The sequence below is a fragment of the Schistocerca serialis genome, chromosome 1 (genome assembly GCF_023864345.2).
Source record: "Schistocerca serialis cubense isolate TAMUIC-IGC-003099 chromosome 1, iqSchSeri2.2, whole genome shotgun sequence".
In the NCBI taxonomy this organism is placed as follows: Eukaryota; Metazoa; Arthropoda; class Insecta; order Orthoptera; family Acrididae; genus Schistocerca; species Schistocerca serialis.
Window position 1 is genome coordinate 372078885 of NC_064638.1, and position 251227 is coordinate 372330111.

The window sequence follows — 251227 nt, forward strand, 5'->3', positions numbered from 1 at the left end:
TCACTAAATGTACAAATCATGCAGTTTTTACATCAATTTGTCTAGTCAAGATAACTTCAAAAGTAATGCAATGTGAGGAACAATGAAAGTAACCTACATTAACATTTTGTATAAATATACCACCTGATTGAACAAGCCAATATTTTTCCTCATTTTTATCTAGTTTTTCCATTTGAGAACTACTGCCCTTATGTTTTACAAAAATAACACTTAATAATGAAAGGAAGCCCAAGAAAGTGGAGTGTGGGCCTCGCGATGAGGACAGCACTGTGGCATGGTGTTTTTCAGTTATTTTTGTAGTACATTCCACCTGAATTAATTCTAAAATGCCCCATTCTCCTTCCAAGACACATGCTTCCCTTGAATGGGTGTATCTATGAAAAATCCAGTGCAGCACCAGCATGAAATGGAGTGAACTTCAAAAGTACATTATGAACCCAAGCTTTGACAGCATTCTTGTATTTCCAATTTTCTCTTATCTCTGTACACTTTCTAATAAAGAACAGTTACTTCCTAAAAATGTTTCTGAACAAAAGAAATGATACAATAATGCAATGAATCACAATAAAATCATGCAATGGATCATACCAAATATTTTATAATGAAAGGATATTTTTTCTTCAGAAACAGTTTTATTTTGAATAAAGCAGAAGCTACAATATAATAAATATAACTTTTTGCCTATCTTTAAAGACTGATAAAATATTTATAAAGAAAGTTTAAAAGCTTAAATATTTACATAATAAATAAGGTACCACTATTATATTTTTTTCAGTATTAACGTACTGATGTTCCCATAAGGAGAATAATTGCAATCATAATTTACTTTAGTGCCTTCTGAATAATATCACAGAAATATATGCATCATTACATTCACACACACAAATATTTTATACGTAATCAGCTTGTTACATTATCAAAAATACTGTTCACAGAAAAAAATATTTTTTCAAGGCTTTTCCGCAAATATTAGCATGATAGTTTTGAAGCAGTTCGACCATGTCAACTTTCACACTTCATGTGGTCCAGCAGAACCATCACTTCCTGACAGGCAGCATAACCATGCTGCCCGATGTGAATGTTACTCAGCTTGCTGGGTTCGAGTTAATCTCTTAGCTCCACGATTTGGTGGGCCCTTTGGTTTTGCAAATTTTGGCTGGTGAAGATTTGTTTTTGGATGAATCGCATCATACAACGCAGCTTCTGTGAGCTCATCCCCACCATCTATTTCCATCTGAAATTGAAATTTCAACATGTATTTCCAGAACACTTTCCTTAACAGTTATGCTTCTGGTCACGTACAATACTTGGAGGAGGTCCCCCCCCCCCCCCCCCACACACACACACACAAGTGACTGAGGCCACATTTCTATTCCCTGGTGCAATAAAACCATCAGCTCCAAAAAAATTATAACTAGGGACATAAAATTTTGAGTGAACAATAACGTGAAATTAGAGTGTTAATGGAATGCTGATAATGAAAAATTGGCAGGTTTATGGCACACTGATAATACAAAATTTGTAGATTTTATGAAATAATGCAAAATTAAACATTTTCCCTGTACTGTGATATAGTATCATAAATCTGAGGACAGCAGTTCACTAATACTGATAAATGATAGATATTTAATGTTGAAACTGGTTGTTGACTTTTAATGCCAAGGACACTCGTTCAGCTGTCATCACAAACATCATTCACAAAACAGTAAAAATATTGCATTAATATAAAAAAAAAAAAACATTCTCAGTGTTCTACAGGACATTATTAGTTGTTCCTATGATGTGCTGAGGTACAAGCAAACAGAGAAGGCGCTATGTTGATTTATGTGTTTGCAGAGAGAAAGTGCTGCATCTGGTAGCTTTTGTATTTACATTTGTGTAATATGAAAGCAAAAAGTTTAATTAATTATTAATAATATAATGTAAATGGATAGATAAAAGAATCTACTCACCAAGCGGTGGCAGGGGAACATGCACACAAAAGGATTTAACGTTTACAAGCTATCGGAACCAATGGTTCCTCCTTTGGCAGAATAGTTGAAGGGGAGGAAGAGGGGTGAAGGAAAAGTACTGGAGATGTTTAGGGAAAGGGGTACAGTTCAGGAAAGTCACCCAGAACCCTGGGTCAGGGGAGACTTACTGGACGGGAAGAGAAGGAATGTATGTTCCTTTTGCCATAAACTAACTGAATGTGGTGTGTAATACAAATAAATACAATGTAGTTGATATGTTGAAAATGAAAATATATCTAACTTTGAAAAGCAAAAATACAGTGCTTGCAAAATAACCTGTCAAAAAGAACACCAAAATTTGTGAAAAATAACATCAAAGTTGGTAAAAAAATATAGGAATTTTCAATAAAACATGATTTTTCTCTGTCTCTCATTATACAGAATCTAACTTACAATATTATTAATTCAGCATTCAGAATTCTGTAAAGAGCGTTACATTATTCTGTGTATATTATTCTCGTGCGCACATTTATGGAGATCAGTAATTCCTCGGCTAATCAATTGCTGAAACATGGAGGAATGAATAAATGACTAAATAAAGCACTCATGAACTCAAGGATTGGTTTGGTTGGTTTTACATCACAATACTTTATTACCAGGCCCAGTTCTATGGGACAAGATATTCCCTTGTTCCCTGATCCACCAGACTAGTTACTGGCATTATACAACACAGTTTATGGTACAATCCTATTCACAGTAAACCATGGCATTTTTCATGGTCTCAGAGATAAAATGGTGAAGTGATAGAAACAAGCCAAAGATTAATTTAGGATTGAACCAAAGTATAATCATTTGGCTAATGGAATATAAATTTTGCAACGTGACTGCTAAAACTTGACAGACCAATGATATGTCACATGTGCACACTAGCAAATTTACACACACACACACACACACACACACACACACACACACACACACACACACACGCACGCACGCACGCACAAAAATGCCACAACTAGGCCAGATACGTCCATTCCTTGGTTTTCCTCTAACAGATTCTGTGGCTCTGATATACTGAACACAAGATTTTGTACTAGTGTTTCTACAGCGTACACCATGCTTACTTGAGCTTGTTTGATATTGAAACACAACTCGTAAAACCTTTATAGCTTCTCCAGCATTAGGAGGCAAAATGTTAGGTATGCCTTAGTTAACTGCTTATGCCACACAACAAAACCACCAAGAACATAAATACTCGCCCTGAAGGCCTTCACTGTATGATCTTTCTGAAATGATCAGCAACTTTTTCCTGGATAGTGTATTTGAGGAAATAGTAATTAATACTTCTGTACTTCCATCATCTCCATTTCAACAGGTCTTCTGATCTTTTTCTTTTAAATGTTTGGAAGTGGATTTGAAAGACTGAAGGAGAAGCACTACTTTACTTTCACACTCTTGTGCCAAAGACCAAATTATTTTCAGTTATGTAGTTCGAATATTTTGCATACAGATGCCTCTTTCTCAAGAGAGAATCAAACTTTTTCCTGTATCATGGGAGTTTCTCAATGATTCAATTGATTGTGAGCATGTAATAAGTTCACAGAACATGGGCACAGCAGCTGCAATCCACAAAGTCATTTCTTTTCTACAACTACTGAAAGATATTTATCTAATTGTTTACGGCTCAAAGCAGGAATTGTTCTAATCACACTGGGCTCAAACCAAATACCAGCTTCTGTCAACAAAAGTTCATGAAGATCGAAGGAATATTTTGCGTATTACTGACACAGTGTTCATTTCAGATAGGTCTGATTGCTGCACTGAAGTTTTGAAATCCTTGGACTCTGCAGTTGTAGGAATGGAACTGACAGCACATTGCACTGCGATTCTCAGAGAAATGTCTTCAAATCAGACAGTAAAAAAATACAAAAAAAATCATTTGTTGGGAAACTTTATGACTCATTTATAATTCTTGCAATTAAAATTTTCAAGTTTGTCTTTCTGTTCTAAATGAATTTACTGATATGCAGAGTGATGGAAATTGCAACGTTTGTGACATCTGCAGTCTCCAACTACCTAATAAACTGACTTTAATGGATAAATATCAGAAAATATTTTGGAGAGCTCTCAATTAGGATATGCAGTTCAACTGGAAACATGCAGCAAAAATGACCAAACAAAAATTGTGCAAGAAAAGTTTCTCAAAATAGTTCTTGAGTGATGTTTTCTCCCCTGTCTGATGAAATTATTGGCATGAAATACAACAAAAAAATCTATGAGTCAGATTTTCCAAGTAGACCAATAGAGAATATTGTGACTGTGTATTGCTAACCAGACAACTAACTAGTGGAAAATCAAAAGTACTTTGTTTGAAGTTTTATCAACAGTTCTAAAAGTTGTTTACCACCCTTGGAGAGCTCATAGTTACAGTTCTGTCATAATTCCAGGACAGCATGAAACAATATAAAGTATATAACAATTCTTCATGGCAACACACTTCAAGCTGCATAGGTGGGGGACAAGGGGACACAGCCCAACTAATTCAGTGCTAATGAACAAAACACGTTTAAATGGCTATCTCAAGCAAATCGAGAAAGAGAGTGACTAAAAAGATGTTACTTTTGACACAATACAATGTTCTGGTTTATAAGCACCAAAGAAAACCTCTGAATATTATAATAAAATCTGAAGAAGTCTTCAACATAGACCTCTCTGCACAAAGACACCTGACAAGCAGAATAAACAGTGTAGCAGCCGATCTTAACATTAAATAACTACTTTTCGAAACAGCACTGCACACTGAGGTGGCCAATATTTTTGTAAAAGCCATTCAAAAAGAATGAACAAGTATTACTCCAGAAGAAAGATGCTCACATTGCCAAAAGCATATCCAGAGTGTAAAACAAGGCATTGCCTTTTCGTTTTGTGCCAAAAATTAAAAAAAGTCTTTTAAGTTTAGTAGCTTTTGCCAATGACATCGTGATCTTATGCAACTTCATAGAAAACACTAGGATCCAATTCAACCTGTTAAAGGAAACTTCAAAACACAGTGCAGTTTGGCCAAATTGCCTAAACACAGTTAAGGGATTTTTATTTACAAAACAAATAGTTTAGGGATTCTGTGAAAAGTTTTTATTTCAAAGGTACCAGGCATATCTTTCAAACACTATCCCAGCACCAGTTCCACAGTGCCTACAAACCACAGAGCTACCATCACGCCAAATTTTGCTTGATGGTTAATGAAGTAGACAACATGATTCAGCACCTCCCTTCTGATGTTTACCAATCCTACTCCATATCCTGTGCAACACACTGTCTTATGGATGTTGTTTTTGTGGTCATCATTCTGAAGACTGCTTTGATGTCCTCCTCTATGCTAGTCTACTCTGTGCAAGCCTCTTTATCTCTGCAACCTACATACATTTTAACTGGCTAAATGTATTCAAGCCTTGGTCTACCTCTATAATTTTTACTTCCACACACTTCCTTTCTTTACCACTTTGACAATTCCTTGATGCCTCAGGATGTGTCTTATCAACCGATCCCTCCTTTTCGTCAAGTTGTGCAATTTTTTTCTATTTCAATTCTGTACTTCTTGACCAGCTATTTGATCTACCCATCTAATCCTCAGCATTCTTCTGTTTCACTGCTATTCAAAAGCTTCTATTCTCATTTTGTCTTAACTGTTTTTTGTTCACTCTTCCATTTCCCTACAAGATTACACTCTAGACAAATACCTCCAGAAAAAGACTTCCTAGCATCTAAATTTACATATTTTGATAAATTTCTCTTCTTCAGAAATATTTTTCTTGCTATTGCCAGTCTGCATTTTTCATCCTTTCCACTTCGGCCATTGTTATTTTGTTGTCTTAATAGCAAAACTCACCTACTTCTTTTAGTGTCTCATTTCTCCATCTATTTATATCAACACCACCAGATGTAATTAGACTAGATTCAATTTCCCCTGATTTACTTTTGATGGTGTTCACCTTATAACACTGTCCATTCTGACAACTGATCTGTAACTGCTGCCCGCTTTCTCCAGAAGTTGTAGATAACCTTTCGTGCTCTGTGTATTATTTCTGCTGACTTCAGAATTTCAGAATTTATTCCAGGTAACATTGTCAAAACTTTATCTAAACTTACAAGTGTTGTAAAACCTAGGTTTACCATTCTTCAGACAATCTTAAAAGCCGCAGTACTGCCTTGCACATTCCCACATTTCTCCCGAATCCAGACAGATCTTCCCCAGGTCAGCTCCTGTCAGTTTTTCCATTCTTTCATAAATAGTTCTAGTGAATGTTACGAAACCACGATTTACCAAACTGATGGTTTAATAATAACTGTATGTCAGCACCTGCCTTCTTTAGAATCAAAATTACTACACTGTTCTTCAAGTCTGAGAGTATTTAATCTGTTCTGAATTCCCTTGCATGTCCACCTAGGTTAATCTCCTTGGTGGGAAGATTGGAAAACAGTCCTCTCAGTCTCATGATGCCAACTAAGAAGCTAATTGAATGAGAAGTTAATGGCTCCTAATTTTGGGAAGCTGACAATATCCATGAGAGCTGTGTGCTGACCACATGCTTCTCCACAGCCCATGAAAGTTATGCCAATAGCAGAGGATTACATGGCAGACAGCCAGGACTGAATGGTACATCAGGGTCAGAGTGTGGAGCTCATCATAAATCTTGTATATTAGGTAAAATAGTTTTGTCAGGTCTGGCTCTCTGAAGGATTTCAATAACTCACAAGAATGTCATCAACTCCAAGGGCCTTATTTTGACTTAGTTCTTTCATTGATCTGTCAAATTCTCACCATGCTATCTTTTAAGAAAACAGAAGTAATGGAGAACATGAAAGTTACCCCAGCAGAACTCCCAAGGTCGGTGATTGTAATGAAGGGGATGCCTAAATATATGGGCTATCTCCTCATATGATTTCTCAACAACCAGCTTAAGAGACTTACCCTTCATGAAAAGGAAAAACATCACAGCTGACAAAATGTCCCAGTCCTTAAGCTCATATCAACTATGCTACTGTATGAAGTCCAGAGAGTTAGATATGCGGTATCCTTATTTCCTAATGTATGTATTGAGAATACTCTACAGGTATGGCATAGTGATTTGTCAGTTGGATTGGGATGTTGAGCTCAGCAGCGCACTTGGTGCTATTTGAGTGGAGTCAGCTGTGTGCTTGAAGAGTATGCTATGCATAGGCACCGGGTTTCACCCTCTTCTTTCACTTCATCCATAAAAACACAAACCCAACATTATACACTGTACAAGCACTCATCACAGTCCATCTACACGACACAGGTACACATCTGACACTTCAAAACAGGTCGCAGCAAGGCAATGGAAAACCATCTCAACAAGAACCTTGCCCACAGAGATGCAGGATTCCTGCATCTACACCGTACACTCATTCACTGTATATGTGACTACATTATGATTATATACATCTTGGCAGTGACGGTGCTTTTGTATGAACTTGCTGGTAAATTCTTTCAGAATGTTAGAAGCTCTGAAATGTGTCAGTATTTCATATTTAGATGTTCTGTCAAATCCTCCTGTTGTCTTCTATGGGCAAGATTGGCTAGCATGCATTCAATCTTTTCCACACAACACTCTTTCAGTATCCATACAATTGTGTTGCCTTTATCTGTCTTTCAGTATTATTATTGTTCTCTGATGTTGCAAAGCTGCACATTATTTTCTTGAGAGATGATGTTTATCACCAGTCATGGTGTCTATCAATACAACATCTCCAGTCTGATCTCCTTAGCCTCTCTACAATCCACTCCTGAAGTGCCCCATTCCACCGAACTGATGAGTCCATGGATGGGTGCACGCAGCCATCGACACTGGAACGCAGTTGAGATCATTGCAGTGTAGTTCCTTAGCAGTCCAGGAGCAACTGCTCCAGCCTCCTGGTATTAGTGCACCTGGTGACAATAATTCCGTCTATATTTCAAATAAATGATATGAATATAATAGAGGGAAACATTCCACATGGGAAAAATATATCTAAAAACAAAGATGATGTGACTTACCAAATGAAAGTGCTGGCAGGTCGATAGACACACAAACAAACAAACACAAACATATACACAAAATTCAAGCTTTCGCAACAAACGGTTGCTTCATCAGGAAAGAGGGAAGGAGAGGGAAAGACGAAAGGATGTGGGTTTTAAGGGAGAGGGTAAGGAGTCATTCCAATCCCGGGAGCGGAAAGACTTACCTTAGGGGGAAAAAAGGACAGATATACACTTGCACACTGGAGGTAGGTGTGTGTGTGTGTGTGTGTGTGTGTGTGTGTGTGTGTGTGTGTGTGTGTGTGTGTGTGCGCGCGAGTGTATATCCGTCCTTTTTTCCCCCTAAGGTAAGTCTTTCCGCTCCCGGGATTGGAATGACTCCTTACCCTCTCCCTTAAAACCCACATCCTTTCGTCTTTCCCTCTCCTTCCCTCTTTCCTGATGAAGCAACCGTTTGTTGCGAAAGCTTGAATTTTGTGTGTATGTTTGTGTTTGTTTGTGTGTCTATCGACCTGCCAGCACTTTCGTTTGGTAAGTCACATCATCTTTGTTTTTAGATATATATTTCAAATAATGTGTACATCTGCTATGACCAAATGGCCAGTCACCGAATAACTTCTTGTTCATTATACAAACTGGAAAAACTGAAGAATCACTGTTGAAATGTCCAAGTCTTTCATAATTTCTTGTGACTTTCAGAATCCTCCAATATTCCCTAGAATTTTCACAGCAAAGTCGAATACTCTGCAAATTTTGGAATTTTCAGAAAATTTGCCACCCCAGGTAGTGCAAATAATTTAATAAGAAAGAAGTATCTGACCATCAATGGTTATTGAATATACCAAGCTTCATTAGGAAATATAGTATCGGGGAACGATATCAGTACTCACAGGAAAGTTTAACTGATGTCTGAAATTGGATCTCACCTATAAGCAACTGCACATAAACCAAGGGACATAAAAATGTACGTGCACACCAAATTTTAACAGTGAAAAACACTGTTGGCTGAATCTACAGCCATGGACAACTATCTCATGAAGCGAGAAATCACTTTCCCTGTTGTGGCATTTTGACAAATGTGCATAATTTCGGCAAACTGTAGTGCATCGTACTTATGAAGAAGTGTGGAAGACCTGGGCTTGATTTTCTTGATTTGTCTTCACCAGCTGCTGAAGCATTTCAGGCAATTTGGTGCATTTGTACTACAATAACAATCTGGAAAGGGTCTTTTCTTTCCTTATATGATAGTACCTCCCCACGAGTTAATTAATAGCCAAAATTCAGTCATTTCATGAATCTGAAATAAATCAAATCAAATTACCAGTTCAGAGACCACATTTCAGACTGTAGTGGTTAATAAAAAAGAAAAAGAGAAGAAAAGAAAAGGTTGAAAATGTGGGAAGAAATGGTGAATAAAAAGGGGTTTTAAAATCGTTAATGACTGTGAAAAAGGGAAAGAATGAAATGCAAATCGGACTTCGTATTACAGAAAAGCTATCGGACTTTGTGATTCGGAAAAGCTATTGTTGGGGTGGTCCTTGTGGCGTTTCTGAGCAAAAGTCAAACCAATTTCCACTACAAAATTATTTGAAAGAGAACAGAGAATAACAAAATGTGATTAACAGGGGATAATGGCGTAGATAAGAGTTCATTCATTACCAAGTTAATATGTCTTCTCTCATGCAACGTTCAGGTCTTGTTCTCCAACAATCTCCTGCTTCATTTCTGCATGAAAAAGTTGTAGCTGCTCCAAAATCTTGCAGTAAATTTCATCGTCCAGGAATTACTAACGTCTACGAGTCAAAACCATCTTGATATTGAATGCAATGTATTTTACGGCTGCTTCCATCCTCCAAATTTCATACAAGCTTCCACAATACAATATGTCTGCACATCAATAAGTTTTTACGTCTTAATCAGACCAAGACTAACGAATAAGTTTTTACGTCTGAATCATACCAAGACTAGCGAATAAGTGAAGTTAAGCTTCCGCTCTCATGAGACAACAGCGGGTAGAAAACAAAAAGAATTTCCATTTTTGTACCTTCATTTTATTATAAATATTTTCTCTGCTGTCGAGCACTCATACAGCTCCGATGGTATAATTTATATCTGAGGGAACGAGTGTAGCACGGCGAAATTCAAAGTCCCGCTACTAGACTAACTGAGCATCTCTACAATGAAGTGTGGTGTCAGATGATGGGCTGATAAGGCAGAATTGATCAAGTTATTTAGGCTCTTGCACATTGGTTTTATGTAAACCAATAAACTACAAAGAAATCTTTGATAGCCATTCCATTAAATGCAGCAACATACATCAATACACTAATGAAGAATAAGATACTAATTTTCCTGCAGTGTACACTGCTGGCTATTAAAACTGCAACACCAGAAAGGATAAATAACAGAATTTTATTTATTGTGTGTATATAAATGGTTTAAAAAATACATTATTGAATTTGTAGATGATTTGGGGCATACAGGGTGCAAATTCAGTAACACAACTGCCACCTCCTGCAGCAACTGTGCATCAAATTGAACCAAGCTCTGATGACACATATGGGTACATCATTCCATTTTAACTATAGGCCAGCGTTCATCTACTGTGGCAGCTGATGAGTGGTGATGTGCCAGTCTCTCAGCAAAACATGAGCAGATGTTTTCAATGAATGAGGCACTTTAAGGTCATGTTAGCCAAGGTAGCTGTTAAATGCCCTCTGTATTAATGTAGGTCACAACAAAATGGGACACTGTGTAGTCTTATATTGTCTTGTTGAAAGATAACACCAAGGAAGGCTCAAAGATAGGCACAGCCACCAGCATATGTCATACCCACTGTCCAAATTATTGGTTATGAGAACCAAAAATTATCATGTTGCATACCCAAAGACATCCCATATTATGATGCTAGGTGTTGGGCCCCATACGACAATGACAAATGCAATCTAGCATTGTTAGTTCTTGGAGCATGCACAAACAGATACATTTATCAGCCAGGCCACCTACCTGTTATTAATATAAAGCTGCCCAGGTGATAGCAGTGTCATCTGGCAAGGAATAGCTGCTAGCCAGACACACAGATGGCGCATGTAGTATCAGTGAGCATGCGGCCCATGTGTAAATGAGAAAGGCGCATGTTTTATCTGAGATTGACTGAACGCAGATTGTGATGGCCTGAAGGCTCGGCATGAGCATTTTGGAAACTGTACAACTTGTCACGTGTTCAAGGACTGCTGTCGTGAGTGCCTTCAACACATGGCGAAACCAAGATGAAACCATGTCCAGAGTTTATAGTGTTGGGCTGCCACCCATCATTACAGATGTTGGACATCATAGGCTGGGCAGACTTTGTAAACCAGAACAGGCAATGAACTGTAACGGAACTGACATCAGGCATTAATGCTAGGCGAAGTACAAATGTGTCTGAACACACAGTGCACTGAACACACCTAGTGATGGTCCTCCACTGCCAATGACCCATGCATGTGCCAATGTTAACACCACGACATTAGCAACTATGACTGAAATGGGCACGTGACCATCAGCATCGGATGTTGGCGCACTGGCAGAGTGTTGCACGATCTGATGAATCCTGATACTTTCTTCATCATGCCGATGGGAGGGTGCGAGCCTGTCATCTTATGGGGAAACAGCTCCTTGACATCTTACTGCAGATGGAGACATGCTGGTGGCAGCTCCATTACGCACTGGGGAATATTCACGTGGCCATCCATGGGTTCAGTGGAGCTTGTGCAAGGCACCATAAAGGCCAAGCAGTATTGTACATGGTTCCACACCACATACTCACTTAAATAATGACCATGTTTCCCAATGACAGTGTCGTTTTCCAGCACGATAATGTGTCATGTCACAAGGCCCGGAGCGTAATGGATTGGTTCAAAGAAGATCCAATTGATGTGCTGGCCCCCCAACTTGCCAGATCTGAACCTGATCGAACACATCCGGCATTTGACTGAACATGGCACCAAAACTCCTAGACCTCTTCCCGCAATTTAGATCACTTGTGTGTGCAGATGTGATGCCAACGCCCTCCACCAACCTACCAAGGCCTCACTGGTTCCATGCCATAACATGTCACTATTGTTATCCGTGCCAAAGGCAGTCATTCCGGCTATTAGGTAGGTGATCACAATGTAGTGGCTGATCAGTGCACTTTCATAAAGATGCTGTACACAGTATTGGGTTTGTCTTAAGACATTGTTCATTGCTGTATCCTGTGTTGTCATTAGTGTGAAACTGCTGACATGCCTCGTTCTGCTGCCATGTCAAGCGAAGCCACAAATGGTTGCCATGGTGACAGTCTACAGGACTCAAGACTTCATCACAATGCCTGTGTGGGTGATTGTCTCACTGCAAACTGAGCAAACAATATGTCTGTTCTCTCGGGTGCTAGTAATGTGGGGCCTTAAAGATCCTGCAATATGCTGTGTATATGGCCCTCCTGAAACCAATGATTCCATATGCACATGAGCCTGACCAACGCAAGCACTCTCACATTAACAAATTGCAGTCCCGATAGTCCACAATCCTGCTGTATCTAATACCAACATATACTGATAGACATTTATCCTCCTTACACACATGATGATCTCTCAAAAGTCTCGACATTAAAATGTAGTTTCTGAATGAGAAACATCCTGCATAATCATTCTTTATAGAGAGTGCCCCAGTATTCAGGGATATGACAGGGCAATCAGTCAAAGCAGAGCTAGAGGGCATGTGTTTTATGATAGCGAAGATGAACAAGGGCTCATAGCTCTTAAAGGCATGCATTTTGGAGCCCACATGTTCTAGAGAACTTTTTCTTGTTTTGGTTCATACCACCACCTCTTAAAATATGGAAAGCAAAGAGCTTGTAGTCGAAGAGACTTGTTTCACAGTACTGAAGAAGTAGTGCTCATAGCTCTGCAATCTCAAATCCAGGAGAGATTGCAAATCAAAATTAACATTTCACACTGTGATAAAATGTGAATGCACTTATTAGACTGAAACGGAGGGTAAATTACCTTTCCTTGACGTCTTGGTCAAGAGAAGGGCTGACGGCACCCTAGGTCATGGGGTGTATCGGAAGGCTACGCACACTGATCTGTATTTGCATGCAGACAGCTGCCACCACCCTTCACAGAGGAATGGGGTACTTAAAACTCTAGTACATAGGGCGCGCACTATCTCTGACGCAGAGAGTCTACCCCAGGAATTGGAACATCTGAGAACTGTATTTCGAAAAAATGGGTACTCAGAGTGGCAGATTCAACGTGCTCTCCGCCCAACCACTGCAGCACAACCTGTTGAGATGGATGAAGTCACGAGGGAGGAGGTAGGCACTGCATTTATTCCATACACAGGCGCACTCTCGGGAAAAATCGCCCGCATTCTGAAGAAACACCGGGTCGGAACTGTGTTTTGTCCTCCAAATAAAACTCGTGCACTGGTGGGGAGCGCCAAAGATGACCTCGGTTTGAGGAAGGCCGGCGTGTACCAGATTCCGTGTCAATGTGGCAAGTCGTATATTGGTCAGACGATGCGTACCGTCGAGGATCGATGCCGTGAACACCAGAGGCACACTCGACTGATGTACCCGAGCAAGTCGGCGGTCGCTGAACATTGTTTGTCGGAAAATCACGCCATGGAGTATGACCGCACGAGGATTCTGGTACAGACGTCGAGATACTGGGACAGCGTTGTTAGAGAGGCCATCGAAATTCGCACCAATGACGACCTCATAAACCGTGACTGTGGCTATAATCTTAGCAAGGCTTGGGAACCAGCGATCGGGTTAATCAAGAGTAAATCGAGCAGACGTATAATTGTGACGACCACGGCGGACAGAGCCATCACACCGACGTCATCTCAGACACCGTCGCAATCTGTTCCACCGCGCGACCGTGGCGCTGGGCGCGGACGGCGGAGGGAGCGCGCCGCGGGCGGAGGGTATTTAAATCGGCCGCCGCCGCGACCGAACCCAGTTCCCTCTGAGCAGCCATAGCGTACGGATCTCCGTGCCGGCACGTTCACAGGAGCTCAGTCCGTCAGTTCACCTGATGATGGCGACATGTTTGATCGCCGAAATATTGTGCCCGTTGGACACTATAGACCGGCAGCATACCCGTGGATATTTTGATCACTTATTAGATATTACAAGTGGTAACCCTCCATCTCTCTCTTTCTCAATTATGCATATTCAACAAATGTCATACGAGCAAAGTGAGTTTGCAAGAGAACAGTACACACATTCTTTACTAAAAGTGGCCACATTGCCTCCATGACACTTTAAAAAAAGTGGTCAGTAACTCTAGAATGATATGCTCGGGCATAACTTCCTAAGATTTTTGAAAGAATCTAGAAGAACCAGCCATAAATGAGCTTGTGCTAGACTTGGTTCCACCAAAAGGCATCTCTTCCCAAGATTAGGTGTCTAATCTCTTCTCAAAAACGAAAAAAAGAATGTTAAGGAAACATTAATTCAGGTTGAATAACAATCTGAAAGAAAACTGACTGCATTCTTTTAAAACCAACCACCCAGGCAATCATCTCATGTGTGTTATGGAAACCATAGAAACAGAAAGGATGGATTGCAAAATGGGATTTGAAAACCATTCCTTACTGACCATCTAGAGCCTTTAAGCACTATGCTTAAGCATCTAGTACAAAACAGAAATAGAGCATTCTCTGTCATCATAGACTCTCAACAATCTCATCAAGGAGGCATCATGCAACCACTACTACATAGTTTTAGAGGTCACATTGGTCCACAAAACTTGAAAGGGGATACTTTGAAAATACATCAAAGCAACCTCCAAGAAAACTTTCAGATGACCCCCCATGGGTAATGATAAAGGGCATATCTCATTCCTACAAGGTCTGTTTAAAAAATTCTGGAACTTTGTCCACAAAATTTTTCTACACTTACCTTTTACTTATTATGCTTGGTCTCCTTCAAAATACTCTCCTTCACAATTGATACACTGCTCCCAATGGCGTTTCCACTTTTGGAAGTAGCCTTGGTAGCCTATTGCTGGATCACACAAAGCCCAGTCTGCGAATTTTCTTTTATCTCACCTATTGTTGCAAATCTTTGCCCTTTCAATGAGATTTTCAACTTCAGAAATATAAAAAGCCTACAGAGACCAGATCTGGAGAGTATGAAGGATGAGGCAGCACAGTAATTTCGTTTTTTTGTGCAATAGTCATGCACTGGATGAATATGCGGGTGCATTATCGTGATGCAAGCGCCATGAATTGTCTTGGCACATTTCAGGCTGTTTCCTTCTCACATTTTCTCGCAGGCATCTTAACACGTCCCAATAGTACCACTGATTCACAGTTTGTCCCTCTAGCATGAATCTACAATGAACTAATTCTTCAAAGTCAGCAAAAACTATTCTTCAAAGTCAGCAAAAACTATCAGCATGGTTTTGACTTTTGACCTGACCTGATGAGGTCTTTTTGGTCTTGGAGAACATTTTCTGACGATTGTGAAGTTTGAATCTTGGCCTCAACATCATATCCATAGACCCACATTTCATCACCAGTTATGATTCTCTTAAGGAACATGTCATTCTCATTTGCACAATCCAAAAGCTATTCACAGATTGCGAGTCGAATGATTTTCTGGTCTTGACCATTGAGCTGTGGGACAAACCTGGCGGCAACACAATGCATTCCAAGATTCTGTGTCAGGATTTAATGACATGATCCATAGATGTCGAAGGGCATCCTGAATGAGGGTCATCTGTAACTTCTGTCCAGCAATTTTTAAATCATGTGAACCATCCATAACACCGAGTACGACTTAAGGACTTATCACTGTAGGCTTCCTGCATTGTTTTGTGTGTCTCTGTAAAGGATTTCTTGAGTTTCATGCAAACTTTTATGCAGACGGTTGCTCCTCTAACTACTCATCGCTCCTCTAACTCTGCCATCTTGAAATTCGCAAACTGTGTGACACAACATTCTACTCAATACAGCACTGAACAATAACTAACAGACAAACAACAATGAAACTACTGACAGTTACACATTAAATACAGGCGTGTGCAGGGATACCAACCCCATTTCGCACCAACACACCATTGGCAAGAAATTATGAATGTTCTGGAATTTCTTGAACAGACCTCGTACTATAAAAACTCTTGATGACCTGGTTCTTATTGCTGTCTTGCTATTAAATGAGAACATATCATAGGCATAAACACGTTAGCATATGATCTCGCACACCAGATCATGAATTTCAGCAATTCCTCATGTACTTCTGTAACTGCCAACAAATTCTGAAAACAAGTTTCTTTCAGACATAAACACGTGACAATGTTGAACATGTTGGGTGCGTTAGGAATGGAAATGAAGTGATGTTGCTAATACGTGCTGGAATTTTCAAGATCAATAAGACTTTTCATACTACTAGAACATTCATTATTCTTATATGAGAAGAAATAGTAGTCTTGGTAAGCTGAATATCTACAATTGTAGTGTAAGCATAAACATCCTCACCTTTTTTGTTACTGAGAGACCAATTTCTGTCTCAATCGTTTCCAGGAGAGGACCTTTGCAGCTTGAATACAACATTCTCTCCTTTATTGAACACGAGTACCCTGGCATTGAATATATGAACACTGTAACACACAAAAATTTTAATTTCAGAAATAAGAATTTAATACATTCTAAAACCACATTCTTAAATTTATGTAAAGCGCACAAGAATTACAAATAAACAGGGAAACACTTTGCTTTTTGGTAACAATAGCAAATTTGTAATAGTTTTAAGTTTATACATACATGCATATATACATAGATGTATCACACTGAATACCTTATAAAATAAAACGTAACACCCCCACTCATATCAAGAAATGCTCGAATGTAGACAAAAGGCGCAGCTATGACAAAGGCATTTTAACAATACACAAACTTTTACTCCCTAATGGCAATTCAACAAAAGAAAAATATACTACTAGAACATTCATTATTCTTATATGAGAAGAAATAGTAGTCTTGGTAAGCTGAATTCCTACAATTAATGAACGGTCACAATGCCCATATAGTACTAGGGACAGAAAGTTGGCTGAAACCAGACGTAAACAGTAATGAAATCCTAAACTCAGATTGGAATGTATGCCACAGAGACAGGCTGGACAGTGAAGGGGGAGGGGTGTTTATAGCGATAAGAAGTGCAATAGTATCGAAGGAAATTGACAGAGATCCGAAATGTGAAATAATTTGGGTGAAGGTCACGGTTAAAGCAGACTCAGACATGGTAATTGGATGTCTCTATAGGCCCCCTGGCTCAGCAGCTGTTGTGGCTGAGCACCTGAAGGATAATTTGGAAAATATTTCGAGTAGATTTCCCCACCAGGTTATAGTTCTGGGTGGACACTTTAATTTGCCGGATATAGACTGGGAGACTCAAACGTTCATAACGGGTGGTAGGGACAAAGAATCCAGTGAAATTTTTTTAAGTGCTTTATCTGAAAACTACCTTGAGCAGTTAAACAGAGAACCGACTCGTGGCGATAACATATTAGACCTTCTGGTGACAAACAGACCCGAACTATTTGAAACAGTTAACGCAGAACAGGGAACCGGCAATCATATCGCGGTTATTGCATCGATCATTTCAGCCGTAAATAGAAATATTAAAAAAGGTAGGAAGATTTTTCTGTTTAGTAAAAGTGACAAAAAGCACATTACAGAGTACCTGATGGCTCAACACAAAAGTTTTGTCTCAAGTACAGATAGTGTTGAGGATCAGTGGACAAAGTTCAAAACCACCGTACAATATGTATTAGATGAGTATGTGCCAAGCAAGATCGCAAGAGATGGAAAAGAGCCACCATGGTACAACAACCGAGTTAGAAAACTGCTGCGGAAGCAAAGGGAACTTCACAGCAAACATAAACATAGCCAAAGCCTTGCAGACAAACAAAAATTACGCGAAGCAAAATGTAATGAGAGGAGGGCCATGCGAGAGGCGTTCAATGAATTCGAAAGTTCTATGTACTGACTTGGCAGTTCTATGTACTGACTTAGCAGAAAATCCTAAGAAATTTTGGTCTTATGTCAAAGTGGTAGGTGGATCAAAACAAAATGTCCAGACACTCTGTGACCAAAATGGTACTGAAACAGAGGATGACAGACTAAAGGCCGAAATACTAAATGTCTTTTTCCAAAGCTGTTTCACAGAGGAAGACTGCACTGTAGTTCCTTCTCTAGATTGTCGCACAGATGACAAAATGGTAGATATCGAAATAGACGACAGAGGGATAGAGAAACAATTAAAATTGCTCAAAAGAGGAAAGGCCGCTGGACCTGATGGGATACCAGTTCGATTTTACGCAGAGTACGAGAAGGAACTTGCCCCCCCCCCCCCCCCTTCTTGCCGCGGTGACCATAGGTCTCTAGAAGAGCGTAGCGTTCCAAAGGATTGGAAAAGGGCACAGGTCATCCCCGTTTTCAAGAAGGGATGTCGAACAGATGTGCGGAACTATAGACCTATATCTCTAACGTTGATCAGTTGTAGAATTTTGGAACACGTATTATGTTAGAGTATAATGACTTTTCTGGAGACTAGAAATCTACTCTGTAGGAATCAGCATGGGTTTCAAAAAAGACGGTCATGTGAAACCCAGCTCGCACTATTCATCCACGGGACTCAGAGGGCCATAGACACGGGTTCACAGGTAGATGCCGTGTTTCTTGACTTCCGCAAGGCGTTCGATACAGTTCTCCACAGTCGTTTAATGAACAAAGTAAGAGCTTATGGACTATCAGACCAATTGTGTGATTGGATTCAAGAGTTCCTAGATAACAGAATGCAGCATGTCATTCTCAATGGAGAGAAGTCTTCCGAAGTAAGAGTGATTTCAGGTGTGCCGCAGGGGAGTGTCGTAGGACCGTTGCTATTCACAATATACATAAATGACCTTGTGGAAGACATCGGAAGTTCACTGAGGTTTTTTGCGGATGATGCTGTGGTATATCGAGAGGTTGTAACAATGGAAAATTGTACTGAAATGCAGGAGGATCTGCAGAGAATTGATGCATGGTGCAGGGAATGGCAATTGAATCTCAATGTAGACAAGTGTAATGTGCTGCGAATACATAGAAAGATAGATCCCTTATCATTTAGCTACAAAATAGCAGGTCAGTAACTGGAAGCAGTTAATTCCATAAATTATCTGGGAGTACGCATTATGAGTGATTTAAAATGGAATGATCATATAAAGTTGATCGTTGGTAAAGCAGATGCCAGACTGAGATTCATTAGAAGAATCCTAAGGAAATGCAATCCGAAAACAAAGGAAGTAGGTTACAGTACACTTGTTTGCCCGCTGCTTGAATAAATGCTCACCGGCGTGGGATCCGTACCAGATAGGGTTGATAGAAGAGATAGAGAAGATCCAACGGAGAGCAGCGCGCTTTGTTACAGGATCATTTAGTAATCGCGAAAGCGTTATGGAGATGATAGATAAACTCCAGTGGAAGACTCTGCATTAGAGACGCTCAGTAGCTCGGTACGGGCTTTTGTTGAAGTTTCAAGAACATACCTTCACCGAGGAGTCAAGCAGGATATTGCTCCCTCCTACGTATATCTCGCGAAGAGACCATGAGGATAAAATCAGACAGATTAGAGCCCATACAGAAGCATACCAACAATCCTTCTTTCCACGAACAATACGATACTGGAATTGAAGGGAGAACCGATAGAGGTACTCAAGGTACCCTCCCCGCCACACACCGTCAGGTGGCTTGCGGAGTACGGATGTAGATGTAGATGTAGAAAACATTCCCTCTTCCTCTCAGTTTGCATGCCTTCGTCATCCAATCCCCCCTCTCGCCTTTCCACAAACACACATACAGAGTGGTTCAAAAGCGATACAAAAGTTGACAACTGTAAGTAAAATGTTAACATTTCTACAGCAAGGAATTCCCTGGAATTTTGTAGTAAAATCTTGTAGCTGGTTGTAAACATGGAGATGCTACAATCTAACAACATAGCAAGCAGATTTTATATTACAAAATAAATAAATCGGTAGCACAAATGTAGAAATTTCAGAAAAATTTAAGTAGGATCAAAACATTCTCATAAACTAAAATTTATGGGTTACCATAAAATGTCAACAAAACATGCAATACATGACATAAAATAACCACAGATAGATATTTGTAACTAATAAGATGCTCTGTGGTGAAAGATGATGTTTCTGGAAATAAAATGTGAAATCAATTTGCCAGAAATATAAATCACATTTTCCATTGTACAAGTGATGATACAAACAACTGTTTGATTATTAATACGCCAACTGAGGACCAAACAGATCGAAAATAAGTGGTAGTCAGCAAGCAAACAAACAAACTGCAACTCATTATGTTGCCCTATAAAGAGGTACTTGCTTACAGTGATTAATCGACAAAGAGAATCATAGACCTGGCTGCAGTGAGAACTTGACCGTATGACTAGGTACAGCGAAGTTCCAATTCCACATTGCAGGCATTGTTTTCTCACACAGTAAACACACAATGATTGCAGAAAATATTGCTGCAGGCAGGCATGATGTGTTGCTGTTAATAGCATTAATTTTATTGATGCTGTGGAGGAGAATGGTGTGATAGTGTCAACAGAGAAGTCAATGGATTGTGGTGCAAGTGGTACACAAGCAAAAAGTAAGTGGTCACATTTTTACTTGCAATGGAGTGTGCACAGATGTGATTTCTTGCCAGATTAAAACAGTGTGCTGTTTATTCTCCTGGAATAAGTTTTGAAAGTTAAGTATGTCGATGATGTGCACATTATAGATAGAGGGATATGGTGCCAACCAAAGTGGGAGTCTGGTATCTGCTCCAAGCTAGAAGCAGCACAATGCACAAAACTGATATGGATGACAGGCAACAATTTCTGCATCACTATGAACAGTACAAGGAAATACTAACTTTCTGAATCTTTTCAGCTTTTTGCGCACAGATACGGACTTTAATGGAAGGAAAGAAATTCTGAAAGAGACTGTTCTATCACTGGGATTCAGATTTAAAAGGTGAAAAAATAAACAAGAGGGCACATCTGAAAAGATGGAATATACTACATTTTTACAAAAAAATGAAGCACCAGAATTAAGGCAGCCATTGGTTTAATTAGATGAAATATGAATTCATACACATCACACTGTCAATAAACACAGGAACAGTGACAAAATCAGAATGAGTACTGCCAAAAAAAGCAGCACCACCCGAAGCATCCTTGTCATGCATGAAGACAGTGATACGAGTTATGTTTCATCTTCACTTCTCCTACATGACTAAAACAGTAAAACTTTAGAAAAGCATAGAGATAAGAACAGAACGAATTTTAAAAACCTAGACAATGAAAGTTGAAATTTTAAAATTAACTATATATAGCCAAACAATGGAAAATCCAGGATGGAACGTAACAATATTATGAAAAGGAAAGTTGCCACTCGCTGTATAACAGAGCCGCTGAGTCGCAGATAGGCACAACAAAAAGACTGTTCCAAATAATGCTTTTGGCTGTAAGGCCTTCATCAAAAATAATGACACGCACACGCGTGCGCACGCAAACACAACTCATACACGATTCCAGTCTAAGGCAACAGTTGTGACTACAATTGCTTTAGACTGCAGTCATGCGTGTGTGCATTGTGTTTGCGTGAGTGAGTGAGAGTGTGTGTGTGTGTGTGTGTGTGTGTGTGTGTGTGTGTGTGTGTGTGTATTTTTGACAAAGCAAGCCAAAAGCTTTATTTGGAACAGTCGTTTTGTTGTGCCTATTGCAGCTCAGCATCTCTGCTATATGGTGAGTCACAATTTTCCTTTTCATGATATTGTTATGAGAGTGCCAACCTTCTCTTGTTTATTCCAAAGACAAATTTTCCAAGAAAATGTTTCTCGTCCTACTGTCATCATATCATCTAGACCAGAGTCCTATAGAACTAGTGTGAAACCTAACAAAGATCCTTAATCGTAATATGTCAAATAATGCATCCTACAGGCTTGGGGAGGGGGTAGTGGTGGTGGTGTGATATATGCTTTTTCTGCTAACAAGTATACCTCATTTGCCATCCAGCCTGGTTCAAGCCCTTTGACGTGATGCCACTCTGACAACTTGTGTGCCAATTTGGCTGCTTTTATATTCAAGAAGTTTCTCATTAGGCGTCACAAAGGTAAGTGGACCTCCTTTCAGAATTTTCCACCACAAAAAATCTGATGTGCACAACAGGGAATCAAACCCAGCGAGCTGGTGGCACCAGAAAAAATGCTAATCAATATGAGAGTGGCCTGTTTTTTAGCTGTGACATTGGAAGACTATAGAAAATAACATGTCATTTCAAAAAAGTTCATGATGATGATTGGAGAAAACAATATTTGACAGACGAGGAAACTGAAAATATAATAAAATCAGTCTGCTTGGATATGAACAAAGAGTTAGATTATCATCCATAACAGAAACAGCAGATGATGGACTGGCATAGCTTCAAAACAAGATAGCAACACCACTAGGGTAGTGGTGTTATGAATGCTGCCAACAGAGGTGAGATGTACTATATGTTACATTTCTATTCATGTTATAAATGGGCATTTCATTCAGTGACACTTAGAAATGTAGCTTGTGAGAGCATTCCACCTGTAAGAATACTGGAGTGCCTGCTATTAACTAACTCCCCTCCCTGTTTCTCAGGCATAAACACACCGATGTTGCCATCCTGGCCTGGTCTTTGGTTTCCTATGGCAGGTACTAATTTTATTAACTGTCCCTTTAATCAGTGTCTGCAAAATTTTCGTTTTCTAAGATACTGGAATGGTTGCTTATTTAATCTGTTGTATCTCCCACTCGTGAAATAAATTTTCATAAGTTATGGTTTTTACTTCTTGGTTGAGAAGTCAGTTTTTCCCCTACCTTTGTGTCTATTTTTGCTCTGTATCTTATGAGTCTAGAGTCACTTGTAATTCAAAAGCAGTTTGGGATAGACAATCCTAGGTAAATTTCTCAATGCTGTAGTTTGATAAAATAAGCACAAATTTAATTTTTAAATCCATTCAGACCTTGCAAAGTCCATTTATTACTTTCCCTTTGTTGCAGAATGTTTTAAGAACAACATGATGTCTTTCTTGGCATTTTCTACTAATGTATGACTTCAGTCATACCCAATCATCATGGCCAATGCCATACCAGTCATCATGCCCAATGTTTTCCCACCAAAGAATCATTCTTTAGAGCTTGTCCTGCTTTTGTATTAAGCTCTGTTTTATCCTCTTGCTGTGAAAGCTCCCACCATTTATCAGTGTTTGAAATTCTTCATAGGTGCAATCACCCCCTAATCAGAATATGAACGTGGTGGTGCACAGACGTGAATGATTTACATGAAATTTAAAAAAATCCAGAGTGAATGAAAGTATTAAAACTATTACTATACTCTGATAAAAATTACTCGTTAGTTGATACTTCGTACACTGAAGCTACTTTTCTCCAATCACAGCACTCAACATCACGCCTGAACGGTTTTCTGTTCCAAACTGCCACAGCAAATGGTCCACTCACTTCCAATTCCTTGTCTGGTTTGTTTTCTTGATTTGTTTCAATCCTGAATTCTGGGTCTGGCCCAATTATTTCATATTTCATCAAAATGATAACTGCACCACAAACAACACACAATCACAATGATGGTACTGAAATATGTTTCATACACGTCACTATGCAAACACTGCTGGATTCTTTCACCCAAAATGTGATTCAGCATCATATATTCAATCATCATCATCACAGATATCAGGCTCCAGCAGATAAGCTTCAAATGGCACTGCATGAGGCTGAACATTTTGAAGGCACCAAATCATAGTTGCATCTAGTTCTGCACAGGAACAAATACAGTGCTGTAAATACAAGTGGTTGTATGGTCTGGTGGTAAAGTTTCGATCCTGATGTACAGAATGTGATGGGTTTGAGTCTTGATATGGGATAAGAGGTTTTGTATTCTTAAATCTTTAGCAAAATGACTGATTATTGTTTTTATTCAATTAATCAGTTGAAATGTAACTTTTTTAAATTTTAATCCTTTGCCATATATTTTTTTATCATTGTATTGACTTTATGTGTGCTGATTTTTTTCTTTCTATCATTCTCTTTTTTGGTTGAAACCAAGCTGTGTCACCTATCACATGTCACCAAAGTGCCAATCAGGACTGCTCATTGGTTGGCAATGTGTCAGCTTGTGTAGCCAGCATGAGGATAGGTTTAGGTAAACAATGAAAGTGAGAGATTACAGTTCACTTTCAGAGATGAAACTGAATTTTTTCTGTCTTTAGTTTGCTCATAGAGGTCAGCTTTAATCACCATGATCAATGCAAGTGTGATTAATAGCTGGTTAAGTTAGGACATTAGTGTAAATTCAGGGCTACAAAAAGTGTTGTCTGCCATAGTTCAGTCATTGGTCACTTAAAATCACCTGTGGATAGAGAAACTTGCATTTCCATCATACCTGACGGCAGCAGTTTATAACATTGCTCTAAGTTCCCTCTTGTAAAGTGACCTGCCACATTTGCATGTTGCCTTTAAACAAGTGGAAGCCAATGTCGCTATTCTGTACTGGTAAGTTATAGACATCAATGAACAGGCAATTGTCACCTTACTGCGGTTTGATACGCACAGAATCACAGCATGTAAGACATAAATGTTATTCTCACCTATGGTTTCCATGTAATCACCTTCATGAGTGTGCTTGAAATTATATAAGTGATAGCGGGCACTATCAGTAGGAACTTTCTGGCTTAATTTAGCTACAGGAACGTTTCCAGCACTGGCAAGATGTATCTTTTCTTCATCGAGATCTGCAAAAGTACACAAGAAAATCATACAATATTCAAGAATTTCCAATGCGAAGCATATTGATACTCCTAAACTATGACTATATAGTTTATGACAACATTATGTGAAACTTTATAAAAAATAAAAGGAAACAACTGAAATCAGGAAAGAGAGATCTTTATCTACCACACTGGTTAACCAAAATCGCCTTACAAAGCAAAACAAAGTTTTAGGATGGTTCCACCACCACCACCACCACTTACAGTAATAGTAGTCAGCAGTAACAGTCGTAACTTTTGTTTTTGCACCATGACAAGCATACTATTTCTATTCAGCCCGGTTTACACCAGGGCAAATGAGTATCAGCAAATAAGAATTCTCTCTAGCAAGGTGGCAGGCAAATCAAGCAGAGAGCATTTGGGAACTTCCAACATGCAGGAATAGCTTGGGTCAGTAACTTTTGAAGTCACTAGAATCAAAAACCAGTCCAAGTTGCAAATTTTTACTTTTTATTCATTTGATAAATAGTTTTGGGTTGAGACCCATTTTCAAATCATCATAACATAGTCATAAATGGCATTTCTGAAGATTCAAAAATGTGCTCTGAACATTTACAGTGTGTATAGATAGCAGTGATTTGAAAATGGGTCTTGGACCAAAACTATTTATCAAGTGAATAAAAAGTAAAAATCTGCAACTTGGACTGGTTTTTCGTTCTACTGAAAGAACATTTGGTCATGTCAGGTTCATTTTCACTGGTTTCCACCTCTGCCCGTGGCCGTAGGTGTTTCAATATATCATCAAGGGAACTATCTGTCCCCTGCATTTCGGTACTAACAGTGCACAGAGCAGCAGTTGGCTGTTTTGTATGCAAACTCATTTTGTTGCTGACTTGAGTTGTGTGTGCAGTGGATGGATCAAAAGATAATGCTGTTCATAGAAGAATGGAAGTATATGTGTCTATGGGACCCAAGAGATCCACAGCACAAAATGCTGCACAAAATGAAATATAACTGGTAGGAAATAGCTGAAGCACTCAAAGGTTCAACTGGGAATGTGAGAGAGAGACAATAAAATCATTCAATACTTCCAGAGGTGGAAATGAGTGCATAAGAACTATAAATTTCCTTAAAAGTAAACAAATACAAAGATGAAGCTATTGCGCAACCTGAAATTAAAATGTACAAAAGACCTAGTCATGCTTGCTGCTTAGGTTTATGTTAAGCACAAACACACTGTTCATGTATCACTATTATTTTAGACGTTTCTAACGGAATAACTGAGTAAATAAAATCCCTTTCCTACAACAAAGCTACCTCTGCTCTAACAAATTATATAGCACTTATTATCAAGTGACCTGTTACAGGTTTATGTACATAGCACACTTCATTAATCATATTTTGACATAGTCTTTCTTTTATGCACTTCAATCAAACCCTTGAAGTACTTTGCATGTGTCACTCAGAAATCAGGATCTATCTGAGATATAGCAGTTATTGAAATGCGAAAAAATTACAATGTCTCCAGTAGTTAATAACCAGAATGTAAGTGCTAACTTTCCTCAGGTTAAGCTCCCTGTCAGCAATCAGTGTTCTGCTTTAAACCCCCTCCCCAATTGAAATTGCAAGGATTCCAAATAATGTTCGTTCACTGTCATTTACTGATCAGAGCCCTGATAAGACAGTACATTTCTTTCTCTGCTAAAATACATTAACAAGGAAGACCGTGCCTTCCCTCCCAATAAGTTAAAATAATATAGTTACAAAATTCCTGATTTTCATAAAACAGTTAATGATATCTTTTATGTCAGACAAATTACTCTCTATCTTATTAGCGCCAAGTTTTTCATTAATCACTGTACTACTCTTGAATGGGAAGGGAAGTGGCCAAACAATTTAAAAAAGAACACAAATTTATACTTCATTTAATATGTTAAATCAATAACATCAAATATGGATGATTAAAATAAGGACATAACTTACTCTACCTACATCTAAGGGCAACATATTTTCAGAAAAATACCTATCCTTAACTGTACATAGTTGTATGTGTCATCAAGCATTCCACAAATGGCTTGGCGAGCTTCTTTTGTGATAGGAAAGGCGACTCCTGACAAAGTCTGGTGTCTGGCATCAACACTAACACCAACTTCAGTGCGTTTGAGTTCTGCTAATTCTTCTTCGGCTGTTGTCAAAGGCGCTGGTTCCTTTGCAGCTTGTTTATGACGCATAAAGCCATTTAATGTAATGTCTTCCTGAAAATCAGAAAAAGGAATAATGAAAGTAAATTTACATATACTGAATATTTACTTTAAATTAATTGAAGCACAAAATTAACAACAGAGGAACTTCTTCCCAACAGCAGCTGAGATGCATGTAAATATACAGGATGAACATTAATAAAACTGACAAAATGCATGGAAGGATTCCTGATTGGAAACGGAGGAATTTTCAGTCAGGCATCCTTCCCTGCCATTTGTCAGTCTTATTAACATTCACACTGTATTTCAACAAAAATGTGCTACAGACCCTTTGTTTAGCAATGTGAAACAAATGAGGGAATAGTTGTAGGCAATGGGATTGTTTACTGGTTCGATAGAATTCATTCCCTGCACAGTTCCATTTTGTACAATCATTTTCTCAATTTTGGTCAACAGTTAATGTCTAGCTCTCAACGCCTTTGTGTAGATTTATTTATGTTTTTTAACAGCACCAATGACAAGCTAGTCACACTCTGTGACTGGTTTCAAGTTTCCATTGCAGATCTTAAAATAATAGAAAAATATCATCTACATCTAACTGAACTATAACTGTCAAATGAACAAGCAAACAACAACCACAAATTAATCATACCAAAAGCCCAGTACTAACAACTTCATGATACTGAAGCCATGCACTGTCATCCTAAAATGACTTGTCACATGTGCACTTATTTATTGGGTTGGTGCACAAGTTTGTAATGTTTTTCCACAAGTTTAATAAACAGAACAGGTATCCATCACAGATTTTAGCCATCATCAATAACATATTCTCCTTCACTATTTAAAACAGTCTGCCAATCCTGGGATAACTTTTTGATTCCGTGGCAGTAGAAATCGCACGATTTTGAGGTGAACAACTCACCGAGCGATGTTTGGAATGCATTTTCGTCCTGAAAGGAAGTTCCTTGAATGTTGTTGGGCAGGGAGTGGAAAAGGTAAAAATCTGAGGACACAATATCAGGTGAATAAGGTTGATGTGGAATGACTTCCCAACACAACTTTGGAATCAAATGGGGGAGAAAGTGTTGAGGTTGTGAAGAAATGAGGATAGGATGTCTTGAAGAGATCATCAATGAACCTGAATCAGACTAGGGATTTGACATTTTGGGATGTTATGGAGGTCTCCTGTAGATAGCCCATGAACAGGATGGCATAGGAGGATACCACGTGGATGCTCATACTGTCCCATGGAACTGTTTATATACCTTCCCTTCAAAGGAGAAGTAGTTTTGAGCAAGGTTAAAGTTAATAAGCAGTGTGTATACGCGGACAATAAAAAAAGGTTCCCAGATTTCCCAGTTAAATATACACTTTTCCAAAGTATTGTGAGTCGGGGTTTTGTGACACTAGATACTGAGCATCAATGATAGAAGGGAGCGAAGATAATTATTTTATCAGGGATGGCATGATGGAAAACAACACTTATTGGACGGTAGAATGGTGGAAAGGGTTCACTATCAATCATTTATTGACACATAGGACCCTTTAAACAGAGTAATATACTGTGTTTTAATTTGCTCAATTCCTTGTAACAGCAGTGCAGCACAGTGTCGTAGCGTGCAGATTCCAGTGACTGCTGAAGCAGCAAAGGCTCACGTTGCAGCAGAGGGCCAGGTGGCATATTCTTCCATTCAGTACTATACCTGTGACCCACTGTAGTGGCAGCATGGTCTTCTCCTTGTGAATTTGCTCGTTGCGTTATTAACAAGCTGCTACAGTGTGGTGTTGAGTGCTCCGTCTCTGAATTGAACCAGCAACCCTCAGGTTCGACGTCTTCTGGTGAAGTTAATCAACCCCTAGGTTCACACAGATGACCCAATTGGTGAGGTCGTACTCCCTTCATCCTCACCAGCCATCTGGGTAAGTAACACACAAACTTCTTTCTGATAACACCTGGGATGTCATCTTCTGCACTGACCAATTGGCACGGTAGAGACATCATCTTCTGTCGAGCAGCATAGCAGCCAAATTGTTTCAGTGAAGTATGACGTCCACTGTCTGTCTGTCCAGGTGACGTTTCTTCATTTCTTCTTTCTTCCCTCAAAGGGTCCCCTCATGCCCATTTGTTGGAGGTAATGTCGCAATGTTTCCAGGGTGGTGACTGACTCTTCAGTCTTCAACCTACGCTTCTCACATTGGACAGAATCATGACCAATGCTGACACACGTGCTGGCTTTTCTTCTCTTACCTCTATACTGGAGTGGTCGGGCATTGCCCTGTCATCGTCCTCTGCATCGCCAGATACGTCACGCACATGAGTTCAGTATGATGACAGTTCCTGAAGCACTGACCAATGATATGCGAACTGCGCTGGTCATTACTCTCCTTGGAAACACTGCCCATCTGCTCAGTCGTTGATCTGTCGAAGTGCTGAATGCTGCTGCGCAAACTCCGCTGGTCATTGGCCTCCTTGTTCGACTGCTGCCACTTCCAAATATTGTGGCTTAATTTGTCAAAGTCTAGAATGTTTACTTAACATATGTCTTAGCGTATTTTTCTGCCAGATCTCTTCTTTGAATAACCATAAATAACACAATTATTATACACCCTACACAGGTGAACATACACTTTTTCTATGTTAAGGGACATATACTCTCTCTTGTCAATCCTTTGAATGTTTAAGGTTTTATACACTGGTTCAAAACTTCCCGGCACTTCAGAACCCCTGATACATCTAGATATGACGGACAGGTGGCATATATGTAAGGATCCTGTCTGATCACCTACTTCCATTCATGTCCATTGTGCGTTCCAACGGACTTGGCCAGTTCCAGCTGGCCACCAAACTCCCCAGACATGAACATTATTGACCATATCTGGAATCCTTGCAATGTGCTGTTCAGAAGAGATCTCCACCCCCTCATACTCTTACAAATTTATGGACAACCCTATATGATTCATGGTGTCAATTCCCTCCAGCACTACTTCAGAGATTAGTTGAGTCCATGCCATGTCGTGTTGTGGAATTTTGCATGCTCGCGGTGGCCCTACATGATATTAGCCAGGTGTACCAGTTTCTTTGCTCTTCAGTGTAATTCATCTTGCGTAACAGGAAATTTACTTTAAATGTAACACTTTTCAAACCACCACTCACAGTATTTTCCTGAAACTCGTTAGAAATAGCTTTGTCTAAGCAGCCGCTAGAGAGTATCAGAAAACAGGTGTTACTGCGCATGCGCAGCTACAGTGGTGCAGAAATCCCGCACGTTCATACACATATAGCATTAAGAGGCCTTACATTACATCATAAAAGAAACAGGACATCAGAGCATACTCCAAGAGCATTGGAATTTTGTAAACGATACTAAAATGTATAATTCTGCATAAACTGCACATTCGTATATCCAGACAGATTCACAGTGATGTATGCCTCAACCTGATATTAAGCTTTCCAGTGTGGTTAACGGGATGCAAATTTTCTTGGTGTGCCAATACTGTATTATCTCATGTTTGGTTCTTTATTATGACACAATGGCATACGCGCCAGAAGATGAAAACATGCACTTGAAATTCAGCAAAAGGTTGAAAGTAGCCAAAAGTGTGATGTGAAACACTTCTTTTCAAATTAATTAACTGCCTCTGTGGAAAAGATTAATAAATTCCAATTTTCTTAAGCAAATCAACAAAAATAACTTCATTGTTTTGCAAGGCGATTAATGCTTGACTGCCGAAAACATGGAAATATGATAAAGGCAGAAAACGGAAACCAATAACATACTTTAGCCTTTCATAACTATGTGAATGTATTTTAATTCACTTCATAGCTCCCAGCCACTGAAATTAGTTCTGTTTTCATTTGACTTGAGAGCTGTAAATGAAGAATAAACAGCAAATCCACTAAATGTAAACACAGGTAATGTGGAAAATACCCTCCTCACTCCAACTCAGATTGCTCTGTAGATTCACGAATCACGCAGCTTTGGCATGCCAAATTTTTTTTTTTTTGAGGTAACCAGAAGCAGAAGATGGTACTGCTCATACATGACTCAATTGTGCATGCGCATGAACCCACTGGCAACCACTCAAATGAACTAATGCAAACAGTTGTAACTTCATGCTCATCAAAAGCATTACGTTGTTCTGAAGTATTGCATAGTCTTCGTCCTAAAGCCTTTGATACATTTTGCTGTTGGCAGATGCTTGTGTGTGTGCACTGTGGTGGTGTTGTAAATGGTGCACTTCCTTTGAAACTTAAGTTTTATTTTGTTTTCTTTTCTCTCGTTTACATTTTATTGCTGCAGTATTATTGTGCAGTAATGGGATACGGTAAAATTCTTCGTTATTGTATCTGTTGTTACCAGTCAAAATTACAAACATTTAAACTGAGAAGTAAAACAATGATACATTCTCACAATCCTCGAAAATTTCCCAGTTTTTCACCATTTTTGCCTAGATGAAAAAATTCACAGGTTTTTCTCGGATTTCTCAGGGTGTATGCGCCCTGGATAAGGTATAAGAAGAATGAGGTAGTGGGTCTGGGGTCAGAAGGATGTTGGGAAAGGTAGTGCTCAATAGTTGTAAGACCATGGGCATGACGGATGTTGCAGTATAGGAAAGTGGAGTCAACAGTGACAACAGGGATCCAGGAGGTAAAGGGGTGGCGATGGTGGGGTGTCGGTGAAGGAAAGGGTTGGTCATTGATGTAAGAGGCCAGATTATGGGCAATTGGTTGGAGGTGTTGGTCAATGAAGGGAAAATTCTTCCAGTGGGGGCACAATAATCAACAACAACAGAGCATCCAAAATTGTTGGGTTTGTGGATTTTGGGCAGCATACAGAAGGTGTGTGAGTGGGGTGTTATAGGGGTGAGAAGGGAAATGGATTCAGGGGAGAGGCTCTCGGAAGGGTCTAAGGATTTAAGCAGGGTTAGGGGTTATGTTGGACTTCTGGGATGAGATCACACTGGTTGAGTTTATAGGTGGAGGAGTCAGGTAATTGGCAGAAGCCTTCCACCAGGTAGGCACCACGATTCATTACAACAGTGGTGGAACCTTTGTTGGCAGGTAGGATGATTAGGTCAGGACTTGTTTTGAGGTTGTGTAAAACTGTGCGTTCTTCAGATAAAATGTTGGTGTTCTAAGGAAGGCACCCCCCCCCCCCCCCCCCCCCAGCCACCAAACATTCATTGTGGCTGTTTCTTCTCTCCGCCACCTGTACTCTGCTATCCCTCAGCCTTCTTCATTGCCCCATCCAGATTACTGCTTCTGTTCTACTTGACAGCTGCATTCCAGTCCAAGCTGCCGGAGGTGGGAGTTGTGTTTGTGAGATGCGCTTGCTTGTGTGAATGAATGTGTGTGTATGTTTTTTTTCCTTTTTCTGAAGAAAGCTTTGGCCAAAAGCTAATGCGTAGGTGTCTTTTTGTTGCGTCTGACTACAACTCAACATGTCATCTTTACACTGCGTACCAGTCTATCTTTTCCTTATACTGTTGACATTCCAACTGGAGTTTGCATTGTCTAACTGTTTGTTTAATATTTTGATAATTATAACTTCGGGACCATCTAATCGCAACAGAATAAAACACATTTTTTGTTTCATACGTACTTCGCCTTTACTGTTTGCAAGACCTTCAATGGCCTGGAAGATGTAGATATTTTTGTTCATATTATTTAGTTTACATTTAGGTTGTTGTATACAGAGTTTATAAATAGTCTATCACTTTTTGCTTTTCTATGATGATGTAGTAATTTAAAGCTCTACTAACAGATTTCATGGATGCTGATATATATCTAAAAACAAAGATGATGTGACTTACCAAATGAAAGTGCTGGCAGGTCGACAGACACACAAACAAACACAAACATACACACAAAATTCAAGCTTTCGCAACAAACTGTTGCCTCATCAGGAAAGAGGGAAGGAGAGGGAAAGACGAAAGGATGTGGGTTTTAAGGGAGAGGGTAAGGAGTCATTCCAATCCCGGGAGCGGAAAGACTTACCTTAGGGGGAAAAAAGGACGGGTATACACTCGCACACACATTTAAAGACAAAGAGTTTGGGCAGAGATGTCAGTCGAGGCAGAAGTGCAGAGGCAAAGATGTTGTTGAATGACAGGTGAGGTATGAGTGGCGGCAACTTGAAATTAGCGGAAATTGAGGCCTGGTGGATAACGGGAAGAGAGGATATATTGAAGAGCAAGTTCCCATCTCCGGAGTTCGGATAGGTTGGTGTTAGTGGGAAGTGTCCAAATAACCCGGACGGTGTAACACTGTGCCAAGATGTGCTGGCCGTGCACCAAGGCATGTTTCGCCACAGGGTGATCCTCATTACCAACAAACACTGTCTGCCTGTGTCCATTCATGCGAATGGACAGTTTGTTGCTGGTCATTCCCACATAGAATGTGTCACAGTGTAGGCAGGTCAGTTGGTAGATCACGTGGGTGCTTTCACACGTGGCTCTGCCTTTGATTGTGTACACCTTCCGGGTTACAGGACTGGAGTAGGTGGTGGTGGGAGGGTGCATGGGACAGGTTTTACACCGGGGGCGGCTACAAGGGTAGGTGCCAGAGGGTAGGGAAGGTGGTTTGGGGATTTCATAGGGATGAACTAAGAGGTTACGAAGGTTAGGTGGACGGCAGAAAGACACTCTTGGTGGAGTGGGGAGGATTTCATGAAGGATGGATCTCATTTCTGGGCAGGATTTGAGGAAGTCGTATCCCTGCTGGAGAGCCACATTCAGAATCTGATCCAGTCCCGGAAAGTATCCTGTCACAAGTGGGGCACTTTTGTGGTTCTTTCGTGAGAGGTTCTGGGTTTGAGAGGATGAGGAAGTGGCTCTGGTAATTTGCTTCTGTACCAGGTCGGGAGGGTAGTTGCGGGATGCGAAAGCTGTTGTCAGGTTGTTGGTGTAATGCTTCAGGGATTCCGGACTGGAGCAGATTCGTTTGCCACGAAGACCTAGGCTGTAGGGAAGGGACCGTTTGATGTGGAATGGGTGGCAGCTGTCGTAATGGAGGTACTGCTGCTTGTTGGTGGGTTTGATGTGGACGGACGTGTGAAGCTGGCCATTGGACAGGTGGAGGTCAACATCAAGGAAAGTGGCATGGGATTTGGAGTAGGACCAGGTGAATCTGATGGAACCGAAGGAGTTGAGGTTGGAGAGGAAAATCTGGAGTTGTTCTTCACTGTGAGTCCAGATCATGTAGATGTCATCAATAAATCTGTACCAAACTTTGGGTTGGCAGGCTTGGGTAACCAAGAAGGCATTCTCTAAGCGACCCATGAATAGGTTGGCGTACGAGGGGGCGATCCTGGTACCCATGGCTGTTCCCTTTAATTCTTGGTATGTCTGGCCTTCAAAAGTGAAGAAGTTGTGGGTCAGGATGAAGCTGGCTAAGGTAATGAGGAAAGAGGTTTTAGGTAGGGTGGCAGGTGATCGGCGTGAAAGGAAGTGCTCCATCGCAGTGAGGCCCTGGACGTGCGGGATATTTGTGTATAAGGAAGTGGCATCAATGGTTACAAGGATGGTTTCTGGGGGTAACGGATTGGGTAAGGATTCCAGGCGTTCGAGAAAGTGGTTGGTGTCTTTGACGAAGGATGGGAGACTGCACGTAATGGGTTGAAGGTGTTGATCTACGTAGGCAGAGATACGTTCTGTGGGGGCTTGGTAACCAGCTACAATGGGGCGGCCAGGATGATTGGGTTTGTGAATTTTAGGTAGAAGGTAGGGGTGCGGGGTGTCGGTGGGGTCAGGAGGTTGATGGAGTCAGGTGAAAGGTTTTGTAGGGGACCTAAGGTTCTGAGGATTCCTTGAAGCTCCGCCTGGATATCAGGAATGGGATTACCTTGGCAAACTTTGTATGTGGTGTTGTCTGAAAGCTGACGCAGTCCCTCAGCCACATACTCCCGACGATCAAGTACCACGGTCGTGGAACCCTTGTCCACTGGAAGAATGATGATGGACCGGTCAGCCTTCAGATCACGGATAGCCTGGGCTTCAGCAGTGGTGATGTTGGGAGTAGGATTAAGGTTTTTTAAGAAGGATTGAGAGGCAAGGCTGGAAGTCAGAAATTCCTGGAAGGTTTGGAGAGGGTGATTTTGAGGAAGAGGAGGTGGGTCCCGCTGTGACGGAGGATGGAACTGTTCCAGGCAGGGTTCAATTTGGATAGTGTCTTGGGGAGTTGGATCGTTAGGGGTAGGATTAGGACCATTTTTCTTCATGGCAAAGTGATACTTCCAGCAGAGAGTACGGGTGTAGGACAGTAAATCTTTGACGAGGGCTGTTTGGTTGAATCTGGGAGTGGGGCTGAAGGTGAGGCCTTTGGATAGGACAGAGGTTTCGAATTGGGAGAGAGGTTTGGAGGAAAGGTTAACTACTGAATTAGGGTGTTGTGGTGCCAGATTGTGTTGCTTGGAATTTTGAGGTTTTGGAGGGAGTGGAGCTGGAAGTGGGAGACTGAGTAGGTGGGAGAGACTGGGTTTGTGTGCAATGAGAGATGGTTGAGGTTTGCTGGAAAGGTTGTGAAGCGTGAGTGAGTTGCCTTTCCGGAGGTGGGAAACCAGGAGATTGGATAGTTTTTTGAGGTGAAGGGTGGCATGCTGCTCTAATTTGCGGTTGGCCTGTAGGAGGATGCTCTGAATAGCCGGTGTGGATGTGGGAGAGAACCTTCCACAAAAGAACCACAAAAGTGCCCCACTTGTGACAGGATACTTTCCGGGACTGGATCAGATTCTGAATGTGGCTCTCCAGCAGGGATACGACTTCCTCAAATCCTGCCAGAAATGAGATCCATCCTTCATGAAATCCTCCCCACTCCACCAAGAGTGTCTTTCCGCCGTCCACCTAACCTTCGTAACCTCTTAGTTCATCCCTATGAAATCCCCAAACCACCTTCCCTACCCTCTGGCACCTACCCTTGTAGCCGCCCCCGGTGTAAAACCTGTCCCATGCACCCTCCCACCACCACCTACTCCAGTCCTGTAACCCGGAAAGTGTACACAATCAAAGGCAGAGCCACATGTGAAAGCACCCACGTGATCTACCAACTGACCTGCCTACACTGTGACGCATTCTATGTGGGAATGACCAGCAACAAACTGTCCATTCGCATGAATGGACACAGGCAGACAGTGTTTGTTGGTAATGAGGATCACCCTGTGGCTAAACATGCCTTGGTGCACGGCCAGCACATCTTGGCACAGTGTTACACCGTCCGGGTTATCTGGACACTTCCCACTAACACCAACCTATCCGAACTCCGGAGATGGGAACTTGCTCTTCAATATATCCTCTCTTCCCGTTATCCACCAGGCCTCAATTTCCGCTAATTTCAAGTTGCCGCCACTCATACCTCACCTGTCATTCAACAACATCTTTGCCTCTGCACTTCTGCCTCGACTGACATCTCTGCCCACACTCTTTGTCTTTAAATATGTCTGCTTGTGTCTGTATACGTGTGGATGGATATGTGTGTGTGTGCGCGAGTGTATACCCGTCCTTTTTTCCCCCTAAGCTAAGTCTTTCCGCTCCCGGGATTGGAATGACTCCTTACCCTCTCCCTTAAAACCCACATCCTTTCGTCTTTCCCTCTCCTTCCCTCTTTCCTGATGAGGCAACAGTTTGTTGCGAAAGCTTGAATTTTGTGTGTATGTTTGTGTTTGTTTGTGTGTCTGTCGACCTGCCAGCACTTTCATTTGGTAAGTCACATCATCTTTGTTTTTTTATATATATATATATATATATATATATGTGTGTGTGTGTGTGTGTGTGTGTGTGTGTGTGTGTGTGTGTGTGTGTGTGTGTGTACTGGTATTTACATGAATCCATATTAAAGCAAAAAATAAAGGAAACACATATAATCACCGATACCACAGAAACACATTCAATATGTAGAACAAACATTCAACAAATTGGCAACATCATTCAGAACATAATACCAAAATGCTGTTCAGTCCCTACTGGTGGGAAATTTAAACTTCAAATGGCCGTAAGCAGACAAAGAACAGGTATAAAAAAGACAGCAAATATAGATCAGCATCCATGAAATCTGTAGGTAGACCTTTTCAATGGTACAAAAGCAAAAGGTGCCAAAACTGTTTATAACCTCTATATATGATGTCCTAAATGTAAACTAAATAGTATAATCAAAACATGTATATTACAGGTCACTGAAGGTGCCTTACAAACAATAAAGGTGCAAGAGATATAGCACAATAATCATGTTTTATTCCGTTGTGATTAGATGGCCCGAAAGTAATAATTATCAACATACCATAACATTACACATAAGTGAGGGCAACAGAACTACAAAAGTTGAAAATAACTTGTTGGGTTTGCCTTCCTCATGGCTTTAATTGACTCCACTGTAAACTTTGAAAAATCCAAATGCATAAAAAATGCTGAAAGTCTAATAAAGATTCTGATTCTGAAATCTCCCTTGATTGTAAACAGATCAAGGCTGCCATAATAGGAATGTTAACAACTGTACTTCAGAGCTATATGCCTTTAACTGTTTACTTTCACATGTTACATTCTATTTGACTTGTGTGGCTTCTTAGTCTCATTAAGTGGATACATTCATGTTAGCCCTCTTTCACGTGCTATAATTTCCGCCATATGGCTACTGTTAACTTTTCACACATTCTGAATATGTACTGGATCCAGTAGCTAGATATTGGCTTGTCCAATTTCATTACTGTACAAACATTTTAACATAAATGAAAGTGTGCCAAATTTGTTTCCATAGTTAGGTTTTCTTTTCTTTTTTTTTTTTTTTTTTAAATAAATTCATTACCTTTCCTATAGCTTCTCATCATAGCTATGCAGGCTTCCACAGTTAGTATTTACAGCCTCCGTGATTTTTGGTTTTAGGCATTCAACCACAATTCAAGGCATATTTCTATGTGTAATATTTTGTCTAGTAATGTGTAACACACATTGCTGTGACTCTGCGATATAGGCAGTGATCTGAGGACATCCAAACTGCCTGTTGGATGGAGCCATATAAAAAGTTTGACTTGCTGAGCTTTCTTAAGTTTGAAACTAACATAGTTTCTGATGATGTCTCCAGCATTAAGAGACGAACACATTAAGCACAGAAACAAAAAAACATCTAGGAGACTGTAGCTTCTATTTTTAATTTTTGCAAACATTTCTATTTCGGTTGCAAAAGAAGTATTGACTCAGTAAATGTAATTCTTGTTCTTTGCATGTTTGACAATGATGATGATCATTTTGTTTGTGGGGCGCTCAACTGTGTGGTTATCAGCACCTGTACAAACTTCCCATCTTTACACACTCCAGTCTTGCCACTTTCACAAATGATGAGGGCAACAAAAACACTCAGTCCCTGGGTGCAGAAAATTCCCATCCCGGCTGGGAATCATGCTGGGGACCCCTTGATCCAGAGACAGCAAAGCTAACCACTTGCCCAGAGGTTGAAAGTACCACTACAGTTGTAAGTTTCTTTTATTTAACACACAACCGGTTTCAGGCTCTTATACGCCCATCTTCAGGTGTCATACTGAAAATAGCAAGAGGCGGGAGAAGTTTTACATGCAGCTATACACACAAAAAACAAAACAATCCATAAAAAATTTAAAAAGCTACGGGTCAGGCTAGGTGCTGTGAAACCTAGTTCAGTGCCAAAGTGACACCAGACAGTACTACTGACAACTGCCTGGCTAAATAAATACGCAAAGAATACCAGGACGCTGTGACTCTGAGCGCCGTGGTGGACATGAAGCAGGAAGCAAACTGGTAAACCAGAGTGGCAAAAGAACTGCTACCTGTTTATGGGTGGAAGGACGTGGGGCCACTAACCCGACCATTCACGATTTGAATTAGTGATTTACATTTAAAATGAAGAATAAAAAAATAAACATTACATAAAAAGTTAACATGAAAAACGTTAAAAGTGCATTATACATGGTAAAGGAACATGTTGAACACTGGCAGTACAGAACTGTAGTAAAACTGAGTGGAAGCAGTGGCATAAAATTTATGTATAAACCGTAAAACACATATGTTTCTTAAGTTCCTTCTTACTTTCTGCAACGAACTTAGCTGTGGGGTTAAATGAGTATGTTTTGAAAATAGGGCTGGAGGGGAAGTCACCTTATTTCTTTAAATAACTTTAATACCGATGAATCCGAGAATGCCCACTTTCACGGGTGTCTAGCAAGTCTCGACATCGTAAGCATGTGTATGAATATCCCCATTAAAGAGGTGATTCCTATTACTGAATTCAACTTGACACTACTAGATTCACAAAAAATGAATGAATTCCTTCATTTGCTCAGAATTTTTCTGGAGCCTTCAAAGACATTACATATGGACAAACTGATGTGTTCGCCATGGGATCCCCCATAGCCAGTATAAGAGCTAATATTTACATCAATTACATTTAACATCAGTTTTTTTTCAACCCACCCACAACACCTTTAAAGAGTAGTATGTTACAAAAGATATGTCACTGACATCATACTTTTGTATAACGGGACTGACGCCCAGCTGCAACTCTTTCATCATGACTTTAACAAAATGCACCCAAAGATTCAGTGTGTAAAGAATACCACTCTGCACTCTGGCCTTTACACTCCCATTTTTTGATTTGGAAATTTCGTTACAGGACAGTAAAGATCACTTTAACATATTTAGGAAACCAACTATGACTAGTTCTATTATTCATTGCTCGTCAGTTCATCCGAAGTGGTAAACAAAAGCAGCTCTTCATGTTATGTTTTACTGTGCGACTAGAGCCCCTCTCCCAAAACAAAACTATCAGTGTGAGTTGGATACCATTAAATTCACAGCACATTCTAATGGCTACCAGCCAAATGTTGTCGATGTTCTTCATCAGCAAATGCAGTCAATAGTAGTTTCCAATGATTTGTAGGGGATTACCCTGTCATCTACTATTAATGGTAACTCTACAAAAAAATTTTTTTGTAGGATCCATATGTAGGTGTTATATCTGACAGGATTTGCAAAAGGTTTAGAAAAGAGGGGTTCACACCCACCTTTTACACCGTGCATGAAGTCGAGCACCTATTGAAGCACCACAAAACCAGAAAAGACAATCGCTATGCACAATCGGGCATCTGTTGCATCCAGTGTAGTGAGTGTCCTTCATCATACATAGGCCAAACTGGCCGCTCCTTTAACATACGGTTCAGAGAGCATCAGGATCTTAGCAACTCCTAATCCGCTGAAGGATCATAACAATTCAATTTCCAATATAAACACAAATTGCCGCATTCTACATATCCAACATAAGGGCCTGGTTTTAAACACTTTAGAAGAAATAGAAATCATCCGCAGCATTTGCCGTGATCCGTCTGGCAGTTTGAAGGAGCAAACTGCACTTAAGTACACAGTTCTGCTGAAAAACTTTTCTTTTTTGAATCAGCATCGAGCCTCATTTCCTTCACTCTCTGGTTTCCGATTATTGTACGCTATACATGTATTTTTTTACTGGGCCAATGTTTTCCGCCATTATTTTTGTGGGTCTGTTTCCTATAGTGAGATCTTCAAGCTCCACTCAGTTCATCTTAGATAGCTTTAAAATTGTCCTCTTTTAATAGAAGTTTGCATGTTTTCTATTTTGTCCTATGACTGTGGCGCACTATTGTGCTGCATCACTATTTGTGTCCTCACTAGTTTAAAATTTACATCTTTCATGATGTAAAATGCGTCTCAGGTCTTATCTCATGTAACCATTGATTAGTTGTTGACTTTTAGTCAGCAGGTTTTAAACTGACCCCACTTTTAATGTGTCCTTTTAGTGCTATTGCTGCTAGCTGTTAATTGGCACAATAGTTTGACAGTGTGAACTATTAAGGTTTCACTACTTTCCCCTTTGGTTGGTAGAGAGATGCTTGTAAACAGGAGTGGCACAAGTACGTTCTTTTAACTGATGACCTGTGGCGTGTTGTTCGACGTCGCCACATATATATCCCCACTAAATTAAAAACTTGCATGCCACTCGTGTAAAGGGAAAAGCATCACTGCGTTTTACGATTTGTACATAAATTTTATGCTGCAGCTTCCACTCAGTTTTACTACAGTTCTGTACTGCCCTGTACAACATGTTCCTTTACCACACACAATGCACTTTTAACAGTTTTCATGTTAACTTTTTATGTAATGTTTCTTTTTCTTATTCTTCATTTTAAATGTAAATCATTAATTCAAATTGTGAACAGCTGGGCTAGTGGCCCCGCGTTGTTCTGTCCGTCAACAGATGGCAGTACTTTTGCCTCTCTGGTTATCAGTTTGCTTCCTCCTACGCGTCCGCTACTCCATGCTCTGTGCTCATTGGTAGCACACTATGTCTTGTATAAGTCCACCATGGCGCTCGGGGTCACAGCAGCAAGTGTAAGTGTCCTGGTATTCTTTGCATATTTCTTTACCCAGGCAATCGTCAGTAGTACTGTGTTGTGTCACTTTGGCATTGACTTAGGTTTCGCAGCACCTATCCCGACCGGCAGTTTTCTAATGTTTTTAAACTTTTGTTTTTTATTTGTATAGCTGCCAGTACAACTTATCTCTCATCTCTTGCTATTTTCAGGACGACACCTGAAGATGGGCATATAAGAGCCCAATACCTGTTGCGGATGTTCTTCCAACAGGATTGTTAGCTGTACGCGGACAAGTAAAAAAAATTCCTGGATTTTTCCCGGATTTCCCTGTTACAAATACACTTCCTCCCGGGTGAAAACAAAATTTTTCTGTTTCAAGTGACAGTATACTTTTCCTCAGACCTGTAAAACTTTTTAATCCTTTGACTGGTTATGTTATGGTTTTATACACTGACATAGAATTTCACAGCACTTTAGAAAAACCTCGGAGAAAAAAAACACGTTTTGGAAAGATGTCTGATGTGCAGCAGTATGTACACTGCATATTTTTGTATTACGAAAGTACAAATTCTAGTCCCAACAAACACCGCATCTTACTTTCCGAAGCATTGAAATTGAGACTGCAGTGCACTTTTGTACGTCAGTCATAGTTCATGTCATGTGATCTCGCCAGCCAATGACAGCGGTTATTCAGTGCATAGGACACGTGATGTAGTCAGCCAATAGATACATCACTGTTAAGTAGCACGAACACACGAATAGGAAAAGTTAATGGTTTAAATTAAATACATAGTGTTGCTACAAGAAAAGAAAAGCTTTCACATATAGTATTGATCTATAAGATTAATAAGCTGCAAGAGAAGCTAAGCTTTCACATATAGTGTTGATTCTTTTTGCGTGCATTACGCTTTAAGATACGTCACACAAATAAGCCAGTAAAACTTTTAACAATGACATAAATGTCTGATCTTCTGGGCTCAAATTTCTTCTAAATGGTCGTCCTCAAAGAGTTGATTTTTAAACAGGAGTCAAACGCTCTGGGTTTAAGAGACTTCTTGTACATTCACGCACATAGTTCATCTTGCATAAAAGGAAATTTACTTTGAAAGTAACACTTTTCAAACAACCATTTGCAATTTTCTCCCGCAACTTGTTAGAAGTAGGTTCGTTTCAGCAGTTGGCAGAGATCACCACATAACAGGCATCACCATGCTTGCACAGCTACGATGACGCAGGAAGCCCGTATGTTCGTACGTGTAAAACATTAAAAGATCATACATTATGTCATAAAAGAAACAAGACATTAGAGGATACTCAAAGAGCATCAGAATACTAAAATTCATAATTCAGCTTAAAGTACACATTCATATCTCCAGATCCAGATGAAAATTTTCTTGGAGTACCAGTACTGTATTATCTCACGTTTGGTTCTTTCTTCTGGCATAATCCCATATGTTCTAGAAGATGTAAAAGTGCACTTGAAATGCAGCGGACAGTTGAAACTAGCCAATAGTGTGGAATTATACTCTTCATTTTAAATAAATTGAGAGCCTCAGTGGAAATGACTAATGGAAGGCAAATCTCTTTAGCAAAGCGACAAAAATAACTTCATTGTTCTGCAAAGCGATTAATGCTCGACTGTCAGAAAGGAGGAAATAAAATGAAACCTGTAACTAATAGCACATTTTAGCCTTCCATAATTATGTGAATGTATTTTAATTCACTTGATAGCTCCCGGCCACAGAAATCCGTTTTGTTTTCATTTGATGTGAGAGCAATAAACGAAGAGGAAACAGCAAAATCACTAAACGTAAATGGGGGTCACATGGAGACTACCCACCTCTCCACTACAACTCAGACTTCCCTGTGCTCAGCCCTGGATCTACACTATTTCATAACTGGGGCAATAATAGATAGTGGCGACCCCGCCCTCGAGTGTTTGAGGAAGGATGCCAAAAATTTTAAAAAAATCGACTTTTCAAAAATCATTTTTTAGTCCACATCTTTCTGAAGAGTATGATACATAAAACATAAGTGATCGAGGAAATGTAAGACATGTTATTTGGTCTTAAGTGTGCCAAAGTGCAGTGCCATGCCTCTTCACACAGCGTTCTTCAATCGCCATCACTATATTTCGCTCCGTGGAATTCAAACATGTTATATTTTGTAATTGATGCCATCAAACTATGACAGTGGAAATTAAAATGTCCTGTAGTGCCTCTCCTGCTCCCAGTCGGCTGGTCTGACGTCCTGCCCTCCCCCCCCCCCCCCTCTCCTTTTTTTTTAAAAGAGAAAGACAAAATGCAATTAATACTGGATGGGATTATTTGTAATCGGGAGAACAACAGCTCTTCAGAAAATTTGCACTTTTTATTGCCTATTAGCCAATAACTTTCAGTTTGTACGACATAAAATTAAATACAGGATACATAAAACCAGAAAAGATAAGAGACAAGCAATACAGTACACATTTCTTCAATCCTGAAGTCCTAGCATTATTTTCTCTCTAATCTTGCAACAGCTTTAGATGGCATGCTTTCCTTTCTGGGAGAGAATCTATTACCTCACCAAAGTTCATCAAACGTTTAGCTGCACGAAAAAACGAAATGTCACTGAACTGGCCTTACTAGTGTAGCAGTCTGGCCAAAACTTTTCTGTCAAAATTTCATCTTCGAGGATACACCGAGAAGATAATATGTAATATTTCTTACGTCTTATTCCTGTTACTCATTTATTTCCACTCTGGATCTAAGGATTTAGCTAGTAATTGTAACAACGCTGTGATCATTCGCAAACCCAGTCAACCATACAAACAGCGACTGGCATTCACCCGTTCGACTTATTCCACACAGCTTGTATAACCCCATCCCCTTCTGTCTGCAGGAAAGTTTATTTCTAAATGCGACAGGGATTCCCCTAGCAGAGACATCACACACACTATTCAAAAATCAACTTATGATTCATTCAGAAATCAACTTAGAATGTTTTAAAAATGTTCAAAAACCAACAGGGATGCGTTTCAAAATCATATGAATAATTGGTAGACCAATGTGCACTGGGTGCTAGGCGCTTTGTGAAACAAGGTTTTACAGCTAGCTGCCACACTCCTGTAGCCATATGTGGCAGAAGGCACTAGTCTACAAGACTCAACTGCGCATGCGCATAAGCTCGCAACTGCTCAAATGAATCTAATGTAAACAGTCGTGATGTCATGCTCATCAGAGGCAATTTGTTGTTATGAAGCATTCCATAGTCTTTCTAAAGCATTTGACACTTGCTGTTGGCTGACACTTGTATGACCACTGTTTTGTTGTTGTATATGGCGCATTTCCTTTGCAACTTAAGTTTTGTTTTTTTTTTTTTATTTTATTTTTTCTTTCATTCATGTTTTATTGCTGCTGTATTATTCTGTAGTAGCGAGATACAATAATATCCTTTGTTAGAGTATTGGTTCTTACCAGTCAAAGTTACAAAAATTTAACTGAAAACTACAACAATAAAAATTTTTCGGAATTCTAAAAAATTCCTGGGTTTTCTCGTTTTTCTCCCAAATGAAAAAATTCCCGGGGTATTTCCGGATTTCCCGGTTGTCCCGGATCGTATACACCCTGTAACTACTAGACCATGAGCTGCAGATTTTTTGCATGTAACAGGATAACAGCTTTGTAGAAATACTTTACCACATCATTATAAATAATGACCATTGTGAAATCTCACCAATAATCAAGTACAGACACTTAGCAAAATTTCCTTGTTGAGGTGCGATTGCATGTTACTTACTTTTCACTATGTTTCAGACTGTACATTTCGATGTATGAAATGTAGTCGAAGGTTCAAATAAGGGTTTTAGTCTTTGAAAGACACTGATTTCTCTCCTGTTTATTATTAACTGGATGTGAGGTAAAAGTCTGAGTACTGCATTCTGTTCATATTGGTGGTGGACACCATCAGCTGCAGAACAACTGTTGGCTTTCGCTATCCACAGCCATTTCATTGTTGTCATAGTTGTATCTGGGCTTCCAGTGAACAAGCAACTAATCGCTTTGTGCATTTTTATTGGCAACATTGACAACAATAGTGCCATTGAATGCCTTGGTTTCATCCTATTAATGAAATAATATAATTGTTCAATGCTTTTCAGCTCCTGTTTGAAGAACTAAGGAACAACAAAGACAATTTTTTAAAAAAATAATATGCATGTCTATCACAAGTTTTTATGAGCAACATTGTCATTTGAAGAAACATCTACAAAATCTTTGATTAAATGCAGTACATACCACAGTTCATTAAAAAGGAAGAATTATTGCTTTCACAAGATATATACCGAACCTGCATGTAGGAAAAAGCTTTATGTACTACACAAACTAATGCATAGACTAAGTTAATGAACATGTAACTGCCTTTTTATCCCAATTCCAGGGCCTAAAATTATTCATTAAGAGCTGTACACATTTCTCTCCAGGAAATTGTAGCCACCGTGTGATCTTTGTATATGGCTGTAGGCTTATCCGACAGCACAGGCCTTCCCTTAATGCTCCTGTGTTGATATCAACATTTAATTTCCCAGAAAAGTACCATTCACACATTAAAGAATGCAAGTAGTAGTGCAGCTTGTTGCTCAACAACTGCTCACTATATCCAGCTTTCACCACATCGTTTGAAGACCGTTGCTGCCTCACAAAGGCCTCCAACACAACAGGAAGACAGCAGTTTTGCTGTACGATGGCTGGGCTCTTGCAATGGAGAAGCATGGTTACAGGTAGTTGTCAGACATGCATTTGCTGTGGTCTGTCAAGACATTCATTTGCTGTGTTCTGTCCACTTGGCACAGTGTGTGAAAACCCACATTTAATGTTGCGGATTATCAAAACCCCAGTGTTAGGAAGGTATGTCTTTTGTTTAGTTTTAAAGTCGAGTGATAAGTTAAGAAGCAAAATTACATGACTTACCAAAGTTGTACCATGAAGTTCTTCTTTTATCTGTCCACTACCGAATTCTTGTTTAAGTGTGGCTTTTGTTGATGCATAAAGCATCTTCTGGCGGATAGGAGAGTTGTCTGGTGACCAGCTAATAAGTAACCATTCATAGCCAGATGTATTTTTTGAGTCCAACCTATAAATAGAAAGTTTGTAACATAAACCACTCCACTCCTCTTAACATTTCTATTAAACGTTAACCTATTCCAAAAATTCTGCAGTGAAGTTCAGGAACACAAATAAACCCCTAAGCCACCAAGGCTTATAAAACATCATACACAACTACATTAATCACTGTAACAGATTTCAAACCAGACATACAACCTCTGACAATATCTTCATTAGTACTTACAGTACTTCCACTGCAAGTAGGTTCAACATGTATTTTCATTGTCATAAACCTAATATAACAATATGAGTCAGTCTTGTCTAATAAAGACTTGCTGTGCATGATATTCAAATTAATTGCAGATGTACAGTTTAGTCTTTCTGACTACATTCAGAATTCAATGTTGAAATCTTACATCTTCTCATCATGGGACAAAAATTTGCACCAATCATTTCTGAAGCAATTTTTTTTTGTTGTTATTTTCGTTTTCATGTTGAGAGATGATGATGATGATGATGACGATGATGATGATCATACATTCACACTGCTCTTGGATGTTTTCTAGTGTAATTTGCCCACAGAGCATTTCGTCCTCACCTTGGTCTTTTTTTACCTTATCCAGCAAAAATTGCCTTTGCATGTCTACCACCCATTTACCTGGCTACTTGTCCTGTCCACATATTTCATTTTCATTACATTGTAATTATATTCTTCACTCCAGTCTGTTCCTTCATTCACTTGTTTGTCCCCCCCCCCCCTTCTCACTCTCAACCTGCACCTCTCCGTTGTTGATGAGTTAACACCTAAGTTAGGGTCTCCTGAGTAGCAGAGAATGGTGTGAAATCCGCAAGTAATGTAAAATACCATTTTGTCTGTAGATCTCAGAACAATTCTTTTGCATGTTTCCACTCATCAAAATGTCGAGCCACTGATTACAGATATTTTTTCTGTCAAGAGTTATAAAGTGACAAAAATCACAAAATCTAATATATTATTTTAGATTTCAATATTATGTTGCGTGTGTATTACATCACTTGAGAGAGCGAAGGCAATGGCAGAGGCATCTGGCAAGAACAACAGGAACACGGACCACGGATGCTGTTGGATGTCACTGTGAAGGAGGTCCTTATTGTTACAACTTTTGCAAAGAATAAAAGCGCTGCTACTGTGTTCATTTAAGTGCCTGCGTGAGATTGTTCATGGGAATTAATCCTGAGACAGTACATCTAGCACAGTGTTGTTTTGTATTCTGGAGTTTTATGTTAAAACACAGTTAAGTACACGAAGGATGCGTGCTTCGAATTCCGGACGTTGACATGGATGTCTAATTTGTTAAACATTTTGCAAAGTAATAATGGGAAAGTTGAATACTTTTATAGGTGTGAGAGTGGTGGAGCTGTATATGATTTGCTCCAGTTTACGATTGATTGGTTGATCCATTCATTCATTCATTCATTCACTGAGCGGGGTTTTGAGAAAGGGTCCACTAAAATGGGATCAGAGGAGTGAAACTATAAAACCAGGAAATTAAAACACACACAGTAGAAGGCATAAAAGGTAGACCAAATATAAAAACTGGAAAAACAGAGGGATAAAAGAGCAGTCTTTGCACGAGGGAGTGATCATGGTCACGGGCCCCAGACAGAGAAAACATGAAGAGAGGCCGCAACCACAACCATCCTGCCCCTGTTCCAGGAGTAGAGCAAAATTTTGTATCTGAAAATAAACACCACTTTCATGGAGGAAACCATCTGCAAATTGTCTGATAATATTAAAGGTAAGAGATCTGGAAGACTATACAAACACATAGTAAGATGAGCCAAAAGTGGACATTCCATCAATATATGGGATACCATCAGTCTGTCTCCACAACCACACTATTGCAGTGGATAGTTAGCAGAAGAAAACAATGGGTGAGCATGGCATAACAAATGTGTAGATCGCATAAGACAGCGGGCTCCTTCCGAGAGGAGCAGAAGGAAGAGCACCAAACCGCATTAGCCGCCTTGATTGTACGGTGTTTATTATTGAGAGCAGTAGCACACCAGATGTCATTTAAGTTTTAGGCAAAAAGAGATTTGACATACATTTGCATAGCTGCAGCTGCAATCATGAAAGGGAGTGGGGATCAGTATCTGCTTCTTTAGCCAAGTTCTAGTTTACGTTTTATTCCTTCAGAGTAGGAAGTGTAGGTTGGAGATGGCTAAAGAATTATAGGGCTTGATTTTTACTGACTCGGCACCAAGCCAACAAGTGCAATAATTTTGAAGAATAAAATAAACAGTTATATACCACCAATACATCTATTTACCTTTAATAATAGAACTCAGCATCGATGAGACTTCTAATGATTTTGGTTCGTACGAAAATGCATTCTACTTGCGTATTTCATAAAAGAAGTAATAACACACCCAAATGATTTATGTTAGTGGTATTTAATGATTATGATTAAACAACTGTATGTTTAATAATGGTGAAATTTAAGACCCTTAGGAAACTTCCATTTTAACCAGCTCCATTTATACTGAGTGTCCTGGAAGTATCAGATCTCACTTTTTAAAAATACAGGGTGGTTATAATTAAACTTCCCCCCTTGAACCATGCACCTCACCGTCAGTGGGGTGGCTTGCGTTTCTCAGCAGTTCAGATAGCCATACTGTAGGTGCAACCACAATAGAGGGGTACCTGTTGGGAGGCCACGCATACATGGGTCCTGAAGAGGATCAACAGCCTTTTCAGTAGTTGCAGGGGTAGCAGTCTGGATGATTTACTGATCTAGCTTCGCAACATTAACCAAAACTGCCTTGCTGCACTGTTAATGCAAACGACTGACGGCAAAAGGAAACTACAGTCATCCCGATGGCATGTAGCTCTATTGTATGATTAGGGCATCATCTTGGGTAAAATATTCCAGAGGTAAAATAGTCCACCCATTCGAATCTTTGGGTAGGGACTATCTGTTAAGGATATAGTCATGAGGAGAAACAAAACTTGTGTTCGGCAGGTCAGAGTGGAATGTTAGATCCTTTAATTGGGAAGGTAGATTAGAAAATTTAAAAAGGGAAATGGAAAGATATAGTGAGATTTCTACGTCTATACTCTGCAAACTACCTTGAGGTGAATGGCACAGGGTATGTCCCATAGAACCAGTTATTAGGGTTTCTTCCTGTTTGATTCATGTATGGACTGTGGGAAGAATGAGTCTGAATACCTTTGTGCATGCAGTAATTATTCTAATCTTGCCCTTATGATTCCTATGTGATACCAGGATTGCCACAAGTTTTCCCAAGTGAAATTACCTGATATTTCCCCAATTTCCAGACAAGTTTTAGGATTTCTTCCTGACAAATTTTGAGATCTCAAGGGTAAGTTAAAACATAAGTTAAAACAAAAGAGACTTCTGTATTTCTAAATGTGTGAGAAAAAATCTTAAGTATTAACATAAACATCTTTTGTAATGAACTGTTTTTAGATGGAGAAAGCAAGCCAAACGGCATATATGTTTTATTAAGACCACTGATATTTGATTTAAATAAAGCATAACACATTTGATGACAAAAATACACATTTTGTTGGAATCGCAACACTGCTTTCAGAAATAACCTCAGAAAAAAGTAGGCCTCTTGAGAGAAATGTATAAGGTGGGGAAGAGTTGTGTAAACCAACACTATAGGTGACTGCCAATAAAATAATGGTTCTACTATGTTTGTTATTGTCAGTTATTGTCCACAGTGTTATATCTATTATTCTACAGGTATTGCATGATTTTTCTTTCAAGAAATACGTTACTACATACTGTACAAACTGCCAGAGACTGCCACAATTATTTTCTTCTTATTATTGTCCATACCTTCTAATATATAAACTACTTTTGAAGTGCTAAAACGTACTAGAATAAATAAAATGTCTGTAAAATGTTGCACTGTACAATGTACTTGTGGTGAGCCAGTCACGATTCCTGAAATCCATCGCCCATGGCCTCTAGCCTGCCAAGGAGCACCACAATGCTGGGTCCGTGGATAAACCATGAAAATCCTCCACATTACGCCACACACAGACAGACCCAGCCTGCAGGCAGATCAGTGAGATTAGATCCGACAGGCAGGACCTGCACATTAGGTGGAACCTACGGGCTTCAAATCAGCAAGCCCGATCCGTTAAAGAGATACCCACAGAAATGGCCTGTGGTTTCGTGTGAACAGCTATTCACGTGTCACAGACACCATATTGATGAAACGAGCCCACACTGATCGCCCATGCAACAGATACCTTTGACAAATACTCTGTGAACCAATACCAATGAGGTTACATAGCAACTCACCATAAAGATGATCGCTGAGCCACAGACAGGCACATAGAAAACACAATCACACTCTCAAGACTAAAGTTTTGGCCATAGCCTTTGGCAGAAAATGAGAGTGCACACACAATCACTCAGTCACAACTCACGCACAGATGAGCATTGTCTTCGTCCGCTGCATCAACAAGCTCTGAGAATCAGATCCAAACAAACCACTCCTCAGCCCCCTCCATCTGCCTCTCATTGGCAGCTGCTAAGCTAGCAACAAGTAGTGGTGGCAGCACTGACTGCAAGCTGAGAGGAAGGTTGAGAAGGGGAGATGCAGTAAGAATAAGAGTAGGGAAGCGGCACACATACTCAGCTGTGCCCAACCAGTGACGAAGCATGACATCTCATTAAACAAACAATTTCATGCTACTGAGACAAAAAAAAAGAGATTTTTCCAGTGTTTTTTCCCTAAATTTCCCTGTTACATTTGAAATTCCCTGATTTCTAGAATTTGTGGCAACCCTGGATACGTAGGGGGTTGTAGCATATCCCCTAAAGCAATCATTTAAAACCGCTTCTTGAAACTTTGTTAATAGACTTTCTTGGGATAGTTTATGTCTGTCTTCAAGTCTGCCAGTTCAGTTTCTTAAATATTTCTATGACACTCTTCCATGGATTAAACAAACCTGTGACCATTCGTCCTGCCCTTCTATGTATATGGACAATATCCTCTATTAGTCAAATCTGGTACGGGTCCCACACATTTGAGCAATATTCTAGAACCAATGGCACAAGCGATTTGTAAGCAATCTTTTTCCCAGTATTCTAGCAATAAACCTGCTTTACCAATAACTTAACCTATGTGATCATTCCACTTCATTTCATATCCCTACACAGTGTTACACCCAGGTATTGGAGTTGAGCGATTCCAACAGTGACTCACTATTATTATAGTTACAGAATACTACTTGTTTTGTTTTGTGAAGTGCAAAAGTTTACACTTCTGGAAATTTATAGCAAGTTGCCAACTATGCGCCATGTTGAAATATTATCAAGATCTGACTGAATATTTACGCAGCTTCTTTCAGATAGTACTTCATCACAGACAACTGCATCATCTATTAAAAGCCTGATTTTACTATTAATATTCACTGCAAGGTCGTTTATACAATATGAACAGCAAGGGTCCCAACACACTTCCCTTGGGGCACACCTAAAGTTATCTCTACATCTGATGATGACTTTCCATCCAAAACAACATGCTGTGTCCTCCCAACCAAAAAGTCTTCAATCCAGTCACAAATTTCACTTGATACCCTATACAATCATATTTATGACACTAAGTGTAGGTGCGGTACTGAGTCACTTGCTTTTCAGAACTCAAGAAACACTACATCTAACTGGTTGTCTTGATCCTAAGCTTTCAGTATGTCATGTAGGAAAAGAGCGAGCTGGATTTCACATGATTGATGTTTCCGAAATCCATGCTCGCCTTAGCTGAGGTGATCATTCTGTTCAAGATACCTCACTATGTTTGCCCTCAGAACATGTTCTAAGATTCTACAACAAATCAATGTCAAGGATATTGGATGGTAGTTTTGTGGATCCCTTCTACTACCATTCTTGAAGAGGGAGTGACTTGTGCTTTTCTCCAAGAACTGGGCACTGTTTTTTGTTCAAGGGATCTACAATAGATTATAGTTAGACAAGGGGCTAACTCAGCCAAAATTCAGTATAGAATCTGACAGGTATTCCATTGGGGCTTGGAGCTTTGTTCGATTTTAACAATTTTTCTGTTGTTTCTAAACACCACTGCCACTAATACTATTTTCTTCATCTTTCCAGTGGTACAAGGATTAAATTGGTGCAGTTCTCCTGGGCTTTCCTTTGTAAAGGAACGTTTCAGTTTTTGCTTTGCTATCATCAGTTTCAGTTCCGGTCTCATTCACTAGGGACTGCACACTAACTTTGATGTCACTAACAGCTTTTATACACAACCAGAATGTCTTTGGAGTTTGTGAAATGACATTTGACAATAGTCTGCTATGGTAGTCGCTGAGGGCATCATAGACTGCGCTCTTCACAGCCAAATCCATTTCATTCAGCATCTCTCTATCTATAGCCCCACACTTTGTTTTACAGTAATCTCTGTTTATTTACAGTGACTGTATACCAAGGAGGTTCCTTGCCACTATGAACTGTTTTACTATGTAAATATATATCCAGTGTGTGGTCTACTACTCTTTTAAGCCTGGGCCAGAGTTCCTCTACTACTCCTGACCCATGCTGAAAGTTTCAAGTTCCCCACCGAAATATAACACTACTGATTTTTTTAAATCTAGTTTACTGGACGTGTATATCTTTCTGCTTGTTTTAGTTGTCCTTTGTATTTTGGTAATCACTGTTGCCACGATCGCATCATGATCACTGATAGAAGTTTCGATGTGGATAACCTCATAGACATCAGGTCTATTTGTTGCCATTAGATCCAATATTATTTCCATCATAAGTGGAGTTACAAATTATTTGTTCTAGTTAGTTTTCAGAGAACGCATTTATCACGCCCACCACTAACAAAATTGTAATATTCTCAATTAACTGTTGGATAATTAAAGTCTCCATTGATGATAAGAGTATGATTGGGGAACTTACGTGTAAGTGAACTGAGGTTTACTCTAAAGTTTTTGGTTACATCAGGAAATGAGTCTGGTGAGCAATAGAAGGCTCCAATCATCATTTTATGCTCAGCCCCTGATACTGAGTGATGCCTAAACAGTCTCACATGCAGCTTCAATCTATATCTCAGTGGATTTGAGTTTCTTGACTACTGCAACAAATACACCACATCCACATCCTATTTGCCTATCCTTTTGATATACCCTTAAATTTTCCTCAAAAATCTCACTTCTGTCAATTTCAGGTTTCAACCAGCTTTCTGTACCTAGTATTAGTGGGCTTCACTGGTATCATGAGTGCTTCAAATTCTGGCACATTGTAGCGAATGTTTCGGCAATTTATAATTAAGATTTTAAAACTCTCGCCTGTGGGAGGCATTTCTTTCGATCTTACGCTGATGCTTTTGGATTTACTACAGCTACTGTTATCTTGATTGAATGGGGAGCTGCCTAATCTAAAAAACCTTGTGAGCAACCTACACACCTTCAGCTACCTGAGTAGCAGCCTCTTATGTGTAGTGCACACCTGACCTATTTAGGGGGACCCTACAGCTCTCAACCCTATGATGCAGGTCTGGAAGAGACAGCCTATGTCACAGAAACTTCGAAGTATCTGGTTCGGTCCTTGAGACAATGCTCCAAATCTGTTAGCTTCATTGGCACTCCATGCACAAGACTGGTCTTCTGCACCTTCTCTGCCAGATGCTGGAATATCCAAGAATGACCTTGGAGCCTGGATGATGAGCACCATTTGTTCCAACATGTGCCACAATTTGCTGTTGGTTGCACCCTGTTCCCAATGGCTGCCAGAACAGCCTCTTCAACATGTCGAATGAGGCCCCCAGACACACACACACACACACACACACACACACACACACACACACAGAGAGAGAGAGAGAGAGAGAGAGAGAGAGAGAGAGAGTGTCCTTTCCTGTCCCTTACGGACATTTCCCTAAGGGATACCATCATTTGCCGTATGTTTGAACTGCCAATGATTAATAGACCCCTACCCTTTTGTGTTTGTCTCTTCCTGACACAGCAGGTCTCCCCGAAACTGGTGAAGTAAGTCCCACTGGCTGCTTCAGTTACAGTGAAGGACGGCATCTCAAACTTGTAGGTTAAGGGGATCGGTACGCTACCCTGAGTCCTCCCTGGTCCCCATCCACCATGTACAGGACACCTATGTCGACCATTGACATGCCACTCGCAGTCAAGTGGACAGCTAATGACAGATTGTGTACTTTCTGCAGAGGATAGTATAGGAGAGGATAGTACTCGAGGTACCTCTGATAGAATTATCACAGGTACACGACTCTTGGAAGCTCTTCCAACACCCCTATTCACAGAATTCAGGGCAATTTACAGCTGCTTATGACAGTCAACCAACTCATTCCATGTTTGAGAACAGCATTCATAGTGGGGCTGCATTTTGACTTTAAATTAAACCTGCCAATTATCTTTTAATCTGTTGAGATAGAAAGCTGCTGATTCGCTATAAGAATTGAATTGGATATAAAAAACAAGATTTTTAATAAGGCAACACACAAACCTGTGTTAAAAATTACTAGTTTTCTAAAACGTTTTGATGTTCATTGTAGTTGTTAGCAAACTCGAAAACAGAGTCAATTTACGATAAATGCAAATAATATCTAGGGCTACTCCCCTTTAAGGATAAACTAGATACAACAACAGGTTAGCTACAAATTCTCGTACAGTAAATAAATCACAAATGCTGATTTGTTACAAATTGCTCATACATTATGTAAAGGTCAATGGAGGCTTCCAAAAATTCTCAAAAATTTATGTTCATTTGCTTCGATATACAATGACATTCAGGGGTGACATATACTTTGGCTTAACTGTGAACCACAAATGCTGATTTGCTATGAATTAAATTACATATCCAAAACACAAGAACCACTAACTTATGAAAATATAATTTTGTAAGCATTCGAAAATTCTGAAACTAATCTATTTCTCATGTATTTGTACAACAAAATTAGAGAAAGATTGTTTTAAATGAGGATAGGCCTACTGTCCTCAAAAAATTTAAAAGAGCACAATTTAGTTTAAGCTTACAATTGACGATAACAGTGCTAGTTTATCACGGCACTCGCGAATGTTCGGAATATCACAATACAAAAGAGTACAGATACAATCAAAGAAAGATTACACAGAAGAAGCGACACGAACAATAAAATATGTGAATCCAGAACTTTAAACCGTCAAACTGTCTTGTACATGCAGTCTCACACAAGGGAAAATTCCCTATATATAAAAACAAAGATGATGTGACTTACCAAATGAAAGTGCTGGCAGGTCGACAGACACACAAACATACACACAAAATTCAAGCTTTCGCAACAAACTGTTGCCTCATCAGGAAAGAGGGAAGGAGAGGGAAAGACGAAAGGATGTGGCTTTTAAGGGAGAGGGTAAGGAGTCATTCCAATCCCGGGAGCGGAAAGACTTACCTTAGGGGGAAAAAAGGACGGGTATACACTCGCACACACACACACATATCCATCCACACATATACAGACACAAGCAGACATATTTGTCACTTAGCTGATTCCGTGCACACTTCTACAATGGTGTGCCAAAGAAGAACACTGCACTGGAGCACTGGAGTGTTAGTTTATCTCTATCAAAACTGCTAAAATGTGTAGCACCAACAAACCATGTCTTCTACCTTTAGCAGCTAACAACACGATGTGAACAGATACAGAGGGAATTAGTGAATTTCGGTGACAGGAGGCACAGGACTTCTGGTCAGGTATATACAGGGATAGAAATACAAAAATCAAATAGAGGTAATAAAGGAGTACGTTTAATAATGAAGGAGAAAATAGGAATGTGAGCAAGCTACTACAAACAGCACAGCGAACACATATTTGTAGCCAAGACAGGCACAAAGCCAACACCTACCAACTACCGCAACCTCATATGCCAACTAGCTCTGCAGATAATGAGATTGAAGAATGATGGGATAAAAGAAATTATTCAGATAGTTAAGGGAGATGAAAATTTAATTGTGACTGAGGAATGGAATACGATAGAAGGAAAGTAGGGAAACGAAGAGAAGGAGAAATGGTAGATGAATATGAACTGGGCAAAAGGAATGAAAGAGGAAGCCACCTGATAGAAATCTGCACACAGAATTATTAAATCAGCGCTAACACTTGGCTTAAGAAGCATAAAAGAAGGTTGCATACATGAAAAAGACCTGGAGACATCAGAAGATATCAGATTGATTATTTAATGTTAAGACAGAGATTTTGAAGCTAGATTTCTAATTGCACCATATTTCCAGGGGCCAATATGGACCCTGACCACAATTTATTGGTTATGAATGGTAGATTGAAACTGAAGAAACTGCAAAAAGGTAGAAAATTAAGCAGATGAGATCTGGAAAAGTTGAAAAGAACCAAAGGTTCTTGGGAGTTTCAAAGGAGGCTCTAGGCAACCACTGACAATAACAGGGGAAAGGAAGACAGTGGAAGATGAATGGATAGCCTTTAGAGATGAAACAGTGAAGGCAACAGAGGATCAAACAGGTAAAAAGACAAGGCCTAACAGAGATAATCATACAATACAGGAGATACTGAATTTGACTGATGAAAGGAGAAAATATAAAAATGCAGCAAAGAAAGCAGACGAAATGGAATGCAAATGTCTAAAAAGTGAGATTTATAGGAAGTGCAAAATGGCTAAACAGGAGTGGCTAGACGGCAAATTTAAGGATTTAGAAGCGTATTTCACTAGGGGATGGATAGATGCTGCCTACAGGAAAATGAAAGAAGCTTTAGGAGAAAAGAAAAGCAGCTTTAAGAATATCAAGAGCCCAGATAGAAAACCGGTCCTTAGCAAAGAAGGGAAAGCCAAAAGTTGGAAGTAGTATATAGAGGGTCTACACAAGGGACATGAAGATGCAGATGAAGATGAGATGGGAGATATGTTACTTTAAGAAGAATTTTACAGAGCACTGAAAGACGCAATTCAAAACAAAGCCCCGGGAGTAGACAACATTCCGTCAGAGCTACCGACAGCTTTGGGAAAGCCAGCAACAACAAAACTCTTCCGTCTGGTGTGCAAGATGTATGAGACAGGCAAAATACCCTCAGACTTCAAGAAGAATATGATAATTCCAGTTCCAAAGAAAGCAGTTGCTGACAGCTGTGAAAATTATCAAACTATCAGTTAACTTGTTCACAGTTGCAGGATACTTACCTGAATTCTTTACAGAAGAACAGAAAAAGATTAGTTTGGGGTTCAGAAAAACAGGAGCATGCCAGGCAATACTGACCGTATGACTTATTTTAGAAGATAAGTATAGGAAAGGCAAACCTACATTTACAGCATTTGTAGACTTGGAGAGAGCTTTTGACAATGTTGACTGGAATACTCTCTTTGAAATTCTGAAGGTAGCAGGAGTAAAATACATGGAACAAAAGGCTATTTACAACTTACACAGCCATCAGACAGCAGTCATATGAGTTGAAGGGCATGAAAGGGAAGATGTGCTTGAGAAGGGAGTGAAACAGGGTTGTAGGGTTGTAGCCTATCCCCAATGATATTCGATCTGTACATTGAGTAAGCACCTAAAGGAAACTAAAGAAAAAATTGGAACAGAAATTAAAGTCCAGGAAGAAAAAATAAAAACTTTTAGGTTTGCCGATGACATTGTAATTCTGTCAGATACAGCAAAGGGCTTGGCAGAAATGAAATGGACAGTGTCTTGAATGGACCATATAAGACAAACATCAACCAAAGCAATACAGGAGTAATGGAGTGTAGTAAAATTAAATCAGGAGTTTGTACGGAAATTGGATTAGGTAATGAGATACTTTAAGTAGTAGATGAATTTTGCTAATTGGGCAGCAAAATAACTAATGATGGCCAAAGTAGAGAGGATATAAAATGTAGACTGGCAATTGCAGGTAAAGCTTTCCTGAAGCAGATGAATTTGTTAACATCAAATATAGACTTAAGTGTTAGGAATTCTTTTCTTGTGGAGTACTTGCCCAGACTGCAGACATGTATTGAGCTGAAACATGGACGATAAATAGTTAAGACAAGAAGAGAATAGAAGCTTTTGAATTGTGGTGCTATAGCAGAATGCTGGAGATTAGATGGGTGTATCACGTAATAACTGAAGAGGTACTGAACAGAATTGGGGAGAAAAGAAATTTGTGGCACACTGCAACTAAAAGAAGGAATCGGTTGACAGGATGCACTCTGAGATATTAAGAGATTGATTGTTTGAGGAGGGTTAAGGGACTAAACGGCAAGGTCTTCAGACCCGTGATTCCAATGTTACTTGTGGAAGAGAGAGGGCCCACTTAAGTCAGAGGAGTCAAACTATAAAACAAGGAAGTTAAAAAACACACAGTATAAGGCATAAAAGGTTAGACCAAATCTAAAAACTGAAAAAACAGAGGTATAAAAGAGTGGTGTTTGCATGGGGGGTCGATCATGGGTACCAGACCGAGAAAACATGAAGAGAGGCCCCAACCACAATCACCCTGCCCCTGCTCCAGAAGTAAAGCAAAACCTTATACCTGAAAATAAAAACTTTCAAGGAGGAAACTGAGGACCAGTTCAACCATCCGTGAATCATCTGCTAATATTAAAGATAACTTGGAAGAATACACAAATAAATAGTACAAAGGGCCAAAAGAAGAGGACCTTCCACCAACATATGGGATACTGCCAGTCTGGTTCCACAACCACATTGTAGGTGTGGCTCGCTAGGCAAGGGAAAACAATGGGTGAGCCTAGCATGAGCATTGCGTTGACGGCATGACAGTGGAGTGGAAGGAAGACTGCCAAACCACAGTAGTCTCCTTGATTGTGCAAGAGTTTATTACTGAGGGCAGTAGTGCACCAAATGTCATTCCACTTTTGCGCAAAAAAAGATGTGACGTACATCGGCATAGCTGCAGCTGGAATCATGAAAGGAAACAGGGAGTAAGTATCTGCTTCCCTAGATAAACTGTCTGCCAGTTCATTCCCTGAGATACCCATATGACTTGGGACCCAGAGAAAGACAACTGGGCAGGTGGCATGGCCAAGGGCAGAGAGGTGGTCATGTATAGCAGAGACCAAAGGGTGGTAAAAGTAGCATTGGTGAATAGCCTGCAGGCTGCTCATTCAGTCAGTACATATGAAACACTGTGGAGGGAGGCCTGAGTAACAAAATGGAGGGCCTGTTAATGGCTAGCAGCTCTCCTGTGAACACACTAAATGATCCCGGCAATAAATGGTGTTCTAAGCCAGTAGGAGATGTCAAAGCATATCCTAACTTATCCATTGTCTTAGAACCATCAGTGCAGAAGATGGTAGCACCCTAGAACTCTGCAAGGACTGAACATACAAGACACCAGAAGACCATAGGGGTCACAGAGACCTTAGGACCCTGGAACAGATCAGTCCTAATCCGTAGTATAGGCACCATCAATGAGAGGGGGGAGGAAATACACGGGGCACATTCCAGGGAGTGGGGATGGAGATCCCAACAGAGGGAAGTAAGACGCATTCCAAGCGGCAACCCCCCTGTGGGCTGTCAGGAGAGAGACATCCCCGTTTGCACAGAGGGCAGGGTACATGGGATGGTCAGGGAACTGGCGAATGGCAATTGCATAAGAAACCAGGAGTTGGCTCTGGTGCATCTGTAGAGGGTGAATCCTTGCTTCTGCAAGGAGACTTGACGGCATTAGTGTGAAAGGCACCAACAGCCAGATGCACCCCACAATGGTGAACAGGGTCCCGTGTTTTCAGAGTGGAAGGAGCCACTGACCATAAATCTTACCACCATAACATAGTCTGGACAAGATCAAAGCACAGTAAAGATGGAGAAGAGTAGCACAGTTTGTACCCCATGATGTATGGGCCAGGACGTGGAGAGCATTAAGCTTCCGCAGGCACGTAGTCTTCAGGTGGCGAATATGGGGCACCTATGTCAGCATTTTATCAAAAATAAGGTCCAAGAAGACATGAAGGGGTCATCAATTTAGAATTGAAGGGAAACAGGGGGGTAAAAATTGTAAATGGAGACCAAGAGATGAATACAGTAAGCAGATTCAGAAGGCTGTAGGTTGCCATAGTTATTCAGAGATGATGAAGCTTGCAGCTGTATCAAGTCAGTCTTCAGACTGAAGACCATAACAACAACAACAGCAGCAGCAGCAGCAGCAGCAGCAGCTGCAACAACAACAACAACAACAACAACAATAATAATTAAACTTCCGCTACTTGATAGGGGCCCCTTGAAAAAATGAGTGATTAAAGGACAATGAAACTTTGTGGAAAAATTTGTAAAGACATGGGGAAGAGAAATAATAAATTAGGTTATTTTGGTGGCCACATAGTTTGGAACAATTGGATAATGATTCAGTTTTCTCCAGATTTATTACTGAGTAACCTCACAAGCAATGTGAGGTGGTGTTCCTTCATGCATCAAAACAATTGAGTCCAAAATACCCCTCTCCCATGGAACAGGTATCACATGTTGGCAAAACAGATCACAGTAATGTATGCCATTCATATGGCACGGGCTTTGTCCTTGGTCTTGGGAACAGATTTCCTCCTGCTTCGCCATACCAGTACCTGTGCCTAAATGCATGTCATGACACTAACACTACTAACAATGCAAAACCTGCGGCACACTATCTGAAAAGTGGGGTACCCATATGGTAAATAGTTTTCTGACTACAACGGGCTCAAGTCAAAAAGTATCTGATGCTATCCTGAAGTAGTCTAAGCAAAGCTGTAGCACTGGTCCATATGTTTTTTTAGCATATAACATTTAACACATTCTGAGGTGATGTCTTGTTTCTCATAGGATGTCGGTACACATTTTGATGAAACTTGTTCTAAGCTTTTGACTCAATGATACCTGCCAAACTGATATTTCATTCTCACTGTTCCATTCAATAAATTGTTCATGACCTGAAAATGGTACACTGTGCCAAATTCACTTCTTAAAACAATCTGTTCCTTTGCCAGATTGAAATGCCATGTGTTTTCTATGCAGTTGCTGATAATTTTAATGACTATGTAGTGGTTCTTGATTATTTGGAGCAAAATGTAAAATTTTATACATTCAACTGTTGTTTACCATATCTAAAACTAGAATATAAACACACCAGACAAATAATCAATACCGATTACATTTATTGTGAGTGACTGTCACAAAATACAATAAAATTCAAATTTACTGATTATCAACAGTTTTAGATTCAGAAAAAATACACTGTTTCAATTCACTAGTTACCTAAATACTTTTAAGTATGCAACAAAAATGTCCACAGGCAAAGAGAAACAGAATATTTTGTTAAAATAAGGAGATTCTCTTAGCTTCCATTAATTGTTTATCTTTCTATGTTTTCTAAGCTAGAATTACTAGCCTTACAACACAATCCACAGATCTGGATTTGCATTAATTAGAGGTCTGTACCTCAGTTAGAAAATACGGGACCCTTATAGGATCACACTGTTGTCTACCTGCCAGCCTGTGAAGACACTTTTTTCTCAGGAATGGAAATAGGTATCAAGTTGAGATTTATGTCAGTTACTAAGGTCTAAAGTCCCTTGCCTGTGGGGAAAAAAAATTTAAGCTTCTGAGCCAAAGTAATCAAAAGATTTATGTCACATATTTAAACTCTTGTGAACTCACTCATCAAAACCTATAGGGTACTTTCTGTTCACTTAGAACAAGGAATTTTACAAGAAGCAAAGATTCATAGTACAGGGGAAAAGAGCTGGAAATTGTTAATTTGTACTTGTATCGCATAAAAAAAATATTTTTTTGCCATCTGTTGTCCATCTGTCAGTCTGTCCATCTGTTAATACCCCCTTTTCTCAGGAATGGGTAGACTCAAAGTTGCAATTTATGTCACACACTAAGGTTTACAGCCCCTTGGAAGTGTAAAAAATTTGAGCTTCTAAGTCGATGCAACCAAAATATGCAGCCAGATATGTCAAATATTTTGATACTCACTAGCTCCCACATCAAAGTCTACAGATGAACTACATATATACATGCCAGACCTGGTGGCCTAGTGAAAAAAACGTGTGCCTGGTAACTGAGGTCTTGGGATCAAATCTGGGTCAGACCACAGATTTTTTCACCCTTCATTTTAACCGAACCTTCACCTCTCAATGCTGTGAGGAGTTGCCATAAACAACACTTCATTTTAAGTCCACATTAAACAGTAGGCTCCCTTTCCTCTACCAGATAACTGCAGTAGGTTAGGGATACACAAGTCACCAAACTGGCATTCAAAATATAAGACTCTCACAATGTCACTGAGCCATACAATATTATTATCACCGCCACCACCACCACCACCACCATCTATAGAAATAATTAAGTTTGTACAGAACACTCTGAGTGAGAGTCACACTTGCACTTGTCTGGATTTTAACACAATCCACAATATAAATACAAGATTGGCAAATATTTTAAATCTGCAGCCGGCCACTTGCACGTTGTTTCCTTTCAATAATGACGATTTTGCACTGTGAAACAACTTGGAATGTGCTCTGTATCACTGCATTGCCCAGCATAAAATTCTCCTCCAACATGCCCATAGTTCTGGCATTATCCTAAACGTTATAGGTGGGTTGTTAAAGAAGTTTTTATTCAAACTTATGAATAATTTTACGTACTTGGCCCAGGGGATGAAAGACTGCTGCACTCACTGAGACGAGGACAGACACCTGTTGGGATGTTTGGAAGACATTCTGAACCAGACAGGAGTTTGGATAATTCCTCTGCTAATAGCCTTAAGGGACTCCCACAAAGCCTGGGCATAGTATGGAATTTCGAAAAGTTTTCACTGAATGAAGTATCTAGTGGATTTCTTGTGCAGTTCCAACAACAAGGGGACCCAGAAGTTAATGATTACATAAAAGAGATGGAGGTGGAAGAAACTGACCTGCCAATGTTTATTAAAGTAAAAATAGACAATACTCTTTCCAGAATTTTTGATTCTGGAGCAAATTTCTTTGAACTGTTGCACTGCGTAGTTTCCTTTGTTACGAAGTTGCAAAGAGTCAGTAGGAGGAACACTTTATTTGCCAGTAATGGTGCAATTACAGTGTACATTACAGACGCATATATCACAGTACAGACATGCTTTTGTGAAATCTTGCTGTTATGTAAGCAGCAGTGGATTGTTAGATTTGGTGACATCCAATCTAATCCCCCGGTGATCCCATTAGATGATTTAAATATGAAATGAATATTTATTGAAGATCAAAGAGTGCAGAATAAATAAAGAAAGCATAGATTCAATATGCAAAAATGAGTAAATTGTATCCATATGCATACTCCTAAGAAGAAATTGTGTTATTTAAATTTTTCATTGAATGTGCATTGGTCTCTACCTGAGCAAATTAATAATATCATATACATGTTTTTGGTAGCCTACATGCTCATGCCGGACTGGTGCTTGATGACCAATATTCACTAATGTTTATAGTACTGGTTTTTTTTTTTTTTTGGTCACACTGACATGCTCATTAGTAGTTTATGTTACAAATGACAGGGCACACTTTTAAAGAGTATAGTCTTGTCCCCCTCTCCTCATCTTTTTTGTACGGATATGATCACTTTTTGCATCGGGAAAAAACACATATCTATGGACTATACATGTGATTTAGTATGTTTTTACGTGTCCCTTGAAGCGTAACACATTATTTTAGGGATAATGATGGGTTACACTCTCAATCCATCTAAACAATGAAAGACGAGAGGACATTTAATGAATACTTTTGTTAGTAGTTAAGTTTCAGACAGCATTTCTTGGAGAAATGGTTTATTATTACATGTAGGTAAGGCAAGGTGTACGGTTGCAGCGTATCTGCAAGACTGAACAACAGGTTTAGTGGGTTCGCCTGTTTTCAGCCACTTGTTCTTCGACTTTGTGGTTTGGAAGTGTGTTGAAACCATGTAAGAACAGTCCTCATAATAATAATAATAATAATAATAATAGTGATTTTGTAGAAGAAAAACAAAAAAGGTTTTAAAACTTGTCATTCAGTCTTATGTTCTCATTCAGTTTGCTTCTCAAAGTGTAATCTCATTGCGCACAGTATTTGTGTCCAAATAATTCTGATACGATTGTAATATACAGGGTAATTACAAATGATTGAAGCGATTTCACAGCTCTACAATAACTTAATTATTTGAGATATTTTCACAATGCTTTGCACACACATACAAAAACTCAAAAAGTTTTTTTAGGCATTCACAAATGTTCGATATGTGCCCCTTTAGTAATTCGGCAGACATCAAGCCAATAATCAAGTTCCTCCCACACTCGGCGCAGCATGTCCCCATGAATGAGTTCGAAACCATCATTGATGCGAGCTCGCAGTTCTGGCACGTTTCATGGTAGAGGAGGTTTAAACACTGAATCTTTCACATAACCCCACAGAAAGAAATCGCATGGGGTTAAGTCGGGAGAGCGTGGAGGCCATGACACGAATTGCTGATCATGATCTCCACCACGACCGGCCCATCGGTTTTCCAATCTCCTGTTTAAGAAATGTGGAACATCTTTATGGAAGTGCGGTGGAGCACCATCCTGTTGAAAGATGAAGTCAGTGCTGTCGGTCTCCAGTTGTGGCACGAGCCAATTTTCCAGCATGTCCAGATACACGCGTTCAACCGTTTCTTCGCTCACTGCAGGCCGACCCGTTGATTTCCGCTTACAGAGGCATCCAGAAGCTTTAAACTGCGCATACAATCGCCGAATCGAGTTAGCAGTTGGTGGATCTTTGTTGAACTTCGTCCTGAAATGTCATTGCACTGTTACGACTGACTGATGTGAGTGCATTTCAAGCACGACAAACGCTTTCTCGGCTCCTGTCGCCATTTTGTCTCACTGCGCTCTCGAGCCCTCTGGCGGCAGAAACCTGAAGTGCGGCTTCAGCCGAACAAAACTTAATGAGTTTTTCTACGTATCTGTAGTGTGTCGTGACCGTACGTCAATGAATGGAGCTACAGTGAATTTATGAAATCACTTCAATCATTCGTAATAGCCCTGTACAATCTGAGGACAACTAACTCTATGCATGAAGGAGCTTAAATAGACTGATGTTGAAAGAAGAAATAGTGTTGGTCAATACATAAAACTTAGAAGTACTCCAGCTTTCTTTCAGCCTGTAGCACTGAAAACAGCTGTAAAGGAGTAGTAGTCTGCTAGCAAGAAAAGGAGCACAGTTATCAGGATTTTACTGGCTGGCCCAGTTACTAGTAAATTTTATGAAATAGGCTATCACAGAGATCACATTACATAAAGAGATGGTATAAACTCAAATTTAATAAAGTACACTCCATTTTGGCTCAGTTCTGCAACAGGACAGAGAAAAACTCAAACTCTCCATCTAGGCATCGTCTGTAGCAACATTACTAAATAAAATTTTCTCTGTTTTCAAAGCCATCCCAATTGAGTTGTAATTCCCAAGCTTTCAACAGTTATTATAGTCACCATATACAGGAGTTCAAACTGACTGACTCCAGCAAATTGTAAGGTAACCTTTAAAGCACAAAGCACTCTAGTCCACCTCACCAGAGACTGACCAAATATGTACACTTGCAAAGATTCAGTCCTCCAAGGAGCCATGTGATATTGTACAAATAAGGAACCGCCACCACCTCTGAGACAGCCATTTCTCTAACTACTGAGCATCATTCTTTTCTTTTTGCTTGGTGTCCAAAGCCTGCTCCTATGTCCTAACATGTGCACTCTGAACTCTATGGAAACAACTGTGCTGTAATGTAATTTTAGTTCTCCTTTATAATTAAATTTCAACATGTCAAGATTCAATTACAGCACGCTAATTTGAGCAGAGATCAGAGATATACACTTTGTACCAGCTCCCCAAGCTCTTTGATTTTACAAGGCTCTTTGGTAGGTTGAATCTGCCATGGGCAATTTAACACACCTTTCTGCACCTGTATAAAATGACTCATCTTTGGAAGATTCCGGGCTTTGTTGCTTCATGCATAGAAGGGCACTTTGCCATTGCCAGCAGCAGTTTTTGATATTTGAATCATTAGTGCTAGAAAGTTTAAAGGATGCTACAAAAATAGTTGTTTTGTTTATTATTGAGGCCCGTAATTCTTGTAAATTGTTGAAATTTCAAATTATTCTTTTCTTATAGGGATTCACGCTATACGTTTATACACTGATGAGCCAAAAGATTGACCATCTGCTTAATAGCTTGCTGGTCCATCTTTGAAATGCAATACAGCACCAATTTTGTGTACCATAAATTCTACAATTTGTTGGTAGATTTGTTGGAGGTGTTTAGCATCAGATGTTTATACACCACTCACATAATTTCCATAAACAATGGGCTGCTGATTTGTGTACGTGATGATAGCACTGTTAGTGACTCACAAGGGTTCCACTGAATTCACATCATGCAGATTTGGTGGCCAAGACATCAACTTGATTTCACTGTCATCCTCTTCATCAAACAACTGTAGCATGATTCTGCTTTCGAGACATGAACAAGCATGATGGTATGCACGTGGCCTGCGGCTGATATGATGACTTGGATTACTACCATAGGGGCCATGCAAGCACAGGAGAATGTCTTCCTTAGCATAGTACTGCACCACCAGCCTACGCCTGCAGCGCAGTACATGTTGGGAGCCGCCTTTCGCCCCGATGATGGCTTTTGTGAAGACAACCACTGACCTGGTGTGGCAAGTACCACGATTCGTTCAAAGAGCCAATATGTTTTCAATGATTCACAGTCGAATCCCTGTGGTCCCATGGCAACTGCAGTTATAATTGTCAATGTTACTGGGTCAATACGGGAACATGTATGGAGTCATTTACTGTGGAATTCTATGTTCAGCAATGTACCATGAACAATGTGCTCCAGAACACTTGTGCACGCCCCAGCTTTGTGGTCTTTCAGCTGAGATGCCACAGATCACCATCTATACTTTACAGAGCAGAAAAGCCCCTGAACCCCACACTCTGTCTAACCACTTAGTGGCTAGTGGTAGTTTCACTGTTTTTCTACCACTTTCTGTAGATGCTCATGACAGTAGCACATGAACATTCAACTAGCTTCATTGCTTTTGAGATACTCATTCAAAGGCTCTACATAATAATAATCAGCCATTTGTAAAAGTCATTTATCTCAATGGATTTCCCTATTTACAGCCCATATCTTCACTAGGGTAAACCTCCACCCATCTGCTCCGCTTACGTACTTTCCTTACTGTGTCACATGACTGCAATGTCACCAGGTGGCATCCAACATCACATGAGCAATGGTTATAATGTTTTGGCATTCAGTGTGCATTATCTTTATTTTATTAATAATCACTTAAAATTTACAGCAATAATACTTCACAATCTAATGAAGCTGCATTATTTTGCTACTTGTTCTCCTTTACTACGCTACTTGTTTTCCTTTACTACTGAGGACTTTTTCTGAGTGCCATAATTTCTTTTTCATTTACAAACGTATGCAATGTGTCAATTTTGACCACATGTGAGACATGTGAATACTCCACGTTAATACCAACCAGCTACCCTTTGATGTTGTGTCATTAATTGTTTAAGCTACTGATTTTAGTTTTCTTTTCAGTACGTGTTCAATATGTCATTAAAAAGAGGGGACAGTGTTGTGTTTATCTTCCAAGCCAACAGGTATCGATGGCTGAAGAAGGCAGGCACTTTCTGGGATTTTTGGAAGATGTCCGTAACAGCAGAGAATTTAGGATATTCCCTTTACTGACATCCTCACAATGATTTTCCTACATCCAAACACTGTGAAACATTCGGCAAAACTACATTTCTGCTATGTTGCTGCTGGGTAATGTCAACTGTATCACAGATGTATGAATTTCTGGGTTGGACTAACTGAGTGCGAGTTTTTTGCCAACAAAGGTGGAAACGCAATGTAGTAATGATCTCACGTGCATAGACAGCAGTACAGACATGCTTTTACTAAATCACACCATTAACAAGAGGAGTATATTGTTACACCCACTCCATTAAGATAATAGAAATGAGAGCATTAAGTGTGAGGAAATATGACATAATCACCATTTAACATACTTATTATTAAAAAACAAGCAATGTTATGCATGAGTACATTAACATCCACTTACAAGTAAATGCAAGGTTCAGAGAGATGATCAGACTGCACTTACAACAAGCACCGAGGACAAACCAGGGACAGGTTGAACCATGATATATGTGTTTGTAACTTTCTTTTTCATTATTGTTATTCTTCAAGCTACTGTAGAATAGTGAATGATTATGAACAGCTTAACAGCATAAATGATCATCTTGGTTACCACAATTTTAAGCTGTGATAGGGAGACTAACATAATGCTACCTTTCTATATCTAACAAAGTACAAAATACGGCCCTGTCCTCACCTGTATAATATGTATGATGGCTGCTCATCTTCGACAAGAGGAAGAATACAGTTGTCAAAATCTTCTTGCCATGTTCCAACTGCCTCTTTAAATTTTGCCAAAGAGAGTTGCTCTGAAACATACAAATGTATATCACCAGAATCGAATTTACATGTGAAGACAAATCGGTTCTTGCCTCTTCCTGCTGAAGATTTTCTAGTATATAGGCACACTATATGTTTCCAATGACCTTACACTAAATAGTAAACTCTATAGAAAATGCATAGAGAATTGGGAGACGCATAGAAAGGAGTGACAATACAGACAACATACAAAGATTAAAATACATCTACAGGCAAAGTGCTAAAACATGAAATGGAAGAGGAATTTATTTAAGCATCATGCAGTACAATTTACAAATAGTGTCAAAATCATTTTATGCTTGTCGAAGTATTGCACTGACATTTATTCCTTGAGTATCTAGTGTCATTTTGTTAATATTAAGCCCAATCTAGCAATCTGTGTGCCTAAAGTAGCAACAGAACTGTGTCATGTCAAGTTTTTAATTTAAATACTTGCAGCTATTTGAGTACTCGTGACAAAATAAAATTGCAGCACTGGGTATTTCTTATTACTATCATTATCATTTCTACATCTACATATCACCGTGAGGTGCACGGCAAAGGTATCTAAGAAGTTCTGAAGTGCTACCTCCGTTACTGATAAAAGAAATATTTTCAAGATTGTAAATTCTATTTTTCTGCATATTTTGACAATTAGATTAGTTCACAAAAACATGTGCAGCAGAATATTAACATATACAGCATTGGACACCCAGAAATACAGCTCCTAGTCTCAAGTTTTCTTCATAGATTTAGGGAAGGGGAGGAGATGCAACCAATATGGTAATATTACATCTGTTCCTGAAACTGCAGGTGGAGCGCACACAAAATAACTCTGCCCCCGTGGAGGAGTGGCCAACAGTAATGGTGGGGGTTACTATGTGAGGGGCCACCACATGGTAGGGGAGGTGTGTTTCAGCAGTTTAAGTCTATCCAGAAGCAGAACAACTACGCTGCAGCTAGTGTGCCTGCAATCAACTGTATTAACACATTATGCCAATACGACCAATAATTTGACAAGCCAGTAGTCCCAACTAGAATCATGAATAAGGAAATAGGCACATGAATATGTGAGATGGCATACTATGTTGTTAACATAGTGATACTACAAAGTAACCCCTCTCTGTGGGGCAGTTACACACAAATTCCCTGATAATTCATGATATTCCCAGTTCATGGTCACTTTGCTCTGCCTAGTCCACCAGCTGAAATGCAATCTCGCCAATGTGTCCACTCATCTCATGTCACTGTGTCTAGACAGCACAATGTAGCGTAATTCTCTGATACTTTATGAAATTCACTGATAATTCACGTCATTACCAGTATGTGGTCATATTGCTCTACCTAGTCCACCTGCCAAAATGCAATCCCATCAATGTTTATGCCCCCCCCCACTGTGTCCAGACAGCACAGTGTAGGGGTTTGTGTGTGTTTGACACTCTACCTCAACAATGAATTTATTCCAAACAGTGCTATCTTTTACTCCTAAATTAGTTACTAAATCATTACAAGATGAATGTTGCCAAAAACTATAAACTGCAAAAAAGTCCTCACTCTACTTGCCAGCCAAGCCTTGAGCGCACAGAACCTGTTGAAGAATTTTAGAACATGTTTTTTGCTCGAGTATCATGTCGTTTTTGGAAACCCAGAATCTACTATGTAGGAATCAACATGGATTCCGGAAACAGCGATCGTGTGAGACCCAACTCGCTTTATTTGTCCATGAGACCCAGAAAATATTAGATACAGGCTCCCAGGTAGATGCTATTTTTCTTGACTTCCGGAAGGCGTTCTATACAGTTCCGCACTGTCGCCTGATAAACAAAGTAAGAGCCTACGGAATATCAGACCAGCTGTGTGGCTGGATTGAAGAGTTTTTAGCAAACAGAACACAGCATGTTGTGATCAATGGAGAGACGTCTACAGACGTTAAAGTAACCTCTGGCGTGCCACAGGGGAGTGTTATGGGACCATTGCTTTTCACAATATATATAAATGACCTAGTAGATAGTGTCGGAAGTTCCATGCGACTTTTCGCGGATGATGCTGTAGTATACAGAGAAGTTGCAGCATTAGAAAATTGTAGCGAAATGCAGGAAGATCTGCAGCGGATAGGCACTTGGTGCAGGGAGTGGCAACTGACCCTTAACATAGACAAATGTAATGTATTGCGAATACATAGAAAGAAGGATCCTTTATTGTATGATTATATGATAGCGGAACAAACACTGGTAGCAGTTACTTCTGTAAAATATCTGGGAGTATGCGTGCGGAACGATTTGAAGTGGAATGATCATATAAAATTAATTGTTGGTAAGGCGGGTGCCAGGTTGAGATTCATTGGGAGATTCATTGGGAGAGTCCTTAGAAAATGTAGTCCATCAACAAAGGAGGTGGCTTACAAAACACTCGTTCGACCTATACTTGAGTGTTGCTCATCAGTGTGGGATCCGTACCAGATCGGTTTGACGGAGGAGATAGAGAAGATCCAAAGAAGAGCGGCGCGTTTCGTCACAGGGTTATTTGGTAACCGTGATAACGTTACGGAGATGTTTAATAAACTCAAGTGGCAGACTCTGCAAGAGGGGCGCTCTGCATCGCGGTGTAGCTTGCTCGCCAGGTTTCGAGAGGGTGCGTTTCTGGATGAGGTATCGAATATACTGCTTCCCCCTACTTATACCTCCCGAGGAGATCACGAATGTAAAATTAGAGAGATTAGAGCGCGCACGGAGGCTTTCAGACAGTCGTTCTTCCCGCGAACCATACGCGACTGGAACAGGAAAGGGAGGTAATGACAGTGGCACGTAAAGTGCCCTCCGCCACACACCGTTGGGTGGCTTGCAGAGTATAAATGTAGATGTAGATGAACCTTAAGCTGCCAAGTCATCGTCTTTTAATCTATTGTTGAAAATTTATACACAAACAGAAGAAAGTAAAATATCAAGTCAGCAAAATGTAGCTGGCTGGTCCCCTACACAATAGACAGAGGAACCAGCCCCACAAGGAAACACTAAGATCTCCTACACAACAATTAGTTTGAAAGTCAAATTCAGCAAAGACCTTATCTGGAACTGGATTATTTTATCAAAACGGGGTCAGATCAGTTCTTAAAACAATGGCTATCCATGTAACACATTCAGCAGTTATAATCATGTATATGAAAGACAATATGGCACAAACACTATACTCTGGGCTAGCTCCCGGGTCTCACTAAAGAGGGGATTACACTATGTGATCAAAAGTATCCTGACATCCCCAAAAACATACTTTTTTATATTAGGTGCATTGTGCTGCCAGGTACTCCACATCAGCAACCTCAGTAGTCAAATGTGAAGGGACACGTACCACACAAAAGCGTACAGGTTGACCTTGTCTGTTGACTGACAGAGACGGCCGACAGTTGAAGAGGGTAGTAATGTGTAATAGACAGACATCTACCCAGACTGTCACACAAGAATTCCAAACTGCATCAGGATCCACTGCAAGTACTATGACAGTTAGGTGGGAGGTGAAAAAACTTGGATTTCATGGTCAAGCAGCACACATCACACTGGTAAATGCCAAACAACACCTCGCTTGGTGTAAAGAGTGTAAACATTGGATGATTGAACAGTGGAAAAACGTTGTGTGGAGTGACGAATTATAGTACACAATGTGGCGATCCAATGGCAAGGTGTGGATATGGCAAATGACCGGTGATTGTCAACTGCTAGCGTGTGTAGTGCTAACAGAAATTCAGAGGCGGTGGTGTTATGGTGTGGTCGTGTTTTTCAAGGAGGGGGCTTGCACCTCTTGTTGTTTTGCATGGCACTATCAAAGCACAGGCCTAGAGTGATGTTTTAAGCATCTTCTTGGTTCCCACTGTTGAAGAGCAAATTGGGGATGGCGACTGCATCTTTCAACATGATCTAGCACCTGTTCATAACGCACAGCCTGTGGCGGAGTGATTACACTACAGTAACATCCCTGTAATGGACTGGCCTGGACAAAGTCCTGACCCGAATACTACAGAACACCTTTGGGATGTTTTACAACGCCGACTTCATGCCAGGCCTCACCAAACAACATCGGTACCTCTCCTCAGTGCAGAACTCTGTGAAGAATGGGCTGCAATTCCCCAAAAAACCTTCCAGCACCTGATTTGAATGTATGCCTGTGAGAGTGGAAGCTGTCATCAAAGCTAAGGGTGGGCCAACACCATACTGAATTCCAGCATTACCAATGGAGGGCACCACGAACTTTAAGTCTTTTCAGCCAGGTGTCTGTATACTTTTGATCACACAGTGTACACGTTTTACAACACTATCCAAACCCAATGCATGTCAAACGCATGCCCTGGTGGCTGTACCAAGCCGTGTCTAGGAAGCTGGTTTTACTGGTAGTCATCATCACAGATCATCCCCCATATCTCCCAATCCTCCTCCCCCTCTCCAACACAATGCCACTCCACCATCTTGACAAATGATCCTGTGATTCAACAACAACATGACGGCGCATAGATGGAGAGTACATTGGGCCACTAAGTCCTCAACTACATTATCCTTAGCCTTGTTTGCCCTAAATTCACATGTGCCACAGTACCCAACACAATCATTCCTGTCTTGGAAAGCAAGTGTTGTCTTTGAGAGTCTGCAATTTCTTGACTTGTCTGTTGCGTAGATTGAATGGCAGTTATTTATTTCACTCAAGGATTCTCTCACAATGATATAGGAATTTGTCATGGTTATAGAATAAAAATCAATTACTAAAAATATAGATACACACACAATACTTAATTTTGCTTTGTAAGGAGAGGACAGCTGGCCGACCAAGGCCTCGATGAAGCTGAAGATTCTCGTGACTCAAACATATCTCACTTACCAGCTGTAGTGTCCTCAGAATCGCACATAATTACACATCATAATGACATGCTAAGTGAATTTTAATGACAGAGAATAACCAAAGAAGTTCCCCTAGACCATCTACAAAGCTGTCGAACTCAAACTGTGGCCCCTAGTTCCCAAGAAAATTGATGGTGAAGTTTTGTGCATATCTCTCACACCGTAACTTTATTCATGCTTTGACTAAACCAGCCAAGGTTCACTACTATCATGCTGGCACTATAGGCTGAAATTTTAGCCATCTACTTTTTTTTCATATTACTATTCATCATTTAGATTATGTCACGCAAAATTATTCAAAAATGGTCACTTTGGCGTAATAATGTCGCTAATAAATCAATCATTGCAGAATTATTTCTTCAGATACCTGTTCAGTTTGTTATAGAACAGATTACAAAATCATCTTACTTGTTGTGCTAAAACAGAATTCTGTATGGCAGTTTCAGTAGCAGCACATATGTTGATACCATGTTCCTTAACTTCAGGAAGGCATCTGACACCATCCTACACAGCCATTTAGTGAAAAAAATATTAGCCTGTCAAGTATGGGATTGGAATCTAGACTTCCTTGTAGATACAACTCAATACTTTGTAATGATACAAAATCTATAGAAATAAAGGTAATATCTGCATATATTCATCCATGAAGGAAATGGCTTAAAGGTGCTTGTTCGAACCATTCTTGATTATTGTGGAATCCTTATCGGGTAGAACTGACAGGAGGGAGAGGGAGAGGGAGAGTGGCACAATCCATCTTTTATCGTTTAGTTGGTGCGAGTGCGTTACCAAGATGCTCAACAAACTCCATTGGCAGTCATTACAAGAGAGGTGTAATAAAAGACAGAGAGGTTTACAGCTAAACAAAACATGATTGAAATTATAGGTATAGAAGGTACAAATTAAACTTACACATTGATTTTCTTGGAAACAAGGGATTGTCACACACAACAAAGCCGCTACCCAGGTACTCAGGACATTCCCTCTACAACATGCCTGAGACTCATCAAAATCCATGATTAACAGATCTGATGGTCCCTTTGTAAGTCTCTTTAGTGAGCATAGATTGTGACCTCCTCCAGTCTCAATCGGTAGTTTTGGCCCATATGTAGTGGCACTTAAGCTTCCCCCAGCCTGCCACCTTGTTGCACCACTACACATAATGATAGGCATACTATGTGCATGGCAGTCATGGATCCCTTTGCCACATTACGAATTATATCACACAACAAATTCAACCTGTTGCGCAACAAGCATTGTCCGCATGTACCATTAGACATCATTTGCAGCAGAGAGGAACGTCTGTGAGTAGTCCATTGTTGCATTTACCGCTGAGTCAACACCACAGGCTTTTGCATCGGCAATGGTGCGATGAATGACAGATATGAACAACCGAATGGAATGACATTTTTTTATTGAAGACTCACAATTCTGCCAATACCACGATGTTTGGATTAGAGTCAGGAGACATCATCGTGAGAGATAGTTCCACTGTTGCCTTATGCATGACCATAGGATCCTGTTACCAGTATTATGGTCTGGGATGGTACTGGATTCCACACCTGATGATTGTGGAACGACTGGCCCGGGATACACAATCCGCTGCTATACCAGATCAACTATGGCATATGTGGAGGCAGCATGGACTCCAATACCCAACAACACATCCAGAGCCTTTTTGATTCAATGCTGAAGTGTGTAGCAGCAGTTATAGCCAGCAATGGGAGTAACACTCAATACTAATTTCATCTTCCTCACTTCATATGGGGCTGTATTTTCAAGCACATGATCTTTGTATAAAATGTTGTCTCCCAAATCATTTGGCTGTAATATCTCCAGTCCTACTCGGTGTTGCAAATATATTACAAAAATGTATGTATGAATGTACATAAGTGCCACATCTGCTCTTATCTATACCTGTGTGTGTGTGTGTGTGTGTGTGTGTGTGTGTGTGATGTAACTTCTACATCTCCTCTTAAGCCACTAGACCAATTTCAACTAAACTTGTACACATATCCTTTACTGTTGAGGAAGAATCACTGTGGGGTAAGAACCGACCACCTATCAAAGGGGTGGGGATGAAAAAGAAGTGTCACCCATGATGTGAGAATAACCATACTTTTGGTCGCCCTGCACGACTGGCGTGTTGTTTTGGGCCAGTTTGCGAGGAGATCCTGGACAATGGGAGAGGAGGAGGAGGAAATGGACAGAGACAGGGGAGGAGGAAATGGAGAGATGTGAGATGAGGAGATGGACAGAGAACGGAAAGAGAAGGAGAGGGTCAGAGATAGGGGCAGGAAGAGTTGAATTGACATGGAATGATCGTTCAATAAAGCGAAACACATTTGGTGACAAAAATATGCATTTCCTTGGAGCTGCAAGATAGATTTAAAATACCTTCACTGTTTTCAGAAATAACATCAGAAAAAAGTAAGCCTCTAGAAAGAAGTGTATAAGGCAGGGAAGAGTTGTGTAAACCAACACTATAGGTGGCCACAAATAAAATGTTGGTTTACCACGTACATTATCAGTTATTACCCACTGTGTTGTGCCTATCATTTTACAGGTATTGCGTGATATTTCTTTCGAGAAATATATGAGTGCATAGCCTACAAACCACCAGCGACTGCCACAATTTTCTTCTTCTAATTGTCCATGCTTTCTAATATATAAACTGCTTATGAAGTGCCAAAATGTACTACAATAAATAAAAGTCTATAAAATGCCGCACTGTACAATGTGCTTGTGGTGAAACAGTCGCAATTCCTGAAATCCATCGCCCATAGCCTCTGGCATCACAGTCCTGGATCCATGGATAAATCACGAAAATCCATTGCATTACACCACACAGACAAATTCAGCCTGCGGACAGATGGTGAGACTAGATCCTACTGGCATGGCCTGCACATAGTGGGAAATGACAGGCTTCAGATCAGCAGGCCCAATCCATTAGTGATACCCCATAGGCTTTGTCAGAAAATGAGAGCCACACACATTCACACAGTCACTCAGACACATCTCATGGACATGCGCCAACAATATCTGAGAATCAGATCCAAATGAACCAAGCCTCACTGCCTCTCGTCGGCAGCTGCTAGGCTAGTGGCAAGAACTGGTGGCAGCAATGACTGCAAACTGCGGGGAGTTGTAGGAAGGGAGAAGCAGTACGAGTGAGGGAGTAGGGAAGCAGCGCACATACTCAGCTGCCCCCAGCTAGCAATGATGCACGACATCTCAGTAAACAAACCATTTCATCTACTGAGACAAAAGCGAGATTTTCCATTTTTTTTTTTTTTTTTTTCAAATTTCCCTGACACATTTGAAATTCCCTGATTTCCAGAACTTCTGGTAAGCCTGTTAAGTTAGTTATTTCTTTCCTTCAGTAAAAGTTTTCATGAAAATATTTGGAAATTTTTAATACAAACACAATACAATGATGAAAGAAAGAGGCAAAGAATACAAAAGTTTAGGAAGCTATAGTTTCCTACCTTAGACTGGTTCATAGGATATAAGCCAGGAGCAATCACTGTACGCTCTCAGTTTTGTTCTGTTCTGTGTTAGGCACACTGTGCTCTAGATAATCTCTGTAGGCAATTGCTTTGTGATTTGTGTGTAAAAAGAAATGTTTAACAATATATATCATATTCATTTCAATTGTGTACCCAATCATTTATGAAAAGTGAAATCAGCCACTAGGATGGAAATTCCATTTCCCAAAAGACAAAGTCTTCCCCTAAAAACTGAAATTAATAAAAGAATATCACAAGCAGTGTCTTCTAGACTGGTCAGAGAAACAGAATCAGTGATAGTTAAAACATCACACTGGGTTGGGGACATAGGGCCACACTGTTAAGAAAAGAAAATCCACCTAAATATGTTCTGGGAGATTTGTACTATTAAGAATGAGGATGAATGAGTCAGATTTAATTATATCGCCAGCACCCTTTTCACAATATTCTGCACTTCTACAAAGCCTTCTTGGGTCCACTCAATTTTCAGGTCTTCTTTGGGGATATCCACCAGGTCCCTGCATGTCACAACACTTTTACTGTAATTTAATGTAGTCTCAATGGCAAATTCCCTTAAGTTTTTGGCCTTCTACAGTTTTTTCACTTGTCAGGAATTTGTGGTTTCCACCAACAGTCCCATTTTGCAACTGCGCAACAGATTTTAATGTACCTGCAATTCTCTCTAAACCATTTATCTAATAAAAATACATTGTTACTAATAGCATGTATTCAGTTACTATACAAACTAGAGTTCTGAAAGAGTTCAAAGTTGGGAATACTGGTTATACGAGTTCTCTTTGTTAGACTGGATGTTGCTACCTTCCTGAGGATCATCCTTTCCACTGGGAGCAAGAAGGGAAATTTTTCAAAGGTTCCCCCTTGAGGCCACTAGCAGCTAGGGAAATAACAGTTCACCTGGACAGAGCGCTACATGGCTGTATTAGCCTTGAATAACTTAAGTGCGGCAGGTTCGCCTGAAGTTGTCTGCTAATGATTGTTCCACCTCAACAGTCATCCATCTCATCAGTGCACAGCATACCTTGAAACTGAGGGTTTTTTTATATAGGTTTTTGCCATCCTCTTAATCCAGCTGGTCAAGCCAAGATCCCCATTCCGTGTGACACACAATGTTCTGCTGCATGGTGGTCGCTGAAGCACACCCAGAGCTTAAGAATGACAGATGGTTGGTGGCGTTACCAGTCACCAGTTCGGGAACCCTCGGATCACCAACCCAGTATCCAGCCAATGAACGCTGAATCCCTGAGGGGTAAATTTCAGTAGGAACAAGTTTGTAGCATGACATATCCCTGCTTTATTTTATGGTTATTTGTTTGAAACTAAGTTTTACTTCTGAGCTATACCAAGCCTGTCAAAAGTGCTATCCAAAGAATTAAATGGAACCACCGCTTTGTGGCACAAGCGACTTTATATACACAAGTTTCTGGATACTCCAACAAACAGAATACATGATTCAATCATATTCACTCAAAAGAATATTGGTGCGGCACAATGTGTAATCATCATTTACATATTTTCTGTTAAAAATGAAAAGGGAGAGAACTGATAGAGTTTGAATGGAGTATTCAATACAATCAACTACAACAAATGTGTTATTTATGTGTTCTCTTTTTTTGTCTAAACGTGTAGAGATATTTTTGGTTTACTGTGTTTTACTTTTATTATCTGATCTTAATTTAAATTGTTTAATATTTGTCCATTGTGGTCACATAACCATCACAGAGATCTCTGCTCTGAGAAATAAGTCACACCTACACATAAGGTGTCAAATATAAAATCAAAACAATAGCTTCTGCAAACAATGATTCCCAAAATATTCTAATTGTATGCTGGAATTTGAGGTCAATGGAAGCATTCCATTCCACCCGTCTGCTTTGACCCATGGCATAAGGGTGTTATATGTCATTAAGGCACAGAGTTTATGAGTTGGCTGTGTTAGTAGATGTTGTCTTGTTGGGTTTGATGTCGTATATGTCAAGGGAAATGACCCCATTCTAATTTGTGTAGTTTTATGTGTAGGTATTGGTGTTTTGGTATTGTCAGCTGTGGTCAAAGAAAATTTCTGATTCCAATTTTCATAGTTTTTGCTGTAGGCATTGGTGTTTTGGTATTGTCAGGTGCAGCTGACCTATATAGGTCAAGGGAAGTGTCCGATTCCAGTAGATTTTTGTAATTTTTTTTTGTTCATTTTGTGTTTATGGATTGTGGTATGTTTGTTTAACTGCTATATTTAGCTTGTCCCCTCCCTAAAACGCCCCAGTTTCCCACAGTTCTCTCGTTGGTTTGATTGTGTTTTAGGAGGGAGACATTGTCTTATTTATACATATTTTCGTGTTTGCTGCCATGTGTATGTAGTGACATCATTGGCGCCATATTGAAGACGCTTAGAACAGCCATTTTCGTCATATTTATGACGTCATGGGTAAAAGGAGACGGGTGGAATCGGACACTTCTGTAATCCCGGAATTTGAACTACTTCTTAGTGTTTCTAATATTGTCAATATCATTAGCTTTTTTTTATTCCTAGGTGGCCTACTGTGACACAGCACCTGTGTTCAATGCAGTACATATTAACCCTAGCATATACCAAAATTGGTATTGTCATAAGGAGTTTCAAGTGACAGTTATGTAGTGTCTCTTGTAGTTTATGTGTACGATATATGTACATAATATGTGAAAAAAATATGGCTCGTAGACTTGTGTATTATCTACCACAGGGTTTCTGAACTAACTTCCTAGCAAAGTGCCTTAAATATCGTGGAAAAGTGGATAGCGCAAGCACCCCTACATATCAATCTTTTGCCACAACCTTTATTTCAAAACAACATTCATTGGCTTCAATAACTTACCTTCCAACTAAGCCTAGGCTTCAGTCTATGCTATAAATCAACCACAACCACCCACTCAACCAGTATGCCCATCCAGTGTTCTAATGATTGTGCAGCTTGTTTCTGTTGGGTATATAATTTTAACTCTTTATTCAACCTGCCAACATATGGTATAACCACATTTAACAGCTAATAGCATGCCACACAAGCCAGAAGTAACCCAATTGCTGAAGCTCTTTATGGCTACTTCAGTCACATTTTCTGCAGCGCTGCTTTCAGCAAACACAAAATTCAAGGTAGTTCCACACATATTCCTTAAGAGTCAATATACATCTAATATCTGGGTCAAAGCCTGATTGTAATGGTCTGGCTGTTATGTAACTCTGACATTTATTGTCAAAATAGGATCGATAGACAACTGAATTCCCACCATAGTGGATGTAGAAAAAGAAAACAGCATTAAGAAAAAAAGACACTTCAAGTGAATACATTCCTCAAGTGTCATGTATCTGAAGTCATCTCAGCATCCACTTGAGGGCATGCACTGCAAATACAGAAATCATCAATCAGGATGGTAGAACAAGAATCTGAAGACAACTCCAGTATCTTAACGTTTTTCTGTTGACTTGGTGACAAGCCAATATTTTTAATGTTTATGGGCGATTTTGACCAATTACTTTATTTTGCTCTCCCTTGGATGGGCTTTTAAAAATTATCATTAAGTTTTTAATGAACATTTATTTTCTTCCAAACATTACAATTGTACTACAGAGAACAATATACTTAACTCACCATTCTCTATAGAGACCTTAAATACACGAATATTTCCTCCTTTGCATTTCCCAAAAAACTTTTTGAGGGCGTCATTTGCTGCAACAGAAAATACATATTTGGAAACTATGAACAAATCAATTACTCATTCTGTGTGTGGTTTAAACTACGCGAAAACTAACAATACGCGTTTTCGTTACGAGTTCTATTCAGGTCACACACGTGAATATTTCCCCTAAAGCTTTTAATAATTCTTGCATACTTCGGCTACATGTGCCCGAAATTCATCACCCAATAAACCCATGCTACCGGCCCACTGGAGTACAGTTCGATCGTGTACTGTAACTACGAGATGAAAGTCAATTACACATGAAAATTGTTACAAGTCGTTTTTTGGTAACAAAGTCATCCATTACAATCTGATGACGACTTAAGTTTAACCACCGGTACACTGAACTCAGTACTTTGTATCAACTATTCATGACGAATTTGTAAGTATTAAATATCGTCAGACTTGTAGATTAGAAGATATGAATATTTCTGAATGAATGTTTACTTCTGTAAATGCTAAAAAAATCAAAAATTGTATTTTACCGCGTATCCCCGTCTGATGAGACATTTAATACTGTGGTAAATATAAATATAGAAACAAAATACGTCCCAACCCCTCCTTTTCGGAAAACCTACCAAAGACTTCAATGCAGCAACTACATCTATGCCACTCAACGTCACGGTAAGCCGGGTTTCCACAGGCAAGAATTTCTTACACGTGCTTCCCCCACCACCACCATCGCGTAAGTCAACTTACATGTAGAAGAACTCTACATGCACACTGTCATATCAACTTACGCGTAAGTTACGAAAGTTGAAAGGCGTTTTCTTTTCTCGATGTCACTTCCCCCACATTCGCCTACGAGAATCAACAACTGCAGATTGATGGATCTGTTCTCATTCTGCTCTAGTTCGTTCGACAGCAGAGATCTGAAACCGTTTGTTAATATGCGTCAAAAGATAGCGTCATGTTAAAATAATAGCAGTCTTCAACTAAGTAAATAAACACATTTAACGTTGCAAAATGTTCTTAGACAGTGCGATAGGAATATCATTCTAGCATCCAACAACTACTTATAAACACTTATTTCTAGCAGATTACTACACCATCATTTGGAGTGATGAAATGGTTTAAAAATTGTTGAAACTTCAGAATGTAAACTAGCTGAGATTCATTTCACTGGAAAACAGTCAATACCACTGTCCAGGTATTTTTTATTTCAATATAATGATACTATTTTTTTGCTGTAGCTTTTGAGTATTAACATTACTGTGAAATGGAAATTTATTTGTGGTTTTAGGTATTTAAAAGTAATCTTGGCCCTCATTAAAGTCTTATATAAACATACGCGTTCACATTAGCTGCGGCACTGAATAATGTCTGTTCTGAGAGGTAGTACAACGTTTGTTTACAAAATTAAGTGACTAAAACAAATGTATATTTACAGCACCTGTGATCTATCAAAAGCTTGACTAACTCTGAAAATAAAAACAAAACTGAATTGTTGAGACAAAAACCTTACTTTTCATTGTACCTTCAGTGTATTGTAGATAACATAAAAATTAAAGACAGCACTTTTCAGAATGCAACACGTATATTGCAGTCACTCCAGTTACTAGATATTTCAGCGTTGCTTGTAATTTAATATGAACTGGTACTGCATAATGCATAATTATACTCGACCTTGTACAACAGCCTGAAATATGGCTTTAAAAGATTTCAAAATGTCTTTTATTCATTCAAAAATTATTTTCGAATTAAACATCGTTCTCATCTGAAACCTTCCTTATTAGTGTATTTTATGTTCTCAAACGATTCCTACAAGATGCCCATACCCGTATCCACCGTATGTATTTACGTTTTTCTACCGTAAACGTTACTATAAGCTCCTCGGCTAAATTCAGTGCAGTTTCCAAACGAGTAATTTCACTTGTCGCCATCTTGAAAGTCGCCTAAGTAGTGTTTCCAACTCAGGTGTGTGAAAACGCTAATGATAAAGTAAGGGAAATGATGGGAGGGGATGCAGATGTAAACAACTAAGTGTATCTCAGGAGTGAGCTTTAAATATTTATTAAATAATCCAAGGATCATCTTAAAATTGTGTAGGACTTTTTGTCATAATACAATGAACTTAACTCAAATGTACATCCATAGAGAATATATGAGAACAACTTATTTTTTAGAATTTTTTTTCATCTCATGTTAACCAGATTTTCAAAATTCACTACATTTTTTCATTGTCTAACAAAGTGCACTAACGTGTTTGTCGGGATTGTTTTTATTCTGTATCCTGTTCATATAGGTTTTTATTCTGCACAAAGCACCCTGTCTTGCATTTTACACAAAATAGTTAATGTAATGATCGCATACCTTTCATATCCGTGAATGTATGTTCTCCACCTAGACTTCTATATCCATTCATCCTACTCTACCAGTAACATCAGTTTCCAGCAGATCACAGAATTTAAGCGTTCTTGGGATTGGCTAGCACTTGGGTGGGTGACTATCTGGGTCTGCCAAGAGCCGTTGGCATGCAGATGCACTCAACCCTTGTGAGGCAAATTGATAAGCTACTTGACCGAGATGTAGTGGGTTCAGCGACGAAAATTGACAGCAGCATGGAGAGCAGTGTGCTGACACATGCTCCTCCATTTCCGCAACAGTGTTGCTCATCAGCCGAGAGTGATGCAGCAGTCGATCGGTATCACTGATCATGCTGAGGCCTATTCAGGCAGTTTCAGTTAACCTGCCTCCTGTACTGGCTGATGGAGAACTCATCTCCAAAGAAAATTTTAATACCTTTGCCTGTCCTCCGTCTCCTGCTGTTTCAGCTCTCTGCAGCCCAATGTACCCCTATCCTTGAGAATGGAGCCTGCTATCTCTCTTCTATCAGCATGTCCTACCTTCCTTACGTTTCCACACACAGCACGTTCTCTTCCAAGATAATTGCAACCAGCTTCCCAGTGAATTATAATGTTATTCCGGTTATCTATCAATCTTATCAACATTAACCTACCCTACATCTTCCATTTCAAATAAAGGCTCCAGAAAACCTGTTCGCCACATTGCTGCAATTCTACTCGCCTCCAATCATTTACATTCGTTTTTTCCCTTCCCAATACTAACCTCTTTCCATTCACATATTACTTAGTCCACAATCCCATATGCAACCAAAACCATTCTTACAAGTTGTAACCTCCCCACAAAAATTTTAAAAACAGAAATAGTAAATGAATAGGAGCCAAACGTCCAAACGTAACCTCCCTGCAATTAAATTTAATGACAATAAAACTGATAATCGCAATCTGACTCAAATATAAATTCTTCACCAAAAAATTTAAAGTCCATTCAGTGATAAGAAAATTCAATTAAACCGAAATATCGGTCTTTGGCTCTGTGTAAAACAATCAGAATTAAAGTCTTACCTCAGAATAACTGGATGTCAAATTTCTGCTCTTATTTCTGCGCACGGCTTGGAGGAACTGCATTGCAAATAATAATATTCCTTTTTTCTGTGAATTTACTGAAATTTTTCTTCAAAAGAAGTGGAATGAAATGGGAAGTGCAACGAAATCTTTAGTTCAATAAAAAATAAAATTTTTTTTGAAAAATGCTTTTGAAATCAAAATTATTATTGGGGGACTTGTTGGAGATTGATTACAATAAATAAGTTTTACATTGTCTAATGATTATATTAATTAACAGTATACCTCATTCAGCATCTTGACCAGTGTTGCCGACCGCCTACATCACACAACCGCACTGGGCTGCTACTACTGACCGACCGCTCTGCATGTCGACTATTAGCGTACTGCTCTGCAACTAAACAGAGCTACAGACTCGCAACGACTGACTGACAGACTGAGAACCGCTTGCAACACTCGCGCGGTCAAGAGCATACTCTCTGGTCACAGATGCTACAATGCCTCGCCATCGCTGCTATGTTACATACGTGTTTCAAAGTCTAAGGCCCACATGCATCGTCATCTCATGAAGATTAAGACTATTACTTTTATTCAATTAAATGCACTTAACAGTTTTATTCAAATGCAGGAGCCTCCCTCCCCCTAGTGAGACTGTAGATAATAGAAAAAGGATTTCTAGCAAATATGCCTAAATCCTCTTCTACTGTCCATTTCATCATAACATACCAATGACACTGCCTTACATCTCGCCCTCCAGAAATGGTAACGATCCCTTCAACTCCTCCTCAAGCAGTTTATCTCCCAGCCAATGATACCTCAAGATCTACATCTACATCCCTACTCCACAAACCAATATGAAGTGTGTGGCATAAGGTATGACCAGTTATACAACTTATTAGGCCTTTTCCCTGTTCGATTCATGTATGGAGTGCTTGAATACCCCTGTGTGCACAGTAATTTATCTAATCTCGTACTTGCCATCCTTATAGGATCGATAGGTAGGAGACTCCAATATAACCCTCAACTTATCGCTTAAAGTTGGTTCTAAGATCTTTCTAAGAAGGTTTTTGTAGAATAGTTCATACCTATCATCAGACGGGCACCACTTCAATTTTTTCATCATCTTGCCACTCTCCCATAGTTTGCACAAACCTGTGCCGATTTGTACTGCTCATCTTGTATCCATTCTATATTCCTGTTAGCCCCATTTAGTAGGAATCCCATACACTTGAACAATATTATGTCACATGAGTGTTTTGTACGCAGTCTCCTTTGTAGACTCAGTCCATTTCCCTGATATTCTACCAATGAGCTGCAGTCTGCTACCAACTTTACCTATGCGATTGTTCCAAACCTTTCAAAGAGCAATTCAATCATTATAGAGTGAACCACCAATAGATTCTGCCTCCATGGCTTCTTTATCACTACAGTTGCTCTATCCAATTAATTAACGTTCTAAAATACTTTAGACTAGTGCTCGCTGTAACATGACAGTGCCGGCCGTTTTGGCTGAGTGGCTCTAGGTGCTTCAATCTGGAACTGCACTGCTGCTAGAGTCGCAGGTTCGAATCCTGCCTCGGACTTGGATTTGTGTGATGTCCTTAGGTTAGTTAGGTTTAAGTAGTTCTAAGTCTAGGGGAATGATGACCTCATATGTTAAGTCCCATAGTGCTTAGAGCCATTTGAACCGTTCATTGTAATGTAACATGGAAACTCCATCTGCTAACCATGCATCAAGAAGCCCACAATAGACTAAAACTACTAGCCAGCCAAACATGGGACTGCAATCCTCCACCATCTTCCATACCTGCAAAATCACAATCTGACTCTTCCTCACTTACGCCAATGGCTTGATTTACACCTCCACCAAAATTCTAATGTTCTTCCAAATCCTCGAATGGTTTGCATGCCATATATTTTACTCTAACGTTTTCAATTCTGGGATTTGTCTGTATCAGATGTGTATATAAGACATAAATCTATATCAGATGTGTATATAAGACATAAATGAGTATTAAAATCACTGTACAATAGTGAAAATTACTAGACTAATTTACAGTGGAGAAAAATCTCTGACAAACAGTTTATGTCTGAATTGATGGAGAAAGTGGATGCATTGTGGATGGGACAACTTTGAGAAATGCATAGTGGCATCAAAAGAATTACACAAACGGTTTTCTGTATGTTTTCAGGACACTGCAAGTCTTGCGTCCATTTTTGAGCTGTTTCAAGAGTGTATGCAATTTCTTTTGAAAGTGATCCAATCATGGACAGATTTAACTGATCTATCTGCAATTTAACGCCAACTCACACTCACTTATTATGTTTACAAGTGCTTCCAAAACTGGATTTTGCAACCCAATTTACCAGTGCTGCTTCTGATTGTTCATATAAACAAACCAAAATATTTTGTGGAAATCTGTTTCTGGCTGCTGGTTTTGCACTTCGTACATAAATACATTTGTACATTAATACTTATTGTACAGATCATGAATACAAAATTTCATAATGACGTGGAATGTGTCACTTTAACATAAGTTTTCTTTACACAAAATAATTATTTCATTTATTTATTTACTTTTACAGTTACTACTTCATATCTAAAAATTCATCTATTGAGTAGAAGGAGTTGTCACACAGTTTTGCATTTACCCACGTGTCACAGTCAGTGTACCTCCATGGAATTAATCTGGGCAAAGGGTTAAGGCTATGTGGGAGACAAAAACAATACGTTCAAGATAAAATACACTGAATTGCTTGAGCATGAGGCAATAGACAACACCCCATCTGTAGTGTGGGCACAGTCTGTGTGGCTTGCTGAAAAGCTTCAGAAAGAAGGACTTTGACAGAGAAGTGATGATGGATATAAGATTTGAACGTATCATCATAAATTTACAATCAGATTGTTTGGAAACAGTCTCAGATAGAAGCGATGATGGTATTACAATTTAGACCTCGGAACAAAGTAATAATAACCCTTAGTTTTAAAGACTCATGGTTTAAAAATGTGTTTGTCAATATATCAGTTGTATGTATAATAATGAGAGCTTCCTAGCCTTTTTGATTATGACTTTGTATCCTTTGCAATATGTAGACTATAATGTTCAACATATTGCCCAAGGAGAAGTTAAGCTTCTCCCTCCATGCTGTATGCTCGAATAACACGTGAAAATGCAGCTGGATGAATTCGTCAGAAGTCCGATATTTCCACATTTCCTGTTATTTTCAAGGCATGAACTGAATGAGGCCCTAAAATGATAGTAACTGTTACTTGTCGAGGAATCGATGGTTTTCGATATTATTGACCAGCATTCCCTGGAGATATTCGTCGATCAATGGTTAACTGTTTGCTTGTTCAATGAATTATGAATGCAGTCTCTCACTGTAATGTCGAGCGAGTTAGCTTACATTCATAATGCACACTAACAGCGAAAAATATGACAGCTTAAGGCCCATTTTTACTATACTCTGATACATTAGCCTTTTCTACCACTAATTATTTTTTAAGTGCAGTGATTACACTTAACTACAGTCAAAGACACCCACACACAGACACCTTACACATTTTTAAAAACTTTGTTGACCAGAAGCAGTTCTCAAGCAAATATGATTTCGGTTTGTGCTTGAAGTTAATTTTGTTGTGTATTAAATTTTTACTTATAATACAGTTAAAATCTTAATAAATTATAATCATTGGAAGCAGTTTCAATGATCATGTGGTTAGATAATTGTCATTTTGACGAAAATTGTACTTCACATCTTCACAAAGTTGTGTCAGCTGTTCTCCCCTGCAACATCATGCAGAGTAAATTTGCGGAGCAGTGGACGTAACGTTGCAAGACGTGAATTAATATTTCTCTCATGACTATTGATCGAAATTTGTTTTAATCCTTACTATTCCCCTCATAGATTTGAACGTATAATACAAGATACCATAGACAGAAGTGACTGACTGTTATCCACAGCAGTGCAATTCGGCAATGTGGACTTTGTTTGCCCACTCTCTACTGCCGCGAATGTGCAGTTCTCATCCTTCCACACTTCCTTACCACTCCACCTCTATGTGCAGGAATACCATCCTACATGCTGTGTGCTATGATCACTTCTGCAGCAACCATGATCTGTGCAATGAGATCTTCCTCCAACTGGAGAGGGATCTCATAAACAAGACTGTCATGTGGTCTGAGAAGAAAAAGTCTAAATGGGTTTAATATTGGGATACTGGTGGCAAAGCATGTGGTTCACCTCGAATAATATGTTCAGATGGTTTCAGACTTGAACTGCAAAATATAGTGCTGTGTCATCATGATGAAACCACAGTTTGCGCTGAATGTCCAATGGCTGATTTTCCAAAAAATTCCTCCAGCCGTTTTTGTAGGAATATCATGTACCTGGCACCCAATAGGTGGAAAGAGGGATGTACAGCCCAATCACACGACTGTCACAGATACCTGCTCAGACATTGATGAGAAATGTGTGCTGAAGCCTTCCTGTATGTGTGGTTTGCGGTTTTCTTGATGCCAAAGGTAGTGATTTCGAGCATTCAAAACACCTTCGCTGTTGAAATGCGCTTCGTCGGTGCACAAAATTTGTCTTGGAAACTGAGGGAAATCCACATAATGGCATAAAAAACAACTACAGAAATTGACACATGGCTCAAAATCCGCTGGGATTGTGTTATGTACCTTCTGAGGGTGATATAGGTTGAATCACTGTTCATGCAGAACATGCAAGACAGACGAGTGAAACACATTTAAGTCATATGGAATGGCTCGAGTACTCATTGGTGGGTTCTCTTCAACTTGATGATGCACTTTATCTTCCAGTACGACAGTGCACTACCTTCTTAAAGCACCACAATTTGCTCTATCGATTGTGAATTTTCCATTTTCCCGCAATAATTGTTCTACTCTCATGAACACGAGATGCAATGGGATCATAAGATTTGGAAACTACTTGTGGTGCAGATATTCAGCTTCTCTTCCATTATGGTGAGCTTCACCATAAATTAGCAACATTCGGTGTACTCTGTGAATATGTACTCAGGCATCCTGTTAACTCAGCCATCGTAATGTCAACTGACGCATCACCAGGAAGCATGAATCCAAGGTAGATAGAAACAGAGGACATCATGTGACATTGCGCCAGCTAAAGTGGCCGAGCAGCTCTAGGCGCTTCAGTCTGGAACTGCGCGACCGCTACGGTCGCAGGTTCGAATCCTGCCTCGGGCGTGGATGTGTGTGATGTCCTTAGGTTAGTTAGGTTTCAGTAGTTCTAAGTTCTAGGGGACTAATGACCTCAGAAGTTAAGTTCCATAGTGCTCAGAGCCATTTGAACCAACCATGTGACATTGCATCATCGTAAAATTCATGTGTGTGGGTAGCCTACCATAGCAGGCGAACTGCATAAGAAGCATCTAGCATGCGAGTAAGTGGCTCGTGCTTTCCATGTAACATGGAAACGAATTTTTTCCGGCCGTGGGTACTGTTAAACTTGTCCCCTCTACAACCTCTTGAAGTGTGCAACATGAGTTGTGAAGCACCCTGTATATAAGCTACCGCTTTATATGTATGTGCACTTCCCACATACCAAAAGTTGAGAATAATCTTGCAAACACCACAGTTCACCGAAGAAAACTGTGGAGGACAGTCATGCGAGTTGTGATTACGTGACTGATTGATCTGATAGCTGAACAAAGCTCCAGGTCCCAGTGGATTCTATACTGACTTTGCGGCTGAGTTACATCCTCTTCTAATTACACTCTATCGTAGATCCCTTGAACAAAAAACCGTCCTTTGTTCTTGGAAAAAGGCCAGATCATGCCTGTCTACAAGAAGGGTAATAGAAGTGATCCCTAAAACTACTGTCGAATATCCTTGACATCGATTTTTGTTGACTCTTAGAACGTATTCTGAGGTCAAACATAATGAGGTATCTTGAAGAAAATGACCTCCACAATGTCAGCCAGCATGGATTTCGAAAAATCGATCTTGTGAAACCCAACTCCTCTTTTCTCACATGGCATACTGAAAGCTTTGGATCAAGGTAACCTGGCAGTGCAGCATTTCTTGATTTCTAAAGAGTATTTGAGTGCGTACCACACCTACACTTAGTGTCAAAAGTACTATCATATCGTGAGTTGAGCGAAATTTGTAACCAGATTGAGGACATTTTGGTACGGAGGACACAGCATGTTATCTTGGATGGAGAGTCGTCGTCAGATGTTGTAGTAACTTTGAGTGTGCCCTAGGAAGTGAACTGGGATCCTTGTGTTCATATTGTATATTAATGACCTTGCAGGCAATATTAATATTAAAATCAGGCTTTTTCTAAATGATGCAGTTATCTGTAATGAAGCGTTATCTGAGTGAAGCTGCATAAATATGAGGTGTAATAACTGGAAACTTGCTCTAAATGTTCAGAAATGTAAGATTTTGCGCTTCAAAAAACGAAAAAAACGTAATATCCTATGAGTACAACATCACTGAGTCACTGCTGGAATCTGCCAACTTACACAAATACCTGAGTGTAACACTCTGTGGGGATGTGAATTGGAATAATCAGATAGACTCAGTCATGGGTAAAGCTGGTGGTGGACTTAGGTTTATTGGTAGAATACCGGGGAAGTGCAATCAGTGTACAAACGAGATTGCTTACAATTCACTCATGTGACCCATACTAGAATACTGCGCAAGTGTGTTTTACCTGTACCAGATAAGACTAACAGAGTACACTGAACTTATACTGAGAAGGGCTCCACAAATGGTTACAAGTTTGTTTAATCCATGGGAAAGTGTCACTGAGATACTGAAGGAACTGAATGGGCAGGCTTTCGAAGACAGACATAATCTATCTCGAGTAAGTCTATTAATGGCTTTAAATGATTACTCCAGGGGTGCACTATAACCACCTAGATATTGCTCACATAGGGATCATGAGGACAATATTAGAATAATTACTGCATTCACAGAGATGTTCAGACAGTCGTTCTTCACACATACCATACATGAATGGAACTCGAAAAAACCCTAGGAACTGGTACAATGGAATGTACCTCTGCCATGCACCTCACGGTGGATTGCAGGGTGTAAATGTAGCTGTAGAAGTTGGTGGTGCCAGGATGGTGCTGTGACACACAGTGTGGCTTCGCCTTTATTCTCATTTAAAAACATTCTTTTACATTAAAACTGTTCAGGAAGAGTTTCCAAGATTTCAAAATGTTGCTGCGTACGTGATACCAATGATTTGATCAACATATCTGTGTGAAACGCTTTTTTCAATTACCCACTTAAATAAAGACCGTTAAGGTCAATTCGCTCTGGCCATCACTGCATCGTCACATCATGGTGTATTCGCACTGTCCGTCATATCACGGCACATCATGTCACATGATCTCAGCTTGAATGGCTTCTCAGCTGATTTCATCGCGAGAATTGCGACCTTTGCAAGGTACGAAAATGGCGTTTATTGGTCTCAAATGGTTTGCAGCCTGCAGATATAGCTTGTATATTAGAGAAGGAAGACAGAAATGCAAAACAACACATAAAATCAAATGGTTCAAATGGCTGTGGGAACTATGGGACTTAACATCTGAGGTCATCAGTCCCCTAGAACTTACAACTATTTAAATCTAGCTAACCAAAGGACATCACACACATCCTTGCCCGAGGCAGGATTCGAACCTGCGACAGTAGCGGTCACGCAGTTCCAGACTGAAGCACCTAGAACCGCTCGGCCACACCGGCTGGCAACACATAAAAGAGTGTGGGTCCAGAAAATGTCATTACGTGATACAGAAGGGGAATGTCACACACTGTACAAGAAACTGGAGGAACAGGAATCCGAAGCATCAGTTTTTTCATTTCCAGAATGAGATTTTCACTCTGCAGCGGAGTGTGCGCTGATATGAAACTTCCTGGCAGATTAAAACTGTGTGCCCGACCGAGACTCGAACTCGGGACCTTTGCCTTTCGCAGGCAAGTGCTCTACCAACTGAGCTACCGAAGCACGACTCACGCCCGGTACCCACAGCTTTACTTCTGCCAGTATCTCGTCTCCTACCTTCCAAGGTTCGCAGGAGAACTTCTGTAAAGTTTGGAAGGTAGGAGACGAGATACTGGCAGAAGTAAAGCTGTGGGTACCGGGCGTGAGTCGTGCTTCGGTAGCTCAGTTGGTAGAGCACTTGCCCGCGAAAGGCAAAGGTCCCGAGTTCGAGTCTCGGTCGGGCACACAGTTTTAATCTGCCAGGAAGTTTCATATCAGCGCACACTCCGCTGCAGAGTGAAAATCTCATTCTGGAAACATCCCCCAGGCTGTGGCTAAGCCATGTCTCCGCTATATCCTTTCTTTCAGGAGTGCTAGTTCTGCAAGGTTCGCAGGAGAACTTCTGTAAAGTTTGGAAGGTAGGAGACGAGATACTGGCAGAAGTAAAGCTGTGGGTACCGGGCGTGAGTCGTGCTTCGGTAGCTCAGTTGGTAGAGCACTTGCCCGCGAAAGGCAAAGGTCCCGAGTTCGAGTCTCGGTCGGGCACACAGTTTTAATCTGCCAGGAAGTTTCATATCAGCGCACACTCCGCTGCAGAGTGAAAATCTCATTCTGGAAACATCCCCCAGGCTGTGGCTAAGCCGTGTCTCCGCTATATCCTTTCTTTCAGGAGTGCTAGTTCTGCAAGGTTCGCAGGAGAACTTCTGTAAAGTTTGGAAGGTAGGAGATGAGATACTGGCAGAAGTAAAGCTGTGGGTACCGGGCGTGAGTCGTGCTTCGGTAGCTCAGTTGGTAGAGCACTTGCCCGCGAAAGGCAAAGGTCCCGAGTTTGAGTCTCGGTCGGGCACACAGTTTTAATCTGCCAGGAAGTTTCAGTTTTTTCTTTTGTTACATCAAACTGCACCCAGAATTTCTAAAAGGAACACAGTGATACGAGCTGCCTTCACATCCCTTGTAAAATTGGTTTGTTTAAGGTTAAGTTTAGTTTCTCACCCAACGAAAATTTTTGTGTTGTAGTCATACCTCCCTCAATACTTTTCCCTTCAAGATTTATAGGTTCCCTTTACATCTTGTATTTTCCTTTTAATAGATCAACTGCATTTAGCTAGTGAAACCATATAAATATTAACATCAGATGCTTGCAAAACTGTTGCACACACAGTCCAGAGAACTACTTAATAATTAGTAAGCCTGCCACAAACATGTATGAGAACAAACAACTAGCAGTGTCTGAAGGTTTCAGTCCATTTCTTTATGAAACACTATACTGATAACAGACATCTAAATTCCGCTTACTAATCAGCCGCAACCTACCCACAGTACTTTTTTCACTTCATTGCAACCTTATTGCAATCAATTTCACTGTAAAATTTTAAATACGGCGCCAGTGTGTATAAAAACCGCTTTATAAATGTTGTAGAGGGAAGGTAAAATAGTATACTTGTGTTACGCAATTCAAATTGCTGCTTCACTGCTCCTATTTATCGTTCGTCATTTATTACAAATTTTAGCACATGAAATAACGAAACGAAACAATTTATAACAAGGAACTATCTACAAACAACTGGTCTCCACCACGAAAACTACGACGAAACGAAATATGAAGATCTGTGCACAGCTGTATATTGGGAGGAAATGAGGTTGGGAGTCAGGTGATCAACAACGAACGGATAACCTCAGCCATCGAAACTTTCTTCCTGAGATACGTTGACGGTGCCGTGACATGATGTTTTTCACCATACAGGTGGAGCCCCTCCACGATCACACTGTCAAGATGGCCAACTCAAAAGGTCTACTGCCATCCCTGTATAAGGGTTAATTTTCAATAAAGTGAGTTTTCGCAGGATGTGGTTACTGCGATGTTTGCGTACGTCTGGTTAAGGTTAACCATTAATACGCACTCATGTGGAGATAGATTGGGTCGAAAGTCAAACTAAGGGTAGCGGTTTGAAGGGCAGAAGGAAAAAAGTGCCAAGGCAAGAGCCAAGGGAAAAAAACCTTTGCGATAGTATGTCGGGTAGTAAGAGCAATAGCGTATGTCTTGCTGACTGCGACATGTCATGCAAGGGTAGGCTTATTGAGTAGTGGGTATCGTGTGTGTCGACACCTTTGACATTGTGTGGAGCTGTTAAGCGGCGGCTGCCGCTGGGTGCCGGTGTCGATCTCTCGTTCATCATCGTTTTGTGCCCGATAGGTCATATATCAGATGCACAGTGTAGGGCGATGTTGGCGACTGGTTTGTGCGTAAGTGTGCGAGCTCATTGGCTTCCCTACTGTAGCCCCTTGGTCGGCTTTAATAGCAGCTGGCAAATCTGGCCAATGTTGCTGATATGCAGAGGTTTGCCGACGTTTGTGGCTTGTTGGTGTATGTTAGCTTGCCATTGGTGGTTATGCCCTAGCTAATAGTGGCATGATGTGACGGCACAGTCTAAAATATACAGTCATAACGCTCTCTGGTGTGAAAGTTGTTACCGTTGGACAGCTGGAGCGATACTAGCGCTCCAAGCGGTGAGAATGCCTCATAAGGATAATGCTCGTTTTTTATTATTTTCTACTTAATTAACGAAATAGTTTTTATGTTGTTGCGTTCCATGTGTTAATAAATTATTAAGAGACACGAATCATCGTGAAATACGTGTAAAAACAGCCAAATCACACTGATTCCATGACATTAGCTACAAATTATTCATCGAGAAAATGTTTCGAATATGTATATATTTGCAGCTTATTCTACTGAATGCAAGAGAATATAAACTCGTATTTCAAGTGTTCCTCTTGTTGTCTCTTATCATAGGCCCTTTCTTGGCACTTAATTTTTTTTATAGAGTCGAATGACCTGCCCTTCTCACACTTCGTTTGACTTTTTAATACACCAATATTCTAGTAAATGTAATTACTTTTACTTCAAAGGCGAATGTGTTGTAGAGTCTTGACGTTTGTGACTCAGGTTTAGCAATTGTGAAATTGGTTTCTTCTATGCCGGGGAACAGTTTTATTCCTTTTGACGATTTATTATATCATCTGTGTGGTTTTTCCTTAAGCTGCAGTTGTGGTGGCTTATTTGGTACGTTAAATAACGTAGCTCTTACATTCTGCAAAGGTTTCCTACATTCTACATTCACTGATTTGGCTGAAAATGTACCGAACAATACTCTGCTTTATTGAATAGATATACGCCGTCTTTCTGCAAAAGATCGGGCCTTCCAGTATTTAGTAGATATTTTTTGTTATTAACGGAAAACGTCATCATTCAACAAATTCTGTACGCTGCAAGATAATCGTAAATAAAGTAGCCTGTAAGGTACCGTTTCGTACCTCCCACAGTTCTTAGGAAACTAAATAATGACAAATGGTGACATCATTTTTTTTGTTATTGTCGGCTTTTATGGCACTGCACTTTCTTGATATTGTAAATGTTATGTTATAAAACAGTACAAACGTTAGTATTCTCACTTATCCAGTACCGTATTCAGAGGTGTCGCTTTCTGGCCTCTTGGGGCGATGCTATTGCTGTGGATAACAAAAACTAGGCGGAGTGTCGCTACTGTTATGTTGGATTTATTACGTTTACATGCGGCACATGTTCCGAAAGACGAAAATCGGAAACCGTTTTTCGCTGTCGTGTTTACATGGTAAGGTTTTAAGTGGATTTGCTGGCCCAGTTAAATATGACGCCTGGAAAACAGCTTTTACATTTTCTGATTTAGTCAGTACAATCGCTATTTGTCTTCAATTATACGAGGTGCAAAGAGCTGCAGTCTAATATTTCTACTTATCCTTCACTATACAGAAAGCTACTCTGTCCATATTAGCCGAAAATTTTAAAACCAAGACGAAACCTGACAGCTCAGGAACGTTTGAAAAGCGGTTGCATTTACATGGGAGCGAAAATCGAATGCGTAAATGGAAAACCAGCAAGTAAACCTGGATTTCCAGAATCGATTTTGAAGTGTTTATATGACCATCCTGAAATGGTAATGGGAAATCGGTTTTCGAAATCCGATTTTGGGACCCCTATGTAAATGGTCAAATGGGGTGATTATGTCGTCGGGACGGCGAGAGTGGGTGCCGCCATTTAAAATGCATTGTAGTACATTGTTTTGACAGGACAGGATAGGACGGGACGGGACGCTCAGTATGAATTGGTCTCTCCGTGGTAACTTGAATAGTGAAAACAGAGAAATTGTCTGCGTCTGTCAGCATGCAGGCAGCTTGTGCCTGGTATAAATTTTATTATCTCTTCAATGAACCAAAAATAGTTAAATAATACTGAAAATTTATTTTGTAGCGTGCATCATTTTTCGCCATCCGTGGACTAGGCGCAAGTCAGCTCTGATTGCTACGGTTATTAACCAGCCCATAGAATAGTTGAAAGGAGAAACGACATTCAAAAGTAACGATTGAAGCCTAGCATTATTTCCCTTTTATGATTAAACATTGTAATTTCTCAAAGGCCAATGGATTATCCGAAGTGTGTTATTACAACTGTTTCTGAACTTTGTATTGAAACTGTACCTTACTGCATTGTCACATCTGATAAAATTTAAAATAAAAGTCATATTGAACTAAAAAAAGTTGGGTCTTCGGTATAGCATCTTTGTCTTAACGTCAATATCGTGTTGTACGATTGGCGGCTTGTTTAGTGTCAAAATTAAATATGCTTCGTTCGAAGTTGTGGGAGATGCTATTTGTGTCAATACTGTCTAGGGATATTTATTTTATGTCTTTAATCTATGAAGATTGCTGTTTAAAAATTAGATCATTCTGGTGAGGTTTCCAGATCATACTCTGGAATTATTGTTTACTGTCGTAAACGTTGATGCAAGGTTTAAAATACATTTAAAATAATGGCTGCAGACGATTCAATGAATTTCTCAGAAAACGATCACGCAAATGTCGTTCTGGAAAAGCTGAAAGCTCAGAGGGATCAGGGGAAGTTCTGTGATATTGTTCTTTACGTGGGAGGAACCGAATTCCGAGCACACCGAAACGTACTGGCTTCATGTTCACAGTATTTCGAATCAATCCTAAAGACTCATAAATCAATAAAAGAACGTTTAACAGTCACCTGCCAGAGTTCAGAGATATTCCAGAGCTTGTTGAATTATATGTATACAGGTTGTGTCATAATTAATAAAAGCAATGTTTCTGAATTGTTGAGATTGGCCAATCATTTTCTAGTTGGAAAGTTAAAAAACTACTGCGCCGATTACCTTGACAGGCATTTGGATGTAACAAATTGTCTGTCTGTCAGAGACCTGAGTGAGAAGTATAATTTGCCTATCTTACTAAAGGCTGCAACCTTATTTGTGGCAGTGAATATAAACAAAGTACTTTTTGAAGAAGAATTAATGAACTTTAGCCTTCCAAAAATGGAAGAATTTCTTTCAGAAAAGGTGCGTTTAGCAAGACAATACTTGTGTAAAGAGCATACTGTATGAGTAGTTTATGCATAAATGCCTAATATACGTCAATATTGATAGTATACTTTTTGCATGAAATAAGTTTCTGTATTTTTTATTTTCCTTTCACTGAAGTGTTATAAATATTGTTCTAGAATTCATTAGCTTGTTCAAGAAGGAATGGAATGAGTATAATTATGCATGCATTTTCCTCTGTGATTCAGTGTACTTCACACCATATCGTTAAATTCTCACACCTTTGAGAGAAGCATGAGGAATAATTATTTTATCCACATTGATTTGTGCTGTATTGATATTGTTTCATGGTTGCAATGTGCTTTCATATCAAGTAACTGCTATTAATAAAAGCCATTCTTAATAAGATGATTTTAAGTTTTTGTAGTGGTATCACAAATAAAATAAGTTTCATTCTGACATTATATAGTTCCAACAGTTTCCGGGTTGATGTAATGTGAATAAAAATTACTGTTTCCAGGAAATATTTATTATTATATTTTTAGTAAGCACAGAAGCCTTATATTGTGTTTCCACAGAGAGAGGAGGCTGATGACAAAAAATGCTAAACGCAAAATAACAAAATTGTAAAGAATCTGACAAAAAAAGTGTAGTATTTGCATCAGTAAAGCAATGTTTTCGTTAAGAGCATACAATTGGAAATAGACATTGAAATTTTGCAAACATATGAAAAAAATGACAGTGACTATGAGATATAGTATTAAAACACACAATGGTGTATTGTAGGGAAGGTAAATGACCAACTTCAGCTTGGTAAGAGAATTATAGGAAAGTGTAGCTTATCTATAAAGGGGACTGCATATAGGGCATTAATGCTAGAGTGTTTGGGATAGCCTCCAGGTTGAAAGAAAGGAAAACATTGGAGCAGTTCAGAGGTGTGCTGCTATATTTCCTACCAGTATGGTCAGTCAGCATCTGAGTATTAATGGAAGTGCTGTGTGAACTAAAAGGGGACTCCATGGAGGGAAGACTGCATTGATTTTGTAGAAGACTGTTGAGAAAATTTAGAGACTTGAGATTTGCAGCTGACTACAGAACAATTCTACTGTTACATCCAAACATTTTGTGTAAGGACCGTGAGGACTATATAAAAGAAGTTAGGAGGAGGAGATTAGTGTTTAACATCCTGTCGACAACAAATTCATTGGAGACAGCACAAGCTCGCATTAGGAAATCGGCCGTGCCCTTTGAAAGGAGCCATCCTGGGATTTGCCTGAAATGATTTAGGGACATAACGGAAAACCTAAATCAGGATGACCGGAGACAGATTTGAACCATCATCCTCCTGAATGCGAGTCCAGTGTGCTAACCACTGCAGCACCTAGCTCGGTGAGAAGAAGTTATGCCTCATAGGGAAGCATATAGATAGTTTTTCCTCACTCCATTTGTGATTGAAACAGGAAATGGAATGAGAAGCAAGGGTACCCTACTGCCATACATCATATAGTGGCTTGTGGAGTATGTATGTAGCTATACATATGTTGATATACAAAAAGATAAAAAAATGCATACATACTTATTTCGTTAATGCATCTTACATTGGAATGTCTGTACAGGCTTAGAACAAGATTCAAAAGTAAAAAGAAATTGTACTCACTATTGATGAATGTATAGCAAATATATTTAGGATAAAGTTTTCTTAAGATATGAATTATGTGGAGGAAAGGGGAACTCATTTAGTTCATGCAAGCTTGCCTTCAGGTACCTATCAACTGAAGAAAAGTGTTTTGCTTTAGCATTATCATTTTAAAGGTATTGATTTAATTTAAAATTGAAATGGCTAGTTTGTTGAGGAGTAGGCTGCCCATATTTATCAATCTATCTTGACTTACCCTCTGTCTTTTGCTCACCAGATTATGTTTAACTTGGTTCATGTGTCATGGTTGTTGATTTCTCTTTGTTGGAAACCGATACAGTTTTTCCCCCACTGCAGTAAACGGTTCTGAGTATATAAATACAGGAGATTAGTAATGTATTAAGTTATTTGAAAATAAATTCAGTGGTTGATATCACTGGTACTCTGTTATTTTTGCTATCCTTTCTCTGCATAAAGAAAATTTTTCTCAGAGATGCCCCGCAAAAGGGGACATTGAGAGTGCAAGTCTGTCATACAAAGCTTTTAGTGTGTTTATATCACACGATTACCTGAGGAATCTGAATGCTTAGTAGAGCCTGACGAGGAGTGAGCTGGTAAACCACACTTTAAAAACTTTATCCCTGCAATTAACGTGTCGTCAATTTGCGAGGGTTCCATGTAGTATGATAGTTCCTGGGTGGCTAGAAGAGAAATATGAGCTGTTTTTGTGGTGTTCAGCAACAGTTTAAGGTTGAGGAGCATAGAGAGGAGTCTTTCAGTTGTTTTATTCTGTTGTACCATCTGCGAGTACTACAGAATACATATTTAGAGGATTTAATGAAAGGTCATTGATAAAAACTAGGAAGAATCGAGGGCTTATTACTGAGTTTGTGCCACTCATTATCTAACCCGGGTTTGTCGATTCTTTTTTTTATTTTTTATTTTTTTTGTTTAAAGTGGATTTGGGTTATACTGTTTACTTTTTGTTGGTGATATAAGATTTAAACAACTGATTTGCAGCACATTTGATACTATATGGTTCTGCTAGAACAGGAAGCTAAAGTTAAAGAAGACTAATTCACAGCACTGATTTAGAAAGGCTATATGATTGAAGAAAAAATGTAGTGACGTTCAGCATGAAGATAATGATCAGTAAGTCTTACTTCTATGATATGTCTGAAATACAGTGACTAAAGTGGATCATGGATCATTACTCCAGTGGAGCGGGATTTCCTTCCATATCTTTTTGTTTGACATGCTGTCAGTAAGCTTTGAAGGACAAAAATGCATAATAAGGTTTCCAGTGTATTAAATTTGTCTTAATTTTATTGATACTACATTCACTTCATTACAGATGAAAATAGAATATCCAGTTTCTTCGTGCCGGTGATGCTGTAGTGCTTTGCAGATCTACTTTAATATTATTTTTCAGCAACACTTACCAGCAGATTCAGCTTTTTACTGCTTGTTTTGTTTGGCGTATCCTCTCTGAGTAAATTTTGGTTTCATTAAAGAGTTCCAAATAAACGCTAGCTGAATCACTTAAAAAAATATATGCATTGTGTTCTCTGTACCGTAACGGGCACTTAAAGGGAGCAGGGGAATCGATGTAAGCCGAATGACTATGGGTTGTTATGACTCGGTTGTAGTCAGTGCAAACCTTAGCAACTGAGTGGTACTGTGGACTGTAGCAGTGTGGTTAGCAGTTTTTAATGCCTTTTCATTTTATTAAGACATAATTTGTTGCAGTAAGTATCAGAAATGGACTTATTACTATATAATTCTATCAAAGGAAAACCCATTCAAAGAAATAACTAATAAATTATGAAGCAGAAGTGCTTTTGAGTATGTACCTTCAAGAGAGAAAAAGAGTAGTGTTGCTCTCTCTCTCTCTCTCTCTCTCTCACACACACACACACACACACACACACACACACACACACACACACACACACGCGCGTTTCCTCATCCCTGAGGAAGTAAAAGTGACACACATCGAAATAATTTTTCTTTCCTCATGGATGAGAAAGGGATGGTTTAGGGAAGGTGAAAGAGGGAGAGCAAGTCTCTCAGACCCCAGAATGGAAGGAGACCAACTATAGTGCAGGTGAGGGAGCGGGAAGGGGGGGGGGGGCAATTGGAGACAGCAAGTCAGAAATGTTTCATTTGTGAACACTGTAGTAGCTTCAGTCTAGAGATGGTAAGGATATAATGAAAAGTAAAGACAGTTTAGTATGAAGAGTTATGAAACATGCAATTTACAATTAGGGACTTAACAAAGTTAACAGAGATTAAGTCCAGGAGGATGCCAAGGTGCAAGGATCTGTTGTAGGGCAAGTTCCTATCCCCAGAGTTCAGGGAAACTAATATCGGTTGGGAGGATCCCAATAGCCCATGTAGTGTGGCAAGCACTCAGGTTCTTGAGTGATGCTGTAAAGCATGATGAGCAACTGAAACAACTCTCTACTCTTCCATTTCACAGGCATTAAATGAAAACTAGACCTGACCACCTATGTCTGTCTACATTCATACTCTGCAACCCACTGTGAAAAGTGCGGCACAGGGTATTTCCTGTTCATTTGCATATGGAATACTAAATAAATGCCTGTATGTGTGTTGTAATTAGTGTAATGTGTTGTTCACTATCCTTGTTGGAGAAGTGTTACGGACCCTTGTATATTCCTAGATTTCTCACTTAGTTTCTGGTTTCTGAAACTCTGTTAGCAAACTTTCGCAGGACAGTTACCGCATACCTTGAAGGATCTCATAGTCCTTGTTCTTCAGCATTTCCATGGCCTTCTCCTGTGATTCCAAGAAACCTGTGATGATGTGTGACGCCCCTCTACATATCAATTTAACATCTTGTGTTAGTCCTTAGTCCTACTTGTTGTGAATATCACAGACTTTTAACAAAATTCTGGGATAGGGAACACAAGTGTTTTATAGGAAATTTCTTTCGTAAACTATGTTTTCCTTGTATTCTCCCATTGAACTGAAGTCTGCTACCTGCTTTACTTACTGTTGAGTCTGTGACCAATATATTAACTATTCTCATAAGTTGTTACACCAGGTATTAGTAGTAGCTGGCCAATTCCTGAATCAGTAACAACTAAGCAGAAAAACATAGTATAATGCACAAGATATTAACCAAAAACAGCATTAACCACTAAGGAAAAAAAAATGAGTTTTGATCTGACAGAGGTGCAAATAGGATTTATTTGTGGATTAAGCACAGCAAACACTTGCAAGCCGTGAATGAAGTAATGTAAACTAGGAATATGATCTACCACTTTGCCTGGGAGTAATATACTTAAGAATGCTTTTAATTTCATTTCAATAAAATCTTTGTGTATAGCCCTTGAAAGACAAGATATCAGTTCACAATAATATATGAAAAGAATAGGTTACTACTTATGAAGTAGAGGAGGTGTTGAGTCGCAGACGGGTACAACAAAGAGACTGCTACACATTTCAGCCTGTAGTCAAAAGGACTAATTCTAAAGTAGAAAACACACTGACAAGCACAAATCGCACACACACAACCACTGTCACTGGCTGCCTGCCGGGGCCGGACACACTGTGTGTGCAGTCTTTTTGTTGTGCCTGTCTCAAAACCACATTTGTTTGGTGAGTAGAAAACTATCCTTTTCATAATATTGTCATTATTCCATCCTGGATTTTCCATTGTTTGAAGGTGAAGATGTCAGTTCAACTTGTTATAATCTTTGCCACACTTAACCTGGATAGCAGAAATTCAGAATTGGAGGAGGAACTGGGCAAGATGATTTCGTTATCATCAAATTTATTCCCAGCAGCACTAGCAGAAATTTTCAGTTCGTTAAACTGGAAAAAGAAGTAGAAATACATTCAGTGGAACATATCTGAAACAGCTAGAAATTTAATTTTACTGAAACTGAAAGACAACACATTGAAATTGCCTGGCTTGGCTTTGACAATCTGAACAAAGTTTTTGAAAGAAGTATTTGAATGTCTCTGAAACAGTTAACAAGCAGTGTGATTTGTCAGTGTTGGCTTGGTGTTGGTTAGATATGGATTTTTAATGTGAAAACCATTCAGAAACTGAGATACGCCTATTTAGCAATGGAGAGATGTGTGTTGTGAATTTATGTATGTATTGGTCCTCTGAATCATTTTTTGGCCAAGACATGTACAAAGAGTGTGTTATGGTATTGAAAAACTGGGAGAGACAGATAAACAGAGATACAAATTGAGGAACAAACTGAAGTGAAAGATGTAATTATGGATGTAACGAAGATAAAATGTAGGCAAGTGGGGTGTATTATCAGGTGAATGGGTAGTGTATGTGGCAAGGAAGGTATTTGCTGGATTTTATAAACACAGTGTTCTGCAGTTCACATGAATTGGGAACTTAATGTTTTATAAGTAGTCTTCACGGGTTTGCCGCCGGATCACGTTGTGCAAATTCCACAATATTTCCTCGAGGCAGCTGTCCGACATCTTCAGGTGGTTCAACTTTGCTTGTGGCTAGGTACGACTGACAGTATCCGCACACTGATGCCCCGTTTTTAGAATGTGCGTGAAGAATGCGCAGCTGCAGAAATCACACATGCGCAGTGATTTGCCTTATTCAAACTCCCTCTGCCAAAAATCGCAGAGTGGCTCTCCCACATGTGCATTGTACGCTGCCTTTGTCAAGTGCGACCAGACGTTACTCACCAACAGCCGTACTAGGCCATTATTATGACAGGCCTGTTTCCGAAGAATCTTGATCTTCACGTTGTGATTTAATAGCAACTAATGCAGGGTTCCAGGCTGTGCTCAGTTGAAATCCCGTATCCTTGTTGATGAGATTATCGGCTGTACGGATATGTATTGCTTCCTTAATGAATTTGCACAACGTGATCCGGCGGCCAACCCGTGAAGACTATTTACAACACATCCGCCGGGAAAGCTTGAAGAGTCACTTCATGTTTTATAATTGAATGTTGATATTGGTTTCATAGGATTTTTTGTTATTTATCGTGCCACACTTTATCTGGCTGCATACCCACTGTCAGCAGCACACTACAAAAGCTACATAACTGTAAACAAGATAAGTGTTACCTATCAAGATAATATACAAAGTTATTGGCTAAGTACAGTTATTGCCAACTTTCAATAATAAAAAAAAAATTAAGTTTCTGACTTATTGGTTCATCTGGGGCTGCTTGGTTGTGGAAACACAAAATGTGGCTGCTATAAATGGTGAGTTACGAGGTTTTCCCCAGTTGCTGGAGATTATTCCTTAGGTTATTTGGAACAACAAATGTAAATACAGTAATGTTGTCAGATTCATAATAAAGAAGCTACAACAGAGTTTCGAAACATGCCGTGGGAACACTACACTTGTGTTCACAGGAGACACGATCAATCTTAGGTAGACAACTGCAGCTAGTAGTATGTTTTAACAACCACTTGTTGATACTGCAGTCACTGTTTACTGTTGTTGTCTCCTGTGTACAGTACAGTTTGCGATGCCGTACAAGTTTTCATAACAGGAGTATGGAGAGATGGTGAACATTTTGGGCTTCTGTGATGGTAATGCGAAAGCTGCTGTTGCCGAATATCACCATCAGTATCCTAATCATAGGATTCCGGGTGCCAAAACATTTAGTGGAACACATCGAACATTGCTAGAAACTGGTACCCTTCCCAGTATTTGTATTCACTCCGAAAGGCATCGTGATGTTCAAGAAGAGGAAAACATTCTTAATTCAGTAGAGTGCAGTTCTCGTTCAAGTATGAGATGTCTAGCTACCCGATTGAATGTTTCACAATCTAAGGTATGTAGAATTCTTCATGAGAATGGACTGTATCCTTTTCATATGCAGAAAGTTCACCATTTAGAGCCACATGATTGTGCCAACTGTTTACACTTTTATAACTGGTTAAATGGAAATCGGCAGCTCTATTGCTTCGTAATGTTCAGTGATGAGGCAACCTTTACAAGAAACGGCATCAACAACATGCATGTCTGGACAGACAAAAATCCCCATGCCACAGTAGTATCTCAATTTCAATGAAGAGTCAGAGTCAATGTCTGGTGTGGTGGTGTTTGTGACCAGTTACTGGGACCGTTTATTCTTGTGGGAAATTTAAATGGTCAGATGTACGGTAAATTTTTACTAGAAGACTTACCGCAGCTTCTTGAAGATGTTCCTCTGTAAACAAGATGCCACATGTATGTCCAGCATGACGGGGCACCTGCACATTCCCACCATGTGGTAACAGCTTATCTTAATCAGCAATTCCCACATCAATGGATAGGTCTCGGGGGTCCTACCAACCAGCCTGCCAGATCTGCAGATTTAACACCCCTAGATTACTGCATCAGGGGTGGATGAAAGACATTGTGTACGAAGTTAAGGTGGAAACACAAGAAGAATTGATGCAATGCATTTTCGATTCCACAACGTTAATAAGGAACGACCATGTGAAATTACAAAATGCTACTCGCGTGTTTCACTCCTGTGCGAATCTTTGCCTTCAGATGCAGGGAGGAAATTTTGAACACTTGCTTTAAATCCACTCTGAATGCAAGAGACTGCTACAAAATTGTTTAAATTAATTACTATTTGCTTTTTTCAATCCCATTATTGTATTTACATTTTTTGTTCCATATAATCTAAAGAGTACCCTCCAGAAACTGGGGGAAAAACTTGTGACTCGCCCAGTATAATATTGGAACATCCCTATTTTGTGTTCTCTTTATATATATAAAAGAAAGACTTGTAATCCTGGAGATGCCCAGAGGAGGCCTTTATCCAGCAGTGGATGTAAAATGATTGTATAAAACTGCATCTAACTGAGGCTACAATAATTTCAAAAACATAATAATTGAAAGGCATTTTCATCACCAGTTCACATAAAGTTAGACACTGATGAAAATATGATATACATTGTGGACATTCTTGATGGAACATCCTGTTATTTGTCTTAAGAAGTTTAGAGAAACTTGGAAAACTTTTGTCCGGATGGGGACTTGAAATCTTCAGCTTACTGGCATAGGGAACTACCATCACTGCAAATGCACTGTCTGCTGGTAGCCAGATTATATGGGAGTGATTTTTTGTGGTGGGAGGAATGATAGCCATCAAAATGCAGGGACTGTAGATGGTTAGTGGGCTTCATATGGACGGACGGACGTACGGAAGGAGCTATCAGAGAGGTGGAGATCAATGTCCAAGAAAATGGCACATTGGGCTGAGGAGGATCAGATGAAACAAATTGCAGCGAAGCTGTTGAGGCTGTGTGGGACTAGAAATTACCGTGAATGAACCAGAACCAGACAAAGGGCTTGGGCTTTTGAGAGGCTAGGATAGTTTCCTGTACATGCTCCATCAACCAGTTGATGCAGAAGAGTGCCATGGAGATGCCCGTGGCTATGCCACAGATTTGTTCATATATTTTTCCCTCAAAGGAAAAATAGTTATGTACAAAGATATAATTAGTTAGATGTATAACTAATATTGTGGTGGTTCTGGAAATGGAAGAACGTTGGGGGAGGTACTGCTGGTGTGTAAGGAGGTGACATCACCAAAAATGAGTAGGGATCTTGGTGATAATGGGGTAGGGACTGTTGAGAATTAGAGAAGGAAGTGGGTCTTATCTTTCATATGGGAGGCTGTGCAACAAGCAATTGGTGCAGTGGATACTTAAGTGGGAAAGGGGGAGGGGTACAGTTGGATGGTGGTATGAATTGATAGAGGCAAGCTTCAGTGTTGAGGTTAGGTTGGCTTTGATTGGTGGGGTTTGTTCACATTAGAGTATTGACATATGGAGACTAGGTCTTTGACTAGTTCAGCATTATTGAATTTGGGTTAGGGGCTTAATGTGAGGCCATTGGAGTGGACTGAAATTTCTGTAGGATTGCAATTTTTGGGAAGCAGATTGACAGCAGTGTTTTGTGTTTGCATAAGTTCTGTTCTTTTTGAGATGTTGAGAGGTAGTTTTGGGATATGTGGCAGATGGAAAAGGTCGGAATTGCAGGGACTGGGTGCTATGAGGGTTTAGGTACAGGGAGGCCAGGAACAGTCTGAAAAGCTTGTAAGAGTGTTGAGGGTAAGTTGGATTGAGAATAATTGTTAAAAAAAATTGATACAGTGTGCCATTTCTGATTTTATTGGCACTGATGCCAGCCAACCAGGTTGTTGCTCGTGCAAATTCAAGCTCTTGCACATGCTGCAATGTGGTAATGCACAGACATCTGTGCAGCGGTTATTTACCACTTGTTCAAATGCTCATAATCAGTTAAAATGTGCCTTTTTCAGAAGTGATAAATTTAAGCTAGATGAGCAAAAGCTATGTTTAAGCCAGTTTGAGGAAACTAAACGAAGAACTCATTTGGTGACACTGTATCTGGCAGTCTACTTGAATTTGTGTGTGCAACAACCTGATTGGTTAACTTAGTGCTCATTAAATTGAAAGTGGCAAAGCACATAATTTTTTTTCTATCTCTGAGCACAACGTACACTGCAACACCCTTAAAATTTTTTTTGTCTGTTTCTGACATCCTGTATATCCGAAGTGTCTGTAATTAAAGTTCCAGTTTCAAAACACTGTAGAAAAATAACCACTACTCAGAATGATGTCACATTTGAACAGCGTATTATTGACGCAGGGAGAAATGGCGTGGAACAAATTTTTTTTGGAAAATTTCGTCAGTAGATGGCACTCTTAAGTGTCTTAATGTAAATGAGGTTGTCTATAAATTCAGCAATCGACAGTTGTGGCACGGTTAGTAAGGTAAGCCTATCCTCCACAACAAGGTCATACAACACCAGGTGGGAAAAATCGGTTTTTAACTCTCCTGAGGTCAAAAACCAAATAAAAAGCAAAATGACATTGATTTTTAATTGTCTCAGGACCAAAAATTCCATAAAAGTCAAAAGACATTGACTTTTGATTGTTCTGGAGCCAAAAACACATGAAAGCAAAACAACATTGGTTTTGACTTGTCCTGAGACTGGTGCAAGATATGTTCAGTTTGCTCTCCCTATTTACTGCCACAAGTTGAAATCAAGAAATAGCAAGTTCCACACAGCAGATCAGAGTGTCTCGGGGGTCAAGTTCAGAATGTGTAGTGGGACGCATGTTTTCATTTCAGCTGCAATTGTAATTGGAGAACTGAACACAATGTCACTCAAATAATGCTACAGCCAGAAGCTACATGGATTAAGATCAGGTAATCTGGATGGCCAGGCTGTGGGGAAAAGACGGATGATAATTCTAGAAAATAAAGAAGAAAATTATACTACCATGATTCATGGCTTTCAGGGTGCCACGTGAGAAAAGTTTGAATGGGTTTCGCATTATCAATGTTTCTGGAGTCCAGGCTAGGCAACATGGAAGATATCATTGCATTTGGGATATGTCATTACATTCGAGCTCAAAATATGTTCTAAGATTCTGCAACAAGTCAATCGTAAGGATACTGAATGGTAGTTTTGAAGATCATTTCTCCTGCCCTTTCTTTAGATGGGTGTGGCCTGGGCTTTCTTCCATCTCGTGAATGTGTAGCTATTTACAGTTAACCTTAGGATTAATACATATAAGAGTTGACATTTATTTCATACATGTCCACTTTCTGTAATTTTTTTTATGTTAAATTTCGATGAGAGTATACAAATTATAAAAAAAAAAAAAAAAAAGAAAAAGAGAGAGAGAGAGAGAGAGAGAGAAACATTGGTTGAGAATGGTTATTTTTATATTTGTTTATCTTTTGATCATTTTTGAAAGCGGTATTAGGCAACTAATACTGAAAATAAATATACTATCTGACCCAACTACATACAGTGACAAATATGTGTATCTGAAATGTATATCATCATAGTAAATAGCTGTGATAAGTCACTAACTATGCCTTCCTCATATCTCTTCACCTGCATTATCACTGCTACACTACTAAAAGTTGCAGGAAATTCTGGAAAGACACTTTTTTCTTAGTGATTGTAATATTTATTTATTACTCTTGGACAGTAAAGAGAACATTTTTATTTGGTATGTTACTAAGAAGAAAAATGAGATGGGAAAATTATATTACTAATCATTTAACTGGGTTTGTAAACTGAACAATATAAATGCAGTTGTTATTTTCTTTCAGTTCTGTTTGTTTTATCATCTTATTCATGAAAGTTATTGTGTGACGTATCATCACATCACACGTGCAGTGCACAACTGCACATGGTTTAGTGATCCACTTTGTTGAGCAAATGCTAGCTTGTAAGAATTGCGTTCATAGTAGATAATTATAGTGAGAGACCATTATAATGACTGGTTCTAGCAAAGATGGGAACACATGGTTATGTGCTTGTTTATGTAAACAAACAAAAATTATGCATTGTGTAACATGCGTATCTAAAATATCTTACTAAGTGTAAAACAGAGTGTAGGGCCCTAGATGGAGTGGTGTTGAATAAAACCTGCCTAGATGTCAAGAGGGCAATATGTGAAAGCTTCAGCAGCATACGATTATTGAAATATCTCACAAAGTCAAAGAATTTCTGGCCATAAGTAAAGATTGTTAGAAATTGAGGGTATCAGAGTAAGAGTGAATAGGGTATTAAGTGAAATTTGTGACTGAACTGAGAATTTCTTGGTAGGGAGAATGCAGCATGTTATCTTGGATGGTGACTCATGGTAGCTGTATATTAATGGCTTTCCAGACAACTTTAACACCAATTCCAGACATTTTTGCTGATGGTGTAGTTATCTACAAAGTGCTGTGTGAAAAAGCTGCACAAATAATCATTCATTATGATAAAGATTTCAGCGTGATACAAAGATTAGCAACTTGATTTTAATGTTCATACATGTAAAACCGTGTGCTTCACAAGATGAGAACAACATAGTATCCTACGATTAGAATAAACAGTCATATAGGCACAGATGTAGGGTATGGCAGGGGGCACGCTTCAGATCATTGGTAGACTACTAGGGCAATGCGATCACTCTAAAAGGAACAAAGGAGATTAATTACAAAACACTCATGCAACACATCCTAGAATATTGCTCACCAGTACCAAGTATGCCTAACAGGGGTCATTGAATGTATGCAAAGAAGGTCAGCACCTATGGCCACAGGTTTAAAAAGAAAAACTGTTTTGACTGCTGTGTAACACAACCTGTTCACTAAGCAATAATTCTTTTCAAAGAGCTTGATGATTTTGCAGTTTGATTGCAATGAGTTATTGCTTCACGCACAGATTGTGCTATGTGGTTTCAAAACCCGTAATCATGGTTCTATGCAAGCAGTGTTTTTTCAGATGACCCCCGTGTGTTTAAGGTAAACACAACAGTCTCTATAGATGTGACAAATGCAAATTCTACAGTACATTAAAATTTTCTGAAGATTGCTTAGAAGGGCGAAATGCTTCAACAAAAGTATTGTTTTCCCTGCAACCAGAACTGTTTTATTTCAAAACACTACCCATGGATGCCGTCCAGATACGCCATGGAGTAGGAAGAACTTGTCGCAGGTTTGTTTGACCCATGAGTGTGTCACAGAGATGCTGAAGAAACTGAATGTCAGATACTTCAAGATACACGCATAATACCAAGAAAGCCTACTTACAAAATTTCATGAGCCAGCTTTAAGTGATGAATCTAGGAATATACTGCAGTACGGAGCAAGATTAGACTAACTGCAAGATGCACAAAGTAGTTTAAACCATCATCTTTCCTGCACTTAATATGTGGATGGAATGGGGAGAAGCTCTAATAACTGATACAATGGGAAGTGGTTTTCACAGTGGATTTGACTATGGGTGTGGATGTAAATCTTGCAGTAGAAAAATGCAATCTATACAGTACATGCAGAAGAATGCATAATATTACTGCAATCTGTGCTTGCCTTGTGCAGTAACCTAGTATCTCTGACTGGTTTGAAGCAGATCAAACCCAACTACCAGTAATTGTTTGTTGTTTAGTATATATCATTTCTAGAAGGTAGTTAAAAAGTCTTCTTTTTGTGTATTTTTGAATGTTTCATGTTTGAAATAGTTGTACTCTCCGACTGGGGATTCAGTTCTGTTCTCGCTGTACTGTGGTGTTTGAGATAAACATTCATTCTAAGCATTGTACTTCATTGATACAATGTGGCATTGTTTGGTAGATATGCCAGGTACTCCAAAACATGTACATCACTGTGGCTCCAAATCGGCAATGTGAAAGCTTCTCGTATACAGATGTGTGTACAGTACATCATATATTTAGGAGACCGTTGGGTTTCAAACTAGCATTAAGTCAGCCACACATCAGGCATCCATCAGCATTTACCAGTGATGCCAGTCGGAATTTAATGAAATAGCTGAAAGGATTCAACTGAGTCACCAAATACAGATGGGGTGTCATGCATTTGGCAGATGTGTACTTTTACTTAGCCAACACAGCAAAGCATTGGTTCACAAACAATGTAGAGAAGCTCATTAGGTGGGACAAATTTCATTACAAACGGAAGAAAACATTTGCTGACAACCAGCAGCAAGTCTGATTAGTGGAAGAACAATTGAACAACAGATCCAACGTCATGGGGAAATGACACAGTCTCATATTCAATCTTTGGCATAGTGCCGCATTGATAATTCAAGCATGACAGAAGCTGACAAAACCTTACACTTGATGAAAGAAGTTGCAGAAACTCTTCTGAAAAATAATGTGACAGCAACCAAGGGATTCATCAATTGGTGCCAGTGCATTGAGGAAATACAGCAAAAATGAGTTGGATGAAAGAATTATGACCAACTCTCAAATGTGGTCCCTAAGGCAGTTACGGAAGATCGACAACCTGGCTCTCTCATACACCAGGTGGTAAGAGAAGAGAGACAGCTTTTTATGACAGTCAGGGCTTAAACTGTTCTTACGCTATTATTATTTCTTCACAGGTACCATCTGATATCTTGAACATGCTTAGTGCTGTGTTTAGGTGCTCATGTTTCTTGTTGTTGTTGTCGTTGTTGTTGTAGTTGTGGTCTTCAGTCTTGAGACTGGTTTGATGCAGCTCTCCATGCTACTCTATCCTGTGCAAGCTTCTTCATCTCCCCGTACCTGCAGCCTACATCCTTCTGAATCTGCTTAGTGTATTCATCTCTTGGTCTCCCTCTTCGGTTTTCACCCTCCACGCTGCCTTCCAATACTAAATTGGTGATCCCTTGATGTCTCAGAACATGTCCTACCAACCGATTCCTTCTTCTAGTCAAGTTGTGCCACAAGCTCCTCTTCTCCCCAATTCTATTCAATACCTCCTCATTAGTTATGTGATCTACCCATCTAATCTTCAGCATTCTTCTGTAGCACCACAGTTCGGAAGCTTCTATTCTCTTCTTGTCTAAACTATTTATCATCCATGTTTCACTTCCATACATGGCTACACTCCATACAAATACTTTCAGAAATGACTTCCTGACATTTAAATCTATACTCGATGTTAACAAATTTTTCTTCTTCAGAAACACTTTCCTTGCCATTGCCACTCTACATTTTATATCCTCTCTACTTCGACCATCATCAGTTATTTTGCTCCCCAAATACCAAAACTCCTTTACTGCTTTAAGTATCTCATTTCCTAATCTAATTCCCTCAGCATCACCCGACTTAATTCAACTACATTCCATTATCCTCGTTTTGCTTTTGTTGATGTTCATCTTATACCCTCCTTTCAAGACGCTGTCCATTCCGTTCAATTGCTCTTCCAAGTCTTTTGCTGTCTCTGACAGAATTACAATGTCATCAGCAAACCTCAAAGTTTTTATTTCTTCTCCGTGGATTTTAATACCTACTCCGAACTTTTCTTTTGTTTCCTTTAGTGCTTGCTCAATATACAGATTGAATAACATCGGGGATGGGCTACAACCCTGTCTCATTTCCTTCCCAACCACTGCTTCCCTTTCAAACCCCTCGACTCTTATAACTGTCATCTGGTTTCTGTACAAATTGTGAATAGCCTTTTGCTCCCCGTATTTTACCCCTGCCACCTTCAGAATTTGAAAGAGAGTATTCCAAACAACATTGTCAAAAGCTTTCTTTAAGTCTACAAATGCTAGAATCGTAGGTTTGCCTTTACTTAATCTTTCTTCTAAGATAAGTCGTAGGGCCAGTATTGCCTCACATGTTCCAACATTTCTACGGAATCCAAACTGACCTTCCCCGAGGTCGGCTTCTATCAGTTTTTCCATTCGTCTGTAAAGAATTCGTGTTAGTATTTTGCAGCCATGACTTATTAAACTGACTGTTCCGTAATTTTCACATCTGTCAACACCTGCTTTTTTTGGGATTGGAATTATTATATTTTTCTTGAAGTCTGAGGGTATTTCGCCTGTCTCATACGTCTTGCTCACCAGATGGTAGAGTTTTGTCAGGACTGGCTCTCCCAAGGCTGTCAGTAGCTCTAATGGAATGTTGTCTACTCCGGAGGCCTTCTTTCAACTCAGGTCTTTCAGTGGTCTGTCAAACTCTTCACGCAGTATCGTATCTACCATTTCATCTTCATCTACATCCTCTTCTATTTCCATAATATTGTCTTCAAGTACATCGCCGTTGTATAGACCCTCTATATACTCCTTCCACTTTTCTGCTTTTCCTTCTTTGCTTAGAACTGGGTTTCCATCAGAACTCTTGATATTCATGCAAGTGGTTTTCCTTTCTCCAAAGGTCTCTTTAATTTTCCGGTAGGCAGTATCTATCTTACCCCTAGTGAGATAAGCCTCTACATCCTTACATTTGTCCTCTAGCCATTTTGCACTTCCTGTCGATCTTATTTTTGAGACGTTTGTATTCGTTTTTGCCTGCTTCATTTACTGCATTTTTATATTTTCTCCTTTCATCAATTAAATTCAATGTTTCTTCTGTTACCCAAGGGTTTCTACTAGCCCTCGTCTTTTTACCTACTTGATCCTCTGCTGCCTTCACTATTTCATCCCTCAAAGCTACCCATTCTTCTTCTACTGTATTTCTTTCCCCCATTCCTGTCAGTTGTTCCCTTATGCTCTCCCTGAAACCCTGTACAACCTCTGGTTCTTTCAGTTTATCCAGGTCCCATCTCCTTAAATTCCCACCTTTTTGCAGTTTCTTCAGTTTTAATCTACAGTTCATAACCAATAGATTGTTGTCAGAGTCCACATCTGCCCCTGGAAATGTCTTACAATTTAAAACCTGGTTCCTAAATCTCTGTCTTACCATTATATAATCTATCTGATATCTTCTAGTATCTCCAGGGTTCTTCCATGTATACAACCTTCTTTCATGATTCTTGGACCAAGTGTTAGCTATGATTAAGTTATGCTCAGCGCAAAATTCTACCAGGAGGCTTCCTCTTTCATTTCTTAGCCCCAATCCATATTCACCTACTATGTTTCCTTCTCTCCCTTTTCCTACTCTCGAATTCCAGTCACCCATGACTATTAAATTTTCGTCTCCCTTCACTACCTGAATAATTTCTTTTATCTCATCATACATTTCATCAATTTCTTCGTCATCTGCAGAGCTAGTTGGCATATAAACTTGTACTACTCTAGTAGGCGTGGGCTTCATGTCTATCTTGGCCACAATAATGCGTTCACTATGTTGTTTGTAGTAGCTTACCCGTACTCCTATTTTTTTATTCATTATTAAACCTACTCCTGCATTACCCCTATTTGATTTTGTATTTATAACCCGGTATTCACCTGACCAAAAGTCTTGTTCCTCATGCCACCGAACTTCACTAATTCCCACTATATCTAGCTTTAACCTATCCATTTCCCTTTCTAAATTTTCTAACCCACCTGCCCGATTAAGGGATCTGACATTTCACGCTCCGTTCTGTAGAACGTCAGTTTCTTAATGCCATGTTTCTTAATAATGCTGTAAAACTTCCTTTTTCCTTGATCAAAAAAAGCGTATGTTGTACCACATCCACTAAAAGAATATGTTCACGGTTGAACCCGCAGGATGCAGTGAAAAGCAACTTATCTTCTGTACTTCCTCTTCCTGGTCTTATTAAAAGTGAGTTAACATATATTGTATTTCTACTGTACAAACCGCTCCAATGTTTTTGACGACAAGAATATGTGAAGTTGGATTGCAACCTTCTCACTTCTTTTCCACGCGTAGACTTACTTGGTGTGCACAACCGATCTTCTTCTCTGGATAGCCGTCTACGTCAGTCTCCGAAGAATGATGCTATTTAAAGAAATATATATGATTCTCTCTCTCTCTCTCTCTCTCTCTCCCTCTCTCTCTCTCTCTGTCTCTCCTCGTGAAATAAGTAGGTACTTGAAGAATACTTTTAGTTCACTGTTGGTGTATTTCAACTTCCATAAAGAACAAAATTATCATTTCTCACATAAACATTAGACTTCATGTAACTCACCCGTGTCGTCACACGTTAGACACAAATTAAGATACATTTACCACATTGTTGATTCAACAACCACGGAAATCGTGAACAAGTCTTGCCTCTAGCACGTTTGTGTTAAAAAGTTACTAAAAATTTTTTTTTTTTTTTTTCAACTCAACTGTTTTTTTCATCACTACAATAGTTAAAGAATAACACAGAAGTTCCTTGGGGCTGCCGTGTTCTTTCATTACAATTTCCTTGGTGCGACCGACAAGTACTTGTCGATGCCGTTTGACTGCTGTGTCTACTGTTTTCTCACTACACACGTCGGACCTGCACACACATACAGGTGACGCGCCATAGATAGGCTCTCTCACTCTTATATTTAAAATATCGTGTGCTCAAGATGGTAGAAGGCCAAGTGGTTCTAGAATTTATGCGGAATTTCTCAAAACACTACATATCCTCCTGCTCAGATCGAACACGCAATATTTTATACATAATCATTATGTACATTAATATCACACATAATAACAATTCACATTTTAAGAGTACACATTTATTACATAGGTTTATATATATCCTTTTCACATCAAGAACAGTCTTTTTTTTCCAATCGCAAACTCCAGGTGTTCATGACTCATGAGTAATCTGTTTTCTGTACTCACTTTTTGTACTACCTCTTCTAAGTGTGTACTCATTCATTATCTATTGTAGTTTGCAGGAACTCTAGGGAACCTGAAAGTGTTCCTTTTGACACTCGTAAACTTAACATAAAATGTAATAATGCTCATTGTGCGTAGAATTCAGACTTACCAGAATAATCCCTATAAAATGTGTGACTTCTGTCATGATACTGTCCCCTTCTCCTAGGATCAGTACCTATATCTTGCATGTGGGTTGACCTTTTGGAGCACTTTCTCTTTCCGTTCTGGTAGGTACTCCCCTTTATACAATATCCCTATTTCTCAGGCCACAGGCCATCCTATTTCCATGTAGGTACGCCTGCCCTTTATACGTAGCAATGCTGGGTACGCCCCCTTTATCCTTTATGAGTAGGCCCCATGGTTCATTACCCTAGTATACATTTCTATGTATACTACAATTAAGTATTTCCTGGTAAAGCTACAAATCTATTTTACACTTCACATTCACTTTTATAATACATCATTTAATCCCTGGAGTCCTCTACTTCTCAACTCCTATACCCTTAGTATATACTGTGTCTACCTACAATTCAAGTCTCACTATCCTACTATTCATCAATTTATCAGAGTATTTGCTACACTGACTTTTCTTAAATAAGCATCACGATTAATTCCAATCTTGCTTGCGTGCTCTTTCATTACTCATGCCTCCTTCTTACGTATACTCGCTCGATGTGAAATCGTCACAGTTTTTGTACCTACAATGTAGAACTGTCGTAGTTTTTATATGCATATACATATGTGTACATGTTTGCGTGTGTACACAAATCTTCCCCTAAAATACCTGGCGGTTCTCACGTCGCGACATGTTTCTAGTCTGTAATTTTAATGTTTGCGTATAAATGTAATTTTGTATAAAAACAAAGATGAGGTGACTTACCGAACGAAAGCGCTGGCAGGTCGATAGACACACAAACAAACACAAACATACACACAAAATTCAAGCTTTCGCAACAAACTGTTGCCTCATCAGGAAAGAGGGAAGGAGAGGGGAAGACGAAAGGAAGTGGGTTTTAAGGGAGAGGGTAAGGAGTCATTCCAATCCCGGGAGCGGAAAGACTTACCTTAGGGGGAAAAAAGGACAGGTATACACTCGCACACACTCACATATCCATCCACACATAGAGACACAAGCAGACATTCTCGTAAATCATGCTGTTATCCACAATACCCACCCCTTTCAAAACTGATGTAAACCCTCCCATCTACATCAAATCTCATAAAAGGTATAAAATATTCTGTACAAAGTAGAAAATCTATATACAATGTTATCACAGTTGTTTAATTAGTCATCCAATATTGTATGTTTTGCGAACTTAATATTTCCTTCAGTTCACTCAGAAAAATATGCGTCAAGAAATATAAATTGGAACTCTGGTCCAATTATATTACATTCAGTATGAAAACTGTATTCTCATGACTTCAGAAATTATTTTGAAAGTTATGCGCCAGGATATGGTTCTCCATATTTACCTAGAAATATGTGACCGATCAAAGGATTACATGGCATCTTTCAAGAAAACCAGTGTTGGAGCCATTGTAATGACACTGTATATCAATAATACATACAAAATTGACAACATTGATTTTACCAAGACCTCTACACACAGGTTTGCAAAGAAACTGGTGAAGAGATTATATACGAAGATCATTCTTAGCTAAAATATGACTTAATTATATGTGGAGACCGCGCTGGTCAAAACGGAGGTCAAAGCAAAAATATGACGTAATTATACGTGGAGACCTCACCACTCGAAACCGAGGTCCAAGCAAAAATATGACCTAATTATACATGGAGACTGTGCCAGTCAAAACTGAGAGAGATAAGAGCTGACCAGGCACACTTAATATATCTTGTCCCAAGGCTGTGCCAAATGACGGAGATCGGAGACAACATGTGTGCAAATTTCCATCTCAAGTTGCAGCCGAGCAAAGTCGGGACAAGTCCGGATTGGGGACAGGTAGGTGCGAATGCACTGTGGAGTTCCCTACCTCATGCGTGCTCATGCAGGGTACATAAGAGTAGTACCAGAAACAGGTATGCAGAAGCTTCTTTAGTCCCCCCCGAGAGATTTTATAGGGAGTCAGAGGTTGTTAGTAGTTTGACTGAATGGAATAAGGAAATCCTCCACCAGGAATCATTGGGGATGATGTAACCACAAATGCTAGTTAGTACATTTTTTTTCCGTACTATTTTTGAATTTGGGATGGTAGAGTAGCTTAAGATTTTGAAGGAATCCGGTGCATAAAAACTATTATAGAAGGAACACCGAAAACAACTCAGGACCTGATGGTCGTCACTCCGCCTGTTAACTCAGAACATTAATGTCCCTGGGGGTTATATGACTCCGCCCGGGTCCCATGGATCTGATATTAACTCTTTAAACTTCTTTTGAAAGTCTCCCCACTGCAAATCAGTCACCACTTCCCTAGTTAACACAGCATTAGGTGAAGATACTCTCTTTTTCTACTTTGTCTTGGATAAGCTTGAATTTTTTCCAGAGTTCATCTATGACCTTTCTGGTATTAGTAAGTTCGGAAGAAGCCATAGGCGACACATTCGCAGATGTTATTCTCTTGGTAACTTTTCTTTCTATAATTTCCTCTACCTGTTCCTTGAGACTACTTACATTTATGACATCAGAGCTTGTTATCTTCTCTTTGAAGCTTCTTTCTGCACTGTATACTTGTGTACTTACACCTGTAATTTGCGATTGAATGACAGTCATTAATTCGCTATGCTTATCAACGCTCTCTTTCAAAGTATGCCATCCCTGCTTTACGGCATTACATCCTCCAGTGATCCTAACTTTTCATTAATCCCTAATTCTACACTATTATATTTCTCCTCAATATTCAAGTCTAACTTTTTTGTCAAATTCTGAAAATTATTAGTCTGTTTTTGGTTTAATTCAGCAAACATTTGATTTACCTGAATGTGTAAAGAATTTGTTAGTTCCTTCTTTAAATCTAATTTCAAATTTTTAACTTTACCATTTAGAGTGTCAAATTCAGTCCTTAAAACATCTATGCCTTTCCATAGATTACTAAATTCTCTACTGTGTGCGTCAACTTTGGCAGTTAATAAACCTAGATTGGTTGCTTGACTATTCAAGGTTTCACTCTGGGCATCTAATTTATCATTTAATTGAGCATTTACTGAGTCTAACTTAAAACTCTGGGTGTCTATTTTTTCACTTACCAAAGTCGCACTTAGTTCATTTCTTAAAGTAACATTTTGAGCTTTGATTAGATTTACTACCTCAGACCAGTCTGGCCCTTCTTTACTAATTTTCATAGGCATGTCTGGTTATAAAGTTTCTCCAACTTGCTGTTCCTGATCCATAGTTTTACAAGCTTTAGCCCTTGTGAGCATCTAAAAATTAACTTTTAAGTATATTAACTACACTAATAATGTTCATTCAATGGCTTATACCATGTTGTATTAATATAATAAAGTTCTGTTTTACACTCACTCGGCGTAGAATTTCAGCTGCATTGTTAAGCGTATGTGTTATCAGCACTGGTGAATTGCAACTGGTACCAGTGGCGTCGGTTGTTGGTTTCCACATAGGCGTCAGTGAGCGGATGTGGAAGTACGTCAGCACCGGTGAATAACAACTGGTGCCAGTGGTGCTGGATGCTGATTTCTGCGTTTGCATACCCACGATATGTGAGAAATTTATACCCACCACACCAAATTTTCTTAGTCATATCATTCTAGGCATATCTCTTCTTAGTCTAATATGTTGAGATCTTCTCTCCGGTTTTTCTCGTTGTGTTTTATCACTTCTCTCCGTTATTCACATTTACAAATTTTCTCCATCGGATATTTAGGCAGAATCCAATTTCATGAAATGGTTGTTTTTTCTTGTTATGCTCGGTTGCTATGGCATCACTTGATAGCTTTTTCTCTCGTTTTGTCTCAAAATTCCTTTTTTCCGTAGGTCCTTTCACACTGGTTGCCACGTTCTAATGTTTTTGATGACAAGAATGTTGGAAGTTGGATTGCAACCTTCTCACTTCTTTTACATGCATAGACTTACTTGGTATGCACAGCCGATCTTCTTCTCTGGATAGCCAGCTACGTCAGTCTCCAAAAACTTCTCCGAAGAATGATACTAGTTAAAGGAATAGGTATGACTCATTCTGTCTCTACTCGTGAAATATGTAGGTACTCGAAGAATGCTTTTAGTTCATTGTTAGTGTATTTCAACTTCCATAAAGAACAAAATTATCATTTCTCACATAATCATTAGACTTCGTGAAACTTCCTGGCAGATTAAAACTGTGCGCCGGACCGAGACTTAAACTCGGAATCTTTGCCTTTCGCGGGCAAGTGCTCTACCATCTGAGCTTCCCAAGCATGACTCATGCCCCGTCCTCACAGCTTTACTTCTGCCAGTACCTCATCTCCTACTTTCCAGACTTCACAGAAGCTCTCCTGTGAAGACAGAACTGGCACTCTTGGAAGAAAGGTTATTGCGGAGACATGGCTTAGCCACAGCCTGGGGGATGTTTCCAGAATGAGATTTTCACTCTGCATTGGAGTGTGCACTGATATGAAACTTCCTGGCAGATTAAAACTGTGTGCTGGACTGAGACTCGAAATCGGGACCTTTGCCTCTCTCCTGAAGAGAGCTTCTGTGAAGTTTGGAAAGTAGGAGACCAAGTACTGGCAGAAGTAAAGCTGTGAGGATGGGGCGTGAGTCGTGCTTGGGTAGCTCAGATGGTAGAGCACTAGCCCGCGAAAGGCAAAGGTCCCGAGTTCAAGTCTCGGTCTGGCACACAGTTTTAATCTGCCAGGAAGTTTCATATCAGTGTACACTCCACTGCAGAGTGAAAATCTCATTCTGGAAACATCCCTCTGGCAGTGGCTAAGCCATGCCTCCACAATATCCTTTCTTCCAGGATGCTGTAAGGTTCGCAGGAGAGCTTCTATGAAGTTTGGAAAGTAGGAGACGAGGTACTGGTGGAAGTAAAGCTGTGAGGACGGGGCGTGAGTCGTGCTTGGGTAGCTCATATGGTAGAGCACTTGCCCGCGAAAGGCAAAAGTCCCGAGTTCGAGTCTCGGTCTGGCACACAGTTTCAGTCTGCCAGGAGGTTTCATATCAGCGCACACTCCGCTGCAGAGTGAAAATCTCATTATTAGACTTCTTGTAAGTGACCCGTGTCATCTCATGTTACACTCAAATTAAGATACATTTACCACGTAGTTGATTCAGCAACCACGGAAATCGTGAACTAGTCTTGCATCTAGCACATCTCTGTTAAAAATCTTTTTTTTCAACTCAGATGTTTTTTTCATCACTACAGTAGTCAAAGTTATAAAATAGCACAGAATAACACAGAAGTTGCTTGGGGCTACCGTGTTCTTTCATTACAACTTCCGTGGCGCGAACGACAAGTACTTGTTGCTGCTGTTTGACCGCTGTGTCTTAAGTTTTCTCACTACACACGTAGGACCTGCACACACAGACAGGTGACACGCAGTAGATAGGCTCTCTCACACTTGTATTTAAAATATCGTGTGTTTGAAATGGTAGAAGGCCAAGTGGTTCTAGAATTTACGCGGAAATTCTCTAAACTCTACACCACAACTGAAATAGAAGTGCTCTAATATTTCATACTTTGGAATTTTGCACTGAGTTTGAAAGTTCTTTACTTTTTGTGAACTTTAGTGCCCCTGGTATTGGATGCAAAAAAAGATTGTAGTAATCAAATTTGTAGAGAATTTTATGCTCTTCTAGAAAGTAAATGGACATGACAGTGCTAGGAACAAAAGAAATTGGGATTTTTTGAAAAACTATGAAATTTTCAATGCCTTTGACTACAGAAGGTTTAGACAACATAAATTTTGTTGGCAAAATTTGGTTTTCCAATGTTTCCAACCACATGAACTAGTTAAAAAAATAAAATCTTCTATCCTACCTTTTGCAAGGTACAGGCTTTTTCTTTGACAGTTTGATTGAACTATATGCTATACTAGCAAATTGTAATCAACCTCTGGGAAGGTTCCCAAAGTCAGAAAATTGGTGGATAATAGTCTGCAGGGACTTCCTGACCCACTACGCTGTCACCGAAACTGTGCTGACTGCCGAAGTCCTTGAAATTGCAAAGTTTCTTGTTGAGGATACCATTTTGAAAGACGAAACATCCCACATGATGATCTGTGATCGTGGAAAAAATTGCCTTTTGAAGACTAGTATCAGAGGTAATCAGCCACAAGATGACAACTGCTTTTCCACCCACAGATGACTTTTCTCACAGAGTGCTATAACAAGACGTTGGCAGATGTGCTGTCATATGTTAGTATCAAGCAGAGACATAGGGATGCATTACTGCTTGCCGTGACATTTGCACGCAACACAGTGCAATAAGAGACTACAGTCTTCATTCCATTCCTCCTCTCTCTTTTTTTTTTTTTTTTTTTTTTTTTTTTTTTTTTTTTTTTTTTTTTTTTTTTTTTTTTCCTCTGTGTTTATGAGGCCAAAATGACAATGGATATGCAGTACCTGTTTCAACTGGATGTTGCTCTGGATGAGCGTGTGAAACGCTTCATCACCAGGACCAAAGAAGCTAGACAGCTCTATCACATATAGACCCTGGACACCCAACAGGATATATATAATGACACATTTCCCTGTGGTGATGCTTGGTGGCGGCTGTGTGCAGTGCTTTTGACTTAAGGGATGGTGAGGTGCTGGGGCAGTTGAGGTTTTTTCCTGAGGACCTTTCCACTGCCCAGTACTTCTTTTATTTGGCGAGTAGTGAACTCCATTATATAAATATTACACTCATGTATATGGAAGTCTATGTATGTAGAAAAATGTGAAGCAGTTACAGAAGAAATGAGAAGTAGATTCTGTACATCTTGAGCTTACATAGAAAGTTAATTTTGTGGTAGCATATACTGTTTGGAGGGAGACAAATTCTTGGAGAAATTAATAACTGCACTCAGCTTATTGCTGTGTATTTTTTTATTAGATTTTTCTCCAACCATGTTTTAGCATGAGAAGGATAGTAGAAACATTGTCAGTAGTCGTATGTTACTATCACTTTAACAATTGTTCTCATAGTGGCTGGTTACCTCTATAAAAACACTGTAATTTGTGTACTATTGAGTTAGACTACAGAAAGGGATTATGAACTGATAAAATAATTTATTAATTTAGCACAAAACACAGCAAGTGTTGTTAAGAAAATAATAAGAGTTGTCCTTTTATTATGATCATCAGTAGCATTTGTGTTCACAGACTGTGAAGTATTATGCATTAGTTGATGACAATGTGAAATTTCGATGAACTATATATATGACGATATCTGTCTTGTATTAACTCAGAAAATATGAACCAAATGAATGGAGAGTGTTTCTAATGTGTGCAGTCACACAAGTAAGAATCAGAAGAATGATGGGTGTTTCAAAAAGAGTACATCTAGTGGCCAGCATGACAATCAAGTTGTCCAGATACATTATGTTTTAAGTCAAATGAAAAACTCCTTGCAATAAACATTTTCACTTCAAGAATATCTTACAGCTGTTTAGTTAAAGACATCTGTGATGTCATTACTACATCATCTGCAGTACAGAAAAACATAAGTGTCTGACATTGGTCTGCCCCTGGTAGCTGAGTGGTCAGCGTGACAGACTGTCAATCCTAAGGGCCTGGGTTCGATTCCCAGCTGGGTCAGAGATTTTCTCTGCTCAGGGACTGGGTGTTGTGTTGTCCTAATCATCATCATTTCATCCCCATCGACACACAAGTCACCGAAGTGGCTTCAAATTGAAAGACTTGCACCAGGTGAGTGGTCTACCTGATTGGAGGCCCTCGTCACATGCCATTATTATTATTATTATTATTATTATTATTATTATCTTGTGTATTTTCAGTTGTGTCTCTAGAGCCCAATATGAGTAGTGTTTCTTAATTTCCCATGGTCTTCATGACTGATGGACTGACTGGTTCTTATTCAGTCCTGTTAACTTACATTCTGTAGAAAGGATGTACCGTGCAATTTAGGACAAAACAAAGACTACATGTACATCTGCCTGTGTATCAATACTTCGCAGCCCATATTACAGTGTGTGACAGTAGGTACTTTCTCCCATTTCTGTTCCAGTCGTGAATAGTTCACGTGAAAAACAATTGTTGTTAAGCCTCCGTGTGAGCTTGAATGTCTGTAATTTTACTATCATGGTCTTTTCTCAAGATATATTATTGGAAGCTTATTGTAAACTTTTATTCCAAACTGGATAACTCCTTTTCACATTATTTGTGAGTTATTGAGTCTTTGTGAAGACTTGCTTCTCTCTTGTACCATGATTGTGAATGTCACAGGTAGCTTGGAGAAGATTTAACCATAAATCTTCTTGATTAGAAATGTTATAGTGTCAGTATCCCAAGAGTCTTGACCAGGTGCCTGCAGAATGTAACAATATAATGAGAAGGAAAGTTGGTACTCACCATATAGCAGAGATGTGTGTGCGTATGTGTGTCTGTTGTTGACAAAGGCCATTGGCTGAAAGCTTTAATTGTGAACATATTTTTGTTGTGCCTATCTGCGACACTGTGTCTCCGCTATATGGTGAGTGGCAACTTTTCTTCCCACAATATTATTACATTCCATCCTGGATTTCCTATTGTTTGATTTATGCCTACAGAATATGTGATTTAAATTCCACAGATATGAAGTGCTCTGTGGACTTATACTCCCTGTAAAAGTGAATCTCTCTGCACTGACTCAATAAAAATGCTTTAGTTTATGCTTTGAAAAGTGACATATGAGAAGTGGGTATCTCACAGCAATAGCTGCTGCTCTGCATGAATACTGGCTATGTAACTTACTGCTACGTCAAGGAGAGACAACTACTGCTGGTGGACTTCTGCTGGTACTTCTAGTAATCATTTTCAAACTCTGGCAAAATAGTAAATACTGAGTAGTAGATCTGGAAAAAATGCATTAAGATGTCTGAGTTAAGCAGCCTCTATGACCCATCAGAGAAAAAATGTTAATGTTTCACAGAATTAATGTGAAGTTGCATATGTTGAGAAAACAGTGTGAAAACTTTGTGAGATTCCTTTTCATGTACCACATCCAGTAGGTTCAAGACACACACACATACACAAATGAACATCAGCGTCATGTGATGTGGATGAGAGGGATAAAGGAGGTGGTGACAGAGAGGTAGGGACAGAAATAAAGGTGGTTTGGGGCTAGCAATGAGAGGCATTAATAGAACATTAATAGAACATAAGAAAAAGGACACTTCAGAGATGAGAGAATGAGTTTAGAACGAGTAAAGTGGAAGGGGTGGGGAGGGGGGGGGGGGTCACAGATGCAGGAGTGGAGGTGGACATGGGACAGCTGCTTGCCGAGATTGAGTCCAGGATGATTGAATGACAGGTAGTAAGGACAGTTCCTGCCTGTGTAAAACAGAGACATTGGTTTCAGGACACAGGAGACAGAAATTCAGGTGCTAGCAGTTTGTGAAGCTATCACTGAAATTGTGAAATTGAGCAGGTTTCCTCAGCAGCATGTAATTTCTCTAGTAAAAAATAGAGAACTTATTTAAAAGTTTTTTAGTTTATCATTGAGAGAAATGTGCAGCTTTGAAGCTGCTTTTTGTGATGAATAACTGTTACTTTTTGTCAGTGTACAATTATTTGACAGTTCATATTCAAAAAAGTGTTTAGGTAACTTGCTGTGTGTTGCTATTAGAACAGGACAATTTTAATTCTTTAACAGCCCATACGTGCTGCTGATGTTACAGAACTGCTGTTTCAAACAGATATTCAATTACAGATCCTTGTTTCTCGTTTTGAGGATGGGAAACATCCATTGGTCTTCATCAAGTAATACAGACTAGAAGATGCAACAAGTGTTAAGGGGAGGGAGGGAGACCAAAGTCAATATCCAGTGGTTGCAATTCTCATTATTCTTTTGATGTATGGCTCAGTAAAATATATCTTGTTGCCTGTTGAGTCATAATGCTTCAGTTGCAATGGTGCATTACTGGTGTAAAACAATTTTTACATGTCAGTTGCCCATTTATGATTTTGATATTCCATAGCTTCATTCACATGGTATTTCCTTCTGGTGGCCTTGTGTAACTTTACACTATAACACTGACACTGGCTTGGATGTATTTACTGAGTTAGGTGGTGCAGTGCTTAGCTCACTGGTCTCATATTTGGGAGGATGACAGTTCAGATCCGCATCCATCTTTTCAGATTTAGGTTTCTACATATTTTTCTAAATCACTCTAGGCAAGTGCCAGGATGGTTCCTTTGACATTGCATGGCTGATTTTCATCCCCATCCTTGAAACATTCCAAATATCTGCTTTGTCTCCAATGACACGGATGTCGATGGGGTGTTAAAACATAAATGTCCTTCCTCCTTCAATTATTTTTGATGTATTTCACTGCACAACAAGATTTTGTATGAAAGTAAAGTTTACTTCAGTTATCCGGCATACTGCCAATTAAATAATGATCTGATTGGCAAAATTCAGAGGAAAGCCTTGAACCACCTCAAGAAGAGTTCACATCCATCCAATATCATTATAAGTTTGTACCAGCAACCCTACCAAAAATCCACATGGTTAGGATCCCCCTTTGACCTGTTGTAAGTAACATTGGAGTGCCCACGTATGTTGTAGCTAAACATTTTACATCACTTGTGGGACCACTCATAAGCAAATGCGACCACTACACCCAGAACGTATAGGACTTTATAGGTCTCCATAAGACACTCAGTCTACAACCATCATATCTCTTAGAATAAGTAGAGGGTAATTCTGGTCTGTGAATATTTTGAAAGGGACTGCTCACTACGGATGTGATGATTGTGGCTGGCTGGGCTGTGTGAAATGGACTTTTTGGTATGAAATGGGTGGCAGCTGTTGAAGCAGAGGTTTGCTGGTGGTTTTTAGGTTTGATATGGATGGATATACTGATGTAGCCATCCTTAAAGTAGCAGTGAACATAAAGAAAGTTGGCTTGTTGGCTTGAGGAGGACCAGGTGAAGAGAATGAGAAAGAAGACATTGAAGGTATTGAGATTCTGCCCTCCCAACTTTTGCACATAAAGAGATCTCCTGTGTTTTATTTCTCCAGTCACCCACCACATCCCACATTCCTAATGTCCGGCCACCTCATGGCTCAATACCACCTAGGGCTGGAGCAACTGAAGCACATTTTCCAACAGGATTTTGATTACCTTTCTTCATGCCCTGAAATGAGGAATATTCTACCCACTATTCTTCCCACCCTTGCACAGTGATAGTCTACCATCCACTAAACCTATGCAATATCCTTGTCCATCCCTACTGCCAACCCCTTACCTCACACCTCACATTCCTGCAATAGATATAGATTTCACGACCTGTCCCATACATCCTCCCACCACCACCACCACCACCTACACCAGTCCTAAAGTCCCCACTGAGATAATCTCTGCTCTTATGGACCAACAACTTCAGCCTATTACCCGCAGCCTATCCTTTTGTATAAGACATACCAATGATTTTATCCACTGGTTCTGCACAGTTTCTTCAATACATAGTGCCCTACTTGTCATTGTTGATGTCACCTCCCTATACACTAACATTACTAATGCCTATCTCCTTACTGCTATTGAACACTACCTTTCCCAATTCCTGATGGTTTTGAAACCTGCAACTTCCTTCCTAACTGCCATGACCAACTATATCCTCACCCACAATTACTTCTTCATTCAAGCTATTACCTACAAACAAATCCGAGGTACGACTATGGGCTCTCATATGGGCACCATCCTGAACCAACTTATTTATAGGCCATCTAGAGCAATCCATCCACAACTTCCAGAATCCCAAACCCCTTACCTGGTTCAGATTCATTGATGACATCTTCATGATCTGGATTGAGGCCGAATACACCGTATCCACATTCCTCCAGAACCTCAATATCTTTTCCCCCATTTGCTTTACCTGGTCCTACTCAACCCAACAAGCCACCTTTCTTGATCTTGATCTTTACTTCAAAGATGGCTACCTCCACCCATATTAAACCTACCAGCCAACTGCAATATCTCCACTTCAACAATTGCCACCCATTCCATACCCTTGAAGACCCTTCCATACAGCCTACCCACTCACAGCCGTTGCATCTATAGTGATGAGTGGCCTTTCTCGAAATACACCAAGGATATCGCTGAAGCATTCACAGACTGTAATTACCCTCCCAACCTTATATAAAAAAAGAAACAGATCTCCTATGCCTTATCTCTCCAGTCACCCACCACCTCCAAAAGTCCCACCAACTGGCCAAGAGGAGCATTCCCCTTGTGACTCAGTACCACACAGGACTGGAGCAACTGAATCACACTCTCTGCCAGGGTTTCAACTACCTCTTGCCATGCCCTGAAATGAGGAATGTCCTACCCACTATCCTTCCCACCCCTCCCACAGTGGTATTCTGCCACCCACCAAACCTATGCAGTATCCTTGTCCATCCTTATTCCCAACCCATTTCGTCATGGCTCACATACCTGCAATGGACCTAGATTTGCAAGACCTGTCCCATACATCCTCCCACCACCACTACAACCACCACCGCCACCACCATCTACTCTAGTCCTGTCAGAGGCATGTGCGATTCCATCTAAGGCAGGGCTACCTGTGAAAGCAGACATATGATCTACAGACTAAGCTGCAACATTTGTGATCCTTTCTACATTGGCATGACAATCAAAAAGCTGTCTGTCCGAATGAATGGCCTTCGAGAAACTGAGGCCAAGAGACAGATGGACCACCAAGATGCTGATCATGCCACCCAACACAATGTGTTTCATTTCAGTGACTGCTTCAGAACCTGGCCATATGGATTCTTCTTGCCAACACCAGTTTTTCTGAACTGCAAAGGCAGGAACTCACCCTGCAATATATCCTACGTTCCCGTAATCCCCATGGCTTCAACTTTCGCTAGTCCTTGTCCTCCACCAACTAGTCCCCTTCTCTGCTTCCAATTGAACATTGCACAGACTTCTATTCTGCCAATGCACCCACTAGTCTTTTTCCCTTCTCTACTTCTCTCCTTTTCTGCTCTTCCCCCTCCCTTCCCTCCTCCCCCCTCCCCTCCCCTCCCCCAAACCTCCCGACTGCATCTAGCAGCGATACCTTGTTCCCACCATGTCCCTGCATGCTCCCACAGGCAGCACACCACCTCCCCCTCCCTTCGAACATGCTATCCCCCCACCCCACACCCCCACCCTATGCCCCTCCTTATCTGCTCCACCTATGCCAAAATGCTGCTCCCATCAGGTGCAGTTGCTGTCAGGAGTCTGGCTACAGCACCAAAGACAGTGGTCATGTGTGTGTGAGTTGTGCTTTTGTGAATGTGTGTGTGTTTTCTGCCTTGGAAGAAGGCCCTTCATCAAGAGTTTAAATGTTTATCAGTCTTTTTGTTGTGCCCGTCTCTGACGCACTGTCTCCTCTATATGGGGAGTAGCAATCTGTCCTCCTCATAATATAATTTACTGGGAAATCTTCAAAGCACCAAAACTGAGACCTGTGATATAGTCTTTTGTTATTGGAACTAATGCCATTTTTAATTATGTCTTGTATATATTTTGAAAATGTGATGTTTTAATTATCTCATATTTTTCAAAATATGTTTTTGTCTTGCAACTAAAAGATAAATAATATTTATTTCTGAAACTTCTTTTCATATGTTCAGGCTTGGGTCGTTCCTCAGGACAGTCTCCTAAGCCTGATTTCAAGATGGGTTCAGAAAGACATTACAGCAAGAGAGCGAAGCATTCGAGCACTGCTTACATTTGTTGATTGGAGTAACTTAGAGGCAACTTTTATATCTGAACAAATAGACAAAGACCAGCTTTATTCTATGAGTGAAATATCATTCTATTTTGTGCTGCAATCACTAGCTGAAAGTAACTTACTTTTTCCAAAGTACCAGTCTGCGTATCAAGCCCTACAGCAGAAATTTCCTCAGGTTAGTGTATAAGGTAACAAAAAGTATTTTGCATTATAGTTTACTCTTAAAATGTATGTAAGTCTTAGCAGTTATTACTGATGTGATTGTAATTAGCTGAACATCTACATAACTGGAACAATGAACAGACCAACTAGATGCAATCAGTGTGATGTATTTAAAATCAATAATCACTGTTCAGTATGTTTCTTACTTAGAAACTTCTTTCATTGTTTGGTCTTGAAGGTAGGAATGCTTCCTCATTTTGTATGCTTTCAATTGCTATTGACTTCCAGTATTATTTTCTGGGAGAATGCAGATTAAAGAAAGACAGTGTTTTTCACAAAAAAAGACCAGTAAAATGTTGTGAAGGTAAATCAACGATAACATGAACTTTGTAAACTCAAGTGCATAATTACAATTTTTTAAGGGACAATAAATTGTATAACTTTAGAATCTAAAGACAGGTTGGTGGAAATGAAAGGAGCATTATGTAAGACCAAACAGGGTCATATGAAGTACATGAGCATGATGATGATATTGCTAAAATTTCTCACAGATCTTGGGATGCTAAATTCCCACTACATTTATTGTTTAAATGTTTTCTTGCAGCTGAGTTGACATTTACATCATCAAAAAATACAGTAAAAAAGTAATTTCCATTAAGACTTGCTTTCTCTTCTGTGGTTCATAGTGGCTGTGTTTTCTGGTGCAAACATTTTCAATAAACTCGTGTTAGACATTAAGTAAAAAAATTGGGAATTCCTACAATATGAAAAGACATATGTTGTTGGCTACTATTTCTTCAAATTATCCACTTATCTGTTAGCTGCCTGACAAGTAGCAATGATTATTTAAACAGGTGTCAATTCATAGCACACTTAGATAACTTTGATAAATATGAACATCATCATGCTGATGATGTGCTAGCAGTAGGGGGTAAACAGCAGGTATTTAATGTAACCAAGGAAGTAGCAGCTCTTTCTTGAAAGTAGTGGCTTCCTTGCCAATATTTGTGTGTTACATTTTATCTTCAGCACAAATATTTATTCAGGGATATTGTTGAATGTTCTTTCATTCTTTCTGATATTTGACTTATGGTCATAAGGCTAAGACCCAAGGAGTAATTACCTGCCAAAGATTTCCTCTCCCACTGCTGGAGACATCACCAGAGACTTCAAGGACTCAGGATGCTATTTAGATAAGTCAAATATCAGCAGTAACACAAGTACTGGCAGTGAAAGCTTGCATTCCATGATTCTTGCATTTTGTCATCAACCATGTTTCTGTGTATGTTTTCTTTTTTCACATGTATACAAAAATGTATAAATTGTGGAATTCAGACAATATTGCTAACAGACATAACATATCAAACTTATAAATGAGGAACTCTTGGATAATGGCTTAAAACTAGTCAGTCTTTCAGAGGAACATGACAAACTTTCAGAAGAGATGACTATTTATGTGATGAAATATGAAAATTGTGCTGCAGATAGAAAAGATGAAAGTGGTTATGAAAAACCGAATGCACATATTTCAATAAAACATGAGGCTTCATGTCTGAAGATCTTGAGTATACAGATAGATAAAATTTTCAGGTGGCACCAGCATATGGATAAGCTAGCTGAAAAACTCAATTTTGCCTGCCTTGCACTCAGAAATCACTCCCCATTTGTTGACCTGCAGACAAAATTGCATACTTCCACTCAATTCTGTCCTATGGCACAATCTTATGGGGCATTGCACCTAAGGTGAAAAGAGTGTTTATTCTACAGAACCATGTAATAGCAATATTGTTTAAAGTTGACAACTGAACATTTTTCAGAAATCTCTTCAGGAATCAGGTATTCTTACACTTACATACCAATACATGTACTCCCTAATGGTATTTGTGGTTAATGACAAGAGCTAACTTAGGAGAAACTCAGCAATCCACAACCACAATACTAAAAGTAAAAATAATTTCCATATAGCTCTGCATTCCTCACTACGGGTCAGAATGGAATTTTATATACTGGGGCAAAGTTGTATAACAGTGTGCCAGTAGACATCAGGTGGCAAACTAAAAATTCCCAAATATTTTAACACACAATAAACAAATATGGCACTAGCCGCTCCTCCTAGAATATATCCAAATTCTTTGACTTGAGAATGTAAATTTTGTGTAACTCAGATACTTGAATCAGATAGAGCCTTATTTTGCCAATATATAGACAACTCATATTGGTCTGTATAAAGTAACAATGCTTTGTTTGAAATGTTAGATAGTAACAGTAGCTGAGTAATGTAGAAGGATGAGCAATGGCTTTCTGCAAAGTAGCTGTTTTTCTCCCAACATACATATGAGTACACAAAGAAATCTAGAAGTGATTGTCATAATTATCAGTTTGAATAGGTTAAAACTAGTCATAATTTGTTGTCAGTTCACTTCAAAGAAGTAGCTAGCAGTGGTTGCTTCAGCCTGTTAATGTATAACTTGACAAGTTCCACATTCCTGTTGTCTCTCCTTCATGATGGGATAAGCAGAACATAATGTATGTATGTATTAATAATGTATGAATCAACCAATCAGTCAATTAGTTACATTTGACATGCAAGGGAAAGCTATAAGAGAGAAGATATGGTAATACTGTATGCCGCGTAATGTAGGCTTCCATGTTTTGAGTGCTTCAAAAAATTCAAATCAAAGTGACTTTTTCTAATGTATGAAAAAGAAAAAAAATTAACATTTCACGGTAAAATGTGATATTCATAAATGGAGTGTTTAAAACTGTCTGTTTAATACTGTCTGGTAAATTATTTAAATTCGATAGCTACCCTTCTTTATGAATGATGAAATATTTGTATATTTTCAGAAGAAAGAAAAATGTTGAAAAGTAGTATCCTCAGAAGTATAAATACAATTCCTGTATAACTTATTTGTTATAAGTGTATATCTGTTTTTACAGAAGAAAGATGGAGATACAGACTTATAAATTTTCTGAAGTGGTAGGTGCATCAGTGAGTTTATAATTTCTTTTCAGTTTTATTTTTATGTTACAACAGATTTGCTCATGATCCTTGGTTGAACAAGACTGCCAACTCATCAGGTTCCAATCTTTTAAGACAGTGGGAATGGGGTGAGTCTGAAAGAATTTTTGTGATGATGTGAGGTGGCAAGTTGTTTGCACAGCCTGGTTACATGCAGAAAAGTACTTACTTGAGCCATTCAGTGCTTAGAAAGGAATTCCTTCAGATATTATCTTTACTGTCAACACCAGCTCAAAATTCCTCTAGATTGGTCACAGTAATTATGGAACCAAGTTTAAGCAAAATAATTAGTGTTACTGTGTTATTCGTTGCTTGTCTTTCCTCATTTACGCTAAGACCTGGTCCCTTATTTTTTGAGTCAAGAAAGTTTTCTTGTTGCATGAATCATTTTGCTCATAAACTCTTTCCTACTTTCATGGCTGCATTTATGGATGAATGGTCTTTGTTAAAATGCTATACTTTCCCTCAGCTCTGTCTCAACATTTGCTCAAATCACAATAAAAAGGGTAATTTGGTTTTGGTCTGCCTTTGTTAGTGTTATAATGTCAGACCTAGGTTTCAGTAATGGCAAAGCCTTTCTCAGAGTCTTCTACATTTCATTCTGTAGCAGTCTTCACTCTGTTGAATTGCACTTCAGATGACCAATTGTTTCCATTATAGTTTCCCTGTTCTTCAACAAGCTGTTGAAACATATTATACAACAGCACATGACACTGGCCTCTATGGCCAAGGTCATTAATGCACACTTGTCCGATGGCACTTGAGCCAGGGATAAGCCAGTTCAAATCCTGCTAGTGAAAAAATTTTCACTGCCAGTATTTTTGCAGCAAAGTGAAGAGAAGTGGTGGCATAGAGTTTCTGATCACCATATTTTGTGCCAACGCCATTTTTTTAATACCAAACCTCTCTGCAATGTCCCAGAAAGTTAGCGCAAGTGACACTGTTGACGGTGATCCATCTGTCAGATGGGGATGATAAGTGTGGGTTCTCTTGGTGCTATTCCTGAAAAATAGAGCATGTGCTGGCACTGGGTTTAACTGTCTCCTTTCTCTCATAATCATAATTACAATCATCATCATCGTCGTCATCATCATCATCATCATCATCATCATCATCATCATTATCATCATACAACACAAACATTACACTACACACACACAAGTGCTTGCGCATATGCGCATGCACGCGCGCGCGCGTCTGTTGTGGACAATATTAATAGAAACATCATACTTTTGACAGATGATGTAGTTAGCTATGATGAAGTACTGCCTGAAAGAAGCTGCACAAATACTCAGTCAGATCTGATAAGATTTCAAAGTGGTGGCAGAAACTGACAACTTGCTTTAAATGTTCAAACATGTAAAACTGTCCACCTCACAAAATGAAAAAAAGTAGTATCCTGTGACTGTAATGTCAGTGAGCCACAGTTGGAATAGATGAACTCATACAATTATCTGGATGTAACAGCTTTTAGGGATATGAAATGGAACGATTATGTAGTGTCATTTGTAGGTAAAGTAGATGACAGGCCACTCTTTATTGGTAGAGTATTAGGGAAATGCAATTAATCTACAAGAAGACTACATACAAAACACTTGTTTGACTGATCCAAGTGTGTGGGACCTCAACCAAATAGGACTAATAGGATACTCCATGAATACAAAGAAGGGCAGTACGAATGGCCATAGATCTGTTTGAGCCAAGGGAGAGCATTACAAAGTTTTCGAAAGAACTGAATTGGCAGGCACATAAATTACCTCTTGAAAAGCTACTAAAAAGTTTCTGGAATCAACTGTAAGTTGTGAATCTAGCAGTATATTGCAACCCTCTGTGTATCATTCCATAGGGATCATGGAGACAAGATTAGACTAATTACAGCATGCACAGAGTCATTTAAGCAATCATTCTTCCCATGTACCATATGTGAATGGAATGGGAAAAGTCCCTAATACTGATAGAATGGGACGTATCATCTTTCATGCCTTCACAGTGGTTTGCCGAGTATAGATGTAGATGCAGACCAAGTTTTCAGTAGAACTGAAACTGGGGACAAGTAGTATAGATTCATTAGAATTACAAGTGGAAACAAAAAAGTTGTGATACAGGAAACAGAAAATAGTGACTAAGTCTTTAGACACCTGAAAATGTGGGTGATACAGTTATATGCAGCAAAGCCTAGGACACACAAGTAACAAATTAACTATGTTACCTATATTCCACTCTAAAATTACCATTTTGGGACTGTTGTGTTACCTTATGTCACATTTGTTTCATTTTAACTGTGATAAGTGTTTTTATTTGTTCTAGGGTGGATGTTCTTTAGACAGTGACACTTTTCTTACCATGGCTGTGTCAACAGCCATAGAAGAATTCCAGGAAACATCAGATAATCGCATCAGCTCTATTCCTTCACGAAATATGGTATGCCAATTTAATAGTGAAATTTTTGTACATATTGCTTGATATTTATTTTCATCATTCTGTACAGACTCAAAACAATGAAATTTTGTTTGAAGTTAGATAATATGTCATTTGTCTGGAATGTAGGCTTGTGCGGAAGTGAAATGAGGACAATAAACTGTTCAGACAAGAAGAGAATAGAAGCTTTTGAAATCTGCCACTACAGAAGAAAGCTGAAGATTAGATGGTTAGACAGGTAACTAATGAAAGGACATATTGTGAGGCCACAAGGAAGTATTGCTTTTGCTAATGAAGAGGGGGAGCGTGGGAGGGCGGGGTGGGGGGCAAAACTTGCAGAGGGACACCAAGGCTTAGTACAGTAAGAAGGTTCAAATGGACATAATCTGCAGAAGTTATACAGGGATAAAGAGGCTTGTACAGGGTAGACATGCATGGAGAGCTGTGTCAAATAGTCTTTGGACTGAAGATCACGCCACCACCAACAAAACAACCACAACAGCAGCAACAGCAACAATGACATGTCATGTTCTGTCACTAGGCAATTTCTTACAGATTAACAGGAGATAATGCAGTAAACGATACCCAATCATCAGATTTTACATGAATGATATTGATTTAACTTTAAACCATCCCACACTATTTATGGAGTTGAGGCGTAATAATTATTAACATAATGTTATGCATGCAGAAATGATGGTGTTTTATTTTTGACACAATTGCAATTTAGAGTCAATTGCAATTTGGAGTAATGGTTGTCAATACGTAAGTATATTCATACATATGAGAATGTTCTGCATCGGATAGCTTGTCGGCATCTACTGTGAATTTTAACTTTTTTTTTTCTTGCTCATTTGAATATTGAGAGCATCAGTTTTATTACACTATTAGAGTGCGAAATCCAATTGTCAGGTCTTAACCCCATTCCAACCATAATTAGTTAATACAAATGGTAAATATGCATATATCTGTAGGTAAGCTGGCTAGGTCACATAAAAAAGTTGTACAGCAGGTGAAGAATGACTTTGCTGATCACGAAGTATGCATGATACATTTCAAAATTGTTTCTATCTTCAGAAATCCGAGTCCTAAGTAGCCCAAAGAGAAGAGTCATACAGACTACCTGTCATCTCACGTTATGTGCACAACTGGTTATGGCTCTTGTCCTGGTGCTATTTTTGCATTTGGATTTCTCAAGATGGAAATAATTCCAAAATGTCTCATGCATACTTTGTGATCAGTAAAGTCATTCTTCACATTCTGTATGACTTTTTATGTGACATAGCCAGCTGAACTACAGATCTGTGCATATTTACTAGATTGATCACTAGCCTCCTATGTGGCACACCTTTAATACAAACTGTCTCTGGTAGAAACAAATGCAATAAAATTTTCTTTGAAACATTGTTGAGATTTAGGTTAGATACATGGTAGTCATAGGTTATTAACACTTGCCATTAAGTGTAATCTCCTAAGTAAACATGCATGATTGCAACAAAAAATATATTTCTCTCTTAATTGGGGGTGATAACCATGATACAATATCACCTTACATGCAGATTGAATTTCACCTGTGCCCTTATAATTATGCCTATCATTAGTTGTAAGACTGATTAACTAGGTGTTTAATCCCACGAATTAGCTTAGACACTTCAGTATTTTCCTTGTCATAACAGAAGTGTTACGTGAATCACTTTGTGTTGATTGCTGGCATTAATTACTTTTTAATATGTGTTACACTTGAACTTTCATCCTGTGAAAGACCAACAACACTATTTCTTTGACGTGGAAATCATTGAAGTCAAGTTGGCATTGCATAAGATAGGTTTTCCAGACTTAAGAGTTAACCTGTTTTGAAGCTTGTTCAGATGTTTTCTTGACTGTTTCTGATGTGATTAATTTCAGGTTGTTGATTAATAAATTTGTATCGCCTGTGACTAGTACAGATTCTAAAAGACATTTTACTTGCTTTGATAGGAGGCTTTTACATTCCCCGAAATACTACCTTTCGGTGTTTCAGTTCCTCTAAAAAGAAGCACCATTGAAAAATCTGTTTAATCAGAAAAGTTAAAACTTTGATACTGTTAGTATACATAGCTTTTCCCCTTTCCTTTTAGTAGTTTTACAGTAATGTGATATAAGAGTGTATCCGGCGTATTTCTGTTCAGTTTGTTTAATTTTCAAGAAATACCCTTGTAACTAAAACATACTAGGTGATATTCCATTCCTGTTTCTCACTGGTGCATGCTCAACAAGAGCCTCTGTTTAGTTTGGGACAGTAAGAGAGAGGTACTGACAGGCTGATATTATGACCCAAGTTGTGAGACTTGCCTGTGTAGCTTACAAGAGAAGATCCCCAAGTCTCAATGAATAGTCTTGATAAAAGTTGGCAAGTGTATGGAGGGGACAAAATGTGTAATATGTATTTTTTTTTTTTGTCCAATTTCACTTTTGAGGAGTAAAACACACCTCAAAAGACATTTGGCATTCTACATTAAGAGAGAATATCTTTGAAATGATGATGTATAAAAAGTGTTATTCAAATAAAAGTTGATACATAATTAATGTTCTTGAAAGCTGTGTAATCAAATTTTGTAATAATCTGAAATTTTCCAAAATACTCCTTCACCATTAATTAATACTGAAAACTTCTGTTACTACATAAATTAAAGTAGCTTTCAAGGCACATACATTCCTTTGTAATAAAGCTGGTTTATGAAATACCATTTTTGGAAAGTGAGCTGTATATAATGTGCTGTCAGAGCATTTTCAAGATACCTAACTAAAATATCTAAACTTTATTACAATTCTAATTATTTGTTTTATTTACATTTCTTGTATGTTTTAAATTGTTATTTTATGTTTTACATTCATAATTTTTTTGTTCTTTAGTTTACCATTTACGTTCCTGTATTCTGTTAATTGGAAATAATAAGTAATTCATTGTTAAGATAGAAAATAATTACAATAGTGATAAGATATAAAGAAATGCTTAAAACATAATGTTTTTTCACACCATGCACATAAAATAAACAAAATTTCTTCATGTAATTTACACGTCAGAGAAGACAACATAAAACAAGATTCAGTAGTATTTCAAATCATCACAGATGATCCTCTAAATAACCTGATTTGTACCATGTATATTTCAGTATGTTGGTAAGTCTTGGCGAAGAGAATTGATTATATAATAATGACTGCAGCTTGATTATGTTGTTTTTCAAGTGAAGAGTTACATCATAATCATTCACTGTTAGTTTCTCTCAAAAGTATGAAAAGGTGGGTGGTCAGCATGACAGCATAGGTACAACTGTGGAATGTGTATGGCTTTCGATGTTGGAAGAACTTCGTGAGAAGATTTTCAGGTCTAGGTCTGTTGAATGATTATGATGTTACTCTCCACTTGTGAAACAGTACAATCAAGCTCCAGTCACTAGTACATAATCACTTCACTTTACGAAGGCTTAGCAACAAACTGAAATATGCCTATTACTAATCAGGATATTTAGAGGATCACCCATGACAATCAGAAATCCTGCTGAATTTTGTTTTATATTGTCGTCTCTTTCATGTATATTAATGAAGAAATTTCATTCATTTTGTGAGCATGGTGTAAAAAATGTTATGTCTTGAGCATTCCATTAAAGATTATCATTATTGTAATGAGTTACTTAGTATTTTCAATTAATAAAATACAAGTATGTGAAACGACAAAAAGAAACTGAATGTAAATGTAAAATAACAATTTAAAACACACAACAAATATAAGTAAAATAAAGAATTAGAATAGTAATGGATGAATCTATAGATGTTTCAATTGGGTATGTTCAAAATACTTTGACAGCACATTGGGTACAGTTTATTTCCAAAAATCGTAATTCAGAAAACAGTTTATTACACAGTGATGAATATGGTTTGAAAGCTTCTTTAATTTATGTTGCAACAAAAGTTTTCAGTTTCAAAATTAATTAATGGCACTGGGGTATTTTGCAAAATTTCATATTATAACAATATTTGATTATACAGTTTTCAAGAATGTTAATTACATATCAACTTTTATCTGAAAAATATTTTTATATATCATAATTTTGATGCCAAATTACCTTTGAGGTGTGTTTTACCCTTGAAAGGTGAAACTGGACCCAAACAAAAAAGTGTGTATTGCACTGTTTTGGTCACTCTACACACCTGTCAAATTTCATCAAGATCACTTATTGACATTTGAGAATGTTCCTTTGTTAGTCTTTAAGAAAACGCAAGGACCTATACCAAAGCCCTGGCTGGCACACAGTTTTGATGTCAAGAGGTTTTGCAATAGCATGCAGTCCGCTGCTAAATCAAAGATTGTGTGTGGGGTCTTCGCATTGTTACCTATACCTGATGCTAATGAAACAGCTTTGTCACTTGCCCATTTCAGTGATTATTACTCTGTTGTAATAATGTAGGTAATGGTACTAAACCAATGGAAGATAATGTCTGTGTTTTCTGATTACAGTTTCTGTGACTGAAGTGAGCTGCTGTCTGTTGCAAGAGTGCAAAATACTGCTGCTACAAAAATATAATTTTAATGAGTCAAGCTGCAGCGCTAGTACAATGTAGTCAGTCAGAACAATTTAGTCGTTTGAGTGATGCAGCTATTAATGTTTATGTTTGCATGACTGTTTATTCAGTCAGGTCTGAAGAAGGATTCATTCGAAAGCTTAGCAATGTTCTTGGTGTTGTTTATGTGTCCATTGAAAACTCAATGCATGAACTATATAGTGGGTTTATATGATTGCTCCTTTCATTATTTATAGTTCTAATCGTACTTGCTGATATGCTGATAAAAGGCTTTTTATATTTGAGTATGTACTTTCACTAATTGAAACATACCTTATCACATATTAAAACTTCTGTTGAGTTGGAGGCACTAAAATAAAACAAATCTGAAAGATTTAGATCAGGGCACTTGCACAAAAGCAGCAACAGAAATACAAATAGCTGTAATGGTGGAGCAGTGACAGTATTGTGGCCAGTTTTGGTTGAAATATAATTTTACCTATTTCCAGCATAATCTACAAGAGCATTTTGACTAATAACCAATTTGAATTTATCTTGTAGATAAGCGATGTACCTTATATTTTTAATTTTGTTCACAGGACCAGGAGCCAACACATGAATTACCAGAGAAAAGAAGCTGTGAAGCTGTTACTGTTACTGGTTCTAAGAAACTGAGTAAGTAGAGAGCCAATACATTTTTACACATCTAAAATTCTGACCAAATAATTTTAACTCATAAAATTTTTACTTTTGCTTGATTTTTGAGATCTGTTTTAGTGTTATCGTCCTATCATATAGCTAATATTGTATAATGAAACTACATTGTGCATGGGACAGATGTTGCACCTGAGTCATCCGCTAAAATACAACACACGTGACTGGATTTTCAGAGCAAGAGTAGCAATTAATGAACAAGGATATTATATAGGATTGGGGAGAGAGGAGGAGGGGGGGGGGGGATGTATCGGAATACCGTTTTGTGAGGGATCAAGGATTGTGGGAATGATATTCTTCATTTCATTTCAGAATTAGACAAAAGGTGTTTGAAGTCCTAATGGAGAACATAGTTCATTTGTTCGAGTCTTATGTGGTTCTGCTGAGGTTACTGTTATTCAATAGATTCTTCATCATAGCAAATACCTCATTCTCATTCATTAGTCACCGTTTTCCATCAGACTCCAACTCCACTCCTGTTCCCACCCCATTACAGCTTTCTACCCCTGCATCGCTTTGAACATTACATGGTAGTTTCCTACTTTATTCTTGTCCACTGTACCTTGCTTTTCATATCTATTTTCCTTGATCAGGATATACCACCTCCACTGCTTACTGTTTTCCTAATGTATCTTGTAAAAACTCCCTATCCTGCACCTCTGTACGCATCTAACTGAAATGACCCACACATGCCAGTTATTCCTATCCCTCTCTGCAGTTGCTCCTCACACTCCTCAACCCACATGTCACTGAAGAAAGGCAGTTTTTTCTGCTCAGGTGATAATTGTCCTTACCTGTATACTTACCTGCAGCTCAACACCACTTGTCTTAACTGAGCAGCAATCTCTATTCCTAATTAGTGCCATAAAAATATATATAAGTAAATGTGTGTGTATGTTTTTTCCATATCTCTTCCCTCTTCCTAAACAACTGGTATGATTTCAAGCAAATTTGGTACACATGCTATTTATCATGTAGAGAGAAGTACTATGGAGGTGAGTACCACCTAGTTCCATAGGGGTGGGGGGATGGGGATGAAGTAGTGTTGGTAACACCTGACACCTAGACTGCCTTGCACATCTGGTGTGTTTTGCAGGTAGCAACAAAAAGTGTTCAAGGGGGTATACATGTGGATGGGCGCTGCTGAGCAGACTGAGTGGAGCGAAGGAGAAGGGTTGTGAGAGGGGAGGAGGAGGAGGAGGAGGAGGAGGAGATAGACAGAGAGAGGGGAAGGGGAAGATAGGTGCAATACACATGGCTTATATGTATGCCGGTGAACCCATGAGTAGAAAGTTAGTTTGTTGTAATTCTGCTACTAGAATGGTTTAGACAACTGAAAACTGTGAGATGGAATAGGATTTGAATGCTTTCACATGCAATATTTGAGTAACAAAGCCACTTGGTACAGCTTTGACTTTGAATAGCAAAGATCTAGTTTTGAGTCCCAGTTTCATTCTGTTAAAGATTAATTGTGGTTTTCATGACAGAGTGAAAGGTTAATTCTAGCCCTGCTTTTTTTGTTGCCTAATATATTGTCTCATTTTCAGTTTTACATTAGTGTTTTTAATGAGTTCACTGCTGTCATGTGTTATCAGTAATTAATAACATTTTGTTTGTAATGATCTCTGCCAATTGGAACAACAGAAGAATAATAGAAACAGATTGCATACTTGCTTGGATACTTGTTTGTTCTGCAGGAACAAAGGAACTGTGATCACTTTTTGAAATACACACAGAGAAGACTGTTTCATGGTCCAAGAAAAATGGCTAAGATAAACAAAAGGGGAACGATGAGGAACCAGTGATAAAGAAATAGATACAATGCTGCGTCATAGGAGATACTGAAAGTGGATGGATGTAGAGAATCCTCCTCTCAACATTACGTCTGAAAACTATTTGGCTCAGCACTGCACCTACACTTATTGTCAAAAGTACAATCAAAAGGGATATAAAGTGAACTGGATTGAGGACTTTTTGATAGGGAGGACACAGCATGTTGTCTTGGGTGGAGAGTCTTCATCAGATGTAGAAGTAACTTCAGATGTGCCCCAAGGAAGTGTGTTGAGACCCTTGCTGCTTGTATTGTATATTAATGACCTTGCAGACAATATTGATAATAAAATCAGGCTTTTTACAGATGATGCAGTTATCTGTCATGAAGTACTATCTGGAAGAAGCTGCATAAATATTCAGTCAGATCTTGAAAAGATTTTAGTGTGGTGAAGAGGTTGGCAACTTGATCTAAATGTTCAGAAATGTGAAATTTTGCACTTCACAAGCTGAAAAGAATGTAGTATCCTATGACAACAGTATCAGTGAGTCACTGTAGGAATTGGCCAACTCATACAAATACCTGGGGGTAACACTTTGTAAGGATATGGAATGGAATGATCACATACGTTCATTTGTGGGTAAAGCAGGTGGTAGCCTTTGGTTTATTGGTAGAATACTGGGGAGGTGCAATTAGTCTACAAAGGAAATTGCTTACAAATTGCTTATGTGGCTGGTTCTAGAATATTGCTCAAGTGTGTGAGACCTGTACCAAATAGGATTAACAGGGCCTACTGAATGTGTACAGAGAAGGGCAGCATGAATGGTCACAGGTTTGTTTAATCCATGGGAGAGTTTCCCAGAGATACTGAAGGACCTGAACTGGAAGACTCTTGAAGGTAGATATAACTATCTTGAGAAAGTGTATTAACCAAGTTTCAAGAACTGGCTCTAAATTACTCTTGGAATATACTACAACCCCCTATGCATTGCTCACGCAGGGATCATGAGGATAACCTTAGAATAATTACTGCATGCTCAGAGGCACGCAGCTGAGAGGAGGCTTTGAGCCCAGGAGGGTGGGTGTGGGTGGTTGGGCGGGGTGGTGGGGAAGGGGGAATAGAATAACAGAAACATTTCTTTTATTATTAATTCTACATTTCTCCATGAACATTACTTATTAGTACGTTGTTGTGTCAGCATATTGTTTGGCTGTTGCCAATTGTTTGGCTGTTGTCAAATTTGACTATGCTCGATTTAAGTTCTTGGTTAACATATCTTCTTTTTTCTTGTATGTATTGTTTTCTAGAAGCAGGACTCAGATTTCTCCAGTTTTCAATAATGTAGTATCGTAAATATGGCCTAAAGTCATTTATTAGCCTGTATATTTTCTGTATATTCACAATTCCTTGTGGAGCATCCTGTATTATTGCAGTATGTTGTCTTTTAATGCTCCAGCTAGAAAAATAAGAATAGGATTATTTTCAAATACTAGACAGATGTTTTGCAATTGGCTTACATTACATAATGGCTTTTGGTGATAGGCAGGGAAAGGTGGTAATTTAATTTTTGAACGGATTAGATGTCTGTATAGGAAAGACACTCAAGGTGGAAGTGCAACTAAACTCGGGCTCGTTCACTACCTATTTTTTCACGTGGCTCATCTGGAAAGGGGGTTGGTAGTGAATGGTTGCATTTGCACCCCCTACTATTGAGTCATATATTGGCTAGCTTTTGAACAGCAGCGAAACGAACTATACACATTCAGATTGAAACTTATTTATTAAAAGAAAAACTTTAACTTTGTAGCCATGTGTTTTTATGTTCACAAATAAATTCGATCTGTACAAATAATAATCGGTGCGATTCATAGACTGTTTGTCTCACACCCACACACTTTCACATTGTTGCTTCACATACACTGGCATCCATGCTTGCATTCGCAGCATTTTGCCGCTCCCAACTTGCCACCACAACGGACAACCAACAAAGACCCCGATTTTCCCGCTCATATCCACAGTCCTGAGTCGGGTCACATGACACCACAGTAGTCAAAATAATTGCTAAACATGGCCACAATTCGTTTACAATAATTTATAATATTTAAAAACTTAAATCTAAATATATTATCTCTGCTGCTGTGCTTTAAATTTAAATTATGAACTACTTGAAAGAGCTCCATATTATCCCCTGTTACCTTGCATACCCCCACTTCATGGAGACATTACCTTAATAATGGCCACATGAAGTAACACCAAATGGAGCGAACACATATTACTTTATATATTAAACATTTTAATTATAACTATAATGGTACCAAAACATGAAGAACAGTGTTATAGTGGTGAGTTAATCAGTGTAAGTACTGTCATCAGAAAACATACAAACATTATCCAACAATGTATCCAACTCAAATATACAATTAGATAGTCTCCTATTGAGTCTGATTGGGCAGGCAAAATGCAAAGAAACTTATATTGTATAAATGCCCATGTTAGTCTATATGTAGGTTGCATACTCACTGCACATTAACACTTCCGCTGTTTACACAGTTGTTTCTGTAACTTGCACAAAGTTGTTGTAACCAGGTCCTTGTGTTCACAGGTTTATGCATTGGAATGCAGTCTTTCCAAACTTGTCAGCCAGCAGTACTGTGGTAGCCAAGCCATCCTATCAACATTTAATCAAATCCTCATAAATCTTGCCTAGACATGCAGACCCACATTTCCCAGGAGTCAGGCTATCCAAACTCTCCCTGGAACATCCTGTGTTCACTGATCAGCTCTTATTGAGGTTTATACAAATGACAGACATGCACACAAATCAAACACAAACATGGCGTTCTTAAATGTATTCTATTTCACCCTTCAAATGTTCCAAAATCAGGAGCTCCGACATTTCTACCCCCCGCACCAAGAGAATTTATTCCCAGATGCAGATTCTTATATTTTTTAAGCACCCATACATCTACAGGGTGTTACAAAAAAGTATGGCCAAACTTTCAGGAAACATTCCTCACACACAAATAAAGAAAAGATGTTATGTGGACATCTGTCCGGAAACGCTTAATTTCCATGTTAGAGCTCATTTTAGTTTCGTCAGTATGTACTGTACTTCCTCGATTCAGCTGGTCCAATTGTAGGAAGGTAATGTTGACTTCGGTGCTTGTGTTGACATGTGACTCATTGCTCTACAATACTAGCATCAAGCACATCAGTACGTAGCATCAACAGGTTAGTGTTAATCACAAACGTGGTTTTGCAGTCAGTGCAATGTTTACAAATGCGGAGTTGGCAGATGCCCATTTGATGTTTGGATTAGCATGGGCCAATAGCCATGGCGCGGTACGTTTGTATCGAGACAGATTTCCAGAACTAAGGTGTCCCGACAGGAAGACGTTCAAAGCAATGGATTGGCATCTTAGGGAGCACGGAACATTCCAGCCTATGACTCGCGACTGGGGAAGACTTAGAACAACGAGGACACCTGCAATGGATGAGGCAATTCTTCGTGCAGTTGATGATAACCCTAATGTCAGCGTCAGAGAAGTTGCTACTGTACAAGGTAACGTTGACCACGTCACTGTATGGAGAGTGCTATGGGAGAACCAGTTGTTTCCGTACCATGTACAGCGTGTACAGGCACTATCAGCAGCTGATTGGCCTCCACGGGTACACTTCTGCGAATGGTTCATCCAACAACGTGTCAATCCTCATTTCAGTGCAAATGTTCTCTTTACGGATGAGGCTTCATTCCAACGTGATCAAATTGTAAATTTTCACAATCAACATATGTGGGCTGACGAGAATCCGCACGCAATTGTGCAATCACGTCATCAACACAGATTTTCTGTGAATGTTGGGGCAGGCATTGTTGGTGATGTCTTGATTGGGCCCCATGTTCTTCCACCTACGCTCAATGGAGCATGTTATCACGATTTCATATTGGATACTCTACCTGTGCTGCTAGAACATGTGCCTTTACAAGTACGACACAACATGTGGTTCATGCACGATGGAGCTCCTGCACATTTCAGTCGAAGTGTTTGTACACTTCTCAATAACAGATTTGGTGACCGATGGATTGGTAGAGGCGGACCAATTCCATGGCCTCCACACTCTCCTGACCTCAACCCTCTTGACTTTCATTTATGGGGGCATTTGAAAGCTCTTGTCTACGCAACCCCGGTACCAAATGTAGAGACTCTTCGTGCTCGTACTGTGGATGGCTGTGATACAATACACCATTCTCCAGGGCTGCATCAGTGCATCAGGGATTCCATGCGACGGAGGGTGGATGCATGTATCCTCGCTAACGGAGAACATTTTGAACATTTCCTGTAACAAACTGTTTGAAGTCACACTGGTATGTTCTGTTGCTGTGTGTTTCCATTCCATGATTAATGTGATTTGAAGAGAAGTAATAAAATGAGCTCTAACATGGAAAGTAAGCGTTTTCTGACACATGTCCACGTAACATATTTTCTTTCTTTGTGTGTGAGGAATGTTTCCTGAAAGTTTGGCTGTACCTTTTTGTAACACCCTGTATATCACTGTACATAAATAAGCTCTTTTTTTTTAAATTCCTATATCAATTTTCACATAATATTTGGCAACATCTTGAAACTCATTCTTTTCTGCCATTTCCATGGCTAACTAGATTCAATCATAAATGGCAAACAAACTCACCAAGGTCATAAACTTTTACAAGCATCCACTTAGCCATTAGCGTTCTTTCCCTCACTTCCCTTATCTTATAATAAGCAAGTTAATTATTTCCCATATGCCTCTACAATTTGCATATTTAGTGATGGCCCTACCTGACTGTCCCAGCAACAATCCTGCCCCCACAAACCAGTATCAACTCCAGATGCCACAGATACATTAGAAATTTTAATAAAATGTCAACTATTTTTTTAACAAACTATTTGCAGGTTTCCTCCCTCCTATATTCTCCACGCATTTATACCGAAATAGACTATATGTACAGTAGGTTTCAGTTCCTGTATGACTTTCAACAAGGCTTCTATCATACCCACACCAGTTGTGCAAATCCATTGGACAACAGATTCCCTTATTGCAAATACATACAGTATAATGAAGTTTGTTGACCACCAACAATGGCATGCCAACATACACAGTAACACAAATAATACTCCAATTATAAATACACATATACATAGCCCCCAATACTTTTTTTTTAACTTGACAATAGTATACATGGGAATCTCACTTCCTTACCCTTTATTCTTTCACCACATATTTTTTCAACTCCATTACATTTCTCAGTCCAAACGGCTTTTTGGACACTGGATATACCAACCTATATGCATTAGGGTGTGGACAACCCGTTATCTCAAAGGGTCCATGGTATAATTCAAATAACTTTTTGATTTCGCCATCAATGTCACTGGAATTTTTCTTGTTCCTCACCAGCACCTTATCTCCCTCCTTGAACTTTGTTGTCTTATACCTTTCTCCATGCCTCCTCTGTCTCTCATGTCCTTTCTTTAACATTTGCTGTCTGGCCATCTGCATCTTCTCTTGACTTGTCAATCCTTGAGATGGAGGAAAATCTATGTGTTCTGCTATTAGATTGTCTGGCTTGATATTTTTCATGAGCTCATAGGGTGAGAATCCTGTCGCACAACTCTTCACTGTGTTCATAAGATCCTCAAACACAGTTATGTATTCTGCCCGAGTACTATGCTTTTTACTGCAATATGTCCTACATAGCCTACCCAGCTCCCTCATATACCTCTCAGCCAGGTTTCCCGCAGGGTGATACACTGAAATCCTTATATGCTGTATCCCAGATCTTTGCATAAACTTCCCCCACACACTAGATACAAATTGTGCTCCATTATCAGACAGAACATTCTCTGGTTTTATAACATTCACAAAGTAATCTTTCTCTAACTTGTTAATTATATTCTGGCTAGTGGTCTTTTTCAGTGGATACAGCCATACAAACTTTGAGAATACATCAACAGCTAAAAGAACGTACTTTACACCCCCTCGACCTGTTGGCAGCCTCCCAAATAAATCAATAGCCAGCAGTTCACCATTTCTTTTAAGAACAATATTCTGCATCTCTCCTTGTACTGCAATAGTATTATACTTCACCCTTTGACATTTGTCACAAGAAGCCAACTGTCTCTTTACTCTCCTGGCCATGTTGTTAAAACTAACATAGTCCTGCAGTATTTCCAAACATTTCTGAGCCCCATAATGCCCATGGCTAAGGTGGATGTAATTGATTAATTTTTCCACGTGTTCATCTGGAAAACATACCTTCTGTTGTGTCGGTATCTGGGCCGACACCGTGAAGTTGAGATGGCTGAAAAGGCAAGCTAGACTAACGCAGACGGGCGTGAAGTACTGGAACAAGATAAGTAATTAATGTTAGGAAGAAAAGTACGGAGCAGGTTTAATACTTAACTTTACTCAAGCATTGAGGTACATCGATCTTGACGATACACAGGAGACTTTAAGTACAATCACTGTATGGCTAATGGCGCCTTGCTAGTTCGTAGCCATTAACTTAGCTGATGGCTATTCTGTCTCTCGGCTAATGAGAGAGAAAGGCTTCGTACATCTGGTCGGTAGCTAGGTTCTCGTACAACTGGGGCGAGTGCTCTCTCGTATCACGAGACCTGCCTTGGTGGTGGCGCTAGGTCTGCGATTACACAGTGGCGACACGCGGGTCCGACATGTACTAAATGGACCGCGGCCGATTTAAGCTACCACCTAGCAAGTGTGGTGTCTGGCGGTGACACCACACCTTCCACTCCTCTTTGTCCAAATTTCTTTGTCTAAATAAAATCCCCTTATAAATTCTATAGTATTTTGCTATTTTTTCATGTTCTTTACTTCCAAAGTTTGTTTTGATAAACTTCAAGGTTTGGTCCTCATTCTGAAGTCTCCTCATGTCCTTACAGATTGATTTGATTTCCTTCTCTCCACCCACTCCTTTCATGTACAATATCTGTAGTTCTTTCTCATCTGCATTCCCTTCATGTTCTTCTCTAATGAAAGGTAACCTTGATAAGGCATCAGCCACATTGTTGTCTGTGCCTTTAACATATCTTATCTCATAGTTAAACTGCTGCAGAAACATGGCCCATGTCAGGAGTCAATTATTTAACAGCTTACATTCTTGCAAATAGCTCAGAGCCTTATGGTCTGTCTAAACAATCACTTTCCTACCTTCCAAATATATCCTGAACTTCTGAAATCCAAAGACTATGGCTAAAAGTTCCTTCTTTCAGATACCATACATTAATTCATGTTTGGACAGCATTCTGCTTGCAAAAGCAATTGCCCTGTGCTCAGTCTTCCCATCTACTATCCTCTCCTGAAATAACACTGCCCCTATCCCATAATCTGAGCTTTCTGCCTCAGTACAGAAAGGCAAAGACAAATCTGGATAGAACAAAATTTTGCTATTTTTTAAGCTATTCTTTATGGCTTTAAATTCCCTGTCACACTCAGATGTCCAGCACCAGGTTACACTTTTCTTTAATAGTCTACATAAGTTAGGTGAATTCAGGCTATAATCACTTATATACTTCCTGTAGAATGAACATATTCTTATAAATGATTTCAATTGTTTCCTGTTCATTGGCACCTTGCAGTCAACAATAGCCTTGATTTTCTCTTTATTGGGCAGAATGCCATTAGGAGTTAACTGATGACCGAGAAATAGTAATGTTGCTCAAAAAAATTCACACTTACTTAACTTAAGGGTCATTCCCCCTTTAGATATAGCCTTGAATACATCCTCCAACAGCTGACAGTGCTCTTGCCAATTGCTACTCGTAATCAAAATGTCATTTACATACACTGTCAATTTTCTCATTAGTTCATCACCCAACACATGACTTAAAGCCCTTACAAAAACTGCTGCAGATATTGATAAACCAAATGGCACAACTGTAAACATATAAGTCCTGCCCTCAAATAAGAAAGCAGTGTACATTCTGCTCTCTTCAGCCAATTGAACCTGCCAGAAGCCTGAAGTCAAATCAACACTTGACAGAATTTTAACATTATAAAATTTTTGCAACAGCTCATTCATGTTCTCTGGCTGATCATTTTCTTTGACTATTATTTTATTTAGCTTTCTTGCATCCAATACTATTCTTATAGAACCATCCCTCTTTTTCACCACTAGTATTGGATTACAATACTCACTCCTCCCCATTTCCAGTATGCCCCACTTCAACATCATCTGTATCCTTGCCCTTACAGCCTCTCTATTAGCTATTGCTATAGGATTATTACTTCATGTGGCAATACCCTCAAGATATAACTGAAATCTACAACTTTTCCAGGTCTGTCGGAGAACACATGCTTATGTTTACACAATAAATCTGTAAGCTGCACCTTTTGTTCCTCCTTTAAATGTCCCATTTCATTTACTTTGTCATATATCTGCTGTTCAGTGCACATTTCATCACCTACCTCATCGATCCTTTGTAAATGAGTCATTGTCTCACCTCCTTTTAATTCCTCTTTAAATTTTATTATTCGTCTGTTTCCACCAGCATCAAATTCTGCCACTCTGTCCTTTACAAAAATGACACAGTCATACTTGTACAAGAAGTCCATACCCAAAATTACATTCAATGCCAAACCCTTCACCACAAAGCAACTAATATCAAAACAATACTCATTACTATTAAATTCCAGCAAAACTTCTCTGCTGATGGGCTTGCTGCATGTCCCAGTTGCTGTCTTAATTTTGACTCCTGTAACAGGTAATTCTATTAATTCTAAACCTTTAATTTGCTGCGGAAAGATTCAGAGACTGCAGATAAACTTGAGCCAGAGTCTAATAATGCTATATCTGTAACTCCTCCCACATTGATATCAATTATTGGCTGTATCACCTCTATTTCTACTCTGTTCAGCCCTGATTCCTGTAATAAATCTCTTTCTACTTCACTCCTGCTTTCCTCTTGCTTAATGCAAATATCTTTAGGACTTTCTCCAAAACATACATCAGTATCCCCTTCAAACAGATCCTTAATAGCAAACTCAACATTCTCTTCTTCACTTAATTCTTCCAATTTTCTGGCAATTTTAAATTTTATTTTACCCCATTCTTGAGGCATCAAAGCTTTATGTAATTTTGCTTCACTCAAATCATAATCTGCCTCCTCCTTTCCTAACCATCCACAATTCTCAGGCTTGCATCCTCATCAGTTAAGAACACATAGGTTTCAATTTTATCTTCTGGGCAACCTACAGCAACATTCTCCATATCATTACACATTTCCATATCTACATTGAAGTCATTATCACCACCACCACAGTTAACACCTGCATCCACAAGCACAGTAACATTATCAGTAGGAAATTTACCAGCATTTTCCACATTGTCCAATACACCGCTCATATTAGCCTTTACATCACACATAATACACCTTTTCCACCATTCTCCATACTATTTCCAATAGACATCTCTACCCACTCATCACATCCATTATTACTGTGAACATCGCCCATATCCACTTCTGTTTCCCCTTTTGATGAAACAACCTCTGTCCCTGATCTTTCAATGAATTTTGCTGCACACAAACCAATATTGTCCTCCTCTGCTTGTAATTTCTCTTCCCTTTTAAACATGTCATCAATGTTAAACTCACACTGTTCATTGCTGATATTAACCTTGTTCCATTTTTTCCTCTTATACCTTTTATCTGTATTTCTATAATTGTTAAAACCTCCCCATAGATTTTCATTTCCTAAGACAGCATCCAAATGACACATCCCAATTTCCCTATTTTCCTTGCTGACATTATTACTCATCCCATCAGGTCCTTGTCTGGCCCTGTTGACATAATTACCAGCCCCCCTGCAGACCTTAAGTGAGGCATCAATTAGTTTTTTGATTGCCTACCCTGTCTATTTGCATCTGGCATTCCTGTTCTCATACCTTCTCTATCACTCCTCATCTGATCAAAATTGTCTCTTCTCCCCCCAAAATTTCTGTTATATCTTTGTGGCCTGCTTCTCCAATCTCTATCCTGATTATTCTGATCACTTCTATCTTCTCTCCACCTGTTATGATTATTACTGTACTCATAATTAATACTGTTTCCCCTTTCATGATACCTTCCACTCTCCCTCTGTTCCATGTATTTAGGTCTGTAACACAATGCCCTGTCCATATTATCCACAAAATTAAGAAATTCTTCCACTGAATCTGTTGCACTGTGAATCAAATCCCATTGCAAATGCTCTGGTAATCTTCTCGTTAGTGTAGATATTTCTGTTAATACACTCAGTGGCCTATCCAGATGATTTAATTTATTCAGTTCTCTAACACAGAACTCTCTCATACTTTCCTTTCCACTCTTGTAACTGGGTCCATTCAAAAAATCGTTTTGCAATCTTAACTGTTTTGCCTGGCCCCAGTATTTGCTCAAGAACAGGCCTTCAAAGGCTTTAAAATCACAAAATTTATCATCATTTTGGTTTGCCCAGGTTTGAGCTCTCCCTTCCAACTGCCTCTTAACATATTTAATTTTTGACTGCTCACTCATCCCTGTCACAAAGTTATCCTTACAAGCAGCTAGAAAGTCAACTGCATGGTATTTATTCTCCCCACTAAAAGGTTTTGTCTGAAATCCATGCCCCATAGGATATCCTAACAATAAATTTCCATTCCCTGCTGCCACAGTATTAACTGTTTCCCTCAAGACATTTATTTCCCCTTCTAATTCCTTCTTATTGTCAGTAATCCCCTTATGGCAATCCAGCACTCCTATCTTAATGGATTCAATGTCTGCCTCTGTTTGTATTTGAAAGCATGTGCATTTCTATTCCTGTACCTGAATCTGCCCCACAAGATTACTTTGCACAGTGTCTACCTTGGCTACTAGTTCTCTTTCAACCTCATCAACTCTCTCAATAATTCCCTCAACAATTTTAACTGTGCTTTCGACTTTATCTGTAATTTGAGTGAATCTGAGATCTAGCTGATCAAATTTTTCACTCACTGTCTTTATTTTATCACTAAGCCTCAATTCCATATCCCCTATTTTCGAATCCATTTCTCCAACTATTGCAGTTTTTATATTCCCTATTTTTGAGTCTATTTCTCCTAATTTACTAGTAAGTTTTACAAAAAATGTACTCAGGTCACTTCCTGGTATCCAGCCTATTTCTTTTGGCATGCTAGGGCTACTACAGTTACTCCTAACATCCACTGATTCGCCTTCACTTTGAGATTCACGCATCTCATCGTCCATGGCTAATGAAAGGGCACAATTTTGCAATGTAGCTGCTGGCTGTACTTATCTTTTATATCCTCGTGTGACGCGACGTCTGCAGTGAGCTCCGAAGCACAGCTATGCACTGAATCGTAAACGGCAGCGTGGACACGCAGCAAACTCGATCAGGAGCAAGAACACATTGCGTGGGCCCTTGGCAGCATGTAGTCGTATTGGTCGGTGGCATGGACGACAGCATTGATCATCGGCAGCACGTGGATACAGCTTCGACTGCTTTACCCATAGCAACACATGGACGTGGCACGGACGATGGTTTTTTCTCGCGGCAACACGTGGTCATGGCACAAACTGTGGTTTTACCCGCGGCAACACGTGGTTGACTCATCAGGCTGTGTAAATGACTGCCTCACAATCGTGGTGGCCTTATATCGGTGTAACCAAGAGGCAGTGCGTATCTTGTCCAGCACAAACACTCCGCTACTGCTAATGCACTGATTTAGCTCAGAGCGCCCCCCCCCCCGCCACTGACTGTTCGAAAGCCTGAACATCAGACAGACACCCGATTCCGTAATACTATGGAATAGACAAGGAAGTCCGATCCCGGACGAGCCCCCCAATTGCAACTAGACTCGGGCTCGTTCACTACCTATTTTTTCACGTGGCTCATCTGCAAAGGGGGTTGGTAGTGAACGGTTACATTTGCACCCCTACTATTGAGTCGTGTATTGGCTAGCTTTTGAACAGCAGTGAAACGAACTATACACGTTCAGATGGGAACTTATTTATTCAAAGAAACACTTTAACTTTGTAGCCATGTGTTTTTATGTTCACAAATAAATTCGATCTGTACAAATAATAATCGGTGTGATTCGTAGACTGTTTGTCTCTTCCCTCCAGACGAGCCCCCAATTGCAACTAAACTCGGGCTCGTTAACTACCTATTTTTTCATGTGGCTCATCTGCAAAGGGGGTTGGTAGTGAACGGTTGCATTTGTGCATTAAAAGAAAGCCAAAGTACTTTGCAACGGAACTACAACGCCCATCAAAACACAAAACAAGTATTTTCCAGTCTATTTTGCCCAGCATATTATCTCTGCTGCTGTGCTTTAAATTTAAATTATGAACTACTTGAAAGAGCTCCATATTATCCCCTGTTATCTTACAGAAGAAAGGCACTCATCGGCAGGCAAGGTTCTGGAAAAATTATGCCTACTGTCTTCGCCGTCCCTGTCATGTATTTACTCGCCAACATAAATGAAAAGCCAACCAAAATAAATAGTAGATATTACAAAACACTGATTCATAATTCACCACTGCCTTTCACAAAATGAAATATACAAGAACTGACTGGAAAGTAACCTCCACTAGGCTAAAAGAAACTATAATTATTAAAGCAAGTTTATTAGAAAATTTTTCCATTTGCTAGTGAGGCTCCATTGCTTCAAAAATCTATGCCATCACACCTAATGAACTTCCTTTTCTTGAACAACTGAGTTGCTTTTTGCTTCAACAATTACATGTCTCTGTAAGTGTTATTTTGTATCCATAAAGTGTTCAGAAGGGGAATCGAAGGTCTTATCTTTTCCACTGTAGCAACTCTGGAATTTGGAATCAAGTATTTTAGTTTTCATTTGATTGTATGCTGCAACTGTTGTTCTCCTAATGTACATAAACAGGTATAAAGTAATTTCTGTGTGGATAGATTAGCACTAGTCATAATTTTGTTATCAGTATACTTTATAGAAGTAGCTTGCAGTAGCTGTTTGTGCTTGTTAATGTCTTAATTCATTCCACACCCTTCAAGGCTCTTTCATTATTGGATACATGAAACATGATGTGTGACTGAATGAATAAATGAATGATTGATACTGGTAGAGTCAAGAATTGATTTGATGGATGCACTGGATCCATTGATTTAATCTGAAACAAAAACTTAGTAGAGTTTTTTACAATTTGGCAGTTTTACAGTCATTGAATGATTCTCATACAGGTGTCTTTATGCTTGTTTTTGCTTCATCCTGTTCATCCTGGCCTTGTTTGTCAGCAGTGGGTTGGCTTCATTTGACTCTCATGCTTTGTCTCCTTCCATAGTATGTTCCTAACTTTGCTATTGGACCTCATCCTCTATCTTGGAAGGCACATACTCGTCTAAGATGTGGCATACGTTACTCCTACGGGTGTACCATAAATCTTTCACATTTTTCTACGATGATGAATGAGCTTTGATTTAATAATCGACAGTCCAGGATGAATAACTATGACAATGAAGGAGTAGATTGCTACTCACCACATAGAGGTAGCATTGGGTCACAGACCGGCACAGTTGCAAAGAATACAAGAAGTATTTAAGTGTTCATACAAACTCCGTCCTCAGAAATGGGAATCTCAGGTATTGATACAACAACAACAACAACAACAACAACACACACACACACACACACACACACACACACACACTCGTGGCTACTGTCTCCACATGCCATGACCTGACTGTGGCTGCATCATACATGAGCAGGAATCTTCTGGAGTGGGTGGTGGGAGTAAGAAGGAGGTATGTGATGGGGAGGGGAGGGGTATTCGGGTGGGGGAAGATATTGGTGATGTCAATGGGAGGGTGCAGAGATATAGTGGAGACAGATGTAGCATTGGTAGGGTGTGCTTTGGGGGAGAACGCGGAAAGAAGGGGGGGAAAGTACAGAAGAGGAAAGGATCTGCAGGTGAATCAGCAGGATAGAAGGCTTGTGTGCACTGTACTGGCAGCAGGGAAGGGGATAGGCAGGTGGAGGACAGGGACTTGTGAAGGTTGAGGACAGGAGGCTGGGGGGGGGGGGGGGGGGGGGTTTACAGGAATGAAGGATGTGTTGTAACGACAGTCCCTGCATATGAAGTTCAGAAAAAGTGGTGTTGGTGTGAAGAACAGGAATGGCACGGGTTGTGAAGCAGCCATTAATATGAAGCACATTGTGATAGGTGTCATGTTCAGCAACTGGATGGTCCAGCTGTCTCTTGGCCACAGTTTAGCAGTGGCCATTCAAGTGGACAGACAGCTTTTTAGTAGTCATGCCCGCATAGAATGCAGCACAGTGGTTGCATCTAAGATTGTAGATCGCACGGCTATTTCCACAGGTTTCCCTGCCTTTGATGGGGTAGAAGATGCCAATGATAGGCCTGGGGTACATGGTAGTGGGAGGATGTATGGGACAGATCTCTTGCATTAGGGTCTGTTGCAGGGATATGAGCCATGAGGCTAGAGGCTGGGTGTAGGAATGGAGTAGGGATGGACAAGGATATTGTGTAGTATGGGTGGGCCCAATTGCCCATTTTTCCCTCCTTGATTATAAGGTGAAATGTTTCATACTTCTTTTAACATTAAGAGCATATAACTTACATTGTCCATGTCTTCAGCTATAATTATTTGGTTATTATCAAAAAGGAGAGTGCACAAATTACAATCTCCTGCCAATATCTCATGTACATTGCATTTTCTTCTCGAGACCTTAAGGGCTTGTTCTAAACATGTCTTCAAGAGAATAGATGCTATAACAGAAGCTTTTTTTCAGTCCCTCTGAGAAGCCAAATACCGAAGAAATTTCAGTCTATATCTTTACTGTGCTAACATCGCATATATAAAATTGATCTACAACTGTCACTTCAATATTTATTAGCCCACTGTTTCACATACTGGGCCATAACTGACTGTGTTACGTGCTTTTTGGAAATTCACAAAGATGTAATGGTTGGGTATGAGTTTGACTGCATGATTTCTTAAAGTAATTATTCTGTCTATACATAATTTCCATGGCCTAAATCAATTTTTTTCTTATTTCTGTTCTCCCTTCACTGCCCTTTAGAATGTAGTCATAATGTCATGCAAATATATTTGGAAATTCACAAAGACTTAATCGTATATTAGTTTGGCTACATGATTTCTTTAAGTAATTATTTTATCTATAAGTAATTGCCGTGATCTAAATCAACTTTGTTCTTATAATTTCTGTTCTGGCTTCACTGCCCATTAGAATGTAGTCATACAGTTGTGCAAAAGTTGGGATTAAGTTTGCCTTTCAATAATTATTGCAGTTCACTATTTTTATAGATGAATATGATAGTGACTTTCTGATATTTTTATGGCATCACATCTCTGTAATGCTGATGGCATGTCATGTGACAGTTTTGCAATATAGCTTATCTGCAAATTAAGAGCAGTGAATTTCCAGATGCTGATGGATGAAAAAAAAAAGAACAAAAATTGGAGACGCAACTGAAATTTTTTTTTCACAGCAGTCACAGCCTCGTCATCAGGCAATTTCTTCATGAAATTTGTCAGCTAATAAGTTTCAATGTTTCACAGTATAACTTGCCATTACATAGGTGTTAAACATGTTTGTTGATTAACTTTTTTTAAATGATGGCAAGCACAAATGATATAAATTAGTGCAATTATCTGATTTAGCAGCTGTTTTGTAATTCATATCAAAAGCTCTTATTGCTGGTCCTTCAACGTTTGAGGAACTAATAGACCATGGGATTAGATTCTCATTATCACCTAGAAAATCAAATCCATTTGTATACATCAACCATTAATTGCATTTTTTACTTTGCTGTCCATCAGTTGCAGAAAACTGATTACAGCATCTTGCATTGAAAAAATTTCATATTTTCAATTCAAACAATTTTTTACTATTCTCTCTGTTAAGAGTAAACAGCTACTCACCATGAGATTTCTCCAGGAACTACCACTTTACAAACATGCTCTTGGTAATTTTGGCTCACAGACACAGAAAATAGGACATATGAATGATTTAATAAAATATTAATTATTGTAAACTAAAAAAATTTAATGTAATTGTACTTTGTTTTAAGACAGTTGATTATCAGTTTATTGTGTTACAACAAACATTTATAGCGGAGCATTAATATGTATAATTTGGTATTTTGTCTTTGTAATGTCTTGCCTATTATTCTGACCCTCAGAATAGTTCTGATTAAATATTGGATGTTACTTAACAATTTAGACCATTCTTGCTGATTAACAAACAATGAAAATAATAATTTTTAATGGAATTTCTTTACAGAATATTATAATGTTCAGATTTTTCAAGTACTTTCCTGGTACTACATTCAAAATACAATGTGGGAAACATCCACACTTCATGTTACCTTCCACTCTCAGTTATGGGAATTTAAAATTAATTTGAGGCCAAGTGTACTCATTTGAGTGAGGCCCATTGGCAGGTGATGTCCTAAAAAAGCTTTCCATAGTCTGTCATTTGCTCACCAAGCTGTTGGTGTATTTGGTACCAGGTTAGTCAATTGGCTTTACTTCATTGGTGGGATCTATATTTATGACATGCGATGTACACTGTTGAAAGGAAGTTCTTTCATCACTAGACGAGACCACTTGCTTCAGTGACAATTGTGAAGTATTACTGAAGCATGCCTGCTATCCCATACATTTTAAGATGGCCTTATTGCATACAGAAATTATATCACTTCCTCTATTTATTTTACTATTTCCATTTTGTACTGTTTGCATTGGAGGTGGAAGAACAGTTATGCCAATGGACTTTTACCACTGCCAGGTGGAACATCCAAACTGACAAATGTAAATAAAAATCATTCAGGAGATATGTTGTGTAGTGATGCAGCTGGTTCTATTGTATTATACTCTTGAAATACACTGCTCAGTTGTAGATTACTACGTAAACAATGCACTTCCAATTATTGGCACATTATACAATCTGAAATAAACAGTTGTGAGATAAATTCTTGATTTACAGATTTTTTAATGATTTCCCATCAAAGCATTAAAATAAAATAAAAAATTACAGTTATCATACTAAGATAAAGTTAGTCTGATGTAATTGGAGCACTGGACACTGGCAAAGGACAGGCAGTAGCAAATGTTGTCTCAAAATAATTAAACTTACTATAGACATTCCCTTGCATAAGTTTCTCTGAGATTACTTCTGTCATTAAAAAAGGGAGAGTATTTCTGAGAAATTTATGTTGATTTTGAGTATGTTTTATTGCAGTTTTTAAGTAAAGTTCATAAAACATAGCACTGAAGAGAGGCATACACAGAAGACAGGCATACATGATTCTGTGCATAGAAAAAATTATAATAATTTATGAAATATTTATTGAATTGTCATTTGGCTAAATATAGATTCTGTGAAAAAATATTTAGAATAAAATTAACTCGCATTTTGCTTTCATTATCGAGTCTGAAGATACAATAGTATTGCATTACCTTGTCTTCTGACATAACACCATCAGATTTAACTGTTTTGGTGACTTCTTTTATCTTATGATAACCTGTAACACTGAATTTTCAGCGTTTAGAGTTTTAAATAATTTATTTGTTAGAGGAAAGGTATGAAATAGGGCAAAGAAAGTACATAATGTGCAATGACTTGAGGGAGTGAAACATTGTTTCAAGTCCTGTTTTAGTGAAGACAGGACACTGAAGATACACAAGTACATCATAAATAAGAATGTGAATTGTGTCTGGTTAAAAAGATTTTGGTGCATCAAACCATGCAGGAGACATTTCATTCTAAAGAAAGCAAATAATTTGAAAAATTCTGCAGGAGATTGTTCATATGTATAGTATATTTTTAAGAAGTAAAACTCATTTGAAAGTGCATTAATCTGTTACAGCTAAAAAGCGAAGGATGCACTGGCGGAACAAACACAAACTGCTACGTTCGGCTAACCCTACATCTCGTATCACTGCTTTCAAGAATGCAATAAGCACTTGTCACAAGAGATTCTGCCTCCATCACAAAAAACAAAAGAGAGGTGAGTTTTCACCAAACTGTTTTTCATGTATTGCTTGCTCTCTGTGGGAAACTGTGATGTACTTGACTTGTCCTGTAATTACATAGAAAAAAATGAAAATCAGTATTACTAGATTAAAATGCATGGTTGCAGGAATAAAGTAACATTTTTTAATGTAGAGACTTGTTCTGTAATTACAGAGAAAAAATGAAAACCAGTATTACTAGATTAAAATGCATGGTTGCAGGAAGGAAATAACATTTATTAATGTACAGACCTTGAAATACCCACCACAGTCCTAACTGTTAAGAGTTGTGTCCCCTCATCTTCACAATAGGTGGTTCTCTCTTGATCTGGGTATGAGTGACCTGCTGCCTCTCTATTTCTAACCTCCCCCAAACTATAATTCTTTCCTTTCTAAGAAAGGAATAACAATTCCAAGAACTAGGATAGTTAATTATTTTTATGCATTTATTGACAGTAGAAAGAATTTCACCACCTGAAGGTATGTACTGGTCAGCCATTCAGCTACTTGTAATTTTATAACTTTTTGAAATGAATTTTCCCCTTTGATACATGCTGTCTATAGTTTTATGACCCTGTGATTGTGATAATATACATTGTTTATCATTATAGTGTGTGGATGAATCTTCATTCATGTGGGGCTTTTGCGTCAGACTTTTAATTATTAAATTGCCACTATGAATTTTGGTTGGTCTAACTCTGTGCGTGGTGAAAAGAAACTTTACAATAACTGCTCTGAAACAAACTTTTATTTTGTCAGACTTCAACAGTTATTTTTTAACTCTGGCATTATTGTTGTAATATTAATATCCTCTAAGCATAACAACAGTGAATGCAACAATGCTGTTACAGCACCTTCATACATCTAATGACAGAGGCTGCATCCAGTGCAGGTGTTAAGAATTAACATTGGCACAGCTACTTTTTTATTTTATGGTTATTTATGATATACATTGTGACTCCAATGCTGTACCTATTACTGTAAATTAAAGCTGTCGCAATCACTTAGGGAAATTCCTAGCTTAGATCATACCTCAAAAAGTAAATCTGTATCAGAACAGATTGATTACATTCATATGAAGTGTATTACTGAACCCCTTTCTTAGTTTTGAAGGTTTGGTTGTTAGGATGGTACCTAATAACACATGGATTGAGAGAAAAGAAGGTATATGACTTTCAAAGAGCAAAAATTTGATCAGGGTAAAGCTAAAATTTTATGAGACTTAGCGTAATAAGAAGAGGAATGTTTAAGAATGTCAAGCAGTAGTAATTGAGAAAAAAGAAATAGCTGAAAATCATAACTGATAAGATTGAGGCAGAAAAAATTAGCCAATTGTGCATAGGACTCGCGCACTGGGGGTTCTGTGTAAACTTGTAGTTCATCCATTTTGGGAATCAAGGATCTCAATGATTTTTGCCTGTTATCGACATTGATATTGGCAATATGTCAGTCTCAGGATTTCCAAGAGCTTATCAAAATCTTGAAGTAATTCATGATATCAATATAATAGAAGGAAACATTCCACGTGGGAAAAATTATATATAAAAACAGAGATGAGGTGACTTACCGAACGAAAGCGCTGGCAGGTCGATAGACACACAAACAAACACAAACATACACACAAAATTCAAGCTTTCGCAACAAACTGTTGCCTCATCAGGAAAGAGGGAAGGAGAGGGGAAGACGAAAGGAAGTGGGTTTTAAGGGAGAGGGTAAGGAGTCATTCCAATCCCGGGAGCGGAAAGACTTACCTTAGGGGGAAAAAAGGACAGGTATACACTCGCACACACGCACATATCCATCCACACATACAGACACAAGCAGACATATTTTGGTCTTTAAATATGTCTGCTTGTGTCTGTATGTGTGGATGGATATGTGCGTGTGTGCGAGTGTATACCTGTCCTTTTTTCCCCCTAAGGTAAGTCTTTCCGCTCCCGGGATTGGAATGACTCCTTACCCTCTCCCTTAAAACCCACTTCCTTTCGTCTTCCCCTCTCCTTCCCTCTTTCCTGATGAGGCAACAGTTTGTTGCGAAAGCTTGAATTTTGTGTGTATGTTTGTGTTTGTTTGTGTGTCTATCGACCTGCCAGCGCTTTCGTTCGGTAAGTCACCTCATCTCTGTTTTTATATATAATCTTGAAGTAATTCCTCAGACTAGCCTGAACTTACAGAAAGAAGCAAGCAGGGGGCTTCAGTTATACATGTAGACATATAAGATTTGATAAAACTTGACTATAACTTTTATTTTATGTTTGCATGCAGTAATGTTCATCTATTATGCTTTTGACAGATCATGAATGCAATGTATGTTCTAATGGCAAAGAGATATTTTTAGATGATATAATTATAATTGAACAATATTCAGATTTTATTACTTTACTTCTAACCTGCAACCTTGGTTCTTGGCAAATTTCATGAATCTACGTCAATGGGAAGCGCCCTACAGGTTTTGATGAGTGGTTTGCTAGTATCAAAATCTGTGCCATAAATGCATTAATCTTTTCATTGTATTTACTTAGTAGCTTAAATTTTTTCATTGCCAGACAACCACAGACAGACCTTAATGTATGGCATAAATTTGAACTTAATACATCTACCCATGCCTGACAAAATGGGTTCTAAATAGTCAGACTGACATAGACAGACAACAAAGTAATCATATAATAGTTCCTTTGGTTCAGATTGAGGCACGAAGCCCTAAAACACAGAAATAATACTAAAAAAAGCCCAAGAAATATAAAACTGGAGACCATAAATCCAACAAGAGAAAAGAGTTTATGTGAAATCCTAATGAAAGCCGAAGTTAGTGAATTAAGAGGAAAGAGACTGCTATGCTACACAAAATTACACTGTAGATATAACATGTTGTGAGATTTCCTCAAAATAAAATATTTCACACCATATATATCAAGCTTAAAATCTCACAGAAATAGAATTAGGAATATCAGATCACGCAGGGCTATGACTTCAAATAGAAAAGTCAGCCTTCAGTTCTACAGAGAAAGAAGTGACATATAGAATTCTAGGTGAATCCAATGTAAACAAAATGATAAACCAGTTAAAAGAAATGGATTGGACTCATGTAACGGATAACAAGAAAACGACTAATAAATGTTTTTTCATTTTCCTGACAGAGATCAAGCATATAGTAGAAATGACATGCCCCTTGGTAACCAAAAGGTACCAGAGTAATATTACTCATAAGCAACAAAATACTAACAAGTGGTACACCCCACAACTTAACAAACTCAGAATACTACTGATGATTATGAAAGACAAATCTCATAACAGTGATAGGGACAAGGAAAACCTTTACAGATTAGAAATAAAAAATGCTAAGTGCTGTGTGAATGATGAATATATTTTAAATTCTAAAAATAAATGTAAAGCTGCCTTGACTGTCATTTAAAGGGAAATTAACTATACCAATAAAGAAAGGAGTATCTCTATTGACTGCAATATTCTCAATGAATATTTTGTAAATATCGTCAGCACCCTACCCATTAATTCTGCCTCTGAAGCACAAGCATTGCTCACTTGTGCAAAACAGACGAGAAGTGAGAAGTTCACTTGGACCCGAATCACATTAAATGATATTCATAAGTCAATAAACAAATTAAGTAACTCCAAAACAGAAGACTATTATGGACTCAGTAATTTCATCATAAAATGTATAGCAAAAGAAATTAAAATGCCACTTCTCTCACTATCAAACAGAGTACTTGATGAAGGTATATTCCCTGACTGTCTTAAGCTCACAGTTATATTGCCTGTGTATAAAAAAGGTGAAAGAAACCTCCCAAATAACTACAGACCCATTTCAATAGTACCAATCATATCCAAGTTAGTAGAAAGTTGTGTGCATAAACAGATATACAGGTATTTTGAAACCAACAAAATTTTAAATGAACAACAATTTGGCTTCAGGTCACATCTATTAACTGTAAAAGCAGTAGAAGCTTTGGTGGGCAATGTTTATGAAGGGTATGAAAAAAGGGTATCAATGTCTGGAACACTTATTGACCTAAGTAAAGCATTTGACTCAGTGTCACGTGACATACTCATCAAAAAGTTAAAATACTATGGCATTGAAGATGATACACTCCATCTATTCAAATCTTATCCAAGCAATAGGTTACAACTTGTATATGCAAATAAACAGAGGTCAGAAATACTCCCTATAGAAAGAGGAATACCCCAAGGCTCTGTTCTTGGACCTTTTCTGTTCATTGTCTATGTTAATGACTTCTCGAATTACATACCGTGTAAGAACATACTATGTGCTGACGATATGACATTAATAAGTATAGGAGAGAACTTACAGAGTGTACGGGACAAAAATAGAGAAATGATGCAAATGGCTAATTACTGGTGTCAGGCTAACCAGCTGTGCATAAATCAAACAAAAACAGAAGAAATAATATTTAATCTCAAAGTAACTAAAACTGAAAACAAAATAGTGAAATTACTTGAACTAATCATAGACCAAAAGCTCTCATGGGAAGGACACGCCAATTATCTATATAGTAAACTAGCACAAGTACTTTTCTTATTGTATAAATTAAGAAACAGTGTGAGCAAGCAATTGCTACTCCACTCATACTATGCTTTTTTTCATTCCCAACTGCAATATGGAATATTGCTTTGGGGTAACTCCCCGGGTGCTGAATGTATTTTCAGATGGCAGAAGAAAGCAATCAGGTGCATGGAAAGGTTAGCACCCAGAGAGTCCTGCAGAAATTATTTTAAATCTCTTGGTGTAATGACAATGCCAAGCATGTACATATATAACTGTTTAATATATGCCAGAGAAAATCTGAAAAAATTGAACATGAGATGTGATGTGCATGCACACAGTACAAGAAACAGTCACCTGCTGGACTTGCCTTCCACAAGACCTGCTGTAGTCCATAATAACTATAAGTACTTAAGCATAAAATTTTTCAATAAGTTACCATGCTCAGCTCGTACGGTACCACTAAATAAATATAAGAATACATTGCAAACGTGGCTAAAAAACAACGAATTCTATACAAATGAAGAATTCTTAGAAACTAATCATAAAAATATATGTTTTACCTAAGTTATGAAGAAAATGTTTTGATATTATGTAAGCTAGTTATTTACTGTGATTCTTTTCTTATGTGTGTATTTAATTATTGTATAAAACATTGTTTTACATAATGCTGAAGAAAAGGTCTTTAGTTCCTTTTCTCCCCTTTCTGTAACTATTTGAATATCGTACTGAAACTGAAACCCTCTGTAAACTTTGACAAAGCCAGTTATATGAAAAATTCTGTAAGGCTAATAAAAATATTCTATTCTATTCTATTCTCGTTTTCAATGATGAAATAGTTCCCTTCTGCTTCATTCAGTTGCTGTGATGTGCAAGCAACCATATGTTCCTCACCTGTACTTCTTGGCTTGAAACACAGCCTATCACATAATTGGGGTGCCCACATGATAAAATGAGTTATTTTTCATAATCTGGAAAGACCAATATAGCACTAGTTGTTAATAATTCTTTTAATTTTTCAAACATGCTGTTGCACTCCAATATCCAATGGAAATTCATGCTTTTCTCTAACAAGTATGTGAGAGGTCATGCTATACATGCAATTTCCGTTACCTGTTACCTATAATAACGTGCTAACCCCAAAAACAATTGTAATTCTTTGCTTGTCTGAGGTGTGGGGAAACTCCTTGCAGCATTCACTAATCTTGGAGCTGTCCTCTCTTCATCTTCGCTAGTTACATGTCCCAAGAATGACGTTTCTCTCTGCTAAGAGTTGGGTTTGCTGCATTCAGTTTCTTAAAAACTTTCCCCAACTACTGTATATGCTCCATCATTCTTTTTTTTTTTTTTTTTTTTTTTTTTTTTTTTTTTTTTTTTTTTTTCAAACACAATAATTTCAATTAGGTATGTCATACAATGTTTCTCTGTAATTCACACAAAGCTCTGACCAATAACTGTTGAAATGTTGCTGGTACATTTTTAAAACCTATCAGCATTAATTGATACTGGTAATGACCCCAAGAAACTATAGCTGTAGTTTTTTGTTGGTTCTCTGATACTAACTCCAATTGATGATATCCCCTGCTTAGATATGTTGTGGAAAAGTACCTATATTTTCCCAAATTATCAGGTGTTTCTGTTATATTCAGTATTCATATATGTCTCTAATCATATGACTTGAGTTATTTGTAATCACAGCAGAATTGATACTTCTTTGTACTGTCGGAACTCTTCTTCGGTACTGTCACCACAGGTGCATGCCACTGATTGGTACTTTCCTCAGTCATGCCCTCACAAAATTGTCAGTTAATGAATTCCTCCAGTACTGGGTGTACATGATGAGGCATTCTATATGGCTTAAGGTACGTAAGTGATTAATCCCCAGATAGGATCCCGTGTTGTGTCACTGATGCAGTTACACTGGTGGCTTGCTCATTGCTAGGTTCCGAACACATCCTGTCTAGATCATCTTCATCTAGAACATCTGAACTGGTGACCAGTAATCCTGTAGACAAACTCACATCTACAGTCCCAAAATTGTCAACACCAGTGGGCACATCTCACTCACCATCTATTTCCTGTATGTGTACAATACCTCTGTGCACAGAACACTGTCCTTATCTAGCTCATCTTTTTCTTCCAGGGTTCCACCACACATTAGACATTTACAGGTAATTCTGTGCCCACATTCACCCAATGTAATTTCCCTATATCTTGCAGCATTTTAGCACCTGAATTGATTCTTAATCATCTTGCACCCTTTGGTTTATCTTTCATAAAGAGAGAAACCATGATGTGGTATGTCACTGGCAACAGTTTGTTCCATTTGGGGAAATGTTCCCCTGAGTTCCACCAAGTGTTGCCCAATGTCAGTTTTAGCATCATGCTTGTACACGAGATTTAACCATAGATTGTGCAGTACCCTTCACCTATATGGAGCAAAACTTTGATATTTTCCCGGAACTGTGATGTACCTAGCGATTGTACATTGTTCTCTGCCACCTCACATAAGCTTTGCTATGGATAGTTTAAGTCCCTCTTTCCTATGACATCCAGACTTGCCACAGGCACATGAACACATGTGTCTAACTAAAATCTATGTCCTCTATCATCTACCATGCCACTCAAGCAACATTCCACCTGTACATACATTATTTATGTAACATTAAATTTTCCTGGAAGCACAGCTCGGCAGGGGTGGACTTCTTGTTGTTGTTTAAATTGTTGATTATTTGCACTCCATCCTGTTCCACTATGTTCTTTACTTCTACAATCCCACTCTCATTGTCCCACTTTCTCACACTTCTTATGTTGTGGTTGTCAGTGTCTTCATACATGATCCAAATGTTCACACTGATAATATTGAGTGTTCCACACAGTCCTCTTGTTAATTTTGTTTGGTCACATTTGTTAAAATTGATTAATCTGATGTATTTTGATCTTAGTGGCAGTCCATGTATTTCTTGTTAACTTTATCTCAAGACATATATGACACATGACATATCTGTCATGTTATTCCTGCCATGAAGATGGTTAAAATCCAAAACTGGTTGCAAATAAATATTGTTATAGACAGTACAGTGGCACACATTTTTTTAAGTTTGTACATGCTGTTGATTTTCAGACATGTGTTGGCTTGTGATCAATTGGATCCTGTCTACTCCATATTTCCAACAGCTCTGTCAGTTCAAACTTATCTTGTATACAGGCAATCGTTCATCATGCAGGTAGCTGTTTTCCAAACTTTTCTGTCACTGCCTTTGTACTTCATGATTTTTGTCATACTTCCAATATAACATAAATACAGCCTTGAATTCCACAAGTGATAACCTCAACTCAGCCATAGTTGCTATTTGACTGTCATTCACTGTACGGGTTCACAGTGCATCCCCAACCAACTGCACATGCAAAGCACAGTTTTCCAGCACCAATTGCCCTCAGAAAATTTAATAGTTACACTAAAGCAAACTATGGAAACTCCACGTAAGAATATCAAAAATATAGGAAAAGATAGATTGCTATTTGCTGTAAAGGTGACATGCTAAGTTGCAGACAGACAAATTTAAAAGGCACTTACACTTGAGCTTTTGGCCATAGCCTTCATCAGAAAAAGAGAAACACACACCATTCATGTTGTGGTTGGCAGGAGAGCCAACACCGTGTTACTAGAAGAGGCCAAAAGGCACGCGTTTTAGCTCACGCAGGCTGGCGTGAGGTCTGGAACAGGACAAGGAAATTAGAATTTAGAAAAACGGACGTAGCTGGTGGAATACTTAACTTTAATCCATTAATGATGAACATCGCTCTTGACGGTACATGATTCACAATACCAATAGTAACTGAACATGGCGCCTTGCTAGGTCGTAGCAAATGACATAGCTGAAGGCTATGCTAAACTATCGTCTCGGCAAATGAGGGCGTATTTTGTCAGTGAACCATCGCTAGCAAAGTCGGTTGTACAACTGGGGTGAGTGCTAGGAAGTCTCTCTAGACCTGCCGTGTGGTGGCGCTCGGTCTGCAATCACTGATAGTGGTGACACACGGGTCCGACGTATACTACATGACCGCGGCCGATTTAAAGGCTACCACCTATCAAGTGTGGTGTCTGGTGGTGACACCACATTCCTCCCCCCACAAATCAGCATATGGTTGTGGTATAAGGCTTCCGCCCGGTGTGGGGAGAACCCCATGTTTACGTATGCAACAAGGTGGGGAGCCTAACAACAGGCGAGGCTGTGCCGCCCGCACCCTGCCATTCGGACTGCGGGGAGCTAGGATACACCTGGAAACCTGCTCCAGGGTGCACGCCAACATGCGGCGTATGCGCCCGTAAAGAGACAGAGGGGCTGAAGGGTCAACCTCCATCGGGCCGGGGCACCTGACGGGCGAAGACGACACATGGTCCGGAACGGGCAAGAGTCCCGTGTCGGAGGACAACTGGTCCTGGGAAGCGATCGGCGGCACGTGACCCAGGGAGGCGCCTGGCGGCTGCAGTGAAGTGTCCACTGCGGGCGTCGCCAGCGGGAGAACAGAGGGCGGCGGCGGCGCAGCCGCCATGGGGCAAAATGGAAGGCAGAGTCGGTAACACCTGCGGATGAGGCGAGCCAGTAGATGGGCCCCCAGGGCGCTGACCGGACGGCACCATCGCTGAAAGCAGACGGGGAGCGGCAGATCCCATGCGATGACAGAGGCGCAGCTGATTGAGATGCCGACGCACCTCACCAGAGGCCCCCAAAACCAGATACATAGTGCGTCTGAGGCAGCGAAGAACGCGCCCTTCGACCCAATGCCGTGAACCCCAATAGTGGCGATAGTAGACAACGTTGCCTGGAGCAAAAGCAGGTGTCTGCCGCTGCACAGGAACCTGATGCGGCGGATGTAGCAAAGACATCAAGATTCGATGATGAAGACCGTGGAGCAACTCAGCCGGCGAGCGACCATCTCTGGGCTGAGAGCGATACGAGGCCAAATGAGCAATAACGCGTCTTCCCGAGAATGCGACTCTTTCAACTTCAACATCTGTGACTTGAAAGTCCTGACCAATCGTTCAGCGGCATCGTTTGACTGAGGCGAAAACGGCGCGGACGTCAGATGTTGAATACCATTGGCCTTGCAGAATGACTGAAATTCTGTGGACATGAATTGTGGGCCATTGTCGGAAACAATAGTCTGTGGAAGACCTTCAATGCAAAAGATAGCAGATAACGCTTGGATGGTGGCCGATGACGTTGTGGAAGACATCCGGACAACAATAGGAAAATTACTGAATGAATCTACCACAGCCAACCATCGAGCATTCCAGAATGGACCAACAAAATCGATGTGTAAGCGTTGCCAAGGGGAAGTGGCTTTTGGCCATGCAAAGAATTTCCGTGGTGGTGCTGATTGTTGTTCAACACACGCCATGCAAGAAGAGCACATTTTCGTAATCGCGGCATCGATTCCAAACCAAGCACAGTGCTGACGAGCAAGTTGTTTCGTTCTCACTATACCCCAATGTCCTTGGTGGAGAAGCCGTAAGACAGAGGACTGTAACAAACGTGGGACCACGACCCTGGATGGACTGATCATTATCAGAACGCAACAGCAAAACACCACGTCGAACAAAAAGTCTCTCCTTGTGAACAAAAAATCGGCAAACCAACGGGTCCCCGATCCGTGACTTTGACAAGGGCCATTGCGTAGCAACAAAACGCAGAACGGTAGCAAGGACAGGGTTGGCAGCTGTGGCCGTAGCTACATAACGAAAATCAATCGGAAACAATTCGACTACGTCATCGGTTTCCGCATCAATGAACATGCAAGCAAGTTCGGAGGAATCGAATGCTCTATCCTCAGCAACAGGCAAACGGGACAACGCATCGGCGTTTCCGTGCTTAGCAGTGGACCGATACAAGATATCGTAGTGGTACTGCGAGAGGAAAATAGACCAGCGAATGAATTTCTGCGCTGTACGTGGAGGTACAGGCTTGTTCAGATGAAAAAGCAATGTCAAAGGTTTGTGGTCTGTGATTATGGTAAAATGACAACCATACAAGAAGTCATGAAACTTTGTAACACCAAATACGAGAGCCAATGCTTCTTTCTCGATCTGTGAATAATTTATTTGCGCAGACGAGAGCAATTTGAATGCAAAGGCAATAGGGCGATCGTGCGATCCATCTTTGTGCGCAAGCACAGCACCGATCCCGAAATCCGATGCATCCGCTATCAACAAAAGGGGCTTGTGGGGATCGAATGGCGTAAGGCAAGTATTGGAAAGCAACGCCGATTTCAACTGGCGAAAGGCTCGTTCGCATTCCGTCGTCCAGACAAACGGAACACCTTTACGGTGTAAGCGATGAAGCGGAGCTGAAATGGAAGAGGCGTGTGGAACATATCAGTGATAATAGTAGATTTTTCCCAGCACACTCTGTAGCTGCTTCAAATTCTGCGGCGAAGGCAAGTCTTGTATGGCACGGAGGTGCTCGGGACTGGGATGTATGCCTTGGGCATTGAGTACATGACCCAGGTATGGCAAGTCACAAGAAAAAAACAAACAATTGTCCTTCTGCAAGCAAAGACCGTTTTGTCGCAAGACCTGAAATAATGCTCTGAGATTGGCTAAATGTTCTTCTTCCGTCTTTCCGGAGATCACAATATCGTCCAGATAGTTTGCTGCAGTAGGGAATGACGCACAAACAGTTTGTAGATATTGCTGAAACAATGCAGGGGCGGATGCACACCCGAATGGCAGTTGTTTGAATTGATACAACCCAAGATGCGTGTTAACCACCAAAATGCGCTGGGATTCTTCGTCCACCGGTATTTGCAAGTACGCATCTGCTAGGTCCTACTTCGAAAAATATTTACCCGGGCACAGTTTGTCAAAAAGATCTTCCGGGCGGGGTAAAGGAAAAGTTGCAATCACTAGTTGTGGATTCACTGTTGCCTTGAAGTCCACACAAAGTCTCAATTTTCCGGAAGGTTTTGGCAAAATTACTAAGGGTGATGGCAAGAGAGAAGCCTGCACACATTCAATTACACCTTGTGATTCCAAATCGTGTAATGTTTTTGAGACCTCATCATGCAATGCGTGGGGAACATTGCGTGCTCTGAAAAATTTTGGTTCCGCGTTTACTTTCAGTTTCAAATGTGCTTTATAGTTCTTAGCGCAACCGAGGCCCGGTGCAAAAATGTCTGCAAATTCTTCACATAGACGAGAAACACTGTCGGAAGGCACAGTCTGGTTCACTGACAGGACCTGATTTACTATACACAAGTTAAACAACTGAAATAAATTGAAACCAAACAAGTTCACTGCAGAAGAAGAACGAAGGACGTAACATGACTCAAGTTTTGTTTGTCCTTTGTATGTTGCAAGAAGGCTGCACTGTCCAAGCACAGGGATATCTTGACCTGAATAACTAGTTAACTTAACATTTGCGGCACACAACGGAGGTGTGCCCAGCAGTTTGTAAGTGTCTTGATTGATCAGTGAAACTGCAGCCCCGGTATCGAGCTGGAATGGTATCACTTTGCCGTTAATGTCCAAAACCACAGAAAGTTTATTTTCCTGCTGATGACAAGAGCGACTGTCTCGTGCAACGTGAACTGACACTGGTACATAATCACTTGCAACCTGACGGGATTTCCGGCGATGTCGATGCACACTATTTGTGGGATGAACACAGTCGCTTTTAGAGAGAGTGGCACTGAGCGGAGTGGAATGAACCACATGAATTTCCATGGGCGAAGTTTCACGAGCCTGAGTATCCTTGGTTCGAATCCGGCGTGAAGCAAAGGGCCTGGAATGGTTGTGAGTTTCCGATCTGAGCTTTTTCTGGCAAACACTCTGAACATGTCCTTTTTTATTACAATAAAGGCAAATAGCTTGATGTGACGGGCAATTTTCACGCGAATGTCTAGTAGCGCACCGTGGGCAGGATTTGAGCACTACATTTGCTTGCTGGCGCGGCACATGTGGCTGAGAGCCTGGCGGCACGGCTGGGCGCGAGGACTGTTTACTGTTCCGTGCAGCTCGCCCGGCGGGCCGGTTAACCTAACACACGGGTGGCGAAGTTTCAAATGAGCAAAGTCAAGTGTGTCCTGCCGATCCAATATGTCCATCACTTGTTGAAGGGAGGGATTGACTAGTTTCAAAATCTGTTCCCTTATACGAAAATCAGAAACATTCTGTGCAATTGCATCACGTACCATAGTATCTGAATAAGGGAGTCCACATTGACACTCAAAAGCACAATCCCTAGTAAGGCCTTGCAAGCTTGCAACCCACTCCCAATTAGTCTGACCTGCCATACATTTTGTATGAAAGAAGGTATACCTTTTCGCAACTACATTGACTGATTCTTTGAAATATGCATCTAATGCAGACAAAATTCCTTCGTAGGACAGAGTTGCTATGTCGCGTCGGGGAAATAATTTGACTATCACACGGTACATTTGTACGCCGACCGATGATAAGAGATAAGGCTGCCGCTCGTTACCTTGAATTCTGTAGGCGGTGAGATGGAATCCAAATTGGCGTGACCACTCTGTTCAGCTTTCCAGTGCAGCATCAAAAGGTCGAAAAGTTGGTGCAACAGTGTGTTGTGGCTGCGTTAGCGGTGGAGCGGCGGCTGCCACATCATTTTGCATTGCACATTGACCCTGGACGAGCTGTCCAAGGGCATCCAGTAATGCCTGCGTCTGCTGATTCTGTAAGCAATAAAATTCGGACAGTACATCTGGAGATTGTGGCAAAGCCATTACACAAGTAAATCAGGGCAGTTTAGAGAAGAACGCGGTTTTGCCTCGTCGCCAATGTTGTGGTTGGCAGGAGAGCCAACGCCGTGTTACTAGAGGAGGCTGGCGTGAGGTCTGGAACAGGACAAGGAAATTAGAATTTAGAAAAACAGATGTAGCTGGTGGAATACTTAACTTTAATCCATTAATGATGAACGTCGCTCTTGACGGTACATGATTCACAATATCAATAGTAACTTAATATGGCGCTTTGCTAGGTCGTAGCAAATGACGTAGCTGAAGGCTATGCTAAACTATCGTCTCGGCAAATGAGAGCGTATTTTGTCAGTGAACCATTGCTAGCAAAGTCGGTTGTACAACTGGGGCGAGTGCTAGGAAGTCTCTCTAGACCTGCCATGTGGCGGCGATTGGTCTTCAATCACTGATAGTGCTGACACGCCGGTCCGAAGTATATTACCGGACCGCGGCCGATTTAAAGGCTACCACCTAGCAAGTGTGGTGTCTGGTGGTGACACCACAGTTCATTCACACAGTCACAAAGGTTACAACTGTCATGTTGTAGTGCATGATCTGCAACAGGATACTGTGTGTTATCAGTATAGACCTGCTGTCTATGGCCATTCATCCTGACTGATAACTGGGTGGTAGTCTTGCCAGTATGTAAAAGGCTGAACAGTGTTTGTGTAACAGCTGGTATATATGACACATTTCATTTTACAGGTGGTTCTTCCTTTGATAGTATGTGTTTAGTCAGTTACAGGGCTAGTATAGATTGTGGTAGGAGGGTGCACTGGGGAGGTCGTACAGCAGCAGTGGTCACAGGGATAGGAGCTATATGGTAGAGAGATGGTTCCAGAAGGAGTGTAGGGTCTGCCAAGGATATTGTGGAGATTGCTAGGGTGACAAAAAGCTATTCTAGGTGGGGTTGGCAAAATCGTAGTAGAATAGACCTCATTTCAGGACACGATTTTAGGAAGTCATTGCCTTGTTGAAATAACTGGTTAATACATTCAAGGACAGAATAATATTGGGTGACAAGTGGTGTAGTCCTAAGTTGTTTTTTGGAGGGATCAGCAGTACCAGGATTGGATGTAATGGCCAGGGAAATCTGCTTTTGAACTAGGCTGGTGGGGTAATTATGCCATGTGAAGGCTGAGGTGGGAATGGTGGTGTATTACTGTAAAGAGACTGCATCTCGATAAATACGTTTTCATCAAATACCAAGGCTGAGTGGGAGGGAACATTTCACATGGAAAGGATGGAAACTGTCAAAATGTAAGTACTGTTGTTTGTTAGCAGGTTTAATGTGGACAGAAGTGTGTAGCTGGCCTTTGGTGAGGTATTGCTGATCCCTCCAAAAAACAACTAAACAACTTAGGATTACACCAATTGTCGCCCAGTATTATCCTGGTCTTGAATGTATTAATCAGCTACTTCGACAAGCCTTGACTTCCTAAAATCATGCCCTGAAATGAGGTCCATTCTGTCTGAGATTTTGCCCATCATACTTAGAATAGCTTTTTGTCACCCTCCCAATCTCCACAATATTTTTGTCAGGCCTATGCTCTTTCTGCACCCATCTCCCTACCCTATGGCTCCTACCCCTGTGACTGTCCCCACTGCAAAACTTGCCCTATGCAACCTTCTACCACCACCTATACCATCCCTTTAAATGGCGAAACATTTGCTATCAGAGGGAGAGCCACCTGAGAAACAACACGTGTCATATACCAGCTGTTATACAAGCACTGTTCAGCCTTTTACATATCGGCATGACTACCACCCAGTTATGTCAGGATGAACGGCCATAGACAGAGCGTCAACACTGACAACACACAATATCCTGTTGCAGATGATGCACTACAACATGACAGTCATGATCTTGGTGCCTGTTTCACCAAACAGGCAATCTGGATTCTTCCCCCAGACACCAGTTTCTAAGAGCTCCGCATGTGGAAACTGTTGCTACAATATGCCCTTGTTTCTCGTCTGGCCTTACTTTATGTTAATTTCTTTGGTCTCAGCATTTCTTCACAGTAACTGTTCCATTCTTCACTTTATTTTAGTTTTCTACATCATTTTCTGATCTGTCTATTTTTTACCATCCTCCTCCCACCTCTACTAGATACAATGCACTTAGGCTTTCACTCTTATTAAATCATGCATGATCTTTCAAGCAGTAATCTCTGTCATGAGTATTATCCTTTATTTCACCTTTAAGCTTTCATATTTTCAAATCTCATCTGGTGCAGTCCCCAACAATCAGTTTTTCCTTCTCATCCTGTCAGGTAAGTCTTCCCTGACTCAGGTCCTGAATGACTTTTCTGAACTCTATCACTTTTCCTAAATTCCTCCAGTCCTTTTCTTTCACCCCTCTTCCTTCCCCTTCAACCCTTCTACCAGAAGAAGGAGCCACTGGCTTGCATATGTAATACCTTTTATGTGCATATTTTTCTGCCACCGCTTGGTGAGTAGATTTTTTCTTTATCCTGAAGCAGAAGTGAAGAAATATTGGCAAAGGAATGGTGTTTGTTTGGTACAAATACACACACGAAACAGCCACACTGGACGGACATAGGCAATAGCTGCATATAGATATACTTGAGTTTGTTTCCCAAAATCCCCCCCCCCCCCAAAAAATAATAAAGCTTTTACCAAAAATAAACATGTGGTGTTATTTTAAGTCACCAAAAGTGATTTTTCTGCTTGTACAATGTTCTTGAACAAATTTCTGAAATGTATATTGTGGAACCATTACTAATGTGTGTGAAAGAATGCACCAATGGATACATCGTGATGTACAATATGTGAAACTTAGCTCTGAGAAATGCAGGAATTACTTTAGCAAGTAGTAGTATGCACTAGAGTTTATGTAATAAATGCAAATATTTCCTTCCTGTTACAGGAAAGTTGAAGTTGTGCCACCTATGCACATTTACAACTAGTGATATATCTCAGCTGGAGCAACATATGGCTGCAGTCCATGCCCGCGAAATGTCATATAAATGTGGCCTCTGTGGCTTTGTGTGTCATCTTAACAAAGATTATTATAGCCACATGAAGACAGAACATTTCCAGGGACCACCTTTCAAATGTGATACCTGTAAGTCGTATTGTGTCTGTTGGGAAATTGCCGATTACAATTATGACAAGAGAGGCTGTTTTTCTTACAACTTTGTTTTATTTATTTATTTTTTTCGGAAGTAGATTTGGATTCTTACTTCAGTTTTTAGATGAAAAACAAAATAAATAATAAATGATGAAATAACGTTTACATTATTGATGCTCTGCAATTACAGTAGCTTTAATCCTTTGATTGGTTTTTGTAGCTGCCACAGTCACCTGAGCAAAAGTAAGTGTCAGAGAGCACTAATGTATGGGAAAGCATAGCTTTAATATATAGTTCAAGGTGTGCTAATCTGACTACAATTTCAGTTAACCTCTCATCTGATCTTCTTCATTTATTAAACCCCATTACTGTTTTTTCTTTCTGTTCTGTACCCCCTGTCTTTCTCTCAGAATTTGAATGTGAGTAACTAAAACATTTTGTTGGAGTCTTTTTTTTATCTTGTAGCATATCTTTCGTGCTCTATGCTGCTCATACCTTCTGAGACTAATTTATGTCTTTAAAGTATGAACATTATCTGACATACAATTTGCAAAGATATTTTTTCCCCTGTGACTGAAACTGATTTTGGTTGTGTCAGGTGGATCCATTCCATCATATTCTCTCACTAAAATATGCTGAGTTATTTGGACATAGTGTAACTAACAGCAGGGAGCAAGCACAGCTTCAGAAATGCACAAAAAAATAAAATAAAATAAAAAAAAAACTGGATATGATAGTGATTACAGTCAATGGAACAAGTGCAGATAACCATTCACCATACAGTTGAGGCCTTGGGCACTCAGTAGGCATGTGAACAATAATGAAATATTTGCTGAGCTTCCACAGTGGCTTAATTTGAAACAGAAACTATGGACAACTCTTTCCTTCAAAAAATTATTGCATACAGTGAGAGAGAATACTTTCAATATGAGTCTACCATGAAATAATGTAATACCAAACACAGTGGCATAGTGAGGGAGGCCAGGGAGTCTACCACGCCTTAGGTGCCACTTATGCTGGGGTGCCAAATGGTATCCAAGACAAAAAATATTTTCTGTAAAATATAATAATTATTATATATTATATTACAATATGTGTTTCTGGAGGGGAGGAGGGGTTGGCACCAACAAAGTGTAGTATTTGCACCGGGTGCTGAGGAGGTGGAGATGTTGGTGGTGGTGGGGGCACCAATAAAGTGTTGTGCCCGGGGTGCCGGGGGGTTGGGGAGTAACAAAGTGTCATGCCCTGGGTGCCAGTTATGTTTGTTTGCTATGCTGCTGACCAAATGGTTGGAAGTTGACTAGCAGAATTATCAAAAGTGCAGATAATTAAATCTGATGAAGATGTCATGTCTGTTAAATGTGTTAACAAACAAAATATGCTCAATTTGTGTTATATTTCATTTTTTTGTTTCCATGAGCAAGTAGCACATTGATGTGGAATGTTACAGTGACATTTATTACGTCAAAAATGTGAGGAACATTACAACAGTATAATTTTCAAATGGCTTTCAATTGTTGGTATTAGATTGATTAATTGCAAGCAATATTTTTTCTGATATGTGCAACTTTTCCTTAGTGTTAACCGACAGTTCTCTGGAAAGGTGGTACATTTCATTTGTTTGTAATTGTGCCTAGTAGTAATATCACTGTTCCCACTTTTATATCATTGTTAAACTGTTTAACTGTAATTGAAGGATTGATGTTCAAGAATTTTTCTGGATGAAATACTGCATAGAAACTAAAATGCCCTGTGCTTGGATATTGCACAATTGGTTTGCAACATTTGTGTCAAAGGCCTTTTTAAGAAAAGTGATCCACAAGCCAAGCATCCATATCTTTTTATTTTCATTTTTAATGCAAAGGAAGATGCTTTTATAAATAATAATATAATATAATGTATGATACCATAATTGTGTGTTTGCAGGAATAAAAGCTGCAAAAAAATTATCATCATTGTAGTTATATTCTTCTTTATACCTTACAAAATACTTTTTCTTTCAGAATTTAACAGTGGAATGAGTAAAGGTAACTACTCACAGTGTAACCAAGTCAGACAACACATTGGTTGATGTCTAGGCTCACATTTGGGAAGTGGAAGTTCAAATCCCTCTCCTAGTGTCCATTCTTAGGTTTCTATGGTTTCCTTGAATTGCTTAAGGCAAGTGCTGAAGAGACACATATGGATAAGAGATCACCAATTACGTTTCCATTCTGTCTTCATCAGAGCTATTATGCAATCCGTAACAACCTCTTTGTGGATGCTACATAAAAACCTTCCCAGCTCCGTTTCACTCACAGTGTAGTTGGGGCCCTGAGTGGTAGAACAGCACATAGATAATTTTTTGAACAATGTCCTTCATTTAAAGTAACACACACACACACACACACACACACACACACACACACACACACACACTAGTGCAAAGATGTTGATCTGACATGCAGCAGCCACCTGTCTAACTCTCCATGCCTCAACTATATGGTAATTGCGATTACTTTTACTGTTTCCACTGCTTGTATTTCACTCAGAACTTCAAAGTAACATATTGATTTTTCCAGGCTCAGAATACTTTCAGTTGATGCATTCCCAGAATACATTGTAAATGGCTGAAATTCAGTAATAATAGATTTATCACAAATTTCTGATATCACAATATTTGGTAAAATATGTTATGTTGGGACTGCAGTAGGTTTTGCACTTTGTTTATAGTAGAATAGCACACTAAAATAGAGAACAAGTCACTTTCAGACAATAATGCAACTATATTTCACAATAGTGGGAATAAAAATGTTTTCTTGCATTTACTCTGCGCATTTTCTGTTGTTGTTTTTATTTATTTATTTTTATTTTATTTTCTAGGCAGTTATACAGCTGATAAGATCCAGCAGCTCCTCTCTCATCGACTGCAACATTCTGATGAGCCACTGTATAAGTGCCAGCAATGTGATTATGAGTGTCGTACCCGCAGCAGTCTCCTCTTACATATGCACAGTCATGCAGGCGAAAAAGCCATGAAATGTAAGGCCTAGCTTAATAAAAGTTTAAAAATTTAGAATCATGTGTAATGAAGTTTTGAGTTGTGTGTAGTTCAATAGGATGTTTTTGCCAGGTATTGTTTCAGAGTTGCTTGTTCATCAGAAATTCCTAATAATAATAATAATAATAATAATAATAAATGTTTTAAAGAAAAGCATGGAGTGTTTAATGAGCACTGTTATACTTCATTTACAAATGCAAAATTGAATTATTAACTAGAAGAGTTTGATACACAAGACGTATTCATATATGATTTGGAGGTTTCGGTGGACCAACAACAATACAAGAAACTCCCTTCTTTCATTCCAAGGAGAAATTAGAAATTAAGAAAAGGAGTTTTTATCATTGCTCACTGAATAGAACTAATATCCAACAGCAGACAGACTCATAGAAAAGATGATTACCAGCTGATCTTTTGAGCAAAGTATTTTGTTACAGAGATACCCAACACATATGAACACTTTGGCCTGAAGTTAATGTGAGGTGTAGATTGCAGTAATTTGTAGACTGCAGAGGAAATGCTGATAAATTAAATATGTACCACAGGCAAATGGTGGAGACCATGGCACAGGACAACATGTAACATGGTCATTGATGATCAGTGTCTTTACAAGACCACTTTAAGAAATATGTGTAGAATCTGGTAGTAGCTGTATGCAAACTTTGTGACTGTTGTTGATCAGTTTGTGTTTGTAAGTACAGTATGATTTGCGCATTTATTGTGCCAGTTGCTATAAATTGATGTAGTCAAGAAATTTGTATCTGTGTTTGGTATGCTGATTCCTAAGGTATTGACTTGTTGTAAACTCATTTTTTTTATGTGACTTGTAAATAAAGAGTTGTGTTAGACTCCACATAGCTGCCTATTACTGTCATTGATGACATCAGTGGAGAGGTGATATGCGTACTGTTGATGAAGAACTATACAAAAGAAAATTTGCAACATGTTAGAGCACATACGGATTAGAGATGTGAAAAGCAGTGGCCAGTGCTCATTGTAGATGTTTTCCAATTTTTTTTACCATGTGAATAGTTGGCCAATAATTAAAGAGATACAATATGAAAAGGAAAAAAAAAAAAACAAAAGCCCTGCCCAGATCCTTAAACCTTAACATTATTGTTTGCATGTAATACCCATTCATTCTGCTGACTTTGTTGTTTTAAAATCAAATATCCTCCAGTTAGAGGTTCTGTTCTATACCTTTTGAGCTACATATAAATTTTCTTGGAGTTTTAGATTTGTCTTGCACTAGTAAAAACTTGATCTTTCAAACTTGCACACCATCTTCATCAGCAGGACCTGTCTGTTTTGCAAAACCAAGCTGTGTCTCTTATACAGTAGTGTTCTGACTTACTACTGGTGGAGAGACATTGTCTGGAGTGAGATTTGCATGTACAGATGCAAAAAACAGACAGCGTAGGTTGCGCAGACTCATCTCTATCAACCAAGCCAGAAGACAACAGAGACCATCCCCAGTAGGACCATTTCAAATAGAAATGATGGTGCTGCAGACATTCTCTTACTCTTACCACCTGAGAGTTCTGTCCTGAAAGTGTAAGAGATTTGTCCATTTTCCACATTTGCGAAAGCAAATCCCCAGTGATGTCATTTCATCAATAGTAAACTTACCAAAAGATGTGGGGCAGTCGTTAGCACTCTGGACTTGCATTTGGGAGGACAATAGTTCAAACCCGCATCCGCCTATCCATATTTAGGTTTTCCATGGTTTAGGGAAATAATTCCAGGCAAATGCCAGGGTGGTTCCTTTGAAAGGGACGGCCGATTTTCTTCCCCATCCTTGACATAATCTAAACTTGTGCTCTGTCCCTAATGACCTCAATGTCGATGGGACATTAAACCCTATCTTCCTTCTTCCTTCCTAATAATAAAACTGAACACTGAGAAAATTTTATGGGTGGATGTCACCATAAAAAACTGGGAGGCCATACTTATTAAGCTACTTCAAACAGTTTATTGTATTACATTATAAATATGGATTAACAAGGGCAAAGAAAGACAGGAGGATTAAGGAGTAATTTAGAGAATAGAGAAGCAGCTGTATGAATATCAAGAGCACAGATGACAAGCCAATACTATACAAAGAATGAAAGCTGAAAGGAATATGTAGAGTGTCTATATACAGGAAACAAACTTGAGGACAGTGTTATAGGAAAAGAAGAGAGGAAAGTAGTTGAAGATGAGATATGGTACGGCAAGAAGAATTTGACAGAGCACTGAAAGATCTAATGGAAACAAGATCTCTGGGGTAGATGACATTCCCTCAGACTTATTGAGATCCTTGGGAGAGCCAGGCATGATGTGAAATAGGGCATTACCCTATCCCTGATGTTATTCAATCTGTATATTGCGCAAGCTCTCAAGGAAATAAAGGAAAAACTTAGAAAGGTAATTAAAGTCCAGGAAAAAAAAAGGCTTTAATGTTTGCCAAAGACATTGTAATTCTCTCTGAGATGTCAAAAAACTTGGAAGAGCAGTTGAATAAAATGGATAATGTCTTGAAAAGAGATTATAAAATGAAACAAGGGTAATGGAATGTAGCCAGATTAGATTAGACAATGCCAAGGAAATGAAATTAGGAAATGACACACTATAAGTAATCAGTTTTGCTACTAGGGCAGCAAAATAACTGCCAATGGCTGATGTAGAAGGGATATAAAATGCAGACTGACAATAGCAAGATAATAATTGCTGGAAAAGAAGACTTTGTTGACATATAAAATAAACGTAAGTGTTAGGATGCGTTGTCTGAAGGTATGTATTTGTTTAGAGTAGCTTTGTATGGAAGTGAAATATGGATGACAAGCATTTCAGACAAGAAGAGAACAGATACTTTTGAAATGTGGTGCCATAGATGAATGCTGAAGATTAGATGGATAGATTCAAGAACAAATGAGAAGTTGCTGCATTAAATTGGAAAAATGATTTATAGCACAAATTGACTAAAAGAAGGGATCTATTAATATGACACATCATGAGACCTCAAGGAATTTTCAATAACAACTAATGGACCACATCATTTCAACCACTTTTTTTCTGTGATCTTTAACATTGGCCCAACATTCTTCCAGTCTTTTTTGGTGTTCTTGCTTCTTTTTTTGGTGAACACCTTACCTGTCTTCCTCTTGTATTTTGGTTGGAAACTCTGTTGTCCATCAAGTTTCTTGTATGAAAATACATGTTTCATGTCATCGTATGAGATCCATAGCCCTTGCATGTCTTTCTCCACTTCTTCATTGTTTTTAACTAGGGCAGAGCACTGTTATTTTTCAAAAAGTAGATAATAATTTGTCTTTACAACTTTTCAGATCTCTTTTCTGTCAAATGATCATTCAAAGAAATTCTCTTTTCTGATTGATACCTGTAATTTTCTCTTCACGGGAATGTAGCTCATAGTTTTGCCTTTTGTACTCTGTATTTTCTTTGACTTAGCCAGAGATCTTTCTCAGAATCTTCAATTATTTTGCATTTGTTTGTCGTGCCGTACCTTTATTATGGATTTTGAGGCTTTCTGGTGCATGTAGTGCATCAGGGATGAATAATTGTGCAGCACTGTTTAAGGTAGGCATTGGTGGATACTGATCATTTATAATAAACACCTTTGTTACCGTCAAACAATGGAAAATTCCGGAAGGACTGTAGCAGTATTATGAAAAGGACAGTTGCTACTCACCATAAAGTGGAGCTGATGAGTTGCAGATTGGCACAACAGAAATACTGTTAGAAAATGACATGTGCGTGTGCGCTCACTCACACACACACACACACACACACACACACACACACACACACACACACACGCGCGACCCCAGTCTCTGGCAACTGAAGTCAGACACCATGGTCATGTGTGTATGTATGAGTTGTGTGTGTGTGTGTGTGTGTGTGTGTGTGTGTGTGTGTGTGCATGTGCATGCATGCATGCGTGCATGCGTGTGTGCGTGTATGTGTGTGCATGTATGTGTGTGCATGCGCATCTGTTGTCATTTTTTGTTGGCCGAAAGCTCATTTTGTGACAGTCTTTTTGTTGTGCCAATCTGCAAGTCAGCATCTCCACCTTCAGTACCACGTAACATCATTCCTATCTTGTTGAAACATGAATGATAGGGTCCTTTCTCAGATATATTGAACTTTATCCAATATACTAGGTCTTTAAAATTTTCTACCTGCTTTATTTTTCCCCCAATCTGCCAGTATTGTGTATGGAGTGTGTGAAGAATGACTACTTAAGTGTCTCTGTGCATAGTAAAATTAATCTAATTTTGTCTTTGTGATCTCTATGAGAGTGATATGTAGGAGGCTGAAGAATATCTCTGGATTCTTCAGTTAATGCTGGCTCTTGTAATTTTGTAACTAGGCTTTCCGGAGATAATTTACATCAATCTTCAAGACTGTGCCAATTTAGGTTTTTCAGTTTTTCTGTAATTTTTTCCACAGGTTAAACTGACCTGTGAACATTCATGATGCCCTTCTTTTAATATTCCATGTTAGTCCTATTACATACAGGTCGCACAGCTGGATCAATAATCTAAGATCAGATGCACAAGTGAATTGTACGCTGTCGCCTTTGCAGACTGGCTGCATTTTCCCAATACCCTGTGAATGAAGTGAAGTCTGTCTCCTGCCGTACCTATGACTAAGCCTATGAGATCATTCCATTTCACATACCTACAAATCGTCAAGTCCGGATATTTGTAAGAGTTGACTGATTCTAATTGTGAATAATTACTGATATTTCAGTCATATCAAGATCTGACAAAATTTGTCAACCTTTTTTTTGGACAGTATTTCATTATAGAAAACTGTATTATCTGCAAAAAGTCTAATGTTACTATAATGTTATATGCGAGGACATTATATACAACGTGAACAGTGAGGTTCCCAAAACAATTCCCTAGAGCATGCCTGAATTTACTTAAACATCTCTCAATGACTCTCGATACAAGATAACCTGTTGCGTCCTTGCTAAGAAATCCTCAGTCTTGTCACATATTACGCTTGTTATCCCACATGATATCCAATTTTCTGTCTGATGTCTTGTGGCAACCTGTTTTAGACTTTTGCATCAGGATTCTGAACCTTAGTTAGTGCACAGTGCATAGGGAACTTATTTTTACTTCAATATTGTAGTTATGAATTTCATAGTTTGTCCTAAATTCATTGTTAGTATTAATGACAAATGCCATTTAGAAAATAAATGTAATAGCACGTTAGTGTAGAAATCCCAAGACCTTTGAAAAGGTTTCTGCACTCTCAGCTTTATGTAATACTCTTACTGCAGGTTTCTGTGGAATAAATAATTTTTTTGCTGTAGCTATATTGTCCTAAAATATTATGCCACAGCACAGCATTAAGTGTAAGCAAGCAAAGTATGCCAGCAATCCCATCTGTATATGAACACAATGAGAGAGACTCCTAAGTGAAAAACAGGCAGGACTGAGTGATGTGATTAACCTATCCAAGATGCTGGTGCCACCTCAACTTCTTATGTGTCCAAGTGCCTTGGAACTTCACACATGGAGGGAGCCTCATCCAGTGTGTACTTATTACTTTGTACTTCTACTTTCAAACTTAATCTTATTCCTACTTCCAAAATCTCTCCTTAAAATTTTACTTTGTAGGTACCACAATTAAACCAATTATACTGTTTAGAGTAACCACTTCCATAATTAAAATGTAGTTATAGTTTTTAAATATCTCTTTACAGTGACTTCTTTGATGCCCAAATTTGTAAAATGTCATTTGCTCAGATAATTTTGAACTACATATTGTTTCCAGCAGTCATTGGGTATTTATAATTTCCATTCAGTTATGAGTAAATTTTATGTACAACAATTTGTTTTTATTATATACACTGATTTTTATAAACAGTGTAATCTATGATAATCATTGTACAGTTAAAGTTATTAAAAAAAATCAAGCTGTTATGCCATGATCAAGCTGATTTTCTTGATAAACCCGTCAGTATGACAGCACAAAAAGTTTCAATCTTTGTAACATTTCTGGTGATGAAAGCTTATATTTTATAACCATATACTCAGAACACTTCAAAAGTAAAAATTGTAATCAGTAACAAATGCACAGGGGATTTAAGAAGTAGGAAATATACATTTATTGTTGAATAGAGTGCAGTATTAAAATGATGAAATAACTAAGCTTTTGCTTCATTATTTGTGCTATAGCAAGACCTAACTTTGTTTGCTTTGTGACAAACTAGCACAGCACAATTAAAGGCACAACTTTATGTGAAGTCGGTATAAACACAAAAAATAAATAAATAAAGTGCATCCACCTACCCAGCATACTGTCTATGTCATGGCATGGTATACATGATCAATCAGTGTTGATCAGAATTTACATCTGCCTATCCACATATTTGTAGAAAAAAAAGTGCAGCACTGGAGGGCTAGCTACTTGAAACGTTGCTCATGTCATTTACTAGCTGACATGCATTCACAGCACAGGATTCTACATTGGGATGGTCTCCACCAGACTGGCAATACACATGAATGGGTGCTGATGATGTGTATGCCTTGGGGATTTCCAGTACCCACTTGCTGATCATGCTATACAGCTTGTCTGAGGATACCTTAGTAGTTGCTGTACCACAAGTTTATTTTCGATCCTGTCACCCAGTAACATTTTCCCTGATCTCAGAAGATGAGACCTTACTGTCCAATATATTTATTCTCTTATCTCGTCTTCCTCCTTGCCTCAACCTACATTAACCTACCTCCAGTATTGCTTTGTAAAATTTCATTTTCTGCCTTTGTTGGTGACCCTTTCTTCTCCATTTACTATACTTTACTTGTATTACTCTCACCTCCTTCCATACTCAAGATTACTTATCAGCCTACAACACCCTCTTCTCTTGTCATCTCTGAACTGCTGGTGACTGCTTTCTGATGTAGTATCTTTGATCTGATAGTCTCTTTTATGTCATTTTGTTCATATTATGGTCCCTCATTTGACCTGAATCCTGAATGCTCTGTTCTCCATCCCCTCCTGCAATCTTCTTTTCTCCACTGAAATAGGAGCTTGTAGTTTTAGAAAAATACAAACACTATACTCAGATTTACAGTTCCTGATGGTAAGTTCAGGCCAATTCATAAGTTTCTGGATGAATTTAACAGACTTCTGAATGTATTTATTCTTGTCTTACAATTAAGAGCACAGTTATCTATTGCCTTGCAAAGATTTATATAATGGTACTGGAAGAGTGTGGCATTTTTATTGTTACTATATCCCTGTATTTTTTAAATTGCAAAAGCCTCTAACCAGCTGACAAACCTATGCACAAAGCTTCAATTGGTTTAGTTAATGTCTGTCTGTCCCAGAAGAAACTAAAAGTTTACCAAATCTGGAAATGAAACTATTTTCTGGCTTTAGAAAAATGAATTGTAGTTACTGACCTCTATGATTGCTCCCAGGCACAGAAAATCTCCTTTTCATTTTCACAAACTGGTTTCAGTTATGTAATATTTTTAATAAACTGTAAACAACCAGAGCTAAATAAGAAAATATTTGAACCAGATACAATATGTTATCGTTCCAGGTGACATTTGTGGGAAGGCCTTCTCCAATACCACCAGCTTAGAACATCATCTCATCACTCACAGTTCAGATCGGCCATATATGTGTGATTCTTGTGGATTTTCTACTAAATATATGAGTCATCTGATTGCACACAAACGAATTCATACAGGTATGTAATCTACCAATCTTTATAGAAAAATGATGAAATTTTATCAGTCTTCATGGGAAGGTATATGAAAAGCTTCAGAGAGGCCAAAATAAAACTGGTCCAGAAAATATTTACAATGAAGCTGATGTGGGTTTGGGCATTGTTAACGACCTTTGAGCATATGTGACCTTTCAGTTTGAAAAATCACAGGGAGAGAGATCAGGTGATGAAAGTGACTAGCAGACTGTACTGCCTCCACTGACTGTCCTCTGCTCACCGAACACCTCATGCACTCACATCAAGATTGTCAAAGTGGTGTGAGTTGTTGATCCATCTTTCTGAAAATATCCATACAATCATTCATCTTCTACTGAGTTGAGCCACATATGGATTAAACAGTTCCTGGACATACCGCTTAGAATGAAACAGTTTGGTGGAAGAGATTGTGGAACAGCACTTCAAGTACTGATGAGGATTTTCTCATGCTAATGGAATGTGTTCTGTGAACTCACATACCCAAACAGGCTGAACCACACCTCGTGAAAGGAAATGAAAAACTGAGCATCCAAAAGTACTGTTACCACTTAACTCAGAAATCGCCAGCTGAACTCAACATGCAAAAGTTTGTCTGTACGATTTAACTCCTGCACAGTAATAAATTTGTAAAGATTCAGATGAAGGTCATTTTTGATAATGTTTTGACATGTCGATCTCCTAATTCCCACTTGCACAGATAAATGGCATTGAAATTTCATATATTTTGTCTGGGCTTTCCATCACTTGAGCAATGTTTTCTGGTGTTTGAATTGTTTTCAGATAATTACAGTTTTGACAATCACAGAGCCCATTTTGTGCCATTTTGCCAGTAAGTTTTGCATTGCAAACTTTGCTGGAGCTTTTGTAACAACACTTCCTATCTTAAACATTTGCGCAAATAATTCTACCATTTTCCATGAACTGTGTTTTGCATAACACTCAACAGTGAAAATGCACTGTTTCAGCATGAGCAATATTTTGCATTACTTCAATATTAAAACATGTCTGCTCTTCTCGTGCACTCAAGTGTACCGTCAATGGAAAGTGCTTGGGACAGAGCACGTGGGTGGTGTACAAGTGCAGACGTGTTACAGCAACTGATTGATTCATTGGAATTACAGTTTCCAGCATTTTTTGTGATGGGAAGCTCTCCTGTCCATCAACAAGGACCAACTCCATGTCAGTCTTATAAATATTTTCCAGGACAGTTTTGTTTTGCCCAGCCTGTATAATAGTTTTCAGAAAGACACTTAGCAGAATGTAAAAGGCTTCAGAGCTGGGAACAACAAAGGCTTAAAGCTATTACAGCTGTACTTGTGACTGGAAAGCAGACAGGATATTCAGATATATTCTTGAATGAAATTGGAGGAAGACAACACCAACACAAGGAAAGCGTTACTGACCTGTTTGATGCTGGTTAAGTCTTGTGGAATTTTTTCTTTAGTCTTCCCCTGTGATTAGTTGATGTGGTGAACAGTTATTGAATAAATGTACACAACACTGTAGAATTTACATTTTCATTCTGTTCCTGTTTATTGACACTAAACTCAGTTACAATGGTCAACTTATTTATAATTTGTTGTTATAGATTTCATGACATAGGCTGCTAATCTACACAAACTGCAAGTGGCCTTTCTAAATTATCAACAGGCAAAAACTAATAACCATACAATGTATAACATATACATGGTCATATATTGAATGCTCACCCATGACAGCCTGAAAATTACTTAATGGAATATATACTCAACTTAAAATATACACTCATTGAAAACTTGTTAATGACATAGAACTAACATACAAATGTGTGAATGCCTATTTATAGATGCGGAAATTACAGAAATGATAAAATGTTAAAATATAAGTCTATTATAGTTTAGATATTACCATAAAAACAGAAATGGTAAAATATAAAAACACACAAAAGGCAGTGAAATAAACATGTTTACCCAAAAGCTGTATAACTAGAAAATGGCAAAAGGTACTGTTTTATGAGTGGGAAGTTTTAACATACAAAGGGATCTCCAAAGCTTGCTAAGATTTTTCTTGGGGCTCCAGGGGCTTCATTTGCTGTGGCTGTTGCTAAACTCTAGTTGTCTTTTGCAAAGGATGCCCTTTCTTAAACGCCAATAAATCTTTTCATATTGTCATCATATTTCAATGTTCATTTCCCACTAACTGACAAGTCCTCCTGCAATGTGCTGTAGGATTGTGTTACAAATTGTTTTGATAGTCAATAGTGTAGGTTAGCGAAATGCTATAATTTACTGTTCACATTCTGTAATTTCATCTCCTAATAAAATATGCAGAAACAAAACAAAGAAAACAAGTAAACACAAAAATGTCAATCACTAACCCAAATATTACTTTGAAAATAGTTGTGCTTAACTAGCTCTGCTGGAGGTGGTGCACAATTGACTTTGTGTGACTGCTGTGGTCTGCTGTGGTTGAACTTTGAAATAAATTCACACATTAACTTTCAGGAGATGATACACATGTTAAATTCTAGTAAAAATGTCGCATTGTTCCATGCTTGGAACCATAGGCACTGGAGACTATTTAACACATTCACAGCCATGAGGTTGCCAAAGGCCTGATGCCATGGGCTGGTAGTGAAATGTCCATCAGTATGTGCGTGGCAATCTATGTGTTAATGGAACATGGAATTTAGCTGCTTGTATTGCAAGAAAGTGGAAAAAAAGGAAACTTGTGGAAAGCAAGAAACATTGGTTAGAAGAAGTTCTTACTAGCGTTCATTGAAACGGTGTCTAGCATGAGAAAAAATGAAATTCATGATGTTAATAAATATTTGTGGGTAAAAATATCAGAAATAGTGTAATGTTAAACACTATAATTTTTTCCCCTGTGGTGTTTGTTATAACCTTTAATCACCAATAATTGCGTGGATATTCAAACACACTCACTTAGAAACAATAGCTGGTTACATGATAACAACTCAGTATCTCTCATTCGACTGCCGTGCCGTGACATGCGGCCGGCACCGTTCGTAGCTAGGTGGCGCTGCCGCGCCCAGCCGAGTTGTGGAGCGCCTCTATCGCCGTTTGCATGTACTGTCGTGGCGGCACTGTTAAATGTCGTGGCACTGTCACAACACTTTTCCCCCCCTTGAGGAAAAAAAAAAAACACTCACTTCCTTGAAGACATGGACAGTGCGGAGACATCCATGGCCTCTTGTGAGGCCCTGAGAAGATCCCGTGGAGAGACACGAGAGTATGGTCGAAAATGTCCAGGACGGAAGCTTGTGCGTGTAACGTGCCTCCTGGATTAGATGATGGGTGAAAACTCCGGAGCAGCATCCATAGGTGTCATGGACCTGGGGGTGTGCTCCAGCGAGATGGGTCCCAGAGAAGGCGGCGTCGCGACTGGGGCCGGTTCCGGTATACTCGGAAGTGGTAGCGACGTTGGCTGCATCAACACGTACGGTAGATCGGCAACGGCGACAGGACTGGCTTCTCGGGCTGGTGGAGGTGAAGGAAGGGGCGGTGGCACCGGCGTGGCCACCACTCGTGGGCGCATCTGGTCGTAATGGCGAACAACCATGCCGTCGTCCATACGTATTTCACAAAGCCGGCGGCCGCGAAGAGCCTTGACCACCTCTGGAATCCATTAGGGTGAGTTCCATACCCTCGTGCCCACACGTCGGCGCCCACCGAGCACAAGGCCTGACAGGGTGAAGCAGGTGCAGTAAAGTGCACGGTTGGCGGCCATGCAAGAATTCAGCAGGGCTGCGATCACCCAGAGGCGTGAAGCGATAAGAACTCAGAAATTGCAGCAGAGCGTCATCTATGGAAAAATCACTAAGGAATTTTTTCATCTGGCTTTTGAAAGTGTGGACAAGGCGCTCGACCTCCCCATTCGATTGCGGATGGAAGGGCGGTGCTGTAACATGATGAATCCCTTGTCCAGTACAAAAATCATGGAAGGCCTGTGAAGAGAACTGAGGGCCATTGTCCGTGACGATCGTGGATGGAAGACCTTCTAGCGCAAAGATTTTGGACAAAGCCAGCGTCGCCGCTGCAGTGGTGGGTGACGGACACCGAACAACAAACGGAAACTTCGAGAAGGCGTCAATCAACAGAAGCCTATAAGTACCGAGGAAGGGGCCGGCAAAGTCAGCGTGCACCCGCTCCCATGGCTGCGCCGGATCAGGCCACAGAGAGGGCATTGTACGAGATGCAGCCAGTTGTTGAGCACACTGACCACACGCAGCAACCATGTGGGCGATGTCCGAATCAATACTGGGCCAATAAACGTGCCTGCGGGCCAGGGACTTAGTCCGAGAAATCCCCCAATGGCCGTCATGCAACAGTTTGAGAACATCTTTGTGAAGAGAGGCTGGCACCACGACCCGTGGAGCTGCGCCATCCGTGGCCAGAAGAACACCACCATCACGAACAGACAGATGAAGGTGCAAGGCATGGTAGTTGTGAAGGGGATCTGATGCCCGGCCCTTGGTCCTGTCCGGCCAACCCCGTGGAACAAAACTGATCACCTGACGCAGGACCGGGTCCCGCACAGTAGCCGATGCAACCTGCGAACCTGTAAGTGGAAAACCCTCGACCGCACGATGTTCTTCCTCATCAATGTGGAAACAGAATATTTCATCACGATTGAAAACCGGGTCGGGGCCCATCGGCAATCGCGACAATGCGTCAGCATTGGCGTGCTGGGCCGTGGGGCAATAGTGAATCTCATAGTGAAAACGAGACAAGTATAAGGCCCAACGTTGCAGGCGGTGAGCTGCCTTATCTGGAAGCGATGCCGATGGGCTGAACAGAGAGACCAGCGGCTTGTGGTCGGTGATGAGGCGAAACTTAGAACCATACAAAAAGACGCTGAACTTTTTTAGAGCATAAATGATAGCGAGCGCCTCCTTTTCGATTTGAGAGTAACGCCGTTGCGCATCGTTGAGGGTCTTGGAAGCATAGGCGATGGGTCATTCCAACCCATCCTCATACCGATGGGCGAGAACAGCCCCTAGGCCATACTGTGACGCGTCAGTCGCAAGAACCAAGTGCTGACCCGGACGGAATGTGGCAAGACAAGGCGCCGACTGCAAATGAGCCTTCAGGTGGACAAAAGCCTGCTCACGCTCGTTGGACCAACAGAAAGGGACGTTTTTGCGTAACAGCTGATGCAGAGGATGAGCTACCACCACTGCGGATGGAATGAATTTGTGATAATAAGCAATCTTGCCTAGAAACGCCTGAAGTTCTTTGACCATAGACGGCCGGGGTAGAGCGTTAATGGCTGCAACGTGCTGATGTAGAGGACGCATACCCTCACGGGACAAGTGGAAACCAAGATACACAATGGAGGGTTGGAAGAACTGTGACTTGTCCAGATTGCGCTTCAACCCAGCCGAATGCAAAACCCGAAACAGTGAATGCAAATTGCGAAGGTGCTCCTCAGTGGAGTCCCTGTGACAACAATGTCATCCAGATAGTTGATGCAGCTGGGAACGGAAGCCGTGAGCTGTTCCACAAACCGCTGTAAAATGGCCGGCGCGCTAGCGACGCCAAATGGTAACCGCTGGTACTGATACAACCCACAGGGAGTGTTGATGACGAGAAATTCCTTGGAAGAAGCATCCAACGGCAACTGATGGTACGCCTCCGATAAGTCAAGTTTGGAAAAGAACTGGCCCCCAGCGAGCTTGGTGAATAACTCCTCAGGACGGGGAAGAGTATAAGTGTCAATGAGGCTCTGAGCGTTGACGGTGGCTTTAAAATCACCACACACTCGCAGACTCCCGTTTGGTTTAGAAACCACCACGATTGGCGATGCCCATTCGCTGGAGGTAACAGGAAGGAGAATCCCTGAAGCTGTTAACCTGTCTATCTCAGCCTGGACAGGTGCACGTAACGCCACTGGAATAGGGCGTGCCCGGAAAAACTTAGGGCGAGCTGTAGGTTTAAGAGTAATGTGGGCTTCAAAATCCTTGGTACGACCCAGACCAGCAGAGAACATGGACGAAAATTCAGAACACAATCCATCCAGCTGTTGATACAGAATATCCTCAGATATGAGGTGCACATCATCATCAATGGAGAACCCGAACAACTGGAAAGCATCATAACTGAATAGGTTTTTAGTGCCCGCATGATCCACCACATAAAACGTGAGGGGCCTAACAACAGACTTGTAGGCAGTGGAAGCATCGAACTGGCCAATGATAGGAATTTTCTGTTTATTATAAGTTCTCAGATTTTGCGTAACTGGAGACAAGGGAGGGGAGCCCAACTCCAAATACGTGCGAGAATTAATGAGAGTTACTGCAGAGCCAGTGTCCACTTGCATGCAAATGTCTTTATCCAGAACACGAACAGTAACAAACAACTTATTTGTTTGAGAAAGCACACAGTTAACATCCATGTCCGATGCCTCGTCCTCGTCGACAGGAACTTTAGGGGACTGACACACAGAAGCAATGTGGCCTTTTTTCCTACACGAATTACACGTGGCCCAGCGTTTTGGACACGCGGCCCTGTCATGCTGTACGAAACAATGTGGACAAGAAGGAAGTGCAGAACGAACCTGCTTCTGTGGTTGCTGTTTTCGCTGCGAGCATTGCGGCCCAACACGACGTTGTTTACGCGAGTGAACAACCGCCACATCTTCGTTCTCCTGTGAAACAGGCAAATTGTCCGTGTCGAAAGTTGACTGTACAGCGCCTACATCACACCACGCGTCTATTTGCGCGCCAGCAGCGTGAGACACTTCAAAGGATTGAGTGATGCTTAGAACTTCCGACAACGACGGGTTTGGCAGTTGTAGGGCACGTTGCCGAACTTCTTTATCAGGAGCAAGCTGTAGAATAGCATCCCTAACCACTGAATCAGCATAAGACTCATGATGAGTGTCCGTGACAAACTGACATTTCCTACTCAGACCGTGTAGTTCCGCCGCCCAAACCCGGTAAGATTGATGGGGCTGTTTACGACACCGGTAGAACGCCATGCGGGCGGCAACGATGTGGATGTTTTTGCGGTAATAGGTAGACAATAAGTCACACATTTCTTGGAAGGACAGGGAGGCAGGTTCCCGCAGAGTGGCTAACTGAGATAGTAGCTGATAGATCCGTGGGGAAATCCAAGATCAAAATAACGACTTACACATAGGAGCGTCGACAACACCGAAAGCCAAGAAGTGTTGCCGCAAACGCTTCTCATAATCCTCCCAGTCTTCAGCGGCCTCATCGTAAGGAGGGAATGGAGGCGGAGAAGAGGAAGACAGACGATGAGTAAGCGACGTCGACAACGCCTGAATAGCAGCCGTCAGCTGTGTTTGTTGTTCAATGAGCGCTTGCATAAGCTGTTCCATGTCTGCCCCGTCACGAACACACGAATCCACAACGCAGTGGAAATATCCCATCCTCGTCGCCAAAAAGTGTTATAACCTTTAATCACCAATAATTGCGTGGATATTCAAACACACTCACTTAGAAACAATAGCTGGTTACATGATAACAACTCAGTATCTCTCATTCGACTGCCATGCCGTGACATGTGGCCGGCGCTGTTCGTAGCTAGGTGGCGCTCCAGTGCTCAGCCGAGTTGCGGAGCGCCTCTATCGCCGTTTGCGCGCACTGTCGTGGCGGCACTGTTAAATGTCGTGGCACTGTCACAACAGTGTTGTCTTTGCAAGTGTCCATACTTTAAAACACTGTAGAAAGAGAACCACTGATCAGAATGATGTCAAGTTTGAACAGCACATTAATGATGCAGGGTGGGACTGTCATGGGGTAAAACTACTTTAACCAATAGATGGTGCTGTAAGCTTCAGAGTACACATACCAACAGACATGCAGGACATGGCTATTCCTCAGTTTGCTTCAGACATGTCCAACATGACTGTCTCCATGGAGGATCACACACTGCTGGTAAAGCTTTTTTATAAGAATGGTGTCTATATGCCAATAGCCCTGCAGAAGTTCTGGACATTCAGGGGTATGAAAAACAGGCATAGGTGTGATGTCTGCTAAGGATCTGGAAAAAAGAATTACAAAATTTTAAATGACAAGTTTTTAGCACCTCATTCTGTCCCTGCAAACGTAAGTGTACAGTGGAATATAAGCATTCCATGTGACTGGTATTTGTCATTATTGTTACTCTTTGACATTAGTGAAATATAGACGATTCCATGCCTCTTTAACAGTTAATTGTGCAGCCTTCCATGCTTGCAAGCTATCTTGTGTAGATGTGTTTTATGTGGAAAAAAATCTTCAATTCTACCAGATACCATATATTTGGTGACCACAATGATAACACAACAAAACGACCCCATCAGCTTCAACGTTCTGCACCGCATCGTAACATGAACGTTCCTTACATCTGCATCAGCCGGGCCGCATGAAAACGGACAATCCACCAGTCGCCACAGAGCCAGCTACAAGCAGCACAGTTAACAGGGTTGCAATTAAGTCCCTGCTATTCCGGCAACATAACCTGTTGTTATGGTTTGCGCAGCTTGAAAGCCAGTTCATCCTTGCACAGATATCAGCAGACGAAACAAAGTATAGTTATGTAGTCGCAGCACTACCAGAGGACTTAGCTGCTGAGGTACAAGATATCCTTGCTGCACCACCCAACGCCGAATGTTATATGTCTATTAAGAATGCGCTAGTGACCCGCTTATCACAATCGTAAGTGAAGCAACCAGAGAAGCTTTTTTGGACTGAGGAGCTCAGTGATTGAACCCCTTCACAACTTTTAAGTCACTTGTGCACACTGGCAAGCAACACAGTAAGCAATGACATGCTGTGCAATATATTTAGTTGTCTCGATTACCCTCTGAAACTCAAAAAATTGTGACAGTGTGCATGGATGATTTAAATGCACTAGCGCAAACAGCAGACAGGATTTTCGAGATGTATCCCACAGCAAATGTGTCAACATGACACCATGGCAAGAGAGTATGTCTGCAGTGGCACTAGCATTGCTCCAGTTGCAATTAGCAGAGCTTACCATGCAAGTAGCCACATTACACACGACGCACATATGTCATCGACCATGCCTCTGGTTGTCAAGAAGCTGTAACTGCTTGCCGTTGACACAAAATATGTGTTGACACCACAATAAATTGGGCAACAACACGCGAAACTGTACACCACCATGCAAATGGAAACACGAACCGGAAAACTTAGCAGCAACAACTACTCATACCAGTAATGTATGTGGACTTTTTGTCACAGTCTGCAACACGAAAGTACAAACGTAGTGGACACAGGGGCAGAAGCGTCCGTATAACAGGTAACTCATGCACCACACCGGAGCTGCAATGATTATTGTATATTTGCCACTAACAACTCTAAGATTGCAGTTAGGTCACATTGTTCCTTACGCTTGGCTACGCTGTACATTTGAGTGGCACTTCATGGTGGCGGATACATCGCAGCCTATCATAGAAGCTGATTTTTTATCTTTTTATGATCTGATACTTGACATCCGACACAAGCTGCTGATTGATTCCACTACAACCTACATACTCCAGGGAAGGTGTGTTGCATCACTCCGATGAGGGTACGTGTGGTAGCAGGCGATGCACTGTACACATGATTGCTAAAAGAATTTCCAAAAATCATGCAGCAGTTGCCTACTCTCACGCTGGTTAGACACACAGCAGTACATCACATTTTAGCCACGCCAGGCCCGCCATCTCATGCTGGGCCTAGGTGTTTGATGCCAGAGCAGTTGCGAATGATGAAGCAGGAATTCCACAGCATCCTGTCAATGGGCATTTGCAGAGTTTCGAGTAGCAGTTGTGCCGTTCCAATCCATGTGGTACCCAAGAAGAGGAATGGATGATGTCCATGTGATGATTACTGACAGCTCAATGTGAGGACCATCCTGGATCGGTGCCCGGTGCCACACGGAAGACTTCTCTCCCAATGTTCATGGGAAGGCAATATTTTCCACTGTTGATCTAGTGCAAGCATATTATTAGATCCCCACTGCCACAGAAGAGATCCCGAAAACACGTAAGATATCCTGAAGACAGCAGCGACAACACTTTTTGGTCTATTCGAGTTCACTAGGATAACTTTTGGTCTGTGCAATGCAGCACAGATGTTTCAACGTTTCATGGATGAGGTCACTATTGGCTTTTACTTCTGTTATGTTTATGTAGATGATATTTTGGTGATGTCTGCAATGGAAGAAGAATGTTTACATCATCTGGCTCAGATATTTAATTGTTTACACACACAAAGCTTAGAAATTAATCCTTCAAAGTGTACTTTAGGAGCGAGGGAAGTACTGTTTCTGGGTTACACGGTAGGTGCGCATGGTATTTGACTGCCACAAGATAAAGTGAAAGCCATAGACAAGTACCCTCACAACATTATAGTCACAGAGCTACACCAGTTTTTAGGGGTCATACATTTTTACCAAAGATCTGTATACAATTACACATTGATAACAGTGCCCCTGAATGAATTTCTTAAGAGCACACCAAAGCCAAACAATAAGTTGCATTGAACAAGGGAAGCAGTTGACACTTTTTATGCTGTAATAACAGCAGTTGCAGAGGCTGCACAATTAGCACACTCCATAGCACAGGCTCCACTTGCACTTATGGTTGATGCCTCACGGCCGTTGGCACTGTACTGCAACAACTGGTCGAGCATCATTGGCTGCCCATAGTATTCTTTAGTCACAACTTGTCACCTTCATAGCAACCTTGGGCAACCTATGACCACCAACTGTACCCAGCTTATGCCACATTCAAGAAATTCAGGTATTTTTTAGAAGGGCTGACAGTTCATTATTTATACAGATCACAAGCCGCTAATATACACCTTTGCAGTAAAACCAGACAAGGCATCACTGAGGCAACTATGCCATTTAGATTCCAATGGCCAATTCACCACCTGCATTGTTTATGGACAAGGGAAGCTGAACATACCATCAGATGTGCTCTCATGTGTAGAGGTTGTGAACGTGACAGCAGACATCTGCTCACATGTTGAAGCTGTAACGGATACTGTTGATTTTGATGCTCTTGCACAATCTGGCACATCCAGGAGCACGAGCCACTATTAGATTGGTGAAACAAAGTTTTGTCTGGCCTGGAATGCTTGCAGACTACAAAACATTTGTCAAGCAATGCATTGCATGTTAGAGGAACAAGATTACACAGTGTGACATAGCACCAATAGTCGCATTTCTGTCACCGAATCACGAAAATGTGCATGTCGATATCATAGGCCCGCCCTTAGTCTCAGAAGGCTATAATTACTGTCTTACAGTTGTGGATCATTTTACCAGGTGGCCCCATGAAGGATATCAGACCCGAAACCATGGCGCAGACATTTTTTCACAGTTGGATCACCCGATTCGGTGCACCATGACAGATTATCACAGACCATGGACGACAATTTGAAGCCTTCCTTTTCAGAGCATTAGCTACATTATTAGGCATGAAGTTTATATGCACCACAGCCTATCATCCTGCATAAAATAGTTGAACACCTTCATCACCAACTGAAAGCAGCTCTATGATGTCACATAATGCAGAATTGGATGGAGACAGGAAACCGCTATGTCTGGCAGGTGAATTCTTGCACAGCATGGCAGATAATGCAGTCGATGCATCAGACTTTGCTACTAGATTATGAGAGGACATAAGTCAGCGGAGACCAATGGCACCCAGAAGTCAGGCTGGGAGACACTCATTCATGTTCACAGATCTTGAGAACAGCACACATGTTTTCTTATGCGGTTATGCAGTACCCAAGCCGTTGCAATCACTGTACAATGGGCCATATCCAGTGATTAGGAGAGGTGGCCACACATTCCAGATTAGAGTAAATAGTATGCCTACCACCGTCGCACTTGACTGACTCAAGCCAGCATTCTTTAACACATTGGACACAGCTAGGACTGCAGGAGGTGAACAAGAAGATATGAATGTAGCACTAGAAAATGTTCCAGTACACCACAGCCACCATGGATGCCAAGTGTGTCGGAGAAGAAAACAACACCGAAGACTGGTGCCTCACATCCTGCTGGAACCACTGGCTCCAGTGGCACAATGCCAGGTTTCAAGAAAGCAGTGGTAACGCATGCAGGATGACATGTGATGTTTAATCTGCGACATCATTAACACTTGGGGGTGAGTTATGCAGCATCTCATTCTGTCCTCGCAAAGGCGAGTGTACAATGGTATATAAACATTCTATGTGGCTAGTATCTTTCATTATAGTTACTCTTTGACATTAGTGATATAGACGATTCCCTGCCTCGCTGAACAGTTAATTGTTCAGCTTTCCATGCTTGCAAGCTATCCTGTATAGATGTGTTTTATGTGGAAATGAATGTTCAATTCTACCAGTTACCACAGGTTCTTTAAAAGTTCAATGTGGCAGAGGGAGGAAAGCAGTTGATCCAATGTCTGTGAATGATGTGGCCACAGCATTGCAGGAAGGATTGAGTGGTGGTGTGCAAACATGCCATATATGGGGAATTACCTGAGCATTGGACATACCTGTGAGCACAGTGCATAAAATCCTATGAAATATCCTGCTTTGCTATCCACACACAATCACCCATGTTCAAGAATTACTTCATGCTGACTTGCCAGCGCAACAAATGTTTAGTCTGGAATTTCAGGCTTGACCTGGAAGTGGACAGTGAATGGCCATGGAACATTCCGTGGACAGATGAAGCCCATTTCCTTCTCCCAGGACAATTGCAGAACATGGGAAACATAAAACTTGCATGCACATCAACCAGTACCCCTTCATTCTGCAAAGGTGACTGTATGGTGTGAGACGATAACATCATTTATTGTAGAGCCGTATTTTTTCAAGGAGATGAATCCTGCGGAAAATGTTATGAGAGTCTTTTGCACACCAAAGTCATTACAACACTCCACAGCATGGAAAGTGGATGCTGCAGAGGCAACTTCAAAAATGTCAGGCTTCTCAGCCATTATTTCTCTACAGCCTGACTGTCCAGTACACCTGATCTTAATCCATATGACACCTGGCTGTGGGGTTATCTAAAAGATGTTGCGCTAAGTGTTCCAATTACAAATGTTGCTGAATTGAAGGCACACATTGCGCAGCACGTTCTGAATGTGACCCATGAGACACTCCGACCTGTTGTGGAACATGCTATTTCTTGGTATCAGCTTGTGGCAGAAATTAGTGGACAACATATTGAACATGTCTTGTGCCAGTTAGAAACAGATTCATTTCAATTTTTATGTGGTTTTTGGACCCAGGACAATTAAAAACCAATTTAATTTTGTTTTGCATGTGGTTTCTGGCCACAGGACAATTAGAAACTGAATTGTTCCATCCAATGTCGTACAACCTTGCTGTGGTGAATGGCCTTACCTAACAGTGCCACAGCTGTTGATTGCTGAACTTGTGCAGTCACGCACATTGAACAATATGGATGGTATAATGTGCAAACTCAAACTATAGATGTTGTATTGTAATTCATCTGTCATTTGTACCAACCCCATTTACATTAAGACACTTACTGCACCATCTATTGGTAAAATTTTCATATTTTGTTCCATGACATTTCCTCTGCATCAATAATATGCTATTCAAATTTGATGTCATTTTGAGAAGTGGTTCTCTTTATGCAGTGTTTTGAAACTGGAGCTTTAATTATGGATGTACAGTATATAATAATACATTAGATGTGGTACTGATAAATTGCTTACATAGATAAAAGCTACAAATTGTGAATGCTTGAACCAGTACTAATTGTGAGTATTTGAACCAGTTTTGTACCTTCAAACATTTGGTCTATTCCATTTACAGGTATTCTATGTGTGACTAGTTCACTATTTATCCTCTTGTTTAAATGTTTATGTATTATATCATTCATTAAGCAAAAATTGTGTGTTTTTATTTCCCTTCTGTATTCTGTAAGTACTTTACCAGGAAAGGTTAAGTACAATATGAAGATAAATTTACTCAAGGTTTAGAAGTTTCTAAGACACACATTTGGGTGTCACTATCCAACTGTTGACTCTAGAGTTTTGGTGCTTCTTTGTTGTACTTATCTACATTATTACATACTGCATTTGTTACTTGCTTTATTACAATGAATCAATGAGGAAACATATTTCATTTTAAAATGATTAATGGCTACTACAGATTCTTGATACTAAATCAAAATTACATATGTGGTTGTATAGCACACTGCCTCATTATTACTTCACATGTAAATGTAAACATCACTGTAACAGATTTCCAGACTGATGTCTATTATTGAAGTATGTGGACATTTACCTGCTGTAAATGGTCAGACAAGAGACCCTTTTACCCCTTGTTGCAATGAATTGTTGTTAACTAGAAGAGATGTTATATTATAATCTCATTAAGATCTCTGTAGCTATTACATACAGAGATTTTTATCTCTGTAGGAGGTCATTTTTGACTCTATGGGTATACCATAGATATATAATATCAAAAAGTACTTGGCTTCCTGACGCTTTAGCTATGCAGGTGTTTTGTAATGTTACAATGAATGTAATATGATGTGTTGGGCACATAATGGAACATTGTCACTTATGAAGCTATTACTTCTTTATAAAAAAAAAAAAAAAAAGAGAGACCATTTACTTGCTCTCCATAGCAGTGTTTCCGATCATTGAAGTCTGATGATATGTGTGAACTATGAGAGTTATTTCCATTAGCAAACTTTTTATTTTTTCAGGAGATGTATATCATTGCTCGTACCCACAATGCCAGTATTCAACAGCAAAGAAGTCACAGCTTGGATCTCATATACGAGTTCACGTAGAACAACGTCCCCACTCGTGTTCTACATGTGGGCGAGGCTTCCTTGAAAAGAGCCATCTGGTAATGCATATTCCACTAAAATAACTCTCATGTTTATTTCAGATTTAGTATCAACATCTTGGATGGAAGAAGAGCTACTGTGGGATATATACAACTATTCAAAATGTTTGGATGATGTTTTCTTCTATGGAAAAGTTTGAGAGTGCGAAAAAGACAAATGACACTGATGTTATCATAATATTCATGTTAATTGTTCTTTTGCCTAAGATGCTGTGACAGCTTTAGACATACATTTCTAGGATTTTGCATCATAAGTGAAATGTTCACCATGAGCTGTAAGGGTGTTGCAGACAAGGAACACTTTCTCTGTACATTAATTGCACTGAAATGTACTTCTACAGAACCGAATAACCCAGAATTATGAACATTATTAGTTCTTTTATCACAATAGCCAGTCTCATGGAAAGATTCAAAATGTTTACTGAATGTTTCACATGGTTCTGTTGACTTTGAGTGAGATTGTTAAACAGCAGATAAATATTACCAGCAACATAAAATTAAACTGGGCTGAGGACCATTTGATACACTATCTGATCAAAAGTATCTGGTCACCCCTATGTAGGACCACTAAATGTCATGAGAAGTGGGCCTATCAGTTTAAAATGTGTTTGGGAGTATTGTGTTGTCAGTAAAAAAGCAGTAACAGCAGAATGGGTCAATCAGCTCACTGATTTCGAATGTGGACTAGTCCTCGGATGTCACCTGAGTAACATATCCATCAGGGACATATCGACCCTTATAAAGCTGCCCAAGTCAACTGTGGGTGATATGATTCTGATGTGGAAATGCAAAGGAACAAAAACAGCCGAACCAAGAACAGGCAGACCCCATGTACTAACAGACAGGGATTGTCAAACATTGTGGAGGGTGGCTGTAAAATACTGCATGAAATCAGTGGAGTAGGTCAATCATGCTTTACATAATGCTACCAGCACTCCAACTAGCACAATGGCTGTTCATAGGGAGTTAAAAAGAATGTGGTCCAGTGGTTGAGCAGCAAATCATAAATCACAGGTTTCTGTAGTCTCAGTGCGTGCAGTGCTAAGTGACACTTGAGATCATGTAAGGAGTGAAGCCACTGGACAGTGGATGCCTGATAGTGACTGATTTAGAGTCATGAATCACAATATACATTGTGGCAGTCCAATGGAAGAATTTTTGTTTGTTGAATGTCTGGAGAATGCTACCTATCAACATGTGTAGTGCCAACAGTGAAGTATGGAGTGTGTGGCATCTTTCATGGTTAGGGTGTGGTCCCCTTATTGCACTTAAGAAAATGCTAAATACATGAGGATATGAACACAATTTACAGGATTGTGTACTGCAAGCAGTAGAGGAACAGTTCAGAGACAACGATTGATGGTATCAGCATGACAATGTACACTGCCATAAAGCAGCATCCATGTGACATTCCTGAAATGGACTGGCCCTCTCCAGAGTTCCAACTTGATCCCAATGGAACACTTTTCAGATGAGTTAGCTCAAGAAATCAGATCAACATCATTACTTTCTCTGGTTTTGGCTCTTCAGGAAGAATGGGTTGCCATTTGTCCACAGACATTCTCTAGACACCTCACAGAAAGTGTCTACTGCATAGTTCAAGCTATCATAAATGAGAAAGTATGGACACACCCCACGTTGATGTCCAATAACAGGTGTCTGGATCTTTTTGATCACATAATGTACAATATAAATAACTACCATATAAGTAATTAATTCAGGACCCAAAAGTAACATCTGTTGATTTATTAACTCCACTTATATAAATAATGTCATTAATTGCCCTGAACTATACTTCCACAGAACCGAATAGCCCAGAATTATGAACATTATTAGTTCTTTTATAACAACAGTCAGTCTCATGGAAATATTCAAAATGTTTACTGAATGTTTCACATGGTTCTGATGAGTTTGAGTGAGATTGTTAAACTGCAGATAAATATTACCAGCAACATAAAACTAAATTGGGCTGAGGACCTTTTGATACACTATCCGATCAAAAGTATCTGGTCACCCCTATGTAGGACCGCTAAATGTTGTGAGAAGTGGACCTACCAGTGTAAAAGAAGACTGAAAATGTTCGATTACAATTATGAATTAGGATGGATTGCTACTCACCATATAGAGAAGGCATTGAGAATCAAAAAGGGACATTTAAAAGTAGATTGTTGGATGTTTTTGCTATTGTATAGAGTACTTAATCAGATAAAGGAACACATAGACATGTGCAGTTCACACACATGGCCACTGTTATCTCCGGACGATAATAATCATATCAGATATCAAAGTCCATTCAGCCAAGACCAAATTATTTTAGATATTAATAACTAGCTCACTAAATTTTCAGTCAGTAACATATTTATAACGTTTTGGTTTTCAAACTATATCAAGAAATATATTTCTGTAATTACAATTTGGTACAAGAATCAGAAAACATGTATGTACATCCATTCACTTAGATTTCAGATTTTTCTGTAGTTTGTCATGCAAAACATTCCATTTCAATAGCACTTTTCAAGACATAAAGTTACAAAACATTTGAAACCATTTCTCTGCTTCTTTTTTCTACAGAATGAAAATATATATGTGATACCTAGTGTGAAAAAAATTGAGATGGAAAATTATAAGACTGTTTTTGTTGCACCAAAAGCAGAATTCACTAGTGAAAACTATAAAATTACAAGGGGATGGAATAGCTGGCAACAATTTACCTGAAGAAGGCAAAATTGCATTGCTGCAGATAGTCACACATTAAGTTATGAAAGTTATTACATAGCTATTGAAACTGTTAGTTTCTGTACTAAGGATAAAAATGGGATAGGTTTGGGAAAGAAGATCATGTCTCTCAGAGCTCACATTGAGAATGTTCACGTGTTGTAAGGTGGCTGCCCTCGTTCCCACAACAGCCCTCTCAACCTGGGCTCTGAGTGAACTGCTTCTCTTTATCCAGACCTGTCCCATTTTCCTCTCTGGGGAAGAAAATCAGTTCCAAAAACAATGTACAGTTTTTTCTACTTTTAAATGTGCCTATCAGCAGTACTGGAATATTGTCTTCTGAAGGCAAATATTTGCCAGCCATTCAGTTCCTTGTGATTCAGTTTTCTCAAGTGATTTTTTGTTGTTGATATAATTAACCTTTCTGACATTCTTCCTATAGTTTTGATCATGTAGTGTAATTCTTGCCTGTTGTCTTTTTTGTCATTTGATGGTCTCTTTTCTGTGCTCCGTTATCTTTTTTCCTATTTAACAAATCCTTTTCCCATGTTCAACAAACCTTTTATTTATTTCATAATTTTTTTCTCTACCGAGCAATATTTTCTGTGTGTCCCCTGACCATTTTTTATTACCATTCACTTTTCTTTGTTTACAAATCTTTTTAGAACTTTTACAATATATTTTCATTGTTTAGTGGTCTACTTTTCATTGTTTGGTGATCTTCTTTGCTGTCTCTTTGTAATGCTATTTACTCCTCTACAATCTTAACAATGTCTTCAAAGAGCATCTTTGATTATTCGCCTGTCAATAATTTTTGGGATGTTCTTCCAGTGGCCAGTGGCCTGTTTATGCAGACTCTTCCCATGTTCTACTACTGTTTCCCTTATAGGTGTTACTTTCTTGACTCTAAGACATCCTCCCCACCCCCACCCCCCTTTAAATGATCTCATCCTTGTTCCCTTGCCTTATCCCCAATACCTACACTCCTTCTGAAAATGTATGTCACGGCATCCAAACGTTAGTACCACATAGTTTCCTTCTAATGAAGAAAGAAAAGAAGGAAGAAAGATTAGGGTTTAATGTCTACTCAGCAGTGAGATGTTTAGAAAGGGAGCACATGTTCAGATTGGAGAAGGAAATTGGCAGTGTACTTTTCAAGGGAATCATCCTGGCATTTGGAGATTCAGGGAGCCATGGAAAATATAAATCTGGATATCAAGTCAGGGATTTAAACTGCAGTCATACCAAATAAGAGTACAGACTTTAATTCCCAGTTCCCGTCTCTTGCTGCAGCCATCTTCCCCAAAACCCCTTTTTGAATCATGTACTTAGCCCTTGCTCACCTTGTTCTTGATCTTTAAACTGTCTCTACCAATCACCACTCCCAGCAGCTATGGACTTTATTTAAATCCTCCACTTTTCAGCCTCTGGATCTGCTAGCATATTCAGTTCTTCTTAAAACTATGTTTAATAACTTTCGCATAATGCTGGAAATGGGAAGAAGTATCTGTGTAGTGTGAACTTTAAAATAGTTGGTTGTACTTCAAAGCAGAAAAAAATGAATTTGCAAAATTGACTCTTATAAAAGATAAACACAATCCTATTTCCTTATGTTGTATTATTTTTATGTCAAAACACACATAGGAAAAATAAGTAAATCTTTTTTATGCATTATTTTCATTGTGAAATTTTAATTAAAAAATGTGATTTAGAGGAACTGCAGAAAATTTAAATGTGTATGCTTGGACAGATATGTAATCCCCACGCCTGACTCACTGGAATGTCTCTTTGTAATTATGTTTTCATGGAGTATGAATACTAATATATTGTATTTAAGAACATTCTCTTAAATGTGATGTGAATTTGTATGCAGGCCAAGATTTGTAAACATTTGAAATTTAAAAGTAATTAACTATAAGAAATCCCACAGGGAAATGTTGGTTAAATATCAGATTAGCAAACCTTACTTGTAAAAACAATCAAAGCTCCACATTCTAGCCCAGATGGGCCACTGAGCGCTGACCGACTGCCAGGTCATCCTCTGTCAGAGTCGTCGCTGGATGAAATATGAAGGGGTGTGGGGTCAACACTCTGCTCTCTCGCCCATTGTCAGTTTTCTTGACCCTGGAGCCATTACTTCTCATTTGAGTAGTTCTTCAATTGGCCTCAAGGAGGCTGAGTGCACCCTGTACTGGTCCTCTCACCAAGGAAATATCTCTGGCAGTGGACAAACCTTACTTGGTCCTCAAATTTTTTATGTTTTGTAAGACGTAATTCATCAGTGTTGTTCCTTAAGTATGTGAAAAATACCAGACTAAATGATCTCTTACACTTCACATTAACTAGCAGGGTGAGTTGATTCTTGGGTAAAAGCAGGACAAAGATAAAGTAGTTTCACTGGGTCCATGTCCAGCAAAATTGCAAACAGATAATTTGGATGATGACTGATTTCTTTCTTTCTCATTAAATTACATCATTCCTGCAAAAAAACACTTCCAGTGGTAGCCTTTTGTGTTTATGACATGGCGTTGGAACAAGCAGCCAGTTGTCATGAAAGAAATATTAACACTCTATGATGAAAGCTTATTGCAAAGAATATAAAAAGGTATTCACTGTGAATTTTATCAGTCTGTTTTTGGAGTGGTTCTTTTTGTTACTGTTGCCTAAAATAGGTTTAAATTGAGTTGATTCATATTACATAATACTAGCAATCTAACTTGATAGGCTTTTGTGAACAGTAGTGCACTGTTTACATATTTTTAAATAATGCACATGTTTGCAGCCTGAAGTACAAATGCTTAATGCCAAATTAGAAGTTACATTCAAAACAAGAAAAGAAAAGTTCAAAATAGTAACATCATGAGATAAAGTAGTTTGAGATTCTAACAGCAAAATGCTGAAAAAATAGGAACATTGTTATGATTGTCCAGTATGGATGAAAAAGCCATATTGATGAATGACTTTTTTTACACAATAGTGAATGAACTTGATTTAATATTTGCTTTATGATAATCTGACCCTAATGGGTACATTTTTGCTTTTTTACACGGAATTAGTTGGTTCTTTTTGTTTGCTGTAGAACATGCATGCAATATTATATTGAACCTATTATGTTTCTTAAGGTAAGGCCAAATTAAGACGGGGTAATTTTTATTTTATTTATAATTATTTTTCTCTTGGCACAGCTGAACAGTTTGTCATCATTTAGCCCTTTCTGCAGCATGTGTGGTGGTGCTGCTCATAAAATCTCAACAAGCATTGTGTGCTGCACTACATAATTTTGATCTGCCATGCTTTCTGTGACATGTGACTTCTTTCGTCACTTAGAAGATTTTTTTTGGTCACTATTCACATTTTATTTTTCCTGTTTTATTTGCATGAATTCATTATTGTATGTTAAAACTGTTTCTAAAGGTTCGACATGAGCGAATTCATTTGGATGAGAAACCATTCAGGTGCAGCCAATGTGAATATGCTAGTTCCCGTCGAGATAAACTGAAAGAACACTTTGGCCGTCATCATGGGGAACAGGCTTCTGCTAAAGTGCCCTACAAGGCTCGCCAAGCTCGTGTAAATCATAAGGTAGATTTTTGCTTCACAGTTAATACTTTTGCTTTTTTAAACAAATAAATAAGGCAAACAACTACATTCACTTTTAATTTCATTGTTTACATAGCAGATTCGTGCACTATAATGCAGGATTGATGTGTGACTTGTCTACTGTTCTGTTTCACTTTCTCATTTTTAACTACTTTCTACACATTAAAGATAGTTCCCACAGTAAAACAGGAGTACTTTTTACCATCCTGAAAGGCAATAATATGAAGCAAAATCAACAGGTGCCATGTTATGACTGGCATTTTGTGCAGCTTTTTATCTTATAAAATTTTTAGATTTCAAGATCTTTCGTGGCAGGAAAGCATAAAGAGGGCAATCTTCTCTCACAAGCTTTGCAGTATCTCTATTTTCTTGAAGCTAAAATAATCTGATGGTCAAGGACTTTGTAACAAAGTGCCCCTTCTTTCATGCAAATCTTTGGAATTTGCCTGGTGCTACCACCAATGAATTTACTTTCTCATATTTGAAAGATAATAAACTCAGTATTTTTCATGCCAGTCTGGGTCATGTAATTTCCTTAACCTGCCAATTTCTCATGTTGTGGCCACTTCGTTTTTCTTAACACAGTTTAAAGTTTAATATTTAAGAAGGAAAAACATAAATTGTGAATGTTCTGCTATATTTATTTATTGTAAACTGGTTTTTGATTTGCAAGAGATTCATCAGATGATTCGCTAAATTGTTACACTTTTTTCAGATTTAAAGATAATTGACTCTACATTCTGCATGCCAGTTAGAATCGTGCGACTTCCGTAACATGCCAAATGTGTGGGGAATATTTATTTTACAAAATAAATAAATTTGAAACTCAAGATGCAATTATACCTGGGTAATTAAGCAGGGAGATTATATTTTTGCCTGGAAAGAAAATTATTTAATATTAATCCTTATGATAATTTGAAGGATTTCTGAGTTAAAATTGGGGTCACATGGATGGTGATTACACTGAACTCCTCTTAATCACTGACACATACCAGTCACGATACATTTCACTGAAGAAATATGCCCTGAAACATAAATTAGTTTTGTTCCTTTTTTAATGGAAACATATCCAGTCACCAATCTAGTGAAGAATGATGTAAAATGGATAAATTTTTGTATCCATAAGAAAGCCTTGAAAGTCAAGTGCTGTTAAAAAGTTGTTACTAGAGACCGGATTATATGCATTTGCATGTTGCATATGCATTTGCATCTTTGGCTCCTTTTCATTGGTCATTGCATATTTTAACTAAAAACTAGTGATGATGCATATTTTCGCTCTATGTTTAAATATTCTAAAAATTTATACAGACAGTCTCTAGCTTGATCTAGTTTTGATGTCTCACAGATTGATCACGACCTAGAACTGCATGCAATCGCTAACCAAGAGGCCACTGCCTAGCAAAATCATTACAGAAGAGGAATAGGAACAGACCAGCAGAGTCAATGCTTCTGCACCCGCACCCCCGGTTAATTCCCTCCGCTGTCATACCATACGCGTCGGCAACAATTAAATTAAACTACGCAAGCTTTTAATTGCATGTCTATTGTTTCAGTTTAGCTTTCTATTTACTTGTAGACAATTGAACGTGTTTACGACGTGTAGTGTGTAACGTATCGTGTGCCACCCCCACCCCCTCAAAATGAAACATCATTTTATGGATAGCTGATCGTCTTGGAACATTTACATATGACAGAATTGTTTTATATTGTGGAGTTTGCAAGAAAAATGATTTGTGCAAAAAGGAAAAAACGTTTCAAATAGACCAGCATGTCAAGACAAGTCTTCGTATCACAGGAAATTCATTGCTCGTGGAGTGCATCACCATGCTGAAAAACTATGTTCCGTATTTGTGAATGTAAATAAACTGATTTCATTCACAAGGAAAGTGTTCTAAAGGCTCCTGCTCATATCAAGACCCGCAAAGAAAAACTAGCAAATATGCCTTCACCTATCGAAACAGTGGTACTAGTTGGGGTATGTGGATTGAAGCTGTGTTGTTTTACAGTGAACATTTCGAGGCCATCAGAGGGGTAGTAAATGACTTTGATAGTGCAGAGGCTTTGTCAGTGCAAAGATGCTTTTAATGATTCCAGCATTAAAAAACGACATTGCTGTGATTAGCACTCATTTTTCTCATATACTTGCAAGTATTAAAAAGCTTGAAACTCAAGGTTTGGCGCTAAATGAATCTATTCAGTTAATGAATAAAATTATTCTAGTGAACTCCTTATTGTCAGAGGTATTCTCAAGAAAACTTAAAGAAAAGTTTGAAAACATTTTAACCCAGGCTTTGAATGCTTGTGCCAAATTGATAGTTTTATTAATGGAACAAGTGAACTTTTACCAGAAACAATAAGTGGCAACATAGCACCCAAATTCAGATACTGCCCAGTTACCTCAGTTGATGTAGAACAGTCCTTTTCTGCTTATGAAAATGTTTTGAGTGATCAAAGACACGATCTTACTACCGAACATTTGAAACAGTACTTGGTCATTTATGTTTACAATAGTAGACAAATATAAAATAAATTGTAAATGATGCTTTAGTCAGATAGTATTAATTAAAAATTAATGCTGCTCAAAAAAATTCATTATTGTATGTTATTTTTTTAAATAAAATATTATGGAGTTTTTTAGCATGCCCCTCTGCATGCGATATATCTCGAAGTTGGCTCTGTACATATTGATTGTTTCACTGCAACTCACTCGCATTGCATCTGCTTTTTACCAACAACAACACCAAAGAAGAAACAATTCTTGAAATAGGGTATGCACCCCTATTTGCAGATTTTTTGAAAATAATCCCAGAAAGGCCCCCTTCCTAACCTCTACCAGAAAGTATTCAGAAAATGATATCAACATTCCAAATGTACCAATTTTTTGTGCGCCCAATGCTTTTCCTCATAACTGATATGTGCAGGTTCTGCTTTGATGCACAATACATGCAGTAACTACCACTTTTTTATTATTTGATTTTGCATATTTTGACACTTTTCATGCATTTTTAAGCATTTTTCATGCATATTTTAAGGTTTTTATGATGCATATAGTCCAGTCCCTAGTTATTACCAAAAATAACATCAGTTAAAATGATACCATGCTTCATGCACTTTGGAGTGACATACAGAATCAACTCTGCCAAATTACATGATTACTACCACTAATTACGGTCACATGATATACTCAAATAGTGAGAAAATATAAAAATAAAAAAATTCAAGATTTAATGATATTATGGGCTGAGGAAGGCTTGTTACAAAACAGGAGTTGTTTCTCATCTTACTGCACTTGATGCACCATTTCCAGTGTACGAGTGTAAGATGAAAATCTCTCACACTGCCTATGAAAGGATATATTTTGAAAATAAAAACTACAATTCATCTCTAAGATCAAATATTGTTCCAGCCACTTATTTCTTTAAATATAGGAACAAGTGGAAATCAGAGAGTGCCAAACCTGGTGGATGATACTCTCCAATTTCCCTGTTTTTGCATCACTGAAACACTTTTGTGAACAAGTGTATTGCCCTGAAGAAAGAGGATTTCTTTTTCCAGCAGTATCAACTTCATATTTTTTGTTGCAGGACTGCTAACTTCCACCAAGGAGGATTCCATTTTAAAATGTTCCAAACATTGACAAGAGTTTTTGTGGTTTGCATACACTCTTGAGCAGCATTCAATACATGTGATATCCATCTTTCACAAAGCTTTTTGTGTAAATTGTACCATTCTCTCATCTGTTCTGACATCTTTAGTTGTCGTATGCCCAATAGTATACTGTACATTCTCTCATAATTTTCATCTGCGGTTGCAGTTTTAGGGCATCACATATTGTCTTCAAGAGAAATTTTGAAGTGTTTGAGGTTAGCTGTCTGTTTTTTACAGTTGAAAATGGAGAAGCAGACTCATAAACTTTCATAAAATTTGGATGAATTTCAGTTGGTAATGAACCATCCAAAACAAAGAATTTTATGACGCCACTGTATTCCAGTTTAATCATTTGACTGAAACACACACAGTATATTACTTAAAAAAATGGATATAAAGAAAAGTATTTCACAGGTCAAGTTGCCACAATATATGCTAAAAAAAATTAATTCACTAATATCAATGACATCCCCGTGATAGAATTTTTTGCTTTGCTCTCGTAGCTTCAGTTTTTTGTTGAAAACTACTAATGACATTTTTGTACTGCTTGCTAGGATTGCACTAGGGAGATTTAGTGACAAAATAACCAATTCTTGCAATATAATTGGAGGGTTAAAAAAAACCTCACCAAGTGGTGGCAGGAAGAAAAGCACATAAAGGCTATGGAAATGTGAAAGCTTTAGGAGCCAGTGATTCCACATTCTGGCAGAAGTGTTCTTGGGAATCAAAGAGTTATAAAAGTAGAGGACTGGCAAGGTTTTGGATACGAAGAGAGAGATGAAAAAGTTGCCCAGAACCCCATGTCATGGAAGATGTACAAAATGGGTTTGGTAAGTCTCTCTTGACCTGGGCTTGTGGGCAAGTGTTCCATAATGTTCCTAATTTGCTTCCTCTCCAGTCCTTTCCCTTCATCCCTCTTCCTTTCCCTTCACCCTTTCTGCCAGAAGGAGGAGCCACTGGCCCCAAAAGCTTGCACATTTTTATGACTTTTATACATTTTTTCTCCTGCTGCTGCTTGATGGGTACATTTTTTTATCTGTCCCATTATATTATATTTTCATTTGGGAGATAGTATGCCATTAGCTCATACCCAACATAAGACTTGCTCTCAAAAACGGGACTTGCTCCTATGCCACAAGCCACTAAAGAGAGAAAAATATAGCAAACCAAAAATGCTACATGATTGTGTATAATTTTGTGGCAGAAGGAGAAAAAATACACACACACACAGGTTTAACTTATGCAAGATTTTGGAGCCATCTGCTCCTTCTTCCAGGAGAAGAGTTGAAGGGGAAGGAATAGGGGCGAAGGAAAAGGACTAGAGAGGTTTAGGAAAAGCAGTACGGTTCAGAAAAGTCACCCAGAATTGCAGGTCAAGGGAGACTTACCAGACGGGATGAGAAGGAAGCACTGATTATTGGGTACTGCGCTGTACAAGATTTGAAAACCTGAGAGCTTAAAGGTGGAAGACAGGGTAATGTGCAAGACAGAGATTACTGCTGAAACATTGTGCACAAGTTAATAAGAGTGAAAAGCTAAGATCATTGTATGTAATAGAGGTGGGACAGCAAAAAATGGAAGATGTAGAAAACTAAAATGGAGTGAAAAAAGGAATACACTACTGGCCATTAAAATTGCTACACCCAGAAGAAGTGCAGACGGTAAACGGGTATTCATTGGACAAATATATTATGTTAGAACTGACATGTGATTACATTTTCACGCAATTTGGGTGCATAGATCCTGAGAAATCAGTACCCAGAACAACCACCTCTGGCTGTAATAACAGTCTAGATATGCCTGGCATTGAGTCAAACAGAGCTTGGATGGCGTGTACAGGTACAGCTGCCCATGCAGCTTCAACACGATATCACAGTTCATCAAGAGTAGTGACTGGCGTATTGTGACTAGCCAGTTGCTCGGCCACCATTGACCAGACGTTTTCAATTGGTGAGAGATCTGGAGAATGTGCTGGCCAGGGTAGCAGTTGAACATTTTCTGTATCCAGAAAGGCCCGTACAGGATCTGCAACATGCTGTCATGCATTATCCTGCTGAAATGTAGGGTTTCGCAGGGATCGAATGAAGGGTAGAGCCAGGGGTGGTAACACATCTGAAATGTAACATCCACTGTTCAAAGTGCCGTCAATGCGAACAAGAGGTGACTGAGACGTGTAACCAGTGGCACCCGATACCATCACGCCGGGTGATGCGCCATTATGGCGATGATGAAAACACGCTTCCAATGTGCGTTCACAGCGATGTCGCCAAACACGGATGTGACCATCATGATGCTGTAAAAAGAACCTGGATTCATCCGAAAAAATGACGTTTTGCCATTCGTGCACCCAGGTTTGTCGTCGAGTACACCATTGCAGGCGCTCCTGTCTGTGATGCAGCGTCAAAGGTAACCGCAGCCATGGTCTCCGAGTTGATAGTCCATGCTGCTGCAAATGCCATCGAACTGTTCGTGCAGATGGTTGTTGTCTTGTAAACGTCCCCATGTGTTGACACAGGGACCAAGACGTGGCTGCACGATCCGTTACAGCCATGCGGATAAGATGCCTGTCATCTCGACTGCTAGTGATACAAGGCCATTGGGATCCAGCATGGCGTTCCGTATTACCCTCCTGAACCCACTGATTACATAGTCTGCCAACAGTCATTGGATCTCGACCAACGCGAGCAGCAATGTCGCGATACGATAAAATGCAATCGCAATAGGCTACAATCCGACCTTTATCAAAGTTGGAAACGTGATGGTACGCATTTGTCCTCCTTACACGAGGCATCACAACAACATTTCACCAGGCAACGCCGGTCAACTGCTGTTGGTGTATGAGAAATCAATTGGAAACTTTCCTCATGTCAGCATGTTATAGGTGTTGCCACTGGTGCCAACCTTGTGTGAATGCTCTGAAAAGCTAATTATTTGCATACCACAGCATATTCTTCCTGTCAGTTATATTTCGTGTCTGTAGCACATCATCTTCATGATGTAGCAATTTTAATGGCCAGTAGTGTAGTTATTGTGAAGAAATGGTGAGAGGGAAGGAATTACTGTAAGTTTATTGTAAGTAACAGAGGTGGGAGGTGAGACAGTGAAAAATGGACGAGTCAGAAAATGAAAGATGTAGAAAACTAAAATGGAGTGAAGAAAGGAATAGTTACTGTGAAGAAATGATGAGATGGAAGGAATAAATGTAACTTAATGCCACGTGGGTGGCAAGAACCAACTGTGGAGTTTGGAAAAACTGGTGTCTAGGGGAAGAATCCAGATGGAATTGTGTGCTGAAACAGGCACCGTGGTCATGACTGTCATGTTGTAGAGTACGCTCTGCAATAGGATATTGTGTGTTGCTGGTATACACCCTCTGGATGAATTGGCATAGGCAGAGAGTGTATACCACCAACACATAATATCTTGTTGCAGATCATGCCCTACAATGTTACAGTTGCGACCCCAGTACCTGTTTCACCAAACATGCCATCTTGATTCTTCCTCCAGACACCAGTTTCTCCAAACACCACACGTGGGAACTCCTTGGTTCTCACCATTCACCTGGCCTTAATTTCTTCTGTCTCAGCATTTCTTCACAGTAGCTATTCCTTTCTTTGCTCTGTTTTAGTTATCTACATCTTTCATTTTCTGATGTGTGTCCATTGATGAGAGATTAAACTGGAAGAAACACATTGATGATCTGCTGAAACTTTTGAGTTCAGCTACTTATGCAATAAGGGTCATTGCAAATTTTGGTGATAAACATCATAGTAAATTAGCTTACTACACCTATTTTCACTCATTGCTTGCATATGGCATCATATTTTGGGGTAATTCATCACTGAGGAATAAAATATTTATTGCACAAAAGCGTGTAATCAGAATAATAGCTGGAGTCCACCCAAGATCATCCTGGAGACATTTATTTAAGGATCTAGGGATATTCACAGTAGCTTCTCAGTATATATACTCTCTTATGAAAATTGTTATTAACAACCATACCCAATTCAAAAGTAATAGCAGCATGCATAACTGCAATACTAGGAGAAAGGATGATCTTCACTATTCCAGATTAAATCTAACTTTGGCACAGAAAGGGGTGAATTATACTGCCACTAAAGTCTTTGGTCACTTACCAAATAGTATCAAAAGTCTGACAGATAACCAACAAGTATTTAAGAAGAAATTAAAAGAATTTCTGAATGACAACTCCTTCTACTCCATAGAAGAATTTTTAGATATAAATTAAGAAAAAAAGAAAAAAAATTAAATAAATAAAAAAAGTTGTTATATTAACTTAATTATGTTGTTACATTAACTTAATTATGTCATGTATTGGAAAATTTGATTCGTTCCACATCATTATGAAATATCGTATTCATGATCCATGGAACTAGTATTAATCTAATCTGACCTGTCTATTTTTCATTGTCCCCCCCCCCCCCCCCCCACACCTCTGTTACATACAGTGCACTTATCTTTTCACTCTTATTAGTCTTCCACCCGTAAGCTCTCATGTTTTCAAATCTTGTCTGGCGCAGTCCCCAACAATCAGTCCTTCCTTCTCATCCCATAGGGTAAGTCTCCCCTGACATGGAGTTCTGGGTGACTTTTCCGAATGGTACCCCTTTTCTTAAACCTCTCCTGTCTTTTTCCTTCACCTCTCTTCCTTCCTCTTCAGCTCTTCTGCCAGGAGAAGCCACTGGCTCCAAAAGCTTGTTCAAAAGTTCAACACTTTTGTGTGCATTCTCCTCCTGCCGCTTGGTGAATAGTTTTTTTTTTTTTTATCCATCCAATTACACTACTGTGCATGCTATGTCAGCCAACAAAATATTAGTGTCTTCCCACTACTAGTATTTTAACCACTTATGCTTGATATGAATGCCACTGCACCTGTAGAGGGAAACACTAGAGATGTGCTATATCAGTGTCTTCTGAGTACTCACTTTAACTGAGTAATGATAAGTGTACATTATTGAAAAGATGGTGCATGTATCCTTGTTTTAATTGTGTTGACATTATAGCAGCAGTGTGGAAGGTGACATCATTTGATCACTTTTAGGATGGAACATTATATTGTCAATATGGGGGAACATACTTGTATATTGCCACTAGGTGGATATGGCATATGTGTATCAAGAACATTTATAAAATCACAGTGAAAAGTATTCAACTTACATTTTTTCTGTAAGTACAATAATTCAAAAATTTGGAGGATAATTTTTTTGCAACTTTAACATGTGGGTGATGCTGTAGGATCGTGAGATGGGAAATCAGTCATGATATGTTTTTCCAAGTTCTTATTAGCTGTCAAGGAAATAATTCTTGCATTTAAAAGCATGAGATTTATCAGTATTTTTAAACACTACAGTCTATTGACCTCATATGTTTTTGTTGTTTCAAGCTTATATTTGCACATGGCAGACAGATTAAAACTGATTACTCTCTTATAATTTTGTTGTTTCTGTCCTAACATCTGTTGCAAGAGATTCTGTAAGCGAATGCTGCAGGTTTTGTTTAATGTGCTCACATCATGTGTTGCAATTTGTTACTTCTAACTAGTTTGTAAATGGATGCCCCTTGTATTGATTAGTGAGCTACACATTACACAGAATGCTTGTAAATAAATTTTTAAAATACCGCAAAACATCTTTGTCAATATATTTTCGTAAAACACATACAATTTCATTTTACTTTTTGTTGTTTGAGTAATCCTGAGCCACATTCTTTATAGGGTTTATCAGTTTTGAAGGGATGTGGTGTGTACTTGGGGCAGGCGGGTTGGACCTATCTCATTGCTTTGTCATGATATTAATCAATGAAACAGAAAGGGCGCTCATCAGGACGTGGATGAGCAAAGATGGCCAGTACCAACAGATGTGACATTAAACCATTAGTGTTTGAAATTAAAGAGCAAGTGAAGAGTTGATAAGAGTACAGGGGGATGGGTAAGCTGGGTGTGACAAACCAATGAAATGATTTGTTGTTGGGTACCCTGTGAAGACCTTTTCCATTGACAGACATTTCACAACTGCAAGCAGAAAAACACAGTTTCTACCTATTCATTATTCTTCACTTACTTTCACATTTTCCTTTGTAAGTGTAAATGACCAGAATTTGTTTGAAGGCCTTTTAAATCAACAATGTTTGTTCTCTCATTGTTGATCAGCCTTCTCCTTACAATTAGTGTTTGGGAACTTCAAAATGAGAGCAAGTGTTTTTTTAGAAGTCTGAGCCAATTTGCTTGACATACTCAGATGACATTGTACTTCCTGGGCAGATTTCTAGTCTTGAATCCCAGCCCTGTGCACTGTAATCTATCTATCTATCTAAACATAACCCACATGTCATTGTACAAAATGCCCTTGATATCAATATTAACAGCTGTCCTATTGCATTCAAATGTGGAGAAGAGAAAAAGTGATTGTCTATGTGCCTTGGAACCCACCATAATCTCTCTTGTAGCATTCTTATGGTAATATATAATGCAGAATTTTTGTGCAGTCTTCTTTGGGTATTGTTTGGATAATTTCATGGCAATAAGAACTTCAAAAGAGAAACATTTTGCTTCCAGAGATTCCTGTTAATTTCCCTGGGTGCCTCTGCTACACTTACATATATGTTTTACCGACCTGTTATGATCCTAGCTGCATACCTCTGAATTCATTCAATGTATACTTCTGTGTGTATCTGATAAGGACTCCAAACACAACAGTAATCTAGAATTGGTCAAAACTAGCATCTTGTACATAGTTCCCATTACAGATCCACCACACTTTCCCAGAACCCTCCAAAATAAACTTGTCTTTCTTACTACTATTGATTTCACTTCTTAAATGTCATTTAATACCACTTCATAGCATTGCTCCAAGACACTTAAATAATGTTGCATGCTTCAGTAGTTTACCACTGATATTAGACTCACATAATATCTAATAACTTCTCTTTGTTATGGACATTATCTTGCCTCTATTTACGTTTAAAGAGGGCCAGATTTAGTACATGTAGGGAAAATAATTTGTCTTTAAGCAACTATATACAATCGTCTTGTGACAGTACTTTCCTGTACACAACATCACTTCAATTAATGGTCAGAGTGGTATCGGTTTCACTTTGGTGTGGTGTCAAATGCCTTTTGGAAATCTGGGCAGGTATAATCTACCAGTGATTCTTTGAGAGAAGCTTCTGCTACTCCAGAACTATCATATTGTTTGATCCAAGATGATGATGTAGAATATTGCAGCAGACTGACATTAGGGATGTTTATCTTTAATTGTATGCATATTTTTTGTCCTTTTTTTTATAATCTGGTTACCTACACTCTTTACAGTTGAAATGGGACTATTCACTGCACAATTTATTCTTGGTAAAAGAGTTAGAAAGAGGGCTCATTCAGCTGCATATTTAATTTGAATCTGCTAGTCCATCAGAATATGGTGCTTTGTTCTTTTTGAATAGTCGTCATTGATTGCATATTTCAGACCCTTTCATTTGTGGGTCTGTGGTGGTCAAACATCAATATGCTAGTGATCTCTGCTTCCCTGAACATATTTTGAGTTACTGAATTTAATATTTTATATTATTACTAACCGCATTCTCTGGCAGTACAGCTCAACAGTTTAACTTTTGACTGAACAGTTCCCTGTCTACTATAATGCAGCTTCTATCTCAGCTCTCTTGAGGTCCTTTTTAACATATTGGATCCATAGCATATTTTTTTTATTTTCCTGTACAGGTCAATTTATGTGTAAGCCTCATTGTTGGGAGTCTTTGAACATGTCAGTAAAATTTCGATCTTCATTTTCTAGTGTTTGCTGCCAGGTTTGATAATTTCTTTGTCACTTTACAGAATTTTAGTCTGTGTCCATCCTCCATCTCTCTCTCTATTTCTGAGCCAAGAATTTGCCTTATAATCCTTCAAAATGCTTTCCACTTTCTCTTTTTGGTTTAGAAGTAAAGTTTTGCTAGCCTACAGAGCATCAGGTCTGATCGCTGTGTTGTAATGTGTAACCTTTGCATGTATGGGCTAGCACTTTTTGTTGTAAATGTCATGCATTCTCCTGCATGCTTTCTTGAGTTTCCATAAATGAACTTTTTGTGCTTCTTATTGTAGCCCCATTGGTTCTATGTTCTCAATGAGATACTTGAAAAGTTTGTGCCTCTTGATTTGTCCATATTTTGTATTTAATTTCTGAAAGTTAAATTTAATGCAAATGAACTAATTTTTTTTTCAGCAGAGATTTGTACATCAGCTTCTTCAGCACATTCTTTGGGGACTTCTATCTGTTGGATTGCTGTGGTTCCATTTTTGTTCCAGTATATAAATCAGTTTCCAACATTAATTTAACATACGCCATAAAAACAAGTGCAATACTCAACAAAAAAAAAAAAAAAAAAAAAAAAAGCCTAACATATTGTCCTGGTGGTAAACTTGTGATTAAACAGTGCTACAATTTTGCCAAGGGCAGATTGTGGATAACTGTATTGTCTTCCTGATGATGATGATGATGATGATGTGGATGGTGCTTCTAAAGTCATGAAAATATGTTGCTCAGGAATCCAGCAGGTGTCTTTAGCAGTTGGGCAGTGGTAGGAACGAGCAGAATTGTGGGGGTGCATGAAGCTCATGAGGACATCTTGTTGTTCATTTGAAACTTCACACACATTTCCAACCCACCAAAAATTGTCATACATACATGCATGCAACATATTGTCCTGGTGGTAATCTTGTAATTCAGATTGCTGGAATTTCTCCATATGCTTCGAAGGCATGAACTGTAAATACTGTAGCATCATTGGAAACTCTGCTTGCTCTGAGTTAATTACAGTTAATTGCCTTAAACTGATGATTTTCTCTTATTCCAGATATTGTATGGCCCATGGAAAACCTTGTTTCTTGATAAGGCTGAATTTTTTCAGTATCTTCTTTTGGTACGTAAAAAAACCTTATGACTGGAATACTACGAGGGTTGTTCGATAAGTAATGCCCCACATTTTTTTCTCAGAACATATTTATTATAAGAGTCAGAATTTGGTGACAGCATGCATCAACATGTCTTGTCCACGTCCTATTTTTCTACAGTCATCATCATATTCTATGGCCGTACGCCAATATTGTGGAAGAGCATGTATTCCCTGCTGGTAAAAGTGCTTGTCCTGTAGGTGTAGCCACGTTTCCACTGCATGATTGACACTTTCATCATCTTCAAAGTGTGTTCCCAAATTCAATGTGTGTTCCAACAATTCAGATGAAATGGCCTTTCTTTGAATCTTTTGGTCCACTGTGAGCATTTGTGGAACTCACCGTGAGCACCTCTTTGAATATCCGAGAATCTTTATCACTGCAGACGCACTTCCAACGCTAACCGACAACTGTAGAGCAAATTGTAAAGTTGTGATGCACTGGTTGGCATGAATAATGGCATCTGCACGATTCAGCATGTCTGGAGCAGTAGGCTGTGACAAGACGTCCTGAGCATGGCTGATCATCGAGCTCTGTTTCTGCATTTCCTGAAGCTGTAACTTTCTTTACCATTGCCCAACTGTGCTCCTATCAACTGCAGCATCACCATACACTGCACATAAACATTTATGGACATTCACGACGGTTCCTTTTTATGCACACAAGAATTTAATAACAGCACGCTGCTTGTAATGTGAGTCGTATGTAGATGTCATTTTGATGCTGTACTACGGCTCTGCTCTCTGCCAGAACGGTTCGAAACTTCACCAGCACACAGAACAAACATCAAATGTGAAGCACCAACAAGGATGTTTGTCTATTATATTAACGGCTTTTTTTTTTTTTTTTTTTTTTGTGGGGCATTACTTATTGAACGAACCTCATATCATCACAGAATTTGAAAAAATCATGTGGAGTCAATATTTGGTTATCTAATGGCCTCTACAGACTAGCACGGGTTGCTAGTCTTTCTGCTGTTCCTCCAGTGACATCACAAGGCGATTTAGTGTGGCTGGTTCCAAAAACATTACATTTGCCAGTGACGCCAAAATCCTTATCATGCAGACATAAATTGATGAAATTTTTGAAATTCTTATACTGAACAGGTGAACCATCACTAAAGTATTGTTATTAATGTTTTAAATCTTTTTCTTTAAATATGCTACTAACTTTATTTGAAAGGAATTAACAGCAATCGTATCATGATGGAGACAGATTGCTGATCATACAAATGATAATACTCTGACATTCTTTGCCACCAAAATAGGCAAGAAATAGATGTAATGTGGCCTGACTATTCTCCCAATGAAATCCTTGCACAGCACCTTGAACAACAAATGAATAATTCTCAGCAAAATCCACGAATATAATTAATTCACTTTCTGTAAGATTTCCTTTTAGCTGTTTAACCTAAAAACATTGGCGTTTCGACATAAAGTGATGGCTTATTAAACCTGTAATTTTCAAAATCAGTGGTTCCATGAAATCATCAACAGTTTTCCGACATGTCTCAAATGTGTGTCTGTCAGTATGGACCCTTTACTTGTATTCCAGTTTTTCTTCAGAGTCATAGTTTTTAAAAGGATGTTCAAGAAAAGCCTCTTGTTGCATTTTTCCTGGACATTCTTTACAATGTTGAAGCATACAAACTTTCGATTCCAAACTGCATTCAGTTTCTTTGATCAAGGTTGCTGAAGCCAACATTAATTTGACATTTTGATGAACTGCACAGACACTACTGAATTTGATCCAGAAGCACTAACTGTAGTACACCATTTCGGCCAGTGCTCCCAAAATTTTGAGAACCTCAGTTTATTGCCATATTGCTTACAGTAAGCAATAAACATCTCAATCAGGTTACAAAGTAGCAGGCTTTCTTGCTTGTGAATCTTTTCCCCTTGTATTCTTACTGCAACACAATCCTTTTTGCCAGCACATAAATGAGAAAACTGATCTTAAAAAAAAAAAAAGTGAGAACGTTTTGTTTTATTTCAACATTGAGCTTTCTCCCTTTCCAGTTTGCAGGTGTTGCCAAGATCCCATCTTCCATCTTTAGTTTTCTAGCCTTCGTCATTTTAGTTGAAACAGCAAATTCTTTAGCTGTTTTTTCAATAGCCCAGTGATTTGAGGCCAGGGTCTGAATTTGACTTTTACTGCAACTGCTTGAAGTCCGGAGCTTAATCTTAAGTTCTTCAATTACGATGTCCATCTCTTCACATTTTTGGCACTCTTCTGTTTCTATTTGAGCAATATCTACTTGACTTACAGCAGCAGCTGTGGCAATTACCTTAGTAATGCTGCCTTGGGCTTGCTGAACTTTGCACTTTATGTATCCCATTGAAACCCTTTTGCTGATTCGTTGGTTACTCTCCAAGTGATGATAATGAAGTGCAGTAAAGCAAGCATCAACAACATTCATGTCTGCAGTGGATGGTGATTCTTGCTCATTCTGGTGGGATGATTCTTTTTGGGCCACTTTAGGTCTGCATTTGGTACAAATTTTCCAGCCAGATTTAAAAACTTCATTATGAAGTAACTTCAACCTATTAGACATTGCAATGGTTATTGGCATTCAAGCCTTCTTGATTACATGTTTTTCTTTACCAAACAGGTTGCAGCTAGTCTTTGGCAAGAATTGAAATTTTGTCATCAACAAGGCATTATGGTATGACAAATTTGGAAATTTTGTGGTAAGTTCCTATAGGAGCAAACTGCTGAGGTCATTGGTCCCTTACACACTACTTAATCTAACTTACACTAGGGACAAAACACCCCCCCCCCCCCCTTATACACACACACGTGCACTCGAGGGAGGACTTGAGCCTCCGACAGGGAGAGCTGCACAAACCGTGACAAGGCACCTCAGACCATGCGGCTACAAATTTGGGCATCTAGCCCAGAGCTATGTTGTAGAAGCTCCTTGTTCACTGATGACATTTTCTTAATTGATTATAGGTGACTATTTCCATAATAGAATGGTGATGACTTATCATAATCAGCTCCATCTGATCCACCAAAGTAGCAGGTTGCAAGGGTTTCTTGGCTCCTTTTATACAATAGTTTATTAACCTACAAAAGCAATTTTGAAAGCTCATGAATATCCTGGTTTGAAGCACAGCAGATTCAGACTTGTTTGTATATAAAGTATACAAATTAATGTATCAAAATGTATTGTTTTAGTGCATACCTTCAGCTGCAACAATAATTATTGATTATTCAAACACTCAGTACTCAACACTAAGATTGTACAATGTCAACACCGAAGATTATACTGCACAGAAGGCTGACACTGTGAAAACTGCCAATATTGAATGCAACAATTGAATGCGGTGATTCAGCAATGTATCACTGCTGCAAGGGTAGAGCCTTAAAAACTATTGCTGCTTTATAATGCTGATGGGAACTGAGTGACAATGCATATATACACCCCCCATGCATTGTAGGTTTAAAATGTTTTAAAGCAAGGTAGTATTCCATTATGATCTTCTAGATTTTATAATTGTAAGAGCATTTTTGGATGTTTTATTATATTTATAGTCTATAGTTTAAAATAATGTAAAACACTTCTCATTAGCATAGTTACATTTCCTAATCCACGGGAAAATCTTATACTGTTAAAAGACACTTTTTTTTTATTTACAACTTCATATTTTATTATTTTTTTGTATTTCTTGATAATCCATTTACTCTACATTTTAAAGGTATCCTTACTCATCAGTATACAAGATCCAGAAATTAAACACTATAGTTTTCCAGCTGTGGGAAAAAAAAGGATTGAACTAGACACAGTTGAGATATTCCCCCCAAAATGTAGAAAATTTTGGTCAACTTTGCAGACGCATATCTTTTCATCTAGGCATCCAGTGTTAATTAAATTTTATCCACACACAGGCATCATAGTTATAAATAACCTTCTGAAGTTTTAGTGTGTTTGGTTGATATGAAAAGTAGCGGTGGTTGGTCAAACTTTGGCTCTTGGAATAGTGCGATGAATTTTTTAGCCACTTTAGAGGCTTTTGTCTATATTTGTTGTTGTTGTGGTCTTCAGTCGTGAGACGGGTTTGATGCAGCTCTCCATGCTACTCTACCCTGTGCAAGCTTTTTCATCTCCCAGTACCTACTGCAACCTACATCCTTCTGAATCTGTTTAGTGTATTCATCTCTTGGTCTCCCTCTACGATTTTTACCCTCCACGCTGCCCTCCAATACTAAATTGGTGATCCCTTGATGCCTCAGAACATGTCCTACCAACCGATTCCTTCTTCTGGTCAAGTTGTGCCACAAACTTCTCTTCTCCCCAATCCTATTCAATACTTCCTCATTAGTTATGTGATCTACCCATCTAATCTTCAGCATTCTTTTGTAGCACCACATTTCGGAAGCTTCTATTCTCTTCTTGTCCAAACTATTTATCGTCCATGTTGCACTTCCATACATGGCTACACTCCATACAAATACTTTCAGAAATGACTTCCTGACACTTAAATCTATACTCGATGTTAACAAATTTCTCTTCTTCAGAAACGCTTTCTTTGCCATTGCCAGTCTACATTTTATATCCTCTCTACTTCGACCATCATCAGTTATTTTGCTCCCCAAATAGCAAAACACCTTTACTACTTTAAGTGTCTCATTTCCTAATCTAATTCCCTCAGCATCACCCGACTTAATTAGACTACATTCCATTATCCTTGTTTTGCTTTTGTTGCTGTTCATCTTATATCCTCCTTTCAAGACACTGTCCATTCCATTCAACTGCTCTTCCAAGTCCTTTGCTGTCTCTGACAGAATTACAATGTCATCGGCGAATCTCAAAGTTTTTATTTCTTCTCCATGAATTTTAATACCTACCCCGAATTTTTCTTTTGTTTCCTTTACTGCTTGCTCAATATACAGATTGAACAACATCGGGGAGAGGCTACAACCCTGTCTTACTCCCTTCCCAACCACTGCTTCCCTTTCATGTCCCTCGACTCTTATAACTGCCATCTGGTTTCTGTACAAATTGTAAATAGCCTTTCGCTCCCTGTATTTTACCCCTGCCACCTTTAGAATTTGAAAGAGAGTATTCCAGTCAACATTGTCAAAAGCTTTCTCTAAGTCTACAAATGCTAGAAATGTAGGTTTGCCTTTCCTTAATCTTTCTTCTAAGATAAGTCGTAAGGTCAGTATTGCCTCACGTGTTCCAGTGTTTCTACGGAATCCAAACTGATCTTCCCCGAGGTTGGCTTCTACTAGTTTTTCCATTCGTCTGTAAAGAATTCGTGTTAGTATTTTGCAGCTGTGACTTATTAAACTGATAGTTTGGTAATTTTCACATCTGTCAACACCTGCTTTCTTTGGGATTGGAATTATTATATTCTTCTTGAGGTTTGAGGGTATTTTGCCTGTTTCATACATCTTGCTCACCAGATGGTAGAGTTTTGTCAGGACTGGCTCTCCCAAGGCCGTCAGTAGTTCCAATGGAATGTTGTCTACTCCGGGGGGCCTTGTTTCGACTCAGGTCTTTCAGTGCTCTGTCAAACTCTTCACGCAGTATCATATCTCCCATTTCATCTTCATCTACATCCTCTTCCATTTCCATAATATTGTCCTCAAGTACATCGCCCTTGTATAGACCCTCTATATACTCCTTCCACCTTTCTGCTTTCCCTTCTTTGCTTAGAACTGGGTTTCCATCTGAGCTCTTGATATTCATACAAGTCGTTCTCGTATCTCCAAAGGTCTCTTTAATTTTCCTGTAGGCAGTATCTGTCTTACCCCTAGTGAGATAGGCCTCTACATCCTTACATTTGTCCTCTAGCCATCCCTGCTTAGCCATTTTGCACTTCCTGTTGATCTCATTTTTGAGACGTTTGTATTCCTTTTTGCCAGCTTCATTTACTGCATTTTTATATTTTCTCCTTTCATCAATTAAATTCAATATTTCTTCTGTTACCCAAGGATTTCTACTAGCCCTCGTCTTTTTACCTACTTGATCCTCTGCTGCCTTCGCTACTTCATCCCTCAAACCTACCCATTCTTCTTCTACTGTATTTCTTTCCCCCATTCCTGTCAATTGTTCCCTTATGCTCTCCCTGAAACTCTGTACAACCTCTGATTCTTTCAGTTTATCCAGGTCCCATCTCCTTAAATTCCCACCTTTTTGCAGTTTCTTCAATTTTAATCTACAGGTCATAACCAATAGATTGTGGTCAGAGTCCACATCTGCCCCTGGAAATGTCTTACAATTTAAAACCTGGTTCCTAAATCTCTGTCTTACCATTATATAATCTATCTGATATCTTCTAGTATCTCCAGAGTTCTTCCATGTATACAACCTTCTTTCATGATTCTTAAACCAAGTGTTAGCTATGATTATGTTGTGCTCTGTGCAAAATTCTACTAGGCGGCTTCCTCTTTCATTTCTTAGCCCCAATCCATATTCACCTACTATGTTTCCTTGTCTCCCTTTTCCTACACTCTAATTCCAGTCACCCATGACTATTAAATTTTCGTCTCCCTTCACAATCTGAATAATTTCTTTTATTTCATCATACATTTCTTCAATTTCTTCTTCATCTGCAGAGCTAGTTGGCATATAAACTTGTACTACTGTAGTAGGTGTGGGCTTTGTATCTATCTTGGCCACAATAATGCGTTCACTATGCTGTTTGTAGTAGCTTACCCGCATTCCTATTTTCCTATTCATTATTAAACCTACTCCTGCATTACCCCTATTTGATTTTGTGTTTATAACCCTGTAGTCACCTGACCAGAAGTCTTGTTCCTCCTGCCACCGAACTTCACTAATTCCCACTATATCTAACTTCAACCTATCCATTTCCCTTTTTAAATTTTCTAACCTACCTGCCTGATTAAGGGATCTGACATTCCACGCTCCGATCCGTAGAATGCCAGTTTTCTTTCTCCTGATAACGACATCCTCTTGAGTAGTCCCCGCCCGGAGATCTGAATGAGGGACTATTTTACCTCCAGAATATTTTACCCAAGAGGATGCCATCATCATTTAATCATACAGTAAAGCTGCATGCCCTCGGGAAAAATTACGGCTGTAGTTTCCCCTTGCTTTCAGCCGTTCGCAGTACCAGCACAGCAAGGCCGTTTTGGTTATTGTTACAAGGCCAGATCAGTCAATCATCCAGACTGTTGCCCTTGCAACTACTGAAAAGGCTGCTGCCCCTCTTCAGGAACCACATGTTTGTCTGCCCTCTCAACAGATACCCCTCTGTTGTGGTTGCACCTACAGTATGGCTATCTGTATCACTGAGGCACGCAAGCCTCCCCAGCAACGGCAAGGCCCATGGTTCATGGGGGGGGGGTGTCTATATTTAGGTATGGCTAAATCCCAAATTTTTCCCATGGTGTGATTCTGCATAAAAAGTTGTCTGTGTATATTAAATCAAATAAAATGACCAAATGTCTGCTAGAATCTTTAAAAAAAAAAGCCTAGCAAATTTGGCACATTTGCACCTTCATATGCGATGCGAACATGAGTAGCCTCTCTTTAAAAGCTCCTTTTTATTCAACCACTGAAGATATTGGACTGAAATTTGGTATATAACTATCAAAGACCATATGGAACCTTCACACCAAATTTCATTAGATTTGTAGAGGGTCGAGTGTGGACACTTTTTAATATTGGTCCCATTGACATGGAATGACCCATTTGCTGTCATGGTGTGTGGGATAACCAATAGAGTGCTCCTGCTGCCATACAAAATCATGCCCCAGACCTTAACTCCAGGTTGTCCAGCATGCAGACAGGTTCTAAACTGGCATCGTCCTAACCAACAAAGCAGAACCAGTCCTCATCAGAAAACATAAAAGACTTCCACCCTGCTCTCTAATCAGCTCTCACTTGACACCATTGAAGTTGCAAATGGGTGGGGTTTGGGGACAGTGGAATGCACACTACCGGTTATTGGGATTGGAGCTGTCATTGAAGTAATTGATTTGTAACATTTTACCATGTCACTGTGGTGTCATCTGGTACTCAAATTGCTGCCACAGATTCAGTATGATGCACCAGAGCCATATGCCAAACAAGGTGGCCTTCCCGCTCGGCAGAGCCATGGGGCTGTCTGGAGCCCAGTCTTCTTGCAACCATACAATTCTCATGATCACTGCTGCCAGCAATCATGTACAGCGACTACATTCTTGCCAAATCTTCCTGTGGTATCGCAAAGGAACATCCAGCTTCTTGAGCATGACCTCGTTCAGTCTCAGTGAAGTGTTGATAATGGCGTCTCTGTCACCTTACAGGCATACTTGATTAACATCATCCAATCTCAAAGGTAATTGACGCTCACAACTATTAAGCACATGTTTAAAGCAAACCTGATTTGTATCCTCAGTGGCAATACTAGCGCCACTCTTATCCCAGTGGCACAAAATCTGAAAGGACATCATCATTCAAATATAGACACATACCTACCAGCTTTCTTTTATGTTGCACAACTCTTTTCTGGCGTTGCAGTTTTTTTTTCTGTCAGTGTGTTTCAGTATTTTTTTTTTTATTTTTTTTTTATTGAAGATTTGTTTTGTGTGGGAGTGACCTGGTCAAAGGCCCACTTGGAATTAGCCAATCTTATGTTCAAGTTGTGCTTGTGTCCTTGGAAGCAAGCATGAAGAGAATACCTTGTACACGACTTGAAGGAGATACTTCCGTAGTTATTTACATCTGTCCTGTGTGTGTGTGTGTGTGTGTGTGTGTGTGTGTGTGTGTGTGTGAGTGAGTGAGTGAGTGAGTTAGTGAGTCCCTGAGAAATCTTAAAAGTGGATCTAGACAGTTGGGGTAGCTCAGAGAAGTATCTCGTTAGCTCCCTGGAGTTGTCATGATTTGTCAGATTCAGTTTACCATTATGCTTTTTGAGATGTAGATTCTGTGGTGTGTATCCATGGATCTTTCCTTTGGATGTCTTGTGAAAATCAGATGTGTTGTGTTCTCTGATGTTCTTTTCAATATAGTCAAGCTGAGTATGTGATCAGGGGGATTTTGGATTTCATTGAAGCTAATGTTTCTGCTAGTTACTATAAACATCCCACTTCATGAGTATTTAATTTATCTTTTCAATGTACATTCTTTATCTTGAAAATTTCCATTTTTTTTAAATTTTTTTTAAGAAAGGTGAAGCTCTGGGGTGCTGTGAATGATTTGTCAGTTAACAACTAGTATATTAAGATTGTCAGACTATATATTCGCTATACTAAATCAAACAATGGAAAACCCAGGATGAAATAATGACAATATTATGAAAAGGATAGACTGCTACTCACAATATAGTGGAAATGTTGAGTCACAGACAGGCACAACAAAAAGACTGCTGAACAAGTGAACATTTTATATTCAGACATAATTGTCGCAAGAAGTGTGACTAAATATAAGTTAAATGTTTGACACTACAATAGTGAAGTCACAGTCAGTACATTTTTTTAAAGAAAATTTTTATGTATTGTAACTATGGCTTCACTATTGTAGTGTCAAATAAACACTTAAGTACACATTTGGTCAGAGGGCCTCCTTCTGAATTAGACAACATACAAACACAACTCACACACATATGACCACTGTCTCCGGCTGCCAAGAGCTTACTTGTTTGGCAGACTTTTTGTTGTGGCTTTTTGTGACTCTACATCTCCAAAAGTGGTGAATTGTCAATCAATCTAATAAACTCTCATATGCATTTCATATTAGTCTGTCACCAAACTGACCATTTCCATTGTGTACCAGACAGAAAATTTGACAGCCCCAATTTATGGTCTCCGCATGACTTAATATCAGAGGACTCCTATTGGTTCTTAGAATGATATTGCAAATCTACAGCTGTTGTGGAAAAATATGAATGAGATGAGCTGTCTTCACCACTTCCATCAATATATGGAAAGAACTGAGAATAGAATAGTCTCAGATGATGATGGTGCCAACATGGTTGATGATCCACAGTGGAGTTCAATTCAACCTTTGATTGTTCCCAGAATGGTCTCTTCTATCTAGTAAATAATCTCTCTCAATGTATTAATTGCATATTCGATTCATTCTACCAAGCTTTTTTGAAATTCCAAATGCAGATTTCAGCTGATTGTGAACAGCAGCAAATTATTTGATCAAGATTCCAGACTGGCAGCAGTTCCTAGGTCTATCTGCTGTACTAGTGTTTGGCTGTAACACTTTATAATGGATAGCACAGAAACTGAATTCTCTTATGGATGCTTATTACTAATGTTACTCTACAGTAAAATAAAATATTTTGGAAAATAATTTTTTCTGGAAATGTATAATAACCGACAGACGAGAGCACAAAACCTACCTAAAATGGCAAATATTATTGTAATAATGTAACAAGAGTGTGCTGCGTAGTAACATAAATCTGAATTTTAATTGCTTTATTCATATTTTGATTTACAAGAATAAAATCATATGAATTCTGCCGTTACATAAAAAAATCTTCATTTGGCAGGGCTGCAGCAGTGGTGAGTCTGGATATAACAACTCAGAATCAAATCATCAAGGTCAAGAAAATGTAAGCAGCAGGACAGATGGAAATGCTGGTGTTAACACACAGCAAAATTCGAGTGCACCACCCTCATTTGGTTTCACTAATGCAATTCACCATCCCTCGTTTGACTTTCATCACCATCAGATTTTGGCATCTAGGGCAGGTGGCCTCTCTCATAAGGATATACATCATACACATATGCATCACCAAAGCCCTGCTGCAGCAATGGCAGCTATGATGCTCGATCCACGTCTGCATGCATCTGCTGATCCTGGAAGTTCATATAATGGTCAACCAGTTCCGCCACCACCCCCAGTATCAGCAGCAGTTCCAACAAGTCAACAAAGTGGGAACCATCAACAAGTTGATTACCCTTGCATGCCTCTGTTTTAAGTGTTGGGCACCAACTAAAAATCTGAATGAAAGCAACACCTGAAACTTTATCTTCGAGGTGCTGCGAGGAGGAAAAGGAGCAACTCAGATGTTCAGGACGAAATTTTCAGCAATGAAGCTAAAATTCAGATAACTTCTCCACTTCAGTGATTCATGAATGGTCAGCCAAATATATATTATAATTTTTATTGCTGAATTTAAGTTCTTTCATTGTTCATTGAGACAAATTATTTAATAGAAATTAGTAAGCAGATTTAAATTAATTAAATCTAGTTAAATTAAAACATCTTGTGTGGTGTGAATGAAATCCTCTGTGAAAAAATGAAATGGTTGGTACTATATGAAAGAAAAATTCATTCTGCATACTTGGATACGTTGTCAACATCACCACAAAACATAATGTGAATTGAGCACTGTTCCGTACTGTGTTAATATGTGTACAAAGATATTGATATGTCACACTAAGTATAAAAAAAATGCACATACTACCTTTTCCTTTTTATTTGCAAAACCTACTACACAGCACATCTTACTGCTTAAAACTGTGTCAGCAGACACCACTGTGCAAAAAAATTGAAAGACATGATACAAGTGGTATTTTATTTTTTGAAAGCTGTATATTTTCAAATTGTTTACAAAAGAACCTTATCCCCTTCAAAATGCCCTCCTTTACAACTAATACATTTGTCAGTGGTTCCACTGTTCGAAACATTTTTTTGTAGTCGTCTTCAGATATGGCTGACAGCTCCTCCCTCTTTTTTTCCTTCTTGACTTCTTCAGTGTTGTCAAATTGATGCTCCTGTTCACATATGGAAATAAGAAAAAGTTGCACAGAGCCAGGTCAGGTGAGTGACGTGTGGGGCAGTGAAACCATGCCATTTTTAGCCAAAAACTGTCTAACAGAGATGTGTGTGTGTGCAGGTGTGGAAGAACCAGTCTGCTGTCTGCCACAAGTCACTGAACTGAGCTCCAAGATAACACATTAATCTCTGCCAGTTGATCAATTGTCTGTGAGCACATGCCCTTGAATTTTTTCAATATTTTCATCTATTAGGGTAGTTGATGGGACACACAGAACACAGTTTGTCATCATTCGACATGCTGCCATTTTTAAATCAAGCAAACAATTCTAACACATAAGTTTTTCCCATAGTGTCAACTTGGTAAGCTGTTTTCAACATAAAACAGTTTCAATAGCATTTTTACTGAGCAGAAAACAAAACTGATAGCTGCATATTGTTCACTTAAACCTGCCTTCATAAAAAAGAAACAAGAACAAAACCTGCTAGCAAAAACAATCACTGCCGACAAACAAAACAAGCCAGGTCGACAGCAGAGGTGGCACTGAACTGGCAATGAGATGCACTATACACGTCTAGTGGCAGGAATGTATACTACGCAAGCTCCGCCCATGACAAGATATTTTCTTGTGAGACATTGCTTCATTTTAAACTGTTCAAGTTTTATACAGGGTGACTACGTATTTATCAAACTCTTATTTTCGCTGGCTTCTTATCCAATATCTTTTAACACAATTAATTCATAAGGATTAACTACCAAAATTTCATTGCTAGAGGTAATTGAGGAAATGCTTCATATATCTATGAGAGCTGTTGAAAAAGTATCTAACTTTTCGGATACAACAGTTTAACACTACTCACCTTTAAAGCAGTCCCCTTCAGCTTCTACACACCTCTCCCAACACTGTTGCCATTGCTGGAAAGCCTCATGTGGCATGGTGCACAGCTTCTCTGTAAAATTCTGCATGCCTGTTCTGTTCTGAAATCTGGTCCCTTTCAGTGTCTTTCACAGTTTAAGAAAGAAACCAGAAGTCACATGGTGCTACGTCAGGCAAAGGGAGGTGACAAATTTCAGCCGAGTTGTGATCAGCAAAAGAAATCCTGAATTAATTGACAATGATGAGTGGGTATGTTGTCATGGTGAAGGTGCCAACTGCCCACATGTCCAGCCATTTCCATCTCACTGCTCCACAAAGCTGATCCAGAACCTCTTGGTAGTACTCTTTATTGACAGTAGTACCTTCTGGGGTGTAGTTGTGATGGAGCACGCCATTGGTGTAAAAAAAGACACATCAGCAATTTTTTTGGGTCTCAGTGATGATGGGGGCTTCCACTGCGATGATTGGAATTTTGTTTCTGGGTGATGTTGGTTTGTGGGGTGCTCAACATTGTGTCATCAGCGCCCGTACGAGTTCCAAATCTTTCCATTTACAGTCTCAGCACTTCACAAATGATGATGAGGACAACACAAACGCCTAGTCCCTGAGTGGAGAAAATCCCCAACCTGGCCAGGAATCGAACCCGGGACCCCGTGATCCAGAGGCAGCGATGCTAGCCACTGGACCATGAGCTGCAGACTTTGTTTCTCGATCATACCTATAAACCTAGGACTCATTACCAGTAACCACTGTGTTAAGGAAGTTGGTATTACTGTTCACGGTATCCGGCATGTCCTGTGTGATCTACAAATGAAGCTACTTCAGTTCGGTTGTTTGCAACTTTGGCCAAATTCTGCTGAGATCCTCCAGAGGTCCAAATGTTCTGTTAAAATGGAATGAATGGATCCAATATTAATTTTAACTTCATCTGCAAGTTCTCTGATCATGATCCATCAATTCTGCAACACCGGAGTCCTTAAATAATCTATAACAACCTCATTTGCATGTTGAAGGGCCTACCTGGAACTGCTTCACTCTTCACTGATGAGCAGCCATCTGTGAAGTGGTTGTGCCCTTCCTTGATTTGTGTGGTACCCATTGCTTCGTCCTCAAACACTTGCCGAATCTTGCTGATTTTTTCAACATGAGAATTGCCAAGCTTAAACAAAATTTGATGCAGCAACCATGACCCATTTTCTGTCATTTTGTCCACAGCGCAAAATCCAGCAACTGCCACATACACGTGTTCACTTGTTAACAGGCAGCCAGCGACTGCATGCGCACTATATACACTTACAAACAGAGCACATGTGTACCCCGATACCACATTTGGTTTTAACTATATGAAGTCAGACACTTTTTGAACTCTCAATGGTTTCCTGATAAAAAATGTAGTATTACTGACATCTTTGTTCTGACTCCCATTTCCAAACCCAAATAACCTTGCAGAAATTGCTCCTACCATAAAGCATTTGCTTCATATGATCATGCTTGACAAACTGAATTTTTGGTTTTTTATTCATAGATTGGTATCCATAGAAAGGAGAAAATTCAAGAACATTTTAATAATTTTCAATTATGATAATTTGGATTATTCTACCTAAAATGAACAACAAAAGTCAATTGGCAGAAAAACCACTATTTAGTCACTGAAATGTGTCAAAGAACACCTTAATCTGAGCCCACTAGAGTTTGAAGAGGAGATTTGTCTGTCTATGATCTCTCAATTGTGGACACAAGTAAAACAATTCAGCACACTGAGTGTTGAAAGATAAAAACCTACATGCACACTATCTGTCAAATGGTGCCAAATTACTCTGATCCTAATCCAATGATTTCCGTTTTTCCCATCTATTTTGTTTACTGATGTAATCGACCACATACACGAAGAATTCTATAATAACAGTAACAAACACTTCTGTGATTATAGCAAATTTCATGCCAAATTTTTTGAAAGGATCAGATACCCATGAAGCTTTTCAAAACATACTTCAACCATGCAAGGAATATGCATGCTTGTGATGCAGGGAAAAGGTTCATATTAATGTGACATTCTACTGCTCTTCAACCTGGTTGTGCAAAAACAGTGTGACATGTATGGTGAGCAGTGTTGACTGACCTTACTCGATTCCCCACAGGTTTCTTATGTGGGGTTGTAAAGACTGTCGTATAATACATACCAGAAAATACACTGATGTCCAAAATTAAAGCAACAAATGGAAATTTTGCAAGGTTGCATTTATTTTGCCTCAAAACAATATGAACAGGTGATAGTAGGGTAGAAACAATGTAAAGAATACAGAACGTAAACAACTGCAACATGTATAACTATAGACGAAAATGTTCTTTGCCTTTTCCAACTTAACAGATTTGCACACACATTCCAACAACCGGTTAATGCACTCCTTATGGGGTGTGACCACCTCACAGCAGCAATACAGGCCTCATGACGTCGAGGCATGCTACAAATGATGTAATCAATAACAACCATTCTTCCTGCAGAGCTGCTCATAGGTCTTTGAGAGTGGTTGGTGAATGGTGACGTGATTAAACCCATCTCCCTAGTGCATCCCAGATATGTTCTATGGGATTCAAATAGGGAGACTGAGCAGGTGACACCATGCATGCAGTCTCTTCCGTTTCCAAGAAATTTTCAACCACACAAAGTCTATGAGTTCAAGCATTATCATCCCTCAGTATGAAGGCTGGGTCACAGGCACCTCACAAAACCGCACAAGGTCCCAAGATTTCATCGCAATATCTGACAGCAATTAAACCTTGCTGATTCACTCGTACAATTTCACGAAGAGGTGTTCAAGTGGTCATAATACCCGCCTACACCATTAGGTATCCTCCTCGATATTGGTCTCTCTCGGTGGTCATCATCCCTGCCTACACCATTAGGTATCCTCCTCGATATCGGCCTCTCTCCAAAATGTTTGGGCCTCAAAGTCGTGTTCCACGTTTCCTCCAGATGTGAATCCGTACAGAATTGGCACCATCGTGCCCTTACAACCAAATAATGGTCCTCTGTTCCTGATGTCGCATGGTCGGTCCTGTCCTGGTCTTTGGGATCAAGTATAGGTCTCTATAAACTATTGCCACATCTGAGAAAGAACGGAAAGATTCACATGAGTTTGCAACTATACCGCTTCCTTTCTTGCTACGACCCTCCACCGCAGAGTGTCTGGTATGTGTCTTCTCTGTGCCATACTGCACCATGTGTTACTGTGTACAGTGATTGTGAAAGTGGGGCTACTCAGCAAACGCTGCCCTGTTTGATAGATGCTCTGACATCATTGCTGGCATGGTTGACCATTGATAGGAGTGCCATCTTTGAGGACACGATCATATGGACATCTGTTGACAGTTTTTATGATTATATCATGAATTAAACAAAGGATGGAGAAATAGCAGTTTGTTGCTTTAATTCTGTACACCAGTGTAATTGATATTTGAATATTTGTTACCTTAAAAAAAAAAAAAAAAAAAACTTCAGAGCAAACAAACTTTTAATTGTGTACAAAGATGACTGTGTGCTTTGTCCATCTGATTTAATTATGTCTGTTAAGACCTACAGAATGAGGTGTCATAGTGATTAACACATTATTCTCATAACAGGGAGAAACAGTGTTCAATTTCCCAAATGGTTATACTGGTCATAAAGATTTCTGTGAATAACTCCAGATTACTATCAGTGTAATTTCTTCAACAAAACGATAAAATGTTTTATGAAGCATTAGGTACAGTCCGTTTGTAACTATCCTTCCTGATAAATAGGTAATTCAGAAATTATCATGACAACATAAACACAGGTTAGTGAAAATATTACAGTTTGGAAGTAATATTTTCACTAGTCTGTGGGGCCCCTCAACTGGCTGCTTGACTTATGTATATGTTCTGTTGTGGGGCTGGACACGAAGCTGTCCCTCTACACCTTACAAACCGGTATGAGGTATTGTCCATTGCCGATAATACATCTGAGCCAGCATGGGACACTTCTTTTTGGACTCGGGGCCAATCTTCCTGAAAGGTCCAAACAATACGTGCGTTAGTGTGATCATCGTGACCAACATAACTACAGACGTTAATTCTATTACTCCTATCTGATCAAGGACGAATCTATCTTGTAAGTTGTTACTCTGTTTTGTGTTGAACTTGTCTGTGTTGTGATGCTGTAACAAAATTATGCTTAAAGGCTAACGCGGTATCATCAGTGAATCTTCAAGAATATGCATACAGTTTACAACAAAAGATAAGGAGTACAGTGTCATAACAACATTGATTGGTAAGTGTACAGTGTTCAAAGATTTGGAGGTCAGTCTGCCCATACAACATTATGCCTCCTCATATAATAATACGTCCACAGCTCATGGTGTAGTGGCTAGCTAGCATTTGTACCTCTGGATCACGGGGTCCTGAGTTCGATTCCCAGCTGGGTTGGGGATTTTCTCTGCCCGGGAACTGGGTGTTTGTGTTGTCCTCATCAATCCATCATCATTCGTGAAAGTGGCTACATTGGACAGTGCACAGATTGGGAATTTGTACGGGCACTGATGACCATGCAGTTGAGCACTCCACAAACCAATCGTCATAATCATGATTTCATAACACCAGGACCACCAAAATGACCATGTTCCACAATGTTCCTGGATGCAATATGTGTTGCCACCTCCCGCCATACAAGGATACATCCAGAATCACTAATTAGAGTGAATCTGTTCTCATCCGAGAAATGCGTGTGACCCCATTCATTTGTCCAATGCTCATGTGAAACCCAACTCCTGTTCATCCATGAAATCCAGAAAGCAGTAGATCTCAGCACCCTGATCAATGCTGTGTTGCTTGATTTACAGAAACATTTGTTACAGTTCCACGATGCTGCCTAATAAAGTATGAGCAAACAGAACATCAGACCAGCTGTGCAACTGGATTTAAGAGTTCCTACCACACAGAACACAGCCTGTCATTCTTAACGCAGAGAAAGTTTTAGACAAAAAACTGATTTTAGGCATACCCTACAGGGGTGTTATAGGACTATTACTTTCCACAATATGTATAACAACCTAGAGGAGACTTTTCACAGGTGAAGCTGTTTTATAGAGAAGTCAGTCACAATGCTAGAAAACTAGTGAAATACATGAAGATCTGCAGAGGATCAACATTTGGTGCAGGGATTGGCAGTTGACCCTCAACATACACAGATGTAATATTGTGCATAAATAGGCAGAAAGATCCATTATTGTACAACTGCACAATTGCAGAACAATGACTGAAAGTAGTCAAAGCCATAAAATATCTGTCAGTATGCATATGAAGCAATTTAAAGTGGAATAACTGCATAAAACTAATCGCAGGTAAGGCACATGCCAGGTGAGCTTCCTTGGAGGAACCCTAAGGCAATGTAGTCCACCCACGCGTAATGGGGCCCCTTAGGGATATGGCAGCAAGAGAGGGGAAGAAAACCAATGTGCACTCCGTGTGCATACCGGGGGGAGTCATTCCAGATGTGGAAAGGGTCCTTCCGGATGCCATGAAGGGTACAGGGTGCACCCATCTGCAGGTGGTCACTCATGCCGGCACCAATGATGTGTGTCGCTATGGATCCGAGGAAATCCTCTCTCGCTTCCGGCGGCTATCTGATTTGGTGAAGACTGCCAGTCTCGCTAGCGGGACGAAAGCAGAGCTCACCATCTGCAGCATCGTCGACAGGACTGACTGCGGACCTCTGGTACAGAGCCGAGTGGAGGGTCTGAATCAGAGGCTGAGACAGTTCTGCGACCGTGTGGGCTGCAGATTCCTCAACTTGCGCCATAGGGTGGTGGGGTTTTGGGCTCCGCTGGATAGGTCAGGAGTCCACTACACGAACAAGCGGCTACACGGGTAGCAGGGGTTGTGTGGCGTGGGCTGGGCGGTTTTTTAGGTTAGATGGCCTTGGGCAAGTACAGAAAGGGCAACAGCCTCAACGGGTGCAGGGCAAAGTCAGGACATGCGGGGACCAAGCAGCAATTGGTATTGTAATTGTAAACTGTCGAAGCTGCGTTGGTAAAGTACCGGAACTTCAAGCGCTGATAGAAAGCACCGAAGCCGAAATCGTTATAGGTACAGAAAGCTGGTTGAAGCCAGAGATGAATTCTGCCGAAATTTTTACAAAGGTACAGACAGTGTTTAGAAAGGATAGATTGCATGCAACCGGTGGTGGAGTGTTCGTCGCTGTTAGTAGTAGTTTATCCTGTAGTGAAATAGAAGTGGATAGTTCCTGTGAATTATTATGGGTAGAGGTTACACTCAACAACCGAGCTAGGTTAATAATTGGCTCCTTTTACCGACCTCCCGACTCAGCAGCATTAGTGGCAGAACAACTGAGAGAAAATTTGGAATACATTTCACATAAATTTTCTCAGCATGTTATAGTCTTCGGTGGAGATTTCAATTTACCAGATATAGACTGGGACACTCAGATGTTTAGGATGGGTGGTAGGGACAGAGCATCGAGTGACGTTATACTGAGTGCACTATCCGAAAATTACCTCGAGCAATTAAACAGAGAACCGACTCGTGGAGATAACATCTTGGACCTACTGATAACAAACAGACCTGAACTTTTCGACTCTGTATGTACAGAACAGGCAATCAGTGGTCATAAGGCCGTTGCAACATCCCTGAATATGGAAGTTAGTAGGAATATAAAAAAAGGGAGGAAGGTTTATCTGTTTAGCAAGAGTAATAGAAGGCAGATTTCAGACTACCTAACAGATCAAAATGAAAATTTCTGTTCCGACACTGACAATGTTGAGTGTTTATGGAAAAAGTTCAAGGCAATCATAAAATGCGTTTTAGACAGATACGTGCCGAGTAAAACTGTGAGGGATGGGAAAAACCCACCGTGGTACAACAACAAAGTTATGAAACTACTGCGAAAGCAAAGAGAGCTTCACTCCAAGTTTAAACGCAGCCGAAACCTCTCAGACAAACAGAAGTTAACGATGTCAAAGTTAGCATAAGGAGGGCTATGCGTGAAGCGTTCAGTGAATTCGAAAGTAAAATTCTATGTACCGACTTGACAGAAAATCCTAGGAAGTTCTGGTCTTACGTTAAATTAGTAAGTGGCTCGAAACAGCATATCCAGACACTCCGGGATGATGATGGCATTGAAACCGAGGATGACACGCGTAAAGCTGAAATACTAAACACCTTTTTCCAAAGCTGTTTCACAGAGGAAGACCGCACTGCAGTTCCTTCTCTAAATCCTCGCACAAAAGAAAAAATGGCTGACATCGAAATAAGTGTCCAAGGAATAGAAAAGCAACTGGAATCACTCAACAGAGGAAAGTCCACTGGACCTGACGGGATACCAATTCGATTCCAAACAGAGTACGCGAAAGAACTTGCCCACCTTCTAACAGCCGTGTACCGCAAGTCTCTAGAGGAACGGAAGGTTCCAAATGATTGGAAAAGAGCACAGGTAGTCCCCATCTTCAAGAAGGGTCGTCGAGCAGATGCGCAAAACTATAGACCTATATCTCTGACGTCGATCTGTTGTAGAATTTTAGAACATGTTTTTTGCTCGAGTATCATGTCGTTTTTGGAAACCCAGAATCTACTATGTAGGAATCAACATGGATTCCGGAAACAGCGATCGTGTGAGACCCAATTCGCGTTATTTGTTCATGAGACCCAGAAAATATTAGATACAGGCTCCCAGGTATGTGCTATTTTTCTTGACTTCCGGAAGGCGTTCTATACAGTTCCGCACTGTCGCCTGATAAACAAAGTAAGAGCCTACGGAATATCAGACCAGCTGTGTGGCTGGATTGAAGAGTTTTTAGCAAACAGAACACAGCATGTTGTTATCAATGGAGAGACGTCTACAGGCGTTAAAGTAACCTTTGGCGTGCCACAGGGGAGTGTTATGGGACCATTGCTTTTCACAATATATATAAATGACCTAGTAGATAGTGTCGGAAGTCCCATGCGGCTTTTCGCGGATGATGCTGTAGTATACAGAGAAGTTGCAGCATTAGAAAATTGTAGCGAAATGCAGGAAGATCTACAGCGGATAGGCACTTGGTGCAGGGAGTGGCAACTGACCCTTAACATAGACAAATGTAATGTATTGCGAATACATAGAAACAAGGATCCTTTATTGTATGATTATATGATAGCGGAACAAACACTGGTAGTAGTTACTTCTGTAAAATATCTGGGAGTATGCGTGCGGAACGATTTGAAGTGGAATGATCATATAAAATTAATTGTTGGTAAGGCGGGTACCAGGTTGAGATTCATTGGGAGAGTCCTTAGAAAATGTAGTCCATCAACAAAGGAGGTGGCTTACAAAACACTCGTTCGACCTATACTTGAGTATTGCTCATCAGTGTGGGATCCGTATCAGATCAGGTTGACGGAGAAGATAGAGAAGATCCAAAGAAGAGCGGCGCGTTTCGTCACAGGGTTATTTGGCAACCGTGATAGCGTTACGGAGATGTTTAACAAACTCAAGTGGCAGACTCTGCAAGAGAGGCGCTCTGCATCGCGGTGTAGCTTGCTCGCCAGGTTTCGAGAGGGTGCGTTTCTGGATGAGGTATCGAATATATTGCTTCCCCGTACTTATACCTCCCGAGGAGATCACGAATGTAAAATTAGAGAGATTAGAGTGCGCACGGAGGCTTTCAGACAGTCGTTCTTCCCGTGAACCATACGCGACTGGAACAGGAAAGGGAGGTAATGACAGTGGCACGTAAAGTGCCCTCCGCCACACACTGTTGGGTGGCTTGCGGAGTATAAATGTAGATGTAGATGTAGCTAACAAAATCCTCATTCGACCAATAGTTGAATACTGCAACTCAATTTGGGATCTGTATTAAACAGGATTGACAGAGGAAACAGAAGAGATTCAAAGAAGACTAGCACCTTCTATTAAAGGTTCATATATAGGAAGCGCAAAAGTGTCGCAAAGATTCTCAGTAAACTCCGGCAGCACATACTGCATGACAGGTGTTTTGCATATGAGGTGCTTTTTAGAGGTGGTAAAGAAGTAATGAGAGGCAAGAGACAGAAAGGGAAATAGCAGGAGACAGGTGGCTGTCAGTAAAAAAAAAATATTGTTGTCTTACAGTAACAGTTACAAACTGAGGGACAGTGGAACACGAGAGAGAGAGAGAGAGAGAGAGAGAGAGAGAGAGAGAGAGAGAGATGCAGTGGTAAGGAAGTACAATGTTGGAAGGGGGCAGGTGAGGATGAGAGCTTGCACAAGTTTAAACTGAGGGAAATGCCACAATACAAGATGAGGCTAAAGGTACAGTGCCAACTTGCACAGTCCAAAAAAGCCTATGACTAATAGTGTGAAAGGGGGGTTGTAATAGGATATGTGGCATGCAGTACATTCTTTAATTAGGTAAATGAGTTTGCGGTTAGCCACAGTTTGATGAGCTTGTTCATGCAAACAGGCAGCAGGCTACTTGTTAATCCACATAGAATGCTGTGAAGTAATTGCAAATAACTGTTATATGATGTGGCCTTGGGTATGCTGATGGCTGAAGAACAGGAAGAGGTGGTGGTTGCGGCCTTTATGACATGTCTTGCACCTGAGGAGGGCAAAGAGAATGATCAGTGCTGTGAAGGATTAGAGGTGATGGAATACTACTACAGAGGACGAGTGTAATGTTTTGAGTATGATGTAATCCATCTCAGGGCACATCAAGAGGCAGTCATGACACCGGTGAAGGGTATGTGTGTGTGTTTTCATTCCCTAGATCTACATCTATAGTCTGTAAACTACTGCAAAGTGCAGGTAAGAGGGAACATCCCATTCTGCCAGTTGTTAGGATTTCTTCCCACTCCCTTGAAGTACCGAGGGTGGGCCGACTGTTTGAATGTCTCTGTAATTAATCTAATCTTGTCATTGTGATCCCTAGGTGAGTGATATTTCAGGGGTTATAGCATATTCCTAGAGTCATCATTTAAAGCTGGTTCTTGAAATTTTGTAAGTAGGTTTTTTCCGGATACTTTACGTCTATCTTCAAGAGTCTGCCAGATCAGTTTCTTCAGCATCTTTGGGACACTCTCCCATGGACCAAAGAACCTCTGACCATTCATGCTGCTCTTCTATGAATATGTTCAATTTGGTACAAGTCACACAACCTGAGCAATGTTCTAGAAAGGCTTGCACAAGTGATTTGCAAGCAATTTCCTTTCTAGAGTGATTGCATTTCCCCAGTATTCTTCCAATAAACTATAGTCTGAATCTGCTTTACCACGACAGAGACTACTTGATCATTACATTTCATATTCCTACAAAGTTTTACACCCACATATTTGTAGGAGTTGGACAATTTTGACTGTGACTCATTCATATTACATGATATCGGGAGAAGGATACATTGCTACTCGCTGTTAAGATGATCTGTTGAGTTGCTGACAGGTACAATGAAAAGTCTGTTGCACATTGTAGCTCTGGCTAAGGCATTCTTCAGTAATTAAGACACACACACACACACACACACACACACACACACAAAAGCAAACACACCTCATACACACAACTGCTACCATTGGCAGCAGGGTACGGAAGGGGAGGGGGGAGTGCACAGTCCGCCAGTCTCTTCAGACCACAATCTACTCCCTCCATGCCCCGCCACATAGTGCTCTTCTCTTCCCCCACCCGTACCCTGCCCCTTTCACACCCCATTCCAGATTGCTATTCATGAGACACTTACACTCTGGTCAGGGCTGCCAGTGGCAGCAGTCGTTTGTACACTTACTTGTGTGAATATATGTGTGTGTGTGTTTTCTTTGCTGAAGAAGGTTTTGGCACCAAAAGCTATAATGTCTTTTCGTCTTTTCATTGTGACTCTCTCAACTCAATGGGTCATCTTTAAAGTGAGTAGCAATCTATCCTCCTCCTAACATCATTAATATTCCAATCAGGAGTTCCTATTGTCTCTTTCATTGACATTACAGTCATAGGATACCACATTTTTTTCATTTTGTGAAGTGTACAATTTTACATTTCTGAATATTTGATAAGGAGACAACTGGTTAATGACAGGTTCAAAATGGAGACAACTTTATTGGTGTCTCGGAAAGAAATAGTGCAGGGCTTCCATTTATGACATAAATGGGTAGAATACTGAAACTTCCTGGCAAATAAAAACTGTTTCCCGGACCGAGACTCGAACTTGGGACGTTTGCAGGAGAGCTGAAGTTTGGAAGGTAGAAGATGAAGTACTGGCAAAAGTGAGGCTGTGGGAATGGGTTGTGAGTCGTGCTTGGGTAGCTCAGATGGTAGAGCACTTTCCCATGAAAGGCAAAGGTCCCGAGTTTGAGCCCCAGTCCGGAACACAGTTTTAATCTGCCAGAAAGTTTCATATCAGTGTACACTCTGCTGCACAGTGAAAATTTCATTCAGAGTAGAATACTGTTCTGGCAAAATGGCAATGTATTTGGTTAACCAGTGCTTCTGGCAACACATGTGGCAGCTGAAGGTGCCAAAGGACTTGAGACCTAGCAAGTTGGGGTTTAACCCACCTGTTATGTTTTTTGCTCCCAAAAATAAGTATAATTTTTTATGTGATATATTATGGAGATGCAAATGCAAATGTAAAACTTTTATTCGTGCAAAACCTCATTTAAACTTTTAGCCAAGTTGGTTATACTATATTCCTGATTACAATAATACAGTTAGTTTTTCTGGAAGCCTTAATTAAAAGATACAAATTATTAATATTATAACAACATCATGTAATGGAATAACTTTGTGAGGTAATCTGCAGCACAGGAAGTACTGTCACCTATTATTTGAAAACAGACATTCCCAAATTTCTGGGGCATTAAAAGTTCAAACCCTCCAAATTTCAATCGCCTATTTTGATATAATGTCTATAAAATTTTGAATTCTGACAACATGCTTTTACTGCTGTATTTTTTTCTATATCAAATAACACCTCTCACTAATTGATTCAAGCAGCAATTAAGGTTTCAGATAACTTAGAACCATAAAAGCTTTATTTCAAGATCTATGCCACACTCTTAAACAGCAGGTTCCAAAAACCGTGTAATAATAATGTTTCATGTATTGTTGTGAATTACTAATCTGTCACATTTTTCATAAACCAAGCAACAGCAAAGTCTTTAAGTCCTTGCAGAACACCGAAATCTAACCTAGCCAAATTCCACAGCATTGTGTAATTTCCAAATTCACATCATGTTCTTATGCCTGTCTTTAAATAGTTGCCTGCCCCCCCCCCCCCCCTTTCAACTTCGGCACTCTGTGACTGGTCAACTTATCAGTAACAACTCTATGCTGGATCACGTTAAGAGTCTGCAGCCTACCAGCATACATGTGATATCTCAATGTCGATTTGTGTTAGTGAACACAGGTAATTATGACGGGTTGTGTTAAAGAGCATGTCTGACTAGTGTACCGCTAACAGACTGTGAATATCAGCATATTACTATTGTAATGTTCACATTCCTTTGTTGATTAAAGTGACCCCTTGTGGTTGATTAAAGTGACTCCTTGTGCCACAGCATAATATGCACGATAAGTATATTTGAAAATAATATGAGCCTTTAAAATGCCATTTCTATAGAACATTTCATGTGGAATTGTAAATTTATGATTTCTGAGTACTAATGCTTCAATAACAATATTTATGAGACACTGTTAAGAATTATTTGACTATCATAACTATTTCATGTGCACTGTTCCAACCATTTCTGAACATATACTTCTGTTTTGCCACTGTGATCTTAAACCAAATTTGTGACGTTGTTTAGTACTTGGGTGATTCTCCTTTGCTCTGGAATTACAAAGAAGGAGATGTGCTTCTGTTTACTTCTGTAACTATGAACTGTAAAACTGGAACTGGTCACCAAAGTTAAAACAGTGAAAATACAAATAAATTGTATTAAACCACATTTAAAACTTATTTTTTGTACTTTCTACACCATTTGAATCTCTCCTACCAGTTCTCAGTATTTCAATCCAACGACATTAGAGAGATTAGAGCGCGCACGGAGGCTTTCAGACAGTCGTTCTTCCCGCGAACCATACGCGACTGGAACAGGAAAGGGAGGTAATGACAGTGGCACGTAAAGTGCCCTCCGCCACACACCGTTGGGTGGCTTGCGGAGTATAAATGTAGATGTAGATGTAGATGTAGACATATGAGACTCCAAGATTCTACGAAACTAAGTGACAATAAAACCACAAGTAAGCAGAATGTCTCAAGACAGATTGATGTATAATGGATGACAGCTGTCTAGACATAACCGACCTTAATGACACATCTTCAAATACCAGAGGAGTGCACAAGTTGTAACACAGGGTGACATCCTGCAATGACTGTTCATCACTGATATGTAATATTAGTAAAGTCCCATGTTCTCACAGTGATGGGTCAATTGGACCCAACTGACTGCCGTGTCATCCTCCGTCAAAAGTGGATCCACATGTTTTGAGTACACTGCAGAAGTTTCGCCAGGAAGTCCTTATACATCCTATATACAGTCCTGATCTCTCCACATGTCATTTCCATAGTTTTGGAGTCCTGATGAAAGAGGTTCAGGGCAGTCAATTTGCTTCATATGAAGACGTGCATGCTAGCGTACAATCGTGGTTCCTTAGGCAACCACAAACATTTTTCCATGAAGACATTGACCATCTTGTTTCACAGTGGGATAAATGGAATAACAGTTAAGGCAATTACTTTTAAATAATAAACAGCTTATTTACTTTTTTCCGTCTGTCTCATTTTCATCTGATTGCCCCTGTAAACCTTTCTACTGCTGTAGACGTCCTTACACCTGAAGAAAGGAAGAGTTTGGGTATAGAGAACAGGTAAAAGTGATTGAGTCAGACCTGGAAAACAGGGCAAATGCTCCAGTGATGTCATAATGAGCATCACTAACTTTTTCTTCTTGTTAACACATATTCACAGGTCTATTTTTCCTGGTGAAAAACGGCTTTTTTCTTCGGCAAACCAGTCCTTATTGGACAAATTTGGACATTCAATATGGTCAACATATCAGTATAATACACTGATCACAATAAAAAGAGTTGCACCCACAAGGACACAATTGATCTGCTGCAAGCTGGGTGGCTATTTCGCACATTATCAGCTATGCCAATGGTTACTTTTGCATGGTCGGTCACACACTTGATGAGAATGGGTGGGGTCTTGATATTGTGCCCAGCAGTTAATGTATGAGGGCCCCAAATAACTGTGCCAGCTGGTAAGACAGTGGGTAATGTCAGAGCATCACCTGAATGTGCACTGTGCACTGTACCCAGGTAACAGATTTGATCAACAGTGGGCTCCCCAGGTAGACAAGTTCGAGAGGAGCCATATCGTAGTGCTGAAGGAGACTTGGTGGTCCTATCATCTTATTGCATGCCACACTGACCATATGGACATCACCAATGCCTGTTGTTGGCAATAGTGGATAAAGGAAAGGGTTCACGCACAAAATGTACGATTTGGATGTTTGATGTGCGCCACGAGGAGGGAAGACTGACAAATAGTCCGCCATGTGTGGACAGATCTGACAGCAATGACAACGGCCACTCACCTGGTGTCCTGATTTCTCTGCAACATCCCATGAGGGCTAGCACCGTATTATTGCAGGTGGTTGCATGGCACAGGGCACACTGTATGCCGACCATTGCAATGCCTGCCACTCAAGCCCACACAGCATCGTGGCCACCTCACCTGGTGTCAGCAACGATGGACATGGGACCCTGCAGACAGGCAGTGGGTCACCTTCAGTGATGAGTCTTGCTTCTGACTTGGAGGCAACAACCACCAGTTGTGTGTCTGGAGTTGGAGTGGAGGGCACCATGATGAATGGTTTGTGGATTTCCATCACACATCCTGCCAGCCACATGTTAGTGTTCCTAGAAGGCTACGTGACAGATGCACAGTATGTGGAGGAAGTCTATAAACCAGTGGCTCTTTCATTTGTGAATGTCTGCATATGTGCCCTATTTCAACAGAACAATGTTCATCCTCATGCAGCAGTCACCTGTCAAGCGTGCTTGCAGCTGTGGGTACTTTGCCAAGGGCAGCTGTGTCACCTGATATTTCCCTGATCGAGAATGTGTGGGAAGCCTGGAGCATGTCATCAAGACCCCATCGCACCCCCCTCACCTCACCTCACCCCACCCCACCCCACCCCACCCCACACCACCCCACCCCACCCCTCATACCTCACCTCACCTCACCTCACCCATTCCCCTCTGTGGGAATTGCGTATTCAGGTGCAAGCAGTGTGGGATGGAGGACAACAGGACTACATGCAATGCCATGACGTCTGGGCACTTGTTGTCACAACCATTGGGGCCAACGCTGTACAATGTGTGTTTTGTGGCCATTTAGTGCAATAAATGTTGGTCCTTCAATGTTGAAAATGTAATAATTTTGTGGGTGTGGTACCATCTGCCTGCCTGCCAACCATGATTGCACTCTGCCTTGTCCTTCTGGTTGGGTTGTTTTGGTGGAGGAGACCAGACAGCGAGGTCATTGATCTCATCGGATTAGGGAAGGACGGGGAAGGAAGTCGGCCGTACCCTTTCAAAGCAACCATCCCGGAATTTGCCTGGAGTGATTTAGGGAAATTGCGGAAAACCTAAATCAGGATGGCCTGACGAGGAATAGAACTCATCCTCCCGAATGCGAGTCCAGTGGGCTTGTCCTCCCGGGTGCAGCTCTTTTTAAGATGATCAGTGTATTTATCCGTTATCTGGACATTAAAGGAATAAAATTCCTGTAACATCCCAAAAATGCTATGCAGAAAGAACAAAATTGATCTTTGTTAGGCTGAACAATTTGGTTCTGACTGCTGCTTGGGTTCTGATGGGTAATGATGAATCTAAGTTCCAGCCACAGTTACAAAAAAGTTGGGGGAAAAAATCATACATATGCTCTTACTATTAAAATATTCCGTACTGTCCCCAACTGCAGACAATTTTCTCAAGGAGGCTTGTATCTTTTTCAAAGATCGAATGCACATCCAGTTGTCAGTATCAGGCCAGAGTGTGCAATGGACCTCCAAAAAAGCTACAACCCTCTTAAAGATGTCCTCCACAGACGGGAAAGAACCATTGGCTTTGAACAAAAAATTCATGCAACCATGACTTAACATCCCTGAATATTATACTGTATAAGTGTGACATTTCTGGTTCTGAAAGTTCACATTTTACATACTCTGTTGTGATATTTTCACCATGATGTGCATTTTGTTCACATAGAGCAATCAGAACACCTACCTTTCGCAAGGTTTTTTTCTTGACTACTCTTGTGATTCAGTACAATTATTTTATTTTGTTACAAACTTACTGGCTTTTATTTCATGTTGCAGAGCATTTATGCATGTATAATAAATACCTGTTTCCACAGAGGGTGAGTCCCAAAAGTCTGTCTTTCTCTGTGGAACACCACCCACCACAACCCTCCTGGTCACTCGCCTGGCCTAGGTGCTGATGCCGGTGGCCTGCCAACAGTCTCTGAGTTGCTGAACCCACTTGCTCTGGGACAGCCTCAATGCCCAACTCCACGGGTTGAAACCTTGTGGATCTTTTCACTTCAGAATATTTCATCTCAGCAATTTCAAGTAGTCTAGTCTTCTCTCAAAATATTGTGGTGTTTTGGGTAATGGTGACACTGTACTTCAACAGATTTCATATGGATCACTTAAAAAAATGGTATGGCCACATATTAACTAAATAGACCTGTTCTTCAGATTTGAAAATGAAGAACGATATAAA

General features: G+C 39.5%; 2 protein-coding genes across 3 annotated transcripts; one reads left to right on the forward strand and one right to left on the reverse strand.

Moving 5' to 3' along the window:
- Positions 1-687: 687 nt before the first annotated feature.
- Positions 688-81658, reverse strand: LOC126470649 (twinfilin). The gene is made up of 8 exons (XM_050098636.1): positions 81554-81658; positions 80981-81058; positions 68856-68967; positions 46330-46492; positions 26843-27074; positions 24700-24843; positions 16504-16625; positions 688-1234 (listed from the first exon to the last, which is right to left on the reverse strand). Exons 1-8 carry the CDS (start codon positions 81576-81578, stop codon positions 1082-1084), a joined length of 1029 nt encoding a protein of 342 aa, XP_049954593.1. The 5' UTR covers positions 81579-81658; the 3' UTR covers positions 688-1081.
- Positions 81659-97039: 15381 nt separating this feature from the next.
- On the forward strand, positions 97040-233248 carry LOC126470659 (myoneurin-like). Of its 2 annotated transcripts, XM_050098648.1 has the most exons (11): positions 97040-97815; positions 130193-130468; positions 135785-135898; positions 141034-141109; positions 160824-160964; positions 177138-177335; positions 180204-180362; positions 187952-188101; positions 202819-202964; positions 209094-209261; positions 232350-233247. In XM_050098648.1, the coding sequence occupies exons 1-11, from the start codon at positions 97267-97269 to the stop codon at positions 232779-232781; spliced, it is 2409 nt and encodes an 802-aa protein (XP_049954605.1). In that variant the 5' UTR covers positions 97040-97266; the 3' UTR covers positions 232782-233247. The 2 variants fall into 2 exon arrangements, with proteins under 2 accessions (XP_049954605.1, XP_049954613.1); XM_050098656.1 differs by lacking the exon at positions 209094-209261 and having other exon boundaries at positions 232350-233248.
- Positions 233249-251227: the final 17979 nt, after the last annotated feature.

Excerpts from the sequence above, each read along its gene's own strand:
- LOC126470659 (XM_050098648.1), top strand. The coding sequence starts at position 97,267 with ATGGCTGCAGACGATTCAATGAATTTCTCAGAAAACGATCACGCAAAT. Across the intron at positions 160,965-177,137 it reads TCACAAAAAACAAAAGAGAG|GAAAGTTGAAGTTGTGCCAC; the intron begins GTGAGTTTTCAC and ends TTCCTGTTACAG. Across the intron at positions 209,262-232,349 it reads AAGCTCGTGTAAATCATAAG|GGCTGCAGCAGTGGTGAGTC; the intron begins GTAGATTTTTGC and ends TTCATTTGGCAG.
- LOC126470649 (XM_050098636.1), bottom strand. The coding sequence starts at position 81,578 with ATGTCTCATCAGACGGGGATACGCG. Across the intron at positions 68,968-80,980 it reads TAAGGTCTCTATAGAGAATG|AGCAACTCTCTTTGGCAAAA; the intron begins GTGAGTTAAGTA and ends TGTATGTTTCAG. Across the intron at positions 27,075-46,329 it reads AACTTCATGGTACAACTTTG|GAAGACATTACATTAAATGG; the intron begins GTAAGTCATGTA and ends TCTGATTTTCAG.